The sequence below is a fragment of the Corylus avellana genome, chromosome 4 (assembly GCF_965113065.1).
Source record: "Corylus avellana chromosome 4, dhCorAvel1.hap1.2, whole genome shotgun sequence".
Taxonomy (NCBI): domain Eukaryota; kingdom Viridiplantae; phylum Streptophyta; class Magnoliopsida; order Fagales; family Betulaceae; genus Corylus; species Corylus avellana.
In genome coordinates, this window is record NC_142493.1 from 10,198,051 (window position 1) to 10,439,437 (window position 241,387).

The 241,387-nt window shown below is 37.7% G+C and overlaps 6 protein-coding genes and 1 long non-coding RNA gene across 9 annotated transcripts; 5 read left to right on the plus strand and 2 right to left on the minus strand.

Moving 5' to 3' along the window:
- The first annotated feature begins 25,653 nt into the window (after positions 1-25,653).
- On the plus strand, positions 25,654-36,204 carry LOC132179944 (metacaspase-1-like). Its single transcript, XM_059592766.2, has 5 exons — positions 25,654-25,888; positions 27,453-27,783; positions 28,017-28,128; positions 29,038-29,223; positions 36,118-36,204. Exons 1-5 carry the CDS (start codon positions 25,702-25,704, stop codon positions 36,175-36,177), a joined length of 876 nt encoding a protein of 291 aa, XP_059448749.2. The 5' UTR covers positions 25,654-25,701; the 3' UTR covers positions 36,178-36,204.
- Positions 36,205-37,662: 1,458 nt separating this feature from the next.
- Positions 37,663-41,849, plus strand: LOC132179942 (GPI transamidase component family protein / Gaa1-like family protein). Of its 3 annotated transcripts, XM_088515414.1 has the most exons (7): positions 37,663-37,862; positions 37,955-38,046; positions 38,142-38,241; positions 38,863-39,721; positions 39,908-40,041; positions 40,876-40,914; positions 41,080-41,849. In XM_088515414.1, the coding sequence occupies exons 1-7, from the start codon at positions 37,765-37,767 to the stop codon at positions 41,750-41,752; spliced, it is 1,995 nt and encodes a 664-aa protein (XP_088371540.1). In that variant the 5' UTR covers positions 37,663-37,764; the 3' UTR covers positions 41,753-41,849. The 3 variants fall into 3 exon arrangements, with proteins under 3 accessions (XP_088371540.1, XP_059448745.2, XP_059448746.2); XM_059592762.2 differs by having other exon boundaries at positions 40,876-41,849; XM_059592763.2 differs by having other exon boundaries at positions 37,775-37,862; positions 37,975-38,046; positions 40,876-41,849.
- Positions 41,850-41,938: 89 nt separating this feature from the next.
- LOC132179943 (metacaspase-1-like) lies at positions 41,939-54,646 on the plus strand. The gene is made up of 5 exons (XM_059592764.2): positions 41,939-43,298; positions 44,567-44,897; positions 46,316-46,436; positions 53,031-53,225; positions 54,451-54,646. The coding sequence occupies exons 1-5, from the start codon at positions 42,857-42,859 to the stop codon at positions 54,508-54,510; spliced, it is 1,149 nt and encodes a 382-aa protein (XP_059448747.2). The 5' UTR covers positions 41,939-42,856; the 3' UTR covers positions 54,511-54,646.
- A 20,890-nt stretch (positions 54,647-75,536) lies between these two features.
- Positions 75,537-186,108, plus strand: LOC132178046 (metacaspase-1-like). Its single transcript, XM_088515537.1, has 4 exons — positions 75,537-75,951; positions 88,418-88,742; positions 89,442-89,547; positions 186,042-186,108. Exons 1-4 carry the CDS (start codon positions 75,537-75,539, stop codon positions 186,096-186,098), a joined length of 903 nt encoding a protein of 300 aa, XP_088371663.1. The 3' UTR covers positions 186,099-186,108.
- Positions 149,378-150,649, plus strand: LOC132178047 (UPF0481 protein At3g47200-like). Its single transcript, XM_088516036.1, has one exon. The coding sequence runs from the start codon at positions 149,378-149,380 to the stop codon at positions 150,647-150,649; it is 1,272 nt and encodes a 423-aa protein (XP_088372162.1).
- A 10,015-nt stretch (positions 186,109-196,123) lies between the features above and the next one.
- Positions 196,124-198,862, minus strand: LOC132179196 (1,8-cineole synthase). Its single transcript, XM_059591861.2, has 2 exons — positions 197,953-198,862; positions 196,124-196,779 (listed from the first exon to the last, which is right to left on the minus strand). Exons 1-2 carry the CDS (start codon positions 198,749-198,751, stop codon positions 196,439-196,441), a joined length of 1,140 nt encoding a protein of 379 aa, XP_059447844.2. The 5' UTR covers positions 198,752-198,862; the 3' UTR covers positions 196,124-196,438.
- A 6,002-nt stretch (positions 198,863-204,864) lies between these two features.
- Positions 204,865-206,995, minus strand: LOC132179989 (uncharacterized). The gene is made up of 3 exons (XR_015911969.1): positions 206,804-206,995; positions 205,358-205,500; positions 204,865-205,162 (listed from the first exon to the last, which is right to left on the minus strand). It is a non-coding gene; the product is annotated as an uncharacterized LOC132179989 (long non-coding RNA).
- Between the last annotated feature and the right edge of the window lie 34,392 nt (positions 206,996-241,387).

Genomic DNA, 241,387 nt, shown 5'->3' on the forward strand with positions numbered 1-241,387 from the left:
CCGTTCTAGTGACAAACATCCTAAAAGGGGTAATAACAACGTAAGTCTAATGAGTTAGTAAGTAAACCTCACAATTAGGTAAAATATGAGTCCAGTTAAGTATAATAAACGTACAGTTTAGTAAACATTTGAAAGGAGGTGTTGTCTCCGTTAATACACCACAAAATAGCATTTTGGTTTTCAAAAGTGTGGTGTACTACCCGCGACAATCGCCTAAGTTTTTTAATGCAGGAAGAATAATGCTTTTGTAGGTCATAACTCTCATGTATGGTCTACCCGAGATATTATCCATTCTCAGCAGGTTGGCGCTACCCCAAGCGACCTGTAATACAATGCTGCTGCACCAGCCATTGTACTCTACCTTGCATAACACTAGCTGCACGACCGAGTCCGACCTCGGGTGGCCCACACCGCCAATGATGTCCGTCCTATAGTGATCGCCCGTTAAGGCTGCGTTGGTCATGAAACAACCATTGGATCCAAGGCCCATATAACAACACACACATTTGACCATAAAATGAAGTCTATATAATAAGCCCATGGCTATTATACAGCACATACCGGTGTACCATGTCATATGATGCATCTTATTAATTAGTTGATAAAGCAGTTACCAAGTTATTATGAAAAGTAGAGATGCTCATATCAAACTCGTGGTCAGTCAACTGACATATCCAACGTTTTTAAGGAAAGAGTTCATAAGTGTTTACTTACCTCGTACGCTCGCTTGAATCCTCAAACATTGCTAAATCCTGCTATAATGCAATATGACACATCGTTATGCGTAGTTCTAGAGGACCCTTGCAAGTAAAATATTAAGCCTTATCTAACAAAATGATTGTTAGGTTCTAAAATACACATGAGTGGGGCTTAAGGGCTGGTGCCTGGTTTTTGACCGTACGTTCGGGCTCGAGGACGTATGTCCTCGATCTCCAAACTGTGTTTTTTAAGGCTTCTATAAAATCTATAGGCTACTATATCTCCTTCTAGGCTAAGGGATAAACACATTTAATGCAAGAAAACTCAACATCATGCACTACAAGGAATCAAAGAAGCTTTCGAAACTATTTTGAAAACATCTCTTGTTTTGTAAGGAGAAGAGTAAAGAGCTTAACATAACATCTTTTGAAACTCACAACACTTAAAGAAAGCAATAAAAACAATAGTGAAAGCATATAACAGGCAAGGGATTACCTTGGAAATTGGCAAGAACGCACACAAATGCTTCCTTCCTTTTCAAATCACAAAACTCACAAAGATATTCACTCAAGGGGTTTTAGAGGGTCTGGAGGCGAGAAATATGTTTGAAGGGCGATGGGAGGTTGGGTATTTATAAGGTAGAAAAGCTAAGGGTGCTACCAACTACTCTGGAAAGTAGCGGATGTCCAATACTATTGGGGCCTACGTCCGATACTATTTATTCAACGGTCCAAAGGGTGCATCGTATGTACATGTATTATCTAGTGGTTTTTCAAAAAGTAGCCTAGGTTCCCAGGCGTACGTCGTTGTACTTTTTGTAGGCGTATGTATGGTGGTCCCCCTGTGTATGCCCTCTACTAAAAACAGTAGCGTACGCTCGGGTTTGTGCTTCAAAACGTCTAAGGAGTTTTAGGTAATAGGTATGGGCTTAGGTCCTTTGTTATAAAACTGGGTCTTTCATAAATTATTTAACCATTCCTTATAGAAAATCTTTTAATAATAAAAACTATTGTTTGTATCGGGGTATTACATTTCCTACACAATTTACATTATTAATATGTGAGCCTTAACACGATCGTAATTAATAAAACTACACAAATTTAATAAAAGTCATGACATACTTGATCCTCGCAAGAACATTGTTTCCCCAATGTGCATTTGAAGTCCATGGGGTCATACTCGTCGATGTTTTGCGTCGACGCCATCACGGTCGCAGCTGTATCGCCCAGCTAAATGTGAAGGGATTTTTTTACCTTGTATTTGTGATTCTTCAGCTTAACGCCCATGTCTTTGAACCTATCCCTTTTGATGGCCTCGAGATTGTACTCCGGCGGGATGTAGAAGTGCTTCTGCATAAGTTGAAAAATGAGAAATTATTGACAGAGTATTATATTTTATGGTCGAAACGTATTTTATAAAATAAAGTATCTAGTAACACGATTCACTCCTGCAATTGAATGAACTCGTCTGAGTTAAACATAATATATCAGTGAATCTATATCAATGTGCGTCGGTCGAGGTCAACTCGTGTTACTACCCCTTTAGACTCAACCGGGTTTCTTTGGGGCCTATTGTGAAATGTTGGTGCGTTATCTAAATACATCGAACAGAACATCACCAATTCATTTTTTTTATGTAGCTCTCTGCAATGCAGCCTTTAGGAGCCGCTTTATTGTGCACATTAGATTTGAACCCCCCACGACTCCTACATATGAAAATCACTCAATCATTGCAGTTCTTCAATGTTCTTTTATGGAGAGCAAGAAATAATGATTTAAGTAAAAATTTACCTCTCAGTCGGATAGATCCACTGAAACTATATCGGACCACCGAGTTAGGATTCATAGACAAGATACATGATAATATGAACCATGCTGGTGAAAAAACTTGGGGGGGGGGGGGGGAATACTTGTTCCATCTTGCACAAGGTGATATAAACGTCACCTTCAAGTCGGTTCATATCCTCTTGTGTCAATGTTTGAACATATGCTGCTGACGAATGCAGACAACTCAACCAGAGGTCTAACCACGTTACCTAGCAGGGATCCATGCAACGCAATAAGCAGAAGCTGTTGCATTAGTACATGGTTGTCATGACTCTTCAAACCCACAATCGTACGTCCCTTAAGTCTTGCACATCGGGAAATGTTCGAGGCATATCCGTCGGGTAACCTTACATCTTGAAGCATTTTCAAGAAATTAGTTTTATCCACATGAGACATCGTGTGGCAAGCTACGGGCATATATGTTTTCCCATTCTTGCCCGTGAGTGGATGAAGTTTAGGTGTCAAACCCATTTCACACAAGTCTTTATGGGCTTCCAGCTTGTCCTTCGTTTTCCCCTTTAATGTCCAATATTGTGCCAAGTATATTATCCATCACATTTTTCTCTATGTGCATGGCATCAAGGTTGTGCTGTAATAAATTATCTTTCTAATATGGAAACCTAAAGAAAATAGTTTTCTTCTTCCACACCATATCATCAGTTGCTGTTTGTTGTTTCTCGGGTGTGGTCTTCTACTTCTTTGACCTACCATCATTATTTGACTTACCAGCATTCTTTGACTTACCGTCGTTCTTTGACTTACCAGCGTTCTCATTCCCAAATACCATCCCATCTAACTGTCTCAGAATTTCATCTCCACTTGGCACATTGGGGGATACTTCTAGTTCTTGGGTACCGTCAAATGTTCTTCTATTTAGCCTCCACTTATGATCCATACGCAAACCATCGCCTATGCCCATATAACAATATTTATGGTTGTGTTTTAACTATGTAGACCTTGTTGAATGCATATAGAAAATACATGCCATTCCACTCTTGGTAGGCCATCCAGACAAATCTGCGTATGCTGGGAAGTCATTAATTCTCCACATCAATTGCTCTTGCAACACAAAAGATTTTTTCATGGACACATCAAATGTAAATACCCCTACATTCCATAAGTCATGTAATTCCAATATTAAGGGTTCAAGGTAGGCATCTATATTAATTTCAGGTGAACTTGGGCCTAGGATAATCGGGGATAATATGAAATACGATTGTTTCTTGCACATCCAAGGAGGCAAGTTGTATAGAATAGGCATTAGAGTCCAAGTACTGTGAAATGTGCTCATGTTCCCAAAATGATTAAATCCATCTAAGGCTAGACCAAGCCTTACGTTTTTGTTGTGTTATGAAAATTCCGGAAGTAAATTATCGAATGACTTCCATGCTTAATCGTCGGCTGGATGCCTCAATACGCCGTCCTTTGTGCGGCCATCTAAATGCCACATCATATGGGGCGCGGTATGCTGTGACATAAACAACCTCTACAGTCGTGGCATGAGTGGAAACCACTGTAACACCTTCACCAAACGTCTCTTAGACGATATGGGTTGACCATCCTCGTCTATATTAATTTTATCCTTCCACTTAGATTGTACAGGATTATAACTCTGCATCGCCCTTCCAGAATAACATACAGTCATTACAACAAGCTGGAATCTTCTCATATCAAATGCCCATGTCCCTTAGAAACCATTTGGCTTTATATGTATTATCTAGCAAAACTTTATCATCCATCAGTAGCAAATGATTGATGAACTCAAGCAAAGACAAAAATATCGTGTTACTAAGTCCACTCACACACTTCAAGGTGTATAGATGTACGATAGCACTCAGTTTGCTATGTTTGGTCTTATCATGAAGTGGCTTGTCTGCTTTTATAATCAAGTCGTAGTACTTTCATGCACTCACCTCATCGGCTTCTTCATGCACAATTTCTTCATCCCCTTGCACCACGACCTGAGGCTCACTATTGTCTTCCTTAACCTCGTGCATGCCGAATACATCATGCAACATGGCGTACATATTTCCACCATGTTCTATGCTTGCCCGCATCAGCAGCAGGACGATTCGAATTAGAGCTTTTAGCAGGAACCCGTATAGGCTTCTTACTATGATAAAACCAGTCTATGTATGAGGTCACTATTCCTTTCTCCCCTGTCAAGTGGTCGTATACAAAACTCGGCCGGTGTCGCCTGTTAAGGCGACACGTCTTACAAGGGTAATGAATTAAATTATCAAGGCTTCTATAGTTCCTAACTACAAAGTCCACGAATGACTTACAGCCATCCCTATTCCTTCGAACCCCTAAACTTTGTCATCCAATTCTTGTTTATAGCGTGACTACATTAGGAACGTAGGAATACATCAAGCTATATTTAAACGTAACATTATCATTTATGAATAAATAAATAAACTAGCTAGGGGGCATTTCTAATATTTCTAAAACGCAATAAATTTAGATTCATACTTTTTTTTTTCTTTTTTTTTGTATCCTATAATACTCCAGAGTTATGCCAATAGCCTAGCATTAAATATGATACTTTACAAAAATTAAACACTTCATGTTCATAAATAAAATAGCCTAGCCTAGCATTATATTTGAAACAAAAATTAAATTTGAAATACATATATAATAATTAAAAAAAACAATTGAATAAATAAATTTAATCAAATAAATAAATTTATTTTGTCTAAATTCGAACCAATAAATAGTGTCCAAATTTAAATGCATTTGTTATGGGGACCCTAAATAAAATAAATCCAGGTTATTTTTTTTAAAAAAAAACAAATTACCTAGCATTATATATATATTTTGCATGCATCTTCATATATACCAATCCTACCTACCATACAAAAAATTGAAACTAAAAATCAAATTTCAAACAAATATATGATACTGAATAAAAACAAATAACTAAATAAATAAATTCACAAACATATATATATATATATATATATATAACTAAATTTATATATTGTAAGTAAAACAAATAAAAAAAGATTATACTCGTCTGAGAGAGAGATGGCTGGACTGTCGGAGGGAGAGAGAGTGACGGAGAGCAAGTGTGAGATTGACGGCCGAAGCTAGGCTCGCCGGAAATTGCAGGGAAAGACTGAAAGACTGACGGAGAAATGGAGATGCAAAGGAGAAATGGTGATATGAGGAAATGCTGAGGAGAAAAAAAGAGGAGAAGAGAAAAAAGGAGAAGAACAAAGAAGAAAAAAGGAGAAAGCTAGCTTCTGGCCTGCGCGCACTCATTCTTAATGCACAGTGGTGACGTGTGGCAACGTTCACACGTCACCACTAGGGTGACGTGTGGATTTTCACACCCTAACCCAACCAAGGGGTGACCTGTGCACATAACACATCACCCCCAATGGGTGACGTATCACAGTAACACTTCACCACGTCACCATATGGTGACATGTTAAAATACCACGTCACCATATTGTGACAAGTCAAATTACCACATCACCATTTGGTGATGTGTTACTTTGGCACGTCACCATGTGGTGACGTGTTACATTAACACATCCCTAATTGGTTGACGTGTTAATGTAACATGTCGCCACATGGTGACGTGCCAAAGTAACACGCCACCAAATGGTGACGTGGTAATTTGACACATCACCATATGGGTGACGTGTTACACAAACACGTCATTAAATTAGCCTTTTCTTTGTCCAAAATAAAACATATATTTTATTTTTGATAAAGTGACTTGTTAAAGTTCACACGTCACCAATTGGTGACGTGTGAACATTAACACGTCACCAATTGGTTTGTTCACACGTCACCAATTGGTGACGTGTGAACATTAACACGTCATTAAGTGGTTTATTTTATTTTTGAATTTTTGTATTATTTTTTTATTGTGACGTGTTACTCCTCGACACGTCACCAATTAGTGATGTGTGAGCAGTGACACATCACTAATTGGTGGCGTGTTGAAAGTAACACGTCACAAACTTTTTTTAGTGACGCATTACATAGTGACACATCACTAAAAGGTGAAGTTTTAAAATTCTTGATACTGTGTACATGTCACTAAACACTATGTCACATCTTGATCAAGAGTTGTGATTGGGACTCTATAAATAGTGTCCCATGAGAACACTTTTACGTATCAATTCACAATGTACATTTGTTTCTCTTATTCTCTTAGTTTCCATTGGATTTCCACCATAACGAGAGTGATGAGTGTCAAATATTGCATATTTGATCCCCTGAATTTATATTTGTTAATCCTTTGGCTGTGTCTTAATCTAATGTTTTGGGTTAGTTCTGTGTTTTTAGTGTTTTATAGGTTGTTGAAGGAAAACTGCATCTTTAAAGGAAAAAATGCAAAGTTTGGAAGAAAGCTGAAAAAGAGCCATATGAGGAAGGAGGATCGGGTGCACAACCTTGTGCTCGAGCGCATTTGTGCTCAAGCCCAGCAGGGTTGCGCTCGAGCGCACCCGTGCCCATTGAAGAACCATCAGCGCACGAGTGTGACGCCACAGGAGGAACATTGCATGCATGAGTGCAATCGAGTGCATTGGCCATGTGATCGAGCACACTCGGCTGACAGTTTGCAACCAGACTCCTTTTTCAAGCCAGAATGGGTTTTTCGTCTTTTATTTGGAATGGGAGATAGACATTTGAATTGCCTAGGATTGCTAGCGCTTTTAGGACTCTCATAATCCCTATAAATAGAGCTCTAAGCCTTCAAGAAAAATACATAATTTGATCTACAGCTTTTCTCTATTTTTAGTTTAGTTTTTCTTTAGGTTTAGGTTTTATTTTTTCATAGTCATGTGGAGCTAGATTCTCACCTAAAGTTGAGGATGAAGTCTCACCAATGAAGAACATTAATACTTTCATATAAGTCAATATTGTCCGATTTTATGGGTTTAATGTTTCAATTGTTTTACTTCTTTTCAATGTGTGGAATGATTGTTGGATATCCTTTGTGATTTGTTCTATGGATACATTTGATGTTTTGATTAAAATTGGATATTTTTTGTAATTTACGAATACATCTGATGATTTGATTGAAATCGGATTTCTTTTGTGATTTGTGCAAAGAATGGATACATGAGATGGTTTTGATTAACTTTTTGAAGCATAGTAAAACATACATAGGATTTTATTTGTGAGAACTTCAGATTAATATTGATGAACATGGAGTATGTTGCTATGATTTGGTGAGTGTGGATTCCACAACCTTAGTACTTTATCTTTTGATTATATTTATCTTATTTAGTTTATGTTTTCTTTTATTTTCAAAAACCAAAATTCTAACGTCTTTTGAAACTAGGTTAGGATTAAATTAGTTTAGATATAATTTGTTCTTCAATAACACAATTCCTTGTGGGATCAACCTCGGTCTTGCAACCCTTTTACTGCAAATGATTCATGCACTTGCGAGTAATTAAATTTTTCACAACAAGTAAAATAAAAAAATAAAAAAATTTTGTGCTATGTTGTTGTCAAGTTTGAGTTAAACTGTAATTGTGGTTTGCATTTCATTGGTTTGCCTAAAGTGTTGAACACATCATCATATCAATAGGAATCTGAGTCATTTGGTTGATTTTTGGGTAAAAGTGACTTCACTTGTTTTGAGTTGAATTTTAATGAGCACATTAGCATGTATTCTGTGAGGTATGATATTTGAGCTTAATCATGTTCCTTTTTTAGATTTGTTGGATGATCCTATTGATGAATAACCTTGGATTGCAAGATTTTTTTTTTTTTTTTTTTTTTTTTTAAAAAAAAAGATCATTTTGAGTTTTTCATTGAGTAACCGGACCTCTTGCCCCATTAAACATTAAGTGTTCGTGCAAAAAGGCGTGAAGTTCAGGTTGATTGATGGCATGGCTAGCTTGGCTTCGTAGCCTTTTTGACTTGAGTTAATAAGCCCTTAAGGATGTTTCTTCATGTAGTGCCCTAAAGCTATTTGGCTTGGAGTCATTGGCCTAACACTCGTCACATGGATCAATTAGAAGCTTAAGGGAGCTAAGCATTGCATAGCCTATAAAAAAATTTTAAAAAAAAAAAATTTTAAAAAATAATAAAAAAAAACATATCTTGCCTTGGTTTTTTCATATGGTAGGGATTCTTATAAATTTTGAGGAACTTGTTTTTGAGATTAAATTGAAGCTTCGTGATTATATGCTAATTTCACTTTGCACTTATCATAACTTATGATGTGTCAATTGTCCATTTATGAGTGATTTGATTTTGGATTCCCTTTTGATTCTGATGATGATGTTTGTCTTTTTGAGCTTGCTCATGAATAAGAACCATGGTTTGTGTGAAACTTCATTCTTGTTAACAACATAGTGCTATAATGTTTGTGGGTATCATTCTTGTTAAACCCTTATGAAACTTCACTCATCCACTAGGGATGCCTAGGGGTTTAAAAGGCTTGTTGCATATGCTAAATGCAATTGTCTCTCCCACGAAAGAGGACTTATGTTTCACGCTTTCTTTTTATTTTTCATTTTGTTTTGCTAAGGGACTAACAAAATGTAAGTTTGTGGGTGTTTGATGAGTACCAAATATTGCATATTTGAACCCCATAATTTACATTTGTTAATCCTTTAGCTGTGTCTTAATCTAATGTTTTGGGCTAGTTCTGTGTTTTTAGTGTTTTGTAGGTTGTTGAAGGAAAACTGCGTCTTCAAAGGGAAAAATGCAAAGTTTGGAAGAAAGCTAGAAAAAGAGCCATCTAAGGAAGAAGGTTCGAGAGCACAACCCTGTGCTTGAGCGCACCTGTGCCCATTGAAGAACCATCAGCGCGCGAGCGCTACACCACAGGAGGAACATCGCATGCGCGACTGCGATCGAGCGCACTCGGCTGACAGCTTGCGGCCAGACTCCTGTCTCAAGCCAAATTGGGTTTTCAATCTTCTATTTGGAATGGGAGACAAACCTCCGAATTGCCTAGGATTGCTAGGGCTTCTAGGACTCTCCTAAGCTGTAAAAATAGACCTCTAAGCCTTTAAGAAAAATACACAATTTGATCCACAGCTTTTCTCTGTTTTTAGTTTAGCTTTTCTTTAGGTTTAGGTTTTATTTTTGATAGTCATGTGGAACTAAATTCTCAACTAAGGTTGAGGATGAAGCCTCACCAATGAAGAACATCAATACTTTCATGTAAGTCAATATTGTTCGATTTTATGGGTTTAATGTTTCAATTGTTTTACTCATTTTCAATGTGTGGAATGATTATTGGATATCCATTGTGATTTGTTCTACGGACACATTTAATTATTTTGATTGAAATTGGATATATTTCGTGATTTACTAATACATTTGATGATTTGATTAAAATTAGATTTCTTTTTTGATTTGTGCAAATAATGGATACATGGGATGGTTTTGATTAACTTTTTGAAGCAAAGTAAAACATACATATGATTTCATTTGTGAGAACTTTGAATTAATATCAATGAACATGGAGTATGTTGCTATGATTTAGTGAGTGTGGATTCCACAACCTTAGTACTTTATCTTTTGATTATTTTTATCTTATTTAGTTTATGTTTGCTTTTATTTTCAAAAACCAAAATTCAACCCTCTTTTAGAACTAGGTTAGGATTAAATTAGTTTAGATATAATTTGTTCTTCAATAACACAATTCCCAAGGCGATCGACCTTACACTTGCAACCCTTTTACTGCAAACGATTCGTGCACTTGCGAGTAATTACATTTTTCAAAACAGAGAAAAATCCTTCCTAAAGATCATTCTGCAGAAATCTACAGGGGTATCAAAGCATAGAGTTATGGATGAACAAGAGAAGATTGAAGAATAACAAGAATCAATTGAAGATCCTCAAATACTTTTGTCTGATATTTATCAAACTATTCACAGACAAGTAATTGGTTTGGCCTGTACTGTGGCTTTCTACAATTTGCATCAATATTTGGAAAAGCCAGAGGAAAAACCACTTGTAATTACTGTGGGTGGTCTGAGATATACAGGAAACGTAGATTCATTGAGGAGAATGTACTTGTTGGAACAAAAGTATTGGAGAAAGATTTTGAGTCTGCCTCTAAATGAATGTGAGAAAATTTTTCCACAAAAACCCAGTTTGGACGAATCTGAAATTGCTTCTAAAGATGCAAATCTTGCTTCAAGAACGTGTGAGGAAGAAGTAGAAAACTCTAAGTCTTCATCTGACAATTTTAATTCAGACCATGCTCTATGGGGGAAAGAATGTAACACCCCTGCTTTAAGTGGTATGATATTATCCGCTTTGGGCCAAGCCCGCACGGTTTTATTATTGGGTTTACCCCTAAAAGGCCTCATACCATTTAGAGAGAGTATATTCCATATAAACACATCATCTTTTCCATGCCCAGGCAATGTGGGACGTCACATTCACCCCCTCTTAGGACTCAGCGTCCTCGCTGGCGAACCTTATGGGGCTTGTGCATGCTCCCCCCATCTCAGGCTCGACTATGGCTCTGATACCATATGTAACATCCCTGCTTTAAGTTGTATGATATTGTCCGCTTTGGGCTAAGCCCGCACGGTTTTATTATTGGGTTTACCCCCAAAAGGCCTCATACCATTTAGAGAGAGTATATTCCATATAAACACATCATCTTTTCCATGCCCAAGGAATGTGGGACGTCACAAAAAAGATCTATAGGAAGAAGAAAAAATTTCAAAGGAAGAAAATGGTCTGTAGGAGAAGAAATTCAAGAGAAATTCCCAACAGCCCCGTGCGATACCAATTTAAACCGCTAGGCGACCAAAGAGTACAGCCCCGTGTGAAACAGTGTCATCCCATCCAACTGGAATGACACCATTTCTAGCACCCTAGCCAAGGCACGCTCCAGCACTGCTGGAAACGATGTTGTCCTAGTCAAAATGGACGATGTCATTTCACTACTACAGCGGGTCTACTCCAAACCTGATCCAGACGACGCCGTTTCGGTACAAAGTGATACCGGCCCACAGATCCTAGAGCAAGCTTGTAAAAAATGACACAACATCATTTTGGAGACCCACTGCAACCTGCCTCAACAACCCTTCCGATTTGGTCTAAAGTGTAAGCATACAACCCGTAAGTCAACCCTGAGAGCCTAAGTCTAGAAAGAGAAAGCCCAAGCCCAACAAATTGAAGTTTCTCGGCCTAATTCCTCGAATTGCCCAAACCCAAACCATCACCCACTGACGTGCCCAAATCCGCGACCCGACCCGGAGTATAACCTGCGCCACATAGCCCAGTCGAGAAGTCGAGCTACGTGGACTGACGAGGTGCCATCTGCAGGTACTGGTTCTTTTACACCAGTCCGAGCCACTCATCCCCACACCTTATTAATCCTATAGAAAGGTAATAATTAATTTCCAGATGCATAACATGATAAAAGACACAAATCTTGACCAAGAGTTGTGATTAGGACTCTATAAATAGAGTCCCATGAGAACACTTTTATGTATCAATTCACATTGTACGTTTATTTCTCATATTCTTTTAGTTTCTATTGGATTTCCACCCTAACGGGAGAAATCCTTCCTAAAGATCATTCTACAGAAATCTACAATAGTATCAGAGCATAGAGTTATGGATGAACAAGAGAAGATTGAAAAACAACAAGAATCAATTGAAGATCCTCAAATACATTTGTATGATATTTATTAAATTATTCGCAGACAAGTAATTGGTTTGGCTTCTACTGTGGCTTTCTACAATTTGCATCAATTTTGGAAAAGCTAAAGGAAAAACCACTTGTAATTACTGTGGGTGGTCTGAGATATACAGGCAACGTAGATGCATTGAGGAAAACATACCTGGTGGAACAAAAGTATTGGAGAAAATTTCTCAGTCTGCCTCTAGATGAATCTGAAAAAAAAAAAAATTCCACAAAAACCCATTTTGGATGAATCTAAAATTGCATCTCAATATGCAAATCTTGCTTCAGGAACGTGTGAGGAAGAAGAAGAAAACTCAAAGTCTTCATCTGACGATTTTAATTCAGACCATGCTCTATGGGAAGAAGAAGATCCAGATGAAGAAGAAAAAATTTCAGAGGAAGAAGAAGGTCTGCAAGAGAAGAAACTGAAGAGAAATTCCCAACATCCCTGTGCGACGCCGTTTTGAATAGCCAGGCAGCCAAGGAGTACAGCCCCGTGCGAAATGGATTCGTCCCATCCAATTGGAACGACACCATTTCGAGCTCCCCAGCTAAGGCACATTCAAGCATTGCTGGAAACGACGTTGTCCCAGTCAAATGGGATGACGTCGTTTCACTGCTCGAGCGTGTCTACTCCAAACCGATACAAACGACACCGTTTTGGTGCAAAGCGATACTGGCCCACAAATCCTGGAGCAAGCCCACAAAAAACGACACGACGTCGTTCAGAAGCCCCACTGCAACTCGGCCCGACAACCCTTTCGATCCGATCAAAAGTGGAAGTATACAGCCCATAAGTCAACCCTGAGAGCCCAAGCCAAGAAAAAGAAAGCCCAGGCCCAACAAATTGAAGGTTCTCGGCCCAATTCTTGGAATTGCCCAAACCCGAACCGTGACCCCCTAACACACCCAAATTAGTGACCCGACAAGGAGTATAACCCACTCCACATAGCCCAACCGAGAAACTGAGCCACGTGGCGTGCCGAGGTGCCATCTGCAGGTGCCGGTTCTTTTCAAGCCGGTCCGAGCTACTCAGACTGTTCAGTTCACCTGAACTGGCCGCTTCAAGGAGGTTTTGGGAATTTTGCTTGTTTTGGCTCATTCCAACCCCGAATTGGACCATTCAAAAACCATTGGAAAGTTGATTTCAAGGGGAAAAACATTACAGGCTTTAGAGGTAATAATTTTTAACAGAAAAATCAGAGAAGTCATTGGGAAAGAGGAGAGTCTTCTAATTAAAGTCTTCGGGGCATGAACCAAAGGTTTATTTGACCTTGTTGGTTGTCCCCAAGGCAACATAAGGAGGTTGAGTTCACTATTCCAGATTTTGGCAAGGACGGAGATCTCATCTAACAGATGCCTGAGGGGTCCACATCCTTTAAAGATTGTTAGGACCGCCGTACAAAGCCTGAGGGAACCGTGGCCTACTGGCATACTCTGCTACACTCTCTCGAGCACGGGTGAATGGGTCAGTCCACCAGATCCTGATTTGGCATATTATAGGGGTTACCTGAACAAATATCAGGCCCGACTGACTTATCCTGGTGACAATTGATTTATAGCTGTTCTTATTATTATTATTATTATTATTATTATTATTATATTGTTGTGAGTACGTATGATATTTGATTGTTGCATCTACTTTCTAAAAATGGCCATTAAACGTAGCTTGATTCCTCTAGAATCAAAAGTCTCAATGAGATGAATTTTAGAATGTGGAAACAACACATTTCTTATGTCTTAACACATGAAAAAACACCGTACACCTATACAGCATAAAAGTCTAATATAGATGACCTAAATAATGGAGAAGCCAAAAAGAAGCTTGAAAAATGGATGGAAGATGATTTAATGGCAAGAGCCACACTTCTTCATAACATGAAGGACAAAATTATTCTTTTGTTCGAGAGTCACGGGACTACAAAAGAAATGATGGAAGCATTAGAGGCAAAGTATGGGACAAGGTCTGACACACACATACAGTTGCTATTAGATAAATACAATTGTGCATGTATAAGTGAAAATGACCATGTAGGTGAATTTGTAAATCAAATGGAATTAATTGCAAAAGAGCTTGCAAATGCTAGTCATCCTGTATAAGATAAAATGTAGGTGACCACCATACTTAATGGCCTCCCCTTATCATGGGAACATGTGGTGGCTTCTTTAACACTTAGTGGAAAAGAGGTGTCCATGGTTTCCCTACCAGTGTTCCTCGTACTTGAAGAAGAGATGATGAAAAGAAGAAGGCGAGAAGGAACAACAAGCAATTTGATGATGGCTCAAAACACAACTCAGACCGTTCGAGCTCCTACATTTAGAGGCAAGCCCAAAAAGTTCAAAAGAAAATGTAAGGGTAAGCCAAAAGGTAAAGTCAAAACTAAAGGAGCATGCTTCAAATGTGGAAAAGTTGGACATTTCAAAGCAAATTGTCCAAAAATCAATGGCAATAAAATGCAAAAAGGAAATAACAATGATAATCACTGAAGTAATGATGGCATAACCAACTTCAAGCTGATGGTGGATAGATTCAGCAGCAACAAGACACATCACAAGGGGCAGAGAATTCTTTGTGGACTTCTAAGAGAAAGCAGCTGGAGAACATAAAGTGTACATGGGCAATAACACCTATAATGACGTGTTAGGAGAAGGAAAGTGTAAGATTTCTGTCAAAGGTTTAGTTATTGTTTTGCATGATGTTTTGTATGTTCCCAGTATCCAAAGAAATTTGATATCAGATCCTGTATTAGATAACAAATGATACAAGATCAAATTCAAATCTGGGAAGGTCTACATTCGGAAAGGGAATACTTCTGTAAAGGGTATTAAAGTAGATAATATGTATTTAATAAAAGTTGATAATAAAGTTTTCATTTCACATTACTCACGTGTGTTTGACAATAGTTCTTATCTATAGAATTTAAGACTATGCCATATTAATAAAAATAAATTGATAAGAACGAGCAAGGATGGATTACTACCACAAATTAATTCTGAAGATTTTAATATATGTGAATCATGTATTGAAGGAAAAATGACTAGTAAGTCTTTTTCAAAACACTGCAAATCATTAGAATTATTAAAAGTAATTCACTCATTTATCTGTGGACCATTCAGAACTAAAACACATAAAGGAATGAAATTCTTTATTACCTTCATCGATAATTATTGAAGATGTGGATACATCTACCTGATCAAAAATAAATTTGAAGCTATTGATAAATTCAAAAAATTCAAATTGGAGGTAGGAAAATTGTTAGGTAGATCTATTAAAACCTTGAATAATGGTAGGGGAAGAGAATATGAAGCTATGGATAATTCCTACAAAGAAAATAGGATAAAACATTTGTATACGATGCCATATAAGCCCCAACAAAATGGTATTGCAGAAAGAAGAAATAGAACTTTAATGGAAATGACAAGATCTATGATGGCATTTGCTGACTTACCTCCATTTTTGGGGAGAAGCTTTATCCACATCAGCTTATATACTCAACAGAGTTAAGACAAAATCCAAACCTTTAACTCCTTATAAGATCTGGACAGATCTAAAACCCAACATAGAAAATCTTAAAGTATGGGGATGCAAAGCTCATTTACTTATCCCAAAAACCTTTAAAGGATAAACTAAAAGATAAAACATGGGAATGCAGGTTCATAGGATATGTTGAGAATGATAGTGGATATCAATTCTATCATTCTGACTGGGGATTAATAGAAAGTAGAGATGATGTTCTTCTTGAAAATTCAGATCAAATTACTCCTATGGAAGATATCAGGCTATTAAAAGATACACAACCAGAAGTTGAAGAACCTACACAAGCACCAGAAGTTGAAGAATCTACACAAACAATACCCATAAAAAGCTCATTTGAAGATGAAAACATTAGAATTCTCCAGGACAGTGGGAGTAAAAGAAGATTGAATTTGAATGATCCTAATCATGAAAATAATGGGAGGGTTGAAAGAAAAAGACGACCATTAGTTATACTTGAAGATCATTATGTACTAAGTATGGATGATATAAACCTACACAATGATCCTACTAGTTTCAAAGGAGTTGTAAAAGGTGATGATGCAGACAAATGGATTGATGCAATGAATGACGAATTAGACTCAATTAACAGAAATGATGTCTGGGAGCTCACAGATTTACTGCACCAAAGAAAAAGCGATTGGATGTAAATGGGTAATAAAGAAGAAATTTAAAGCGGACGGAAGTCTTGATAAATACAAGGCTAGGTTAGTAACCAAAGGATTCACCCAACAACCAGGTGTGGACTTATTTGACACTTATTCCCGCATAGTAAAATTCACCTCGGTAAGAATAATCATGCCCATAGTAGCCAAAATGGATTTAGAGTTGCATCAATTAGATGTAAAAACAGTATTTCTGAATGGAGAATTGAAAGAAGACATCTATATGATTCAACATGAAGGATTCCATGTGAATGGACATGATGACAAAGGTTTATAAATTGAAGAGGTCACTGTACGGGCTAAAGCAATCCTCAAGACAATGGTACTTAAAATTTCACAAGGTTATCATAGAGATCATTTTTGGGGTAAGTCCACTAGATCATTGTGTTTACATATATAACAATAATGATAAGTTAACTATATTATCTTTATATGTAGACGACATACTATTCTCTGAAAATTTCTCATAAATGATGTAGAGAACAAAGAATTTCTTAGCATCTAAGTTTAAAATGAAAGACATGGGTGAAGCAACCTATGTCTTGGAATAAAAATTTTAAGGGATAGGACCTCGAAATTGTTATACTTAGATCAAGAGAAGTATATAGAGAAAGTACTTAGAAGGTTTAATATGGACAAATGTAAACTTCTAAGCACACCCGTTTCAAAGGGTCAACATTTGAGCAAAACAATTTGTTCTCAAAATGAAATAGAAATTCTTGAAATGGAAATTGTCCCCTATGCCCAAGTTGTGGTCAGTCTTATTTATGCCTTGACAAGCACAAGACCGGACATTTGTCATGTTGTAGGATTGGTTAGTAGATATCAATCCAATCCAGGAAATGAGCATTGGCAAGTAGTAAAAAGAATATTTAGATATCTGCAAGGTACTAAAAATATGGGTTTATGTTTTGGATTAGAAGATCTAAACATTGCTGGATACATTGACGCAGATTTTGCAGGAGATATAGATGATAGAAAATCTACCAGTGGCTGTGTATTCTTATTTGGGGGAACATCTGTTTTTTGGTTAAGTAAGAAACAAAATTGTGTTGCAAAATCTACAATAAAAGCTGAGTATATATCATGCAGCATAGTGGTAAGCAATGCTGTTTGGATTAAGCATTTCATTAAAAGTCTAAACTTTGAAATGCTAGATAAGCCTGTTAATGTATTTTGTGATAATAAGTTTTCCATCTCTTTAATAAAAAGTGGAGCTCAAAGTTCCAAAGGCAAACACATTGACATAAGCTATCACTATATCCAAGATATAGTAGAGAGAGGTGAAATAGAAGTTGAATTTATTCCCTCAATAGAGATGCTAGTTGATCCCATGACCAAAGGGTTATCTCAAGATAAATTTAGAGAGCATGTAGCAAAAATGGGATTAAGGAACACTTAAAATAAAGTTACATGGTTCAAGGCATAATCAGAAGGATTCAGGGACGCCTAAATAAATGATGGTATGCGTTTTTTCGTCACATTAAATTAAATAAATATTTTTTGGGCGAATGACACTTGTAATTAACAAACATTATAAACTGACATAAATGTAAAGTCCACTCAAAGGCATTATGTTGAGTTTGGTATAGTATCTGTATACCAATATTGTAATAAAAACATCAGAAATAAGTGTCAATATAAATCTCAAATAGGGATAACCTTGGAGAAAGAAATTGAATGAAAGATTCAATACAGGTTTACATATGGTTATTATGTAAAAATCATTAATTGTAGAATGGGTGTGGACTATATTCCCAACTATGATAATTAATGTTATTTGCTTAAGTTACATAAGCAAATAAAGGCACCACTAGTATGTCGTCAATTAGAAACATATGGTAAAGAGGTGCGATCAGATGAAACAACATAAGTGTGCACACATCAAATAATGTTATGATCTAATCACTATCTGCAAGCACTAGCAGATAAATAGTTGACATGTTTTGGGATACCAAAAGATAATCATGTACAATGAGGATTTATTACCAAATATAATAGTATGATCAAGTGGGAGATAATGGTGTATAAGGTGATCATGGTCATCCCCACAACTTATTAATCCTATAGGAAGGTAATAATTAATTTCCAGATGGATAATATGATAAGAGACACAACTCTTGATCAAGAGTTGTGATTGAGACTCTATAAATAGGGTCCCATGAGAACACTTTTATGTATCGATTCACATTGTATGTTTGTTTCTCATATTCTCTTAGTTTCCATTGGATTTCCACCCTAACGGGAGAAATCCTTCCTGAAGATCATTCTACATAAATCTACACAGGTCACATTCATGAGACAAAAGCTGGGCACATCTCTATGATCCTTTCATTACGAAGCAATTGCTTCTACCAAGGCTGTGATGCCATTATTCTCCCTTGTATCCTTGATTAAACATCCATAGTGATAGGGGACAACTTTATTTTTTGGATTTTTTTATTTTTATTTTTTATTTTTAAGTATTTGACTTGGCGTAAAATATTGGTCAATCTAAAAATATTTTCAGTTGACCAAGAAAAACTATTGCATGTTGTTTTATTAGTCTTTTTATATATAAAACTGAGTTCACAAACATGATAACATGATTCCTTTGTGCATCCTTACTTACTAAGTCGTGGACTTATACTTTATTTTTTTCACTTGTAAAACATTCGTGTTTTATAACTGTTGAACCTCTAGATAATGAATGTTGAGAATCGAGACAGAAGATCAGCTTTGGACCGCCTCTCTAAGCTAATTTTGGACGAATTAGACCTACTCTTAAGTGCTGAATTGTACCTTGATTTTGAGAATCCTTTGTATGATACTTTTTTGGGAATTATTTGAGAGTATTATCAGTTTCATTATAATCCTTTGATGGAACAGTAAATTTGTTTATCTTTAGTTGATGGTTGCCAGTTTCATACTTGGCCTGTATTGTTTTAGTATTTGACTTGGTGACCGGTCTTAGACTGAGACACTTGTTGACTATTTTTATGTTATAATTTTTCTTAGTTTGCTCTAGTATTGTAACATAAAAATATGAAAAATTAATGACATGATTGATCATTAATATTTCTAGTGCCAAGTACTTATTGATTTGTTTGACAACGATCGATCAATGTATCGATTGAGCCTTTGACAGAAAGTCTAAAGGGGTTTAGATGTATTTTGTCTTGACATGAAATTAATGATAGAATCTTTCGCAGACTATGAAGTTGGTGTTTAGGAGGACGATTACGAAGGAGACTTTTATGATCAAGGTGAATTAAGCTCATACAGATACTTGTTGTCAGTCTTTTATGTCATACTTATTCTATATGTATCAAACATGCATGCTTTATATTGAGATGAAATGCTTTATAAATATTGTGAACTCTACTTATTGTGTAACTAGAGTGTTTGGAAATTGAGTGTTGCATTGTGTGAGTTTTATAAATATATACATGTAAAGACAATGATGAAATTGCATCGCATGACATGGTATGCTGTATAGGGATGTAGCCATCGGCTTACCATTATATGGGAATAACTCTATGATCCAGAATTTATTATTTTTATGTTATTTGTCTTTGGATCCAATAGCTGTTACCGACCGGCGCAAAGATGTACGGGTAGTGGTCACGCCTTGCAGCATTGTTAGTGAAGTAGATCACTCCAGGCTAGACCCGGTTGGGCAACTAACGATGGCTTTCTACTGTGCTTCGTCGAGGCACTAGTGATGTACCAGAGGCCCTCCAAGATGCGCAACCTTATCGAGAAAGGGTTAAGGGTTCGAAAAGACCATATAGAGTTTGACTATGACATGTTCAGATGAAATATCACATATAATAATTAGATTGCATCAACATGATTTTCTGATGAGAACACTGTTGCATAATACTACAAGTGACTTACTAATCTTGTTATAAAATTGTCTAAGTTCACTACATAATGACATGTTTCAAATGTACTAATTTACTAAGTTGTGGACTTACGCTTTGATTTATTTTTTACCTGTAAAACATTCGTGTTTTACAATGGATTATATTCGAGGAGTTAAACCTTTTCTTGAGTGGAGACTTGTAGCATGATTTTGATAACTCCCTTCATGATATGTTTTTGGGGTTTCTTTTGAGTTATTACCTCTATGTTGCTCCTCTTTGCTAGAGCGAAAGCCTCAGTTATCTTTTGCTTTCAATATTGTCTAGACTTAGCATGTAATTGTCATGAGTTTTAGACTTGATCTATAATATTTTATATTTGATTTGATGAGTGGTCTTAAAACGAGACACTTGATATTTATGCTTCCACGCGCTATGGTAAGTTATGTTAACGATGTTTTAGTTAAATTAATAACCTTGCATTTGATTCAATTATTTGGACTAAATGGATATGCTGACATGTTATTGAAGCTAGGTAGTAGCGTATGTCTTCCCGAATAAAAAATAATAAATAAATAAATAAAAAAGAGGGTTTTGGGACTCGCCCATCTAGCTACTCCTAATATTTATTGGTATTATTATTAATCAAAAAAAAAAAAAATTGCTATTCTTTCTATAAAAGTTAAATGAACATTTTGAAAATTCTTTCCTCTAACACAAGGGATAGGCAGATTAACCAAGTACCGATTACTAACCGTCTACTAACTATGACTGAACCGACATTAACCGCCAACTGACAGAAGTTGGTCGGTAATCGGTTAAGATTTTTATACCGATTTTCGGTTCGGTTCAGTAATCGGTAAAACATTTTTCTTATCGGTTTCTATACCGAACCAATAAGGAACCGATAGTGGGGGTATAAAAGGACGTGGTTTCATTTTTAATTTTCAATTTTTAATCTTTTGTAATATACAATTTATTGAAATCAAAGCTACATATTTTTGGTATGCTATATATACATCTCTTTCTTTCTTTCCTCTAACCCTAAATTAAATCTTTTGACACCCCCCCTCTGCTCTCTCGACTCTCGTAGTGCTCTCGCTCTCACTCTTTGGCTCTTGCATGCCCCTCTCAGTCTCAATCTCAGCTCTCTCATAGGACGTCCCTCTCATCACTCTCAGCTCCCAGCCGTCTCTCTCTGGCTCTGCTGTCGTCGTGTTCCTCTTCTGTCGTGAGTCCGTGACGGCGTGGTTTGACTCTAGTTGTTGGTGGTGCAGCGTCAGAGCCTCGTGTTCGTGGGTTGCGCAGTGCTAGTCTGACGATGCTGGCCTAACGATAACCGATTATCCGAACCGTTATTAACCGATTACCATTTTAACCGAAATTTCGGAATAAGTTCTTATCGAAATGTTATTGGTTAAATAACCGAATTAACCGATAATTTCGATTAATTATCGAAAATAAAGTTACCGATACCATTATAACCAATACCTACCCCTACTAACCTCCCGTAATAGGCCGGATTGTGAACCTCACCCTCCAGTACTGTTTTGCTTTAAATAACATGCATATCGGAGAAAAACATTCTTTCCTTTAAGCATTTGTTGATTATTTATATATTTATTGTTTGAGTTCTACATGTGTAAAATGTGTTTCTACGAGATTCGGGAAAGAAAACCCATTTCCAAGTTATTCCAGAATTTATTCTATGGAGGGACGAATTGAAGAAAACCCATTTCCAAGATCAGATCAAGAATATAATCTCTTAAAACAATAATATACAAAATTAGTTGTCCACCCAATATATATATATATATATATATATATATATATATATGTGTGTGTGTGTGTGTGTGTGTGTGTGTTGCATTGAAGGTTGATTATTATTATTATTATTATGAGAATAACTTTTATCAGGTTGTGGTGTAACCATGGTGCTTTGCACATTCGAATAGAAAGCAGATATTTAAGCTTGAAATATAAAAAAAAAATAATATAACTCTTCACACCAAATAATTTTTTTTTTTTTTTATCTTGACAAAATACCTCAGTGACAAAATACCCATTGACAAAATCACCAGAGTCACCGTATTGGTTGGTTTTGGTGACTCTGGTATCAAGGACTTGGAGGTGGGTGTGAGGTTCAATGGTGGGCGTTGGGTTAGAATGAATGAAAAATTCTATAAGATTTATTCGAATTAAAGATAGAATATTTTTATCTCTATTGTAGTTGGTGTTTTTACCTGATAAAATGGATTATCTATTATTATTATTTTTATTCAAATGGAAAGGAAAAAGGGAAAGAATAATGCTACATTTACTCCAGTTCTTTACACAATTTTTCTACACTCAGAGGTGGCTTTTATAGCCACCATTGAATATGAGATGGATCGTGATTAGATTTTGATCTAACTGTGGTTTTAAAAGCCACGTGTGAGTATGAAAAAATTGTATAAAGAAATGAGATTAAACGTAGCATTCCTCAACAAGCAACCACGTGCTGCCACATAGATATTAATGAAGAGGTAAAAATATTTTAAACTATCATACTATCTAAATTAAAGTTTAGGGCCTTGGCCCATGGTAGAAAAAATATATAGAAACTCATTGTAAAGATTAAAGCGATTAGAACAAAAAAACAAAACAAAACAAAACAAAATAGAAAATCAAATATTTGTTACGGTTTTTTTTCTCTAGCCGCCAAAAAAAGGAGTGAGATGTGAGATGACATGGAAAGCTCTCTCCTCGTCCCCCCTCCCCCTCCCCCTCCCCTTCTTGCCTCTTCGGAGGTCTTTCTATCCGCCTCTTTGAGGCTCTACTTTGCTTCATCAAAAGCATTTTTTGAGGCCATATCTCGCATGTCAAATCCCTCACTACAATCAAAACCGATTTTCAACCATCTCTATTGTGTCTCTCAAGGTTCGATTCTCAGCTTGAAATTGTTTAAAGATAGATCTACTTTCCTACGCTAGACCCAACATGACACACGCCTCCCTACTGGCGACCTCCAGCCCTGCCGTCCGCCGATGTTTTATGTTCTTTGGGTTTTGTTTCTAGTTTATTTCTCATGTATTTTTCTGTTTATTTGTGTTTCGTTTTTGGGTTTGGATGTCGTTTTTCTAGATTTTGATTTCAGTAGCAATCTATGGGGTAAATGTTCTGTCGTTTTCTAAGGTTTTATTTATACAAATCCTTAAGAGTAACGGTATTGGGTTTCTAATTTGTCCTTTGTTTTGTTTTGATTTTCTTTTTTTGGAGTAAATCATTGACCAATGCAGATGAGTTTTTAGGCATATAGAAGAATTGTCATTGTAGTAGAGGAAGTAAAGGGGATTGTATTTGGAAATGCACTTGTAGTGAAGATGAAAAAGCCAGAAAATCAATTACTGGGCAGCGACTAGAGACATAATTTGTCAGAATTTGCTGCAAATCTGAAATTGATAGGGACGGTGATATTTAAAGATATTATCTTATAATAGCTTGAGAGACTATTGTATGTGTCATAAATAGTGTTTGGGTTGTGGAGCTTCCAAATTGTATCTTTCATATTGTATGGTTAAAAAATAAAATGATGCTTAATTATATTAATGTAACCAAAAGTTGAGAATATGAAAGTCCGCCAAATCAACTACAAAATCACGAATAAGGAATATGATAGAGAGCAAAAAAATTCAAATGCATTGAGAGACAAAAATAATTTTGGAAAAACTTCACAAAACTCTTAGAACTTTCATGTGTTTTGAAATCACTCCTTTAAAGTTCAAAAACTCTCAATTCAGGGTATCGAATTTTTAATTTTTTGCAATGTCTCCCATCCGTTAGCATTTTCGGTTAAATCTTGTCAAAATTCCTAAAATACTTATTTTTTATTAAAAATAAATAAATTGAAATATTCAGGTATAGGTATTTTTGCAAATTTCGTTAAATCCTGACGAACGCCTAAATCTTTACAAATTTTTATTTTATTTTTTATAATAAAAAAAAAATATGAGTATTTTAGAAATTTTAAAAGGATTTAACGGAAAATCCTAATGAAAAGATGACATTACAAAAAATTAAAAGTTCAATATACTAAGTTGAGAGTTTTTGAACTTCAAAGGGGTAATTGCAAAAATCATAAAAGTTCATAGGGATGAAGTGAAGTTTTCCCAATAATTTTAAAAAATTTTAGTTAATTTTGTAGGAACTTTTAGTTTAGCCAATGGTTGAATGAGAATCACAAACACCAAAATAAAGAAAAAGTAGATAAGCTGATCCGTTTTTAGCCACTGAAAAAAAGGTGGCATCAAGTTCTTGCTTTATATATGAAGTGATGAGAGAATAAAGTGAAAAAAAAGTGCCATAAAGTTTGATTGAACGCTAAGGATTGCACCTTCTGCAAAGTTAACTTTTCACGAGGGAATTAAGGTTATAACATTTTACTAAGGGATGTAAAGAAATTGAGAAATGCCCTAAACCATATTTTATCCCAGAGTCCACCACTCTTTAACATGCAGCAGTCTCAACCAATATATATATACACGTCGATTAGAATTGTTACTTTAGCATTGTAAGATAATAGTGAAATAAAATTATAGTTTTTAACCTTAATCAAAGAAATAAAAGAAAAACTCGCAAATGCATTTAAATTTTCCCCTAAGGAGACCGGCCCTAAAAGTTAATAATACTTTTTAATTAGAGAAATGCTAGAAACTATATTTTTATTCGACAACCATCACACGTACAATACTAATGTGGCAGTCTCTAGACTCTACACCAGCCTTTTGATTTTTTTTTTTTTTTTTTAATCCAATAATTAGTTAATTAAAACTATTATATATATGAGCATTTTGAGATAGTTGTAGGATAAAAATGTAGTTTTAGGTTTACTCTTTTCATTGGCATTTTATTGTTTCTTTAACTACAAGGCATTCATTGGCATTCTCTCTTCTACTAAATTTTTTTTTCTTGGGTCTAATTCTCTCTTCTACTGTTCATCCAAACATTGCAAGAAAATGTAATTTTCTTTGACCACTTGGATAAACAATTGCTCCACCTTTTACTTTTTTTCTTTACACCTAACACTTTTCAGGTTATTTAAATATGAGAGAATGTGTGCTGATCATACCCAACGGTAAATTCTTCAATGGAGACTAGCTAGCGGCTGGAAAGGCATGGCCGCCATCCCTACAAGCTCATCAAAGGCAAATGCTCTAGATTGACAAATAATCCTCAAGCAAAAGTCATAAGTCACCTCTTTTCTGCCGTTAATTGGCTTGATGCAAATTCAATGAATGACGGCTCAATAGTTCGGTGTCCTTAACGTATGTATAAGCATCCTGGCCTGGAAATATTACAGACAAAAATGGATTCAAGAGGTAAATGCAGTAGGAGCAACAAACCGGGTACGGGATCGAAACCTCTTCAAAAAAAAATCAGAGATTTGGGTAACGAAGTGAAGAACGCGTTTAAGAAGCACTCAAGCACTAGTCGAAGCCCAAATGTTTCGCCGTCGATGAATGTTACGGCAACTGGTAGACAATGCCCGGAGAATCACCCAAGGAAGCGCGCTGTTCTATGTGGGGTTACTTACCAGAACCGTAAATTCAAGCTCAAGGGAACGGTTAACGATGTGAAGAACATGAGGGATTTGCTGATTAAGCGCTTTGATTATTCCCAGGAGTGTATTCGCGTCCTCACAGGTAATTATTATTTTTTTTAGGTTTTGTTTCGAGGTAGAATATTTTTTAGTGTTTGATTAGTGCAAAAAATAGATGACGGCCGAAAATGATTGGTAATTTTCGGCAACCTCTTTTAGAGGTCCGGCATTTGGATATGAGAAATTTAAGCTCAAAAAATAGTTTAAAAGTGAAAACCATTTACAAAATTAAAAAAGCTTTTTTAGGTTAAACTGAAAATATATTTTCAGTTGCACTAAATACTGAAAAATATAAAAAATATTTTACCCCTAAACAAATTGAGCATAATTTATCATCCTAAATGATGCAAATACCTAATGATACAATCATACAAAATTCATTTATGCTAACAGTCATGTAGTAACTTACTAAATATCATTATTTTTTTCAAATTTCAGTTTGTCTTTCATTAGACTTAACAGAATATCTCGAGAAAAAAAAAAAGAATCTCTCGGTCCTGGCCCCTTGATAAATTTGTATTCATTATATCTCCTCCCTAGCGTAGTATGGCATCTATGATAACATGGCTTGGCTTTTGAATGTTCCATTACAGCTAGCACCATGTCTACAACATAATTTACCACCAAGAGGACTCACATCGGGCTCAATGAAATAAGTTTTTACCTATTTTGTTGAGTTATGTTGTTAGAAACCTCTACATTGGCTCAACAAAATAACGAAGTGTTTGTTGACTAGCTATTGTGTTCAACAAAGTTGTTGAAGACTGTAGCTTAACAATAATAATAATAATAATAATAAAAACTCTAATATTGTTCTCTCTCTATTTTAGGAAAAGGAAAAGTCAGTCAATAAATAATATTTTAAATAAAAAAGTGAAAGTTTATAACTAAAATGTTGAGTCCAATGTAACTGCTTTAAAAAAGCAGATAACTAAAATAAAAAAGTAGATAGCTAAAGCATATATGTTTTAGTATACGCTTGTAGACTTGTAGTCCTTGAACCTTAAAGCCATAAGCCAACACAATAAAATGAGACGGATTCTGTAATTGCTTGCAATTCGGACATATATACCCACCATGAGGGTTGCGGAGCCTATCTATTTTGAGTAAATGGGTTCCACACCTTAAGCTATTTAAGCCAAGGGTACTTTGGACATCTTAATTGTAAGGAGTCTTGATCCAACAAAGTCTACCATTGCTTAAAACAATTTTAGACGTACCTCAAGAAGACCAAACAATTTGTCCGAGAGCCCCATGTCTAAGCATGGGGCTCTCTGTTAGAATTTAAATTAAATAATATAATTCAACTCTTCCTATAATGCTTTTAGGTAGATCAAGGTTCTGCTCACATAAAATTCAAAAACTTCCCTAATGTATTTTTGAGATAAATGCAAAATCAGTTCCTATGGTTAACATAAATCCCAACTTGACGAATTCCGTTTGTATGATACGTCAACATCAGCCACCCCGGCCCTTGGGGGAGGAGAGGGAGCCACCCGGTCTTAATTAAATGTTGAAATTCAGAAACCATTTCGGTTTCAACATATATTTACTCATACTTTGTGATTAATTTGCTCAAAACATCATTAATTCATACCATAATGCAGAAGAAGAAGAAGAACCTGGTTTCTACCCGACGAAGAAGAACATACAAGAAGCCTTGAAATGGCTTGTGGAGGGCTCAGAGTCCGGAGACTCATTGGTGTTCTACTTTTCCGGCCATGGCCTCCGACAACCTGATTTCAACAACGACGAGCGAGATGGATTCGACGAAACTATTTGTCCGGTCGATTTCGTGCAGGAAGGCATGATCCTCGACAACGACATAAATTCCACCATTGTTCGGCCGCTCAAGCAAGGTGTCACCCTCCATGCAATTGTCGATGCTTGTCATAGTGGAACCATTCTTGATCTAGAGTACATATACAACCCAAAAACGTGAGTATTTAATTTATATTACAAATTTCTACTCAATTTTGATTTTTCATTTGTAGCCCTCTAATTTTTTATGTTCATACTAAAATTGAAATTCTATAACGTAAGGAATTTTTATTTATTTATTTATTATTTTTTGGGTTCGTTTTTCTATAGATGTGGAATCTAAGGGAAGGGAATGATGACTCATTACAATGTTTGTTAATATTAAATAATTTTTTCCTTGAGAGTTGCAGAAGTAAATGGGATGATAACAGCGCTCCTTCAAAAGCTCAAAAAAGTACAAGCGGTGGAATTGCAATTTCTATAAGCGCTTGTGAAGATGATCAAATGGCTGCCGATACCTCTGTAAGAAATTTTCTTAACTTTTGGAAAAACTTTCACAAAATTTTTCTCAACTTTCACGTGCTTTGAATGTACATTCGAAGTTTAAAAACTCTCAATTAAGAGTATAGAATTTTCAATTTCTTTCAATTACCTTATTTGTTAAAAATTTTCTCTAAATATTGTCAAAATTCCTAAAATACAGTATAAAAACAATAAAATCAAGTTTTAAAGATTCAGGCGTTTAGTTTTTTATTTTTTATAAAAGAACATCTTTGCAATTTTTTTTTAATAAAAATAAAATACAAGGGTATTTTGAGTTTTTTTTTTTTTTTTTTTTAAAAAAAAAACTCTTAGCAATAAATCCTAACGAAAATGAGTAAATTGAGAGAAATTGAAAGTTCAATACCTTTAATTAAAAGTTTTTAGAGCATGTTTAGGATTGTGTTTGAGAAATAGAGCTTTTAAGTTAAAAAACGTTTTTTCTTTTTGCAAAAGTTTCAGTTTAAGTTTGAGTCAAAAGTACGTTTTGGCTATTTTTTTGCTTTTTGGACCGATTTCAATTTTTTTTACCAAATGAGTACTTTTTCTTCAAACCAACTTTTTGAGTATTAAATGCACTTTTAGACCCTTTAAACGCACACCCAAATAAACCCTAATATTTGAAGATAGTGACAAAACAAGTAGAAATTTAAGAGAATTTTCTGAAATTTCTCCTAATTTCTTCAAATAAAATCCTTCAGGCAAAATCTCTAATACGAGATTACGTCTCTTTGAAAGTCTTGTAACAATTTTCTTTTGAATTTGTCTTGTATATCTTTCTTTTTTTCCTTTTCTTTTTTATTTGTTTAATTTGGTATATGTACAAATATTAGTTTTGTCCTGAAGGAAATTCTCATCACCCTTTATATTACCACAAACAAATGCAAGCAGTATTTCACCGGACAGGAAATGGCTGGCGCAATGACGTATGCTTTGATCCAAACGCTTGACAGAAATAAAAAATTGACATATCAAAGTCTACTGAATATAATCCATGAAACCCTCGAGCAGGTTAACAGTGGAAGCTGCCTCAAATCCAAGTTATTACACAAATTGTTTCATCACCGAATAATTCAGGTTGGTTTAATTTCCTCTTATACTTCAAATTAATTCTTTCTTTATTTTTGTAACATTAAACCAATAGGAAGAAATGAATTTAATTATTTAATTTATATTCTAACACTTTTCATCACATGTAACTCAAATTCTCTCTTAATAAGTGAGATCTAGCGCGTGAAATATATATATATATATATATATATATATATATATATTATATATAAATAGATGAATTCTCATTGATGAAAAAATGATCAAATAGATGGGTACAACTTGTTCCATCAAAACAATATCATGGATAGTCTCTGGAATTGTAGAATTCTAGGTCTTTTCTAGGAATAGTTTACAAGCTTGGGCCAAGCCATGTGCAGCCTTATTGAAATTACGGCCGACATAACAACATTCCCAGAAGGGAAACTCACTTAAAGCACTCTTAATATCTCCCACCAAATGGCCATATCGAGATGTTAGGAGTACATTGGCATTAACAGCAACCACCACATTTTTTGCGTCCCCTTCCAGTACGAGATTTGTTACACCAACATCCTTACTGAGCTTGACTGCATGATAAGCTGCCGTAGCCTCAGCAGCTTGGGCCTCCAGGTGTCCTTGCAGGTGCATACACTTTGCTGCCAACACTCCTCCCAACTAGGCACGAATCACAATACCCAATCCCCAGATGTCCTTTGGATGAGTCTAGAGCAGTATCCCAGTTGGCTTTATGCCATCCCACCTTAGATGCTATCCATTTTTCCTGTACAGTGGTACTACTTCGCTGTTGCTCCCCTTGTGCTTCCCCGTTCAAATTGGCGAACATTTCCATAGAGCTTCGAACCTCCCGGATTAAGACGTCTGGGTGTGTGAACCTCCCGTTGAAAACATACTCATTCCTCCAAAGCCAGATCTTACGGGCCATTCTCATTAAGAAGAGTAGCGCGTCCCCTACATTTCTCAAAAAACATTTCTGCTACTTGGGAAAAATCCAAACCTTTCACCACTGTTTTTTGAAAGGTCCTGTCACTCGCACCCCACACATCCATTGCTGAAGGGCAAGACCAAAGAATATGATAAACCGTTTCCTCATTCGTTTCACATATGGGACAAAACGGATCAGAGGAAACCTTCCTTTTCAGGACATTATCCTTTGTTGCGAGTAAGTTATGACACGCACGCCACATGAATGTCTTTTCTGCGTTGGGGATCGTCATCTTCCACAAAATGCGCCACATATTACTCTGGGATTGTCTTCTTGATTCTTCCGCTTTCTGTAAATTCCCTACTTCTTTTGCAAGGTAGTACGCACTTCGCAGAGCATGTGCAGTTCCTTTCCATACCTGTTGGTGTAATTGATTAGTTAGACTCACAGGCAATGAACTAATGGCACGCACCTCTTCGGGACTGAACATATTATTGAGAAGAGTCATATCCCACCACTTGGTCTCTTGGTTCATGAGCTGTTGCACTCTTGCTTCTTCCGATAATATAGATGGCGGTGAGAATACCTTCTACAATGACGGTAGAGGAACCCACTGATCCCTCCAGATAGTAACACTGTTGCCATCCCCAATCCTCCAGATCAGCCCATTTTTAACCAAATCTCCCACTCCAAATATACTTCTCCATGCAAATAAAGGCTTCAAACCTAATTGGCATTCCAAAAGTCAGCAATGTGGGAAATATTTTGCTTTCAATATTTTTCCCGCCAAACTATCCGGTTGCTTCCATAATCTCCAATATTGTTTGGCTAGGAGTGCTCTATTAAAGCATACTAAACCCCTAAACCCCATACCCCCATCCGCCTTAGAAAGTCCCATCCTCTCCCAACTCATCCAGTGGATCCTTTTATCATTTTCCTTATGCCCCCCACTAAAACTTTTGTATAAAAAAATTAATCTCCATACACAAGCCTTTTGGGAGGAGAAAAACACTCATACTGTATGTTGATATGGATTGAATTATTGCTTTGATTAAAATTTATTTTCCGGCCTGTGAGAGGAATTTGAGCTTCCAATCCTGAAGCACCTTCCAGACTCTATCTTTAATGCTTGCAAAGGCCTTTATGCAAGACTTGCCAACCAAGGCAAGCAACCCTAAGTACGTATCGTATCTTTGGGATATTGGGAGTTACCAAAAGTTGTGTCCGGCACTCTACATTGGTGTTTATGCTAAAGAATATTAAAGTTTTAGCCTTATTCAATTTTTGCCCGATGTCTTTTTCATAGATGTCAAGAATCTTAGACAGCTGCGTCCATTGGCTGATATCCACTTTGCAAAACAATAAGCTGTCATTCGCAAAAAAATAGGTGCTTTATCCAGAGTTCTTTCTTAGAGGTTGGCACACCTTTAAGATATCCTTTACGGTCAACTCGAGCTAAAAGAAAACTAAGAACTTCATAACACAAGAGGAAGAGATAAGGCGAAATAGGATCACCTTGCCTAATGCCTCGTGTGGGAATTATCAGTCTCGTTGGACTGCCATTCACCAATATTGCATAATTGACAGACCTAACACACATCATAATAAGAGCAATCCACCGCTCTGCAAAACCCAACCGTTTCATCACGCTCTCCAAAAAACTCCATTCTATTCGATCATAGGCTTTGTTCATGTCCAGTTTAACCGCCATGTACTCCTCCCGACCCCACATACAGGATTGCATTGTATGTAGGGTCTCATAAGCTGCTAGAATGTTGTTGGTTATCAAGCGGCCGGTATGAGTGCACTCTGCGTCGGCGAGATGATATCCGGTAAAATAAACTTCAACCTATTGGCCAAAACCTTCGTCACAATTTTATAGACAACATTGCATAGGCTAATGGGCCAGAATTCAATTCCACACCGTGAGTTTGTTTTCCTGGGAATAAGAGCAATATAGGTAAAATTTAAATCAGCATCCATTATTCTAGAATTTAAAATAACAAGTACAGAATTGCAAACCTCCACTCCCACAGCAGTCCAATTCTGTTGGAAGAAACTTGCCGTAAACCCATCTGGACATGGACTTTTGTGAGGTAGCATTTGATTAATTGCGGAACAAACCTCCTCTGCAGTGAAGTCAGCAAGGAGGATACTATTCATTTCGTCTGTCACTTTCCGAGACAAGGCCCTCAAGTATCTCTACAAACTGCTTGAACCTTCATATGTGAATAATCTGCTATAGTAGTCTATAAACGCCCCTCCAATACCCTCCTGGGAGTCCCACCTCTGTCCTTGCTCATCAAGAATTTCCCATCTCAGGTTGGTACTTCGTTGTTTCTTCACACTTGCATGAAAAAAAAAATTAGTATTTTTGTCCCCTTCTTTCAACCAAAGCTCCTTTAATTTCTGACCCCAAGTATATTCCTCCTAGTCCATTAGAGACGACAGCTCCTCTTGGAGAATCTTCATTTGTCCCACATCCATTTCCTCCTCCCTCCCTTGGACCTCATGTAAGAGTTTGGTGTTTTCGACAATGCGGCACTCCACTATACCCCTATTCTCTTTCTGCCACCATGATAGTCCAATTTGGCACTGCATGACTGCCAAGTATCAGGAAGGATTCCTTTTTTCCTCCACACTTTTTTTATAATACCCTTGCAGGCGTCTTCTTTACCCCATGTGGCGTCATAAATAAATCCTCTCTTTCGGTATCTTCTCATCTCTTAATTATCAAGATTGATAAATATTGGGTTATGATCCAAACATACTGCTGCTTCTATGGATACATTTGCAAAAGGGAAGATAGCACACCATTCTTGGTTGGCAACCACTCTGTCCAACCTCTCTTGAATAAAAGTACCATCTTCTCTATAACTGCTTCAAGTATACTTAGGTCCGCGAAAGCCCAAATCTGAATGTTCACAATCCATAAGTACTTTTTGAAAGGCCTCCATTTGCTCTCGTGGTTTGCCATCCCCTCCTTGTTTTTCCGACAAGTCTGCTATTTCATTGTAGTCCTCCATCACCATCCAATTAACTGGTTGCATAGTACTAAGGTTGTGCAGGAAACTCCAAGCTCCTCCCTTTTGTGAGCCACAGGATGACCATAGAAACCCGTCAATTTCCAAAGTACACCATCCGCCAAAGAGACAGTTGCTTGGATGTGTCTTCGGCTATAATTTTGGATGGTAAGGTCAACTTCATCCTGCCATAACATCACTAACCACCACTTTTACCCACACTCTCAACCCCAAATGCTTTCTTGAAACCGATCCTTATACGAACAGACTCAAGCTTCCTATTATTCATCTTGGTCTCTAATAAAAAGACCACTACGGGTTTCTTCTCCTTCACCAACCGAAGGAGTTCGCGAACTGTTTGGGGGTTCCCAAGCCCCCAGCAGTTCTAACTAACAAGTTTCATGTCGGTCGGCGGGGCTGTGAATCAACCCTCGCCACTCCCGATCCCAGAAAATTTTTGTCTGCTGCCCCCTCCACTATTGCACTCATAATAGGATTCTTTATCCATTGCCTTACGTGATTCTGTACCATCTTGTTTTATCCCCCCCTCTGCCATAGTCCTCTTCCCTGTCTGTTTCAGAGTTTCCTGATAAGGAAACACTTGGTTAGCCCTTGCACTTCTTTTCCAAGATATCCCTGCAGTTCGTTGCACCCCCCCCGGTCCCTTGAGAATAATGAATAGAGTTCGTATTTGGCGTTTGCTCCTTTTGGGTTTGGCTGTCAGGAACCACTCCCCCTTCTTCTGTACTGAGGCCCTATCCTCCTCAGAAAAGGTTGGGCCTGGCCCAACGTGTGAAACCCCTTTAGTAACAGCTCCATCCCCAAAAGGGGTAACTGCATGGTTGACCCACTTCCTTTTACAGATTCAACACCATTCAAATCCTCCTCCATTTCTCTTTCTGTTACACTCCCTTTCTCCACAGAATCTTCCTTCCTTAAACACATAGTATTTATTTTCTTTTCCATACCTACAGCATGGTTCACGACGCAAAATCCTCCAGCTGTTTCCGTAACCCTGTCTTCCTTATTAACTCCCAAATTTGTAACCAGTGTATCTTCGTGAGTAGGAAATTCTTGATTAAATAGAGTTTCCTTTTCTGAACTCGCCGTCATGCCGAAGGACCTCTTCAGCCCTCCTGTCTCCATGCGCCGCTGCTCCCAAGAACAAGAATTTCGCTTGAATGACATTCTCTCTCTATCAGATGACAATTAGTCAGACCCCTCCTGTTTGTAGTAGGGTACACCACGGCCATGCCCTCCCAGCCTTCTCTGATTTGGCGGTGGTACCCTCAACCACGGACCAAATTGGGGTTCCAACCCTAGGGTCTGAACTCTCTTGTTTTTACACCCCTCTCTTTCATGACAAATCACTCCACAATGAAAACAGAATCTCAGTAAACGTTCATATTGGAACTTCACCCAGATCGTTTGTCCTTCAATTTTCAGCTTCCTTCCCCTAGTGATCGGCTTTGACAAATCCATGTTAACCCTTACTCTCAAAAATTCCCCCCATCCAGTTCCTTGTTCATCCGTTTCAACCGCTTCCACCTGACCCATTGTTGCTCCTATTTGGGCCCCCACCTGCTGGTTCATACACCCCAAATGGAGGTTGAACATACGTATCCAAAAAGATGCTTTCTCAAAGTCAATCATTGCAGGTTGTGTCATCCCGTCAAACTCCTCTACCAAAAACAAGTTACCCTAAAAAATCTATGGTCTCCCTTCCAAGACTCGTATTCTATCCCAACAATGCTCAAATTCATTCAGAAAAAAGATTGGTTCCCAAAACCTTAAAGGAAGTTGATCTCGTAGGCTTCCAACCCCTAATCAAGGTCAACTTGATGAACTCTTTACTAACCATCCTCTCCACAATTAGCTTTCCAATCAGACATGTTGGTCCTCTATTCACCATCCTTGTCATAACCTGCGCATGAATCTCAACGTCCACATCCTCCTTAGCTGACAATGAAAAATTCTTCCACATAGACGTTAGTTCATCTGCCATAGCACAAAGAAAGCAGCAAAAACCTTCACTGGAATACCTTCACAGTCGGAGATAAGACTTGAAAACCTTTTACTTTTCCTCTAGGGTTTAGAGCCTAGAGAGAAAACTTGAAAGTAATCACGTGCACACTTCCACGTAAGTGAAGTTTTTTAGCACGTGAAATATTGAATTGAAAGAAGGTTGAATTGTGGAGACAATGTTCAAACTTATGACCTATGTATCTAATATCACATTAAAACATGACTTTTTCTAAAAGCTTTAATTATTATTGTGTTTTTTTTTTTTGATACGTCCAAGGGGAGAGAAATGCGGGAGGGGATTCAAATTAGTAACTTCCGCTTCATGAAGTGTAATCCCTAGTCGATTGAGCTACCCTTTGAAAATCCCAAAAGCTTTAGTTGATAAGTTAATAGAAAGAAATGAATTTAATCATTTAGTTGATATTATAATATCCTATGTATTATATTGTACCACATGCATTGTCTTGAATGAAAACGGGAGCTAGTCCTTTATATTTGAGGGGTAAAATTGTTTACAAAAAGTAGAATGACAATTTTACCCCTAAAAACAATAAACACCTCTTCATTTCAATTGAAATGAAAATGTTCCATTTCTGTTTTTAAGTGTCATATTTATTCTTACTAGAAAAGAGAACAAGATCCTCTCCAGTTCATTTGAACTAGATATTATCCAGTTAGTTATATTATAGGGGTATTTTTGTCTTTTCACCTTTTTAGGCTACAAAAATATCACTCCAATATAACTAACTGGATATTATATATCTAGTTCAAATGAAATGAAGAGGATCTTAATTCCCGAAAAAGAGCAAATGCTGAACAATAAATGCATTTAATATTTTCTCAAAAAAAAAAAAAAAAAAAATTTCTCAAAACAAAAAACAATTTATATAATTTGTTTATTAATTAAGCAGAGTTTCTTAATGCATTTCGATTTATGGCGGAGTGCAGGATCCTCTGCTATCATCATCTGAAGCGTTCGATGTTGACAAGAAGGAATTTATTCTGTGAATCGGACTGGGAGGATGCCATCATTTCAACGAGCGTCAATTAACTTTCCGTCATAATAATGTACCTCTGCTTATCTCAATGTACAGTTGGAATAAGGAAGAGAGAATCAAATAAGGCTTAACTTTTGAATTTGGTTAATTTGTTTATGAAAAGAAATGCCAAATTCATTGTTTCCATAGTAAAATCTAGCGATCCCATGTTCTTATCTGATTTCACATGTATTTATGAAATCAGATATACAAGACTTCGACATATACAAGAATACAACATAAAGACCTTATTTAACTCACTATCTAAATCCTTAACCTGACTTGTAAATGACAAGATGCAACCTTTTCACGAACAAAATAAAAGTCAATTTCTGTGTTTAGTACGTGCATGATAAACTAGATTTGTCAAGAGGTAGAAAGTGCCAATGTTGTCCCACCAAAGAACGGAGCACTAAGGTTGAGGAACACCAATATCAGCCAAGAGAGACAAAAGCCACATGAGCTCCATATGTGGAAGCTAGTTGTGATACCCCAAAATATCAAAATCCTGAAAAGAGAATTTATTAAAAACAAATGCTTGTTTTAAATCAATAATGCTCCATTAATTTTATATAACCATAAAAGTCCTACTCTTTTTGGAGAAAACCTTTATTTAAAAAATAGCTCAAAAACCCAATTTCAGCTTTTGGCCGAACGTTTGTTGAGGGACCACAGAACATTCGAACCTAACCTTTAGTGCGAACGTTCGCCAATGGACCACTCCGAACATTCGTTGACCAAATTGTAACCGATTGGGTATTGATCAAACATTTAACTTACAATTCTAGAACCATTTTGTAATAATAGTACACCAAACGTTTGAGCATAGTACCGAATGTTGGGTGATCAATAGTCTGAAAATAATTTTAACTCATTATCCACATCTTCAGCTTTAAGCATGTCTCTCCCTCTATAAATATCACATCTTTCTCGCCCCAAACTCCACCCATGCTCCAATAATCATAATCCTAAAGGGAAAAGAGATTTTAGAGAGAGAAGGAAAAGATTGCATTCCGTTAATGTTCATCTACATAAACAAACATATAGCAATAAAGAAAAATAAAATTACATTCCAACAAATAAGATGATAAAGCCTTCTCATTAAGCATCAATATTAATTATTAACAAAATGTAAAATAGATGGAGTTGAAATGTAATTTACATTTATATATTAATTATGCGGGTTAAACCGTGACACATTTATAATTGCTTCTAATCAGATTGACTGGATTTGACTAAAATTTTAATATACTAAAATCTTAATTCACTAATTTTGTATTGTATTCAAGTTAAGTTTGCAGATTGCTCGAAAGATTATCATATTTAAATAAACCATAGAAATATCCTTTGAATATTTAAAGTAAGAAAAGAAAGTTAACGATAACAATGAGTCGGAACCTACTCCGGCCCATGAACAAGTTAATCGTAGGCCCATAATTAATTAATTCATTTCCGTGGTATTCAGCGTCTTTCAACACGATTCAATCCGCTGATGCTTTGACATAACAAAAGGGTTTCTAACTTCCAACTTCCATTAACACAACCTCCGAATTCAGTAATGGCGGAGGCCGAGGCCGAGGCGGAGGCCCCCAAACCGAGGCCACGGCCAATCGTGCGCCTTGGGATTTTCCTCATCGCACACAGCCTCCTCTTAAGGTAATTCTCTTAATCACTCACTAATTTGATTCATTCACTCGCTTATCATTGAGTTGAATCAATCAATCGCTTTCTCCATTCAATTGTTTCAGTGTGGTTTGCTGCACAGCAGGGATTTTGACTCTTCTGCTACTGCCAGTTCTCGCCAAGAACACCTACATTTCCGAGAATGCCCTCATGCCAGGTCCTTTTTTTTTGTTTTTTTTTTTTGTTCTTTTTGTTCTTTTTTCTTTCATTAACTAAATTTTAGCTAAGAATTTTCACTTTCATTTTCCACAGGTTCTGCGAATTCCATGCTCTCTGGTCAGGAAGTCTCGGAGGCAAATAGATTGGTGAAGGATTTAACCAGTCTGGATTTGAAACCTGTGGCCGGTGGCATGTACGTGCTTACTTCAAATTGTAGCTTAGTTATTTATTTAATGTGAATTTCAATGTTACAACCAATTTTGAAATATATTATTTAGACCCTCACGACGAAACGCCTCAAAAAGATTTTGCTGAACTGAGTAGATTAGATATTTAGATTAGTAGGATGTTCTAAGTAAGCCAAGCGGGGTCGTGATGAATTCGATTGTTGGAAAGATAAAGGCCATTTCAATCTAAATGCTTAAGCTCTAGAATCGCCAGTTCCATCTAATTAAGGATTCAACTTAGGACTTGGCACCTATAAACACCTTTTTATTTGCATATGAAACATGGGAATTTGTGTATTATTATGCTATATGGTCACCTTGCATAATCCCTTTTATATTTGTTCTATTTTGATAACTGTATGCTCTTTGCACCATAGAGCTGATTAAATTTGAAGTTTTTATTTTTTTTTATTTTTTTTTTATCAAAAGTAATTTATATATTTATAAATTTCTGCATCTTCTTTCTGTTTTCACCTACCGTTTGATATTTTATCCTCTCCATATCTCAAGTTCATAATTCTGAACCTTTCTCGTGCAACCCAATCCCTGCTGTGGGACTCATTGCTGTTCTCTGTACATAAATGCAGAGAAAGTCAAAGACTAATAGCAGAATATATGTCTGACTTGGGTGCGGAAGTTAGTTATCACAGGTTTTACCCTCAGTCGAATCAGTTCCATCCGCTGCACTTTCTTTCTTACCCTGAATCTGGGACAATTCGGGAGAACGTCAGTTGTTCATTGCATGGTCTCAACACAGTTGGAATAATAAGAGCACCACGTGGTGATGGGAAAGAAGCTATTGTCTTGGTGACGCCTTACAATTCTGTAAAGATTGGTCCGGGTGAGGCTTTATCTCTGGGCATTGCATACTCGGTGTTTTCCTTGTTGAGCCGAGTTACTTGGCTGGCCAAGGATATTATATGGCTTGCTGCGGATTCAAAATATGGAGAATATGCTGCAGTTGATGCTTGGCTAAGCGACTATCACATGCCTGTATTTAATGGGTTAGGGGCTCTAAATGCTGAAATGTGTCATGGAAGCAATATTCTTAATGAACTGAAAGACGACTCTTTCACCGAAAGAAAAATATGTGATGGTTTTAGACGTGCTGGGACTATGGCTGCAGCCCTTGTCATTAAGGTTGCAGATAGAAGTGAACAATTTGAGAACAGTCTTAGCATCTATGCTGAGGCATCCAATGGGCAGATGCCGAATCTAGACCTTATCAATATTGTAAACTTTTTAGCTGTTCATAGGCAGGGTTTGCAGACAAAGGTGGAGAAGATGTGGTCTTTACTTAACTGCAAATGGCTGAAGATTTTGGGTGAAATACTTGAGTCACTAGGACATGTGGCTAGAAGCTTAAACCCACAGTGGAAGTTTGGTATCCCAGCAGCAGATTATGCTGAGGGCATTGCTACACTTGCAAGTTCATTGTATTACCAGGTATTTTACTCTGCTGTCTGTTCCTTTATTCTATGTATTTTCTCCTTTTTTGGGGGAAATGGTGGAATCTATTGCTATTTATTGTTTCAAATTGAATGGTAAGAAATATTAAAGTGTTTATGTCTTCTCACTTATCTTTGATCCCCATGGTCATTTTTCATACTTACACATTTTCCATCCCATTAGGCTTTAGGTGTTCCCACAGGTCCCCATGGTGCTTTCCGTGATTACCAGGTAGATGCAATTACTCTGGAAATTTCTTCTGGGGTATTTTCGAATGACAAGGTTAAGCAAAATGACTTCCTTCTGCGAGGTGGCCGGTCAGTCCTCATTTACATCTTTCTGGAGTAACATTTATAACTTGTCTTTCCAATTTACTCGACATGTAGGCAAGGGACTTGGATGAGTAGCTTGCCATTATTAGGACTATGTTTTGGATACCAAAACTCTAGTCTGCTGGGAGAAGACTTTGTTGTCTTGAGTTGAATACTTCTCAAATTACCATTTTTTTTTTCCTTTTTGTTCTTTGCGGGTAGGTATCATATATCAATACTTGGAAAAGATTCCATTAATAGGTGTTGTACCTATTGGATTGTCTGTGTATTGCCGTGGCCCTCTCCTACATGCTTGTGGTATCTTTATTACTATTTTTGCTTACTTTGTTAGAATTTATCTGGAAACATTGCATATTTAACTGGAAAAGAATGGTTTTGTACTGAACTGCGGTAAAGTACCCTAACCTCATAATAAAATTATAGAAAATGTTGATGAGGTTCAGCCTCGCTTGTTGCTCATGGTGTTCGGTCCATTTGGGGGTGGAAATTCATGTCATACTCAAATTCAAACTTGTATTTAATTGTTGGGGGCAAGAAAATACTTTTTGCAAGCACGTAAACGATGGAAAGTTCTCTCCAAGCATGTATTAGTTCTTGCTTAATGTTTAAACCTTTCATTGTTCTTGTTTCTAGAATATCCTCTAGTTTTAAAATTGCTAGTAATGCGTAAGTAGTATTATTTGGTGAAATCTCTCTTTAATTACTCATTGTTTAGTCAATAATTGGTGGTTTATTGTACCCATGATCGTACATTAAAATTCAAAAGTTTCACTATTGTTGTGTCATTTTGGCTGAAGGTTTTCTTGTTGGTTGATGCAGGTTAATTGAAGGAGTTATACGTTCAGTAAACAACCTCCTTGAGAAGTTTCACCAGTCATTCTTTCTATACCTTTTAACATCACCTAGTAAGTTTGTGTCAGTTGGAGTCTACATGATCGCATTTGCACTCCTTGTTGCACCACTCCCAATGGTTGCAGCTTCTCTCTATATTGATGCTCATAAATTGGATCCTAGTTATGAAAATGACAAATCCACTCCTCCAGCCAGTGCTGCTGAGAAATTTGGCATCACTTTCAGATCATGCAAATGGCTGAATGCAGCAAAAAAAGTTTTTGTAGTTCACTTGTGGGGTGCTGTTGTTTCATTACTCCCATATTTTGTCTGCCAAATACCCAGTTGCACTCCAACAATCAGCTTTGTAGTCTGGGTTTCGCTCTCCATCCTCAGCCTCCTAATCTTGTACTTGATTTTGGGTTTTCCATTTTCCTATGTCAATGCATCATCTCAATCTCAAAACAGAGATTGGGCTCTCTTGAAATCAGTGACTATCTCAGCTGCCTTTATTGGTTTATGCCTCATGTCAGTCATTAACTTTTCGACAGCTGAAATTGGGGCTTTACTATTAGTCCCAATGTGTTTGATGGCTCAACCTTTGAAGCTTGATGTGAAAGCTAGAAGATTGAGGAATTTTTCAAGGGTGGCTTGTAATCTGGCTTTGGGGTTTATTGGGTTTCCACCAGCTGCTTTTTTTGTGTTGAAAGGAGTATTTGAAGGTTTTGGTGGTATTAGTGTTGGTTACTTCTGGAATTGGTTGGAGACCATTTGGGCATGGAACAGTGCAACTTACCTCTATATAGGTATGGTTCATCTGCCATGCTGGGTATTGTGCATTCATGTTTTATTTCATCCTTGTTGACATGTTTTTGTGAATTTTAGCCTATGTATCATTGATCAATTTGACACACAAATCAGAAGATTAAATGAATTTTAATCTCAATGGTTATGCCTTCTTACCTAAATTGTTTTCTGTTGATGGTGGGCTGGTTCTAGAGAACTAGGTCCTAGAGTTCGAATTTGTTTGATAAACTGTTTCCTTCTCTTTTTTATTTCTCTTCTCAAAATAAAAACATCATGCCATGTTCTTCAACCACCTCATATGACATGACACCGTATACACCACGGATCCTATACCTTTTGACAAGCAAAATGCCCCAACATAACATAACATCTCGGAGTTCAAATAAAATGTCAATGGATTGGTCCTTCTTAAAGTGCACAAAGATAAAGAATTCCGGTACACTCGGTTCTCTTTATTCCCCTCTAGGTCCACCTCATATTCATCGTCATAGTCTACATCATCCTCGTTCAGGTAATGCAGCTCTTTGTTGATGTTGGGTGTAGCCATCATTGTCATCTGCATCAGTTGGCCTCATAGCATGTATAACAGAAGCAAGGGTATGTTTCATTGCACTCATTTCATAGAAATGTTTCAGATTTAAGTGAGCTTCCCCTTGTTAAAAGGGAATGGAGACTATTAACTTCAAGGATACATTACAGTAATATTCACACTTCCATTTGTTGCAAGTCCTTGAAAGCTGAGACATGTTGGACCCTCAACGATTTCAATGGAAGATGCTAAAGATTAAAGCCAATGGTTCCCTTCAGACAGTTTCTGATAACTTGACCCATGTAGACAGAATCCAATCCTATTTCTCCACCTTTCCAAAACATCTTAGATAACTTGAGAATTGGCCCGAGCTACCCCAAACCCTATTCGATTCGATTTGTGCACCTCTCAAATCGAATCTGAGTCCATATTCTTCAAAATCAAATAGGTCGGTTTGATGCCTTCATGGTCTCTGTTCAAAACCCCAGCTGTTCTTTATACAAACTTTATCCATTAAAGGAAAGATGGAATCTGATTCTCCACCATCGCCGCAAGTGACACAATTTTTCCAAGATCCTACAAAAACGATGCCACCCTCCAAAACCACTGCTTTTGCATACAGAAATTAAAGCAATGGCAGGCAGAAGAGAAAGGTGCAGTTGGTGTGGGTTGCAGCTACTGGTGCCGCCGGAGGCTCAAACCATTCAGTGTGCTGCATGCCAAGCCGTCACCCCAGTTCGACCAAATGACCCTTGGGTTCAAGTCCACGACTCAATTTACAATGCAGCAAATCGGTTTAAAAGCCTTGTGAACTCGGCGGTGGCCACTGCTTCTCTCAACAGCTATCCGGCATCGAACACGCCAGTTAATGGTTACTACTATCCTCGGCCACCGGGACCAACGCTGCCATTGATTCCGCCTAACTCCCATGGGAGGAAGCGAGCGCTTCTATGTGGAGTGAGCTATTATGGACGTGGGAACAAGCTCAAAGGAAGTGTGAATGATGTTAGGTGCATGAGATACTTTCTGGTGGAAAAGTTGGGTTTCCCCAATGATTCCATACTCATCCTAACTGGTATTTGTTAATTTGTCAACTCTTATTTTAAAATTTTAAGTAGATTATATTCTAATACTCATTCTCACATGTTTAGATTTTTCAATACACGTCGCAATCTTTCTAAATACTAAGAGCATGTTTGAAAGTACATTTTAGTCATTTTCAGTAAATAAAATGTCAAAGAAATATTTTTGATTTTTGATTTTTAAAATAGACAGACTTTTTGTTTGACACAACTTAAGTACTAAAAATGTATTTTTAGTAAAAAAAAATTACATTTTTAAGCTCCTTAATGCAATCCCTAATAAGATTTAAGTAATTCATATGTCCCCTTCAAACATTCAATATTAGGAGCAATGTCCCAACCCCCAAATTATTTTTTGGTTTCCAATGTCCCCTTCGTAAAAAGCTTAGAAACAACTAGAAAAAAGACAAAAAATTGGGAAAAGTACACTTTATTCCCATAAAAGTTTTACCCAATTTACAATTTAGCTTTAAATGTTTAAAAATTAACAATGTATTCTAACAAAGCATAAAAAATTTGCAATTTAGCCACTCTATTAGTCATTTTCATCTAACTTGATAGAAAATGGCTCAAGTGCGTAGCAAGTGCGCTTTTTGGTCCACACTTCTCAAAATTGCCCCAGATTTTTTTGGAAGAGTTCCAAAAATGCCCCCAATTAAAGGAAAAAAAAAAAAAAAAAATTGGGGCCACCCCCTTTGGCCATTTGGGGGTGGCCAACTACACCCATTTGGCTACATTATGAGTCGTTCCGAACCCTTCATGGGTGGTCCAACCAAATGAGGGTGGCCTGGCCTGGCCCATGGCCGAATGAGGTGGCCAGCCACCGACAACTTTTTAAAAAATATATGTATAGGGACAATTATATCTTTTCTATAATTTATATAAGAGAAAATGGAAATTATTAATGGATGGGTCTCATTGAGAATTTTTGATATTTTGTTGGGATACATATTGCCAATTTTTAAACATTGATGGCAAAGTTACAAATCGGGTGAAATTTCAAAAGTGTACTTAAAAAAAAAAAAAAAAAAAAAAAACACAAGTGTAAAAATTTCAATTAAATAAATATAAAATAAAGACAAAAGTTCATGAATACCTTTTATTTTTATTTTTGTAAGTAGGGGGTACATTGCAATTGTAATGTAGTCTAGAAATAACATTTCTACAATTGAAATTTTAATCCATTGACAAATTAACAAAAACTTCTGAACTTATTATTTAATTAATTTCGTTGATGCTAAATTTTGGAGGCAACATACAGAGGAGGAGACAGATTCATTTAGGATTCCGACGAAACATAACATCCGAATGGCCATGAGATGGCTAGTCCAGGGGGTTCAGTCAGGTGACTCGTTGGTCTTCCACTTCTCCGGCCATGGCTCAAGGCAGCGCGACCACAACATGGATGAGATTGACGGCTACGACGAAACACTGTGCCCTGTTGATTACGCGACGGAGGGGATGATAGTTGATGATGAAATTAATGCCACCATTGTTCGCCCACTACCCCATGGTGCCAAGCTTCATGCCATCGTGGATGCCTGCTACAGTGGAACCGTGCTTGATCTGCCATTTGTGTGCAGGATGAACAGGTGTGATGCTTTATGGTGACAAATTTTTTTTTTTTTTTTTTTTTGAGAAATTTTACTTACATAGTTCGATGTGTTACGGGTTTTGCAATATTGACTTAGAATTATCAAAATTATAAAGTGGGTATTCCAATTTTCAGCTCATTTTAATTATACACATTCGTTAAGATTTTTCGAGAAGGCCAAAATAATCAAAATTACTCGTGTTTCTAAATTTTTTTCTTTTAAAAAAAAAAAAAATACTAAACATTGCTGACCCACGAGCTAACTGTGGATTTTGATTTCTTAGAATTTTTTTAATTAAGGGTGAATTTGTATTTTCATAAATTTTATAAGGGGTGGATTTTGATTTCTTAGAACTTTTTTAATTAAGGGTAAATTTGTATTTTCATAAATTTTATAAGGGTATAAGATACATTTTCCGATTTGATGTTGATTTAAAACAAAACCCTAATGGTAGAGACGAATTAAAAGTGGCTGAAAAATGAAATATTTAGGAATAACTTTACTTTAGAACCCTGAACTAGCACGCGATTTGACATATCCCCGAACTTTGAAACTTTTTTAATTTGGACCTCTGAACTTTCAATTGCAGTCAATTGAACCACTCCATTAGATTTTAAACGTTAAAAGTAAGACAATGACGTTTATACTCTTGACTTTTTTATAAAATTCTAAATTTACCCTTAATTTCAAATTAAAAATTAAAATATATATATATATATATATATATATATATAAAATCACAATGTGACCCACAGTTGGGCCACCTTGTGACCCATTTTTTTTATTTTTTTTTTAATAAAAAGAAAATTAAAGGGTAATTTTGTCTTCTTAGAGGTTTTAACGGCAAAAATTGACAGAAGTGGTAAATTGGCTGCAATTGAAAGTTCAGGGGTCCAAATTAAGAGGTTTCAAAGTTTGGGGGTATATCAAATCGAGTCCTAGTTGAGAGGTATAAAGTGAAATTACCCCAAATATTTACATTGCAACTTTTGATAATTCGAGGTTAACATTGCAAAACGCATGACACATCACAGTGAGTAAATATTGAAGTTTCCTTTATTTTTATTTTTATTTTTTATTTTATTATTATTATTTTTCTTTTATGTGAACTTCCACTTAAACCAATTATATGATTAGGATTGTGATTTCAAAAAGTATGATTTAAAAATAACGATTTGAAAAAGTGATTTTTAAAAACGTAGTTTGGCGTTTAAAATCTCAATTTTGACTTTAAATCACAGTTTAACCATAAAATCATGCGTTTTTTTAAAAAGTAGATTCTAATCGCAAATTTTGAAATATGCAGTTTCAAAATATACATTTCTGCAATTTGATTTAAAATCACATTCTTAATCTGCAAAATCACAATACCAAACACACTCTAAAATTAGAAGTCCATCCTTGTGATGGAGTAGGGAAGGATACTACACATGGGAAGATCAAAGATGTATGTCAGGTGTTTATAAAGGAACAAGAGGTGGACTAGCAATCTCTTTCAGTGCCTGTGATGATCACCAGACGTCTGCGGACACAACGGTGAGTAATTACTACTTGAACATTATTTTTTGCATATATATATAATCTGAATGTCTAGAATCAGAAAGGAGCCTACGAATCAAGAGGGAAGTGTAGTTTTTAGGCCAGAAAATGCTCATATTCTGCATCGTTTTAATTGCTATATATTAGGGGATTGTGATTGCATTCCTCGTGAAAGGAATTTTTCAAAAATCGTTTGAATTGTATGGCCGGCAAGCATCTAGCTATACCAAACTTTTTGAAATTGCTCAACTTCTTGTGCTGTTACTTTCCCGTTAATGATTACCTTTTGTGTTCAATTCTTTAGTCATTTAGGCTTATCACACACGATACAGAAACTCGGGTGAAACAAAAGAGCACGCGGTGTGCGCGCCGCGTGCTGTGTATCATGGCTATTCATGCACGCCAATGTATTGTGTATCATCACTCCAAAGCTTCGTATTGGATGAAACCAAAGCTTGAATGAAAAATATATTAAAATTAAATATTGAATTAATATATAATAGCTTTTATATGTTAAATCACACAATTTGTTAACTACTAATTGTTTTTCTTAGTTAGTGTTTTTTTTTTCTTAATTTTTTAACTTTGGTTATTTCTTATGAACTAAAAACTACTCTAAATTATAATTATCAAATAACAATTAGAAAACATTATAGTCTACACTAAAATAACTATAATTTCTTATAGTCTTGTAAACACATTTAATTACAGAAAAATAATTTACAAAATTAACTATAAATGAAATTAATTTTCAAACATAGAAATATAATTATAACAGTATCAATATTCAATAATCATAAACTAACCTCAAAAAGTGTAACCTGCGTTGTGGTTGTTAAAGTAATGATGATGCAGAAATAATAGTGGAAGCAATATAGAAAATAACACAAATAACTTTACAGGTGGTTTGGCATTAGACACCTGCGTCCACCACTCGGAATACCCCTAAGGGCTATATTGTGCTCATTAACTTGATTTGTCTACAATACAAAGGTCCATATTTATATGGTAATGTTTAAATACAAGTATAGTAATCAAATCCCCTTGATTTGATTTGTAACGCCCCCAAAATTAGTCTTGGCTAACCTGGCAGGGTTACTAGCAATTATCCATGTTAAACCAACTTGTGGCTAAATGGAAAATCGCTCATCTAAGCATTTTCAGAGTTAATGCATAGGAAGGTGAAATAAATCTGAAAAAATATTAAATCATCAAATGGACAAGCATGTTCCTCGAAATTAAAGATATGGAGCAACTAGTAATAATTTAAAACAAACTTGATAACAGCATGAAGATTCTAAGCCAAGTCCGTAGTGGCAATTGTGCCACTTCTGGGTTCTAGTGTCAAACTTCCTAAAAGGATAATAACAGCATAAGTCTAACGACTTAGTAAGTAAACCTCACAATTAGATATGACATGAGCCCATTTAAGCAGAAATAGACGTGCTGTTTTAGTAACCATTTAAAAAGAGGTGTTGTCTCCGTTAATATACCATAAAAGGACTATTTGGTTAATAAAAAAGTGTACTCCCAGCGGCAATCGCCTAAATATTTTAATGCAAAAAAAAAACTAGTGCTTTATATGTCATAACTCTTATGTATGGTTTATCCAAAATATTACTCCTTTTCAGTAGGGTAGGCACTGTCCCGAGGGACCTATAATACAATGCCGGTATCCCAGCCATTGTACACTACCATTCATAACACTAGTAGCACGATCGAGTCCGACCTCGGGTAGCCCACACCACTAATGATATACGTCCTGTAGTGATCGGCCATTAGGGAATGGCTGCGCCGGTCACAAAACCATTGGATCCAAAGCCCATATAACAACGCATGCATTTGACCATAAAATGAAGTCTATATAGTAAGCTCATGGCCATTATACCGCACGTACTTGTGTACCATGTCATACAATGCATCTTAACATCCAGTTAATAAAGCAGTTACCAAGTAGTTACAAAATGTAGATATGCTCATATCATACCCGTGGTCAGTCAATTGACATATCCCACGTTTTTGAGGAAAGAGTTCGTAAGTGTTTACTTACCTCATACGCTTGCTTGAATCCTCCGACATTGCTAAATCCTGCTATAACGAAATACAGCACATCGTTATGCGCAGTACTAGAGGATCTCTACGAGTATGGTACTAAGCCTTATCTAACAAAAAGGGTTGTTGGACTTTAAAATACACGAGAGTGAGGCTTAAGGGCAGATGCCTGGTTTCCTGGCCATACGTACGGGCTCGAGGGCGTACGTCCAGTCAGTGAGTTAGGCAATTCGGCAAAAAGCTCCAAACTGTGTTTTAAGGTTTCTATAAAGTCTATAAGCTACTATAACTTCTTCTAAGCTACTAAATAAACACATGCATTATAAAGAAAAAACATCAACATGCAATACAAGGAATCAAAAAGCTTTTAAAACTATTTTGGAAACATTTCTTAATTTGTAAGGAAATGAGTAAAAGCTTGACATAACGTCTTTTGAAAATTCATAATATCAGGAAATGCAATAAAAACAATATTGAGAGTATAAAAACGGGCATGGGTTTACCTCGAGAGGTGGCAAGAACACCAAACTTTCTTCCTTCTCTCTCTTAAATTGAAAATTGACAAATCACTCACATAGAGGTTTCTCAGAGAGTTTGGGGCGTAAGAATGGATTCAAGGGGTGGTGGTGGTTGGTATTTATAGGCAGAAAAGCTGAGGGTGCTACCAACTATTCTGAAAAGTAGCAGACGTCCGATTCTATTGGGGCAGACGTCTGGTTCTATTGGGGAGTACGTTCGGTACTGTTTATTCAACGGTCCAAAGGGTGCATCGTATGTAAAGTCATTAACCAGTGGTCAACTCAAAAGTAGTGTACTTCCGGTGGTCCCTTGGCATACGTTCGGTAGTAGAGACAAGAGCGTATATGATGTACTACTAGGTGTACGTATAGTCAGAAATGGGTGGGCTTGGTTTTTGCCTCAAAACTTCCAGGAATCTTGGTTATGTGTATGGGCTTAGGTCTATTTGTTATTAAACCTTGTTCTATATGTAATCTTTTCATCGCTCTTTGTGGAAAACCTTTTAGTAAAGACGATTGTTTTATCAGGGTATTACATGATTACAATCCCAATATTTGATTACAATCGGCCCATAAATAGAGAATATTTGATATCAATGTAAGTATAGAATATATGGAAAATATATAATATTTTCTGTATATTCTAACATCTCCCTCCAACTCAAGGTGGAATATTTTTGGAACCTTGAATTTGAAATAAAAAACAATGATGACAGTAGTGGCGGAGGTCAGGAATGGGCTGTAGATGGTGGTGACTGACGAAGGTGACCAGCGACAGCGATAGGTGGCGGTTGGTGAGATTTAAAAGGGTTGACAACGGACCAAACGCCAAAAGGGGCCCACAACGGGCCAGGGCTAACAATGAGCCAAAACTTCAAAAAGGGCAGACGATGGGCCAAAATAAAAAAGGAGCCGACAACGGGCCACGGCTAACAATGAGCCAAACTTCAAAAGGGCCGACTATGGGCTGAAACACCGACAACGGGCAAAAAAAAAAAAGAACCCACTTGAGTGGTTATCAAGTTGGCGCACCGAACCTGGCTCATGCATGGCGTGCGTGATGTGCTTTTTCTTATTTTATTTATTTATTTTTTTTCATAGATTTGAATCTGGTATAGGCAGCTCTACTATAGGCCTAGCTTTGCTGATTTGGCTTCTAATCTGTTGTGGGCAAGTGTATGGGAGGGCAAGTGCACTTGCGCAGGTAGTAATCTTGTGTTATGCGCGTAGGGTAAGAACTATGGACTCCAGGGCTTCAATCTAGTGTGGCATACTTGCAGGTGAAAGTGCAAGCTGGGATCCAGTGTGGCATGCAAGAAGTTGCATGAAAGAGCAGTAGAGGGCTTGGCATGTATAGTGCACGTGCGGCAGATGCGGCTGCGCTGGGAGTGTAGGAATCACGCGCCAATGGCTGAGAGGCTAGTGAGGACCCGAACAGTAGTGTTCGTGGCAGATTTGGAGTCGCTGGAGGAAGAGCTGTCGAACAGAGGTCCGGCTGATGAGATTTGACGACGGTGGTAGCCTGTGGCGGAAGCGGCAATGGCAAAACGACAATGACTTTGGGCGGCGCGTGGAGGCGCGTCAAGGACGCTATGGCAGCGTTTTGGGCGAATATAAGACAAATAGCGGCAGATCTATGGAGTGGTTCGGCAACCATGCTGATCGGAAGAAGGCGGCGGCGCGTGGCAAAATGCCAGTGACCTTTGAGCGGCTCGTGGAGGCGCGTGCGGCTGCCGATGGTAATGGGTCTTCCACAAATTAGTAGATCTGTACCTCGCAAGCTTGATTGAGATTTTTATTTTATTTTTATTTTTTTGCTGCGATGAAGGCACAGAAGAGACTGGCAACTTAGATGGAGAGCATGACGACGCTTGGACGATCAGAATAAAAAGATCACTAGAAGACGTCAATGACGTAAAAAGCCATAAGAAGTGGCTCTGATGCCATGTTAAATCACCAGTTAGCCCAAAAGTTTAAACGTATAGGAATAGGTAAATTTAATTTTTAACACTACCCTTCACGTGTGGGCTCAATTATCTTTTAATAGGTGAGACCCAACACGTGGAATATTTAATTTAAATAGAAGTGATTCGACGGAGTCAAGGTTTGATTCTAGGACCTTTGACTTTGATACCATGTTGAAATAATGATATTGATGTGAAAATAATAGCGAAAGCAATATAGAAAATAACACAAATAACTTTACGGGTGGTTCGGTGTTAGACACCTGCGTCCACCACTCGGAATATATAATTGTGGTTTTGCATCTATTCTATGTTCAAAATTTTGTTGCAATGATGAATAGTTTGAATGGTTTTGTCTTCTATGAGTTGTTGTTATGTGTATAGGGGCCATAGCGCCACATGAATATAAATTAGGGAATTTAGATATAAACTCCTTAGGTCAACGCGCTTTCATTAAAAACAATATAGGTATTTTTTTTTCGAAAATTTAGTTCCTAGGTCAATCGAAACTACAAGAGAAACTCCCTACCGTCAAAAATATTTAACACCCGTTAGGGCCACTCAAAACTCCTCGTTTTACCTGATTAAAATATTAATTTTGTATTAAATTAATTTTAAAAGTTAAATCTAAAAAAAAAAAAAAAAAAAAAAAAAAAAAAAATTTGAAGGGTGGTCGTAAGCCACCCTAGGGGTGGTTTGCCCACCCCTAGGGTGGCTTGCGGCCACCCCCAGGTGGTTTGGGGTAGCCCGCAAGCCACCTCATGAATGGAGGGGTGGCTTGCGGGCCACCCTAAACCCCCAAGGGGGTGGCCGCGAGCCACCCCAAACCCCCAATGGGGTGCCGCGAGCCACCCCATGGATGGTTAGGGGTTGCCGCGAGCCACCCCAAACCACCCAAGGGGTGGCCACAAGGTTTGGGGTGGCCTGCAGGCTACCCTAAGCCACACCTGGGGTGGCTCGAGCCACCCCTTGGGTGGTTTGGCGGGCCACCCCATGGGTGGAAAGGGGTGTCCGCGAGCCACCACAAACCACCCAAGGGGTGGCTCGAGCCACCCCCGGGGTGGCTTATAGCCACCCTTTAATTTCTTTTTTTAGATTTAACTTTTAAAATTAATTTAATAAATAATTAATATTTTAATCAGGTAAAACAGGGAGTTTTGAGTGGCCCTAATGGGTGTTAAAAATTTTCGACGGTAGAGAGTTTCTTGTAGTTTCGATTGACACAGTGACTAAATTTCCGAAAAAAAATACCTAGGGAGTTTTGAATGAAAGCGCGTTGAGCTAAGGAGTTTATATCTAAATTCCCTATAAATTATGTAGCCCATGTAAAAAAAAAAAAAAAAAAAAAATCATACAAATGGAGGTAAGCCTTGGCCTATGCCGGCCCCCCATTAGTTTTGTCTACGACGGAAAGCCTATGCATGTTTATTAATTGTAATAAGATTAGAGTTTGTGTAATTGTATATACATCTTGCTCGGAATTGCATATACCTTCAATATTTCTCCCAGTAGTTTCAACAAATTAATTGTGAAACAGTCCTAGGTATTACTATAAATCAGACTTAGGTGATGTATCATTCAAAACCCTAAGAGAATTGGCAATTCAAGGTCACATTATGATTGAGAAACTTGCTCAATTTACTAACATCAGCTACTGCATGCCTGTTTTTAGTGGGTTTTAATCTCTAGGTATTTCTGCATTGAATGGTATGTTGTGTGACTGCTCTATATCTCATAGTGATTTTCCGTGATCGGTGAGCGTTTTTAACTCTGTATCCCTTGCCTCAATTTCTTTCAAGTGGTGAGTGTATTTTTTATTTTTTATTTTTTCCTTTGGGAGTGGTTATATCACATAATTTCAAGTAGTGAGTTGTGATCCTAGTGTTATTTTGATCGGTTTTTGTTCGTGTATTCTTTTTCAGCAATAATTTACAGCTTTTATTATTATTGAACGGTATGATTCACTGACATATTGAAAGCAAACATACAACCTATCGAAAGATATACACTTTTATTCCTAAAATCACTTTTGTTTGGTATCCAACTTCTATGTGCAGGCTTTTACAGGTAAAGACTCAACAGGTGCCTTGACTTATAGCTTCATCCAAGCAGTGCAAAATGAACCTGGATTAACATATGGTCGCTTGTTGAATAGCATGCGCCATGCAATTCGTGAGGCCAAAACTGGAATACGTCTAAATGGCCCAATTGCATCTCTTGTTAATAGATTATTATGCATGGAGTTATCACAGGTACTCTTTACTTACCATATGTATAAGGGCTTCGAAGAGTTTTTATTCTATATGTATATTGATGACAAGGGATAAATGCATGCTAAGCTCTTTTCTTTCGAGGTAAAACATATATATATATATATATATATATATATATATATATATGTAAAACGTTTTTAACTGAAAATATTTTTCAAAAAAATCTTTTCAGTATTTTTCAAAAAAATCTTTAGCTCTTACCCAGAAAAAGTTTTCCTAAAAATATTTCACTATTTGGTTTGCATTGTAAGCATTTTTCAAATTTCATGAGGACTGCGTCGGTGGGGGTGGCGCCAATAAGGCCAGGTTGGTGCTTTACATAGCCACCCTTTTTATATTTAGATTCCTAAATATAATGGCATTACACTATCCTTTTGTTGTTATTTTAGTTTCTACACTAATTAATTCTTAACCGAATGCTAGCCTGGAATTAGTACAGTACTGCCCAAATTTCTTAGTAAGAGTAATGCTAGAAATTACATTTTTATCTTACAATTATTTTATAGTACTGTTGACGTTGTAATCCCAACCTTTGGATTATTTATTTATTTTAAAAAAATAAAAATAAATTCAAGGGTTAGTTAAAATTACTAGATAAACGTTGTGATATAGTTGTGAAATAAAAATGTAATTTCTAAAATTACTATTTTAGTAAACAACTAATTAAAGCCCTCTAAAAGCCAATGTGGTTATTAGGAAATAATATCGTTGTCAGAAAAATACCAATAAAATATGTTTATTTTTCTTCGGTCCTTGTACAAATAGTTCAACGTTGTTCCTTTTAAGTTGTGTATTCCTTCCGCCCTATACAAATAGTTCCCCCTTTTTTTTTTGGATGTTCTATAATAATTGTCTAGACTCAAGAGTCAAAACATCTGTTGTTTACTTTGCTAGAAAAGAATTTTGTTTTTGTATTAGTTAGAAGTGATACATACAATATAGTTTTCTAAGGACAAAATTGAATAATTAGTGAAACAAATAGAAAAAGACATTTATTACTATTTTTTTCTATAATTTATAGTTTTAGTAAGTGAATGGAGTATTAAAAAAAGATAAAATTAGACTATATATGAGAATTTTGATTTGAAGATCTAATTTCAGAATAGATTTCCCACAAATAAGTTTGTACGTACAAAATAATTTTCTCCTCTCTCTCTCTCTCATGGTTCAAAAAGTGATATTATATTTACTTCTTGATTTGCAGGAACCTCAGTTGTCATCATCAGAGAAGTTTGACATTTATAACAAACAATTTGTACTTTAATATTTTGTAATAATGTCCGCAAACTCATAGTCAAAACGTACGTATTATCCATAGCTTTTTTTTAGACTGATAGGCTATCTTTGTCATTGGCATTGGCCTCAAAGAAGGTAGTCTCTTGTGACCTTAGCAGGTTTGATTAATAAAAAAAGAAAACATTAGTATAGAAGGGTGTAAAAAATTTATTTTGTAGTAATCTTATTATTTGAATGATAATAAAAAATAATTGATATGATGTAAAAAGTATAAGGCCCTTCTTTATTTTTTTAATTTTTTTTTAAAGTATAAAAGCTTTACTTATACTTCGTTTCTGCTTTATGATTTTATTTTTTTATTTTTTTAATTAGGAACTGTACCTATGTCTTTTTCACATAATTATTTATTTCATGTTTTTCTAAAATGTATATGTAAACTCTTAGGACATTGAAGACAACAAATGCTGAAGACAAAAAGAGGAAAGGTTGAAAAAGGCAAAATCATGTACGTCTCACTCCCTCACGAATCCACAATACTCTCATAGTCTTACGCTGAAAATTAAAATCCAAGCGCTCAACGTGTGATTCTCAAGCTATTTAGTGAAACGGAGCATTAAAGAATAATAATTCGACACTTAAAGCTCAAACGCATCGTTTCGATTATCTTCTTCGTGACTCGTGAGTCTAGCATATTTCTTAACCTAATTTTCTAAAGCTTTGAAACTAAAACAGTAAAAGTCTGAACTCCAAACTGTAAAATGCCGACTGCCGCTTGCTCCTACCAGTAATATCTACACCTCTTATGGGTGGCTGAGGATGGGTAACCAGGGTGACCAATAAAATTTTACTTGTAAGAAAATTTTTTGAGGTGAAGAGGGTCATTTACCTCCTTTTGAGTTTTGACCCTCTGCTTACAAAGTGGAAAAAAAAAAAAGGAAATTTTAATTTGAGGGTGCGAGAAGCGAATCCTTACCAATTCCCACCGGTAAGCTTTAGTTGTGCAGTCACAACGCGTTGATCTGTTGGCTTGAATCTTCTACATAAGAGTTTCATCACAAACAAACTTTCGTCACATATACAAGAACTTATATCAAGTTCTTGGACTACTTGTCTCTCACATTAATTCTCTATGCAGCCTATCAAATTCGTGTGTCAAAGTGAAGTACTAAAGACAAAAGCAAAGCAGTCGTTCAATAGCAACAAGCTATCATATGGTGGTGGCGTTCGGCCATTGTCTTATAGTGTCTGGACACAACTAGGGTTTCACAAGTTTAGTAATCCTAGCCGCCTCTTATGTGTGGACATGTATTCTGTGTATATACATTTGGCCAAGCAGAAAGTTTGCATTCGCGGTCCTATTCGGACAGTTCAGGGAAGAATAAAACTTCCTGAACTATTGGTGTCTGGACTATAAGAATTCAATATATAGTTAAATGCTAATCAATCTAAATTAGCAGTGGAAATAATTTAATTATATAAGTACTTTTGGCCATTGTTTTACTCAAGTAAAATGAATAAGACTCCTCAGCAACAAAATTTGGAAAACTAAAAAATATTGAGAGATTCTTCTCATCTATGCCTACTAGTGAGTGCCAATTGATGGAATACACATGCCTTGTTTATAGGTAGGTCAAGACCCTCAATTAGAGTTGTTACCTTAATTATTCCTCCTATCAAAAAATAAAAATCAAGTAAATAATCAATACAGATTATTTGATTCCACAAAATAAAATCAATAATGAATTCAAATATTTGTTTCCACAAGAATTAAATCAACAATTTAATTCAGAAGATTTGATTTCACAGAATAAGCTTTAATTGGAATAAATTACTGAACACCGTAATTATATATATATATATATATATATATATATATATATAATCATAATAATATACGTGACATAAGGGACATACCTTAAATAAAATTTTTTACATTCTCCCACTTGGTCCTTATGACACATAAATTCCTTATGGTGTTCAGTTTTATGATATGACCATTACTTTATTTATTTCAACCATTCATGGAATCCTCCCATTCACTCAAGGAATACTAAACACGAATCATGGCGGTAAAGCTTTTATATGATAAGCCGTCCCTTCCATATATGACAATGTGCAATACCTCCTTAAATGAGTATTTTATGGATAATTTACTTTATGTATGAACTTCCTATAAGTCATTCTGGTCCAACTTTAATTTTATCCTCACAGATAAGAATAATATATATACGCACAAATATCTTTATAACATTACCTTTATGTCTATATACCAATTAAAGAGAAACTAAGCGCAAATGAATTAATGAATCTCATATATTCTATATGACTTTATACTTTCTTTACCGGTAAACCTTTAGTCAGGGAATCCACAATCATTAATTCAATACTTATACGCTCAATAGACACTTCATGTCACTTAATGTTCTCTTTGAGATATTTTATGTCGGTATACATACTTCTGCTTCTACTTAGTTTATTCTTAGAAAAGATAATTGTAGTAGAATTAACTCAGAAGATCTTTATGGGTCTAACTTCAAAATCGACAATCTTGAGAGCTTTAAAAAATGTCTCAACTATAATGCCTATGTAAAAAATTCATAGCATGTAATGACTTTTACTTTCATGGTAGATGCGACAACTGTAATCTGCTTACTGCATCTTCAGTATATAGCCTTTTAACAATAAGAAAATATATATATTGAAGTTGATTATCTACTATCTACACATTTAGCAAAAATCAAACCTGAATAAACACTACCAAATGGTATGTGTATCTTTAAGTTAAACTGTAGTTCTTGGTTCCTTGCATATTCCATAATACTATATTGACCCAATAGTCCAATTACTATTTCAATGTCAAGTCTAATGTAGACTTGTGCATACATATAGAATATACTTCATATGCTCTTATTCCAATACATTTTGGGACATTGATCTATACTGAATTTATCCTCTTTAATAATAGGTGCTACCGAAGATTCATAGTTTTTCATTCCGAATCTTTCCCAAAACTTTTTCAATGTAGGTCTTTAGAGACAGTCTTAATATTCTTTAATTTCTGTCTCTGTGAATCTCTATGTCAATGACATAAGAGGTTTCACCTAAATCCTTCATTTTCAAAGTTTAGTAAGAAGAACTTTATGTAGCAAACCTAAATTGTTGCTTGCAAGAAAAATATTATCTATATATAGGATTAAAAGTAACTTTACTCCTACTGACCTTAAGGTATATACAATGATTAACAAGGTTTTCAATAAAACCATGTGAGGCAATAACCTTGTAAAATATTATATACCACTAGTGAGAGACCTATCTTAGCCCATTAATAGATATCCTTAATTTGCAAGCTTTCTGAATGTTATCAATAAAAACCCTTAAGTTGTCTTATGTACATCTCCTCTTTAAGATCCTCATTTAGGAAAATTGTTTTTTACATCCTTTTGATATAGCTCTAAACCAAAATGAGCTCCTCATACTATGATAATCAATGTATTCCTTTTGAGTAAGATCATTGGCTACAAGTCTAGCTTTATATCGCTCAACATTACCTCGAAGCATCCTTTTAGGTTTTGTAAACCCAAGCCTATGGCTACAATCCCTTTGGTAAGTCAACAACATTGCAGACCTAAATTTTAGCCAAGGATTTCGTCTCCTCCTTCATGGCATTGAAACCCAATGTGAAGTTATCTCCACCCAAAAAAGATGTGAAAACAATTTTTGGATCGTCCTTACGTCCGACATAAAACTAGACTCTTGGAAGTATACAACATAATTACAAGGGATTGTTGGTCACCTTATTATAGACTCAACAATTCTAAGATTGAATGAAGGACAATAAAAACTAAACTCCTTGGAGTTTACTGCATAGCTTATAAAATTCCACTGGTTGTTCTTGAATCTAATTTCCTTAGGTGTGGATTATAAATCCCCACTTTAGCATGACAAGCCCATATGTGTAAACAATTTGAACTTGGTTCCATTCATTCCTTAATTTAGGTTTCTTAGGGACAATTTTGAATGGAACCCAGTTAAATGTATACACAGCGGTTTTCAAGGCTTCACTCCATTAGGAGAATAGAATATTAGTATTACCTTTCATGTCTCCTTTTCTTGTACTTACCATAATACTATCTGCCTCTATCAGATCTTACAATCTTGACATCCTTTTGTTTTGTTTCTCTACTTCTACCTTATAAGTACTGAAAGCATTTAATGCCCCAACCTTATGATTTAGAAGATAGAGATACATAAACTTTATATGGTTATTACTGAAAGAGATAGGATATCTCTAACCATTTAAGCAAAAAGTAAAGAAAGAATCTCAAAAACCCTTTTGTTGGCACCTTTAGTGGTATAGTTGGTCTGCTTTTCCTTAATGCAGTCCACATAAATACCAAAGATAGTAAAATTTAAGATTTTTTTTTTTTTAAAGAAAAAAAAACTCTATCATTTATCGACTTTTATTCTTCATAGAGATATATTCCGATCTCTAATACCATAACATAGAGGATTTCCTCATTCATAAGACTCTGCTTTATGTCAACATTTATATGTAGGGATTAATTTTCAAAAATTGGGATCTAGATCAATTTTAAATAGACTATCAATTTAATATTCCACCGCAAAAAATTTCAATAATGTTCAAACTTGATTTAATAAACTAAAATAGAAACTAAATTTCTAAAAGAATTGTGGAATATATAAAAACATTATTAATTAAGGTCAAAATAACATAACTGAATTTTTAAAAATTAATCTATAGATCCCAACAACCTCCAATTGTAAACAAGTATTATTTAGAAAACCCTGCATTATGTTGACAACGCAGACCGCTAAACCAAATTCAATCCACACAGTATTTAAGAGAGTCAATAAAAGAGATTCATGACATATATAGTAGATGTATGAGATTACATTTATTTCAAGTCATTCATGATACTTTATGCAATCATTCTTCATATGCCGATAATTTTCCTTATTATAAGAGAAACAAGTATCTTAATTACCAAAGCACTTTGTTGGCACCTTGTTCTCATTCATTAACTATTGGACATGATTGCCTATCAAGGTTGTTCCCTTAACATGAGTAACTCTTTGGATTCTCATGTCTTAATCTCTCATCTTCTTGAACACATGTGATCAGAAATTCCTTCATTGATCAGTTATCCTTCTGTATACCACAAGATATTTGAAAAAATACCATATTTAGATGAGAGAATTTAAAATTAAATTGACCAAAATGACTCAAAAACTCAACCTTTAGGGACTTTATAATGAGCTGTTATGTCTTTCATTTCCATAATGTGCTCAGGCACATTTTGAAACTGTAAAAGGTTTTACTTTAAAGCTTTTCTATTAGGGTGCTGGGCAAAGCCTTATTGGAACTCACTAAATGTTCCTCAATGACCTTTCTTTGGCCCTAAAACATTAAGGAATAAAACCCTAATGCTTTCCTTGATATGAGATTTTATGAACGTTGAAACTTAAGCAATTTAAATCACTACAATCGTTCATGTTTAATAATCTCATGTGGCATACTTGATTTCATCCACATGAAACGCCAATTCAATCTCCAAATGCCCCAAAGTGAAAAGCACATTTTCTTTTCAGTTAGGAAAAATTACCACTAGGAATTATTGGAACATAAAATACTAATAATTAAATTAAAGCAGTAGGAATACATCCAATAACCAAAAAAAATAATATACTTTAATGTTATGAAATAACTTTATTTAAATTAACCAATGTTAATTTAATAGTAAATTTCAACCTACCTGTGGGCAAAGGTGCATCACGTATGAAATTTACTCTTTATTAATAAGACTAATAAATTTTGCATTAATAAATAAAATTTTCCGTACCTGTGGGCCTAAGAGAAATTTTATTTTCAATGTTAAATTTACTACCTTATTCTAATTAAGTAATAAAAATAAAAACGTCCTTGTGGGGATTGGAAAACTAAATTTATGAATTAATTACAACATGATGTTAATTTTCTTTATGAAGTTCACATATATAATATTGATGCAATTATCATTATAAAATCGGTATGCTATAGCTCTCCCAAAATTATTATGATAATTATGACTTCATTAATATCTAATTTATTTAAATTAGCCAATGCTAATTTAATAGTAAATTTCAACCTACCTGTGGGCAAAGGTTGCATCACACATGAAATTTACTCTTTATTAATAGGACTAATAAATTTAACATTAATAAATAAAATTCTCCGTACTTGTGGGCCTAAGGGAAATTTTATTTTTAGAGTTAAATTTACTATCTTATTCTAATTAAGTCATAAAAATAATAACGTCCCTGTGTGGATTAGTAATTAAATTTATGAGTTAATTACAACACGATGTTAATTTTCTTTATGAAGTTCACATATATAATCTTGATGCAATTATCGTTATAAAATCAGGATGTTGTGGCTCTCCCAAAATTATTATGATAATCACGAGTTCATTAACATCCAACAACTGTATAGATGCCAAAATAAAGTTCCCAAGAATAAAAGACAAAATCAACATGTTAGTGGGTAAACAGGTTTTTTTCAAAGTACAATCGGATAGTGTCCCAAAAAAGTGAGAGGGCACACAATGGCACACTTAAATCCTAAGACTTTCCTTGCCAGAGCTTTTCGATTGCAATCTTTGGATAGTACCATAAACATTCACAACATATTGGCTTACTTAATTATTCTTAAGTCCAGGCATCAAGCAATTTATATTTAAACAATATAAAAAGAATATATTTAATCTTAAGTCCATGCATTAAAGAAATAACAATTTCTATGCTAAACAATTTAAATAATAACAGATATTAAATTGCAATACAAAAGCATATGAAAATGCATGGCCTAGTGTCTTAGGCCCCTTTACCTTGAGAGCCCAAGTTCTAATCACACAAGAGCACAAGGCCCAAATGTTTTTTTTGTTTTTTTTTTTGAATCCGCATGGGCTTGGGTCTGCTTTCTTTATCAGGTTGGGCCACTTTATTGGGTTACGGGTCAGCCCACTTAATTACCCTTTTTTTTTTTTTTTTTTTTTTTTTTTTTTTTTTTTTAACTCTATCGGGCTTGGGTTAAAATAAACCCATACCCAGTGGCCCAAAAAACACTAGACCTGGTTTCCTTATGGGTTAAAAACCCTACTCGGATCCTTAACTCCCCAACCCGGAAATACCATAACCCTAGCCGCCACCCAATTTTCCTTCTTCGTCATGCCTACCGCCGCTGCCTTCCTCATGCGTCGGCCACCAAGGGCCAGTGCTCCAGCCAGATGACGGGCTGCCTGTGTAGGGTTGCCGCTGTCAACCTTTATAGGCGACCTTCGGCGAAGAGCCGCCATCCCGGCACATCCTTACGCGAGCAAACGGTGGAGATCGAGGCGATTCCACTGTTGTTCTCACCCTGCAGCGGCGTCCTAATGCCGGACCTAAAGCGGTGCACTTCGCCGCAGATCCTCCCACATCAGCCGTTCGGCCGCTGCCGTTAATCCTTATGGGCGGTCCGTGATGGACCGCTCCTCACTGTACGTGGCAAACCGTCTGAAACCTGAGTAAGGGTATTAGCTGTCCCGCCCGTTCATAGCCAAAGAGCAGATCCTTACGCGACAGTCGAGCACAACTGCCCAAACAAGCACATCAGCCCCAGACGACGCCGGCCGGTAGGAAGCCGTGGCGTCATCCAAACCGGTTTCATTGCCGTCACCTTTATGGCCAGGGAACATGTGCCTAGTGGCTTCCCCGATGTCCTCTGCGCCGGTGGCCAGAGAATTGGCCACCACCAACTGCTCTTGCTTCCACGGCTCAGGTTCACGATGGTGTATACAAATGGTTCTCCAGCACAAGGGCAATATGGTCAAGTCTCAAAAAATAAACAAATCAGCGTATCCAAATGGACCAAAACTAAACACGCATATTTTGTGGGTTTCATGCTGCTCACCATATTTTGTTTCAATAATTAAATAAACAAAATGAATATTATTGAAACAAAAATAAAAATTTAAAGCAGGCTTTGATACCACATGTAAGAATTCAATATATAAGTAAATGCTAATCAATATAAATTAGCAGCAGAAGTAATTTAATTATACAAGTACCTCCGGCCATTGCTTTACTCAAGTAAAATGAAGAAGAAGACTCCTCAGCAACAAAATTTGGAAAACTAAAAAATATTGAGAGGTTCTTCTAACCTATGCCTACTAGTGAGTGCCAATTGATGAAATACATGTGCCTTATTTATAGGTAGGTCATGGACCCTCAATTAGAATTGTTACTTTAATTATTCCTCCCATCAAGGAATAAAAATCAAATAAATAATCAATACAGATTATTTGATTCCCCAAAATAAAATCAATAATGAATTCAAATATTTGTTTTCACAAGAATTAAATCAACAATTTAATTCAGAATATTTGATTTCACAGAATTAGCTTTAATTGGAATAAATCACTGAACACCGTAATTATTTATATTTTATAATCATAATAATATATGTGACATAAGGGAATTACCTTAAATGGAATTTCTTACATGGACATCCATTTTCATGTTTAGACTTCTTGCAAAAAGAGCCAGTTTCTGGACATCTAAAAGATAGTGCTTCAATGTCCGAACTTCTCAGCAGACAGCGATTCTCGGCTTCTTTGGAACAGCTGGTGTTCGAACATCTATCCTTGATGTTCGAACATCTTCTCTTGTACTTGTTTTTAAACAGCAGTTCTTTAATGTCTTCAACTGTAGACTTGAGTACAAGTTTGCTCCAATCCCATAAACATAAAAACATGTTTTGGACATCGAATGAGCCAATCATAAAAACTAACACAATCCAACAATCTTGGAACCTCCTTCCAAGCAAGACTCAAAGCCTAAGAATGCAATGAACCAAAAGCACTCGTGACTAAGCAAAGATGAGTGTCAACCAAGATATGCAATATCAATAATTAAATCCACAAGGAGATTTCATAATGCATCTCATAAAACCAAAGTCATTGAGTGCATGAGATATGTATAGAGAACATCAAAGCACAAATGAACAAGGTGGAAGCTTCTACATGAGTACATAGTAGTCAACTCCCCTTAACATGGGTAACACTCTTTAGCAGGGGTCCAAAACATTTGTCCAATTCTACTTTTTTTTGTCTTAAAGGACATGGAGGAACTCAAGCAGTCTCTCCTACATCCTGGGGAGGATCATCCTAAAGGGAAGTAGAAAAGGCCAATTGTACAATGCTGGACACAACTTGCGAAAGTGTGTAATTCGCTACAAGCACAAGCAAATTGTTTGTAGAGAAAATAAACCTCATCCCGCATATAATGAGGGAAACATCCTCACAATGCAAACAGAAGATTATGGACCCAGACATCGTGTTTTATCGTCCTTAGATATCGTGTGGCAAGCTGGGGGCATATAGATTTTACCATCCTCGCTTGTGTAAGGATGAAGTGTATGTTTCAAACCCATTTCTTGCAAGTCTATGCAGGCTTGGAGGTTGTCCTTCGTTTTCCCTGGAATGTCCAATATTGTGCCAAATATGTTGTCCATCACATTCTTCTCTATGTGCATGACATCAAGGTTGTGCCGCAATAAATTATGTTTCCAGTAAGGCAACCTAAAGAAAATACTTTTCTTCTTCCACACTACATTATCAGTACTTTTCTTTCGCTTCTTTCCTTTATCATCCGGCTTTGCCCTACTGGTATTCTCATCCCCAAATACCATCCCTTGTAATTGTCACAGGATTTCATCTCCACTTGGCACATTGGAGGCATATTCTAGTTCTTGGTTGTTGTCAAATATTATTTTGTTCTGCCTCCACGGATGATCCATGGGCAAGTATCGCCTATGCCCCATATAACAAGATTTCCTGTTGTGTTTTAACCTTCTAGACCATGTCGAGTGCATATAGCAAGGATATGCCTTCTCACCCCTGTTAGGCCACCCAGACAAATCTGCGTATGCCGAGAAGTCATTAATGATCCACATCAACTGCACTCGCAACACAAAGTTATTTTTCTTTGAGACGTCAAATGTGCGTACCCCTACATTCCATAGTTCTTGTAATTCCTCAATTAAGGGTTGAAGGTAGACATCTATATCCATTCTAGGTGACCCTGGGCCCTGGATAATCAGGGATAGTATGAAAGATGTTTGGTTTACGTATATCCAAGGAGGCAAGTTGTACGGTAGAAGCATTACAGGCCAAGTGCTGTGGGATATGCTCATGTTCTCAAATGGATTAAATCCATCCGAGGTTAGTCCAAGCCTTACGTTCATGCTATCCACTGAAATTCTAGATGTAAATTGTCGAATGACCTCCATGCTTAACCGTCGGCCGGATGCCTTAATACACGGTCCTTAGTGCAGCCATCTGCATGCCACCTCATATAGGGGCAGTGTACTCTGACATAAACAGCCTCTGTATTCGTGGTATGAATGGAAACCACCCCAACACCTTCACCGGGTGTTTCTTACTCGCCAATATGGGTTGACCATCCTCGTCTAAATGAATTTTATCTTTCCATTTAGATACTCCACAGACGGTACACAAATCTAAATCCTTATTGCTCTTCCAGAATAACATACAGTCATTATGACACGCCGGAATCTTCTCATACCCGAGTCTCATATCCCTTAGGAACTTTTTCGCCTCATATGTATTAACTGGCAAAGTTTCATCACTCGCAGGCAGCAACTGATTGATGAACTCAAGGAAAGAAGAGAATATCGCGTTACTAAGTCCACCAACACACTTTAAGTTGTACAGATGTACAGTAAGACTCAGTTTGCTATGTGTGATCCCATGATGAAGTGGCTTCTCTGTCTTTTTAAGCAAGTTGTAGTACTTTAGTACGTCACCTTTAGTAGCTTTTTCATCCCCCTGCACCATGACTTGAGGCTCACAATTGTATTCCTTGACATCATGCATGCTGAATAGATCACGCAACATTGCGTACATGTTTCCACCCTGTTCTGTGCTTCTACCCTCATCTGTGCTCGTCGTAGTCGAATTAGAGACTGCAATAGGAGACCGTATAGACTTTTCACCGTGATAGTACCAGTTCTTGTATGTAGTCATTATTTCTTTACCCCTTGTCAAGTGGTCAAATACGAAACCCGGCGGGTGGCGTTGGTTATTTCGACACGCCTTACAGGGGCAATGAATTTTTCATCAGGAATTGTACAGTTCCTAACTACGAAGTCCATGAATGATCTACACCTGTCTCTGTATTCCCTTGTACCTCTAGACGTTGTCATCCAACTCTTGTCCATAGCGTTACTACATACCTAAACAAAATTAAAGGCGAAATTGATATGCAAAATTGCTCATATATGGGGACCCTAAATAAAATAACCCTAGATTAATTAGTTCTTTTTTTTTTTTTTAGTGTATTTCTTTACATCGTTTAATTTTTTTTTTTTTTTTTTAAGTAAACATACATAATCTAAATTTGGTAACAAAATTAAAGGCGAAATTGATATGCAAAATTGCTCATATATGGGGACCCTAAATAAAATAACTCTAGGTTAATTAGTTAGTTCTTTTTTCTTTTTTTTTTTAGTGTATTTCTTTACATTGTTTAATTTTGTTTTATTTTTTTGTTTTTTGTTTTTTGTTTTAGTAAACATACATAATCTAAATTTGCTAACAAAATTAAAGGTGAAATTGATATTCGAAATTGCTCATATATGGGGACCCTAAATAAAATAACCCTAGATTAATTAGTTAGTTCTTCTTTTTTTTTAGTGTATTTCTTTACATCGTTTAATTTTGTTTTTTTTTTTTTTAGTAAACATACATAATCTAAATTTGCTACTTGGAGTATCCGCCTACTTGGGGTTAGGGGCTGAAAATCCGCTGTAACCCATGTGTATATATATATATATATATCAGTGGCTTGACTTGCATATAGTTTAGCTTGAAAATGATTCTTGGGTTCTGATGTGGTATTTTTGTGACCAAAAATATCAATTATAAAAATAACCACTCGCAATAGGACGAATCTTTGTAGGATTCGGCTATAGAGAGGGTGTCGAACCTCAAGGACTGTAGGGGTTTTATTATCAAAATTCAAAAGATCAAAATTAACTTAATTAAAACGGAGAATTGATTTGATTTTCTTTAAAAACTAAAGTGCATGAAAATTAAAGAGATTAAAAATAAGAGAGAGAGTGTAGGGTATTGACTTCACCTCTATCCGCACAACAATGGCTAATCATAATTAATCCCAGAAATTCATTTTATGCATGTTATAAATAAACAAGAAACTACCTTATTAAAGAATAAGCATAATCTATCTTCGGTTGGCACGGATCGTCCACCTAACCACTAAGATGCGGTACGACCCGTCTTTCTTAGGTATAAATTATCAAATTCTTTAATAGGATACATACAATCAATGAATAAGTGTAACCCATCTTTGGTTGGCACGGACTGTCTACCTAAATTACACTAAACTAGGGTGTAGTACAATCCGTCTTCCCTAGGCATGGCCTATCAAATCCTATTGATCATATGTCAATTAAACTCATTGTATAACCATCATCCTCATAATCACAGAAAACAAGAATGATTTGATTTCAATAAAAGTAAAATACTTTCTAAGACAAGAGAAGAATTTCACAAATATTGATATTGAAATTAAAGAACAATTGCATTTAATATGAAGAACATAAATCAATTGTAGCAATCCTCATAGTTATACAATCAACATGCATAAATTAAAAATCTAGAAATTAAATACAATCAAACCATTATGCTTGGATAGGGTTACATCAACACCCCACGAAGGGGTTTAGCCGCTCATGATCTCCTAAGCTCCAAAGACAATTTACTGAATTTTGCTCTAGAAGCGGTGTGTCTTTTCTCAATGCTTAGAGGCCTATTTATAGGGCTTAGGAGAGTCCTAGGAGCCCTAGGAATCCTATAAATTTCGGAGATTTAAGTCCAAGTCCAATTAGGATAAAGAAAACCTAAGTCCAAATCGGAATAGGATTCGCCCAGAATTGCGTTCCTATCTTGCGGGGCGATTTTGGCAATGCGGCGCTCCGAATTAGGAAAATGCTATTTCACAATGATTTGTATAAATTTGAGTTAGCTTTCCAGTGCCGCTTGAATTACCTCAATCGGATATTTGAGCTGAAAGTTATGGCCAAAATACCGAGACATATGCAAAATCCAAAATTGAATCCAATCCGATTTTGACTCCAATTTGAGAAATTCCGAATTAATCTCTTCCTTTATTTGATTAAACTTAACCATGATTGGTTAAGCTTAATCATATCTTCTAGGTCTTCTCAAAGTGTGCTTTTAAGCCCAAAATGAATGGAATTAATTGCATCTTTATTTATAACCTGAAAACACAAAAACAAAACAAAATCAAACAAATAACAACGCTAAGGAATTAACATATGCAAATTAAGGGGCTTGAATGTGCAACATTCGGCGCTTATCACACCCCCAAACTTACATATTGCTAGTCCCTTAGCAATACAAGACAGAAAATAAACTGAAAAATAAAAAGATAAGTCCATCTTTCGTGGGATGTACGATTGCATTTAGCATATGCAACAAGCCTTTTAAACCCCTAGGCATTCCCTAGAGGACGAGTGAAGTCTCGTGAGGGTTTTCCAAGAATGATACCCACAAACATTGTCATCATTATGTTATTCAAAAGGATAAAGCATCACAAAAATAATGGTTCTCATTCATTAGCAGGATTAAAATTATAAACTTCATTTTCAAAATTCCCAGGAATTTACAAGTCAAATCACTTACAAATGGCAGATTGAGATACATAAATTTCAATTAGTGCAAAGTGAACTAACACATAATCATGGGGCTTCAAAATAATTCCAGTATGAATGAATCAACATCTCAGAATTTATTGGACTTCATATCAAATGAAACAACCAAGGCATACATTTTTTTTTTTTTTTTTTTTTTTTTCTTGTTGTAGGCTTTGCAATGCGTAGCTCCCTTAAGCTTTCTAGTTGACCCATGTATCGAGTGTTAGGCCAATGTCTCCCAAACCAAATGGCTTTAGGGCACTAGGTGTAAAGACACCCCTAAGGACTTACTAACTCGAGTCAAAAAGGCTACGAAGCTAAGCTAGCCATTTTATTAATCAACCCAAAAATTTCACTTTTTGACGCGAACACTCACTGCTTAATGAGGCAAGAGGTCCGGTTACTCAGCGAAAAATTCAAACTTGATTTTTTTTTATTTTTTTTATACATATATAGCATGCCAAAGTTATTCATCCAATATGTCACCCAACAGAATTCAAGACATTGAAAACAAACATAATTGGTCTCAAAATTCATACCTCACAGACATGTGCTAGTGTGCTCAAGATAGATTTAAATTGAAACAAGAAGCATCTCATGTTGCCAAAAGTAAGTAACAAGACTTAAAATCCCTAAGTCATATGATCATGTGTTCATAACTTTAAGCCTATCAATGAAACTTAAACCAAAATCAAAGCTCAACCATATGCTTAAGAATGACATAACAACAAAAATGGACCGTGTTTTGTTTTTCCATACCCCCAAACTTGAATCATACATTGTCCCCAATGTATATATAGAACTAAAGAATAAGATCAAGAGTACAGAAATACCTGAATGAGCAGATGTGGGCATATCATACCCCCAAACTTGTATGCAAAAACACATGTCCTGAAAAACAAAGTGATACTCCAACCAAATACCAATCAAGTGCACACATTGTTGTAAAAAGATAAACAAAGAATGAAGCAACAATGGATAAAATAAACCTGGATGGAGATCATATGCCCTGGTGGAATGAGGAGTCGAGCGCACAGGGCCTGCACTCGATCTTATGAAACTGACTCATCTAGTCAAAATATATGGAATCTGCCAAGTCAGCGGAATCCATATCCTTGATGCGCACAGTGTTCTCTGACCCTTAAGTTTAAATTTGAAGCACCAATCTTTTCTTCTCTTGGACCAAAGAGAATAAATTTTACCCACAAATGGGTAATTCCAAATGTCAGCATATCGAGGTAGATCCTTCTGAGTATTCCCAAACAATTTCTCATCCGAAAAGGAATCATGAATTGGAATAAAATGGGGAGAATATTTGGGGAGTTTTTCTACCTCGGTGGTCTCTTTTTGCTTGTCTAACAGCCCTAATAAACTACCCTCATGGCCTCTTGGTAAGTCATAAGAAATAATGACCGGGATAGTGTCATCTGTCCCTAAAAATGAAGATTTCAGATTACCTGGAATAGGGGCTTGGGGCTCATATGGCATCTCGGGAATAGGAGGTGATGGTGAAGAAGCCTTAGTGCTCGCTTCCTTGCTTTTTTCCCGATGTAGATCCTGTGGGACCTCAATTTGCTCCTCTTTTGGCTCCTCCTTCCTTTCTTCCACGTGGTTTTTGACCACCACTCCACTCCTCAGTGTGGGGATAGCTTGCTCATGCCAAGAAGTACTTTCTTCCTCCATGTAGTGTCCATCAGGATTGGCCACCGGCTGACTTTGAAACTCTTCTTCTTCCATCCTATTGAGGTGGTTGATGATTTGTTCAACATGAGCTTCCATCCTGGCGTCTATCTCGGCGAAGAATTGAGGAGTATAAAGTTCCTGTTGAGATTTCACCGTCTGCTTTATCTCACCCGTTAGCTCACTTATCATTTTTAGTATCCGATCCTCAAAATTAGAATCTAAGGGAGGTGGTGCGGCCTGGTATATCTGTTGTGGAGTTGCTTGATATTGAGGAGAATAGGATTGATCATTGAATTGCGGATATGCCTGATGGTACAGTTCATGATGTTGTGGAGCATAATTCCCAGGAGCTTGAGCTTGCCACGAGAGATTAGACTGGTTGCTCCACGCTGGGTTATAGGGATCAGAATAAAGGTCATTCCCTGGTCTAGAGAACGGTCTGTTCATATGCTCATAAGAATACTTAGAAAATTGTCCTGCTGTAGGACAATCTCTAACATGATGATAAGGACAATAGCAGTATGAACATGGTTCATGGGGTGTTGGAATGCCTCCCCACATGAACTAACTAATATAATTAACATAAAATAACAACAGAAAAATAAAAATAAAAACTCACAAACGGCCTTTAGGTGCCCTGGAAATTTGGAAGCCGACTACTGCTAATGCGCTCGATCGCATGGCAGAGTACGCTCGAGCCTACTGCCGCAGATAGGTGTGAGCACAGGAGTGGAGGGATCGAGCGCAAAAGGTGGAGTGCGTACGTGCGCTCGATCGCACGCGACTTGCGCTCGATCGCAGTCACAGTGAAGGCAGCTACGGACCTGTTTGCAAATTCTAAAATAAAACAAAAACAAAACACAAACAGAATTAAAATTAGCAGAAAAATAAATTATTAAGCTAAAATCAATCCTTAAATTGTGACAACACAACCGTTAAGCAGTCCCCGGCAACGGCGCCAAAAATTGATGTGGTATTTTTGTGACCAAAAATATCAATTATAAAAATAACCACTCGCAATAGGACGAATCTTTGTAGGATACGGCTATAGAGAGGGTGTCGAACCTCAAGGACTGCAGGGGTTTTATTATCAAAATTCAAAAGATCAAAATTAACTTAATTAAAACGGAGAATTGATTTGATTTTCTTTAAAAACTAAAGTGCATGAAAATTAAAGAGATTAAAAATAAGAGAGAGAGTGTAGGGTATTGACTTCACCTCTATCCGCACAACAATGGTTAATCATAATTAATCCCAGAAATTCATTTTATGCATGTTATAAATAAATAAGAAACTACCTTATTAAAGAATAAGCATAATCTATCTTCGGTTGGCACGGATCGTCCACCTAACCACTAAGATGCGGTACGACCCGTCTTTCCTAGGTATAAATTATCAAATTCTTTAATAGGATACATACAATCAATGAATAAGTGTAACCCATCTTTGGTTGGCACGGACTGTCTACCTAAATTACACTAAACTAGGGTGTAGTACAATCCGTCTTCCCTAGGCATGGCCTATCAAATCCTATTGATCATATGTCAATTAAACTCATTGTATAACCATCATCCTCATAATCACAGAAAACAAGAATGATTTGATTTCAATAAAAGTAAAATACTTTCTAAGACAAGAGAAGAATTTCACAAATATTGATATTGAAATTAAAGAACAATTGCATTTAATATGAAGAACATAAATCAATTGTAGCAATCCTCATAGTTATACAATCAACATGCATAAATTAAAAATCTAGAAATTAAATACAATCAAACCATTATGCTTGGATAGGGTTACATCAACACCCCACGAAGGGGTTTAGCCGCTCATGATCTCCTAAGCTCCAAAGACAATTTACTGAATTTTGCTCTAGAAGCGGTGTGTCTTTTCTCAATGCTTAGAGGCCTATTTATAGGGCTTAGGAGAGTCCTAGGAGCCCTAGGAATCCTATAAATTTCGGAGATTTAAGTCCAAGTCCAATTAGGATAAAGAAAACCTAAGTCCAAATCGGAATAGGATTCGCCCAGAATTGCGTTCCTATCTTGCGGGGCGATTTTGGCAATGCGGCGCTCCGAATTAGGAAAATGCTATTTCACAATGATTTGTATAAATTTGAGTTAGCTTTCCAGTGCCGCTTGAATCACCTCAATCGGATATTTGAGCTGAAAGTTATGGCCAAAATACCGAGACATATGCAAAATCCAAAATTGAATCCAATCCGATTTTGACTCCAATTTGAGAAATTCCGAATTAATCTCTTCCTTTATTTGATTAAACTTAACCATGATTGGTTAAGCTTAATCATATCTTCTAGGTCTTCTCAAAGTGTGCTTTTAAGCCCAAAATGAATGGAATTAATTGCATCTTTATTTATAACCTAAAAACACAAAAACAAAACAAAATCAAACAAATAACAACGCTAAGGAATTAACATATGCAAATTAAGGGGCTTGAATGTGCAACATTCGGCGCTTATCAGGTTCATATGCAAAAGAATGGTATATGGGCATATCTCTTGTGCATATAATTCTTGCACATATCTCATTTTTTCCCATTAATTTTGAAATGTAGATGTGGTATTGATATTTGCTAATAAAAATGAAGGTAAAATACTTGGACAAACTATGTGGTCACTGTTATGTGTGGATGGGGTTGGCTGCCACCAACTCACTACATATTTTAGATTGAGTCGTTTTCGGATATCTTAATTAGTTAGTTCTTTTTTCTTAGTGTATTTCTTTACATCGTTTAATTTTTCTTTTTTCTTTTTATTTTTAGTAAACATACATAATCTAAATTTGCTAAATGTACCGAAACAAAATTAATTACATCGTTTCATGTTTCTTTTTTTTAAGTAGCGTACATAATATTTCGTAACCTAATTTTGCATGCATGCATGCTCATTTATATAACAATCCCACGTACAGACAAACAAATTCAGAAATAATAATCATAATGTCAAACAAATAAATTAATAAAATCATATAACAAATAAATCAAACAAATTCACAATTAATAATTCATATCCCACAAACAAATACACTATATATATATATATATATATACCTGCAGCTTGCCGGATGGAGTGGACGGAGAGAGGACGGAGTGGACGGAGAGGGGCCGGAGGAGAGGAGCTGGACGGAGAGAGGCCAGACTACCGTCGGTTGTGGAGAGCGTGCCGTTGGAGTTTCGCCTGAGGGAGAAGAAAAAACAGGAGAAGTCTCCGGCGGAAGGAGAGCTGTGAGAGAGAGGAAGCTGTGACGGTGAGAGAGAGGTTGCCAGCGGCTGAAGAAAAAAATGGGAAGGAGGAAGGGTCTGTGCATGGGGGGAGAAAAGAGAAGGAGGGGGAAGGAAGAAAGAAAGGAGAAGGAAGAAGAGGGCTAGCTGCAGGCGCGCGTTACCAAGGAAAATTTTTGACGTGTCTACATGTGGCGCGTCTGAAATTATTGACGTGCCACATATGGTACGTCAGAAATTATTGACTTGCCATTAACATGTCAATAATTTATTGACGTGCCACATGTGACACATCAATAATTTATTGACGTGCCAGATGTAGCACGTCAGAAAAGGGTTGACGTGCCACATGTGGCACGTCAATAATGTTGAATTTAAATATTTAATTAATAAAAACAAAAATAAATGGGTTCTATTTTGCTCACTTGTTTTTGACCTAAAATTAATTATTTAAGGTACTTAATTAAGACTAGAAGAACACCTAATATTTCAGTATTTTTTTTAATATATAATATTAATGATTGATCCAATAAATATATATTAGTGCTGTAGACATTAGCTATAAGAATAAGATGAAAAGTAAAGCAAAAAATATGAAACCTATTAATCAAACTATATAATTATGACATGTTGGGAAAAAAATGATAGTCACATTTTCTCGATATACAGGTGGGTGAATTTGCAAAACGATAGACATTAATATAGAGATGTGTATTAATTATTAGAGGATGCATATATGTGTTTATTTGTAGTTATATATATATATATATATATATATATATATATATATATTTCATAACCCAAGCTAGCTATATGAAAGGTCTAAATTAATAAGTAGGATTTTGGTTTAATAAGTTTGTATTGAATTTAAGTTATAACTTTGTAAAAAAATATATGACATTTGTTGTTCTCATTAGAGAGGGAGAAAAAAAATAAATCACATCTCAAATTCAACGGTGATTTTAAAAAACCCTAAACTACAACAATATATATATATATATATATATGGTATATCAATTATTCTTAAGTACCTAATAATTTTTTTGTTTAGAACACATAATAAATATTAATCTTATTAATTAATAATTACAATTTTTACTGAATTATTGACGTGCTAAACTCCACACGTGAATAAATATTGATGTGGCATTTTAACACGTCAATAAATTATTAACGTAGCATTTTAACACTTCAATAATTATTGACGTGACATTTTAACACGTCAATAAATATTGACGTGGCATTTCAACATGTCAATATTTATTGACGTGGTATTTAGACACGTCAATAATTATTGACGTGGTATTTTAACACATTAGTAATTATTGACGTGGTGAAATGCCACGTCAATATTTATTGACGTATTAAAATGTCACATCAATAATTATTGACGTGTTCATATACCACGTTAATATTTATTGACGTGTGGAGTTTAGCACGTCAATAATTTCTGACGTGTTAGATTTAACACGTCAACAAAGCCTTTATTGACGTGGCAGAAATTAAAACGTCAGGAAATATTGACGTGGCAAAAAGTTGGCTACTATAGACACGTTAAAAAATCACTTTTTTTTTTTTTTTTTTTTTTTTTGTGAGTGTCAACCTCATCCCTCAACTGTTTTGCCTAACATAACATGGTTGAAAGGAATTTTTTTTTAAAGCAATTTAAATATTTATTGTTTGAGTTCTTGATGTGTTTCTAAAATATTCGGGAAAGTAAAACCCCTCAAACACAATCCAGAATTTATTCTATTGAGGCACAGAGGACACTCAAATCAAGAATATAATCTATTAAAACAATACTATAGAAAATTAGTTGCGCACCAAAAATATAAAAAATAAAGAAGATCTATATATATATATATATATATATATATATATATATATATTTGGTGATCTATTGAAGGTTCACTATTATTATTTTTGGTTTAGCCAATGCTTGAATGAGAAATGAGAATCACAGAGACCAAAGTAAAGAAAAAGTAGATAAGCTGATCCGTTTTTAGCCACGGGATAAAAAGGTGAGGGCATCAAGTTCCTGCTTTATTTATATGTGAAGTTGTGAGAGAATAAAGTGAAAATTCGATTGAACGCAAAAGCACCTTCGGCAAGGTTATAATATTTTATTAAGGGATGTATGGAAAGAAATATAAGAAAAGCTCGCAAATGGTCACCACATTTACAAGCTACATCGTCAAACCGAGTAGGGCTCTGAGAATATGAGTTTAGCAAAGGCAAAAGCCCCTGCCAAAGGTCACCTCTTTCCGGCGCCGTTGCTTAATTTGATGCAAATTCAATGAAGGCTCAATATTTCTGTGTGCTATATATAGACAAAAATGGAATCAAAAGGTACATCCAGTGGGAGCAACAAACCGGGTAAAGTGGCAAAATCCGTGCCAAGAGCATTGTCGTCCGGGTCAATAATTGAGTGCACAGATCGCTCTTCAAATCGAGACCGTGGACTGCAGAGACTGTTGTCACCATTGAAAGCTCTTGAAAGAGTCAGCGATTTTGATAACGATTTCAAGAGCAAGAATTTACGCCGTCCAAGGCCAAATCTTTTGAATCGTCCTTTGGCAACTGGTAGACGTTGCCCGGAGATGCACCCAAGGAAGCGCGCTGTTTTATGTGGGGTTACTTACCGGAACTGTAAATTCAGGCTCAAGGGAACCGTTAATGATGTGAAGAGCATGAGGGATTTGCTGATTAATCGCTTTGGTTATTCCAAGGACTGCATTCGCGTCCTTACAGGTAATTTTCCTAAATGGTGCATCATATACGCAATGATACAATCATACACAATTTTTTTTTTTTTTTTTTAGCTATCCACATGTTCTGAATTTCTATTACATATATGTGAGACAATTTCTCTATTTTTTTCCTTTATTTTCCTGTTTTGAATCTTTAGATATAATGTAGGAGAAAGCTAAGAGGTCTCCTTTGTTCATTTTGTTAAAATAACTCGAGAATAATATATGTATAAACTGGATATTGTATTTCTGTATATATTGAACTGTATACAAAGGGGCCTATTTATGTTAGGAAATTAATCCTATTCTCAAGACCCGTGAGATGCGAAAAATAAGAAGAATGCAGAATAACAAAGATAAACAATCACACACGACACAAAGATTTAAATAGTTCGGCTTAACAAGCCTACATTCACTGGCGGAGACGACCCGGAGAAAATTCACTATCAAAAGATGAGTACAAGAGAGTAACAGGGCGAGAAAACTACTCAAACCCAAAGCCCCAAATACACCCAATTCTCTCTTTGCCCAAAGGAGAATAATAACAAAAAGGAGAAAAACACTCTCTTTCTTGCTCTCTCTTTTTCTCTCAATTGTTGGCACACCAAAACAATTGCTTTGTTTTTCTTTCTACGTTTATGTGCTGTGGACACCCCTTTTTATAGGACATAAAAGTTGGCTAAGCAAGGCTCCCTCCAATTCCAAATTGTAGAAGGACTTCAAGTCCAAGTCATGCTCTAAAAGGAAAACCAATTCCAAGAGCAACTAGGAATACAAAACGTGAGCCAAAAGGATCCTCTTTTAATGATTCTGGGTCCCACCAACTTTATGGTGAAAGTCACAAAACGCCAACAATCTCCCACTTGACTTGAATCCCATCAAGTTGCAACAAAGTGGATCTCCTTCGGATGTCTCCTCCACCTCTTCAAGCTCGAAGACCAACTGAAGCTGCGCACAGCTTCAGTTTCTCAATAGTCACACCTTTTGTCAACATGTCTGCTGGATTCTCAGTTCCATGAATCTTCTCAAGTAACTATTGTCCACTTTCAAGAAGAGACCGAATAAAGTGATACCTCAATTGTATATGCTTTGTTCTTGAATGATACGCCGGGTTTTTTGCAAGAAAAATGGCACTCTGACTATCGCTGTGTAGAACGCCCTTCTCATTCTTCTTTCCCAACTCATCCAAGAAACCTTGTAGCCAAACCATCTCCTTTCCAGCTTCTATCATGGCCACATACTCCGCCTCTATAGTGGAAAGGGCTACAATTTTCTGTAATCTTGAGGTCCAACACACAGCAGTACCTCCTAGAGTATATACAAACCCTGTAGTACTTTTCCTGCTATCAACATCACCCGTTAGATCAGCATCCACGTAACCCTGCAGCTTTAATTCTGCACTTGTGAAGCAAAGGGACATATCTGAAGTTCCTCTCAGATATCACAAAATCCACTTGACTGCCTCCCAATGCTGTTTCCCTGGATTACTCATGTACTTGCTCACAACTCCAACTGCATGTGCAATATCCGGTCTAGTATAGACCATTGCGTCGTGTTTATTCCGCATTCTTTTTATTTTTCACATTTCACGGGTCTTGGGAATATGATTAATTTCCTAACAACTGGTATCAGAGCCTAGGTTTACCAACAAGTCTCGGCCCAACAGTCCACGGGAGAAACAGGTTGTCGCCCCTCCAACCTAGGCCCAATGTGTAAGGGGAAAATTGTTGGGTTTATCACACATCGGTTGTGGAAGGGGTTGGTGGTCACCTTATAAGTGTGAGGGAAAGCCTCACCTTTTGAGCTAGCTTTTGAGGGCGAGAGAGGCCCAAGACCACCCAACAATTCGTAGTTAAATGAGGCGAGATAAAATAAAAAATACAATTAAGAGTTAATGAAAAATATTACAGAATCAAATCAATATAAATATACAGGGAAATATAGATCAATTAGCAAATATAATGATTATCAAAATATATTCTAGCATCCCCCTCAAACTCAAGGTGGTAATGTAGATGCCAACTTGAGTTTGGAAACAAGATCATGAAACCATCTAGGTAGATGTGCTTTGGTGAACACATCGGCCAACTGAATAGTAGAAGCAATAGGACAGAGACAGAGAGTTCCCTACAAAAGATGATGACGCTCAAAATGATAGTCAATCTCAATGTGTTTAGTACATTCATGAAATATATCCTTATGCACAATTTGAATCGCACTCCGATTGTCACAAAAGATAGGAGAACTAGAGGTCTGAGAAACACCCATATCATGTAGGAGCCAACGGAGCCAAATGAGCTTAGAGGTGGTGTCAGCAAGAGGACGATACTCAACTTTAGTGCTAGAGCAGGCAACAACAGACTGTTTCTGGCTACGCTAAGAGATGAGAGAATCACCAAGTAAGAAACAATAACCCATGGCAGAACGATGATCAGTGGGATCACCTGCCCAATCAGCATCTGAATATACATGTAAGTGTAATGATGAGTGAGAAGAGAAATGCAAACCATAAAACAAAGTGCCATTCATGTAGTCAAGGGTGCGAAGAACAGCGGCATAATGAACTGAGCGTGGTGCGTTCATAAACTGACTAACAAGATGAACCGCATAGGCAAGATCTGGTCGTGTCATAGTAAGATAGATGAGACTTCCAACTAACTGTCGATAGAGAGTGGCATCGGAAAGTAACTCACCATTAGTGGCTCGAGGCTTGACATTTGTCTCTAGAAGGCTATCAACAATTTTACAATCACTAAAGCCAGCTCCTGAGAGAAGATCTGAAGCATATTTTGCTTGAGAGAGATAGTAACCATCTGACTCAGAAGACACTTCCAATCCAAGAAAGTAGCTGAGAAAAGCCAAATCCTTCATCTCAAATTGTTGAATCAAAAATTGTTGAAGGTTACAAGTATCGACAGTATCATCGCTAGTAATAATCATATCATCTACAAATCATAAGAGAAGAATGAGACCAGCACCTGATCATCGGATAAAAAGAGCAGAGTCATAGGAGCTAGAAACAAACCCAATTTATGCAATAGCGGAACTGAATTTGGCAAACCAAGCCCGTAGAGCTTGTTTCAGACCATACAATGCCCGACGAAGTCGGCAAACCTTGTGTGGTGGATGATCGTATCCAGGAGGAGGCTACATATAAACTTCTTCACTAAGATCACCATTGAGAAACGCGTGTTTCACATCCATTTGAAAAAGATCCCAACGACGTACAGAAGCCACAGAAAGGAGGGATCAGACAGAAGTAAGGCAAGCCACCGGTGCAAAAGTCTCCTCATAATCAATGCCATACTCCTAATTGAACCCCTTAGCCACAAGATGTGCCGTGTATCGCTCAACAGACCCATCGGATTTTGTCTTAATCTTGTATACCCACTCGCACCCAACCGTAGTTTTGCTTGAAGGTAAATTAACTAAGTCCCATGTGTGTGTTTTGGTAAAAGCATTAAGTTCTTCAGACATAGCATTCTGCCGCAGAGGGTTAGTACAAGCCTCGCGGAAAGAGTGAGGTTCATGTAAAGTAGCAAGAGCAGAATAACAATGATAATCATAAAGATGGGAAGGAATAACTTTTACCCAAGTAGAACGACGAGGGACAAATTGATCAGGTTCGAGAGTAGATGGATCAACAAGCGGGACATGGGCATTGGGGCTGGCCGTCGGAATGTCATATGGAGAGCTCGTCATCCCTGTATGATTAGTAATTTCGGGCAACAAATCAAAAGAGAGATTAGTGAAGACAGGAGAAAAACTAGAGGGACAAGGAGGAAAAGACTCTATACCACTAAAGAACCTATGTTCCCAAAAAGTGACATGACTCGAGATGCGGAGACGTTTGGCAATAGGATCATAACCACGATACCCTTTATGTTCAATGCCATAACCAAGAAAACAACATAGTCGAGAACGAGGTTCTAATTCAGTGCATTCATGAGGTGGAAGAAGCACAAAACATGCGCAACCAAAGACGCCGAGGGATTGGTAATCAAGAGGAGAACCATAAAGGAGTTCATAGGGGGACATATTTAAAGTAACGGGAGACGAGACCTTATTAATGGTGTAAACAGCAGTAAGAGCGGCTTCTCCCCAAAAGTGTTAATACCACTAAAGAACCTATGTTCCCAAAAAGTGACATGACGCGTGATGCGGAGACGTTTGGCAATTGGATCATAGCAACGATACCCTTTATGTTCAATGCCGTAACGAAGAAAACAACATAGGCGAGAACGAGGTTCTAATTTAGTGCGTTCATGAGGTGGAAGATGCATAAAACATACGCAACCAAAGACGCGGAGGGATTGGTAATCGGGAGGAGAACCATAAAGGAGTTCATAGGGGGACCTATTTAAAGTAGTGGGAGACAGAACCCTATTAATGGTGTAAATAGCAGTAAGAGCGGCTTCTCCCCAAAAGTGTTCAAGGATAGATGCAGAAAGGAGTAAAGCCCTAATTGTGTCTAAGATATGTATGTGATTGCGTTCAACACGACCATTTTGCTAAGAAGTAATCAGACATGAATGATGGGGAAGAGTGTCATTTTGTTTAAGAGTAGTAAGGAAGGTAGATTCATGATACTCCATGGCATTATCAGAATGAACAATTTTTATGTTTTGGGACAGTTGGGTTTGAACCATCCTTTGAAATTCATAATAAATTTTTGGAAGTTTAGACCAATTTTGTAAAAGATAAAGCCATGTGTATTGAGAATAATCATCCACAAAAATCAAAAAATAGCTAGATCCCCCCATAGTGGGAATAGGCGTAGGGCCCCATACATCAAAATGCACCAAATTTAAAGGAGTAAAAGAAATCGAGTCACTATCATTAAAAGGTAAAGCACTTTGTTTTCCAAGTTCGCACGCAACACAATCAAATAACTCAAACTCAACAGACCCTAATTGACCACTTGTAGCTAAAGAACGAATATGAGAAACAGATGCATGTCCTAAAAGAAAATGCCATAAATTGAGGGTGGTAGGTGGTGATTGAGAGGAAGTGGTAGCACACACAAAAGGACGAAGATGGAAAGATGAAAGCTCAAATTGACATCCAATCCTACGGGCGGTCCCAATTAACTGTCCCGTTTGTGGAACCGGCACATCACAACCTCATTTAGAAAAATGTAATTCTAAGCTAAGTTCACAAAGTTGGCCAATGAATAAAAGATTTAATGAAAGATTAGGCACGAAATATGTATCAGACATAGATAGTTGACGAGTAGAGACAGACCCGATATGACTAACATCAAGATGTGAACCATTAGTATTGTAACTGGTGGTAGGACTAGGTAAAACAAATTTTGAAGAAAATATGGAAGAGTCTGGTGTCATGGGATTACATCAAGCATAATAACTATACCAAGAAGAATTACTTGTTGTGGTGGACATGGCGGTATTAAGATTTGACTTAGATAAAACTTGACGATGAAGAGCCTAAATTTCTGCCAGGGAAAGAGTATTGGGTTGGGGTGCAATATCGGTGGAAGACATATCTAATGTATCAGCATGAGTGACAGCAGCAGCCTTATGACTAGGAGCTCGATGATTCCCACCATAGTCTTTTTTCTGCAATCATTTTACTTGTGGCCAAATTTATGACAGTAATGGCACTAGATATTTCGATTAGACGAGGAGGAGCCGGTCAGAATTGGACCAGGGGCACACATGTTGTGTGAAGCAGTGGCCATGACCATCTTAGAGGTGTGTAGTGATGTGGTATTTTTGTGACCAAAAATATCAATTATAAAAATAACCACTCGCAATAGGACGAATCTTTGTAGGATACGGCTATAGAGAGGGTGTCGAACCTCAAGGACTGCAGGGGTTTTATTATTAAATTCGAAAGATTAAAATTAACTTAATTAAAAAGATATTTGATTTGATTTTCTTTAAAACTAAAGTGCATGAAAATAAAAGAGATTTAAAATAAGAGAGAGAGTGTAAGGTATTGACTTCACCTCTATCCGCACAACAATGGTTAATCATAATTAATCCCAGAAATTCATTCTATGCATGTTATAAATAAACAAGAAACTACCTTATTAAAGAATAAGCATAATCTATCTTCGGTTGGCACGGATCGTCCACCTAACCACTAAGATGCGGTACGACCCGTCTTCCCTAGGTATAAATTATCAATTTTTTTAACAGGATACATATAATCAATGAATAAGTGTAACCCATCTTTGGTTGGCACGGATTGTCTACCTAAATTATACTAAACTAGGGTGTAGTACAATCCGTCTTCCCTAGACATGGCCTATCAAATCCTGTTGATGATATGTCAATTAAACCCATTGTATAACTATCATCCTCATAATCACAGAAAACAAGAATGATTTGAGATCAATAAAAGTAAAATACTTTCTAAGACAATAGAAGAATTTTACAAATATTGATTTTGGAATTTAAGAACAATTGCATTTAATATGAAGAACATAAATCAATTGTAGCAATCCTCATAGTTATACAATCAACATGCATAAATTGAAAATCTAGAAATTAAATACAATCAAACCATTGTGCTTGAATAGGGTTACGTCAACACCCCACGAAGGGTTTTAGCCGCTCATGATCTTCTAAGCTCCAAAGACAATTTATTGAATTTTTACTCTAAAAAGCGGTGTCTTTTTGCCTCTGGCGCCCATGTGCGCTCGAGTGCACTGTAGCTACTGTATGTACTACAGTACTTTGCTACAGTAACCCCGCTACAGTAACCCATGCTACAGTATTTTTGCTACAGTACTTTAATTGCATTTTGAGCCCAAAATCAATGATTTTCTTGTATCTTTATTAAACACCTGAAAGCACAAAAACAAAATAAAATCAAACAAATAACAACGCTAAGGAATTAACATATGCAAATAAAGGGGTTTGAATGTGCAACATTTGGCGCTTATCATGTAGCTTCATAGCAGAGTATCGGGTCTCTTTTGAAATGAGTTCACTAAGGGCACTTTCTAAGGATGGCAATGGTGAACGGTAAAGAAGAGAAGCCTGAGTATTCTCAAACTCATCTCAAATTGCTGTAAGAAACTCCACAAGGCGCATGCTATCGCAAAGAGCGATCTACTGAGAGGCATCAACGTGATTCGTCCATTCTGGCTCACATAAAGCTAATTGATTCCAAAGAGAAGTTGTTTGTAAATAAAAATCAGTAATACTCTGACCTGGTTCCTAGCGCATGTGATTGAGCTTGGTCACAATCTAAAAACGTTGAGCAAGATTGGTAGTGTTGTAGTGTTGGGTTAATATGTCCCAAACAACCTTGGCATTGTCAAAAGTGCCGAAGGTCATACTGATGGAGGCGACACAAGTGTTGGAAAACCATGAGATAATCCTGTAATGGATACTTCACCATGTTCGTAGGTGAGTAGAGCAGGCAACAACGAGTTCCTCATTTTTAGCAACATGCTTAGGTTCTTCACCAAAAACATATTCCCAAATAAAATGTCCCTTGAGCGACCTACTCATATTCTAAGACCAAGCAAGGTAATTGGTGCCATCAAGAATGATGGGGATAGGTTGGGTAATATCTTTGGTGTTCGGGAGAGTGGTGTAGTAGGAGGTAAGGCCATCTTTCTTTCTTTCTCTCTCTTTTTTATTTATTTTTTATTTTGGGTATAATCTAGTGAGGCTGGGTGTAGGGTAGGTTCTGTGAGTCTGGCTAGAGGTGGGGATCAGGTGTGGGGTATGATATGGGATATGAGCTTGGTTTGGCAGAAAGTAATCAGATGCAGTAGGAACTATTTTAGAGAGATGAGCTTAATTGGACATACGAACGGATGGTGGCGCATGGAGGCTCCTCGATGTGCGTGCCTTTGGTGGGTCGGTTGATCGATTGCCTCTAATCCAGAATCTAGGATTCATGTTTTGCGAGCGGTTGAGGGCGATAGCACATGACGGCTGGCAGTAGCGGGTCAAGGAGGAGGCAAACTAGAGCAGTGCTTGAGGGTGCGTGGGACTTCGTTTGGACACGTGGTGGCCACGGGTAGGCAGAGCGATAGCCTCTGATCAAGGATCTGGTATCCTTTTTTCATAAGTGGCTGAGGACGATGGCACATGGAGGACAATTACGGTGCGTGGAGCGCGTGCTTGACTGACAGAAATACACTAGCGGGGCGTGAGAGTGCGTGAGTTGTTGGAACAGAGAATTTAGACCGTCATGGTGTAGATCGGAACATTTAGATCTTGTTGGTATAATTTTTATACCAAAACAAGGTTGAAAAGCCTCCGAATTTTGACAGAGACCGTACGGTGGTGGTTCCAAGAAAAAAATTCTCTAGGCAAGATACTATAAACCTAGCTTTATACCAAGTTAAAATAACTAAAGAGTATATGTATGAACTAAATATTGTATTTCTGTGTGTATTGTACTGTATACAAAGGGGCCTATTTATAGTTGAATAAGGCCAGATAAAATAAGAAATACAATCAAGAGATAATGAACAATATTACAGAATCAAATTAATATAAATATATGGGGAAATTTAGATCAATTAGCAAATACGGTGAATATCAGAATATATTCTAAAACATTTCATCACTGATCCTGCACATATTAATTGGAGGCCTGTCTCTATACCATACATCATCTATTGCAAGAAGACATAGGAAGAAAAAAAAAGAAAAAGTTTAATTGTCTGTAAGACTTTAATTTAGTTAGTTCGCTTCTATTTCCATGAAACTGGTAATCTGTTTCGCTTTTGTTACCATGAGCTCAATGCAGAGCCTAAATATAGAATTCTTTAGTTTTGTTTACCTGTGGATGATCAGGATCCTTACAATTTTGAGGAAACTGCGGATTCTGTTATTAGAAAAATCTCGAAATAAGAAACTTAATTTTAATGACATCTATTTGAGTATTTTCATTTCATATTCTCGTATGTTACTAAGTGACTTGAAGATGTTGTCTTTTGTTTTCTTTAAGAATTATTTACATAAGCGTTACGTGAGAGTTATATGAGATGTAAATGAATGAAGTTAATCTGAAGGAGTTAGAAGGGTCATTTGTATCCTATAAATACCCATGTAAACAAGTTATTTTATCAAGTTGAATAAAAGAACACAAAGTCCTCTATTAATTCAGTGTTTCTCTTCCTTTTTTGTGTTCTCTCTTAGTGTGCTTAGTCTCCAATTTTCAGCAATTTCTTGTTCTTAGAGAAATAGCCAATTCAACCTTTCCATTTCAATTTCCTCACATTTTCAAACACAATTTTGATCATTAGTGTGTTCATATGAAGGAGTTGTTTCGGTCGCTAGATGCTTTGGAGATTGTAGAAAAAGGCTAATGAGGCTAGTGACGAAGCTCCTTTGAGTCCTAATCGAAGATAGGCTTTTCAAAAACTTCGAAGGAGGATCGACAAGCTCTCTCACTTTTTCATCAATGTTTAGACGCTACTATGTTCAAGAGTGGTGAACGCAACCACCTCCAAGCAAACATGAGAAATTCTCCTAAACTCCTATTAAGGAGTTGATAAAGTGAAGAAAGTTCGCATTCAAACATTCAGAGGCGACTTTGAAGTTTTGCGAATAAAAGAATCTAAGTCGATTGCAAATTATTTTTTAAGGGTGTTGGCCATAGTAAATCAAATAAAGAGATATGACAAAATTGGAAAAGATTCTCCGTTCCTTGCAACAAAAATTCGACTATATCATTGTAGCTATTGAAACCATGAGTATTGATCAACACATGGGTTCTCTACAAGCCCATGAAGGCTCAACAAGAAGAAGGAAGAGCCATTGGAGTAAGTTCTTGCTACAAAGCTTTATTTCAAATATAAGGAAGAAAAGCAAGAAAAGAGCCAAAGAGGACAAGGATGAGGATGCTTTATGGCCGTGGTAGAGGAAGAGGAAGAGGCGAACGTATTTTGAACAATTACAAAGAGGATGACAAAGAAAAATAATTCGAAGTAATATAGAAGAAAGTATGATAAATTTCAAGTTAATGTTATAATTGCTAAAAATATGGTCATTATGTATGGGAGTGTAGAAGTCGTAATAATAATGTTGAAGAGAAAGCCAATTATGTTGAAAACGAGGAAACAGAGCCCACTTTGTTGCTAGCTTGTAAAGGAGAAGAAAGAAGAGAGAAGAACTTGTGGTATCTTGACAATGCGGCAAACAACAATATGTGTGGAGACCAAAAAAAGTTTGTGGAGCTTGATGAATCCGTGAGTGGGATGTTACATTTGGAGACTGTCTAAAGTTCCAATAAAAGGAAAATGTATAATTTTAATTCACTTGAAAAAGTAATATTTTGAGCTTGTGATAACTCTTGGAAAAAGACTATGAAGTTCATATGAAAAATTGTAGTCTTTTTCTAAGAGATGACAAGAAGAATTTGATAGCCAAAGCTCCAATAACAAGCAATATAATGTTTTTATTAAATACTCAAATGTGGCTAAGTGTCTCAAAACTAGCTTGAAAGATTCATCTTGGCTTTGGCATTTGAGATCTGGACATGTAAACTTTGGCGGATTAAGCAATTGAAAGGAAGAACACATGGGAGTTGGCGACCATTCCAAAAGATCAAAAACCCATTGGAGTAAAGTGGGTGTTCAAGGCAAAGAAGAATGCTATAGGAGAAATCGAGAGATACAAAGTAAGATTGGTTGCCAAGGGATATAGTCAGTGACCGGGCATTGATTATGGTGACGTTTTTCCTCCTTTTTCACGTTTGGAAACCATAAGGTTGGTAATTTCTCTTACAGCTCAAAATAAATGGAAGATTTATCAAATGGATATAAAATCCACTTTCTTGAATGGACTTATTGAAGAAGAAATTTATGTTGAACAACCAATGAGCTATGCCATCAAAGGGGATGAGGAGAAAGTTTTGTAATTGAAAAAGGCATTCTATAGCTTAAGATAAGCACCAAGGGCGTGAAACAGTAGAATTGATAACTACTTTCAAATGAATAGCTTCATCAAATGCTCTCATGAATATGTTCTTTATGCCAAGGTGTGTGAAAATGGAGGTATTTTGTATGTAGATGATTTAATTTTTATAGGCAACAATCCAAGTATGTTCCAACATATCAAGAAAACAATGACTCAAGAGGATTTTTTATTTCTCAAGGAAGTTTCGCAAGAAAAATTATCAAAAAGTTCAAGATGAATAATTGCAACCTTATTAACATTCCGGTAGAAAGTGGAATTAAATTGTCAAAGCATGAAGATGGAGAAAGAGTGGATTCAACAAGCTTTAGGAGTTTAGTTGGAAGTTTAAAAAACTTGACATGCACATGCCAAGATATTTTCTATGGAGTTGGGCTTGTTAGTCACTATATGGAATCACCTACCATAACTCATTTCAAGGCGGCTAAAAGAATTATTCATTATGTCAAAGGTACAATTGATTTTGGTCTACTTTCCATCTTCTAATGAATTCAAACTTGTGGATTATAGTGATAGCAATTGGGGTGGAGATGTGGAAGGTAGAAAGAGTACCACCGGATTTGTTTTCTATTTGGGTAGTTCGGCATTTACTTGGAATTCTAAAATGCAACCAACTGTGACACTTTCAACATGTGAAGCTGAATATGTTGCCACTACGTATCTTATCAAGGCAGCCAAAAAGGTTTCTTTCCCAAATCCTACTTCAAAACTCTTTCCTCTTAAAAAAATAAATAAATAAATAAAAAAAAAAACAAAAACCAAACCAAATCAGGCTGGAAGCTGCCAACACACAGGCCTACCAATACCAGAAAAAAGTGAAGCAAATGAATGAAGAGATTGTTATGAAAAAAAAAAAAAAAAATTAGATCTCAAGCTTCGGTTTGGTTTTTTTTTTTTTTTTTTTATGAAGAACGAGTTCTAAACAAAAAGGTTTTGGTAGAGAACTTGGCTGCCTCGATAAGATATAACTTGGACAGATGATATATTTCAAGATGTGAGATATAACAACCAGTTAGACTTCCCTACTAACAAAATCTGCAAGAAATTTCGGGAGATCCTAATCTACTTGCGAGTGGTCTGCATAAAAAATAAAAATTACTACATGGTTCCTTGCTTGGTTAACCAAATTAAGCTTGAAAAGGATTTCATACAATTGAGATACAAAAATATGGTGCCTATAAAAATCTGGAAAGGTTGTCGATGGCAAGCATAGTGAGGAATATATTTTTTGTTTTGTTTGAATATAAAGCTCTAAAGTGATTTGTATTTAACCAACTCTAATTATGTACAAAGCTCATGATTGGTTTTTAGACCTGTTTGACTCAAAAGGATTTGGAAAAAAAACGTAAAAAGTTGTGCTAGTTCGTTCCATTATATATTGCTCATTTAGCAACAAATGGGCAGCATGCTTCTATTGGTCAAATGTGGCTCCAATGGATCAATAATTAGTCTTTGGATGTTCAAATTCAGAATTATTTTTGTTTCAACATACATTTACTCATACTTGGAACACATAATTTGTGATTTGCGCAAAAGATTAATACCATAATGCAGAAGAAGAACCTGCTTTCTACCCGACCAAGAAGAACATACAAGAAACCTTGAAATGGCTTGTGGAGGGCTCAGAATCCGGAGACTATTTGGTGTTCTACTTTTCCGGCCATGGCCTACGACAACTTGAGTTCGACAACGATGAGCGAGATGCGTACGACAAAGCTATTTGTCCGGTCGATTTCTTTCAAGAAGGCTTAATCCTCGACAAGGACATAAATTTCACCATTGTTCGGCCGCTCAAGAAAGGTGTCACCCTCCATGCAATTTTCGATGCTTGTCATAGTGGAACCATTCTTGATCTAGAGTACATATACAACCCTAAAACGTGGGTATTTAATTTATATTTAATATTTCTAGTCTCTAATAATAATAACGTACACTAATAAGCCTCTAAATTTATCATGAGAATCAATTGATACCCCAAATGCTTAAGGTTTAGGAAAAAATCAAGATTAGTCCCTAAATAAGTTTTCTGGTGATTTCAATTTTGTTCCCAGGTTTCTAATTTTGACAATGAACTCTTTAAGTTTTACCATGCTTCAATTAATTAATGGATCATTCTATCAACTTTCCGTCCAAATAATATAGACAGTTTGTTTGTCATGTGAACAATTTACCATGTCATGTCATGCACCAAAAAAATAAAAAAAATAAAAAGAAAAAGAAAAACTAAGAGGGTGCGTAGGCGTTGAATGGCAAGAAGGATCGATTTGAAATATAGGGAAAATTTAATTGAGGAGCTAATTGTTGAAACTGATGCCCTGAGAACTAAATTTTAATTTTGACAAAACTTAAAGACCAACTTGTTTCATTAATATAGCCCTATTTTTTTATGTTCATGCTAATTAAAATTGAAATTCTATGACATAAGGAATTTTGATTTTGATTTTGATTTTGATTTTTTTTTTTTTTTTTTTTTTTTTTTTGGGTTGGTTTTTATATAGATATGGAATCTAAGGGAAGGCAATGATGACCCATTACATTGTTTGTTAATATTAAATAATTTTTTCCTTGAGACTTGCAGAAGTAAATGGGATGATAACAGCGCTCCTTCAAAAGCTCAAATAAGTACAAGCGGTGGAATTGCAATTTTTTTAAGCGCTTGTGAAGATGATCAAATGGCTGCCTCTGTAAGAAATTTTCTTAATTAATTTCTTCAAATAAAATCTTTCAGCCAAAATCTCCTATACGAGATTATGCCCCTTTGAATATCTTGTAACACTTTTCTTTTGAATTTGTCTTGTATATTTTATTTTTGTTATTATTATTTGTTTAAGTTGATATGTACGAATAGGGCTGGCAATTTAACCCGCAACTCACAAACTCGACACTTAGTTTTAGAGTTAAAATTTGGGTTAAATGGGTTCGGATCGTTTCTGACCCGTTTAATAGACATGTCATGTTTAGGGTTGTTGGGTCATAGATCGGCCACATAAGGCCCAATAGGCCTCTAGGTCTAGTCTACACTACAAACCCACTAAGACCAGGCCCAGGCCGAGACTTAATCGGCCTAGCCGATGCATGGTCAGCCCACTAAGGGCATAACAGTCTTTTACCGTGGGTACAATGGTCATTAAGCTATTAGAGAAAACCCACGTTCACTACTCAAACGTGGGATTCACCCAGCACCCAAACACAGCACCCACGTTCGCCAGAACGTGGCACAAATGTTAGCGCCTAATCAAGACACGTTCACCCGAGGATTACACAGGTACCCACGTCTGACACAAGTGTGGCCGAGTCACCCACTAACACACTCCACGATTTCATGATCGTGGAGCAACCCATAACCCACGATCCACTTCGCCAACATGGCACACGTGGATCCTCGGGAACATGGGGCCAATTATTTTGGGGAGACAACTGTTACCTGATGCCTATAAAAGAGAAACTCAAATTCATTATTTGGTAATCTAAATTCTCTCACAAACTCTCATTGCTTATTACTCTCTCCCTCTCAAATCAATTACTGACTTAGGCATTAGAGCTATCCCCTGTTGGCACACCCCAGCAGCTTTTATCCTATTGTTTGTTATCTTTTGCAACGACCACTCCTCGGACACCGTGCCACTCCTCAGATATCGTGCCACGTCACTCCTTGGAAAACTTTCATCAACAGTTTGGCACCGTCTGTGGGAAATCAATTTTCATGAGTTCCTATCATTCACAATCCAATATGGTGACTACACACTCAAATCCTAATAGCAATATTCAAGCTGGAGCTCCTGGAACCTCCAACGATCCCAATGCTCGAATCGTCACCATGGAAGATTTCATGAGGTGTATGACAGAGTCCATGGAAGCCATGAAGAAGCAGAACGAAGACCTCGTTTCCCGACTCCCTGTTAGAGAGAACCGAGATGACCGAGAGTGTGAAGAGAGGCGTGAAAAGAGAGGTAGAGAGAAATGACCCGTACATCACGAGGATAACAAGAGCTCTGTTCATGGCAGCGATGATACGACAGTGCAAGGAGGATCTCGTCATGAAGAATCCCGCCATAAGAGATTGCACCATGAAGAATCTCGTCACGAAAGATCTCATTGTAGCAGATCTTATCACGAGACGTCTCTTCATGAGAGGCATCAGGAGACCAGCATTGACAAGGAGGTCAAGGATTTGAAGGAGAAGTACGCAAAGATGGCTCTTTTGATGAAGAATGGAGAGGATTGCTCGATAGCCTAGGATCTGATGCAGAATACCAATCTACCCTTCACATATCGGGTAATGAGGTATTCTCTCCTTGACAAGTTCAAAGTTCCTCGAGTGGACAAGTATGATGGAAGCAGAGATCCTACCGACCATATGGAGAGCTTCCGAGCTCACCTAATCCTCCATGACATCCCCGACGAGATCGTGTGCCGAGCCTTCCCTTTGACTTTGAAGGGAGTTGCCAAGGAGTGGTTCGAGAAGATGGCTCCCAAGTCTATGGATAGCTTCGATTCCCTCGAGCGCCAGTTCGTGAGCCAATTTCTCCATGACCCCCCCGACGAGATTGTGTGCTGAGCCTTCCCTTTGACTTTGAAGGAGTTGCCAAGGAGTGGTTTGGGAAGATGGTTCCCAAGTCTGTGGATAGCTTCGATTCCCTTGGATGCCAGTTCTTGAGCCAATTTCTGGCGATCTAGAAGAGGAAGAAGAACCCTGCCTATCTGCTGTCCCCTGTGCAGGGGAAGAATGAGTCCTTGAAGGACTACATGCTGAGGTTCAACCCGGAGAAGCTAACTGTAGAAAGCTGGAATAAAGAAATGGTGCTTTCAGCTTTGATGAATGGGATCAAAACCGAAGGGCTGCTAATGGCCAAGCTAGCTCAGAGACCAACGTTGGTAACTTTTCGGCAGTTTATGAACAAAGTCGAGGAGTTTATCAACTAGGAAGAAACCATTGGAGCTCTAATGAAGTCCAAAGCAGAGGGTGGCCAAGGTGAGGTCAGCAGTAGCAAAATAGTACCGGAGAGCTCTGGGAAGAAGAGGAAGGAGGAGAAATACATGAAGAGTTCGGGAAAGAAGGTGGAGCCATAGCACCAGCAGGGCCAAAGATGGACTCCATTAAATACTAGCGTTATCGATTCATGGAAATCAAGAGGGATCTTAACATTAGATGGCCGACAAGGATGAGGACTCCTCCGCAATGACACAACAGCCAAAAATTGTGTGAGTACCATAATGACCACGGTCATTTGACCGAGGATTGCATATCTCTGCATCATGAGATCGAGAACTTCATCAAGAACGACAAGTTGGTGAGGTTCATTGCCTACGAGACGGATAGAGGTAGAAACCCTTAGGAGCCTCTACGGCTGGAAGTCAACCATGATGGCCTCGAAAGAGGACGGGATGTGAGGAGAAGACAGGATGCCGAGTCAAGAAGAGATCAAGACGATCACCAACATCCTCAAAATCAAGATGTGATATGAGAAATCCATACGATTTCTGAGGGTTTAGCTGGTGGAGGAGAGTCCAACTCAACAAGGAAGGCTCACGCAAGGAGAGTAAACATAGAAGAGGTTATCCTTCTTGAAAGGTCCTCCAAGGCCCAAAAGAAGGATCCGCTAATTCCATCATTCTCAGAAGAAGATGCAGAGCAGGTATCAATGCCCTACGATGACGCATTAGTAGTAATGGTGACTGTGGCAAACCATGCCATCCATCGGATTCTAGTGGACAATTGAAGCTCAGCTGAAATATTATATTGACCAGTTTTCAAGCGATTGGGCATTGATTAGTAGACGATCAAACCATTTGGTTCACCACTGGTTGGTTTTATAGGAGAGCAAGTCCAACCCATGAGACTAATCTCCCTTCCTATTACAGCGGGAACAACCCCCAAGCAATTGACAGCCATGGTGGACTTTCTAGTCGTTGACAAACCATCTGCCTACAACGTAATCATCGGTTGTCCATAGGTGAATAAGTTGAAAGCTACAACTTCAACTTACCACCTGAAAATGAAGTTCCTTATAGATGAGGGAGTTGGGGAAGTCAAGGGAGATCAAGTTGCAGGAAGGAAGTGTTATAACACTTTCCTGAAGAATCCCTTGGGATCTGCGCCCTTAACAATCAGTAAAATGGGCAGCAGAAAAGAGGGTGAGCCAAAGGGTGAACCAGCTAAGGAGCTGGTAGATGTAGCTGTGGGGGAAGACAAGGTTGTGAAGATTGGCTCACAACTAACCCCAGAAGTCTGAGAAGGCCTTGTCAGCTTTCTTCGGGAGAATGTGGAGGTGTTTGCATGGACACACGAGGACATGCTAAGAATCAGCCTCAAGGAAATTGTCCACCAGCTGAATGTGGATCCAGGGAAGCAGAAGAGAAGGAAGTTCGCTCCCGAGCGAAATATGGCCATTGTCGAAGAGGTGGAGAAGCTGCTCAAGGCTTGATTCATCGAAGAGGTCTACTATCCTGAATGGTTGGCCAATGTAGTATTGGTCAAGAACTCCAATGGGAAATGAAGGATGTGTGTAGACTTCACCGACTTAAACAAGGCATGCTCAAAGGATAGCTTTCCACTACCGAGCGGATTGATGCGCTGGTGGATTGAACGGCTGGATATGGGCTACTCATAAACAAGGCATGCTCAAAGGATAGCTTTCCATTACCGAGCGGATTGATGCGCTGGTGGATTCAACGGCTGGGTATGGGCTACTCAGCTTCATGGATGCATTTTCTAGTTACAACCAGATTTACATGCATGCAACCGATCGAGAGAAGACTGCATTCATCATGGACCGAGGTTTGTACTGCTACAAGGTCATACTGTTCGGTCTGAAGAATGCAGAGGCCACCTATTAGGCTGGTGAACAAGATGTTCAGAGGGCATATCAAAAAAGGCATGGAAGTCTACATAGATGACATGCTCGTCAAGAGTGTGTTACCACTAGACCACACCCATGACTTGCAAGAAACGTTCAAGACGTTGAAGCAATATGGGATGAAGCTGAATCCCATGAAGCACACTTTTGGAGTCTCCTCAGGGAAATTCCTCAGTTATATGGTCTCTAACCGAGGAATTGAAGCCAACCCTGAAAAGATCCAAGTAGTCCTAGAGATGTAATCCCTAAAGAACATAAAGCAGCTTCAACAATTGATGGGAAGGATTGCCGTGCTGAATAGGTTCATTTCTCGGTCAACCGACAAATGCCTCCCTTTCTTCAAAATCTTAAGAAAGGCATTTGAGTGGTCCAAGGAGTGTGAGCAAGCCTTCGAACAGCTGAAGAAGTATCTAGCTAGCCCACCGCTGCTAAGCCGAACAATTCCCGAAGAAACGTTGTATCTATATCTCGTCGTATCTCTAATTGCAATTAGTGTAGCTTTAATTCGAGAAGAAGATGGCATACAAAAGCTAGTGTACTTCATTAGCCGAGCATCGAGAGGAGCCGAGGAAAGGTATGTGCAAATGGAGAAGCTTGCCTTTGCCTTGACCATTGCATCAAGGAAGCTTCGTCCATACTTCAAGGCTCATATAATCAAAGTACTAACCGAGTACCCTCTAAAGAAGGTGCTACAAAAGCTAGATATGTCTGGCAGATTAGCGAACTGGGCAATCAAACTTGAGGAGTTTAATATTGAGTTTGTTCCTCGGAATGCCATCAAGGGCCAAGCACTTGTAGATTTTTTGGCAGAATTCACCAATCTACCAGAAACAAAAGAGTGGCTGAGGGAAGAAGTATGGGTGATCTATGTAAATGGGTCATCCACAAATAAAAATGGTGGAGCCGGAGTGGTGTTGATCACACTAGATGGAGAAGAGTTGTGTAGTTCTTTGAGATTGGAGTTCAAGACTACCAACAACGAAGCCAAGTGCGAAGCGGCCTTGGCGAGACTCAACTTGGCTCGGGAGATGGGAGCAAAATTCGTAGAAGTACGAAGCAACTCTCAAGTAATTGTCGAACACATCCGAGGAGAGTTCGTAGCCAAAGGGGAAAAGATGAAGCTGTACTTGGCAAAAGTACAAAAAATGCAAAATTGTTTCAAAAAATTTCATATCATCAAAATTCCGAGGGAAGAAAACAAAAGAGCAGATCATTTGGCTCTGATGGGTTCAGCAATGGAGGATAGCGCGGTAGAAACCAAAGAACCAGTACAAATTCTACTACAGTCAGCTATAACCAAGGAGATAACGGTTTTAGCGATAGAGGTGATGTCCAAGTGGGCATAAGAGCTAGTAGAGTACTTGGAGAAGGGCACTCTTCCGGTCAACAAGAAGAAGGTAGTCCAACTAAGGACTAAGGCTGCTCGATTTACCATGGAAAATGGAACCCTTTACAAACTGGGTTTCATGCTACCCCTTCTCTAGTGTGTCTCCAAGGAGGAAGGTGATTACAACCTCCGTGAGATTCATGAAGGAATCTGCGGCAGTCATTCAAAAGTATGAGTACTGGCACACAAAGCGGTCAGAGCAGGGTTCTACTAGCCGAACATGAGTCGGGACTTGACAAAAATGGTCAGAAGTTGCGACAATAGCCAGCACTTTGCTAATATTCCCAAACAACCCCTCGTGGAGCTGAGTTCAATTTACTCAACTTGGCCTTTGTCGCAATGGGTGGTTGATATAGTAGGACTGTTGCCCCGAGAAAAGGGGGTGTTCAGTTCGTAGTAGTAGCTGTTGATTACTTCACCAAATGGGCAGAAGTGGAGGCCTTAGTGAACATCACACCCAAAAGCGTGGAGCGGTTACTTTGGAATAATGTCATTTGTCAATATGGCATTCCACACACATTTGTCACGGACAATGGAAAGCAATTTCACTACGATTCATTCCGAGAATGATGTGCCAAGCTCCACATTAGAAACTACTTCTCATCCCCGGGACATCCCCAAGCGAATGGGCAAGTAGAAGCCACGAACATGACCATCTTAATGATATTGAAGAAGGAGCTTGGTGAGCGCAAAGGAGATTGGGCCGAGGATCTTCCTGAAGTCTTGTGGGCATACCGAACCATGAAGAAAACTCCAACCAAAGAGACCCCCTACGCTCTAGCCTTTGGGACCGAAGCAGTCATCCCAATCGAGGTTGGATCGGGAAGCTTCCGCTTGGAGACCTTTCAGCCAGAATCCGATGATGAAGGCATCAGGCTGCATCTTGGCATACTACAGGAGAAACGGGACTGGGCCCAAGTAACAATGGCAGTATACCAAGAGAAGGTAGGTCGGTATTTCAACCAAAAGGTCAATCACTGAAGCTTCAAGATCGGGGACTTGGTTCTGTGAAAAGTCACTATCGCCACCAAGGACCTAGCCGAGGGGAAGCTAGCTCCAAATTGGAAAGGACCATACATGGTAGTTGGATGCCGAAGAGCGGGAGCATACCACCTTGAGAATTCCGAGGGGAAAGCACTTCCGAGGCCTTGGAGTGCCGAACACCTCAAGAAGTACTTTATTTAAGTTATTGTAATTTCGTCAAGAAGATTCACTTTAACTTTTATGATTTTCATTGTAACAGCATTTCATCAATAAACAATCTTCCGAAATTATAGTATCTAACAAAGTCTCAGCAAATATACCCGACAAGGCACTTTACTGTAAAAGCAAATTCTCGAGAAATATAGCAGCAATGGTGCTTTTCCGAGGATAACGTTTGCAAGATATAGCCGTAAAGGCGCTTTCCAAACTTAGCCCAATTAAATAATTGAAAACCTCGGATGTAGGTTAATTCCAAGGCTAAAACACCTCGGTGAAGCATAGCCGTAAAGGTGCTTTCTTGAGGATAACGTTCGTGAAATATTTCCGTAAAGGTGCTTTCCGAACTTAACCCATTAAGAATATAAAGCCTCTGAAGAAGGATTGTTCAAAGGTTAAACTACCTTGGAGAAATATAGCCGAGAACATAAAGCCTTTGAAGAAGGATTGTTCGAAGGCAGTTTCCCAAGGAACGCGTAAGAAAAATAGCCGTAAAGGTACTTTTTGAACTTAGCCCATTTGAAGAATGAAAAGCCTCAAAAGAAGGCAAACTCGAAGGCTAAACTACCTCGGCAAAATACAACCGTAAAGGTACTTTTCCGAGGCCAAGCATTAGGCCGAGCATTCGGCCGACCAAGCATCCGGCCAAGCATTCACAAAAATTAAACTTAAGTTTATTTTTAAGATAGCGAGTAATGAAAAGGAAAACAAGCGAAACAATTAAGTTGAGTAAAAGATCCTTTCTAATTAGGAAATCATAAACATTTACAAATCTTGAGATTCAGGGGTCTTGAGATCCTTAGCCTCAAGAATGTCGGCATTATCTGACAAATCCTTTGACTCAAGAGCATCAACACTCCCTGAGGTTACAGTAAGAGGGGCACGCCCAAACTCCCTAATTCCCCGAGCATCCAGCATATGCTCTTGACCGAGGCTGACAAGCTCCTTAATGGCTTTTCAACTGTGGGTGGATATGCTTCGAGATTGACGGTGTCAAGATCGAGGAAGTAGGAAGGGTCATATGCCAAGCCTCAGAAGGTCTTGAAACCCATAGTATAGCCTTGGGCCCAGCCTTGGTCTCGGGTCCAAGAGGCGAAAGATAGCTTCTTGAAGAAATCTTGAGCTTTCGCCTTGTAATGGCGCACCTGCTGCTTCACGCAGTTGAACTTTCCCTTGAAGATCGATGCCCTCGATTCAGAAGCCTCGGCTCTCGAATGCTGCACCAAGGCTTCCCGCTGTGCTTCCTCAAGTTTCGAAGAAACAAAAGTTATCTTGTCCATGAACGCATTGCGTTGTAGCACAACCTCGGTGCACTTTTCTTCGACTTGCCTAAGCTCTTCCTTGAGGATTGAATGATCTTCTTAAAGCTTCTCAGATCTTGCCTCGAAAGCCCTAAGCTCCGCTTTTAGATCTCAGATCCAAGAGTCAGCCTTAGCAATCTGAGAATTGGCCTCTTCAGCTCGACTCTTCATGAGTGATAACCGTTGAGCTAAGAGAAGTAGCTAATTGTCCTGTGGAGCCAAAACCTCCTGTAACCGAGCATTCTCCGCCTCAAACCTTTAAAGCTCAATTTGCAAATCCTCAGTTTGCGAAGCCGATCTCTAAAGGTAGTTTCTGAAGTCATAGTAGAGGAAGATGGACTTCATGATACACTGCAAGGAACACATTTGGTTAACGGGATAACTCCAAAATGAAACCAAGAAAGTATAGCGGAAAACACTTACCACAAGCTGGTAAAATAGCATTTTTTCCATCACTTCACTAAGGCTCGCTTCGCCGGCGCCCAACAAAAATGGCTAGGGAATTAAACTCATCAAGGCATTAAATGGATTCCCCAGTAATCCTTTGCCTATCCTAGCAAGGGGCTCGCCAACCAACCACTTAACGCCCACTGGTTGAAGTATGGTGGGTTGACATGGTGCCGAGGCACTAGCCTGATCCTTGATAGCGTCTCCCGAAGCACCCGCTGGAACATTAGTATGCTCCTCTGCAGAATGAGAAACACCTTCAGCTGAGACAGCCTCAGGTGGTAGAAGATCCTCTGTGATCTCCTTAGCTCCTTGAATCGGGTCAGAAGAAGGCTCTGTGTCCATAGGTTGGGGTTGAGCTGAAGATTCTTCGGCAGCATCGGTGCCATGAGCCTCGGGAGTCATTGGGTTGTTTCCAGACTTATTCCTTTTTAGAAGCATCTCGGCTGCGCCACCCATTACTAGCTCCTCAGTCGAAACCTCTCCTAAACTCCTGGGCAAATGAGCGGCTACTTCCCTTTGGAGGTGTTCAACATCCACTAGGGACCCCTCGCCATATCTAGAAGCTAATGGAGACGCGGACTCCATAGGAACCATAGAGACAGGCATGGCCGTAATAGGCTAAATTGTGAACGTCCTTCCCGCCAATGGCCTCGAAGGTCTAGCTCCGAGGACAGCCTCAAAGTCCTTCACCGAGCGGATCGTCGACTTCAACGTGAAAGTCTTCTTGGAGGTGCCCATGACTTGGGCGAAAGCATTGATGAAGGTGGCAGGCTTCAGCGCCCCCAAACCATCCCCAGACTTCTCGAACTTCCTCCTCTTCAAAGGTAGAACCTCAAGATCATAAGGCTCGTCTACTAGCCTCAATGGGTTAGCAGCAAAGGCTTGCTCTTTGACCATTAAAGGCTCGGTCACCTTCCTTTTGCCCATGTCTGCGATTGATTTCTCAGAACGCTCACCAGCTTTATCTTTGCCTTTGTCGGCAGCAGTCTTCTTTGAGGCCCTAGCATTTGGCTTCCTTGAAGCCTAGGGAGCATACCTCTTCCTTAGTTGAGCGGCACCTCCTAATCCACCAGCTAGGGGGTACCCCAGGTACTTCTCGAGATTGGCCACGGTGGCCAGGGCATTGAAGTCCATTAATTTTACATGCTTCTTTGCCCTAGCGAAGGCCAAGATCCTGTCAACCCGATCCTCCTCTTCCTCGGACAACATGGGTTCCTCTTGGCCTGCAAAGGATTTTTATTAAAAAAAAATGAAGAAAAGCAGTCACCTTTCACCGAAAGAATGCTAGTTTCCAAAGGCACCCTCGAGCCTTCTACCACCTCCAAGGGCGCAAATTCCTAGCGACCCGAGGCAAAAAAAGAACTTGTTCTTCCACTTTTTGTTGTTGGAGAAGGTCATTCCCAACTGTATGAACTTCACCCTCTGTCGGACATAGAAGGTGAAGTACGTTGGAGTTAGGGTTCTTTGTGAGCCTATACACCTTCAAGAACTCTTGAATAGTGAGGGAATGCGCATCACCAAGGATCTTTGGCCACAAAACTATGCAGGCGTAGAAAACTCTTTAGCCGTTTGGCACTATCTGATGAGGAGCCAAGTTGAAGTGACTCAGCAGCTCTCGAATGATCCTTGGGAAGGGTAGCCTGAAGCCTGCCCGGAACATGGCCTCGTAGAGGCAAACCTCGTTCTTTTTGATGCACCCTTCTGCTCATCGTCGAAGCGCAGGTTGACTATTCAAGGGATGAAGCAGCACTGTCTAATCCGAGGTTCATCAATCCTTGTCAGTTCTTCCTTCCAGAAGACAGGATACAAGTTATCCAGACCATCAAAGTCCAACCCATCGTTTTGACCCATCAGGTATAGAAGACTCGGGACTAACAACCGAGGAATGCATGGCTAGCTTCCTTGAATCAGTAGATGGGTTACACTCAATTGGAGATGGTCAACCGCGGGTTCAATGAGGGGAAGAAGGAATTGGAGATATTGAAGAACAAGACTGTGTGGGCCAACGAAGGGTTCGGCAGAAGGCATAGACTCAACCGAAACCCTAAGATATACCACTCTTAAGAATAGTACTGAGAAATGGATAGAATGAAGGCAAGCCAACAGAGAAAGAAAGGAATTGTAGAGCTCAAAGAAGATGAAAATGGAGTTCTGGTGCAAGAAAGCATGAAAAATGGGGAAAGAAAAAATGTGAAAACTCTTATATAGGATTGAGAAGGATGAAGCACACAAGTGCTATGAAGCAATGGCATGCGCCCTAGGATTCCCCTCAAAAACATGCACAGGCCTTAAATACCCTCTAAAGGCGCACCTCACCAAGCTACACATACGTCGACACGTGGTCGCCGTATTCTTGAACCACACAGATAGTGACATGTGGCATTGTAGTTGAAAATGATGATGAACGGGCAAGCTGTCGACCATTGCTTGGGAATGCCAACAATCTTAAAAAGTTATTGGCATAGGAAGTTCAAATGACAAATTCCCTCCAAAAATTTGAAATTCAAAAATTTCAAATGTCCGAAGATTGATCCAAGAAAATCCTCTCATCGAGGATAGGTCGGGATTATGGAGGCCGACCCATTCTGAAGAACATGAAATTTCCATAGTCACTCGGACAAGAAAATTGGTGGGTAACTGTTGGGTCATGGATCGGCCACATAAGGCCCAATAGGCCTCTAGGTCCAGTCTATTGTACAAGCCCACTAAGACCAGGCTCAGGCTGAGACTTAATCGGCCCAACCGATGCATGGTCTGCCGACCAAGGGCATAACAGTCTTTTACCGTGGGTGTCATTCAGTTATTAGAGAAAACCCACGTTCATTACCCAAATGTGGGATTCACCTAGGGCCCAAAAACAGCACCCACATTCTCCAGAACGTGGCATGGCTGTCAGTGCCAAATCTAGACAGGTGCACTTGAGGATTACTTAGGCACTCATGTCCGACACAAGTGAGGCCGAGCCACCCACTAACACACTCCACAATCTCATGATCGTGGGTAAACCACAACCCACGATCCACTTCACCAACATGGCAGATGTGGATCCTCGGGAACATGGGGCCGATTATTCCAAGGAGACAACTACTACTTGATGCCTATAAAAAGGGAAACTCCAATTCATTATTTTTTAATTTGAATTCTTTCACAAGCTCTCATTGCTTATTATTCTCTCCCTCTCAAATCAATTACTGACTTAGGCATCAGAGCTATCCCCCGCCGGCGCACCTGGGCAGCATTTATCCTATTGTTTGTTATCTTTTGCAGCCTAACAACTCCTCAGATATCATGCCATGTTACTCCTCGAAAAAATGTCATTAGCAGGGTCAACATAAACAAGTTAACAAGTTAACCGGGTTGATAGGAATCCGACTTGTAAACCCGTTTTGTGAGCCGTAACAAAATTAGTTTTGTACCTGAGGAAATTCTTATTCATTATATTAACCACAAACAAATTCATGCAGTATTTCACTGGAGAGGCAATGGCTGGTGCAATGACCTCTGCTTTGATCCAAACGCTTGACAAAAATAAAAAATTGACATATGGAAGTCTATTGGATACAATCCATGAAACCCTCGAGCAGATTAATTCAGGTTGGTTTTCCTCTTATTACAGTGGATGGTGCCTCAACTCCAAGTTATTACAGAAATTGTTTCATTACCGAATAATTCAGGTTGGTTTTCCTCTTATTGTTCAAAATTCTTTCTTTATTTTTGTGACATTAAGCGAATACGAATAGATAAATTTAATTATTTAATTTATATTCTAACATTTTTCTTCACATATGAACTCAAACCATATCATAATAAGAGAAAGCTAACGCGTAAAATATTAAATTGAAATATAAGTTAAATTGTGGAGTCAAGGCTCAAACTCGTGACTTCTGGATCTCATTTTTTTTATTAAGAAATGGAATTGGTTTTTCGCATATATATAGTTAAAAATTCTTTTTCATTTTTTACTTTTGTGAGTTTTAATTTCCTTATTTTAATATCCCAAAAAGTGGATATGAAGAGATCAATTTAATTTACATTCTAGCACTTTCACTTTCTCTCACATGTAAGTTCAAACTCCCTCGATAATGGGCTAGGGGGAGATTTGGGAACTTGCTGACGTGGTACAGGTCTCCTAGAGCTATTAGAAGTTTGTTAAGATTTCTGTGTTTGGAGCTATGCACTTTGTTCTAGTTCTACGCGTGAGGGTGCGTCATCTTTCTGACGACTGTGATTCCGGTGGAGATGTGCCAAAAATTCCTAGTACTTGCAAACCATAGGTGGTGGAGAGCGAATTGGTGAACTATGGCTAGGCGAGCTAACTGTGGTCGTGGTAGGAAAAAGAATTCAAAGTTGATTTTGCAGGATTTGAAGGTTGCTATGGATGTTGCTTCGCGATCTGTTGATGGCGATGCGGAATTGTGTGAGGAAGAGGTGAATGGTGAGTTTGTAGAATGTGGAACTCAATTGGGAAATGGTTTGGAAGTGGATGCACTTGCTGTATCTAATCTCCCTGAGGTTGAGGTTTGTTCTTTTCTACCTGAGGTTGAGGTTAGTTTTGCTATCCCTAAGGTGGAGGTTGTACAAAATTTGGGAGTTTTTGGCATTAAGAAGGGAATATCAGAAGGTGAAGCTAAATTTGAACAGAAGAATCTAGCTCTAAACAAGAGGTAGCTGTCTCGATCTGAGAAGTCTCTTGGCTAGTTGCAATATTTTGCTCCTTCGTGTGAGGATGGTAAAGTTGTTGTGAACCCTTTGAAGGAAGCAATTGAGGAAGCATCTTGAAATGGTCACCTTCTCTGATTGGCCAGTTTCTTGATAAGCCTCTGCCTTATTATATTGTCAAGAGAGCTGTAGATAATCTTTGGGCACAGTATGGCAAGGTTGAGGTCATTCTATTGGAGAATGGCCTGTATTTGTTCAGATTTGCGGATGAGAAGACTAGAGATGAGGTTATAGAGGCTAAGCTATGGCATATGGCGAACAAGCCTCTAATATTGAGAAAGTGGACTCCAGGTATGCAGCTCCTAAAGCTTTCACTATCTACTGTTCCTGTTTGGATTAAGTTGCATAATCTTCCTATTGAGTTCTGGAATGCTACTTGCTTGAGTTATGGGGCTAGTGGTGTTGGAAAACCCCTCTGTGCTAACCCTGTTACAGAAGAGCAGCTTAGATTGAGTTTTGCTAGGGTGTTGGTTGAAGTGAATATTGACTCAGAATTTCCTAAGGAAATTGAGATTGTTGGTGCCGATGGAAGCAGGGTTGCAGTAGGCATTGAACACCCTTGGTTACCTTTGAAATGCAAGAAGTGCAAGTCCTTTGGTCATTTGGCTCACACTTGTACAAAAGTTGAGAAATAGATTTGGATCCCTAAGAGGACAGATCCTGTTCCTTCAAATCAGGTTGGTCTTGGGGTAAAAAAGTTACTGAGATTAAGTCTGGGGCTATGCCTAATGTTGTGAATCAGGAGCAATGGAAAGTTGTTATATCTACAAGGAATTCTCCTGCCTCTAAACTTTCTGCTAAGGATAGTCAAAGGCATTGGTCTAACTCTTTTCATTTGCTTGCTAGAGCTGATGGTAGATTTGAGTCAGGTGAGGTGAGAGGCTCAAATCACATTCCTCAATCTATCAAGAAAGTTATTAAGCATGATTTGAATGAGGAAAGTGTTAATCGCTTAAAGGACAAAGGGAAAAGCATAATGGAAGAGGAGGAGGAGGTGAGAGGGTTTTCGCCTACTACATGAATTTCATGGTATGGAATGTGAGGGGTTTGAATCATCCCTCAAAATAGCAGGAGGTAGAGAGTATGATTAAACTTCATAGGATTGGTTTAATTTCTTTGATTGAGGCAAGGGTAAAGGAGAATAAAGCAGATAGGATTACGTCTGCTATCGTTTCAAATTGGGATTTTGCTTTCAATTATGATAAGCATTTTTTGGGGCTGATTTGGGTTTGCTGGAAGAAATCAGATTATGAAGTTCTATGATTGATAAGTGTGAGCAGAGTATTCAATGTTTCATTAAATCCCTTAAGCATAATCTTTGTTGGTTTCATTCTTTTGTTTATTGGGCTAACAAAGGGGTGGATAGGAAGTTGCTTTGGACTACTTTAGCTTCTATGAAAGGAAGGGTGGCTGCTAATCCTTGGATGATTTGTGGTGACTTTAATGTTGTGAAGTCCTTGGCTGAGAAGTGGGGCTTGGATAAACTGTATTCTTCTGAAGTGGAGTTTGGACAGTGCTTGAATGATCTTGAGGTTCTTGACCTTAATTTCAGTGGCTGTTTTTACACCTGGACTAATAAGAGTGAAAAGCCTAGGTTTCAGGCTAGAAAGCTTGACTGAGTTTTGGCAAATGAGTATTGGATGAGTGTTTTTGGTAGGACTATTGTAGATTTTAAGACTAGTGGTATTTCTGATCATTCTTTTGCCATTATCTCAGCAGGTTTTCTGCAGAGTTTTCGTCTCAAGCCTTTCAGATTCTACTCTTATTGGATAGAGCATAAAGGTTTTTTAGATTGGGTTAAGGAAGGTTGGAATATTCAAGTTGATGGGGTCAAAATGTATAAATTGTATGTGAAGCTTAGATCTGTTAAATTGCTCTCACTTTGGACCCTTTCGTTAATTTTAGCCGTTAAAAATTCCAAAAAAAGACCAAAATATCCCTGATTTTTGTTTTTTTTTTTAAATAAAAAAATGTTTTAGAAGTTGGAATTTTTTACAAAAGTCAGGGGTATAAACGTCATGTGAAGTTTAAAATCTGACGGAGGGGCCCAAATTGAAAGCAATTGAAAGTTCAGGGGACTAAATTGAGAGGTTTTGAAGTTTAGGGGGGGTATTTCAAAACGGGTGGAAGTTTGGGGGTCCTCAGTGAAGTTTCCCCTATAAATTATCAAATTCTTTAACAGGATACATAAAATCAATGAATAAGTGTAACCCATCCTCTGTTGGCATGGACTCTCTACCTAAATTTCACTAAACTAGGGTGTAGTACAATCCGTCTTCTCTAGGCATGACCTATCAAATCCTATTGATTATATATCAAAGAAAACCATTGTATAACCATCATCCTCATGATCACAGAAAAGAAGAATGATTTGAGTTCAATAAAAGTACAAGACTTTCTAAGACAAGTGAAGAATTTCACAAATATTGATTTTGGAATTTAAGAACAATTGCATTTAATAATTAAGAACAGAATCAAAATGTAGCAATTCTCATAGTTATACATTCAACATGCATAAACTGAAAATCTAGAAATTAAATACAATCAAACCATTGTGCTTGGATAGGGTTACATCAACACCCCACGAAGGGGTTTAGCCACTCATGACTCTGCTAAGCTCTAATGAATTTTTGCTCTAGGAAGCGGCCTGTGTTTTTATGAAGTTTAGAGGCCTATTTATAGGAATTAGGAAAAACCTAGAAACTCTAGAAAAATCATAGGTTAGTCTCCCAGTCCAAATGGGAGACTAAAATTCTATTCCAAGCTGTAAAAGGACTCCTGCCGTATTCTGCACGCCTGAGTGTGCTCGATCGCACTTACGCTCGATACAAGAAGATACGTGCTTGAGAACATAAGTGCTCGAGCTTAGCTGAATCTGTGCGCGAGCGCTTCTATGCTCGATCTTAGGTTGGAATGCGCTCGAGCGCATTGATGCTCGATCTCAAATTCTGCTGCGCTCGATCCTTGGTGCCAGAATGCATCCAAGTGGTCTTTTAAGCCCGATTTTCAATGGAATTCTTGCATTTGCCAAATAAAACCCGAAACACAAAAACAAAACAAATAAAAACAAATAAAAACGCTAAGGAATTAACATATGCGAATTAAGGGGCTTGAATGTCCAACATTTAGCGTTTATCACCACTATTCTTACTTCAAGTTCCTAAGAAGATTAATCCTTCTGCTATGGGAGATTTTAGACCAAGAGCTTGTTGCAATGTCATTTACAAGTGCATCACTAAGATCATTGCTAATAGGATGCTGCCTCTGCTAGGAGATTTGGTGAGTATAAATCAGTTAGCTTTTAGTCCTAATAGAAGCATCTATGAAAATGCCCTTCTTGCTAAAGAAAATGTTAGGAACTATCATAAGGATGTAGGAAAGCCTAGATGTGCTCCAAAAGTTGACCATATGAAAGCTTATGACTCAGCAAATTGGGAGTTTTTGATCCATTGTCTTCATTGTTTTGATTTTCCTATGAAATTTCTAAGTTGGATCAAGGAGTGTATCACCAGCGCTAGATTTTCTGTTTGTCTAATTGTACGTTGGTTGGGTATTTTGGAGGGAAGAAGGGGCTAAGGTAGGGAGATCCTCTGTCTCCTTATTTGTTTGTATTAGCTATGGAAGTTTTTTCTAGGATCATGGCTGACTATGTTGGTATTGAGTCAGGTTTCAAGTTCCATCATAATTGTTTGAAGATGAAGCTTACTCATCTGTGTTTTGCAGATGATTTGCTTATTTTCTCTGAATCTAGTGTGAGTTCCATAAAGGTTATTAAAGCTACTTTAGTTGAGTTTGAGTTGTCTGGCTTGAAGGCAAACCCTTCTGAGAGTTCCTTCTATTGCTCTGGAATTTTAGATAGGATCAAGCACACTTTATTGACTGATTTGCAGATGAAGGAGGGAAATCTTCCTGTGAGATACCTTAGTGTGCCCCTGATTTCATCTAGACTTTCTTCTGCAGATTGTGGAGTGCTTTTGGATAGAATTACTGGTCCCATTGACTCTTGGTTATCTAGAAATCTCTCTTATGCAGGAAGACTTCAATTGCTCTCTTCTGTTTTGTATAGTCTGCAAGTTTATTGGACAGGTATTTTTATTCCCCCTAAGCATATTATAAAGTCTATTGAGTAGAAGTTTAATAGATTTTCATGGAATGGGAAAGATGTTGAGGCTGCAAAGGCTAAAGTGGCTTTGTCTAAAGTTCGTTTCCCTGAAATGGAGGGTGGTTTGGGTTTGAAAAGGCTTGAAGTATGGAACCAGACTTCTATGCTTAGGCACATATGGAGTATTTTTGCTAGATCTGGCTCTCTATAGGTGGCATGGGTTAAAAATAATTTTCTATAGCAAAAGAGTTTTTGGAGTGTTGGCATCCCTTAAAATTGTTCCTGGTGCTGGAGAAAGCTACTCAATTTAAGGGATATTGCCAAAACGTTTTTGAGGTTTGAGGTTGGCAATGGGGAGAATATTCACCTTTGGTTGGACCTTTGGCATCTTGCTAGAATCTTATTTGAGAAATATGGCTATAGAGCTGTTTATGATGCTCAAAGTAGGGTGGAGGCCAAACTTTCTTTTGTTATACACAATGGAGACAGGTTTTGGAGGCCTGCTAGATATGATGTTTTAGTGGACATCCAAGCTAGACTCTCGGAAATCAGTTTGGGGCTTGTTGATAATCCAATCTAGACTGCTTCAAGGAAAGGTATTTTTGCTAGTTTAGATACTTGGGAGGCTCTTAGGGAGAAAAAAGAGCAGATTACTTGGTGGAAGTTGGTCTGGTTTCCCTTTGCTATTCCTATGCAAGCCTTCATTTTCTGGCTTGCTATGAAAGGAAGAATGGTTACAGGTGATAGGTTGTTTACTTGGGGTTACAAAGGAGATGTCAATTGCGTTTTTTGCAGGAACCATTTGGAAAGCCGTGATCATTGTTTTTTTTTTTTTTTTTAATGCAGTTTCAACTATAGACTTTGGAAGTTCTATATGTTTAGGTGCAGAGTGGCTAATGTACCCATAATAGGGGAGGATATTTTGCAATTGGGATTGAATGATTGGGGCTGCAAGTCTCTCAAAGCTATGCTCTGCAGACTAGCTTTAGGCTCTGTTCCTTATAATATTTGGTGCACTCGAAATGAGATTAATGTTGTGCCAAATACCCACCTAAATTAATAGGTAAATGCTTGGTACGTTTTACTCGCAAGTGCACAAGATCAAACAATAGTATAGCAGGCAAATACGAGATCATTCCCACGAGGATTGGTAAATTATGTTTAGAAGTAATTTCCTATTTAATTAAACATATAAAATTCAATTGTCACGATTGAATTAAATATAAAGAAATAAAATAAAAGATAAACTAAAACTAAAAAGGATTAGGGTTTTGATATCCACCACTAATCAGACTAATTAAGATACAATATGCCAATGCACCAATTATACCGGTATATTTAATGTTTGCCAACCTAAGGGTATGGGTGTCTACTCCTTAAGCTATTGATCTCCCTAAACAACGAATTAGGCATAGGTGTCTACTCTAATTCTTTTCTTTCTTAAAGGATTTAGCATGGGTGTCTATTAAGTTGTTATTTCAGAAAGCATAAATCTGTGTAAATTGACAAACACATGAGGCCTAGGGCATGGGTGTCTACTCCCGATTTCCCATGTTGATTAACCCAAGAACCTGGCGTGAATTTCTTTTGTTACTGTTATTAAACCCAGGACTCGACCATCAAAATTGATTTAATTAACTAGTCCATACCACATGCATATAATAGCCAATCACATACATATGAGGAATTCAAGATAACAAGAATTAATCAAGTTAAATACACAAAAATATAATTGTAGCAAAGGCGCAAATATTGAAATCATAAATAGACATGATTAGGGCTTCAATCTGGCCCTAATTAAAATATAAACTACATAATGAAAATAAAAGGTGGAAGAGAGAAAAACACAAACTCCTCTTGATCTAACTTTCAGTTCCTTTCCAGAGCTTATGCCTCTTTCTCCACACCTATTCCTAGAAGCTAAGAGGTCTAATTATAGGCTTTTAGAAGTCCTTGACATACTAGTAAACTAGAAAATTCATAGGGTTTTATTCCTATCACAAATGGGACTTGAAAAACACAAATATGGAAAGAACAATAGTCTGGCCACCTCTAATGTGTCACCAGCGCATGGGTGCGATCGATTGCAACCTGTGTGCGCTCGATCGCACGTCTGCGATGGAGACTCCTCTGTTGTGCACAAGATCGCACATGGCTGCACTCGCTGCTTATCTTCTCTGGTAATGTGCTCGGTCGCAGGTTCTCTGCGCTCGATCGCACTGTCAGGAGCTCCAACTTTTCCCAATTTCTCTCTTTGAGCCCAAATCTTCCGGATTTACTTCCTTCTCTTCCAAAAGCCTACAAAAGCATGAAAAACACATAAAAGAACTAAAATAGCACAAATTAACAACACTTAAGGAATTAACATTCATAAGTTTAAGGGCTAAAATATGGATATTTTGGCACTTAATACACCCTCGAACTTACATATCGCTAGTCCCTTAGCAATACAAAACTAAAAACAAAATGAAAAATAGAAAACAAAAAGATAAATCCATCTTTCGTGGGATGTACGATTGCATTTAGCATATGTAACATGCCTTTTAAATGCCTAGGAATTCCCTAGAGGACGAGTGAACTCTCATTAGGTTTTCCAGGAGTGTTACCCACAAACATCATGCAAGAGTTCATGTTATCCAAAACAACTAAGATATCACTCAAAACTATGATTCTCATTCCTTATCAAGCTTTAAAAAAATAAACTTCATCTTCACAATGAATTGGAATTTTAAAATTTAATTACTTACAAAAGACATGCTATGGCATCATAAGTTCGAAACAGTGTAAAGTGAATTAGCACATAAATATGAAGCTTCCAATTATTTTCAATGTGCAATGTCTCAATATCTCAAAGTTCACTGAAATCCTTATTAGAATGAAAAACAATGACATTTTTTTTTCTTTTTTTTTTTTTCTTCTTCGTCAAGTTGTGCAATGTTTGATTCCCTTTAGCTTTCTAATTGACCCATGTAACGAGTGTTAAGTCAATGACTCCCAAACTAGATGGTTTTAGGGCATTAGGTGTAGAGACACCCCTAGGACTTACTAACTCGAGTCGAAAAGGCTCGAATCACCACTAATCTCAAAAATTTAAGGTCACAGAAAAAGATAAATTTAATAATTTACTTAATGAATATTATAACATTCTATGTATTATATTGTACCACATGCGTTGTCGTCAAGTGTCATATTATTCCTACCAGCAACAAGCGCAGCTGAGCTTTTTACCATGTCATTATATATATGATAAACAATAAATGCATTTCATATTTTATCAAAACAAAAAACAATTTATATAATTTGTTTATTAATTAAGTAGTGTTTCTTAATGCATTTGGATTTTTGGTGGAGTGCAGGATCCTTTTCTATCATCATCTGAAGCGTTCGATGTTGACAATAAGGAATTTGTTCTGTGAACCATACTGGGAGCGGGGATGCCATCGTTTCAACAAGCGTCAATTAACTTTTTGTCATACAGATGTACCTATGCTTATCTCAATGTACTATCTAAATCCTTAACCTGACTTGTAAATGACAAGATGCAACCTTGAATTTGCTTATCTCAATGTACAGTTGGAATGGCTGTATGTTGTGCTAAATACTACCTAAATTAATAGATAATATTTAGTACGTTTTAACTCGCAAGTGCACAAGATCAATAAATAGTATAATGCAGCTAGTACGAGGTCGAACCCACGAAGATTGTGATTTGTTTAGAATTAATTAAAATATCAAATTGTCACAGATTTGATATTAAGAAAAATAAAAAGATATAAAGATAAAGTAAAGGTAAAGGCAGGGCTTTGATGGCCACCACTAATTATATTTAGATAATATGTCAATATGCCAATGTTTTGATCATGTTATGTATATCTAATGTTTGTCAACTTAAGGGCATGGGTGTATACTCCTTAAGCTATAGATTTTCCTAAGCAACGAGTTAGGCATGGGTGTATACTCTTAACTCTTTTCTTTCCTAAATGATTTTGCATGGGTGTATACTAAGTTTTTCTTTTGGGAAGCATATATTATGTGGAAATCGACAAACACATAATTAGGTGCCAATATTGAAATATTAAATAAACATAATTAGGGCTTCAATCCAGCCCTCCTTAAGAGTTAGTTACACATAATTAAAATAAAAAGAAAAGAAAGGGGAAAGAAAGAACCGAAAACCACTCCTAGAAGTAGCCTCCAAATTCCTCTCCCCAAGTTGTGCCTCTTCTAAGGATGTTCCAAGGATTTAAGGATTTTAGGATGATTTAAATTGTGAGGCTTAGAGGTCTATTTATAGAGCTTAGGAGATTCCTAGAAGCCCTAGTAATCTAAGGAATTTCGGAGTTTTAAGTCCTAGTCCAACTAGGATAAAGAAAACATAAGTCCAAATCGGAATAGGATTCGCCCAGAATTGCGGTCCTGTCTTGCGACGTGATTTTGGCCTTGCGGCTCTCTGAATTGGGGAAATGCTATTTCAAAATTATTTGTATCATTTTGAGTTATATTTCCAATTCCGCTTGAATCACCTCAATCGGATATTTGAGCTGAAAGTTATGATCAAAATACCGAGACATGTTCAGAATCCAATTTTTCATCCAATCCGATTTGACTTCAATGTGAGAAATTCCGAATTAATCCTTTCATTTATTTCATTAAACTTAACCATGATTGGCTAAGCTTAACCATATCTTCTAGGTCTTCCCAATTTGCCCTTTAAGCTTGTAATTTTTCTAGAAACGCTTTCTTTTCTTCCAAAAACCTATAAAACAAAGAAAATACAAAAAGGAAGTAAAATAGCATGAATTAACTAAAACTAAAGGATTAAAACATGTAAGTTAAGAGCTAAAAATATGAATATTTTGGCACTTAACACTGTAGTCTCTCTACAATCAATTTTGTAGGCCTAATAAGGAAGAGAGAATCAAACAATTAGGCGTAACTTTCGAATTTGGTTTGCTAATAAAAAGAAGGGTTAAATACATTTTTGTCTCATGTGGTTTAATAACTTTATTTTTTTGTCTCCTAGGGTTTAGTTTTTATCACGGGAGTTACTTCGAGTTTAAATAAAGACGGAGATGGTACCTCCGTCAAACTTTCGTCCAAAAATTGACTGAAATTCACGTCAGTGCCCTTAAAATCTTGACATGTATCCATATACAAAATTAAAAATAAAAAAAAAAAAAAATTTAAATTAAAAACATTAAAAATTAAATTAAATTAAAACTAAAAAAAAAGAAAAAACTTTTCTTTCGAAAAAGGGTAGCCGAAAGCCAAATGGGGGTGGCTAGCCAACCCCATTTGCTTGGGGAAGGTGCGCTTTTGTTAAGTGCTAAAATATCCATATTTTTAGCCCTTAACTTACATGTTTTAATCCTTTAATTTTAGTTAATTTATGCTATTTTAGTTCCTTTATGTGTTTTCCATGCTTTTGTAGGCTTTTGGAAGAAAATGAAGTAAATCTGAAAGATTTGGGCTCAAAGAGAGAATTTTGGAAAAGTTGGAGTTTCTGGTAGTGTGATCGATCGCAGGAGACTTGTGATCGATCGCACACGGGTTGCGATCGATCACACCTGTGCGCTGGAGAATTCTAGAAGCTGTGGACAAACTCCATTTCTTTCCATATTAGGGTTTTCCAAGTCCCACTTGTAATAGGACTAAAACCCTACGAATTTTTTAGGTTTACTAGTGTAACAAGGACTTCTAAAGCCCTATAAATAGACTTCTAAACCTTAAGAATAATCATGCTTGGAAGAGGCACAACTTTGGGGAGAGGAATTGGAGGCTACTTCTAGGAGCAATTTTTGGTTCTTTCTTTCCCTTTTCTTTTGTCTTTTATTTTAATTATGTGTAACTAACTCTTTAGGAGGGCTAGATTGAAGCCTTAATTATGCTTATTTAATATTTCAATATTGACGCCTTTGTGATGATCATGTATATGATTGGCCATTATATGCATGTGGTATGGACTAGTTAGTTAAACCAATTTGGATGACCGAGTCCTGGGTTTAACAAAAGTAACAAAAGTAATCCACACCGGGTTCTTGGGTTAATCAACATGGGGAACCGGGAGTAGACACTCATGCCCTAGGCCTCATGTGTTTGTCAATTTTCACAGATTTATGCTTTCTTGAAAAACAACTTAGTAGACACCTATGCTAAATCCTTTAAGAAAGAAAAGAATTAGAGTAGACACTCATACCTAATTCGTTGCTTAGGGAAATCAATAGCTTAAGGAGTAGACACCCATACCCTTAGGTTGACAAACATTAAATATGCATAACATGATCAAAGTATTGGCATATTGTTATATTATCTAAGTATGATTTGTGGTGGATATCAAAGCCCTGCCTTTACCCTTTTCATTTATCTTTTTATTTCTTTTTCACAATATCAATTCAGTGACAAGTTGATATTTTTAATTAATTCTAAATAAAATCGACAATCTCCGTGGGATCAATCTCGCACTTGCTGCACTATACTATTGTTTTGATCTTGTGCACTTGCGAGTTAAAACATACTAAATATTATCTATTAATTTAGGTAGTATTTGGCACAACAAGTTTTTGGAGCCGTTGCCGGGGATTGTTTGATTTTGTTTTAAATTTTTTTTTCCTTTAATTTATTTTTGTTTTAATTTTTTCTGGTTTTCTAGTTTTTTTCTGCAGTTCCTGTTTTGCCTCTGGAGGTGCGCTCGAGCGCACCAGTGCGATCGAGCGCACATCCAAAGAGCAGCAAAGTTACTGCACTAATTACAGATCTAATTTATTTCTTTTATATTTGTTATTTAATTTTCTTTTTGTTTAATCATGTTGAGAAACAATACACCTCTGATGCGAAGACCTATGAAAAGTTCATTCAATCCCAAGATCCTCGACCAGCCATCATGCATTAATTTTCAGCCCATTGTGCAGAGCAGTTACGATTTATCTCCGTTGCTCAATATGAGTCCACATTATAAAGGCACACCTACAGAGAACCCATATTGGGATATTTGAGAATTCTATGATCTCTGCAGGACTCAAAATATTCAGGGTTTAACTCTAGAAGAAATCAGGTTAATCCTCTTCCCTTTTTCTTTAAAAGATAATGCTAAGAGATGGTACAATTCTTTGGCCACAAGTTCTTTTCAGACTTGGGATGAGATGGCCACAAAGTTCTTAAAGAAATTTTTCCCAACCCACAAGACAAGGCAATTGAGAAGGGAAATTATGACTTTCTAGCAAAGAGATGGAGGCCTTTTCTTCGAGGCATGGGAACACTTTAATGAGCTACTTCTCAGACGCCCTCATCACAATATATCTCAAGATGATTAGGTATTGGCATTCTATAAGGGTTTAAATGATCCTAACAAGAGTCTTGTAGATTTAGCTTGTGGTTACATGTTGATGGAGAAAAATGGCGAGGAAGCCATAGAACTCTTTGAGACCTAAAGTGAGAACTCCCAACAATTCCCATCTAAAGGGAGACAAGGACTCAAAGGAAATGGCATATATGAAGAGAGCACCAATGGAGGAATTCAGGCTCAAATGGCTACCATAGAGAAAAAGCTGGACATGTTCATGAAAGCTATGACTAATCATAGCAGTGCTCCTGTTCAACAAGTTACACAAAGTCAAGGTATGTGCCATATGTTCCCATATTGACCACACCACTAAGACTTAACCCATGTTTTCAATTGTAGATCAAGAGTCATCTCTTCAAGTTGTCCCAACATTATCATAAAGAGGAGCCATCTCCGCAGTTCCATGGTCAATCATACTTCTTTCTTAGCCACAATGAAGCCAATATGCAACTATTGGAATACGCTACCAAGATAGAAGCTCATGAAAAGGAGCCACCTCCTGTCAATTGGCCTCAACAATACCACGAAGAAGAGTGCCAAAGTCAATCGGTGACCACTCCTCATGGACAATACATGAAGGACGAGTGCACTTATTATCATGAGCAAACAATCACCTCACCTGGGAATGAAGAAATTGTTGAGGAAATTTTTTGTGAGCCAAGTCTTTGAGACCCTTTAGGAGAGCACTTTGATGAATTTGGAGGTGACCTAGACCTGGACAAGCTACTTGAGTATGCTGAAACTTCTAATGAGCCAAGTCTTGAGGGCCTTTTGGGAGAGCACTTTGATGAATTTGGAGGTGACCTAGACCTGGACAAGCTACTTGAGTATGCTAAAACTTCTAATGAGCCAAGTCTTGAGGATCCGGTCGGAGAGCGTTTTGATCAAATTGGATGTGACCTGAATCTTGACAAATTCCTCAAGCAAGCTAAGATGTGTAGTGAGCCAAGTCTGGAGGATCCATTGGCAGAATACTTTGCTCAATTTGAATTTAATCTGGACCTTGACATGATACGTGAGCAAGCTGAGGCTTTATTGGATTCCACTCCTGAGAACAACAAGGTGGAAGAGAGGAAGGAGGAGCAAACTAAGGTTCTAGAGGAACGACATCGGGAAAAGGAAGAGAGCACTGAGACTTCATCAACATTAGTTTCAATTCTTGAATTACCAAGAGTCCAAAAGGGAAGTCTGCTGGGGTTATGTGATGAGCAAATTGAGGACATCAAGATAGAAAAGCTCCCTGAGTTTTCTTCTTATTTTATTCAAGTTCATGATTCCCTTCCGGATGAGAAACTGTTTGAGAAGACTCAGAATGGTCTACCCCGATCTATACACAGTTGGAATCACCCTAAAATAGGAAAAATTCATTCTCTTTGGTGCAAGAGAAGAAAAGATTGGTGTTTCAAGTTTAAAAGGAGACAACAGTCTGGCTGAAGACATTAAACTTAGTGCTTATGGGAAGCACCCCATTGTATATCATTTTTATTTCCTTGTTTATTTGTTTTTATTTTATTTTTATTTTTTGTTTTCCTTTGTTACTTTAGTGTTTTGCAGGGACAAGTGTGCTTCAATTCAAGTTTGGGGGTGTACTATGGGCCATACTATTCCAAACAGTTCGTCCATTTCCCGAGTAAATTCTTTCCATGTTATAGACACATTGGGGACAATGTGTAATTTAAGTTTGGGGGTATGGGAGACACTTTACACACACTTTGTCCCAGTTTTATTTTTATTTTTATTTTTATTGTTTATGAAAAGAAAAAAAAAAACAAAAAAAAAAAATTGTCCCAGTTTTATTTTATTTTTGTTGTTTGTGAAAAAGAAAAAAAAATATGCATGTTCATGTTTGCCTTAAAATTTTGGTTGATCTTAAGAATTGTGATTTGATTTCATTGGTGAGCTTAAAATTTTGAACACATGATCTGATGATAGGATTTTTCAGTTGGTTACTTGCTTTCGGCAGTTGAGAATTCACATGTTTGATCTGATCTACACAAGCACATTAGCACATAATTTGTGAGGTATGGCATGAAGTCTGATGTGTGGTTTTCTATGCCTTGGGAAAAACTGAATGATTTATTAGATGGATACTTTGGCATATATGTATGTGATAAAAAGAAAAAAAATATATATAAATATAATCATTGATAAGCTTTTCACTGAGTAACTGGACCTCTTGCCTCAAAGCATTGAGTGTTCACGTCAAAAGGTAAAGAATTTTGATTTGATTAATGTCATCGTTAGTTTGGTTTCGTAGCCTTTTTGACTCGAGTTAGTAAGTCCTTAGGGGTGCTTTATACCTAATGCCCTAAAACCATCTGGTTTAGGAGTCATTGACTTAACACTCGTTACATGGGTCAATTAAAAAGCTTAAGGGAACCAAACATTGCATAACTTGACCAAAAAAGAAAAAAGAAAATAAAAAAAAAAAAGAAAAGAAAAGAAAAATATGTCATTGTTGTTCATTCTAATAGGGATTTCAGTGAACTTTGAAATATTGAGACATTGCACATTGGAAGTAATTGGGAGCTTCATATTTAAGTGCTAGTTCACTTTACACTGTTTTCAAACTTGCAATGCCTTAGCATGTCTTTTGTAAGTAATTAAACTTTGAGATTCCAATTCATTGTGAAGATGGAGTTTATCTTTTTAAGCTTGCTAATGAATGAGAATCATGGTTTTGAGTGATACCTTAATTTTTGGATAACATGGACTCTTGCATAATATTTGTGGGTAGCATTTCTAGAAAACCCTCACGAGACTTCACTCGTCTACTAGGGAATTCTTAGGGGTTTAAAAGGCTTGTTGCATACGCTAAATGCAATCGTACATCCCACGAAAGATGGATTTATCTTTTTGTTTTCTGTTTTTCATTCTGCTTTTAGTTTTGTATTGCTAAGGGACTAGCAATATGTAAGTTTGGGGGAGTGTTAAGTGCTAAAATATTCATATTTGTAGCCCTTAATTTATATGTTTTAATCCTTTTATTTTAGTTAATTTATGCTATTTTAGTTCATTTATGTGTTTTCCATGCTTTTGTAGGCTTTTGGAAAAAAATGAAGTAAATCTAGAATAGTTAACCCTATTCTAGATTTACTTATTGTGGCGCCGTTGCAAAAAAAACTTATTGTGCAAATTCATTTAACTCGCAAGTGTACGAATCATTTGTAGTTTAATGGATGGCAAGTGCGAGGTCAATCCCACAGAGAATTCTGTTTTTGAAAAGTAAATTTATATCTAAACTAATTTTTCAAATTTTTCGCATAAAATCGGAATAATAAAAACTTACATAAAATTGAAACTAATTTTTTTTTTTTTTTCGTATAACGACACAGCTAAAGGATTAACTAATGTAAATTAAGGGGTCCAAATATACAACATTTGGCACTCATCATTCCGCATTCTTCTTATTTTTTGCATCTCACGGGCCTTGGGAAATAGGATTAATTTCCTAACAATTGGTATCGAAGCTTTTGGTTTGAGTGGGAGTGATGGTAGTAGAAGAAGGAAAGATAGGAATCGAAAAATTCAACAGCACAGATTTTGGGTACTAGAAGGTGTAGATTGAAGATATCCTTTATGGGAAGGACCTCTTTCAACCTATTTCGGGAGAACAACCCTACGGCATGTATGATAGCGAGTGGGCTCTTCTTGATCATAAAGCCCTGGCAGTTATCAGGTTATCATTGTCAAAATCAGTTGCACACAACGTTGTAAAGGAGAACACCACAGCAGGTCTAATGGTGGCTTTATCAAGTATGTATGAAAAACCGTTGGCTAACAACAAGGTGCATTTGATGAAGAAATTGTTCAACCTAAAGATGGCGGAAGGGGCTTCGGTGGCACAACATCTCATGAGTTCAACATTATCACAAATCAATTGTCCTCGGTGAGAATTGATTTTGATGATGAGGTCCGCGCGTTGATCGTCTTGGCGTCTTTGCGAAATAGCTGGGAAGCCGTGAGGATGGATGTGAGTAACTTTGTAGGGAAGAGTAAACTGAGCTATGAAGACGTCAGGGATTTGATTCTCAGTGAAGAGGTTCCCAGAAGAGATGCGGGTGAAGCCTCTCATTCTGGTGCTGCTTTAAATCTCGAGACTCGGGGTTGAGAACAAGACAGAAACTATGGTCAAGGCAAATCAAATTCCATAAAAGGGAGAAGCAAATCTAGATTCAGACAACAACCTAAGTGTTGGAACTGTGGCAAGACAACCCACTTCAAGAAGAACTATAGAAAGCTAAGGAAGAAGACTAACAACGACACCGCAAATGTCGTGGTAACAGAAGAAGTGCACAATGCCCTACTTCTATCTATTGAGAGTCCTCTTGATTCTTGGGTCTTGGACTCAAAAGCTTCTTTTCATACCACACCGATCCATGAAGTTCTTGAAAATTATGTGGCTATAGATTTTAGGAAGGTGTATTTGGCAGATGGAACGGCGCTGGATGTTATGGGCCTAGGCAATGTTGACATTAGAGTTCACAGTGACTCGGTATTGAAGCTACAGAAGGTTAGGCATGTTCCGGAGCTGAAGAAGAAGCTAATTTCAGTGGGACAACTTGATATGGAAGGGCTTTCAATTCATTTTCACGGTGGAAAGTGGAAGGTCAGCAAGGGAGCCAGGATTTTGGCTCGTGGTCATAAGATGGGTACTCCCTATACAACCACGAACAGCAAGGATGCAGTTGCTGTTGCAGGTATGGGTGCTGACTCAAAACTATGGCACCTAAGGCTTGGGCACATGAGCGAGAAAGGGATGAAGGTACTTATGTCAAAGGGAAAACTAACGGAGTTGAAGTCAGTTGAGTCTGATTTGTGTGAAGGCTGCATCCTAGGGAAGCAGAAGAAGGTGCGTTTCGTGAAAGTTGACAAAGAACCTAAACTTGGAAAGTTGGAGCTGGTACACAAGGATTTCTGGGGTCCCGTACCAGTGGCATCTCTTGGAGGCTCACGATATTACATCACATTTATTGATGACTCAAGTAGGAAGGTACGGGTTTATTTCTTGAAAAGTAAATTTGATGTTTTTGAGACTTTTAAGAAATGGAAGGCCATGGTTGAGATTGAAACGGGCTTGAAGCTCAAGTGTTTGAGATTAGACAATGGAGGAGAATACGAAGATGAGAGGTTTAAACAGTTTTGTATAGTGAATGGGATCAGAATAGAGAAAATCATCCCGGGAATGCCGCAACAGAATGGCATGGCTAAGTGGATGAACAGAACTCTCAATGAGCGTGCTAGGTTACCAAAGACTTTCTAGGTTGATGGAGCGAGCAGTGCTGCATACCTGATAAATAGGGAAGCTTCCATTTCCTTGAGCCATGGACTACCAGAAGAAGTCTGGAGTGAGAAGGCGAGTTTATTGTTGAGAGTGTCAATCCTTTGCCGGGGCACAGAGTGTGGAGGAAATTACCTATGACACAAGCTCATGCTATTCCATGGGAAGTAGGCTTTAAGCTCGACATCTCGGAATTCCAAGGTTGCTTGCAACCCGAAGAATTCCTTGATTGGGTGGTTACAGTTGAAGAGGTTCTCGACTTCAATGGAGTGCCCAATGAATGACGAGTCTCCTTGGTGGTAAACACGTTTCGGGGAAGAGTTGCTGTGTGGTGGCAATAATTGAAGCAAACTAGGTTGCAGCAAGGCAAAGAGAAGATCAATACTTGGGAGAAACCATTGAAATACATGCGAGTTGCTTTCTTGCCCCATAGTTATACCATGTGTCAAAAGTCACAGAATAGGAGATAAAGGATTATATCTGTGAAAGTCCTACTAAAAGAAGGTGCCTAGGGAGGTAGCAAAGATCAAGTATCAATCGGTGTCCTGATACATTAAAAGCACATGCCGACAATTTCAGACTACATGCACCATGGGAGGCAAGGTGGCCAAGCTTCTCATCGATCCAAGGAGTTGTACGAATGTAGTCTTGGAGGAAGCGGTTCGAAAGCTGGGGCTCGAGACCAAGAGGCATCCTACTCCCTATCGATTGGAGTGGCTCACGAAAGGAAACGAGGTAAGGATATTTAAACATTGCCAAGTGTCCTTTTCTATTGGTGCTAAATATGTGGATCATGTGTTGTAATGCCCCGTGAAAATCAATTAACTGGTAATTGACTCCATAGTTCACCTCCCAGCCTTGTCTCTCATAGAACAAGACCCAGGGATTGTATACCTCTCCTAATCGAGAGAATACATTGGAAGACTTTCAACTACAAGAATAAGAAAACAATAACTAAATACCATAATTAAGATAAGAAGAGTAAAGATAAAACATCATAGCATAACTAGATCCTCAAATTGTGCTGGTCAAAGACCGATCATCAAATATATTACAGCTGTTGTGAAATTTTAAATGTATTCGCAAGTGCATGAATCGTTTTGAAATATAGGTTTTGAAAGTGTGAAGTAGAGCCCACAGGGACTTGTATAATTGTAGGAAAACTAAGTAAATCCTAATCTAGTTCAATAAAGATGTAGTTGTTGAGAAATAAAAAGTAAACAATGCAATTAAACTAAACAGAATAAATGAAGCAGTAAACTATTAAGATAAAAATAACCAAAGCAAACTACAAATTAAATTAAATCAACTAAACTAAATTAATAAAAGTGGGATTTGATAAAATTAATGGGAAGAACACTAAGGCTTTGGGGATCCACCTATCATTATATTACGTATTCTTGAGACATATATTTTTTAACTCAACTAGGTAGAAAATTAATTCCCCTAATCGGAAGATAAAAGAATTAAGCATCAATCGAATATAAAATAGACTGAACATGGGTTTCTTGAGAATTTAACTTTTAATAACAATATGACAACAAATTAAGCACTCAATATATTTTCGAATCATAACAAATCAAACAAAGTAAGCATTTCATATCAACAAAAATCATAATGAGGCAAAATAAACTTGTCACATAAAATTATTTTAAAATTAAAAAGCATCCCCAAAATTCAGTCATTAATCTCTAAAGAACAACAATTGTCTCAATAATACATAATAAAAATATTAAGCTTTTTTAGCTACTCGTAATATTAAAATACTTAACAATGTATAAATAAAAAAGACATGGAAAAGAAAGAACTTGAATTTTAGGGAGAAATCCTTTGCATAAAAGCTTCTCTATCTCTCTCTTCCATTCTGCGGCAGTGTCCTTATTCTCAGCTTAGGATATCTCTTTTGTGCGGCTACTTGTTCTATATATATCAAGGTCAAAACAAAACCTAGTTGAATTTGTATTTTTCTTTGTTTTCAAGTGCCCCACCGACTTAGGCTTTTTTTTGTTTTTTTTTTTTTTCTTTCCCCTTTCTTTTCTTTTCATATTTCCTTGCGGCGCCAGACTTCCTAATTGAAAGCATTCCACGCTTGGCTTCTTCATTTGGTAATTGGCTAGCTTTTATTTTGGGCCCACTCGTAGGTAATGCAGTACTTCTCCTTTTCTTGCTTCGATGCTTCGTCTTTTGCTTCTTTCTTTCTTAATTCAATTGTCAATTGTGAATCTCACGTGAAGCCTCATTTTGATTTTTTTTTTTTTTTTCTTTGGCTGGTCCCACGCATGGCACATTCTCTTCCTTTCTATTTTTTTTATTCCTTTATTTTCCGACAAAAATCAATAACTTGCATTATAATATCATTTTAAAAACACATTTAATAATTAAACATTATTTCACAATTAAATATAAAATGCTGAAATTGGTATAAAATAAAGTATGATAAAACTTATTTTAATAGAAAAAAATAGATTATCAACAACCCAAGATAATTGTTTCAAAATAAGATAACATGATCAACGCCTAAGTTTAAGTAGTGCTAGCATGATCACAATCTCTATCATCTCTGCCTGTGGGGTTCCTCTATCGTCCCACATGGACTTGAGCCAAACCAGGTCCATGTCCTCAAAAATGACCTGAATCAGGTCCTTGGCCACCATCAACTGGGTGTCTGTATGCATCTTCCCCTAGGCTAGATAAACCATGCAATTATACATAATGGAGGGGGAAAAATAAAGGGGTAAGTCTAAAGACTTAGTGAGTAAAAATACACATAGTACCATGCCAATTAGTGATGAACACCGTTTGATAAAGTATGCAACATTTTAGGCATGACAGTTATCCATGAATGTAGAATAGATATAGCACATGCAATAATCATGTGAATCAATGATAGTTCAACTATATAGTCTACCCGAAATATTACCACTTCTCAGTAGGGTTGGCGCTGTCCCGAGAGACTTGTAATACAATGTCGGTGCCCCGACCATTGTACGCTACCTTCCATAACACTAGCAACTCTACCGAGTCTGACTTCGGGTGGCCCACGCTACTAATGATATACGTCCTATAGTGACTCGCCTGTTAAGGCTGCACCGGTCACGAAATAACCATTGGATATAAGGCCTTTATAATGCATCCATACACAGTTTCACCATAGAGTTAACATGTATAGTAAGCCCTTGGCTGTTATCTCGCACGTACCGTGTACTATGTCATACGATGCAATTAGTCTTGTCCATATTTTATATGCATGCTATTACAAATCTCAGTGTCTCATTATCATATTAAGTAGCACATTTTCACAAATGGTAGAGTTCATAACGCAACAAAATGTATTTTATAAGAGTTGTAAAATGCATGTTTGGTATACAAAATAGTCGTGTAATGCAGGAAAAGAAATGGCTAGTATCATTTGAGTACATACTCGTCCAGGACGTATGAGTCCTGCGAGAATTCCTCCAAATGGTCCAAGTTCTCCAAATCTGTGGGAAACCTAATATTAGTCCTACGTCCAGGCTAAAACGATCCTAGAACAGAAAACAGGGACGGCGTTCCCCTGAAGTTCTAGGCGAGCGATCGTACCCTAGGCGAGCGTTCGACCAGAGAGTTCAGGTAGAACCTCATTTTGTCCAACGATCCCCTAAATAGTTCTAGACAGGTTCTAAGGCTATAAAAGGTCCTCTAACACTTCCTATCCTGAAACAACATCTTCATGTAATAAGAACAAGTCGAACGGAAAGGAAATGCTTAAAGCGAGATTAAGGCTTATATTTCTAGATTCTAACAACTAAGCTACTGTAAACATATTGCTATCATAAGAATAAAGACTTAAGGAAAGAAAAAGAATTTTATTTTTCAACAAGAATTAAAGATCAAAGCACTAATAACTACCAAAGAAATTCCACATGCCCTCAAAACTTCAATGTGAGTGAAAATTTTAGCTAACGCAAACACTCTCTCAGTTTCGAGATAAACATGACATCGAATTTCTATCAGAAAGTATGTTTTGATTCATGCCTTACCAGTGTTAACACTCAACAATTGAAATCACTTATAATAGATGCAACACTCTCAAGAATATGTGAGTGGAATGATGTAAGCAAAGTCAAATATCTCACATATAAATCATACGAAGAACGCTTAATCAATAAAGAACAAGTAGTCTCATGAAATGATGCCAAAAATAATTTACACCACACTCATTGATTTGTCATGAACATGTATGAACCATCCACTCCTCAATATCAAATAAGGGCTTTTATTGTGACGTAACATAGGGCTAAAGAAAAGGGAAATAGATAACAAAAAGGTGATTTTAAAAGTGAGAAGTGTTTCAAGATAATTGGAGCTTCAGCCTCTTTTGTATGTTCAATGAATTTCTCTCTCTAATTTTCCTTCAATAAAGCACTTACTTCTTTTCCATAGTATACCTTCCACCCTTGAACGTCAACTTTTTTTCTTCTTCTTCTTCTTCTTCTCTTTCAATCTTTTCTTTTGGTCCCTTTTTTTTTTTTTCAATATATATATATATATATATATATATATATTCATCTTCTTTTGAATCACTAATCCACACCACTGAGATAATTTGATAAAATTCATTCTTGAAACACTTGAGAAAGGGTTTTCGAAATACAAGCTAATTATATGGCTCAATGGGGTGACTAGTGACAGGGTATCATCCGAAGAATGTTGAGACTCAAAATAAAAAAAAATGGCCTAATTTCATCTCTCAAGGATTTGCCTAGTTCTTTAATATTCATGAATTCTAAAGATTCAAGTGTGGCATAAAATATATGATTTTTGCATTAGGCCAAATAGAAGAGTAATGAGACTAACAAAACAAATTTATTTTTGCGCTTCCAAATGAAATATGATCTCATGAAAATTTACCCTCTACAAAGAGTGATTGGCTCAAAACTCACAAGGGTTAAAAATCTCCACATTTGTTATCCTCAAGATATTCTAAGTCACTTCTATCCTTAACAAAGAGTCATGTTTATGTGGCTATGTGCATGTGCAATAAATTGAGCATGAAGGCAATGGAATTCTTCAACAAAAGTAGCATAATGAACTTAAAACATAAAATTCATTCTAAAGAAGCAAAACATTTTTTTTTTTTTTGGACTAAAAAAAAAAAATCTAAGCATAACACAAATATGTTCCACCCAAAACTAAATCAAACATTGTCCTCAATGTGTTGATTCATACCTCAAAAGGATGAAAATTATGTTGATAACAAGTACAAGGTGTAAAAATAAGAAAGATAGTACCTGATTGAGCTTGTACCACATGATTGCTATCAACAAAGAATTAAGCATTGGAGCACATGAACACATACCATAATCATATAGATGGAACAAAGAACATAAAAGAACAAAATAAAAATTAAACTAAAAAAATAAGAAAGAAAATGACATGGAATGGGTTGCCTCCCACAAGCGCTAAGTTTACCGTCCTCAGCCAGACACAAACCTATGGATGACAATCAGTCCTGATAGACAGGATCCTCCAGAAGTATCTCTTCAATTTTCTGTGCTTCTCAACTCCAAGAATGGTTTCAAATGTCGGCCATTCACCTTGAACACATTTCCATTTGTGGGGTCCTCAATCTCAATGGCCCCACGGGTAGAAACAATACGAACTATGAAGGGTCCATACCATCGAGATTTAAGCTTACCGAGAAATAAATGCAGACTAGAATTATAAAGAAGGACTTTCTGACCAGGTTCAAAGGATTTTCTCAAGATGTTTTGGTCATGGGCCTTATTCATTCGGTCCTTATACACTTTGGAAGAATTATATGCATCATTCCTAATCTCCTCCAACTCATTGATTTGGAGTTTCTTATGAGTCTCAGACTTGTCAAGATCAAAATTTAATTTCTTGATAGCCCAATAAGCTCTATGTTCTAACTCAACACGGAGATGTCATACCTTTTCCAAACACGATTTTGTACAGAGACATTCCAATGGGAGTCCTAAATGCTATACGGTATGCCCACAGTGCATCATTTAACCTTAGAGACCAATCTTTCCGATTAGGGTTGACAGTCTTCTCTAGTATCCTCTTGATTTCCCTATTAGATATCTCGACTTAACCACTTGTTTGTTGGTGATAGAGAGTTGCAACTTTATGGGTAATGCCATATTTCTTCATGAGTTGCCCAAAAACCCTATTGCAGAAGTGCTTCCCACCATCACTAATAATAGCGCGTGGAGCACCAAATTGTGCAAACACATTTTCTCTCAAAAACTCATTTACGACCTTATGATCATTGGTTCCACACACAATGGCTTCTACCCATTTTGACACATAATCAACTGTCATAAGAATGTAAAGGTGGCCAAAAGAGTTTGGAAAAGGACCCATGAAATCAATACCCCAAATGTTGAATATCTCAACAATCAGAATTGGGTTCAATGGCATCATATTTCTCCTTCCAATACTACCCAATTTTTGGCATCTCTCACACGCTAAACAATAGCATGAGAATCATGGAAAATAAGGCCCAATAAAATCCACATTGTAAAATCTTTGCTGCAGTCTTTTTTGAACTAAAGCTGCCTCCACATGCATGATCATGGTGAAAGGAGATGACAGTTTGTTGGTCACTCTCAGGAATACATCTCCTTCTTATCTAATTAGGACAATATTTGAACAAATATGGATCGTCCCAAAAGAAATACTTAACCTCAGCCAAAAATTTTGATTTATCTTGCTTGGTCCAATGTGAGGGCATTTGATTAGTGACAAAATAATTAATGATATCCACAAACCAAGGTGACTTTAAGATATGCATCAACTGCTCATCAGGGAAGGATTCTAGAATTGGTAAAGAGTCATCACCACACTTTACAATCAATCTGGACAAGTGGTCTGCTACCACATTTTCAAAACCTTTCTTGTCTCGAATCTCAAGATCAAATTCTTGTAGCAACAAATTCCATCGGATAAGATGAGGTTTAGCATCCGTTTTGGAGAAAAGGTACTTCAATGCAGCATGGTCCAAATACACCACAACCTTAGACCCTAATAAATAATATCTAAATTTATCCAATGCAAAAACAACTGCCAACAATTCTTTTTTCCGTCATGGAATAATTGATTTGAGCATCATTTAGAGTTCTGTTGGAATAATAAATCACATGGCGAAGTTTTCCAATGCGTTGCCCCAAAACAGCACCAATCGCATAATCAGAGGCATCACACATAATCTTAAAAGGCATACTCCAATCAGGTGGTCGAATGATAGGTAATGAAGTCAGCTCAGTCTTGAGTCTTTCGAAAGCATGAAGGCAATCATCGTTGAACACAAATGGAGCATCTTTAGAAGCAAGTTGCATAAAGGCCTAGAAATCTTACTGAAGTCTTCGATGAACCTTCAATAGAATCATGCATAACCCAAAAATGACCTAATTTACTTCATAGGTCGTGGAGGTGGAAGGCTAGAAATTAAATGAACTTTAGCCTTATCTAACTCAATACCATTCTCTGAGATGACATGCCCAAAAACCATTCCCCTTTTCACCATGAAATTACATTTTTCACAATTAAGAACAACATTTTTCTCTTTACACCGAATTAACACTAAGGACAGGTGGTGCAAACATTCCTCAAAGGTCGACCCAAAAACAGAAAAATCATCCATAAATACCTCCAAAAAACGTCCCACCATATTATAGAAAATACTGATCATGCATCGCTAAAAAGTAGGAGGAGCATTGAATAATCCAAAGGGCATGAGACGGCGGGCAAATGTCCCAAAGGGGCAGGTGAATGTAGTCTTATCTTGATCCTCTGGTGCAATAGGAATTTGGTTATAACCGGAATAACCATTCAGAAAACAGTAATAAGTATGATCAACTAACCTTTCCAACATTTGGTCTATAAAAGGAAGAGGAAACTGATCTTTTCTTGTCATGGAGTTCAATGTACGGTAATCAATGCATACTATCCATCCCATTTGAAGGCGAGTTGGAACAAACTCATCAGCTTCATTCTTGACTACCATTATGCCAAACTTCTTTGGTACAATCTGAACCGGGCTCACCCAGTTACTGTCCAAAAATGGGTAAATGACACCCACATCCAAAAGCTTTAAAACTTCATTTCTAACCACCTCTTGCATGATGGGGTTTAAACATCTCTAATACCCTTGATGTCAGCAATTGTCCACCCTATAGCTTCCTTATGTTTGAAGTGTCCTTAACAACTGCCGTTCTTGAATGGTCGGTAATGTTTTAGAGGACCCCCAAAACACGTACTTGAGAGTATCGGGTAAGGGTTTCAAATCCAACTTTGGTGGCTCTTCAGTAGATAGAAGTGGAGGTGATGAAGAAAGTGGAAGAGAAACCACTTTTGGTTGCCACTTGTTAGCACTTAAAAGAGGGACAGAGTCTAGCAATGTGTTGACCTCCTCAATTGATTTTTCAATGTCAAAAGTACCTTCAAAATGGGCTAAACACGCCTCTAAGGGGTCCTCATAGCTTGATTGTATGAAAGTATTATGAACCAGACTATCAATCATGTAAACCTCACCAACCTCTTCCTTGTTTGGTGCTTGCTTGCTGATGTTGAAGATATTAAGTTCAACTGTCATGTTTCCAAAAAGAAATCTTCATAATACCATTTCAAAAATTGATCAAAGCATTGGCTGTGGCTAAGAAAGGACGCTCCAAAATGACATAAATTTGCCCATTACCATTGTGTTCAGGTTCAGTGTCGTGGACTAAAGAATCCACTGGAAAATAGAATGCATCAACTTTAATTAGAACATCCTCAACAATACCTCTGGGAATTTTCATTGACCTATCAGCTAATTGAAGTGTCATCTGAGTGGGTTCCAACTCCCCCAAACCTAACTGCAAATATACTGAATATGGTATTAGGTTCACACTTGCCCCTAAATCTAGCAAAGCTCGCTCAATGTCATGATCCCCTATCTGGCATGAAATTGTTGGACATCCAGGATCCTTGTATTTGATGGGATATTTGCACTAAATGACTGAACTAGTGTGCTCTGTCAGAAATTTCTTTTTAGGGACATTGTTCTTCCTCTTTATTGTAACCATATCTTTCAAAAACTTAGCATAAGCAGGTACTTGTTGGATTGCATCAAGGAATGGAATATTGATTTGGACTTGCTTAAAAACCTCTAAGATGTCTCCAAATTGTGTACCTTTGTTGGGTCTTGCTAATGTAATACCCCGACTTTTTAAATCGTCTTAAAAGGAATTTTAACCCTTACTCAACAAGTTAATAGCCTTCTAAATCAGCCCTAGACAGAAAACCCTAAGCTATCTCAGCATAACCTAAAGCCCTCACACTTAACCATAAAGCCTTGAAGCAAAATCAAGCCCACCCCTTTCTGACCGTACATATGCCCAGTAGTACAGTACGTACGCTCTTGTCTCTAGTATAAGATGTATGCTAGGGGAACACTGGACATAAACTACTGTTAGGTTGACCATTGGTTAAGGATTGTACGTACGATGTACCCTTTGGACCGTTGAATAAACAGTATCGGACATACGCCCCAATAGTACCGAACGTTTGCTACTTTTCAGAATAGTTGGTAGCGCCCTCAGCTTTTTTGGCCTATAAATACCAACCCCACCACCCCTTTGAACCCATTCTTATGCCCCAGACTCTCTGAGAAACCTCTGTGTGAGTGATTTGTGAGTTTTTGATTTGAAAAAGAGAAGGAAGAAAGCTTGGTGTTCTTGTCACCTCCCAAGGTAAACCCTTGCCCGTTTTTGTACTCTCAATATTGATCTTATTGCTTTATTAATGTTGTGAGTTTTCAAAAGACACTATGTCAAGCTTTTTACTCCTTTCCTTACGAACCAAGAATGTTTTCAAAAGAGTTTCAAAAGCTTCCTTGATTCCTTGTATTGCATGATGATTGAGTTTTCTTACGTTTATTCAATAGGCTAGAAGGGATATAGTAGCCTATAGATTTTGTAGAAACTTTAAAACACCGTTTGGAGCTTTTGACTGATTGCCTAACTCACTAACCGGACTTACACCCTCGAGCTCGGATGTACGGCCAAAAAGCTAGGCACCGGCCCTTAAGCCCCACTCATGTGTATTTTAGGAACTAGCAATCCTTTTATTAGATAAGGCACAGTATTCTATTCGTAAGGGTCCTCTAGAACTATGCATAATGACGTGTCGTATTTCGTTATAGCAAGATTTAACAATGTTGGAGGATTCAAGCGAGCGTACAAGGTAAGTAAACACTTACAAACTATTTCCTTAAAAATGTGGGATATGTCATTTGACTGACCACGAGTATGATATGAGCAAGTCTACATTTTTTAACTACTTGGTAACTGCTTAATTAACTGGTTGATAAGATGCATTGTATGACATGGTACACCGGTACGTGCGGTATAACGGCCATGGGCTTACTATATAGACTTCATTCTATGGTCAATGTGTGTGTGTGTGGGCTTTGGATCCAATGGTTTCGTGACCAGGCACAACCACTCCCTAATCGATGGTCACTATAGCATGGACATCATTAGTGGTGTAGGCCACCAGAGGTCGGACTCGGTTGTGCCACTAATGTGATGGACGGTAGCATACAATGGCCGGGGCCCTAGCATTGTATTACACGTCCCTCGGGACAGTGCCAACCCTTCTAAGTAGAGGTAATAGCTCGGGTAGACCATACATGAGAGTTATGACCTATAAAGCATTAGTTTTTCCTACATTAAAATACTTAGGCGATTGCTGCTGGGAGTACACCACTCTTTTATAAACCAAACAATACTTTTATGGTGTATTAACCGAAACAACACCTCTTCTAAATGTTTACTAAAATTACACATTTATTTGTGCTTAAATGGATTCACGTCATACCTAATTGTGAGGTTTACTAGGCTGAAGCAGTCTCCAAGGCAGTGGTATAAGCAGTTTGACTCCTACATGATCTGAATTGGCTACAGGAGATGTGAGTATGACTGTTGTGTGTATGTGAGGAACCTTGATGATGACTCATTTATTTTGCTATTACTGTACGTGGATGATATGCTTATTGCAGCTAAGAGAATAGTGGAGTTTAACAAACTGAAAGTTTTGTTGAGTAGAGAATTTGACATGAAGGATTTGGGCGCAGCCAAGAAGATTCTTGGGATGGAGATTCGCAAGGACAGGTGTTGTGCCAAATACCCACCTAAATTAATAGGCAAGTACTTGGTACGTTTTACTCGCAAGTGCACAAGATCAAACGATAGTATAGCAGGCAAATACGAGATCATTCCCATGAGGATTGGTAAATTATGTTTAGAAGTAATTTCCTATTTAATTAAACAGATAAAATTCAATTGTCACGATTGAATTAAAATAAAGAATAAAATAAAAGATAAACTAAAACTAAAAAGGATTAGGGTTTTGATATCCACCACTAATCAGACTAATTAAGATAACAATATACCAATGCGCCAATCATACCGGTATATTTAATGTTTGCCAACCTATGGGCATGGGTGTATACTTCTTAAGCTATAGATTTCCCTAACCAATGAGTTAGGCATAGGTGTATACTCTAGCTCTTTTCTTTCTTAAAGGATTTAGCATGGGGGAATACTAAGTTGTTATTTAAGAAAGCATAAATCTGTGGAAATCGACAAACACATGAGGCTTAAGGCATGGGTGTATACTCCCGGTTCCCCATGTTGATTAACCCAAGAACCCGAAGTGGAATTCTTTCGTTACTTTTATTAAACCCAGGACTCGGTCATCCAAATTGATTTAATTAACTAGTCCATACCACATGCATATGTTGATCAGGCAAACACATATGAGGAATTCAAGATAACAGGAATTAATCAAGTTAAATACACCAAAATATAATTGTAGCAAAGGCGCCAATATTGAACTCATAAATAGTCATGACTAGGGCTTCAATCTAGCCCTAAATAAAATATAAACTACATAACAAAAATAAAAGGTGGAAGAGAAGAAAAACCCAAACTCCTCTTGATTTAGCCTTTAGTTCCTTTCTAGAGCTTGTGCCTCTTTCTCCACACTTTTTCCTAGAAGCTAAGAGGTCTATTTATAGGCCTCTAGATGTCCTTGAAACACTAGTAAACCTAGAAAATTCGTACGGTTTAATCCTATTACTAGTGGGACTTGGAATACCCTAATATGGAAGAAAAGGGCATTCTGGCCGCAGCTCACTGTTCTCTAGTGCACGGGTGCTATTGATCAGAGCCCATGTTCCCTTGGTTGCACGTTTGCGATCGAGTCTCCTTGTGTGTGCAAGAACGCACGCCTTGCACTCGTTTGGTCCTTTTCCTTGTAGTGCGCTCAATCACAGCTCCCTTACGATCTATCGCACTACGAGAGCCTCCAGCTTTTCCCTAATTTGCTTTTTAAGCTCAATACTACCAGGTTTTCTACCTTTTCTTCCAAATGCATACAAAGACACAGACAATATAGAAAAGGAATAAAATGGCTTAAATTAACAACACTAAGGAATTAACACATATAAGTTTAAGGGCTAAAATATGAATATTTTGGCACTTAACAACAGGGATGCCAAGTGATTGTGGCTATCTCAGGCCAGCTATGTGAAGAAGGTGTTGGAGAGGTTTAGCATGGAGAATGCAAAACCGATGAGTACACCTTTGGCGAATCATTTCCATTTGTCTACCTCACAGTGTCCAAAGGCAGTTGAAGAAACTAAAGACATGTCTACGGTCCTATATGCCAGTGCAGTGGAGTGTCTGATGTATGCTATGGTATGTACCAGGCCAGATTTGGCTCATGCAGTCAGTGTGGTGAGCAAGTACATGGCGAATCTGGGGAGACAACACTGGGATGCAGTTAAATGGATTTTTTATACTTGAAAGGTACTACAGAGTATGGCATCACTTTTGTTAGACAGAAAAATGATTTGTTAGTCGTCCGGTATGTAGATGCGGATTATGCAGGGGATTTGGATGACACGACCACAGGTTATGTGTTCATTCTTGCAGGAGGACCCATATGTTGGAGGTCTTTGATCCAGTCCACGATTGCGATGTACACGACTGAGGCAGAGTACATGGCGGCGGCTAAGGCTGTAAAGGAAGCTTTATGTCTTACAGGGTTTGTTAGGAGCTGGGTATTCAACAAAGTGGAGTTCAATTGTATTATGACAGTCAGAGTGCCATTTACTTGGCAAAGAACCAAGTGTATCATGTGAGAACCAAATATATTGATGTGAGGTTTCACAAGATCATGGAATTGGTTACTACAGGTGAATTGTTACTTTAGAAAATTCACACTTCCAAGAATGCAGTGGACATGTTGACGAAGCCTGTTACCGCAGGCAATGCTTGAACTTAACAAATGTCTCTAGGTGCTAGAAAGGAAAGAAGATATGGCGGCATCCTCAAACCTATTAGTTCCAGGTGCAGGCCCAATACTGGATTATCTTCAAAGAGGTGAATACTCACCACGGTGGAGAGTGTTGGAATAAGTGGCTCATATTCTACCACTAGCCCATTGGGTGTAATTAGTTTATGTGGGCCTAGGGACAAATAAGTTGTAGGGGTTATTTTGGGGTTTGGAAATCACTCAAAGGTTCACAACAACACTTAACAAGGGTTTCTTTAGGGCTCAAAGGGTAGAATGGGTTGGTAAGGGCGTGTGAGGGGGGTATTTATAGGGTAGAAAAGCTGAGAGCACTGTAGGAACAGGCCTGTAGTGTAGCGAGCGCTCGGTACTACATTGTCATGCGTTCACATACTGTTTACCCAACGGTTTTAGGGTTGCACTTGTACGCTCAAGCAATGTCTAGTGGTCAACCAAAAGTCAATGTACACTTGATTTGGTCCCCCCAAGAGCATTCGTGTACTGTTTACAGGCGAGGGCTCGCATGGTCCCCACATGAGCGTTCATCCAGAAAGTCCAGAATTCCCAAAATGATCCTCCAACTGTTCTTAGTGACCCAAAAGTCCAATTAACCCTCTAACCAAGCTACCTTAGCCTAGTTAATTATTTAGGTCACTACATGTGTGGTGTGATGTGGTCAACATGGATACGTGTCACCTATTGTTGGGAAAGCCGTGAAAATATAAAAAGGCTGCTATCCATGATGAAACAAAGAACACATACAGCTTCATGGTTGACAAAGTGAAGTTGATGTTGCTACCTAACCAAGATGTGGGGCCAAAACCTTCACAACGGGATTGTCAACCACTAGTAGCAAGGCCAAAGCTGACTGACATAGAAAGGGTCATCAAGAGGGTAGTACCGGAAGTGGATGAGGATGACGTGGTTTCCTATGGTGAAGTGATATCTCAACAGGAGGAGGCCCAACTAGACGACCGGGGTCCGCAGTGCGACACCTTGGCTGTTTTTTAACAGCCTCAAATCCATCTATCAAATCCATCTTATGTGGAAGAGGAAGATGAATGGGTTGGAGAGGAATTCCAAGAAGATGAATTCGTTGATCAAAAGTTCAAGCAATGAGAAGATGTTGAAGAGCCTTCACAATGATTCGTGGATTGGGATTCCCTACCAACATGTGATCCCAACAAGGACGGTGAAGATCCTATGGAAAGTCCCTTGCCATCCGATCAAGAAGAAGAGTATGAAGTAGATTTTATTACTATCAAGCTTTATGGCCTTTACCTTGAAGAACATGAGCCATTGGGAGAGGTAGAACACGCAGATTGTATTGCAAATTTGATGCGGTTTCCAAACCTCATGAGACTAATGAAGATCCTCCAGATAAAATGCCTAATTTTAATGAAGAAGAAGTTGGTTATGTTGATTTCCTTGGTATAGACGATATTGTGTTAAATCATCCTAACAATGATTGTGATGAGTTTTATGTGGTTGAGGAGAATTATATGTTCACAAGGAAAACAACGATTGTCCAATTCTTGAGTATTTTCATGGCATGTGGAAGGGAAAAGGTACAAGTAGAGCACAACAAACTTGACGTGTTGCAAGGTGGTGTGTGGGGCCTTCAAGACAATCATCAAGATCTTTTGGTGATTATGAGCATCACATTTATAGTGGGATGCTACCTAGTTTTGATTTTGAAATCAAAAGAATGGAGTGGATTTATTGGGCATCCAAAGGATTGTGGCAAGGACCATTAGAATTCAAGGATGAATTCTCTCCAACAGTGGGAGAATGATGTAGGGTGGAACTTACTCCCTACAAGCATTATGACATGGGTCATTGCTCGAGTTTCGTTCACCACTAGCTCATATGATGACGATGTGAATTCGAGGTCGAATTCTCTCCAACCTGGGAAGGATGATGTAGTGAGAGATTCGCACCTGACGAGTTTTATTAGAAAAGTCATATCTAGAGTTTTATACCTCGAGTTGGAGCAAGGTTTGTGGCGTTGGAATGATAACTCAAAGATCTAAAAAGCCATGTTTCCATAGAGTATGCTAATTCTGATGTTTACTAGGTAAAAAGAGCCTCTACTAGCTAGCCATTCGAATAGTGCTACAAATAGAGAATAAAAATCATGTTTTTTAGTTGTTTTATTGCCATCCGAACGGCTAGCTCAAATTTCTTAAAACCGACTTATTTTGTATTACTATTAGGGTTAGGATTTTGGTGGCCTATAAATACATGCTTATAACCTTCAGAACGTAGCTTCTGATTATATTTGAGTTTTTATCAATAAGAAGCCTTAGAGTTGAGTTTCTTCATTATTTTCCTTCAAACCCTAGATAGACTTTAGCATTTTGAGAAGATTTCTTAGATCTTTGATAGACTCAAGGTCTAATTACTATTTATCCCTTCTACTTGTTGTTTATCTTTGCCATCCGACAACGTCATGCTGCATCAAGTTCATTGAGAACCTGAAAAACGCTATACCGACTCCAAAAACTTATTTATCACAATTTATGTGGAATTAATATTATGAAGCAATAAACAATTCAATCACCGAAAATATATAAAGCAATAAAGAGGCAGACACAGATATTTTGTTTACAAAAAGGAAACCTTTTAGAAACCGATCTAAAAGTAAAACCTCTCCGTGGTGACCAAACCCAAGAAATCATTATCAAAAGATTATCCAGAGATTACAGACACTAGGAATACTTACAACCCTTTGCAAGACCTTGGCTATGTAAGATTGATAAGCATACAACTCGTCTCCTTGCTCACAATCTTCTTTAACATGATTCTCCTTTACCGGGCCATTCCGATAGACTTCTCAACTGTAGATTTATCAAAGGAATAACTAAAACTCTAAGAGATTCAATTTAACGTATACCACATATGATCTTTCTTAGCACAGCCTCCGACGAGCTCTCTAGGGGCGAAAATTCATGCCTCTCTCTTTTATAATGAAGTGTATATATCAGTACATCAAACCTTAAACCTAGGCCCACTAAAAACACGTTTTTGGGCATAATAGGTACGGGGTGTCCGGACAGGTTAATGGGTTGTCCGGACAGGGCCTTGCGGAGCAAAAATAGGGTTTTTGGAAAGCCTGTCCGGACAGCCTAGCTCCGTATCCGGACATGGCCTGCAGTGGGGAGAAAACAACATTTTGAAAATGCTGTCCAGCCTTGATCAACAGCTCCGACCAATGGGCGTTTGTAGTCTGATTGAACTGAAATTTTGCAGGGACATTCATGATACATGAATCTACATTATGAATGGTGGAGATTGGATTCTGAGCATTCTATATTAGTGTTTGAGCCTATGAACAGTAGCCTCTGCATTTTTGAACTGAATTAAGCCAACACAAGAACTAACAAACTCTCCCTTTGGCAATTCGGTGACAAAACCAAAATGCTGAGCCAATCCCATCATCTCATTTACTCCCCCTTTTTGTCACAAAATGACAAAAGGTCTTCATGTTTCTTGAAACACTTCACAAAATACATCAAGGCATATGTGGAATAGGAATACAGAAATAAAACTCATGATCACAGACAACAGAACATGCATGAAGTAATGCAAGATCATGAAGAAACATCAGTAAAAACTCCCCCTCAATTTGTGGCTCAATATCAACAAGGGAAAAATGTTTCAAGCAAGAATATTCGTAAAAAGAGTATATCCAATAAATGATCAAAAATTGCAGATTAGGAGAAACTCTTGTTGAATGTGCCAAAAAAAATACTCAAAGCATGCAAGAGTATCAAAAGATGAATAAACAAAATCATTGTAGCAACTCATGTCATGCCATTATGTACCAGCACTATTTATGCTATATGTGTTGTGTGTGATAAGCCACAGTCAAGAGTCAAGCAATGGACAAACATATATTGACAAAGAAGGCACATTAAAACTTCCAAATCATATGAAAGAAATTCATATCTTGTTAGGTTAGAAGTCAAACCTTACTAGGGCCAAGTCACCCTCATCCAATATTCTCCCCCTTAGTCTTATCACAAGGTTCAGAACTACATCCAAAATTTTAATTATGGATGAGCCAAGCACAAAAAATTGACACAGTGAAAATTCCCTTTTTGGAATATTTTGGCATTTTGCACAATTCACTTTAGATTTTGTCTTTGAGAACGTGTCTTTCATAAAAATTAAAGTACAAGACATAAGGGTTTGAACTGGAATTTATAGGTTCTAGGTTCAACCAGCATTTGGTCAATTTTAACCCACAAAAAAAAATTCATCCTATGCATATGGTTTGTTCAACATAACAAATTTGTCATGGATTGACATTCCTTCTTGAAGCTTAAGTGCATAGAGATAGCATAAATGAAATGTACCACAATAACACATACTTGAATGGATCAATGATAGTTCATTATAAAGATAATCAACTCAAGCATGATAAGTGTATTCCATAGGTACATAAATTAAGAGGATTTCCAATTAAGCAATTAAAAAGCATTTAAAGCATATATCCATCTTAACTTTTCAAACATCTTTGCAACACCAATTCCTTTCTTAAAAATTTATTAACACAAATAAACCGCAAAGAAGGGCAGCAAAGAAAAACAACATGTTTGAATTGAGATTACAACATGCAATTCATGAATGTTCTTTAGCATTAAACTTTCATCACATCTTATAGGTCCCACTACAAAATAATGATTTGGTTTAATAACTACTTCTAGGTCTTCACAAGGCATTACACATTCATGAACACTTGATTAGCAAGTAGACAAAAATCTTGGTGATCCGCACACAACATCTCACCTATAAGCCATTCAAAGATCATAACATATGAATTTCTTGAAAAGTCCTTTATGAATATGCTTCATAACAAGAATCTCAAAACAAACATGTATACACGCTTCACACAAAAGGCGTAACAACATAAAAAATTGCAATGGATAAACTAGAAAGCAAAAAAAAAATGCAAAGCAAAGAAAAACAACATGCTCTAGGATTTTAAAAAATAAGCAAAACAACCATTCCTAGACATGTTATTTACTCACCTAAATTTAGGTGAGATCAATACCACTCCCCCTCAATGGGTGAATGGTATAATCCTTCCTAACCCAAACCTTCTTGAAAGAAGGTGTAGAGATGTGAACATTTTCAATCTTGTCTAATCTAGACAAACCTCCCATCATCATTGTGCATAACCCCAAAGGTTCTTTCCTAGAAACCGAATTTTTATCTTTATGCACATGAGGTTTCAATTTAAAACAGTTGGGTTGAATGTGACCAACTTTTCCACAATGATGACAAGTAGGGATAAACCTTTTAGGAGGTGGATTCCTAGGAGGATGGACGACTCTATACTTGGGGTAAGATACACAAGGATCAATATGAATTTTCTTAACTTTCTTGCCTTGTGAGGTCGAGGCAGCTGCTATTCTTCTTTTAACCAAAGAGTCTTCTACTTTTTCTGATCTAACAAATATTATCTCGGAAGTAGAATCATTGTTAGAAGACAAAGCAACAAGACAATCAAAACTTAACTCAGATTTATCACAATCAGAATTCTGAGTATGCAACATATTCTCAAGGGAATTGCTAGAGAATTTTTCCAATTGAGTTTCTGACACTTTTAATTTATTCTTTAACAAATCAACTTTAGAACCTAAAACAAGATTTTCAGATTTTAAAGAATCAATTAAAGCATGTGATTTAGACAATTTAGTAACAATAGATTCTTTCACATGTTCAAGATCTTGAAAATCCTCCAAACAATTTGTGTATTGATGTCTCAAAAGAGTGAATTTTTCCAACAAATTGTTGGAGTTTATAAGATCATATTCCCCTAAGGAAGTATTCATAGCAAATAAGAGTCAACAGATCTCACTCAGGAATTAAATCCAAACAGAGTGAACCGGCTCTGATACCAATTGAAAAACGCTATACTGACTCCAAAAACTTATTTATCACAATTTATGCGGAATTAATATTATGAAGCAATAAACAATTCAATCACCCAAAATATATAAAGCAATAAAGAGGAAGACACAGATATTTTGGTTACGAAGAGGAAATCTTTTAGAAACCGATCTAAAAGTAAAACCTCTCCGGGGCAGCCAAACCCAAGAAATCACTATCAAAAGATTATCTAGAGATTACAGATTTCTAGGAACACTTAGAACCCTTTGCAAGACCTTGGCTCTGTAAGATCGACAAGCCTACAATTCGTTCCTTGCTCACAATCTTCTTCAACGTGATTCTCCTTTACCGAACCATTCTGATAGACTTCTTAACTGTAGATTTATCAAAGGAATAACTAAAACTCTAAGAGATTTAATTTAACGCTCACCACATATGATCTCTCTTAGCACAGCCTCCGAAGAACTCTCTCGGAGTGAAATTTGTGCCTCTTTCTTCTATAATGATGTATATATATCAGTACATCAAACCCTAGACCTGAGCCCACTAAAAACATGTTTTGGGGCATAATAGGTACGGGGTGTCCGGACAGGTTAATGGGCTGTCCAGACAGGGCCTTGCAGAGCAAAAATAAAGTTTCTGGAAAGCCTGTCTGGATAGCCTAGCACCGTGTCCGGACATGGCTTGCAGTGGGGAGAAAACAACATTGTGGAAATGCTGTCCAGCCTTGATCAACAGCTCCGATCGATGGGCGTTTGTGGTCCGATTGAGCTAAAATTTTGCAGGGAGGTTCATGATATATGAATCTACATTATGAGCAGTGGAGATTGGATTCTGAGCATTTTATATCATTGTTTGAGCCCATGAACAATAGCATCTGCATTTTGGAACTGAATTAAGCCAACACCAAAACTAACAGAACCGATAGTTGAAGGCTCTAATTCCACTCATCCGGTTGCATATATGGGCCCCATACCACACGAGTCCATAGATATGCACGCCATGCTACATGATGTATTTGGCATGCATGAGGTCAGAGAAGACAACTGCAAGTCCCAAAAGGAAATACAGGCTGATGCAGTGGAGGAAGAAGTTGATGAGGAGAATGCGAGGAAATTCTACAACTTGATTAAAGAAATAGACAACACAAGTCATGATACAACCAAACATAGCAAACAGATTGTTATTGTACATTTATACTATTTCAAATGTATGGGTGGACTAAGTAATACAATATTCACATCTTTGCTTGAGTTCATCGATTAGTTGTTATCGACGGATGATGAAGATTTGCCAAAATATACATATGAGGCCAAAAAGTTTTTGAAGGACTTGGGGCTTGGACATGAAAAGATTTTGGCTTGTCGAAATAACTGTATGTCATTATGGAAGGCTAATGAGCAGTTAGATTCATGTACAATTTGTGGAAAATCAAAGTGGAAGGAAGAAATTAGATTGTTGTGAAATTTTAATGTACTCACAAGTGTACGAATCGTTTGCAGTAAAAGGGTTGCAAGTGCGAGGTCGATCCCATAGGGAATTGCATTCCTGAAAAAAAAATTATATCTAAACTAATTTAATCCTAACCTAGTTCCGGAAAAGGTTTGATTTTTTGTTTTTGAAAATAAAACATAAACTAAATAAGATAAAATAAATCAAAAGAAAACACTAAGGTTTTGGAATCCACACTCACAGAATCATAACAAAATACTCCATGTTCATCAATATTAATCCAAAGTTCTCACAAATAAAATCCTATGTATGTTCTACTATGCTTTAAAAAGTTAATCAAAACCATCCCATATATCGATTCATTGTACAAATCACAAAAGAAATCCAATTCAAATCAAATCAAATCAACAGATGTATCCCTGAATCACAAAAGATATCAAATTTTTATCAAAACATCAATTGTATCCGTAGAACAAATCACAAGGGATATCCAATTTTTTTAACAAAGAAAACCAAGCAATCAATTATGTGACATTATCTCAAATCATCAAATGTATCCTTGAATCACAAAAGATATCCAAGAATCATTCCACACATGGATTAGAAGTAAAACAATTGAAACATTAAACCCATAAAATCGGACAATAATGACTTACATGAAAGCATTGTTGTTCTTTATCGGTGAGGCTTCAACGTTAGTTGAGAATTTACTTAACCATGATTATGAAAATAAAATCTAAACTTAAACCTAAACAAAAACAAATCTAAACTTCACATTGACCTAGCTCCCCCTCACTTGTGAGTCTTTTTACATTTCCAAGAGTGTCTCATGTGAAGAGTTGCGGATGGAGACTCAACTCTAAACCCGACACGTCCAGACACCCGTCCTAAGGAGGAAACCATGGCTCTAATACCATTATTTGTCCTAAGTCACTTAACCTTCTTCCAAGTCTAGTTCTCCACTTCAGCTTTCCACAATTTGAACTTGGCAAACGTCTCAGATTTGTGCCGCATGAAGTACACCCAAACCTTTTTGGAGAAATCATCAATAAAAATCACCAAATACATATGTCCTCCCCGTGACGCTGTCCTCACTAGTCCCCAAACATCAGAATGAACATAGTCTAGAATGCCCTCTGTCTTGTGTGTGGTTGTCTTGAATTGTACTCGATTTTGCTTCACTAGAACACATAATTTATAGAAATCAAGCTTGCACGTTTTGACACCCTTCAATAAATTTCTCTTATGAAGATCCAACATTCCACAATCACTCATATGACCAAACAGCATATGTCACAAAACAATATAATCGGACTCAGACTCTACAAATGTGATTCCACCTACAGCTGTACTTCCTAACAATTTATAGATATTCTTTGTACTATTCTGCCCTCTCATCACTACCATCGCAGCCTTAGTCACCTTCATTACTCCACCTTCAGACTTATAACCATAACCGTTTGAGTCTAGGTACCCAATGAAATTAAGTTCTTTTTTACATCTGGTACATGTCTAACATCACATAACGTTCTAACCACACCATCAAACATCTTAATTATGATATTACCTATGCCAATAATTTTACAATGTGCACCATTACCCATAGTAACTATACCAGAATTAACTGACCTGTAGGTGTTAAACCAATCTTTGTTGGACTTCACGTGAAACGAACATGCTGAGTCTAAAATCCAAGAATCCATGGGATGCTCTGGATTTGATGCATCGTTTGAATTTTCCTCCACTACTTTCAAACCACCCTTGTTACTACTTCTTCCATGCTCTTGGTTACCCTTTACAACTAGCCCTTCTCCTTGAGAACTTTCATCATTGATTTTCTTCCTCTAATGAAAAGCCAACAGGGCTCCTACAACGTCTTCTAACTCCAAGGGCTCTTTCCCCCATGTTAGAGTTGTAACCGAATTCTCACACGTAGGAGAATTTAGGAGTGAATTCAATAGCATCAATGCCTTGTCTTCATCTGCGAACTTCACATCAACCCTCTTAACATCATTGATTACCTGATTGAACATGTTGTTATGTTGGCTCAAATCTGAGCCCTCCGTCATCTTCAAGCCATACAACCATTACTTTAAATAGAGCTTGTTCGTCAACGACTTTGACATACATCGACTTTCCAGTTTCAACCAAACTGCCATCGGAGATTCTTTGTCCATGACATGATACATCACGTCATCCCCTAGAAAAAGCCCATTAGTAGCCACCGCTTTACGTTCAAGTTCCTTTCAATCTATGTCCCGCATACCTTCTGGTTTCGTCCCATATAACTCCTTCACCATCCCTTGTTGCACCAACAAATCCTTGACACATCTTTGCCATAACCCGAAATTACTAGTTCCATCAAACTTCATAATGTCGAATTTCATAGAAGTTGTGCCAATCCGAACCATCGTTGAACTAGCCACTGATGGGAGATAAAGCGGTTATTGAGTTTTTACCAAGAGTACATTAATATACATAGTTGAACACAACTCTAGCCCAAAAGCCTAGGCTAATAGGCTAGGGTCCACTTAGGCATATTAAGCACTCTTTTATTTTATATTTTCTCAATGTGGGACACAACACTCACAAGTGCACTCATAACAATCCCCCCCTCACTTGTGAGTCTCGTTACATTGACCCAACTCCCCCTCGCTTGTGAGTCTTTTTACATTTTTAAGAGTGTCTCACATCAAGAGTTGCAGATGGAGACACAACTCTAAACCTGACACGTCCAGACACCCGTCCTAGGAAGGTAACAATGGCTCTAATACCAATTGTTGTTACTGTGCACAACAATGATAAATAATATGGAATCGAAAGGAGAGAAATCAAGAAAGAGTCAAGACACAGATTTACGTGGTTCGGCAATGTGCCTACGTCCATAGGAGAGAGTGCGGCTATATTTTTACTATTCAATGATTTAGGATTACAACATAACATATTTATAGGAAAGCCATAATTCTAAGTATTTTATAAAGCCCCAAAATACCCCCCACAACTTATTTGTCCCAAGATCACATAAACTAGTTACATCCAATGGGCTAGTAGTAGAATATGAGCCACTTGTTCCAACAATCTCCACCTTGGCAAGTATTCACATCTTTGAAGATAATCAAGTATTGGGCCTTCAACTGGAACTAATAGGTTTGGGGATGCCGCCTCCTCTCCTCTCCTTTCTAATAATCGAAGACATTTGTCAAGTCCAAGCAATGCTTGAACTTGTCTGTGGTAATAGGCTTCGTCAACATATGCGTTGCATTCTCAAAAGTATGAATCTTTTCAAGTAACAATTCGCCAGTAGCAACCAATTCCCTAATCTTGTGAAACCTCACATCAATGTGCTTGGTTCTCGCATGATACACCTGGTTCTGTGCCAAGTAAATGACACTCTAACAGTTACAATACGACAGAACTCCACCTTGTTGAATACCCAGCTCCCTGACTAACCGCTGAGCCACAAAGCTTCCTTTATAGCCTCGGCCGCTGCCATGTACTCCCCCTCAGTCGTGGACATAGCAACCGTGGACTGGATCGTAGACCTCCAACATATGGGTCCTCCTGCAAGAGTGAAGACATAACCTTTGGTCGACCTCCTATCATCCAAATCCCTCGCATAATCCATATCTACATACCCAACGATTGACAAATCACTTTTCTATCTGACAAAAGTGATTCCAACTCTATAGTACCTTTCAAGTATCTGAAAATCCATTTGACTGCATCCTAGTGCTGTCTCCCTAGATTTTCAATGTACTTGCTCACCACACTAACTACATGAGCCAAATCTGGCCCGGTACATACCATAGCATACATCAGACACCCCATTGCACTGGCATATGGAACCTTAGACACGTCTTCAGTTTCTTCAACTGTCTTTGGACACTGTGAGGTAGACAAACAGAAATAATTCTCCAAAGGTGTACTCACCGGTTTCTCATTCTCCATGCTAAACCTCTCCAACACCTTCTTCACATAGCCATTTTGAGATAGCCACAATCTTTTGGCATCCTTGTCCCTGCGAATCTCCATCCCAAGAATCTTCTTCGCTACGCCCAAATCCTTCGTGTCAAATTCTCTACTCAACCAAACTTTCAGTTTGTTGAGCTCCACTATACTTTTAGCTGCAATAAGCATATCATCCACATACAGTAATAGAAAAATAAATGAGCCATCATCAAGGCTCCTCACATAAACACAACAGTCATACTCACATCTCCTTTAGCCAATTTTGATCATGTAGGAGTCAAACCGCTTATACCACTACCTTGGAGACTACTTCAGCTCATAAAGTCACTTTTTCAATTTACAAACCAGGTGCTCTTGTCCAGGTTGACTGAACCCTTCTGGCTCCTCCATGTAAATCTGCTCCTCCAAATCACCATGGAGAAAAGCTGTCTTCACATCCATCTGCTCCAATGCCATGTCATAAAGTGTACAAAATTATCCCTCTAAGTCACTTAAACCACAAAAGACCCATTATCCACAATTCCCACCACTTGTGTATTCTTTTTTGTGGCTTAATAAAGATAAATCTCCAAACCTCAATTTAAATCCTCTAATACTACCGAAAATCAAAACCTATAATTAACTCCTTAATAGCAAATCCAAATCTTATAAAATAAGATCATGAATTAAAGTCCATAAATATTGATTTATTTCTAAAATATTTTAAAGATAATTATTTCCTCCAAAATATATATAGGAAATAATTTTGGGGTATTACATCGACCGCCCCAAAATTGGCTGCAGGGGTGGCCAAAACCACCCGTAGGCCAAATGAGGTGGTCGAGCCACCCACTTTTTGGTATTTGAGGGTGTTACAGCCACCCCAAATGGCCAAAATGGGGGTGGCCGGCTACCCCCATTGGCCAAAATGGGGTTGGGTGGCCACCCCCATTGACAAAAAGGGGTGGCTCCCAATTAAATTCATTTATGTTTTTTTTTTTTGGTTTTTGGTTTTTTAATAAATTTTAATTATTTTTTCCTTCATTCTTAATTTTTTATTGTGATGTAATACACGTTGGAATATTTTGATTGGGTTAGCGTGGCGATCCGTTAGTTTTATAGATGGAATGCTAATGAAGGTACTAACCCTGTATTTATCGATTACAAAGGTACCATCTATGATACAAAACATATCATAGGTGGGAAAAAAATAAAGGCATTTAAACCCAAGTACAAAAAATGCATTTATGTAACGCCCCCAAAATTGACATTGACAATTTCAATAGGGTTACTAGCAATTCTTCCAACTTAGTTAACTAGTAATTGTCTGGAGTTATCGCCCATAAATCATACTTAGAGTATTTGTAACGGAATGTGAAAATGATAGATCTGAGGTAACTAAAATAAATCATTAGGCATGTAAGTACTGTCATCAATTACTGGCCGGGAGCTACTAATTGAAATACAGTTATGCTAATCAAACCTAGTATAAGTACAATAGTCACCATGTTGATATAAAATCATTATAGGATCGCCAAAGAAGCAGAAAAAATAGTAGAATAGAAAATAACAACCAGTCACACAAGACACCAAAATTTAAGTAGTTCGACTTAACAAGCCTACATCTACTCGCGGAGACGATCTAAGAGAAATTCACTAACAAAAGGATGGAGTACAAAGAGTAGTACAAATAAAACCACTCAAACCCAAAAGCCCCAATACATCCAAGCTTACAAACACACAAAAGAGAATTAAATACAAAAGAGAAATTTTCTCTAAATTCTCTAAGTGAGGGGCTGTAATTTTTCTTCTTTCTACTTTTCTCTCTTTTCTTCTACCCTCACCTCACACGGAGAGCTGCTGCCTTTTTTACTCTCTCACCCTTCCAAAATGACCAAATGGCCAAGTCTTCAATATATATTGGTAGAAGAGAAAAGTCGGTCAATAAGCTTGTATAATTGGTGGGCGTTAAAGTGCTTCATGGTGAAGGAAGATAAAATACTTCTCTGTGAAGTAAACTAAAAAAGGCAAAATGTGGCTTAAAGAAAAAAGCCACAAAAATGCAACCAAAAATAAAAGGGGCCCATGGTAAGACTTGAGAAATCAAGTCACATGCGCTACAAATCTCCACCTTGCTTGAATTTCATGAAGTACACTATGCAAAATTCCTCATGACATCTCCTCCTATACCCTTAAGGGTAATCACAAACTACAAACACCAATCAAGTCCAAGCAATGCTTAAACTTGAGAATTGGAACTGGTTTTGTCAACATATCCACTGGATTTTTATAGCAATTTTCTTCACTGTGATATCACCTTGTGTCTATTTTGAACATAGAGGGTCCTATCAAGCAACAAACTAGCCTAAGGTCACAAAAACACGATTTCTACCCATTATAGACACTGTTCATATAGCCGAACGTTTGGGCTCGAGAGCAAGCGTTTGGTCATAATATAGAGAACGTTCAATCAATGCCCAGAATGTATACAAAGCTCCTATCTCCAACTCATCACTTAAAATTTCTCATCTTAGGCTCTTAAGGAGTACATGTAAATATAAGAACCCATACTAGCATGCAAACCTAAGCAATTCTCACTCTAGGGTTAGGGTTTCTGGTGTAGGGATGGATTTTGGGGCGAGAATGATGGGTATTTATAGTATAGGAGGAGATGTGCGTGGGTCTAAAAATATGGAGAATAGGTTAAAATTACTTTTTAAACTGTCACCGAACGTTCAGTGTACTACGTGCAAACGCTCAGTGTACTATTTACACAATAGTTCTAGGGTTGCAAGTTTGGTCAATACTGATTGGTCTAAAATTTGGTTAGCGAACGTTTGGTATGGTCCCTGTGAGAACGTTCGCACTAAAGTTGGGTGAGAACGTTCGATGGTCCTCTAGCAAACATTCGGCCAGAAGCCGATTTTTGGTTTTGGGGCTAATTTCAAATAGAAGGTTTCTCTTCAAAAAAAGTTGCATTGTTATAATTATGAATAAAACTCTTTGAAAATTAGTGGGGTGTATACCAATTGAAAACAAGTGGTTGTTTTTAATAAATCATTCTCTTAGCATTTTGGTATTTTGGGGCATCAGACAATAAATTTATTAGTGTGTAATTTATATTTTAAGAGTTGATGCTATTTTAGAATCATTATTAGTATTTAATTTATGTTTTAAGAGTCAATATTTAATAATGGGCTTGCCCAAAAGTCAGTCACATTATGGTATTTTGGGGCATCAGACAATAAATTTATTAGTGTGTAATTTATATTTTAAGAGTTGATGCTATTTTAGAATCATTATTAGTATTTAATTTATGTTTTAAGAGTCAATATTTAATAATGGGCTTGCCCAAAAGTCAGTCACATTAGGGTTAGGATTTAGCCTCTTAGTCTATTTAAGCATAAGTTTCAATTGTAATATATATATATATATATTATGATTAATGAAAGAAGTTTAATTTCTTTGAGGTGTGATTCCTATTCTCTTTTAGTGGTAAGACTCTGCCAAGGCTCGTGAGACTCTGGTTCAACTCATTTTTATTGTTATTTTGGTGAGATTCTGAATTAACACAAGATTTATCTTTATTTTCTATTCTTTATCTATTTTGTGAAAAATTCATTGATTCCGTCTTGCGTCACAGAAAAGAAAAACGCAAGGAAACATAGAATAGTTCCGAGTCACCAGAAATTGATTGTTGAGTGGTTTCTCTTATTTGAAGTCAAGTTCAAGCTCCAGGCCGGGCCCGTGTTACACATGAAAAGCGTCAAACATCGGTACAAACTGGCACCTAGCAATGTGGCATCATTTACAAGCAAATTCATTTCTCACAGCTTTGGTCAAGGCTTATATACTTTGGAATACATGTCAAGTAGTTAAAGAATCGAATGTCGGATGGTGTGTGTATGAAGTAACTGAAAAAGGGTTGAAGGAAATTCTCCTTCTTATCCAATGATTGCAGATGATATGACTAGAAGAAGGGAATCATCGGTTAGGCCTGCGTCAATGGATTGGTATCCCTTAAAATTGAGGATTTCCTGCAATTGTTGTTCCCTGCAGGCTGCAATTAAGAAAGCAATTGTGAGAGACCTCCAATGGATCCCACCTGCTCAGGGCCTTGAGAATTGTAAGAGATTCTGATCCTACTTCTATTGCCTTTTGGATTGGATAGTTTTTCACTCTAAATTCACGAAGCAAAGAATAAAGTCTTAAGGGAATTTGCTTTTTTACTTTTGCTGCTTTCAGCATTATATATATAATATATAAATAGTTGCATTTGTTATCTGAGTGAAGGAAAAGAAAGGATGAGTGAACTTCTCATTGATAATAAAGTCTTATGACTTGATATTTTTAATAGCAATGTTGAGGTGTATACACATAGTTTAATAGTTATGCTCATATAAAGGTTTTCCGCAACCTCTTAGCTTATTAAAGTATTTGTAATTAAATGATTCAAGATAATTGGTGTGGACATGAAGCTTGTTCTTTTGTGTTTCACAATAATCTTAGATGTCATCTTTCTGCTACACTTTGATTCTATAGAAATAATAAAAATAAGTTTTGCACGACTTTAAGCATCGGTCTGGTTATCTACTAATCCTTCCAAGAGTGAGATCGATTTTACTTCAACTTCGAGTAATCATTAATATCAGATCTCATATTTTTGGAAAGACGAGTGAGCTTCTCCGAAGATATTTGTTCCTCGTAGTATTGCCAAGGGTTACTCATTTTGGTATCTAAAGTTTGGATTTCTCTTGTACAACTTACAGTATCTGAAAAATCTCGTTATATATAATTTCATTGAAGTTTCTTTGATGGGTTTATATGAACTTTTCTTGCAGGATCCCTTAAGGTAGGCTGGAACTGGTAAGAAGTTGCACTATACCTGCAGGTATGTGAATTAAATGCCACGTATTTTTGCCTTAATTTGGTTCGACTTGAAGTATTTGTATCATATTTTTATTAACAAAATCAAAATAAAGTAAAATAATTACCAATATCTTCATTATTAAGGGCAAATAGACCCTGTGCCATAGGCTACCATGAGCTTAGAAAACCTTCTTTTTGTTATCAGACTAGTACTCTTGTTTGGGAAAATGTTACTCTCGTATTCTATTAATTTAATAATTTTCTCTATTCTGTTCGAGGAAAATTATGCCTAAAGCCTTTCCTTCTTTTTGTAGTTCGTTTGTTTGGTCAATCCCGAAAGAATAGGGAACAAAACCAAAATATGGCTGCAAACAGAGGAGATGCTGATACAATTGATGTCGAACGGTTGGCATCTTCGATAAAAGTTTCGATGTCCAAATATGATTTGTTTGTGTCACCTAACCGTTCCATCTTCAAAACTCCCATCGCACTTAGCAGGCATAATAAAAATGCTTATATTCCGAATGCATTTTCAATTGGGCCTCTCCACCATGGCCGCCCGAAGTTGAAAACTGCAGAGACAATTAAAGCTAAGTATTTACAAGGCCTTATCTCTCGATCACCCGATCCTAATGCAATGCTGAAAGATTTAATTAATTCCGTCAATGCCTTGGAGAGAGAGGCTTGTGAATATTATGCTGAACTGATTCGTTATAGCAGGGAAGAATTCTTGAAAATTTTGGTAATTGACGGTTGTTTTATTATTGAGCTATTCTGCAGCTTTGTGTATGAAGATCTTAGAGCAGAAAATGACCCCATTTTTAGCATGGCTGGTATGGTTGAAGTTCTAGACCATGACTTGATATTGCTAGAAAACCAAGTACCTTGGATGGTACTTGAGCATTTGTTCAGGAAGATCATGGTCCCTAAAAGTGATACGGCCCTAAGTCAATTTGCCATTGCATTCTTTCGTAACATTTTGGCATTCCCGCCGATTGGCAGATCTGATCATCTTCGAGACATCAAACATATTCCTGACCTGTTCAAAAAATGGCCGGTTTCATCAATTAAAGTAGACGAAGAAAAAAAATTGCTATCACAATGGGAACTCGTATCTTCTGCTACGCGTCTCGCAGAAGCTGGAATCAAATTCAGAAGAAGTAAGTCCAGTAATATTTTGGAAATAAAATTTGAAAATGGTGTCCTCGAAATTCCTCTAATAAAAATTCATGAGCACACAGAAACATTTTTTAGGAATCTCATCAGCTTTGAGCAATGCTACCCCAACAGTGATGCTATAATCACTTCCTATGCTATACTCTTGGACAACCTCATTAACACTGCTAAGGACGTGGAGATACTCTGTGAAAATAAGATCCTCAATAATTGGTTGAATCCAGAGGATGCGGTCAAATTCTTCAACAAGCTTTACCATGACACATATGTGGATCACTACTATTACAAAAACCTTTGCCAGGAAGTGAATAGTTTTTGCCAGCGCAGGTGGCCTAGATGGCGTGCAGTGCTTGTGCGCAATTATTTCAACACTCCATGGGCTGTTCTTTCCACATTGGCTGCTATTACCCTGCTGATTCTCTCCATCTTACAAACTTTCTATACCATAAAAAGTTAGTGTTACAGTGTACTACCTCATGAAACTTGTTATGTAATTGGTCCCTCCAATAAATGTCCTTTATTTTCAATGTCCATTATGGAAAGGAATGTAGAGTCTGTATTTTAATGTTCTCTCAAATTATTGAGTTTGTGGATTGAAAACAAATTCATTTGCTAAAATTTATGTCACAAAAAAAATGGGAGCACTTTCCGTTGCTTTAACGGTTTTGGTTCTGGTGCGTGTCTTTTCGCTATATTTTGGTCCAGCCTTAGGGATAGGTCAGCTACCTCTTTTGGCCATTGTGGTTGACCAGCCCTCCTTTTTTTTTTTTTATTCTTTAAAATTCATATTTGTAATTTTATTTTATTATTTGTTAGAGAAGATACGTGTCAAATTTTAATTGGGGATGATGGTCTGGCACATTGATGATTTCTGTCAAGATTTCAAACGGCAAGTCAACTAGTAAGTAATTTATCACGTATACTTACTACGGGGAGCTTTAAGTCATTTTCAAATCATAAAAAATTTATTGCAAATCAGTGCAACATATAGACTTACTTAATACTTTTTGCTGACGAAAAAAAATGAAGGCACCATACCTATAAGCAAAAACAGACGTGGTGATGGCCAAAACCACCCCTAAGGGCCTCAAGGGTAGCATGCATGGCCAACCCGTTTTGGCCTGGGGTGGTTTCAATCACCTCCAAAAGCCCTTACGGGGGTGGCCTAACCAATCCCAAGGACCTTTAGGCGTGGTTCGGTCACCCCCAAATAGCGAAACAGATGTGGCCAAAAACATATTCAAGGACCTTGGGGTGGTTAGGCAACCCCTTTTTGGCCTAGGGGTCGTATCGCCACCCCCACCGGCTGTCATCAAGGTGGCCAAGCCACTCCGTAGGCCCTTGGGTGTGGTATTGGCCACCCCTTTTTGCTATTAGGGATTGGCCTTGGGGGTTGTTCAACCACTCTTATACCTGACCTGAAGTTGGCTCAACCCTCCCCCCTCTAATTCGAATCTCTCTACATTAAAATATTGGTGGATATTACCAATATCCGTACTTCGTTAAAATAAACTAAATTTTTGTTGCATAGTAACAGAAACAATGCATGTTATATTTGTGAAAATGCACATTTATTATTCCAATATACAAACTATCAATAAGAGGCTCATTGTAAACTAAATTTTTGTTGCATAGTAACATAAACAATGCATGTTATATTTGTGAAAACCGAAAACGCACGTTTATTATTCCAATATACAAACTATCAATAAGAGGCTCATTGCATACCCAACTATAATCTTTGCTAACTAAGTCATGGAGTTACGCAACTACTTATTGTAGTGACCAAAATAATTAATTAGGCTTAGACAGCTTGGTTAGAGGGTTAATTGGACTTTCGGGTCACTAGGAGTAGCTAGAAGGTCATTTTGGAGATTTTGGCCTTTCTGAACGAACACTCGTGAAAGTTTACTAGGATCATGTTCTACCTCTTACAACCAAATATTCTAAAATAAGAAACTAAGTCATTTCATCAAACACATAACATGCACCGTGGAATAGATAGACAAGCATAACCACAACACAAGGTTTGTTTACGAAGTACAAAACCCTTGAGCACCTCATGGTAAAAACCACTCCAGGGTAGCCAAACCTAGAAAACCACTAAATGAAGATTCACAGTTATAGAATATATGATACTCACAACCTTGAGGACCTCTAGACTTAATAAGAACAACAAGCTTCCTAGCTTGTCTCCATTGTGACCATCTTCAAACAGCACATCTCCTTACCGACCCTTCAGTAGACTTCTTTCAAAAAACCTCCAAAGTAATCATCTTTATCATAAGCAAGTGAGCAAGGCAACACGCCAAAGGCTATATGCCAAACAAGAGAAAAAGGCTGCTCCAAGCTATGTCACGTCCCCTATTGAATATCAACACCACCAAGACATAGCAGTAGTGGAGAAAAAAGAGACTTCAGTGAAAAGAGCTCACAAAAATAAAATCCCAAAGTCTGAAGAATGAGCAGTGATAGAAATCATTTTATAGAGACAACATTTCCTTCTTCACTTCTTAACGGGACACTTTCTTGTTATGATAGGAAGAACAGATTTCGCAGGTCTGAGATTCCCACGTCCTAAAGAGTTAGTGGTCTCGTTCTGACGATAAGGCAAAATTCTTTTGCTTTGTCACATGTCCCATCTTAACAAACCAGCTGATGGGAAACCAGGGAGTCCAACATTGGTCCCGTCAATTGCCTCGTCCTGACGAGGTATCTGACAAGAGACCAGAAGCTTCAGCTTTGCGCTTGTTAGTTGTCCCGTTCTGATGAGCCTCTTGACTAGAAACCAGGGAGTCCAACCTTTACTCCCATTACATCCTCGTCCTAATGCAACTCCGGACGAGAAACCAAGGAGACCATTTTTGCTCCCGTTACATTACTTCTAACAAGAAAACAAGGAGCTCTTTATTCAGTCCCGTTACAAGCCTCATTCTGACAGCACTTCTGATGGTAAAATAGGGAACACTTCAAGAAGCCCTAAAACCTTAGAATCAACTCCCCAAAGTTTCACAAAGTTTTAAACACATAAACATACAAGAAATATCATTGACTATGCCAAACCTAAAAGCCAACAATCTCCCCCTTTGGCCATTCAATGACAAAACCCTAAACAAGGTTTAAAACTTTACAAAGCAACAAAAGCACTAAGACACAAAAACACACAAAGACAATCAAAGTGCACCAAAGTGCTAGGTGATGGAACTTACTCCAAATGACCATTGTTGCACTATTCCAAAACAAACAAGAAGACAACCAAAGTGCACTATTGTGCCAAATACCCACCTAAATTAATAGGCAAATACTTGGTACGTTTTACTCACAAGTGCACAAGATCAAAACGTGAGTATAGAGTGCAAGTACGAGATCATTCCCATGAGGATTGTTGTTTTTATTTAGAATTGATTTTCCAAATTAAATTGCCAAATTGTCATAGATTTGCAATGTTGAAAAGAGAAATATATAATGAAAAGGTTAGGGTTTTGACATCCACCACAAATCATACTAATTAAGATAATACTACACCAATGTTCCAATCATATGGTATATTTAATGTTTGTCAACCTAAGGGCAGGGTTTCTACACCGTAAGTTATTGATCTCCTTAAGCAACAAATTAGGCATGGTATCTATTAAGTTGTTCTTTAGGGAAAAATAATTATATGGAGATCGACAAACACATGAGTCCAAGGGCATGGTATCTACTCCTAATTCTCATGTTGATTAAGCCAAAAACCCATGATGAGGTTCTTTTGACACTTTATTAAGTCCAAGATTCGGTCATCTAAATTAACTTCATTAACGGATCCATACCATAAAATATAAGGAATTCAATCATATAGACATAATCAATTAAACCAAAATATGATTGAAACAAAGGCACTAATATTAAATTAAAAAGACATAATTAGGACTTCAATCTAACCCTAACAATAAGTTTGGTTACACATAATGAAACTAAAACTAAAATAAAAGGGAAAGAAGAAACCGGAAAACGCTTCCTAAAGTAGCCTCCAAATTCTCCTCTTTGGAATTGTGTATCTTTCTAAGAGGCTAAGAGGTCTATTTATAGGCCTAGGAAAAGCCTAGAGCCTCTAGAAAACCTAATAAAATCGTAGGTCTAACTTCCTAGTCCAATTAGGAGTAGGAAAACCTAATTTGGGGTGAAAAAGGAGTTTGGCTGTAGCTGGGCGCTCCAATTGCACTTGATCCCAAGGGGTTGCGCTCGAGCGCAAGCCTGTGCTCGATCCCTCTATATGTGCACTCGACTGCTGATGCGCTCGAGCCTGCTTCTTGTGCGAGTGGACACGCACCTGTGCTCACTCTAGGCTGTGGCGCTCGAGCGCTGATGCGCTCGATCGCACTACGCCTGGATGCTTGCTTGATCCAAAACTTCCAACTTTTTCCCAATTTTGTCTTTTATGCCCAAAATTTCCAAAATCGCTTCATTTTCCTTCAAACACCTAAAAACAAACAAAAACACAAAAAGGAAATAAAACAGCACAAAGTAGCACAACTAAGAGATTAATATACATAAATAAAGGGGTTAAAATATGTATATTTTGGCACTTATCATGTACCAAAATGCTAGGTCATGGAACTTATTCCAAATGACCATTGTTGCACTATTCCAAAACAAGTAAGAAGACATTGTTTCAATGCTGAAACGTATCACACAAGAAGCATTAATGCATCATATACAAAAAGCAAATGTCAAGGAAAGGTAAAAATATAAATTAAACAAAACCACCAACAATTGTTTTCAAAAGTTAAACCATTTCTCCCCCTTTTTTGTCTCAATGGACAAAGGGAAAGAACCCAACAAAAAAAGTTACTCTGACTCCTCAGAGTCTTCATCATGAAACTTCTCTTGAGAGCTCAAAAGGGACTGGACAGCTGCTTCAATCTTATCAACTTGATATTGCATCACATCAAACCTTTTCATCAGTTCATCTACTTTTAGACTTATAAGGTTCCTATGTTGGTCAAGAAGGTATTCCAACTAACTACACTGCTCGGAAGAAAGATATCTCGGGTCACTTGTAGTAGATGCAGAGGGGGAAGGAGCAGACGCATAACTATTCCTTTTTGCAGATTTAGCCAGAGTTTTCCGATCAAAAGCTGAGGGATGAATTGCAACTCCTTCATTTGGTTGTTGAGGAACAGAAAAATGAATAAGTACCCTACTGATAACCCCAACATATCCAAGTCCTAGATTCAAGGCATTCGCATTGGAGATAGAAATAACGCCCTCAATGATCACTAAGGCAAGGTCCACATTGTGATTTTTCAGAAGGGCATGCAGAAGCTGAGCATGGTCAATGGAAAGCGTAGAATGCTGAATGAGAGGCATTAGATTACTCATAATAATGAGAGTGAGAATTCTCTCAGGGAGCTTGATGGATTTGACCAGAAAGGCTTTCCAAGAGCAAGGCCATGGCATAAGACCAAATAGGTCACCCATTTCCTCATAGAAGGGAGCATCCTTAGGTGCATAAGGAAATTGACTAATGGAAATATAAGGGATCTTCAAAATCTTGGCCAAGGTCTTCGAGTTGAGAGAAATCTCTTTCTTGCGAACATATGTGGTGAGGGTTGAAGAGGAAGCACTATTAGTATGAACGTTTGAGTAGAATTTTCGAACCATTTCTGGAAATACGGCTAGTTGAGGCTCAGTGAATGGAAGCCATTTTCTGCTCTCAAAAACCTGAGGAATGAAGCTGAGTTCTTCTAATGAAAAGTCCTCCATGACAATAGGACGTTTCACAATAACCTTGTGGTCCCAGGACTTCTTTATCAGAAACTGAACTTGATTAGTACTGGTTTGGAATCTCTTTATGAAAGCTTCTTCTCCATCGATAATGGTTGTTTCTGACAGAGGAGGAGTAGGACCAATGGCTATCTAAGGCTTCTTTGTAGATTGAGTAGACGGACTAGGGTCGGAATGAGCATCCTTTTGGGTTCTAGAGAGTCTCTTTCCTTTAGGGGAAGATATATCAACAAGCAAATAACAAGAGACACTTAGAAGACCAACATTTTCTCCTACTGCCAACACATGACACAATTTTGAGGCACCAATTTCTCACAGATTTTGGAAATGAAAAAGAACATCTGCAAACCCATTTCTTCTTAAAACAGAGAGACTCAGCCTTGTGTAGAGAACTAGGTAGTTTAATAAAAAAAACTTCAAGTCTTAAGCCAACAGTTTCATGAACAAATAACAACTCAACGGGAAGAACCCACAACCAATGGGAAGTTATAACAAATGAAGACATAGTCACAACATGGGAACTCTAAACTTCAGATTTAACAAATAAAGAGCAAGCTTTTGATGAAACTAAAACAAGCAATCATACGAACACTTCATGAGAAACCAAAATTCATGACATTTCAAGGAATCATAGAACCCATTCAATTCAACAGTCTTCAATCAATCATGAGAGCAACAAGAAGCAAGAGACACATACCTTTTAAAGTTGTAGACGATGGAATGATTAGGCCAAAAAAGGAAAATGGAGAGAGAACTTTTTGAGTAGAGAAAAGTTTTCTAAACAAAAGAAGAACTGAATGAAGAGTCATTGAAGAAAAAGTAAATCCAGTTTCCGTCCAAACAGGAGGGAGCATCCTTTAAGACGAGAAGGCTAAAAATAGTCAAATGGTTGAATTCCCATCCTGATGTAGTACCTTTCCCACTAAGATGGAAAGGGTAACAATTCACATCATGACGGGGAGCACTCCCATTAAGATAAAAAGCACACAAACAATCCCATTAAGATGAGATAATTTTCGTTAAGACAACATACCCAATCTCCTTTGTTAACAAAAACTTTGAGAACACATCTATCAAAAAAAATTTCTTTAGAGAAAAACAAAAAGGTCAAAAGTCAATTAACTCTCTGATCAAACAAGTTGCAACAGACACATTCACCGATTCAATTCACAAAAGAAGAATATTTGGAAAGTCAATCCAGTTAAGGCATAAACAGTGAAGTGAGTGATCATTTCAAAACCAGATGATACACAATTCAAACCTCATATGTCAAGATGTTATGTAGGAAATGGTTTATCACTTTAGGCAAAAGTCAAACCTTTTTTCCCTGATTCTTGAGTGAAAAATTCACACACCCATTCCTCCCCAATTGTCCAAGATATTTATTCTAAGCAATATCAATCCTTTAGATGTTTCACCTTTTACCGCAATGCATAGACACCGGCTTTTTTTATAAGGAACAAAATGTAAGTGTAGTGACCCAAATTATTAACTAAGTTTGTGTAGTTTAGTTACAGGGTTGATTTGGGTTTTAGGTCACTAAGTGCAGCTAAAGGGCCATTTTGGGAATTTCAGACTTTCTGACCGTACGTACACCTCAATAGCACTATACGTATGCTCTTGTTTCTAATAAGGACATGCGCAAGGGCACCACCATACGTACGTCTGCCCATAGTACACGGACGTATGCAGTGTTGTTCACAATTACCTACCTAAATCAATAGGCAAATAACTTGATGTTTTACCTGCAAGTGCACGAGGTCAGCATAGTAGTATAGTGTGCAAAATACGAGGTCTATCCCACGAGGACTGCTGAATCTTGTCTTAAAATCAATTCCCAAAGCAAAATAAAACAAGAGATTGGATTTAAATTGATAATGACAAATATGTAGGGCTTTGATATCCACCACTAATTATATTAAGCTAATATATCAATATGCCAATGTTTTGATCAAGTTATGTCTATCTAATGTTTGTCAACCAAAGGGCATGGGTGTATAATCCTTAAGCTATAGATTTTCCTAAGCAACGAGTTAGGCATGGGTGTATACTCTAACTCTTTTCTTTTCTAAAGGATTTAGCATGGTATATACTAAGTTGTTCTTTAGAAAAGCATATGTTCTATGGAAATCGACAAACACATGAGGCCTAGGACATGGGTGTATACTCCCGGTTCCCCATGTTGATTAACCCAAGCACCCGGTGTGGATTACTTTTGTTACTTATGTTAAACCCAGGACTCGGTCATCCGAATTGATTTAACTAACTAGTCCATACCACATGCACATGTTGATCAGGCACATACATATGAGGAATTCATGAAACTAGGTATTAATCAAGTTAGATATCATAACAAGATCATCACAAAGGCACCAAGATTGAATATTAACAAAACATAACTAGGGCTTCAATCTAGCCCTACTAATTAAATTAGCTACACATAGAGTTGATGTTAAACATCTTCAGAAAAGAAAAGAAAGGAAAAGAATAAACCCGAAACTTGAACTTGAAGAGCTCCAATTCTTTTCCTTACAAAGCATACCTACTCTAGAGGCTTAAGGGTCTATTTATAGGCTTTAGAAGTCCTTGACAAACTAGTAAACCTAGGAATTTCGTAGGGTTTCAAAACCTATTATAATTGGCAGTTGGAAAACCCTAATATGGAAATATTAGCATCATGGCCACAGCTTTGATGTGTCTCCTGCGCACGGGTGCGATCGATCGCAACCCGTGTGCGCTCGATCGCAAGTCTACGATCGAGCTTCTTCTGTTGTGCGCTCGATCGCTCGTGGCCTACTTCGTGCTTTGTCTTCTCTGGTACTGTGCTCGATCGCAGGGAACCTATGATCGATCGCAGTGTCAGGGGCTCCCATTTTTCCCATCTTCTCTCTTTGAGCCCAAATCTTCCAAATTTACTTCATTTTCTTCCAAAAGCCTACAAAAGTAGGGAAAACACAAAAAGGAATTAAAATGACCTAATTAACTAAAACCAAAGGATTAAAACATGTAAGTTAAAGGCTGAAAATATAAATATTTTAGCACTTAACACGTAGGGGGACCACCGTACGTACTCTACTTTTTGGATAACCCCTGGGTAATGCCCAAATGTACGATGTAGGCTTTGGTCCGCTGGGTAAACAGTACCATACATATGCCCCAAGAGTATCGTACGTTCGCTACTTTTCAGAATCCCTTATAGCACCCTCAGCCCTTTTCTCACCTATAAATACCCTACCCCCTCGCCCCTTTACACCCATTTACACCCCCAAGCTTCTAAAACCCCCCTTGTGTGAGTGTTTTGTGAGAGTTTTGTGAGTTCTTGTAAAAGAAGATGCGGTTCTTGGAGGCTTTGTTTCGAGAGGTAACTTTCTATGCTTAACCTCTCCCTTTAGTTGATTTGTTGTTTACACTAGTTTAGTTGTTGGTTTGAACCTCTAGCTAGATTATGCCTTTAATCTTTGTTGGGTTAGTGTTTCATCATTGATCTTATGCATGGAGGTATCATTTTGAGATAGGAGGTCCTAAAACCCTTTTGGTAGCTTTAGAACTAGTTTGGGAGGATAGGAGGATGTTTGGAATAAATGAGGTTCTACTTGAAACTTCTGGGCAAACGTACGGCCTGTAGTCCGGCCGTACGGTCATCCGATAGCCTCTGTTTTCATGTTCTATATTCATTTTAGTTGAGCTTAGAACTAATAGAAAGATTTCCACATATTTGGAGAACTCGGACCATGTGGAAGGATACTCGGAAAATCTTTACAGCCCAGGTGAGTTTTAACTCACATAATACTCGCCATATACTTTCCAATGTTGCACGGGTATTTTGTATACTGAAACATGCATATTTACAACTCTCACGATATACCCCTTGTTGCACATAAACTCTAACTTTTTGTAAAAATGTGCTACTTAACAAGATAATGACATTGAGACTTGTAAAAGCATGCATGTAAAATATGGACAAGATTAATTTCATCGTATGACACGGTACACTGATACGTGCGGGATAACAGCCATGGGCTTACTATACATGTTAACTATATTGGTCAAATGTGTGTGTTATATGGGCCTTGGATCCAATGGTTGTTTCATGACCGGCATAGCCTGAAAGGGCGGTTACTACAGGATGTACATCCTTAGTAGCATGGGCCACCCAAGGTCGGACCCAGTCAGGCTGCTAATGTTATGGATGGTGGCGTACAATAGTCGAGGCACCGAATTGTATTACAATTCGCTCAGGACAATGCCATCCCTGTTGAGAAGGGCTAATATTTCGGGGAGACCATACTGTTGAACTATCACTATTACTCATGATTATAGGCATGTACTATATCTACACCGCATCCTTGTATCATTGTCATGATTAAACTCTTGTATTCATTACCAAACGGTGTTCATCACAAAAATAATGGCATAGGTATTATGTGCATTAATTTTCACTAAGTCCTTGGACTTACCCCTTTGTTTTATGTTCTCCCTCCATCATGAATAACCGTGTGGTTTAGCTAGCATAGAAGATGCCTTCAAACCGGACTTAGGTGGTAGCTCATGATATGATTAGGATCATCTTTGAGGACATGGATCCGGTGTGGTTGAAGTCTATGTAGGATGACGGAGGATCCACACGGGCAGACGTGATTGAGATTTTAATCTCCCTAGCATTGCTTATGATTAGGAATGTATTTGTTTAGTTGTTTTATTTCTAGACAATGATTATCTTTTGAGTTGTAATCAGTATTTGATGATTGATCTTTAACCAGTACATTTTGATGATCTAGTTATCGCTTTCAACTCCTATAGTTTAAAGTCTTCCATTGAATTCTCTCGTTTAGGAGAGGTTAAGATCCTTGAGTCTTGTCTCGCAAGGGATAGGGCTGGGAGACAAACCATGGAGACAGTTACCAGTTAACTGATTTTAAACGGGGTTGTTACAGTAAGACATCATTTGACGTTCAAAATTATGAAGACATAAGATCTTTGATCAATTTGCTTGTCATTGAAGGAGGTGATGCCATGAATATTTGAGAATTCAGATATATGGGATCAATTTGCAAAAGGTCAAAAACAGAGTTTCAAACTGAATAAACATGTGACACTAGGAAAAAAATTTGTATCCTCATTTTGAAACTTGTGCTTTTATGGGAAATGCCTTTGACAGATTGACAACCAAGATACTTACTCAGGAATCACATCACATGAAAGAAATCAAATCAACTGTGGTCACATAGAGTCAGTTTATACAAAAGAAACATCTTACTACATCTCAAGAAAAATCAACAAAAGATAACCAAGGAGAGAGAATGATGTCTTAACCCATGGATCACTTTAACAGAAAATATTTACAAGAAAAGTCAACAAGAACCAATAGAAAAGACAAACACTGCAGCACACAATACATGAGCTAGAACACAACATATCTTAATAAGCAAGGAGAACTAGCCATGTAACCCCATCCTATTCTAGATAGGACCCCTGATTACCTTTAAGTCTGTCCAACCTGGAGGTAATATCCCTCATAAGAGAGATGATTTGGTTAAGGGAGTCATTCTGAGCTTCAATCTAAAAAAACATTAGAAGACTTTCTAATTAGAGATTTATGTGAAAGTTGGTTGCAGTAAGGTCGGATATGACCTCTTTTGCCACAAAAATGACAAGAGGGAACTTTCTTTTGAAAATGAGTTATCCTCATAGGAGCATGAGATATTCGCTCACTTGACCTTCCCATCCCTATAAAAAAAAAAAAAAAAAAAAAAAAAAAAAAAAAAAAGAGGATTAGCAATCATTCTACCCTTACACTTGTCATTTACATCAGACCTACTTGGTACAACATGTGAAGCAGGGACAAAATTAATCAATTTTTTCGAAGCTACCACATTTCTTGAATTAGAGGCATTCTGATCATATCCAATTCCATGTTTGTCACCAAAAGGCCTTTTCCTGCTCAGTATGGTATTCAACTTTGATGAAGGGGATTCATTTTGGGATTCCTCTTTCTGGGCTTCTTCCGAACCCTTGATCCCATCCATTTTGTTCATCAAAAACTGATTTTTATCCTACAAACTCAAACAAATTTTGTTAGTATCAAACAAATTGGTCATTAATTAATTATTCTCTACCATCAGAGATTTTCAGTCATGTTGGCCGAGTCCAACAGATTTTGAAGAGATATGTTTTCTTCTTCAGTTGCAGTCAGTTGTTTCAGGAGTTCTTTGCACTTCTTCCTAGCATCTTTGCATTTTCTGACAAGAGTGTCATGGGACACAATATGGCTGCAGCTTTTCACTGAAGCTTCATCTGAATTCTCCTTATAGGACTTGCCATCTACCTCAACTAAAACAGGGAAACCCATGTAGGTAACTTTCTTTCCTTTATGGTTATCGAAGTCAATTGATTCTGATTCATCACTCACAGATGCATTCATGGCGTTTGCTCTAGCATTCTTCAGGTTTCCATAGTCAGCTCTAATGTAACCAAATCCTTGACACTCACAGCATTGAGGAAGGATAATTTTCTTGTCTCGGTAGGATTTAACCCTTGCATCCTTTTGAGATTCTCCTTTTACTGGCCCCTCTATAGGTTTTCTATCAGTCCGTTTTGCATTCTTTAAATATTTTTGAAAGTTCCTAGTCAACATAGCAATTGGTTCAGAATAAGAGGAATCCTTTTCACTTGGTTCTTCACAAACCACTTCTTTCCCCTTCTTAGTGGTTTTCAGTGCTATGTTGTTCACTTTCGAAGAGAATCTCCTACTCTCATAATTTCTTAGAGATCCTACCAGTTCATCAACACCAAGCAACTCTACATCCTTACTTTCTTTAACAGCAGTAATCTTGGGATCAAAACAAGGAGGAAGTGACTGAATAATTTTTTCAACCACTCTTACTTCAGACACTTTTTTACCAAGCCCTCACAGTGAGTTCACAGTCACACTCAATTTGGTGTAGAACTCACCAAAAGTTTCATCTTCATTCATGTTCACAATCTCGAAACGAGGTGTTAACAATTGAAGTTTGGCCTTTCTCCCCCCTTTGAACCTTCCTGGGTCTTTTCAAGAATATCCCATGCTTCCTTTGAGGTCTCACATAGAGTAATCCGTCGAAACTCATCTGACGATACACAGTTGAATATACAACTTAACCTCCCGTTATTCTAGTTGCTTTTCATCGTCTCTTCTTTGCTTGATAAGTGCCAAAATAAATGTATTTTAGCCTCTTAATTTATATTTGTTAATTCCTTAGTTTTGTTAGTTTGTGCAATTTTATTTCCTTTTTTTATTTTCTTTGTTTGATAGGTTTTTGGAAGAAAAGAAAGCATTCCTGGAAGTATCGGGCTTAAAGGACAAAATTGGAAAAAAGCTAGAAGATTTGAAGCAAGAAAAGGCAATCTAGTAGTGCTATCCATCGCGGGGGACCTGCGATCAAGCACACTTTTAGAGAGGTCCAAACGTGAAGAGCAAGGCGTGCACTTGTGCGCACAAGAGAAGACTTGATCACATGGCGATCGAGCACAAAAGACACACGATCGATCGCATCAGTGCAATCGAGTGCACATGGGCCTCGATCAAGCGCACCCGTGTGCTGGAGAATTCCAGAAGCTGCGGCCAGACTTATATTGCTTTCCATACTAGGGTTTTTCGAATCCTAGTTGCACTAGAACTAAACCCAACGATTTTAGTAGGGTTTCTAGGTTTTCTAAAGTATTCCTAAGCCTATAAATAGTCCACTGAACCTCACAATTAAGGGGATCCTGAAATATATAATCTTGGAGGGGTGAATTTGGAGGCTACTGATAAGCGCTAAAATATTCAAATTTCCAGCCCTTATCTTACATGTTTTAATCCTTTGGTTGTAATTAATTAGGCCATTTTAATTCCTTTTTGTGTTTTTGATCTTTTTACAGGCTTTTGGAAAAAAGTGAGGTAAAACTGGGTGATTTAGGCTCAAAAAGAGAAGATGGAAAAATTGGAGCTTCCTAGTACTGTGATCAATCGCAGGGTACTTGCGATCGAGCGCAATACCAGAGAAGATGCTGCACGAGCCAGGCCAGGAGCGATTGAGCACAGGCAAAAGAAGGATCGATCGCAGACCTGCGATCGAGTGCACACGGGCTGCGATAGAGCGCACCCGTGCGCAGGAGGCATCCCAAGTGGCGGCTATACTGTCCCTATTGCCATATTAGGGTTTTTCAAACTCCAAATTGTAATAGGATTGAAACCCTACGAAATCACTAAGGTTTACTACTTTTACAAGGACTTCTAAAGCCTATAAATAGACTCTTAAGCCTTTAGAATAGGGAGGCTTGGAGAAAGGAGAAGAGTAGGAGCTCTCAAGTCAAGTCTCGGGTTTGTTCTTTCTTTTCTTTTCTTTTATTTTATGAAGATGTTTAACACCAACTCTATGAGTAGCTAATTTATTTAGTAGGGCTAGATTGAAGCCCTAGTTATGTTAAATTAATATTTCAATATTGGCGCCTTGTGATGGTCATGCTGTGCTATTTAACTTGATTAATACCTGCTTGCCTGACTTCCTCATATGTGTATGCCTGATCAACATGTGCATATGGTATGGACTTGTTAGTTAGATTAATTTGGATAACCGAGTCCTGGGTTTAACTTAAGTAACAAAAGAATCCCCACCGCGATTCTTGGGTTAATCAACATAGGGAACTAGGAGTATACACCCATGCCCTAGGCCCTGTGTGTTTGTCGATTTCTATAGAACATATGCTTTTCTAAAGAACAACCTAGTATATACCATGCTAAATCCTTTAGGAAAGAGAAGAGTTAGAGTATACACCCATGCCTAACTCGTTGCTTAGGGAAATCAATAGCTTAAGGAGTATACACCCATGCCCTTAGGTTGGCAAACATTAAATATGCATAACTTGATCAAAGCATTGGCATATTGAAATACTAGTTTAATATAATTAGTGGTGGATAACAAAGCCCTGCCTTTACCTTTATTTTATCTTTATATCTTTTTATTTCTTTTTCACAATATCAATTTAGTGACAAATTGATATTTTTAATTAATTCTAAACAAAATCGCAATCCTCGTGGGAATGATCCTGTACTTGCACCTTATACTACCATGTTGACCTTATGCACTTGCAGGTAAAACGTACAATTATTTACCTATTAATTGAGGTAGATTTTTGCACAAGAAGTTTTTGGCGCCGTTGCCGGGGATTGCGGTGAATTTTGTTTAAATTTATCTTCCTTTAGTTTTGTTATTTTAATTTTCAATTTTTAATTTAGTATTAGCAAAGAATCAAAAAGAATTTCTTGTTTCCCTTAACTTTTCTGTTTTCTGTTGCAAGTTGCGGATTGGCATTCTGCGATTGCGATCAATCGTCAGCCAAGTGCGATCGAGCACACTGCGATCGAACGCACCAACCTACATCGAGCGTAGTTCCAGAGAGCATCAAGACTAGGCAGTGCTGAAGCTGCCAAGTTCATGCAAGGTCGTCGATCTCAAGCCTCAACCGTTTTTTCCCTCGATCCTGAAATTGAGCAGATAATCCGACAACGACCTAGAGACAAAGAAGGAGAAGAAGAAGTTGAAATGGAAGACGTGCCAGAAAATTCAATTGGGCCAAGACCCTTAGAAGCAAATCCACCACGAGTGAGGAGACCAATGAAGCAAGCATACATGCCAACAAACCTCCACCAAACCTCATGCATAGCATATCAACCGGAGGTGGATGGCAGTTATTATATCTTACCCCAAATGCTCAATGCATTGACTCACTTTAAAGGCACATCTACTGAGGATCCCAACTTGCATCTTAAGGAATTCTTTGACTTATGCAATCTACAGAATGTTCAAGGCCTAACTCAAGAGAGACTCAGGTTAGTTCTCTTTCCTTTTTCCTTGAAAGAGAATGCTAAATTGTGGTACAATTCCCTGCCTGCAGAGTCCATTCATACGTGGGAAGAATTGACCACCAAATTTCTGACGAAGTTTTTCCCAGCCCAGAAGACAAAGCAACTTAAAAGGGAACTTCAAATGTCCCAACAATGAGATGGAGATTTGTTCTTTGAAGCATGGGATCACTTGAATTCCTTACTTCTAAAGTGTCCACATCACAACATCCCTTAAGATGATCAGGTACAAATTTTTTATGAAGGTTTAGATGATACTAATAGAGGGATGGTTGATACAGCTTGTGGAGGTATGCTGAGGGAGAAGAGCAGTGAGGAAGCCATAGAGATCTTTCAAGGGTTGAGTGAACATACTCAACAATTCCCATCCAGAAGGAGGAAAGATGTAAGGAGCAAGGGCAAGATTGACGAATATGGCGAAATGAAAAATCAGATGTCTGCTGTGGAACAGAAGTTGGACATGATTGTCAAAGCCATGACTGCTCAGACAATTTCACCTCTCCAACAGGACACAACAGCTCAAAAGCCAGAAAAGGATGACCTGAAGGATCTTGCACGACAACTGGTGACTTCACAGCAGCAGTTTATGGTTGATCAAAAACAAGTTATACAAAAACTGGAAGTACAAATGGGTCAGATGGCAAAGGAGCTGAGTGAGAGGAAGCAGAAAGAATTTCCAGCTTAAACAATACCCAATCCAGGGGATCGTCAGCAACTGGAAGCAGCCACAGTTCTCAGAAATGGCAAGGTCATTGGAACTGAAGAGCCACCTCAAGCAACTCTAGAAGGACCATCAACTTCCAAGGTAAACAAAATGGAGAAGGTAAATGCACCACCATTTCCTCAAAGGCTACTCAAATCAAAGAAAGAAGAGCAACTCAGGGATATCTTTGAAACTTTGAGGAAAGTAGAAATCAACATTCCTTTATTAGATGCAATCAAACAAATTCCTTTATATGCCAAATTTTTAAAGGACTGTTGCACTAACAAAAGGAAGTTTAAGGAGTATGAGACAGTGGCCTTAACAGAAGAGGTAAGTGCAATCTTGTTAAGAAAATTACCACCAAAGCTAACAGATCCAGTTAGCTACTGGATCTAGGAGCAGGGGTGAATTTGCTGCCTTACACTGTATATGAATAGCTGGGATTGGGGGAGCTTCAACCAACCTCTATCACCTTGCAATTGGCAGACAGAAGCATCAAAAGACCAAGAGGTATACTGGAGGATGTGTTGGTAAAGGTAAGAACATTTATTTTACCTGCTGATTTTATTGTATTAGATGTGGAAGAATCCCCTTTGCCATCACCGTTACCTATTATCTTAGGAAGACCCTTTATGAGAACTGCCGATACTACAATAGGGGTGAAAAAGGGTATTGTGAGTATGAAGGTAAATGGTGAGACAATCGAATTCAAAATATTCGATACATTGAAAGTACCTCAAGAAGATTTAGAATGTTTTGATGTTTGTGTGATCCAAAATGTTAGTGAGACAGTTTTGCAGGACCATCATAAAGATCCATTGGAGGCCACCCTCACCCAGAGTCTCACAAGGCAGGATATTGAGTCGGAACTGGAAGAGATCACTAGTGATGTTATTGAAACAGTGCATCACCTTGAGGCCTCTCCTAAATACTCAGGTAAGTATACTCATCCCTTTGAAATTCTTGAGCCCACTAACACCTCTCTTGTTCCCTCTGTTGTACAGGCACCCAGGCTAGATTTGAAGCAATTGCCAGAGCACATAAATATGCATACTTGGGAGAAAACAAGACACTACCAGTCATCATTGCTGCAAATCTGAGTTGTGGGGAAGAAGAAAAGCTGTTGAGAATTATGAGAGATCATAAAACTGCCTTGGGATGGACCATTGCTGACATCAAAGGAATAAGTCCAGCTAAGTGCATGCATCAAATCTTCCTTCAAGACGAAGCAAAGCCAACCAGGGATACACAAAGAAGACTCAACCCACACATGAAGGAGGTAGTCAAGGCAGAGGAATTGAAACCACTAGATGTGGGCATCATCTATCCCATCTCAGACAGCAAATGGGTCAGTCCAGTTCAAGTAGTACCAAAAAAAACTGGGATCACAATGGTGAAGAATGAAGATGATGAATTGATACCCACAAGAGTAACCACTGGGTGGAGAGTATGCATCGATTACAGAAGACTAAACAAGGTAACAAGAAAAGACCACTTTCCATTACCGTTCATTGACCAAATGCTAGAGAGATTAGCTAGCCATAGCCACTACTATTTTTTGGATGGATATAGTGGTTATAATCAGATTCCAATAGCACCAGAGGATCGGGAGAAGACCACCTTCACATGTCCTTTTGGCACATTCGCCTACAGAAGGATGCCATTTGGTTTATGCAATGCCCCAGCTACATTCTAGAGATGCATGATGAGTATTTTTTTCAGACATGGTGGAAAAAACCATTGAGGTCTTTATGGATGACTTTAGTGTTTTTGGGTCTAGTTTTGATGAATGTCTACACCATTTGAAAAACGTTCTCAAGCGGTGTGAAGAATGCAACCTAGTGCTCAATTGGAAAAAATGTCACTTCATGGTTCAACAAGGCATTGTATTGGGTCATGCTATTTCAAGCAAGGGCATAGAAGTGGATAAGGCCAAGATAGAAATCATCTCCAAACTTCCCCCACTCCTAACAGTCAAGGGGGTAAGGAGTTTTCTTGGACATGCCGGGTTTTATAGAAGGTTTATCAAGGATTTCTCCAAGATCTCTAGACCCCTCTGTGCATTGCTTGGGAAGGAAGCCAAGTTTGATTGGACCAAAGAATGCATGACGGCCTTCAACACACTAAAAATGCTGCTCACTTCTGCACCAACTATGCGAGCACCTAATTGGAGCTTACCCTTTAAGCTCATGTGTGATGCCAGCGACTTTGCCCTGGGAGCCGTTTTGGGTCAAAGGATCACTAAGGTACCTCATGCCATTTATTATGCCTCTAGAATATTAAATGATGCCCAGCTGAATTATTCTACTACTGAGAAAGAATTATTAGCTGTCATATTTGCATTGGAGAAGTTCAGGTCATACCTAATTGGTTCTAAGGTTATTGTATTCATTGATCATGCTGCGTTGAGATATTTGTTTATCAAGAAAGATGCCAAACCAAGACTGATCAGATGGGTATTACTACTACAAGAATTTGACCTTGAGATTAGTGACAAGAGGGGCAGCGAGAATGTGGTGGCAGATCACTTATCCAGATTACTCCATGAGGAGGAAGGAGATGAGCTCCCACTAAATGAAAATTTTCCAGATGAGCAGTTGTTTGCAGTTGATATCCAACTCCCATGGTATGCAGATATAGTGAATTACATCACTGCAAAGGTCTTTCCTCCAGATATGTCTAGCCAAGAAAGGAAGAGATTAATATCTACATCTAGACAATACCATTGGGACGACCCCTATTTATTCAAATTCTGCCCTGATCAAATCATTAGAAGATGTGTCCCAGAAGATGAGCACTTGAGTATTTTGCAGCACTGTCACCAGTTTGCTTGTGGTGGACACTTTGGGGCAAAAAGAACAGCGCTTAAGGTATTACAATCTGGTTTTGATTGGCCCAATATGTTTAAAGACGCTTTCTTGTTTTGCAACTCTTGTGATAAATGTCAAAGGACAGGTAACATCTTCTCTAGAAATCAAATGCCATTGCAAAATATTCAGGTTGTAGAACTCTTCGATGTGTGGGGTATTGACTTCATGGGACCATTTCCTCATTCATTTGGCTATTCATATATTCTTGTGGGTGTGGATTATGTGTCTAAATGGGTCGAGGTTGTCCCCTCAAGGACTAATGATCACAAAGTGGTTGTGAAGTTTTTGCAGAAAACATTTTTGCTAGATTTGGAACACCCAGGGCAATCATTAGTGATGGGGGAAGCCACTTCAACAACTATGCTTTTACTTCTGTGATGAACAAATATGGCATCACTCATAAGGCTGGCACTCCATATCATCCTCAAACCAGTGGCCAAGTGGAGATCAGCAACAGAGAAATCAAAGGCATCCTTGAAAGGACAGTAAACCGCAATAGGAAGGATTGGTCACTACGCCTGAATGATGCACTATGGGCTTACAGGACTGCTTACAAGACACCTATCGGCATGTCTCCATATCGATTGGTTTTTGGGAAAGCATGCCATCTACCAGTGGAATTGGAACACAAAGCATATTGGGCCATCAAGAAGTTTAACTTCGATATGAAGCAAGTTGGCGACACAAGGAAGCTCCAACCAAATGAACTGGAGGAATTAAGGCGTGATGCATATGAGAATGCCAAACTCTACAAGGACAGAACCAAAGCATACCATGACAAACAACTGATCAGGAAAGAGTTTCAAGTAGAAGGTTTTGATCTATAATTCAAGATTGACACTCTTCCCTAGAAAGCTTAAATCAAGATGGTCTGGGCCCTGCATTGTTACACAAGTATTCCCTAATGGAGCCTTGGAAATTCACGACCCCCAAACCGACCAATCATTCAAGGTCAACGGATACAGAGTCAAGCCATATCTTGAAGTAAAATTGGTACCAAGAGATGAAGATTTGACACTCCACTCCATCCAAAATGGAGCATCTACTTTTGGGCAACACTGAGAGAGGACCAAAGTCTGGCTGAAGACGTTAAACTTAGCGCTCATGGGAGGCACCCCATAGCATATCCTTTTTGTTATGATGTTTATTTTATTTTTGTTTACTTTGTGTTTTAATTTACTTTGGTGTGTTAGTGTTTCCAGTCTTTTGTCAAGTTTTTCAATTCTGTTACTGCGATCGATCGCACCACATGCGATCGAGAGCAGGTCTCCATCTGTGAGGCTGCCGCACTCTGTTAGTGCGATCGAACGCACAACGTGTGCGATCGAGCGCGCTTGGCAGCATCTCCTAGTCATTTTTATTATTCTTTTTCTGTTCATTTTTACTTCGTTTTCGTGTTGTTTCTCTTTACTTGTTTGTGTGTTTTATTATTTTGCAGGGACAAGTGTGCTTCAATTCAAGTTTGGGGGTATGGTATGAGTCATGCTTTCCAAAACATGGTCGACCATCTCCTGGGTACACTCTTTCCTTAATTTAGACACATTGGGGACAATGTGTCATTTATGTTTGGGGGTATGGGCACACATGTTCACACACACTTTGTCCCAATTTCATTTTGTTTGAAAAAAAATATATTATGCACGTTCTTGTTGCTAAAAAATTTTAGGTTGATTTAGAAAGAATTGTGGCTTGAATTTATCAGTGAGCTTAAAATTTTGAACACGTGATCTGATGAGTGAATCTGTTAGTTTGGTTACTTGCTTAGGCCAGTTGAAAAATCACATGTTTGATTTGATCACATAGGCACATTAGCACATAATTTGTGAGGAATGACATGAGGTCTAATGTGTGTGTTTTTGCATCTTGGATGAAATTGGATGACTTATTAGATGAAGCTTGGCATATATATTGAAAAAAAAAAAGAAAAAAAAAGTGAAATAAATGATCATTGATAGCTTTTCACCGAGTAACTGAACCTCTTGTTTCAAAGCACTGAGTGTTCACGTCAAAAGGTGAAAAATTTGGATTTGATCATTGTCATGGTTAGTTGGTTTTGTAGCCTTTTTGACTCGAGTTAGTAGGTCCTTAGGGGTGTCTCTCCACCTAATGCCCTAAAACCACCTGGTTTGGGAGCCATTGACTTAAGACTCGTTATAAGGGTCAATTAGAAAGCTTAAGAGAACCAACATTGCACAACCTGACCAAAAAAGAGAAAAACAAAAAAAATATATATATATGCCTTGTGTCATTCTAATAGGAATTTCAGTGAATTTTGAGATTTAGAGACATTTACATATTGGAAAGATTTGGAAGCCTCATAATTTTGTGCTAATTCACTTTACACTGTTTTCCAACTTGTGATATTTTAGCATTTCCTTTGTAAGTAATTGCACTTTGAGATTCCAATTCATTGTGAAGATGGAGTTCATCTTTTTAAGCTTGCTAATGAATAAAAATCATGATCTTGAAATAATGCTTTAATTTTTGGGATGACATGAACTGTGCATGATGTTTGTGGGTAACATTTCTGGAAAACCCTCACGAGATTTCACTCGTCCCCTAGGGAATTCCTAGGGGTTTAAACGGCTTGTTGCATATGCTAAATGCAATCCTACATCCCACGAAAGATGGATTTATCTTTTTGTTTTCAGTTTCCTTTTAGTTTTTAGTTTTGTATTGCTAAGGGACTAGCAATATGTAAGTTTAGTGGTGTGATAAGCGCTAAAATATTCATATTTTCAGCCCTTACCTTACATGTTTTAATCCTTTGGTTGTAATTAATTAGGCCATTTTAATTCATTTTTGTGTTTTTGATGTTTTTACAGGCTTTTGGAAGAAAGTGAAGTAAAACTGGGTGATTTAGGCTCAAAAAGAGAAGATGGAAAAATTGGAGCTCCCTGGTACTGCGATCGAGCGCAATACCAGAGAAGATGTTGCACAAGCCAGGCCAGGAACGATCGAGCGCAAGCAAAAGAAGGATCGATCGTAGCCCTGCGATCGAGCTCACACGGGCTGCGATCGAGCGCACCCATGCGCAGGAGGCATCCCACGTGGCGGTTATACTGTCCCTATTTCAATATTAGGGGTTTTCAAACTCCAAATTGTAATAAGATTGAAACCCTACGAAATCCCTAGGGTTTACTACTTTTCTAAGGACTTCTAAAGCCTATAAATAGACTCTTAAGCCTTTAGAATAGGGAGGCTTGGAGAAAGGAGAAGAGTAGGAGCTCTCAAGTCAAGTCTCGGGTTTATTCTTTCTTTTCTTTTCTTTTCTTTTATGAAGATGTTTAACATCAACTCATAATTTATTTAGTAGGGCTAGATTGAAGCCCTAGTTATGTTAAATTAATATTTCAATATTGTCACCTTGTGATTATCATGTTGTGCTATTTAACTTGATTAATACCTGCTTGCATGAATTCCTCATATGTGTATGCCTGATGAACATGTGCATGTGGTATGGACTTGTTAGTTAAATCAATTTGGATGACCGAGTCCTGGGTTTAACTTAAGTAACAAAAAAATCCACACCGCGATTCTTGGGTTAATCAATATAGGGAACTAGGAGTATACACCCACGCCCTAGGCCATGTGTGTTTGTCGATTTCCTTAGAACATATGCTTTTCTAAAGAACTACTTAGTATATACCATGCTAAATCCTTTAGGAAAGAGAAGAGTTAGAGTATACACCCATACCTAACTCGTTGCTTAGGGAAATCAATAACTTAAGGAGTATACACCCATGCCCTTAGGTTGGCAAACATTAAATATGCATAACTTGATCAAAGCATTGGCATATTGAAATACTAGTTTAATATAATTAGTGGTGGATATCAAAGCCCTGCCTTTACCTTTATTTTATCTTTATATCTTTTTATTTCTTTTTCACAATATCAATTCAGTGACAAATTGATATTTTTAATTAATTCTAAACAAAATCGGAATCCTCGTGAGAATGATCCTGTACTTGCACCTTATACTACCATGTTGACCTTATGCACTTGTAGGTAAAATGTAAAATTATTTACCTATTAATTTAGGTAGATTTTTGCACAACTGCTACTTCTATGAGCGGTTTTCGGTTCTTTCTTTTCCCTTTATTTTAATTATGTGTAACTAAACTCTTTAGGATGGCTAGATTGAAGCCCTAATTATGTTTATTAAATATTTCAATATTGCCACCTTTGTGGTAATCATATTGTGATGCTTAACTTGATTAATGTCTGTTTTCTTGAATTCCTCATATGTGTGTGATTGGCCATTATATGCATGTGGTATGGATTAATTATTTAAGTCAATTTGGATGATCGAGTCCTGGGCTTAATAGAGTAACAAAAGAATTCCTCACTGGTTCTTGGGTTAGTCAACATGAAAAACTGGGAGTATACACCCATGCCCTAGGTTCCATGTATTTGTTGATTTCCATAGATTTATGCTTTCTTAAAGAACAACTTAGTATACACCCATGCTAAATCCTTTAAGAAATGAAAGAGTTTGAGTATACACCCATGCCTAACTCGTTGCTTTGGGAAATCAATAGCTTAAGGAGTATACACCATGCCTTTAGGTTGGCAAACATTAGGTATTCATAATATGATTAGAGCATTGACATATTGTTATATTATTTGAGCATGATTAGTGGTGGATATCAAAGCCCTACCTTTTATTTATCTTTATTTCTTTTCAACATATCAATATCAATTTCGTGACAACTTTGATATTTAATTAATTCTAAATAAAATCAACAGTCTCCATGGGATTGATCTCATACTTGCTGCACTATACTATTGTTGTCATCTTGTGCACTTGCGAGTTAAAATGTACCAATTCTTATCTATTAATTTAGGTAGTATTTGGCACAACATTGCTCCATTTGTCAAAATCACCCTATGGTTTTTCAGAACTCTTTTCAATAGTAATCCATATATTGTCATTAAACCCCTTCAAGTAGGCTTTCACACGGACTTTCCAATGACCATAATCATTCCAATTGAAGATGGGAGGGGCATTAGCAGGTGATGAAAAAAAAGTATTTGGCTTCAGATCTAAGAGATCAACAAACACACTCAAGATGTTAGTCAAACACTGAGCAAACTGGCTTTGATACCAATTGAAAGTTTACTAGGATCGTGTTCTACCTCTTACAATCAAATATTCTAAAGGAAGCAACTAAGCCATTTCATCAAACACACAACATGCACAGCGGACTAGATAAACAAGCATAACCATAACACAAGGTTTGTTTACAAAGTGGAAAACCCTTGATCACCTCAAGGTAAAATCCACTCTAGGGTAGCCAAACCCAAGAAACCACTAAATGAAGATTCACAGTTACAGAATAGACGATACTCACAACCTAGAGGACCTCTAGACTTAGTAAGAACAACAAGCTTCCTAGCTTGTCTACATCATGACCATCTTCAAGCAGCGCATTTCCTTACCGACCCTTCGGTAGATTTCTTTCAACAAACCTCCAAAGTAACCACCTTTATCATAAGCAAGTGAGCAAGAGAACATGCCGAAGGCTGTAAGCCAAAGAAGAAAAAATCGCCACTTCAACCTATATCACGTCCCCTTTTGAATGTCAACACCACCAAGACACAGCACAAGTGGAAAAAAAAAAAAAGAAACTTCATCGAAGAGAGCTCAAAAAAATTAAATTCCAAAGCCTGAAGAATGAACAGTGACAGAAATCCTTTTATAGAGAAAACATTTCCTTCTTCACGTCTTAACGGGTCACTTTCTCGTTATAATGGGAAGAACATATTTTCTAGATATGAGATTTCCACGTCCTATCGAGTCAACAGTCCCATTCTAACGATAAGGCAAAATGCTTTTGCTTCGTCACATGTCCAGTCTTAACAAACTAGTTGACGGGAAACCAGGGAGTCCAACATTGGTCACATCACTTTCCTCGTCCTAACGAGGTATCTGACGAGAGACCAGAACCAACAGCTTTACACTTGTTACTTGTCCCATTCTGATGAGCGTCTTGATGAGAAACCAAGGAGTCCAACCTTTACTCCCGTTACATTCTCGTCCTGACACAGTTCTAACGAGAAACCAAGAAGACTATTTTTGCTCCCGTTACATGTCCCGTGTAGTACTTCTCACAAGAAAATAAGGAGCTCTTTCTTCAGCCTCGTTACAAGCCTCGTTCTGATGGCACCTATGACGGGAAAACAGGGAACACTTCAAGAAGCCCTAAAACCGTAGAATCAACTCCCCAATGTTTCAGAAATTTTTAAACACATAACCATACAAGAAATATCATTCAATATGGCCAACCTAAAACCTAACAACTCGTGTGGGGACCACACGAACGCTCACCTGCAATAGTACACAAATGCTCGTGAGGGGACTACCTGTAGTGACCCAAATAATTAACTAAGCTTAGGTAGCCTTGTTAGAGGGTTAATTTGGGTTTTGAGTCATTATAGCTAGAAGGGCATTTTGGGAATTTTTGACTTTTTGACCGGACGTACTCTACAAATAGAATAAATAGTGCACAGATGTACACCTCTGGACCACCGAATGTACTATACAAATAGTACAAATAGTATGCGGACGTATGCCTAGGGATCACTGGACATACTCTGCCAATAGTACATCGTACTCTACAAATAGTACCTGACGTACGCCCCAATAGTACCAAACGTACTCTACTTTTTGGTTGACCACTCGTCAATGCCCATATGTATGATGCAGCCTTTGGTCCATTGGGTGACTAGTGCGCAGGCGTACTCTACTTTTCAGAACTTTTCCAGTTGCGTCCACAGGCTTTTGAGCCCTATAAATACCCCTCCCCACTCAACCCTCAAGCCTTTTGCTACTCCTGTTGCCCTCTAGAAACCCTGCTTGAGTGATTTTAAGTTGTGAGAGTTCTTAGAGGAGAAGGAGTGATTTCTTAGAGGTTTTGCTTCAAGGAGGTAATCTTCTACGCTTACTTTATTCCTTACTTAGTTGTTATGTTGTTTAAGTGCTTTTTCATAGCTAGCTTGGTAGTTTTGAGCTTTGAGTTATATTGTTGCCCTTAATCTTGGCTTAAGCATGGGTTAGTGTTTAATTCTTGTTGGGCATATTTCCTTTTGCATGGAGGTGTTGTTTTGAGATAGGAGGTCCTAAGAATCCTTTTGGTAGCTTTAAAAAAAGCTTAGGATGATAGGAGGACGGTTGAACCAAATGAGATTCTACCTGAACCTTCTGGGTGGACGTACAAGCCTTCTAGGCGGACGTACGGCCACAGACCCGAACGTATGGTCAAAAGTGTTACAGGGAATGCCACTTAGGCCAGTCGTCCAATAGCCTCAGTTTTCATGTTCTAGGTCCGTTTTAGTTGGATTTAAAACTAATGATAGGTTTTTTCTCAGTAGTCGAGGTTGTGGAGCCTTAAGGAAATTTTATGGAGGAGCCTTACGACCCGGGTGAGTACAAACTCACATGTATGCTTGTTGTTACCTTTCCCACATTGGACATCTATTATAAATATATATCAAACATGCATATTTTGCAACTGTCATGAAATACATTTTGGAACTACTGTGAACTCTCTGTTGTGAAAACGTGTGTCAATTAATAAGATAACAATGAGGCTTGAAAAACTATGCATGTAAAAGACTGATAAGATTAATTGCATCATATGACATGGTACACCTGTATGTGCGGGATAACCGCCATGGGCTTACTATACAGGTTAATTTTATGGTCAAATGTGTGTGTGTGGGGGGGCTTTCGATCCAATTGTTTCATGACCAGGCACAGCCATTCCTTAATAGATGATCAATATAGGACGGACATCATTAGTGGTGTGGGCCACTCAAGGTCGGACTCGGTCGTGCCACTAATGGGATGGACAGTAGCGTATAATTTTTCGGGCATGGGTGTTGTATTACAGGTTTTTCAGGACAGCGCCAGCACTGCTGAGAAGGGGTAATATCTCGCATAGGCCATACGGTTGAACTATTACAATTACTCATGATTATAAGCATGTATTATATCTATATGACATCCACGATAAACTGTCACCTCATAATGTTGCATGTGCTTTATAAACAACTGAGCTCACTTTTTAATGACGGGTACGTCATGTGCATTTATACTCACTAAGTCCTTGGACTTCCCCTTGTATTATTTTCTTTTTTTCTCCATATGTACAACTTATGCGGTTATAGATCGTTTAGTAGAGATGGATACCATGAAGCTTCTGGTTACTGTGGAGGATTCGACCCAGGAGATGCTTGAGGACTTATTATGAGCTTAGGCGGGTGCTCATGGTAATTAGTACGTTGCGTTATGTTGTAGACTTAGAGCTTTTATGCATGTCTACATATTAAGGTATAGCATGAATCTCTTGTAAAGATGATGATATGTACAGTATTTTAGCTACTTTGATGATCCTTGGTAGATGCTTTGGTTGTAATGATTAATGTTTATAGAATCTTTTGTTTCCGCTGTTTAGTATCCTCTCTTTTGAGGAGTAGAGGTCCTTGAGTCTTGTTCTGTTCTATAAGGGATAAGGCTGGGAGACGAACCATGAAATTAATTACTAGTTAATTAATTTCTGGGGCATTATAGCTAGTACCAGAGTAGTTGCTCTTCGGACCATAGCAATGGATCTGTTAAGTATTAGGTCTAGATTTATCAGAGCTTTTGGCTCTGCGAACTATAGGAACTAATCTATTTGGTGTTTGGAGATGATTTATCAGAGCATACGATGGATTAAATGTATACAAGGGATACAAATTTTTGATACCTAATGATCTCGAGGATATTAGACTTGAGGATTTTAGGAATTTGATATGGCATTGAAGTTTGGACTATGACTGCTTTGATGATGCAACTTTGAAGATTGGGTTTGATCTGCTCTGAGATAGTTACATAAGGTCTTAAGCTTAGATCGACATTAGGACATTTGATAAGGTGGTAGCTGTGTAGGCGCTTAGTAAGGATAGGTTTGCGATTAGGTTTGACATTTTAAGTGAGAGGCGACATGATGCTTTGAAGTAGGGGCTAATGATCGTTGTGATTGCAGAGATGTCACTACACGACGACATTCACAGTAACAATGTAGAAGACCATCCAACCCGATGAGAAGACGAGGAATGTTTTGGATGCCACCTAAGCATTGAAAACTGTGGCAAGTCTTCTAGTGGACACTTTGGTAAATGTATGAGGAGAAGGGACTCCGACTGGAATCAAGGGTTGCTCTTTCAAGGAGTTTTGTGAGCATCCTTTCCCTATGTTTAAGGGGAACCTGAACTTTGGAGAATTGAGGGATTGGCTTATGAACTTGGAGGAACTGCTACGAGTTATGGATTGCACTAAGCAGCAAAGAGTCAAGTACACGGCGTACAAGTTCTTTGGAGGAGCAAGGCAATGGTGGTACGCTAAGCGAAACTCGCTAGTGATGGAATTCAGTAGTGGGGATGCTATTACATGGACCCGATTCAAGGAAGAGTTCTATCAGGAGTACTCATGGAGCTTAAGGAGGAGGACACCCCAAGAGCTGCGATCCAGCAAGAAACAGAGTCATTTGTGCCTAGTGGCAAGCTGCATTTTGGGAAATGCAAATTGAGGAAGAATTGATGCTATGGATGTGGCAAGGTGGGACACTTCATTCAAAACTACAACCAGGCCAAAAGGAATGGTACTAGTCTACTTGGAAGGAAATTATGGCAGGACAAGGGATAAGCGTAACCACTAGAATTGTTTAAGGCATACAGGTTCGCTTTGTTTTGGAGTTAGGGGCTAGATTACTAAATGTATACTCAGACATCAACTAGTTGTATTTTGTTTTGTAATTGCATTTGACTTGGGGTTTTGTACCTAAAAGTGTAACAAGAGTTTCATTAATGCATGATGCTTGTTACGCTATGATTGATGTGTTGATGATACGCTTTATAATTTTGTTAATTGCCCATTAGAAGGATGTTAAGGCATGATATTTTTGAACTTGGATTCTGGTAAAGGGCAATTGGTGAATCTTGTACCTTTGGATCTTGTATACATCGATTACATGATTTTGGGTTACATATGAGCTAAGAGATTCTAAAGAATCTTTCTGTACCTGAATGGACTAAGGAGTTATCAGGTAGAGATGTCTGTGGAGACAAAGGAAGTGGCTAGACCTCATCTAAGGATTTTGATCGCAAGATCAATTATCATCCTAGCAAGGCTAACATAGTAGCTAACGCATTGAGTAGGAAGTCGACGGCAGAGCTTGCCGCTCTTGGAATTTCCAAACCCGAGTTGGTTATGGAATTCACTAGGATGGGAGTACAAGTGGTAGATGAGAGTGTGCCTGCTTATTTGTCTAACTTGGTGGTTGAATCGGAATTGCTTGTTAGGATTAAGGCCACTCAATTGCAGGACCTTGAGTGCACCAAGATCATGTAGTTGCTAAGGCACAAGAGTTTTGCCTTAAGGATGATGGGTTGCTCACCCATTTCAAATAAGTGTGTGTCGGGGGAAGGAGGACTAAAAGGAGATAATGAGCAAGGATCATCATTCTCCGTATACTGTACATCCCGGATGTACTAAGATGTACAAGGACGAGAAGAGGACAAAATTTGAGTTTAGTACCGATTTAAACACACAGACAGATGGTCAGCCAGAGCAGACTAACCAAATCCTGGAAGATATGTTACAGGCTTGCGTATGAGACTTCAAAGGTAGTTGAATTTAGTACCTACCTTTGATCGAGCTTGCCTACAATATTAGCTACAGGCCACTATTGGAATGCCTCCTTATGAAACACTTTATGGAAGTAAGTGTTAGTCGCCCTTGTTTTGGGACAACGTTGGAAGGAGACAAACGTTGGGGCCTAAAATGATTGAAGATACACGTGACAAAGTGCTTACCATCAGACAAAGGATGAGTGCATCCTAGAGTCGGCAGAAGAGCTACGCCGATAACCAGAGAAGACTTTCGAAATTCGAAGTAGGATATCGTGTATTCCTTAAGATAACATCAATGAGGGTAGTGATGCAATTTGGAAAGGAATGGCAGATTGACATACAGGGTTGACTTACCCCTAGACTTGGTGAGAACACATGATGTTTTTCATGTCTCGGTATTAAGGAAGTACATCGCTAATCTAGACTTAGTGGTGAAGTATGAACCTTTGAAGATCTAGGAAGGATTGATGTACACCGAGGAGCCGGTGAAGATCATGGATCAAAAGGAACAAGTACTACGTACCAAGACAATTCCCATTGTCAAGGTATTGTGGCATAATCATGGTGGGAAGTGGAGTAGGGCATGTGGAACTGTTATCCGCATTTGACTTACATATGTATGACTTTTTCTTGATTTCCTAAGAGTATACTTGGACAGTATACCTATTCCCATTTTGGTAAAAGGGATGGTCGAATAAGAAAGAGTTTGTTTTCCTCTATAGGGTTATGGTATAGATACACACCGATCCGGACTGTATGTGAGTTGATCGACTTGGGTGTCGAGATTGACGAGGACCAGTACCATGTAGGAAACACTGAGTATTAAGGTTCAAGGATTTTATTCGTATGGTTAATTTCTTTTTGGACTGTATATTAGTTACGGTTATGGGTAACTGTTACATTTGGATTGTCTCTAAGAGTAGTCGATTAAGATAAATTTGCTTATGGCTAGGAAGTATGGCATCATGTCAAAGATACCCACGGACTTGACTCCATGTGGTGCTACTTGTTTTGAAGAACTTAGGAGTCGTCAAGTTTGAGAATGATTGATATAGTGTGGGTAACATCGACTATGACACCCTTGGTGATTTACAAGTGAATTTGCTACAACTTTTGAGGATGCCGACGTGGATTACTTTATATTGGACGAAGGGGCTCAGTGCCAAAAAAACGGATGGGATAAGATTTTTCCCAAGGATGGGCTAAGCATGAACCTTGTAAGACTACGGACATTAAAGTGATGTTATTATTTTTTCTTGTGTTTTGGGACAACGAAATTTCGACAACAAAATTTTTATAAGGAGGGGAGAATGTAGTGACCCAAATAATTAATTAAGCTTAGGTAGCTTAGTTAGAGGGTTAATTTGGGTTTTAGGTCACTAGGAACAGCAGGAAGGGTATTTTAGAAATTTTAGACTTTCCAACCGGACGTACTCTCAATAGTACCGAACATACTCTGCAAATAGTACAAATAGTATGTAGACGTACGCTTGGGCACCACTGAACGTGCTCTACAAATAGTACGCGGACGTATGCCTGGGGACCACCAGATGTACTCTACCAATAGTACGCTATACTCCATAAATAGTACCTGACGTACTCTCCAATAGTACCAAACGTACTCTACTTTTTGGTTGACCGCTGGTCAATGCCCATACGTACGATATAGCCTTTCGTCCGCTGGGTGAGCAGTACGTGAACTTATTCTCTACAGTAGCGGACGTACTCTACTTTTCAAGACTTTTTCAGGAACCCCCACAGGCTTTCCAGCCCTATAAATACCCCTCCCCACTCGACCCTTAACCCTTATTCTGCCCCTGTTGCCCTCTAGAAACCCTGCATGAGTGATTTTATGAGTTGTGAGAGTTCTTGGAGGAGAATGAAAGATTTCTTGGAGGTTTTGTTTCAAGGAAGTAATCTTCTAACCTTAGTTTATTCCTTACTTAGTTGTTGTACTGTTTAAGTGCTTTTCATAGTTAGCCTAGTTGGTAGTTTTGAGCTTCTAGTTATGTTGTTGCCCGTAATCTTGGTTTACGCATGGGTTAACGTTTAATTCTTGTTGGTCATATTTCCTTTTCCATGGAGGTGTTGTTTTGAGATAGGAGGTCCTAGGAATCCTTTTGGTAGCTTTAGAACCAGTTTGGGAGGATAGGAGCATGGTTGAACCACATGAGGTCCTACCTGAACCTTCTGAGCAGACGCAAGGCCACAAGACCGAACATACGAGCCATCTGGGCAGACATAAGGCCACGGTCCCGCACATACAGTCAGAACCGTTCCAGGGAACATTACTTTGGCCAATCGTCCAATAGCCTTTCTTTTCATGTTCTAGGTTCGTTTTAGTTAGATTTATAACTAATGATAGGTCTTTTCTCAGTATTCGAGGTTATGGAGCCTCAAGGAAATTTAATGGAGGAGCCTTATGACCCGGGTGAGTAAAACTCACATGGATGCTTGTTGTTACTTTTCCCGTATTGCACGTCTATTATATATATATATATATCAAACATGCATATTTTGTAACTCTCATGAAATACATTTTGGAATTATTGTGAACTCTCTTTAGTGAAAACGTGTGTTGATTAATAAGATAACAATGAGGCTTGTAAAACTATGCTTGTAAAAGACTAGTAAGATTAATTGCATCATATGACATGGTACACCGGTACATGCAGGATAACGGCCATAGGTTTACTATACAGGCTAATTTTATGGTCAAATGTGTGTGTGGGGGGGCTTTGGATCCAATAGTTTCGTGACCAGGCCCAGCCATTCCCTAATGGATGGTCATTATAGGACGGACATCGTTAGTGGTATGGGCCATCTGAGGTCAGACTCGGTCATGCCACTAATGGGATGGACGGTAGCCTACAATATCCGGGGCATCGGTGTTGTATTACAGGTCCCTCAGGACAGCGCCAACCCTGCTAACAAGGGGTAATATTTTGGGTAGACCATATGGTTGAACTATTACTATTACTCATGATTGTAAGCATATATTATATCTATATCACATCCATGATAAACTCTCATCTCATAATGTTGCATATGTTTTATCAACAACTAAGTTCACTATTTAATGACGGGTACGTCATGTGCATTTATACTCACTAAGTTGTCGGACTTACCCTTGTATTATTTCCCTTTTTTTCTCCATATGTACAACTACGTCATTATAGACAGTTTAGCAGAGATGGATACCGCGAAGCTTACGGTTACTGTGGAGGATTCGACCCAGGAGATGCTTGAGGACTTATTATGAGCATAGGCGGGTGCTCATGGTAATTAGTACGTTGCATTATGTTCTAGACTTAGAGCTTCTATGCATGTCTGCATATTAAGGTATAGCATGAATCGAGTGTAAAGATGATGATATGTATATTACTTTTGCTACTTTGATGATCCTTGGTAGATGCTATGGTTGTACTGATTAATATTTATAGAATCTTTTATTTCCGCTATTTAGTATCCTCTCTTTTGAGGAGTAGAGGTTCCTGAGTTTTGTTCTGTGAGGGATAAGGCTGGGAGACGAACCGTGGAATTAATTACTAGTTAATTAATTTCTGGGGTGTTACACTACCCCGAACATTCGTTAACTTTTGATTGACCACTGGATATTGCCTAAGCGTATGACTACAACCCTAAAACCGCTAGGTAAACAGTTCACGAACGTTTGGCACATTTGTACCAAACGCTCGCTGCACTGCAGGCCTACTCCTGCAGTGCTCACAACTTTTCCTACCCTCTAAATACCCCCCTCCCATGACCCTTACCAACCTATTCTGCCCACTGAACCCTAGAGAATCCCTGCTTAAGTGTAGTTGTGAGCTTATGTGAAATTTCCTTGGTGTTCTTGGAGAGGAAGGAGGAACCTCTTAAGCATACATGCTGCATTAAAGTAATTATCTCTCTCTTTAGTGTTTTTCTTAGACGTTATGCTAGTCATGTACTATTATAGTAGCTTAGTTCTTAGAAACTAAGAAGGTTTATGTTTTCATCTTGTTATAAGCATTTCCTTCCTATTAGGTCTATTCTTGTTATATGATGATTTTGCTTTGGGTTAAGATGTACCAAAAACCCTTTTGTAGCCATGGAACCAGCTTAGGACCCCTTACGAGATCATTGGACCAAATGAGGATCTACCTGAATCTCTTTGGCTAAACGTTCAGCCTCGAGCCCGATTGTTCGCCCAAAAGCGTTTTCAGGGATGAACACCATTTTGCCTAGTTGTTCAATAGTCTCTGTTTTCATGTTCTAGGTTCATTTTAGCTTGGACTTAAGACTAATATTAGGCTTTCCACATATTTGGAGAAGTTGGAGCCATTAAAGGGATTTTTGGAGGATTTATATGACCCGGGTGAGTACAAACTCACATGATACTAGCCGTTATTTTTCCCCACTACACAACTCTTTTGTGTACCAAACAAGCATTTTTACAACTCTCATGAAATACATTTTTCTATGTTATGAACTCTACATTTTATTAAAATGTTTTACATAACAAGATAACGAACATGATGAGATTGTAAGAACAAGCATGTAAAATACAGAAAAAGACTAATTGCATCTTATGACATGGTACACCGGTACGTGCGGGATAACGGCCATGGGCTTACTGTACATGTTAACTCTATGGTCAAATGTGTGTGTGGATCTGATATACGCCCCTTGGATCCAATGCTTATTTCATGACTGGCGCAGCCTTAATTGGCAGGTCACTACAGGTTGTACATCATTAGTAGCGTGGGACACCTGAAATCAGACTCGGTCGAGCTACTAGTGTTATGCATGGTAGCGTACAACGTTTGGAGCACCGACATTGTATTACAAGTCCCTCGAGACAATGGCAACTCTGCTGAGAATAAGTAATAGCTTGGGTAGACCATATAGTTGAACTATCATTGATTCACATGGTTATAACATATACTACATCTGTACTGCATTCATGAATAGATGTCATACCAAAATGCTCCATACTTACTAAATGGAGTTCATCATTAAATGGCATAAGTATCATGTGCATTTTTACTCACTAAGTCTTTAGATTTACCCCTTGTATTTTCCCCCCTCTATTATGTATAAATTGAGCGGTTTAACTAGCTTAGCAGAGGATGTATTCGGACAGCCAACTGGTGGTGGTGAAGGATTTGATATAGGTCATCTTTGAGGACTTAGACCCGGAATGGCTGAAGTCCATGTGGGACGACGAAGGATCCATCCGAGCATAGGAGATAGAGATTGTTATGATGTTAGCTTTACAAAGACTTAGGCATTGATTTTATTCTAGAACAATTATTTATGGTATGTATTATTATGATGATCAGTCTTTTACCAGCACATTTGAGAATATATCTATGTTATGATGCTTTATTGTTACTCTGGTTATGGTGGTTATGATTTTAGTTATTGCTATCTTTATCTTGTGGTTGAAAGTCCTTCACTATAGTCTCTTTTAGAAGAGGTTATGATCCTTGATTCTTGTTCTGTGAGGGACAAGGTTGAGAGGCGAACCATGGGGTCAATTACCAGTTAATTGATTTTTACAAGGCGTTACATTTGGGGTTTAGTAGGTCGCCTGTTTATAGAGTAAGAAACTTTGCTAGGATGAAGACACCAAGCGAATGTCTCACATTATTAGGTCTAGTTAATTATTTAGAATATTGTTGGAGGCTATAGGTCTGTAATTGATGATACTTATGGATAGTTATGTGTAGTGACCCAAATAATTAACTAAGCTTGAGTAGCTTAGTTAGAGGGTTAATTTAGACTTTAGGTCACTTGGGACAGTTGGAACGGTATTTTGAGAATTTTAGACTTTCTGACCGGACGTACACTGTTATGTGCTAAAATATTCATATTTTAGCCATTTAGTTTACACTTGTTAATTTCTTGGTCTTGTTATTTTGTGCTATTTTATTTCTTTTTTGTGTGTTCTGTGTTTATCTAGGTCATGAAAGAAAAGGAAGCATTTTTGGAAGTTTTGGGCTTAAAGGGCACTATGTGAAAAAGCTAGAAGTTTTGGATCAAGCACAAGCATTCAGGTGCAGTACACTCAAGCGCACTACACCTAGCCAAGGAGTGACAGCAGGCGTGTGCTCATGCGCACAAGAAGAAGCATCAATTGCAAATGCGACCGAGCACAGTAGAAGAACGATCGAGCACAGCCATGCACTGGAGCACACAAGGGCTAGGATCGAGTGCATTCGTGCCAGCTCACATGACAGCTAGCGGAAATAGTCCTTTTTCAATCCAAACTAGGCTTTCTAAGTCCTAGTTGAACTAGGACTTAAACCTATGAGTTTGCTAGAGTTTTTGGGACTTCTAGGGTTTTTCTAAACCTATAAATAGATCTCTAGGCCTATAGGAAAAAGGAGACAATTCAACACAAGCTTTGAGGGGAAGAATTGGAGGCTACTTCCAGAGTTCTTTTCGGTTCTTTCTTTTCCCTTTATTTTAATTATGTGTAACTAACTCTTAGTTAGGGGCTAGATTGAAGCCCTAATCATGTGTTTTTAAGATTTCAATATTGGCGCCTTTGCTACAATCATATTTTGGTGTATTTAACTTGATTATTTCCTGCTTAATTGAATTCCTCATATGAATGTGTCTAATCAACATATGCATGTGGTATGGATTAGTTATTTAAGTCAATTTGGCTGACCGAGTCTTGGGCTTAATAGAGTGACAAAAGATATCCTTGCGGGTTTTTGGGGTAATCAATATGGGGAACCAGGAGTATACACCCATGCCCTAGGCCTCATGTGTTTGTCGATTTCCATAGACTTATACTTTCTTAAAAAACAACTTAGTGTACACCCATATTAAATCCTTTGAAAAAGAAAAGAGTTAGAGTATACACTCCTGCCTAATTCGTTACTTAGGGAGATTTATAGCTTAAGGAGTATACACTCATGCCCTTAGGTTGACAAACATTAAGTAATCTTGATATGATTGGAGCATTGGCATATTATTATATTATTTGAGCATGATTAGTGGTGGATATCAAAGCCCTACATTTTATCTTTATTAAATCAAAAATCAATCTTTCATCTTGTTTTATTTGCGGAATTAATTTTAAGCATAATTTACACAATCCTCGTGAGAATGATCTCGTACTTGCACCCTATATTACTATTTTGATCTTATGCATTTGCGAGTTAAAATGCCCGAGCACCACCGTACGTATGCTCTTGTCTGTAAGTGAGGATTTACGCTGGGGGACCACCGGACGTACTTTGCCAATAGTACACGGACGTACGCCCCAATAGTACACAGACGTACGCTTGATAAGTGCCAAATACTCCATATTTGGACTCATTTATTTACATTAGTTAATCCTTTAGCTGTGTTGTTATTTAATATTTTGTGTTAGTTTTGTATTTTTAGTTAATGTTTTGTAGGTCATTAAAGAAAAACTACAGCTTTAAAGGGAAAAATGCAAAGTTTGGAAGAAAGCATACTTTGAGAAGACCTAGATGATGTGTTTAAGTCTAACCAAATCTAAGAAAAGGTTAAATCGGATTAAAGATGAGATTGGATTAAAGTTCAAATTGAATAAAATTTCAGATTGGATTCAAATTCAGATTCTGCACATGTCTCAGTATTTTGATCATAACATTCTGTTCAAATATCAGATTGAAGTGATTCAAGCAACATTAGAAAGCTAACTCAAAATACTATAGGTCATTGTGAAATAGGATTTTCCTCATTCGAACGGTTACTATATCAAAATCGCCCCGCAGTAAAAGGTCACAAATTTGGACGAATCCTATTCCGATTTTAGACTTCTATTTTGACTGGGAGACAGACCTTCGAATTATCTAGGTTTAATAGGGCTTCTAGGACTTCCCGAAGCCTACAAATAGACTTCTTTGCATTCAAGAAAAGATACACAATTTCAGAGACTAGTTTTGGGATACAATTTTGGAGACAGAATGTAATCCACAGCTTTTCTTTTAGTTTAGTTTTTCTTTAGTTTAGGTTTTATTTTTATGTGGAGCAAATTCCCAACTAAGGTTGAGGATAAAGCCTCACCGATGAAGAACATCAATACTTTCATGTAAGTCTTTATCTATTTGATTTTATTGGGTTTATTATTTCAATTGATTTACTTATTTTTAATATGTGGCATGATTCTTGGATATCTTGTTGTGATTCAAGGATACACTTGATGATTTAAGATAATTTCACATAATTGATTGCTTCATTTTATTTGCCTAAATAATTGGATATCCCTTGTGATTTGTTCTACGGATACATTTGGTGTTTCAATTAAGATTGGATATCTTTTGTGATTTAAAGATACATCTGATGATTTAATTGATATTGGATTCCTTTTGTGATTTGTGCAATGAATCAATACATGGGATGATTTTGATTAACTGTTGAAGCATAGTAAAACATATCTAAGATTTTAATTGTAAGAACTTCAGATTAATATTGATAAACATGGAAGTATGTTGTTATGATTTGATGAGTGTGAATTCTCAAACCTTAGCCTTTTATCTCTTAGGTTATTTTAATTAGTTTATGTTTGTCTTTTAATTTCAAAAAATCAAAATTCAAACCCCTTTTGAAACTAGGTTAGGGTAAAATTAGTTTAGATATAAGTTGATCTTTCAAAAATACAATTCTCTATGGGTTTGACCTCGCACTTGCAATCCATTAAACTACAAACGATTCGTGCACTTGTGAGTTCAATAAATTTGCACAACACGCTACTTTTGGGTTAACCATTGGATAATGCCTGGACGTATGCTACAACCTTTGAACTGGACGTCTACTACTTTTCAGAATAGTTGGTAGCGCCCTCTACTTTTTCTCATTAACAAATACCCCATACCCCTCACCCCTTCATGCCCATTCTCGCCCCCAGGCTCTCTGAAACCCCTGTGTGAGTGTTTTGTGAGGATTTTGTGAGTTCTTGGAGAAGGAGAGGTGATTCTTGGAGGTTTTTGGCTTCAAGGTGTTAATCTTCTAAGCTTAGTTTGTTCCTTAGTTGTTATGCTGTTTAAGCGCTTTTCATAGATAGCTTAGTTCGAAGTTTGTAGCTTCTAGTTATGCTGTTGCCCTTAATCTTTTGTTTAAGCATGGGTAGCGTTTAATTCTTGTTGGGCATATTTCCTTTTGCATGGAGGTGTTGTTTTGAGATAGGAGGTCCTAAGAATCATTTTGGTAGCTTTAGAACCAGTTTGGGAGGATAGGAGGATAGTTGAACCAAATGAGGTTCTACCTAGACCTTCTTGGCGAACATATGGCCACAATACCAAACGTACGAGCCTTCTGGGCAGACGTACGGCCACGAACCCGGACGAACGGTCATAAGTGTTCTAGGGAACGCCACTTTGGCCAATCATCCAATAGCCTTTTGTTTCATGTTCTAGGTTCGTTTTAGTTGGATTTAGAACTAATGATATGTCTTTTCTCAGTATTTGAGGTTATGGAGCCTCAAGGAAATTTTATGGAGGTGCCTTATGACCAGGGTGAATACAAACTCACATGAATGCTTATTGTTGCTTTTCTCGTATTGCACGATTATTTTATATATATCAAACATGCATATTTTGTAACTCTCATAAAATACATTTTGGAACTACTGTGAACTCTCTTTTGTGAAATTGTATGTTGATTAACAAGATAATGATGAGACTTGTAAAACTATGCATGTAAAAGACTGATAAGATTAATTGCATCGTATGACATGGTACATCGGTACGTGCGGGATAACGGCCATGGGCTTACTATATAGGTTAACTTTATGGTCAAATGTGTGTGTGTGTGTGGGCTTTAGATCCAATGGTTTCATGACCAGGTGCAGCCATTCCCTAATGGATAGTCACTATAGGGCAGACATCATTAGTGGTGTGGGCCACCTGAGGTCAGACTCGATCGTGCCACTAATGAGATGGACAATAGTGTACAATATCCATGGCACCGGTGTTGTTGTATTATTGGTCCCTCGGGGCAACGCCAACCCTATTAAGAAAGGGTAATATCTTGGGTAGAGCATACAGTTGAACTATTATTGTTACTCATGATTATAAGCATATATTATATCTATACTGCATTCTTGATAAACTATCATCTCATAATGTTTCATGTGTTTTATGAACAACAAAGTTCACTATTTAATGACGGGTACGTCATATATATTTATAATCACTAAGTTGTTAGACTTACCCTTGTATTATTTCTCTTTTTCTCCATATGTACAACTATGTTGTTATAGATAGTTTAGCAGAGATGGATGGATACCGCGAAGCTTCCGTTATTGTGGAGGATTCGACCCAAAAGATGCTTGATGACTTATTGCAAGCTTAGGCGGGTGCTCATGGTAACTAGTACTTATGTATTATGTTGTAGACTTAAGAGCTTTTATGCATGTCTGCATATTAAGGTTTAACATAAATCCCTTGTAAAGATGATGATATGTATAGCATTTTAGCTACTTTGATGATCCTTGGTAGATGTTGTGGTTGTAATGATTAATATTTTTAGAATCTTTTTGTTTCTGCTATTTAGTATCCTCTCTTTTCAAGGAGAAAAGGTCCCTGAATCTTGCCCCGCGAGGGATAAGGCTAGGAGACGAACTATAGAGTTAATTACTAGTTAATTAATTTCCGGACCGTTACATTATGATTATAGAAATTTCAGATCATGGATTTTTGCTTTCCGCATATGTTACTATGTTTTGGTTAATTAAAGATACCACTAGCCAGTTACTAATTAATTGGTTTGAAGGTTGATAAGTGCTAAAATATTCATATTTTCAGCCTTTAACTTGCATGTTTTATTCCTTTGGTTTTACTTAATTAGGCAATTTTAATTCTTTTTTGTGTTTTTTATACTTTTACAGGCTTTTGAAAGAAAAAGAAGTAAAACTAGGTAATTTGAGCTCAAAAGAGAAAATGAAGACAATTGGAGTTCCCTGGTACTGCGATCAATCGCAGGGTACCTACGATCGAGAGCAATACCCGAGAGGACATAGCAGCAATTAGGCCAGGAGCGATCGAGCGCATGCTAAAAGAAGGAACGATCGCAGACATGCGATCGAGCGCACCCGTGCGCAGGAGACTTATCAAGTGGCGGTTGGATTGATAGTATTTCCATATTAGGGTTTTCCAATTCCAATTTGTAATAGGTCTCAAAACCCTACGAAATCCCTAGGTTTACTACTTTGTCTAGGACTTTTAGAGCCTATAAATAGACCCTTAAGTCTCTAGAATTGGGGGACTTGGGAAGGAGAAGAATAAGAGCTCTTCAAGTTCAAGTCTCGGGTTTATTCTTTTCTTTTCTTTTTCTTTTATTTTATGAAGATGTTTAACATCAACTTTATGTATAGCTAATTTACTTAGCAAGGCTAGATGAAACCCTAGTTATGCTAAATTATTATTTCAATATTGGCGCCTTGTGATGATCTTGTTGTGCTATTTAACTTGATTAATACCTGCTTGCATGAATTCCTCACATGTGTGTGCTTGATCAACATGTGCATGTGGTATGGACTAGTTAGTTAGATCAATTTGGATGACCGAGTCCTGGGTTTAACTTAAGTAACAAAAGAATCCACACCGCGATTCTTGGGTTAATCAACATGGGGAACCGGGAGTATACACCCATGCCCTAGGCCTCGTGTGTTTGTCGATTTCCATAGAACATGTGATTTTCTAAAGAACAACTTAGTATATACCGTGCTAAATCCTTTAGGAAAGAAAAGAGTTAGAGTATACACCCATGCCTAACTCGTTGCTTAGGAAAATCCATAGCTTAAGGAGTATACATCCATGCCCTTAGGTTGGCAAACATTAGATATGCATAACATGATCAAAGCATTGGCATATTGTTATATTAATTGAATATAATTAGTGGTGGATATCAAAGCTCTACTCTTTTTATTATTATCAACTCAATCTCTAATTTACTTAAGGGAATTAATTTTAAACGGAAATTCAGCAATCCTCGTGGGAATGATCCTGTACTTGCACCATATACTACTATGTTGACCTTGTGCACTTGCAGGTAAAACGTACAAATATTTACCTATTAATTTAGGTAGATTTTTTATCAAGAAAGGTATTGCTAGTACCCCTTCCAAGATGGGTCAAATGAATCGGTTCAATTTTGAGGGTGTTGTATATAGAGACTCACTGACTAAGAGTGTACCAAAAAGCTCATTAGTTAGAATGGGGGTGATTGCAAAAATGATGAAAATTAATGGAGGTTAACTGAAGTTTCTCCTAAAAGTTTCAAGTATTGTATCTTACTAATTACAAAGAGTTACAACCAAAACGTGAGAGTAAATAATAAAATGATCATAAAGTGATTAAATTTATCTTTCCTTACCAAGTTAGGCTTTAGGAATGAGTGTTACCTTATTACTTCATCAAGTGAAATTGATAGAATTCACTAACATGATAAGTTTGGTTCTTGACGTAGACCAGATAGCCCATAACATTATTGAGAAATTTTAGCTGAGGAAGAATGCTCTAATAGGAGGTACTGGCAATTTATTAACTACCCGAGAGTTCAGTTGACTCCCACTTGATGGCCGCTTAAGCGAAACTACTATGGTAGAAAGCCTGACAGTTCGCTTGAGTCATGCTCAATGTTTATTTGAGCAAAATGCTAAGAAACAATGGAAGCAAAGGACGAAGGGTTCACTCAATGCTACATGTAACCTTCTTTGATGCCCTAAAATACAATCATTTGGAAAAACAAACATTTTTCATTAAACACTTTCATAATACAACCGTTACTTACAATTGCTTTAAAACCCTTTTTATTTGAAAAACAACCAAAAATCCAACTTTTAGCTTCTAGCCAAACGTTTGATGGGGGACCACTGAACGTTTGACCTTAACCCCTAGCAAGAATGTTCGAGGCAAGACCACACCGAACGTTCAACCTGCAACACTTGAACCATTGGGTAATAGTACACAGAACGTCCGAGCATAATAATGAACGTTCGATGACAGTCTAAAATGCAATTTTAACACATTCTCCTCCTTGTCCATCGTGCAACACCCCCTCTTCCCTATAAATACCTCCACTTCCGCCCTCTGCCCTCCAGCCTCCATACCTCACTCCCACATCCCACTAACCCTAAACCTAAAAGAGAGAGATAGATTCTAGAGAAGAGAGAAGGAGATTTTGAGGTTGCTTTGCCCTCATTAAGGTAAGCCCCTTTGTACTAAGTTGTTTTCATGTTGTTAGTATGATTTTCATGCTACTTGCAAGGTTTTCAAGTACCATGATAGGCTTGTTCTATGATTCTCCTTAAAAAGCAAAAAGGTTTTCAAAATGTTTAAAACACCTCTTGTTTTCATAAGCTTGCATGTTGCTATGCCTAACTATGTTTTTATGAACCTATTAAGAGCCTAGAGTGAGATTTGTTAGGTTATGACTTGAATATAGGAGCTTTGCATGCATTCTAACATTCTGACCGAACGTTCAATCATAAGCCAAAACATTTGTGTCGTATCCATAATGAATGAAATTACGGTTTTATGACCTTCTAGCCAATTTGACCTCTCTGTTAGGACCCTATGTGTTCATAATAGGTTCTCTAGTACTGATTGTAATGATAAACTATGTTCATTATAGCAAGAACTTGAGATGTCTGAGGATTTGAGCACAGATACGAGGAAAGTGAATACTTACGACTGCTTTCCATAAAAACATGTGATATGTTAGCTGACTCAGCACCGTATGTTATGAGCATAATTACTTTTAATGTAACTGGTGTGTGTGTGTGTGTGTGTGTGGGCTTTGGATGAAATGGTTGTCTGTGTGTGGGCCTTTGATGCAAGGGTTGTGTGTGTGTGTGTGTGTGTGTGTGTGAGTGTGGGCCTTGGATGCAATGGTTGTTCGTGACCAGCGCATGCAGGTCACTACAGGATGTACATCATTAGTAGTGTGGGCCACCTGAGATCGGAATTGGTCACGTTGCTAGTGTTATGGACAGTAGCATGCAATATCTAGGGCACTAGTATTGTATTACAGGTCCCTCGGGACAGCGCCAACTCTGTTGAAAGTGGGTAATATCTTGGATAGACCATGCTTAATAGTTATGACCTAAATACAACATTGATTTTTTACATTAAAACTTACAGGTGATTGTCGCTAGGATTACGCGTACACTACTTAAAAACCAAACTATGCTTTTATGGTGTAGTAATAGAGGCAACACCTAATATGTTTGTCAAAACCACACGTTTACCTCTATATATAACAGGAGTTCATTTCATACTCAATTGTGAGATTTACTTAGTAAGCCTTAGACTTACATAGTATTCGTGTCTTATCAGGTTATCTATTTTAAGAAGATGTTTAAAAAAGGAAGAAGCCAGAAGTCTGTTTTGCAATACTAGGCTTGATTAGAATGACTATTGTGGTTAGAAGCTCCAAGTCTATAATTGATGGTAATACTCGCATACTTCATAATTGTTAGATATCTCAAATGTGTCACTTTCACCTTCCGCTTATATTTACTCTAAGTATATTAGACGGGTGATCCCTTCATTTAGTTACTAGTTAATTGAATTGGAGGAATTGCCAGTAACCCTATCAAAATGGTTCAGTCCAATTTTCAAGGTGTTACACTTTCGCTCAAGTGTATTTGTGATAATTGGCTCGCTCAAAGCTCGAGTGAGTTTTTGATCTTCTAATGAAGACTAGTTTTGTAATTTTCCTTTCAAGGTTCCGACCCTAACTCCTATCCAAGTACAATAAGGATGGCATGGCCGCTAGTTCATGTTATTTTCTTAATTTATCAATATGAATACTTTACAGAGAGTTTTTCTTCAATTTTCCTATAATTTAATAGTTTTCTAGGATTTATAAAAGGGTTATGAGTTATTGTTTTTGCATTTTTTACTTCCCACTACATCACATTATATCAATGGGTACAAGAGCCAAACTAGTTTCCTACCATAGCACATAAAGAAGCATGTGAAGGAAGATATACAACATAAGAGTTGTGTATAAACGAAATGAGCAATAGACTCAACATGTTTGCAGCAAATAGACTAGCTGAATATTTCACCACCATGGCCGTTTGCTAATAATAGGCGTCGCCTTCAACCAAATCTGCATTTTGCAGACAAGCATAACAAGCATAGCATTGAACAAGAGCTAATTAACCAGTTTCCAGAGCATGGAATGAGGAAGGAGTGTCCCTTGGTGCCTAATAACACTAGATGGGAGATGGGGTTCAAACTTGACATATCGAAATTCCAATGTGGTTTGCAAACCAAAGAATTCTTGGATTGGATCGTGTCGTAGAGGAAATATTAAATTTCAAGGAAGTCCCTAATGATAGGCAAGTTTCTTGGGTGGCTACCAAGTTTACCAAAGAAGTCAAAGGTCAACAATTAGGAGAAATTGTTGAAGAACATTCTTAACCCATAATTATATGTGATCGATGTAATAGAAGCTTCAAAATTTCAGGCGAGGAATCTATAGATTAGTGGCATGCATTGACCTTGTAGAGTCAAACGATCAGGTTATATCAAGGTACATTGGCGGTAGGGGGAAACAGTTTCAAATTTCTTTGATCCTTCTAATGTATCTAAAGCCCATTAGAGAGCTCTGAATTTAGAGAAAACTGTCTGATGTCTATCGTGTAGGTAAGCCTAATAAGGAATCCTCTCACAATTGTTTGCTCCGTGGTGTGGGAAAGCAAAATAAATTGGTTTATGCAGATGCGAAGCATATAAACCATTTTATGGCTCGTGAAGGTTATTTTTCTTGGTCAGTTGAAAATATTTTCAGATTGACCAATATTTTATGCCACGCCAATCATTCAAAAATAAGAAAAACTTTTTTCAATAAAATATTTTACGCCGAAACAAACAGGCAAAATGATAGTAAAATTATGTTTTCTGTAAATCATCTAAGAGTTTTTGTTGGTTTCATAGAATTAATATGAAAGCAAGAGTTTTGAATCAATCCTCGGTCTGATTTTGTCTTAATTCAGTTTAAAAGAGCAGAATAGGAATTAGGTAACCTAACATTTGTATTGCCCTTTGTTTTGACCTTTGTTTTAAATTTTATTATTCTGGAATAAAATTACTTGTAAAACAATATATATGCACATTTGTTTGTAGGTAGATATACATACACCCTTCTAAACACATAATCCTGGACCTAGTCTTAAGTGCAGCTAGCTGAATTCAATTTTTACTAAGTAAAAGAAGACAAACCAGACAAAAATTTCTTACAGATTGGATTGGAGGAATTCTAAAAGTAACATGTGCACTTTAAATATACGATAAGCAAATTTCTGATCATATATTGAAAGAAAATTCCCCCAACCCAATTCGTAAGCAATTGTTCGTCGTTGACTCATTGGAGGATCAAGAGCCTGCGAGAAGCATTGCACCAGCGAGCATAGGAGGCGTGGAGGTTGGGCCAGTCGGAGGATGGGCAATGTGTGAAGTGGTGGAGCCAGAGAGACAAGACCTGTTCCTGCTCTTCCTGTTCCAGCAACTCTATGGTCTCCTCCAATACACTCTCCAGCTCAGCTCGTTCGCTGATGCTCAGGACTGGTACATCTGTGCCATTGCTTGCTCTACAAAGCAATGGCAGCCATGAAATCAGCATCTTCACCTTTGTGTGCCTTTGTTGCTCCTTGCTTTCTTCAGTTTCGTCCAGCCCTATATCTTTGGCTTGCTTGAAGAAGAATGCTGCAATTCAGTAGATAACTTAGTAATTTGTTTAAGATCTAAGGAAAGCAAAGAGAGAAGAACAAATTGAAAAGCTGTCTATCTCCCCAAACAAAGAACTTTTTATTTAAAAAAAAAAAAAAAAAAAAAAAAAAACAGATAAATATATATGTTTGGAATCCATCAATGATGTTACCATCCTAATTAGTGTCATACATGACTTAAATGCAATTCTAACTATATGGATATAAGTTACTGGGCAACCTCCTTTTATAAACTAGTTTTTATTGATGAATTATATCTAAGGTTTGTATCATTTGGTATCAGAACCACCAATACGTTAAATATAGAATCAGACACAACTTGTCAAATATAGGATCAAATTGGTTGCAGCTTTGTGACCAAGTCTTGAAGGGATAACCTATGGGCTTAATTAAAATGTCTTGATATTATTTATGGGCATAGTATTACATCATTGAATAATGATAAATGACTGGTATTAACAAAACAGAAAGGAGATATCATCTGGTCAATGTTAATAAAGAGGGTCATCATGCATGTCGGCCACAGAATGTGGTGGTAAGAAATTATATGACAAAAATAAAAAATAAAAAAATAACAAATAGCAGTTCTAATAATTTAGAATGGCTTTATGTGATAAGTATTAGAATGCGTACACGGTACGTACACCCTATATGTGGTACAATATTCAATGTTCTACAGCCGAATTCTCTACCTCAAAAGTCAAATAAAGATGGTCTACTAAGCTTGCAATAAGAATATGCAATTCCTCTCCGAGAAGCATATTCTCTATTTCTCTAGCTATGATCCAACATATATATATATATATATATATATATATATATATATATATATATATATAGTTTCAACCATTGGTGGGACTGCTTCTTCTTTCTCACTTTTTCAAGTTCTCAATAATTAGTGCTGTATATTTAGTTTTTTTTTTTTTTTTTTTTTTCTTCTACAGTAATATTTAAACTTACATGCTAAAATTGTATCTCTTTCCTATAATTTAATTTACCAAAACGCAACTATCAATTTGCCTATAATCTATAAGAGAATATATACCTGTTCTTTCATCACACCAAACAAAAAGATAACAAGAAGAGAACAAAACGACGAGCGTTTCTTCGACAGTCAAGACCAAATTGTTGAAATTGTATAGGAGAATACCTGAGATCTTGACGAGGAAACCTTGCAACCGCGGCTCAGCCCACAGAGACAGCCTAGCCAAATTAGCCGAAGCTGCCCACCTTTTAAGAGCTTCTTCGGCGCCCCCACAAGCAGCCAACTTCTGAGCCAGCCACAGAAGCTCAGCCGCCAGCTTCTCAGCCGAACTCTCCGACCGGCTCATCTCGCCCCCTCCGCTCCCAACCCGACTCCTCCTCGCATTCCCAAGTGACCGAACCGCCCTTACAACCCGGCTCAACCGAAACTCCACCGTTCCGGACCCCGACCCGGCTTCCCCACCTCCGTCCTGGCCTCGGTCCACCGCAGCGGCTTCAAGCTGGCTAAGAGTTGTTGCAAAAGCCGACGAAAGAGCCGTACGGTTGACCTCACGCAAGGCCTCTACACCCTCCCTGTTGTTCTCGTCAATGAGCCTCTCCGCCAAAGATCGAACAACTTCATACTTCCTAGAGCTAACCGGGATGTCATTAACTATAGCCAAAAGCTGCGAAAGCGCTCGACCGATACCGGAATCACCGCCACCGCATGCAGGGACGTAATTATCGGCTTTCTTGGTGGGTTTAAAATGGTTTTCGAGATTAGGATTGAGGGAAGGAAAGAAAGAAGGAAGCACACGTAGAAGGAAAAGGAAGGAAGCGATTAGGGTATACCGAATTACTTCAAGAAGTTTGTATTTTTCGGCCAAGTTTACTAGGGATTTGTCGGCGTAGATGAACATAGAGGTTAATAGGTTTCGGAGGAGCAGGGGAGCTATGGTTGTCGGAGAGCCTTCCATCATGCCCATGAGATTTGGATTTTTGTTTTTAGTTTTTTTTTTTAATGATTTTTATTCTTTGACTCTTTGCTAACTTTTTTGATGTGGGCTTTAGGTGGAGAAGTTTTTAAAGCGATTGGAGAAAATGTGGGGTGTGTTGGTAAATGATGTTGTTTTGGACCGCAAAATAGTTATTACTTGAAAGACATACATAGGGTGAAAAGTTGTTTGGTTGGTGTCTACAGGCTACAGCTGTCCTAAGATAATTCTTGGCTCTGTTTTTTATTTTTATTTTTTATTTTTATCTATTATTGTTAAAAAATAGTGTAAAATTAACTCAACCCCCTCAAACTACTACCCGATCCACCCCAATGACAATTTACCCCTCAAACTATGCAACAATTTACCTCCAAACTACCAAAACAATAACAATATACCCCCAATTTTAACAAAATGACGAAATTACTCTTACTAAAATAAAAACAAAAATACTAATTTGTTTTTTTTTTTTTTTGTCAAATTTTAAGAGTATTTTTATCTTATTGAAAATTTAAGAGTGGTAATTTCGTCATTTTGCTAGCATTGGAGGTACATTATTATTGTTTTGGTAATTTGAAGGATAAATTATCGTAATTGATAATTTGAGAGGTATATTATCATTAGGATAGTAGTTTGAGGGAATTAAGTGAACTTTACCTTAAAAAATAAAATAAAATAAAATTTTAAGTTTAGTGAAATTGTCCAATCAACGTTATGAGATTGTTGTGTGAGATAGTTGTGTGATAAAAATGTAACCAATTTTGCGATTGAGATTTCAGTTTTTAATTTGGTGCTTTAATGCCTATGTTTTTATACTTTTAAAATGTGAGGCCTCTGTCTCTTTTCGCATCCAAATATCAACTGAAATTGTTGACATGGCAACAAATAAGGGTATCGTTGGTCTAACGCGACATTCAGTTAAATGACAAACTAAAATGTTTCCCACATCATCAAAGGCACAGTTCATGTAGGTAAATCCTGTCTATATAGCCTTTCCTTTCTTCTGCGAAAAAAATTCTCTGCAAGCTACCGATAGTACTGCTTGAGGAGGAGCGAAACGTTATGGTTAACTTTACGGTTGTTCCCTCCTCCTCCTTCCCCACTCCTTCCTCTACATGTTCTCCCAAGTTTTGGCCGGTTCTGGTTCGTACCCGGTTATCTGGACCGGGTAACCGGTTTTTTAATAAAATTATTTTTTTCCTACACTTTCTCATCAACCAAACAAATATAAACACCAAAGAGATCTGCTTCATATTATAAGTTGGGTTGATTTTGCAGTTGCTGACATACTTCTTTTGAAGAACACAAAATTATGATATGCAATTCTTCTCTGCCTGTGATTTCTTCCCTTCAATCAACCACTTCTTCCTCAGAAAATGTGAAAATACTCAAATAGAATGAGAGAGGCGAAAGTGAGAGGGCCAACAAAGTATAAAAAGATGCTAGAAGAAGAGAGATTTGCCTTTTTTTCACTTCAAGTGTGAACCCTAGACCTAGACTTAATGTGTGAGTGTGTGGATGATTGTGAAGTGTGCAGCAGCCGAAACTAATAGGAAAGAGTGAGAATATGCAGAAAAAAAAAAAAAAAAAGAATCGAGAGATGTAAAATATGTTATTAAAATATATTAATTTATATATATATATATATATATATATATATATATATATATATATATCGCCTGGCTCTGGTTTTCCGGTTTTTACCAGGTGCCAAAAATCGGGACCAGAACCAGGGTCTCCGGTTTTTGATTTTTTTACATCGGAATCAGAATCGGCTCCCTAGTTTCCCAGTATTTTTTGACACCCTATGTAGTGGCAACCTCGCCCCTCTTTTCTTTCCAAGAAGAGGCTTTCTACAAGATGTAATAATCGCATAAGTCTAAAGACTTAGTAAGTAAACCTCACAATTGGGTACGACATGAGCTAGTTATTATTAAGCAGGAATAAACGTGCAGTTTGACAAAGATTTGCAAAGGAGTTGTCTCGGTTAATACACCAATAAAATATTGTTTTGTTGAAAGAAAGGTGTGTACTTTCAGTGACAATCGCCTAAGTGTTTTAATACAGAAAACTAATGCTTTAATACGTCATAACTATCATATATGATCTACTCGAAATATTACACATTCTTAGCAAGGTTGGCGCTGTCCCAAGAGACCTGTAATACAATACCGATACCCAACCATTGTACGCGACCGTCTATAACACTAGTAACCCGACCGAATCCGACCTCGGGCGGTCCATACTACTAATGATGTACGTCCTGTAGTAACCTGCCAATTAAGATTGCATCAGTCACGAAATAACCATTAGACTCAATGCCCTTATATCACATTCATACACACGTTTGATCATAGAATCAAGTTTATATAGTAAGCCCATTGCCATTATAGCGCATGTACCGGTGTACCATGTCATACGATGCATCTTATTAACCAGTTATTAAGACAATTACCAAGTTATACAAAAGCGCAGGCATGCTCATATCATATGCGTTCTCAGTGACTTGACATATCACACGGTTTTAAGGAAAACGGTCATAAGTGGTTACTTACCTCGTGTGCTCGCTTGAGTCCTCCGACATCACAAATCTCTACTATAATGAAATGCGACACACTGTTATATACAGTACTAGAGGACACATTAAGTGAGACAATAAGTTCTATCTAACGAAAGGGGGTCGTCGAAACCTTAAACTTACATATTTGGGTCGTTGGGCATACATCCTGCTCTTTGGCCAAACGCTCAACCTCATGGGTATACATTCGGCTAAAGAGTGGAAACTCTCGGCCAAAAGCGCCAAACATGGTCTTATGCTTCTAGAGTGTGGTAAATCTCATCCTAGGCCCCTAATGGACATATGCACAATACAAACCATGCTAGCATGTAAACTTTAAAGAAATCAAAGGTTGAATTTAAAGCTTTTCAAAATAATTTTTGGTTTTGTAAGAAAATGGGTACAAGAATTTGTTAAGGCGTCTTTAAAACTTGTAATACTAAAAAAACAGTAATAACAACATGAAGGCAAGGGAATGGTTAAGAAATTACCTTGATGATGACAAAACTCCACCAAGACTTCCTCCTTCTCCTTCATAATTACTCCTCACTCTAGGGTTAGGGTTTCTTGGTGTGACGAAGGGCTAAGGGTCGAAGGTAAGGGTTTATATAGGGGCCAAGGGCGTGTTTTCTTTTGAAAAAAGTGGAGAATATGTTAAAATTATTTTTCAGAATTGTTAGCGAACATTCGGGTACTATAGAGGCGAACGTTCGTTTACTATTGCACAATGGAAAAAATGATTCAGGTGTATGTTTGGTCAGGGAGTGGGTTTCTTGGGTTTTGCTTAAAAGGGCTCAAGAGTTGGGCTACTCATAAGGGGTTTAGGCCATGGGTTATAAAATCTTGCTTTAAGAAAATATTAGTCGCTTTGTAGTAAATTATTAGCCTTTTAAAACTTGGTGTTTTATCATTGTATTACATCATCCGCCTCGCCATCCCTCTTCTCCACAACGTCACTTGCTAGATCTGTCAAGGTTCTTAGATTAGATTTTTCAAAGCCCAATCTACCTTCCTCAGCTAGCTAAACCCAACTTGCAACGAGTCACTCTACCACTCTCTCTTGCGTCCCACCTTTTTGTATCCCTTGGCCTCATCACTATCCGACATCCATGCGTCGACACATGGTTCTCGTGCACCTACATGCGGATCTAATGCGCCTACACCTGGATATTACACTTGGGCATGTGATGCACTCACGCTGGATAGCCTTCCTCCACCTCACTATTTTGTGGGTTTTTTTTTCCGGTTACCTTTTTATTTTTAAATTTTTTATCTTTCCCTCCATTTCTACATGTATGTTGTTGTTACCCAACAAGTATTTGGGTAGGGTTGAAGGGTATCTTGAGGTTCATGCCACTATCTACATTCCTTGCTCTAACAGTTTGAGTAGGGTTGAAAGGTCTCATTATGGTCATGCCCCCGCCCACACCTTGTTTACCTGCCTTAATTAGCAGCCACATAGGGATGCACCATTCATATATATAGGGGTGTCAAAAATAACCGGGAAACCGGAACCGGGACCGGAAAACCGGAAACCGGGAAACCGGGGACCGGTTCCGGTTCCGGTTCCCAAAAAAAAAAAAACCAGGGACCCCGGTTCCGGTCTCGGTTTTTGGCACCCGGTAAAAACTGGGAAAACCGGAACCGGGTCTTATTTTATTAAATAATATTTATATATTATTATATTGTATATATATATTAATATTTTATAATTCTTTTAGTCTTTTACACAACGTTTAGGACCTTAGGCAATTAGGTTTCTCACTTTTCCGGTTTTGAAGGTTTTAAAATGATTTTTAGGGTATTTTAAAAAATTTGAATTTTTATTTCTAAGGCTCATATAGGCAAAAACATTGACTTTTTAGGATTTTTAGGCTTTTTTAGGTTTATTTTTTAATTATTTGGAACAATCACAATAAAGCCTCTTTAATTTAGACAAAAAAATTAATAGTTTTTTTTTAAAATGAGTTAACTTATGAAAAAAATAATGGGCTTATTTTAGGCCCAATACCTAAAATAAGCCCCAAACACTAATTTTTTTCAAAAACCGGTTACCGGACCGGGTAAAACCGGAACCGGTTGGGAATAACCGGGGTCCCGGTTCCAGTTCCGGTTTCCCAAAATCGAGAACCGGGGTACCCCGGTTCCGGTTCCGGTTTTGGCCAAAAACCGGGAAACCGGACCGGGTTGACACCCCTACATATATATGATGAATTTCATTTTAATTTATGTTTACATTATTGGTCTGTGACTTAGTGTTGGGTTGCGCAACGTTCTTTTGTTGTTCTTGGTTGTAATTCTTGTTTGATGTACTTATATTAAAGAAAAAAAAAATGAAACTTCATAAAATCCTTCTGAACTTCCATTCATTTTGACACAACCCCTCAAATTTCAAAAAAAACTTTCAATTGAAGGTATCGAACTTTCAACTTTCAATTACCCCTTTCCATTAGAATTTTCCGTTAAATGTCAAAATTCCAAAAATACACCTTTTTTTTTTTAATAGAAAAGTACAAAAATATTGCAAAGATGTTGCAAATTTTTTATAAAAAAAAATAAATGGTTGAATCTTTACAATTTTTTATATTTATTTTTTATATAAAAAAAAAAATATGGGTATTTTGAGAATTTTGACAAAATTTAGCAAAAATTCTTAACAGAATGAGGTAATTAAAAGAAAATGAAAGTTTGATATGCTTAGTTAACATTTTTTGAACTTCAAAGAGATAATTTCAAAACGTGTGGAAGTCTAGGAGGGTTTATGAAGTTTCCCCTAAAAAAAAAAACGAAAAACTTAACTTAGTATCCTTGATCTTTCATCACTTTTGTAATCATACCCCTAAACTTTAAAAACTGCCAGTTCAGTGTATCAATCTTTTTCCAATTCCACTCATCCGTTAGGATTTTGCATTAAATCTTGTCAAATTTTCAAAATATCCATGTTTTTTTAAAAGAAAATATTAAAAAATAAAATTCAAAGATTTCGGGTATTTTTGCAAATTTCTTTTAATCCTCACTAACGCCAAAATCCTTGCATTTTTTTTTTTCTAAAAAAAAATGAGGAGTATTTTAAGAATTTTTTCTTTGGAGAGTAGTGGGTTGTCGTTTAAATTTGTCTTGGTTTGAATTGCACGTGTTAGCTTGTCCATCATATGTCCTAGTTGTTCTTCTTCTCCTTTTTTTTTTTTTTTTTTTGACATGTCCACATAAGAGAGGGGATGATGATTCGAACTAGAGACCTCCAGTTTATAAGACGTGGTCCCTAATCAATTGATCTATCTCTTGAGGACCCTGGTTGTTCTTCTTATTTTAACAGTGGAAGGTAAAACTTAACACATTTATATGGGTTATGGTATGCTTTTTTCAAATATATATACATATATATATACACTAGTGGGATGGCACGTGCAAGGCATGTGCTTGATTCCTTGTGTTTAATAATAATATATGTAATTCATTATGTGATATTTAACATTGAAATCTAAATATCATCCATAAAAAGTATTAATAACATAAATTCAATATTTAGTCCTTAAATAAGTGCACATTTAAATTCTTGCACATGAATAACATTACAAAAGTGAGTAGATATGATGTACAAAAAAAAACTCCTATAAAGGGCAAACACATATTGTAACCACAAAAGAGATCATGTGTTTGTATTCTTAATATGCTATTATAGGAAAATAAAAATTAATATTCTATATAATAAAAATGTATTTATTTGTCTTCGTTGAATTTAGTTCTTTTCGAAAGACCCTAAGTCCGTGTGCCAATCTCTTCTCTTGCATTCAATTTTTGTTGCCACTCCCTTCGTCTGTGCATTGATCTCCCTAGTAAGCTACCTGATTGTAGTACAATTCAAAATATATTAGAATAGGAACCATACAATCTAACCAAAAAGAACTATACAAAGATATATAGCCAATCAGCAACCAAACAATCACTGTACCTGTAACAATCTTACCAATACATATCGAAGCAAATCTCTACATTAGTCAAACACAATGACTATGAAAAACAATGAACTAAAATAGTACCTTAAAGTTAGCTAGTACTTGCATAGGGCCTGTTCCGACTTTGCAGTTGCCTATGGAACTTCCAAACTAATTGGTTTCGCTGCCTCTAAAATCTTATCAACAAACTTTGTATGCCAAGTTCTTCTCGTGTGCAAATCACTTTCCTTCACACAAACAAAAATGGGAATCTCAACAGATCACCAATCTGTTTGTTAACCAATAGAACCAAGGAAAAGAAACACACATATAGTGTAAATCTTATTCTAAGATGATCTTCAACATATTACTTATCAAAAAAATATTAAGATATGAGTCAATAAGCAATCATATTGCAAATTAAACCAACGCTTCTAAAATATAAACTTTATTCGACTTCTTCAAAATCTAGCATTATAACAAACCCAATCTCAGAATAATTAAAAATTTTCAGAACCTGCTAATAGAGTCACACAAATCTGTCCTAGTTTGAATGTATGTGGATAAGTTATTTATATAATCGAAAGGGATATTGTTTGTAAGGTATATAATAGCAAGACACCCGGTCAGCATCCTTTTATCCAGGCTCCAATTGTTTCTTACTATGAACCAAAAGATTAAGCACCAAACCCAGCAGCAAATGAATGCTACAATTCTAATAGGATGTGTCCAATCTGCTCCTCAATTACCATTGGCAACCAAGTTGGATTTACAAAGGAAAACATAAATAAAAACAAACCATAACAAAGGCATAACATTAGATGTTCAAAAAGCATGTCACTATTCTGATTCTCTTTATTTTCAAGCAGGTATTTTTCATTGCAGTCTTTTTTTCTTCCCCCTATTTCATTGTAGTCTTTGTTAACATTAAAGATAAATGACAATAACAATAAGCAAGGTTTGTAGCATCATATTCTAGGAAAACTATATTTGGTAGTCGGACAAGATATAGGCCTTCTCTACCAAAGAATATTGGCATTCTCTACCTTTCCACAACTCTCTGACAACAAAACTTGGAGCACCATTTTTACGTGTATTTGTGTGCATATGTGCAAACAAGCCTCTAAAAAAATATTTGGCAGGCACACTATTTAGACCCTTCTCTCTCTCTCTCTCTCTCTCTCTCTGTCTCTCTGTGTGCACAACTCAAAACTAAAAATCTGATGCCATAGACCATATTCCAGCCACAAAACTTATAATTGCACATATTTAGAAAGATCAACAAAACAAAAAGACTTCAACATCATATCCATCAACTTGCCACAATATTGGGGTAGAGAGAACAAGATAGCATACAATCCAACCAAACAATAGAAACATGCTAATGCTTTAAGCAATATGTGGGGAAAAAAATCTTACCAGTCCATGTAAGTAAAAGTTGATGAGTAGTTTCCAGAATTGATATATAGTCATGAAAACAAGCTCTCAAAAATATTAAAACAAATACTTCAGAACGAGTAAAATATAGACAGTAATCACATACACACTTACCCCCCATACAAAGGGAAAAAGTTTGAAAGGTTCCATGAAAAATTGTAACCTCAATGTGCCTTAATTGAATTTCTTCCTCCGTATAATACAACGAACAAAAAAAATTAACCATCAAACAAGACAAACAAAAAACCTCACTAAAAAAGACACTAAATTTCACAAAATTCTATAAAAACTCAATCTTGTTGCTTTTGAAGCTTCTCCTTCTCTTCCTCTTCGATTTTTTTTCGAAAATTATTTCTCTACAACAAGCTCGCGACACAGGCACCCAATCACACTCTTCATCATGCAAATTACACATTCATCAACAATAAACAATAACAAATCTTTATTACCTTCTCAACATACTCTTCTCCTATAACCGAAGCCACTCTTTTCTTCTTAACAAAATCACCAGAATTACAAGTTCAGCTGTAGCCTGCTAATTTCGTCCAATTACACTGTCCAATTACGCTACCAAACCACGAGAATAAATAGCAAACCACAGTTTTTTCTTTATTTGCTTAAAAAAAAAAAAAAAAAAAAAAAAAAAAAAAAAAAAAGGAAAAAAATAGAATACCTTCAATCACATATTTCAAACCAATACCCATAAGCCAAATCATAAGGAAACCTATCCCAGAAAATCCAAACCAACCACATATTAGTACGTTATTCACAAGAAGACCAATCATCCAAAGGTCAATACTTTACCACTAAATCAACTTCCCCCATACTTTACACTAAATCAACTTCACCCCCCCTCCCACACATACACACACACACACACACAAACCAGCAATAGCAATACCCAATCACTAACTTGAAGAAGCAGTATCCAGTAATAGCTATTTTAGTTTGTTTCTCAGCTTCTCCCTCTATCTCAGCATCTCACTCTCCGCTCGTCTCTCTTAATCTTTCTATAAAAAAACCAGCAATAGCAATACCCAATCACTAACCTGAGGAAGCAGTATCCAGCAATAGCTATTTTAGTTTGTTTCTCAGCTTCTCCCTCTATCTCAGCATCTCACTCTCCGCTCGTCTCTCTTAATCTTTCTCTCTGTTCTGGACAAAGAGAGGAAGAAATTAACAAAGAAATAGGAGGGGAAGTGGGAGTAAATTGATGGATTTCTGGGCAGATTTTTTTTCTACTCTTGTACTCTTTCTTTGTAGCAACAAAGAGGTTGACAAGAAATAAAAAAAAATTGCTCCGCATTTTCTCCTCCATTTCTTCTATGAATCCAAATCGTTCCACGAAGATTTTTTTTTTTACTCATTTCTCCTTCATTCCTTCTATGAATACAAAATCAGTTTAGGTAGATTTTATTTTTAACTTTTGCACACTTCTGCAACTGAAAAATAAATAAATAAATAAATCGCTCTTCTTTCTTGTTCATTCCTTCTGAATCGCCATTAATTCCTTCTAAATTTGAATCTCGCCCATTCTTGAAGCTTCCTTCATAAAAGACCAAAAAATCTCTCTCACAAAGTTTGGCTCTTTACCTACTCAAAGGACAAAATGTTAATTTAAATATAAAAGACAAATATCCAGACAACTTTTTAAATTCATTAAATTCAGGAAGAACAAATTAGTAGTTTCACAATCTAAATAAATGTCAAAAGACAAAAATAACCTTATCTAACTAAATCATGATGAACAAAGAGTAAGGATAAAATAGTAAATTTAAATAAAAGACAAAAATATCTAGACAACTTTTTAAATTGATTAAATTCAAGAAGGGCAAATTAGTAATTTCACAATCTAAAGAAATGTCAACAGACAAAAATAACCTAATTTAACTAAATCATACTAAACAAAGAGTAAGGATAAAATAGTAAATTTAAAGTGCAAAAGAAAAGTTAACCATTCCCACTTTATATATATATATATAATTGTGGTCCCTTTTAGTTAAAATGTAGTTGCGGTATGTACGAAAGATTTGTAAATGCTTTGAAAATGACATCTTTTTTGATTGATTTTGTGTGTGGTGGTGTGTTATCCATGTAATTTCTTTTAGTCGATCTCTATTCTCCACAAACACATTCTTGGATGCAGGTATCGTGGTCCCCTCTTTTGCCGAAAAAAAAACAAGAGACGGAGGTCTTTTGAGGGCAAATATTTTTCAAATGCCAAGTCAAAGAAAACCATGAATTTGAGCCAAACATTTCATTAAAAACAAAAGAAATTCTACAAGAGCTCCGTCAACAATCCTTGTATTTTATTGGGCTTAATTATTTCCCATATCATATTTGGCCATGACCCACAAAGGAAAGTGGCTAAAAGTTAACCTTCCAACCCATGATTGATATTCTCTACACGGGCTAGTTCGACAACCTCAGTAGGCCTAAGGGTTCTTCACTCAACAACTATACAGTAATGGGCCAGTAATGGGCCTATAGTTATGATAAATGATCTAATAAGGTCAAACTAAAAGAAGGACCTTACACGAGTTGGACTTCTAGCGAGTCCACAATTATCCTATTTTAAGGCTTTATATTCCGAAAAAAAGGGCACAGCGAAATGCAAGCTCACTTCTCAATGCAGCCAATGGAAACCATCTTCTTCCTTGAAGAAGTCAAAATTGTACTAGTACAACTGCAAAATGTAATTTAGAGGATGCAAAGATTCAAATGGCTTGCATCAAAACAGAAATTTCTTGCAAGAATCAACCTGTCCATGGCTTATTTAAAGCTTTCAATTGGCATTTCTTTAATTATGAACCAAGTCTATGATGGGGAAGGAAGGGAAATTGTAGTTTGGTGAGCATGGATTTAGTCCAACAAACTCTATTGATCGTACGATCATTACCGGACATTGTGTAACTTGGCACAATCAATAGGTCATAGGAATTTTGGAGATGGAGGTGGTATGCAGCAAATTGAATGGTTAAACTACATCTTAGTTTCTTGAGTCTTAACTAGTCACCCTCTTATGTTTTTTCAACCATTAAGGTAATGTCCAAGAATAAAATAGGAATTTATGAACATTAAAAATTAAGGCAAACAAATAAAATGTACACTATTAAGGACACCAATAGGATAAAGGACACCAATAGGATAAGTACGGAAAGGTCCAGGGGAGAGGACCGATATGAAGAACAAGGTCAAAAAGTGAAACTAGGGTATTCTACATGGGGCTCGACCGACCGAGAATAAGCTTAATTTAGTTGATTGAGAATTAGCCTTAGTCAACCGAGCTAGGGTCCACGTGTGAAGCTCAAGTTTTTGGCACGAAAATCAATAGTCCATATGAAGATTAGGTAGGATATTTCGACCGAGCTCTGAGTTAAGCAGTGTATTTGACCTGATTTGACCCGCATTAAAGACAAGTAATGATGCCTTGGTCGACCGAGATCTAGACTCAATCGGCCGAGCTACTTGTCAACAACATTGTTGCTAGTATAGAATAACTGGATTGACTATAGTACAAAAGAAGAGAATCATCATAGACAAAAAAACGTCATATTCCTTCATATTATCCATGAAAACTCTATTTATTCCTCTTCGTCACTCTGCTACTGGAAGGAAATTGTCAAACCATATTTGGGGAATGATCCAAACTTCCAAGGAAGACATACAAAGAGGGAGGAAGAGTCAGTTTCTTATATCATCTATATGATCCTAGATATTTTCCAATCTATGAAAAAAAAATTCTTGAAAATAAACATATTAAATAAAGCTTCATGCGAAACTCATCAATGATCAACTCTGCAAAGACATGGGATGGAACCCCAAAAGATAGAAGGGATTCATCACTGAATTGTTTAAGCCTTATGGTCCATTGGACTACGCAGCCTCTAAATTGGTGGGGATTCTGAGCCACCTCAATTTTTTTTTTTTTTTTTTTAAATCATAAATATATGGATATATGAGCATTTTTCTTGTAAAATTTACTTTTTCCTCCCTAATTTTTTATTTTAAGGTGCCCCTCTTTCTCCTCTCAAGTTCTAGTTCCGCCCCTATTGGCAATATAATATCATTTATAAGCCTCATAAGTTAATGGTTTGTGTCTTTGTCATATGGAATCAAAACTCTTTTTCTTTTCAAATTTTATAGTATAAAAAACTTCCCTCAAAACCTTAATACCCACTCCTGTACGTAGCGATCTAGGTGCTTCAAGTAATTAGGGTTTAACTTTTTATCAAATCATTCTTTAAAGTTCCAAAATCAATCAAAACTGTCCTTAAGGTTTAAGCCATTATCAAAAAATGCTATCAAATATTTTTGTTGGAATGCCAAGTCATAGCCAATAGTATTGTAATACATGTAAACGATCACTTCTCTCCCACATGCCCTCTTTTTCGTTTTGGAAAAGTCTACATACTTCTATCAAATTATCACTCAAATGACAATTTTTCTCAAAACTTCAAGTTTTAATTGCGATAATGTCCCCCCTAAGCTATCAAAAAATTGACAATATTCTCCTAATGACGAAAATACCTTTAATAAAAAATAAAAAATAAAAAACTAAAACAAAATTTTTTAAACCAGGGTGCGAGAGTTTAAAAAATTTTCTTTTTTTGTTTTTTGTTTTTTGTTTTTCAAATTTATTGGAGTATTTTTGTCTTATTGACAAAAATTTGAGGCTATTTTTGTGTTTTTGCTGGCTCAGAGGAACATTAACACAATTAAAAGTTTGAAGGGATATTGCCAATTGGGTGTTAGTTTAAAGAAATATGTACACTTTTTTTTTTTCATTCTTTTTAATGCTGTGCCGTTTTACATGTGTCCCAATATAAATGCTCTTTTTTTTTGTCACTTTTTTTTTTTTTTTTTTTTTAATGTAATTGGATTCATTGACAAAAAGAAAGACTAATCACAGTTTTGAGAGGTTAAAATTCTGAGTTTACGAAGTTTTGAAAAGCTTTCACATGACAAAATCAAAACATGCTGTAACTAATTATTTCAAGTAACATCTTGATAAAATAAAAAAATAAAAAAATAAAAAATTCTTCAAGCAATGATTGACCTTTGGGAGAGCCATGGCCCCCTGCATGCAACCTCAGAAAACGCACTAAAATTGTAAAAATCATGGCCAACGTCCATTAAGGAATGATTTTAAGTGCTTGTTAAACTCCCCTGGCTTTTCTAGGTTGACCGCATGGCCTGCATGCTTGATGACTACAAGCTGTGCATTTTCTCCAACATGCCTAAGCCAAACATTAATTTCAAAATATTATGCATGGATTAGACAAATCTATATATGGAAAAAATTAATTTTCCGACAGTTAATAATTAAGCTGAAACTTTAAGGTTATACCTTCTTAACCTGTGCCCCAGTTCCAGAGGGAATATCTCATCTAGCTCTCCCCATATTACTAGTGTCGGCTGCTTTGTGGGACAACCAGAAATTAATTTTCAAGTGAGGTTATAATAATAAATTGATGAATAAAAACTTTAGGAAATGGGGATTTACAGCATAATATGATTGAATCATGGACGCTCTACTTCTTTATATGCTAATTGAGACACACCATAACGTCCTTGTAAAGTTCACGTACGTCATGCAGTGTTTTTCACTATTATATGATGTTATTAAGTGGCTTTAATACCATTTTGGCCATACTTATAAAACATATTACCCACATATACACTATCATGTTAAAAAGACAAATCCAATTGGAGTTTTCCTAGATTCACTTTGTGACTTTTATAAATCACACATTCTAAAATGGATTATTCATCTTTGAAGACGTTTGGAATTGTATCGTTTGGGAAAAACAACATTATAAGGCGTCTTTATACTGTTTAAATGACACCACTCACTACAGAAGGTTTTGTGTTACTGTTCAAACGACATTATTCATGTGTCAAAAGGGTGTCGTTTAACCAGTGTTATTGTTCAAACAACATTATTCAAGCGTCAAAATGTGTTGTTTAAACAGTGCAACTATTTTTTGAAAATTTAGCGCTCGAAATTTATGCTTATAAGCTGGACATTATATCTAAAGTTAAAAAAGATTATGCCTCTCTCTCTCTGTTTCTCTCTCTTTCTCTCTCACCCACACATGGACTAAAAATTAATTTTTTTAAAAAAATTTCAGGTGGGGGTGGTGCGTGGCCACCTTTGTGGTGGCTCGTGGACCATCCCCAGCCAGATCTGGGGTGGCTAACGGGCCACCCCAAAGGTGGGGATGGCCTTCAGGCCACCCCAAATTTCATTGGGGGTGGCCCGTGAGCCACCCCAAAGGTGATCAAGGGTGGCCATGCACCACCCCTAGCCGCCTCTAGGGGTGGCTCGCTAGCCACCCGCATATATATATATATATATATATATATATATATATATATATATATATTAAGTTTTAAGTTTTATACATTTGTTTTTTTCCCCTTCCAGAAATATTAAAAAAAAGATTTTATTTTCAGTATAAAAAATTTAAAGTCGCTTGCACAATAAACGACATTAATTAGTGTCGTTTGAACAGTAAACAACATTTCATGAAAAGTGTTGTTTCACTGTTCAACCATCACCTTTCATGTAGCGACATGAGAACAATAACAACACCATTGGTGATGCGTCATGTGAGCTAAAAGGACAATTATATAGTGTCGTATGAGCTAAAAGGATAGTACTATATAGTCTCGTTTGAACTGTAAACAACACTATCACTAATCCTCGACCCCATGTTTAGTGTTGTTTACAAAGCTTCACTATTTCAAACGTCACTAAATTAATATTGCCTTTGTTTTCGCTTAAAATGTCACTATTTACGCGTCACTAAATGAGTTTTTATTTTTATTTTTTTGGGGTAAGAATTCTCAATATAGAATCAAGGTATTACAATAACGCTCGAATTGCTTTCAATTCTTGATGCGTAATTAAAGACATTAAACATGGTTTTCATTCGACTGCTATCTCATTATCTTTAAAAGTCTTATACCGATGATAGATCGGTCATCTCACATAATAGATATCTATTATCCCCACACAAACGGGGTAGAATATCATTCAAATTCAAACAGTCATCTACGTCTATCGAAATACAGGCCACCTGTCAACACCTGAATTATCCACGTTTTATCGAGAACTACTCGGACACTCCTATCTAACACTAGCAAAGTTCAAACTACATATCCCATAATCTTAGGCTACTAAGTTCATGAGGTGGCTAACAAACTCTATCATTCGCGAATAACTGCCTAGCAAATATCCAAGGATAAGAGAGCCGTTGCGTGCGGAGAACAAACATTACTCCATGCCTATAAATACAAGTCGTAACTTAAACCAAAGGTAAGCGTAACTCTTGCTCTCGAACTTTTGTTGCTTATACACTCTTCCCTCAAAATACTGACTTAGGCATCGGAGCTTCTCCTATCGGAACACTACCGAGGGCTCTGGTCCTTGTTCTTTGCTTTTTTTGTGCTGCCCGACGCATCCTCGGATACCGTAGCCCTACCCGGAATTCTTGCCATGTGACCTCAGAAAACTGTGCACCAACAATTTGGCACCGTCTATGGGAACTCGATCTTCATCAGTTCTTAACATCAACAATCTGAAATGGTGCAGACACGTGCAACACACCCTTTGCTGGAGGTCCAAGCCGGGATGCCCTGCGCAACTGCAGCACCTCCAACTATTGCCGAGTTTATGAAGTAGATGACTGACTCCATGGACACGCTGAAGAAGTAGAACGAAGATTTTGCTGCCAGGCTCACGGTTGCTGAAGATCGAACTGGCCGAAGGGATTGTGAGCATGAAGAGAGACGTGAGGAATGTAAAGAAAGGGGTGAACAGATTCAAATGCGCAAACAGGTCCAGGACCTGAACTAGAATCAAAACCATGGTCAGGAAGATAATGCAAGTTCGGTTCATGGCAACCATCATACCACTGTCAAGAACAAAGGGCATCATGAGAGATCTCGTACCAAGAGGTTTCACCCTGAGAGAGAGATATCAACATGCTCGACATAATGAGACCGACATGAATGCTGAGCTAGGAGATTTAAAGAGAAAGTATGCAGAGATAGCTTACAAAATGGCTAATGGGGAGAACGGGTTGAAGGCTGAAAAGCTCATGGAGAACACCAACCTGCCCTTCACAGATCAGGTTATGAGCTTCCCCTTGCCTAACAAGTTTAAGATGACTCGTTTAGATAAATATGACAGCAGTGGAGACCCTACGGAGCATAAGGAGAGTCTTCGTACACATTTCATCCTCCATGGAACCCCAGATGAGATCACATGACGGGCGTTTCCATTAACCTTGGCAGGAGTAGCCAAAGAGTGGTTTGCATGACTCCCTATCAAGTCTATGGATAACTTCAAATCCTTGGGGTGCCTCTTTCTAAGCCAGTTCTTAGCCACCTGAATGAGGAAGAAGAACCCGGCTTACCTGCTTTCTCTTATTCAAGGAAAGGATGAGTCCTTGACAGACTTCAAGGAGAAGCTGACAGTAGAAAGCCCGAATGAGCAAACAATACTCGAAGCTCTGTTGCACGGGGTGAGAGCCGAGGGGCCACTAATAGCCGAACTAGCAAAGAAGTCTACATTGGTGACTCTTCGTTAGTTTTTGAACAAAGCGGAAGAGTATATCAATCAGGAGGAGACTGTTGGGGCCTTGATGAAGTCCTAAGAAAAGGCTACCCAATAAGCTGGGGGTAGCACAAAGATAGTACCGGCGAGCTCCAGGAAAAAGGAGGAGAAAAACCAGAAGAAGCAAGCCAAGAAGACTACCAATCCGAGGGCTGACCCTCAGCGTCAACTCAGCAAGTATACTCCATTGAACACCAGTATGACCTAGGTGTTAATGGAGATCAAAAGAGATCCTGCTTCCAGATGGCCAACAAAAATGAAAAGTCAATTGGCAAAGTGAGACCAGAATCAGTTTTGCAAGTACCATAATGACCATGACCACCTGACCGAGGAGTGTATATCTCTGTGCTAGGAAATTGAAAATTTCATCAAGAATGGAAGATTGGTGACATTCCTGCCAGGACAGAGGAATAGAGGAAGAAATCCTTAGGAGCCCTTATTACTAAAGGGAAACCGTGAAGCCTTCAGAGGCCGAGAGTTGAGGCAAAGGCAAGATGACGGTCTGAGAGATGGTTGGTATGCTAAACCGATACACAATCAACAGGCTGAACCAAGGAACGATCAGGATGCGCATCCCCTGCCTCGGAATCAAGTTGTAGTGGGGGAGATCCTTACCATCTCCAGGGGAATAGCTGGTGGAGGAGAGTCTAGCTCAGCTAGGAAGGCTCATGCAAGAAAGGTACAGACTGAAGAGGTTCTCTTCCTTGAAGGGCCTACCAAGGCTCCAAAGCTAAACTCAATGATCCTGTCATTCTCATAAGAGGATGCAAAAGGGGTGATGATGCCCCATGATGATGCACTGGTGGTGACAGTGATGGTGGCTAACCATGCGCTCCATTGAATTTTGGTGGACAATGGGAGTTCTGTTTATATCCTCAACTGGCCAGTTTTCAAACGAATGGGCATTGATCGTGATATGATCAAGCCGTTTGGTTCTCCTTTGGTTGGATTTACAGGAGAGCAAGCCCAACCCATCGGGCTCATCTCTCTCCCTGTAACAGCAGGAACAGCCCCCAGGCAGTCAACTGTTATGGTAGATTTCTTGGTGGTTGACCGACCATCTGCTTACAACGTAATAATTGGTCGGCCAGCCTTGAATAAGTTGAAGGCTGCAACTTGAACCTACCACTTAAAGATGAAGTTCCAAACAAAAGAGGGAGTCGGAGAGGTCAAAGGTGACCAAATTGTAGCAAGGAAGTTTTATAACACTTCTTCGAAGAAACCCTCAAAAACTACACCTTTAACAATCGGCATCGTGGGCAGCAGAAAGAAGGGTGAACCTAAGGGCGAGCCTACTGAGCTGCTAGAAGACGTGATCATAGCGGATGGCAAAGTAGTCATGGTTGGGTCTCACCTTACCTTGAAGGTCTGAGAAAGCCTCGTCACCTTTCTAAAGAAAAATCTAAAAGTATTTGCATGGACACATGAAGACATGTCGGGCATTAGCCCTGAAGACATACTCCACTAACTCAATGTGGATCCGAGTGCAAAACCGATAAAGCAAAAGAGAATGAAGTTTGCTCCATAGCAAAATATGGCTATAGCTGAGGAGGTAGAAAAGCTACTCAGAGCTTGGTTCATTGAAGAAGTACACTATCCCGACACTGACCAATGTCGTGTTGGTCAAAAAATCTAATGAAAAGTGGAGGATGTGTGTAGACTTCACCGACCTCAACAAAGCTTGCCCGAAAGACAGCTTTCCCTTGCCACGTATTGATATGTTGGTAGACTCAACATTTGGGTATGGCTTGCTTAGCTTCATGGATCTTTTCTCTGGCTACAACCAGATCTACATGTATCCAGAAGATAGGGAGAAGACTGCGTTTATCACAGACCGAGGACTGTACTATTATAAGGTCATACCTTCGCTACTATAGTGTCAAGGAAACTTTGGCCGTACTTCTAAGCTCACACTATAAGGGTTCTAACCGAATACCCACTCAAAAAGGTGCTTCGCAAGCTAGATTTGTCCGGCAGATTGGCTAACTGGGCAATCGAACTTGGAAAGTTTGACATCGAATTTCTCCCTTGGAATGCCATCTAAACCCAAGCATTGGTGGACTTTCTGGCATAATTCACTAGTCTGCTAGACGTAGAACAATGACCGAGGGACAAGACTTGGGTAGTTTACGTGGATGGGTCATCCACTGGAAAGCATGTCGGAGCTAGGGTGGAATTAATCACCCCAGAGGGTGAAGAGTTGCATAGTTCCTTGAAGCTAGAGTTCAAAACTACCAACAACAAAGCCGAGTACGAAGTAGTTCTAACGGGACTCGGCTTGGCCCAAGAGATGGGAGCCAAATTCATCAAGTTACGAAGCGACTCTCAAGTGATTGTCGAACATATCCGAGGGGAGTTCGAAGCCAAGGGAGACAAGATGAAGCTATACTTGTCAAAAGTACAGGATTTGTAGAATTCCTTCAAAAAATTCTGCATTGTAAAAATTCAAGGGAAGGGAACGAGAGGGCAAATGATCTCGCTGGTGTAGCATCGACAATAGAACATAGCATGAGGGAATCTGAAGAACTAGTCTAGATTCTATTACAACCTGCCATAACCGAGGTGGTCTCGGTCTCGTCAATAGATGTAGTGCCTGAGTGGCAAAAGAAGATGGTGGAATACTTGGAAAAAGGAACTCTCCCATGAGAAAAGAAGTTGGCGGTCCAATTGAGGAAAAAAGCTGCTAGATTTACCACAGTAAATGGAACCTTATACAAATGAGGTTTCATATTACCATTTCTGAAGTGCGTCTCCCAAGAAGAAGGTGATTACATCCTTTGCGAGATTCACGAAGGCATCTATGGCAGTCATTAAAGAACCAGAATGTTGGCACATAAGGCAGTCCAAGCAAGTTTCTATTGGCCTAACATGACTCGGGACTCGATGAAAATGGGAAACTATGACAAGTGCCAATGTTTCACGAACATTACCAAGCAACCCCCTAAGGAGTTAAGCTCGGTCTCCTCACCATGGCCATTCTCACAAGGGGGGGTTAGATATAGTGGGATCGTTACATTGTGGAAAAGGGGGTGTTTGGTTTGCAGTTGTAGCTGTGGATTATTTAACAAAGTAGGTAGAAGTGAAGGCCCTAGTGAATATAACGGCTAAGAGCATAGAGCAGTTCCTACGGAAGAATGTCATCTGTCGCTTTCACATTCCACATGCATTCATTATGGACAATGGAAAGCAATTTGACTACGATTCATTCCGAGAATGGTGTGCCAAGCTCCATGTAAGAAACTATTACTCATCTCCAAGGCATCCCCAAGGAAACAGGCAAGTGGAAATCACCAACAAACAATCTTCAAACTTTGGAAGAAAAAACTTGGTGATCGCAAAGGAGATTGGGCTAAAGATCTTCCGGAAGTTCTATGGGCATATCGGACTATTAGAAGAACTCCAACAGAGGAGACTGCTTATGCCTTAGCTTTCGAGACCGAGGCAATCATTCCAGTCGTGGTGGGCTCGGGCAGTTTTCGAGGAGAGACCTTTCGGCCCGAGACTAATGATGAAAGCCTCCAATTTTATCTAGATTTGCTACAGGCGAAACGGGACCAAACCCAAGTCACCATGTCAATATACCAAGAAAGAGTAGCTCGGTACTTCAATAAGAGGGTCAAGCGTCGAAACTTCAAAGTTGGAGATCTGGTCTTGCGAAAAGTCACCATCGCTACCAAAGATCCAGCTAAAGGGAAGCTAGCTCCCAATTGGAAAGGACCTTACAAGGTGATCGAATGCTGAAGAGTCGGATCATACTACCTCGAAGACCTTGAGGGAAAGCCAATCCCCAACCCATGGAACGCCAAGCACCTTAAGAAGTATTTTGCCTAAATCATTGTAGTTTCGCGGATGAAATATATTTTTTGTAATTTTCATTTCATTAAATAAAAAATCTCCTAAAGTTACAATAACATTCAAAGTCTTAAATACAGCTGAAGAGGCTATAACTCATTCTCTTTTGAGAAATACAGCCGAAGAGGCTATAACTCATTCTCTTTCGAGATATACAACCAAAGAGACTATAACTCACTCTTTTAAGAAATAGCTGAAGAGGAATGGTCAAGAGATAAACCCCTCAGACATGAAATCCTCTATGGAATGCTGATGAGATGAAACCGTCTCAAACATAAAATCCTTCATCAAGGAATGTTCAATGGTTAGAACTGTCTTGAACATAAAATCCTTCGTCAGGGAATGTTCAACGGTTAGACCAAATCAGAGAACTTAGAACAACACTCCTGCATGAGGTTCTTTGGGAATTCCCTGAGGTTAGGCACTTGACCATTCAGTCAAGTAACTTTTAAGTTGCTTTAAAGGCTGCTACAAAGCGAGCATCATGAACCCTAGAGCTTGGTTCAAAACCGATTGTTATTTTCTAAATTTATCTTGTTTTCTTCTAAAATTGCATATAAAAACAAGGTTGTAAAAACAATCATTTATTGCAAAGAAGTAAAATAACACAAAATTGTACAACAAAATTTCCTCATTGATATTTGCGACGATATACAATTGTTTAAAGTTCTACATATTATTCCCTTTGGGGTCAACAACTTCAAAAACCTCGGCATTGCAACGAGTATCCATTGGATCTTGAGACTTCGCAGCAGCACCATTGCCAAAGGACTCGTCCTCTTTGCCCCCTAGTGTATGGCCGAACTCGAAGATCCCTTATGTATCAGGCATTTGCTCCTGCCCGAGTTTCATGATCTGTTCCATAGCCTCATCTGTACAAGGAAGCTTATCGACTTCCAATGCATCGAGGTCTACGGAGCAAGAAGGGTCTTTGGCCCATGATTTGAAAGTCTCGAAGCCAATGCTGATCCCGTCCAGCAAAGCATTGTCACAAGTACCGGAGGTAAAGGACAACTGCTTTAGATACTTGTGGGCTCGGTCGTTGGCTTCCTGCAGCTGCAACTTAGCCTTCTTGAGCTTTCCCTTGTAGAATTTCCTCCTCTCCTTGGCCACCAATCAACCTGAGTAGGCCTCCTCAGCCTTCGCCCTCTAGATATCTATTTTGGCCTGGGCTTCTTTGGATTGTCTCACAACTACAGTAAGCCTCTCTTCGAGCTAGCTTTGGACCTCCTTTATTATGGAGTTTTCTTCTTGGAGCCAACCATTCTCAGCCCGAAGAGCCTCCAGTCCAGCAGACAACTCCGAGATTTTCTTATCAATTGTTGTCCAAGCAACTTCAACCTCAATGACTTCGTTTTGAATTAAAGACTACTACTAACCAACAGCTAGCAACTCTTTGTCCTGCTACGAGATGACTCCTCTTAGCCTTGTATTCTCGGCCTCGAACTTTGACAGCTTTTGCTCTGACTCCACGAACTTAACCTTTAAAGCATCTGACTCCACAGCCGAGTTCTGCATAAATTTTGTGAAGTCGTAATACAAAAATAATGACCTCATCATACTCTGAAACAAAGAGGAAAAGTTAAGAGTACACAAAATATTGCAAAACAGTTAAAGAAAGCAGATACTTACGACAAGCTGATAATAGATGAACGACTCTGCCATGCCGTCAGCAGTATGATCACGCTTGCCAGTTAGTTGCTAATGGAGGATCAAACCCACCAAGGCAGCAAAAGGGTTCCTCGTAAGGTCACCTCCAAGTTTGGTAAGGGGAGAGCCAACCGACCGTTCGACACTAGGGGTTTTACCCTAGAATCGCTCGAAGCGGTATCAATATGGGCCCGTGCATCAAGAGAAGTCAAGAATTGAGCGCCTTTAGGGCAAGGTGCCTGAGAACCAGCATCAGCCTACATGACTTCATCATATGCCTCGGCAACCACTGGCTCGACCAGCCTTGCCACAAGAGCCATAGTTTTGACCGCCCTCACCTCACCAACTACAGGCTCAGGCCTTACATCTTCATTCCCCACTGAACTGTCTGAATCCAGCTCCATCTCGACCTCTTCTAGGATACATTTAATTTTTGGACCTGAGTGGACTGGAATAACCGACTCTATAGCAATAATTGGAGTTGGGACGACGGTGGGGTTGGCTATTAAGGGGACCGCCGATAGTGGAGAAGCGGCAATGGGCCACTGGTATACATTGGCCGGTCATATGTCAGGCGTCGGGCTTCCCTTCCTTCATGCAGTGAAAAGTTGGGCAAGCTTTATCTTGCCCGCCTCAACAGGACCTTAAGGCCCTGTTGGTTTTACCACCTTTGTTCTCTTAAGTTGGGGCTGATCAGGCTCCTCAAGCTCATCAATGAGCCTCATAACAGAAGTCCTTAAGGGCTTGCCTATTGGGCGCTTGCCCTTATCCTTTTTCTTCCTCCGAGGAGAAGCGTTGTGCATAGCAGCGACAGGTCTACTTTGAGCCTCGGCTATCACACCCTTTGTGGCAGAAACAGGCCTCTTCACAACCTCAAGCGCCAAATCCTTTGTGGCAGTAGGTTTCATCGCGGCCTCAGGTACTGCGTCCCTCAGTCTCTTCTTCTATATACCGAGACCTACCCCAGGGGAGTATAAAAAATGATTCAATTTAGTCGCTGTGACCATACTCTTGAAGAATACGGCCTCTTCGTGGTCCCGAGCCCACATCATAACTTTATTTGTCCGAGTATGCTCCTTGTAGGTCAACACGAGCTCGCTGGTAGCGCCCTCTACAGGGATGCTAGTTTTCCAAGGCACTCTCGGGCCTCCTACCTTCTCTGATGGTGCAAACTCTCATCTTCCCCGAGGGAAGAAGAATTTTCACTTCCACCCCCAGTTTCTAGTGAAAGTTTTCTGAAAATTTACCAACTTCCCTCATCTGACTTGGAAGTTGTAGAATGAGTCACTCTTGGGGTTCTTTGTGAACCTATACAAATTCTCTAACAGTGAGGGAATGCTCTTCCCCGAGAAATGTCGGCCAAAGCACTACGCAGCCAAAGAAAGTCCTCCAGACATTGGGGACAATCTGGTGGGGAGCCACATTTAAACGACTCAGTAATTCCTAAGTAATCCTCAGGAACAGTAGCCTAAGGCATGCACAAAACATTGCCTCATATAAGCATACTTCATGCTCATCAGTGCTCACTATAGCTCCTTTCTTCTCATAATCAAATCGAAGCTCCACCAACTTTGGTATATAGCAATCCAGCCTGACCCGCTTCTCGTCTTCTTTAGTTAAGAGAGCCTTCCACATGGTGGGGTAAGTACCACCTTCACCGCCATCTGAATCTGATCCTTTGCAGTCACCCATGAGGTACAGAAACTTGGGGAATAAAGTCCGAGGGATGCAAGGATAACTGCCGTGAATCAGCAAACTGGTGACTAACAGACGAAGATGGTCAACCGCTGGTTCAATGAATGGGAGCAAGAGGTCCAGATATCTAAGTACTGGACTGTCGAAGTGGACGAATGACTCACACGAAGGAAGCTGCCATGTCCGATATACCGAAACCCTAAAGAATACGACTCTTAAAAGTAGTATTGGGGAAAGTAGGTGGAATGGGAGCAAGCCAGTTGGGGGGTAAAGCGATTTGCAAAGCTTTGACGGGCAGGTATGGTATAAAAAGTAGAAAATGGAAGAAAGAGGGAAGAACCCCTTTTATAGTATATTTGGGAAGACAAAGAGGCATCCGCGCTTGAAACCTTAAACGACGCCTCTAAAATATGCACAATAAGTGCCGCAGTAGACTCGTCTTATCACCTTCCAGATGATGACGCATGGTAGACGAAAGTATGACCATACTGATACCAACAAGTGGATGCGTACTTAGCCATGCAAATCGACAAGCAAATGAACCGATTAGCTCTCGGGAAAATCAAACGTCTCAGTCGAATTATGGAGGGAAAATTCCCACCAAAAAATTTGGGATTTGAAATTCAAAACTCCCAAGTTCGCATTTGAAAATCCTCTAAAAGAAGGAATAGCCTTTGGACTTCCGAGGACCAACCCATTTTGAACATAAAATTTTCATAGTCACCCGAACAAGGAAATTGGGGGGGAACTATTGGGTCATGGATCAGCCACGTAAGGCCCGACAAGCCTAACAACCCAAAGATCTATCAAACTTACTATGGGCTAAGTCCACATGGAGGCTATCATTGAAGTCCGACGACTAGCCGGCCTCTAGGGCATAACAGTCTTATACCAAGGATAGATCGGTCATCTCACATAATAGATATATGTTATCCCCACACAAACGGGATAGAATATCATTCAAATTTAAACAGTCATCTATGTCTATCAAAATATAGGCCAGTTGTCAACACCTGAATTATCCACGTCTGACCGAGAACTACTCGGACACTCCTATCTAACGCTAGCAAAGTTCAAACAACTTATCCCAAATTCTTAGGCTACTAAGAACATGGGGTGGCTGACAAACTCTATCCTTCGCGAATACCTGCCCAACAAATATCCAAGGATAAGAGAGCCATAGCGTGCGGGGAACAAACATTACTCCATGCCTATAAATACAAGTCTTAACTTAAACCAAAGGTAAGCACAACTCTTGCTCTCGAACTTTTGTTGCTTGTACACTCTTCCCTCAAAATACTGCCTTAGGCATCGGAGCTTCCCCCGCCGAAACACCAACGGGGGCTCTGATCCTTGTTCTTTGCTTTTTCTGTGCAGCCCGATGCGTCCTCGAACACCATAGCCCTACCCAAAATTCGTGCCAGATCACCTCGAAAAACTGTGCATCAACAATGAATATGAGTGAGTGAGTGAGAGAGAGAGGGAATGATGAGAACCTGTTGGATCTTAGGAAGTTTGGAAAGTTTTCGATCTTTGAGTACTGCTTTAATCAATTCTCGCTTTTCTTCAACATAGTCTCTACACATCACCTGTCCAAATACAAAGGTTTACCGGTTTGCTTAGAATAAAAGAGGGAAGTTCAAGGAATAACAATGCCATGCTAGTGAGTTAAAAAGTGTCTAATATTCCTTAAAAATTAATATCCACTTTAATTGTTTTTTTTCAAAGTTGTAATAACAGTGTTATAATTAACAAGGTAGTAAAATTGCACCATTTGATTCTTGTTAGATTATATATGTAGTGTTACCCTACATTGGTTGTGTACATATAGTGTCTGTATTATTAGCCTATATATATAGGTCCCTTCTACACATTATTTTGTGTGGTTTAATATACAACCTTATTCTCAACATGGTATCAAAGCACAGGTTCTGAATCACCTTAATTTTTTATTTTTTTTTTGGCGCCGTTAGTGTTCTCAGGCGAATATCTTGCTCTGTCCTTTTTGGTTCTCTCTCTTATAGTTTTCCGCGGCTCAATATACCGCTAGAAACCTCGGAAGACAACCATTCTAGAGCTGCCACACACAACCTCATCGGAGTTCTCATGCCCCCTCACGCGCCACTTGAAGTCCCGACCGTTTCACCATTGCCACTCCGCCTTAGTCTGCCATGGTTGTCCGTTCATATCGATTAGCCTGCCGTTCAACAAATCTCCTTTCGATGACTCCAGAACTGGCCAAAACACCACCGTCCACCACCACACGCGCCCCTAGAAGATTTGCACTTCAGATTCACGATCTTAGGCGCGACTAGCCTTTCTGCGCGTGTGGCACATGCGCCAGGGTCTTCAGACTGCCATGTCAACCCTAGCACCATGTCATCCAGTGCCATGCCAGCCGATGCCATGTTAGCTATGACACATCAGCACCTCTACCATTTCAGCACCTCTGCCACGTCAACACCACTGTCGATTCGTTAACCGTTGACTTCTATCAGCGTTGATCGTTGACTTCCAGAGTTGACCAAGTGCTTTGTTCTCTATTTTTTCGTCCTGATTTCATATTTGTGGTCTGTTTTTGCATTTGACCCTTCTAGATGACACAAAACAAGATTCTTCATCGTGTTCAGACTATATTGGATGGCACAAACTATATGGTGTGATCTCAATCTATGCATAGCTTTCTTAAAGGCCGCAAGCTTTAATTTTATATGACTAGGGAGGTCAAAAAGACAGTTAAAAGAGCTTCTGAAACAGATGAGGCTTTCACCACTCATCATATTGATTGGGATAGCAAGCATCATCAGATTCTTACATGGTTCCGTAACACCACTATCCCATCTATTTATGCGCTCTTTGGCAGCTTTGATGAAGCAAAGGATGCTTGGGATATGCTTGCTTCTCACTATTCTTCTGTGGAAGGATCCCACTGATGCTGAGTTATATGTTATACGTAGAGATCAACATCACCTTCACCAATTTTTGATGGCCTTTTGTGATGATTTTGAGCCTGTTCATGTGTAACTTTTACATCATTCTTCTCTTCCCACTTTGGACACTGCCATCTTCGAACTTGTCTGTGCCAAGAGTGGATCGCAAACTATGCGCTCTTAGCCTAGTCATAGAGTGTTGGCTACGCCATCGCCATCCTCTGGCTCTTCGTCATTCCAACAAGAGTATTATAACAAATCAGGTACTCCTCGACTCCCCCCTAAGTCTCGCGAAAACAATTACTGTCGCTATTGTCAACGTCGAGGGCACACTATTGACAAGTATAGGTGTAAGGGAAGATCTAATGCACCCATAGTAGTAGTTGCTCATATTGAGAGTGGTTCATCTACAGTTGTTCCCTCTTCAGTTGCTCCCTCTTCAGTTGCTCTCTCTGGCCAAGCATTAGGATCCAGCGTCACCTTATATGTAGCTAACTTTGAGGCAATAATCAACCAAGTCATCCTATCTCGTTCTGGTAATGCATCTTCCTCTATCCTCTTAGTCTTGCCAGGTACCTCTTCCCCTTTGCTCTTTGACTCTGCTTGTTGCAATCACATGACACCTCACCCTACTTCCTTTACCACATCTGCACCTTCACCTCACTCCCCACTAATTTGCACAGCTTATGGCTCCACTATGAGTATTAAAAATATAGGCACTATCAATACACCTTCCCTTTCTGTTCCTGAAGTTTTTCATGTGCCTGAATTGTCCTTCAATCTTCTTTCTGTTGGCTAATTGTGTACACTTGGATATAGACTTGTTTTTGACTTTTCTGGTGTTCATGTGCAGGATCCTCGTACGAGCCAGACCCTTGAGATCGGCGTAGAATTGGGCGCATGTTCGAACTCTCATCCTTACACCTCCCCACCACTAGCATCTCTACTGCTGTCACTTCGTCACCATCATCTCTTTCACTTTGGCATTCGCATCTTGGTCATGCAGATGCTTCTCGCGTACAACTTTTAGCTTCAAAGGGTTTATGAGGTTCAGTGTCCAATAGTTCTTTTGATTGTATTTCATGTCAACTTGGGAAACAACCGGCTTTGCCATTTAATAATAGTGAGTCTCATGCTACTGCTTCTTTTGATTTAATTCATTCTGATGTTTGGGGACCTTCTCCTATTGCTAGTATGAGTGGTTCACGTTATTTTGTTATTTTTGTTGATGATTTCTCTCATTACACTTGGGTGTTTTTAATGAAATCTTGTTCTGAAATATTGGATATTTATCCTACTTTTGCCAAAATGGTTGAAACCCAATTTTCAAAACCCATCAAAGCTTTTTTTTTTTCTAATAATGCTTTAGAATATACTCAACATGATTTTCAAGTCATCCTTAAACATTATGGCATTGTTCCTCACTTGTGTCCAGACACCTCACAGCAAATGGTTGAGCTAAACGTAAACTTAGGCACATTTTAGACACTATCTGCGCTCTTCTGCTTTCCACATATGTTCCTACTCCGTTTTGGGGTGAAGCCACTCTCACGGCTGTCTACAGGATCAATAAGTCGCCTATCCCTATCCTTGATAATTGCACTCCTCATGAGAAGTTGTTTGGCCCTGTCCCCTCATATCACTATCTTCGTGTTTTTGGTTCTGTCTGTTTTGTTTTACTCCAACCCCATGAGCACACCAAACTCGAATCTCATTCTCAGTTATGTTGTTTTCTTGGATATGGAGTGGAACAAAAAGGCTACCGGTGTTATGATCCTGTCTCTCGTCATCTTCACATCTCCCGTCATGTAGTTTTTTGGGAGCATCGACTATTTCACGAAGTCGACAAATTCAGCATGCCATCTTTCCCTCCCTTTACTACCCTTCTTGAGATTCCTCTTTCTCCAACTCCCACCAGCAATGTCTTGCCAGAGTCTCCCTCACTCAAACAGCAGTCATCTGATGCTCTCGACGCCGCTCCACCTGCGTCCCCAGGTTTTGTTCCATCTGAGAATCCGGTCTACACTCCACCACCTGACCTTCACCAATCCACCCGAGTAAGATCTCTCCCATCCCATTTATAGGATTTTCATTGCTTTCATGCCTTAGCAACCTTTCATGAGCCACACTCCTTTCGTGAGGCCTCCACTAACTCTCTTTGGCAGGCTACGATGAAAGAGTAACTTGATGCTTTACACAAGAACAATACATGAGATATGGTTGACTGCCTCCTAGAAAGTCTGTGGTTGGGTGTAACTGGGTTTACAAAATCAAGATTTGTTTCGATGGTACTGTTGACTGGTACAAGGCACGACTTGTAGCCTGAGGTTTTACTCAGGAGTACGATGTGGATTATGAGGGGACTTTTGCTCTAGTTGCTCGCCTCTCTTCTGTACGTGCTCTGCTGGCTGTTGTAGCCTCTCGACATTGGTCACTTTGTCAGATGAATGTCAAAAATGTCTTCCTTAATCGTGATTTAAGTGAAGAAGTCTATATGCGGCCACCTCTTGGATTATCTCATCCTACAAACACTGTTTGTCGTCTCCGTCGAGCTCTATATGGACTTAAGCAGGCTCCTTAAACATGGTTTGCTAAGTTTAGCACCACTGTCTCTAGCCTTGGCTACTCCATTAGCTCTTATGATTCGGCCTTGTTTAATCACCGCACAGACCGGGGTACCATACTTCTTCTACTGTATGTTGATGACATGATGATCACTGGAGATGATATCACTGGTATTCAAAAACTTAAACAGTTCCTCAGTCAGCACTTTGAGATGAAAGATCTTGGCCCTCTCAACTATTTTCTTGGTCTTGAGATCTCTTCTTCTTCTTATGGTTATTATTTGACACAGGCAAAGTATATCTCTGATCCGCTTTCTCGAGCCAATTTCATAGACAGTAAGATTGTCGACACACCGACTGAGCTTAATGCTCATCTCACTCCTAATGATGGCAAGCCTCTTCGTGATTTTACCTTATATCGACATTTAGTTGACAGTCTTGTCTACCTTACTATCACTCGGCCCGATATCTCGTATGCTGTCCATTAGGTGAGTCAGTTTATGGCTGCTCCTCGCTCCACTCATTTCTCAGCTGTCCTCCGCATCCTTCGCTACCTAAAGGGAACATTATTTCATAGGCTCTACTCTATTTCTTCTCTCAGTCTCCTCTTTAGCTACATGCTTATACTGATGTTGATTGGGCAGGTGATCCGACAAATCGTCGCTCTACCACTGGTTACTGCTTCCTACTTGGCACCTCGCTTATCTCTTAGTGAACTAAGAAACAAATGGCTGTTGCTCGATCAAGCACTAAGGCAGAATATCGTGCTCTAGATGACACTACCTTGGAGCTTCTTTGGTTATGATAGCTGTTACAGGATATAGATGTCTCTCTTTCTTTTGCTACTCATGTATACTGTGACAACATGAGTGCTATTCAGATTGCTCATAATAATGTTGTTCATTAACGGACCAAACATATTGAGATTGATTGTCATTTTGTTCGTCATCATCTTTTTCAGGGCTCACTACAGGTTCATTCTGTCACATCCCATGATCAGCTCACGAACATCTTTACCACGTCACATCCTCCAGGGCGTTTTCGTGATTTTGTGTCCAAACTCAAGTTGGTCTCTCGCACTCCACCTTAAACTTGAGGGGGGCTATTAGATTATATATGTAGTGTTGTCCCACATTGGTCGTTTACATATAGTTTCTCTATTATTAGCCTATATATATAAGCCTCTTCTGTATATTATTCTATGTGATTCAATATACAACCTTATTCTCAACAATTCTCACAAAGACACTTGTCAATTTGGCATTATGTCAAGCAAATAATGCCAAAATTGTAGTAAAATTGCACCATTTGATTGTTCAACTAATAACAATGATGAGTTCCAATTTTCAGAGCAGCTACAAATGATGCTACCATCATATCTCATGCCACTACCAACCAAAGACATCAACAATCTTGTCAAACTGCATGGACCATCCCACAACGTTGTCAAGTCACAGGACCCATCATCACATAAGAATTTTTCAATCAAAGTCACGATGAAATGAAGGAATGTTCATCATCGGATGTAGCCAAAAATGGGCAACAATGTCCGCCCTGTGCTCCGTTGCAAGCGCATTGTCACCACCCTAAGCCCAAAGTTCATCGGCAGTGCCAAATTAATGAGAGGGCTTGTGCTTATTTAAGAGACAATATCCAGGAGACCAAGTGTGGCCACGTCAAGTTCAACTTCCTTGGAGTAGTCAAATTAATTGTTGCAGTTGCATAATATTTATCTTTAGCCATTAGTTATCATTATTAATTATGATGTTTTATTAGTAATTTGGATTTTAATTGTTAGGACCTTGAGGTGAAGTTCTTTTTCAGGGGAAGGCATGTTAAAGAAATAAAGTTAGGGATTAGATTTTATTTAATATTGGTTTAGATTAGTTTTGTTATTAGTATTTTTTATATTAGAGATAAACATGGTCTATTTGTATTTCAATTATCCAATAATTTATTTTAGAGTTCGTATTGCATTTGTTATCTATGTAGGGGTTTATCTCCAAGTAAGTATAGTTCTACTCCAAGTCTAAGTTATTGTATTATTCATATTTAAAGGACGATGTTTTAATAAAGAGTAAGCAAAATTAATCCCAAATTTTATACTTGAAAATAAAATTTTAAGTTTCCTTAAAATTTTAAAAATCTAAATTTTCTCGTAACCTAAACACTCAATTTCAAACGATAGAAGTTGGAATTGTTTACAACCTTAAAGTAGACAAGCATTAATGGTGGCAGGGCCTAGGTACCAAAGATATATGAATGCTGAAATGTCCTTTAAATCTCACTTTCTCTCACTGACAGCCAACTTATTATTTTGTCACCTTAATGGATTCTGTAAAATTTTTTAATTAGTGGTATGTGTCCATATCTTTCTTCCTTGATTAACTAGATGATTTTACCCCAATCTTAACTAAAAAATCATCCAATTCAAAGTTCCTTCATTCCTTCCTATAATTACTCAAAATGCTATCGGCTTATCCCCAATAAAGTCTTTCAAAAAGGAAGATACTTTACCAAACATGTTGTAACTTTGAAATTCTTCTAAAGCTACAGAGCACTTCAGCAAAATACAATACCAAGAGAAAAAATCACTTCTTTCTTTCATGACAAAAAAAAAAAAAAAAAGAGTAGTGGATTCTTGTTACCATTTTATTAGCAATAGTTTATTATTTAAACAATAGTCAGATATTTGTAATAACATGGCACTAAAAAGCAGTCAAATTTCTTTTTTTTTTTTTCTTTTTTTTTTACAAGTTTGTACTAATCTAATTATTGATTTACTATTACGTCATTTTAGTTATATGACAGTCGTATAACATAAAAAAAGAAATGTGAGAGAGCCTTACCTCAATGAAATCTGAGAGGAAAAAAGAGGGGATGCCCCTAGTAGGCTTGACAAACGAAAACCGCATCAATCGCCTAAGCTCCTCCGGGGTCTGTGGCAACAAAATCTTCACCGCCTCATCCAAGTCCGAAACCGTAAGCAAACCCTCCTCCAAATCCTTCTCCTCCAAGCACACCCCAGTGCAACACAGCGCTGCCCTCTCCACCGCCTCCGGAAACTGCACCGCCATATTGTAGGCCACGAACCCCCCATAGCTTATCCCAACCAAGCTCATCGTAGGCACCCCATGCGCCTCCATCAGCTTCATCATGCAAGACGCCTGAAAAGACTCGGTGCGCTCGGGCCTAGACGTGAATGAGCGGCCGAAGAATATAAGGTCCGGGACATAGACGTTGAATTGGTCCGTGAAGTGGCGGAGGTGCTCCCCATATTGCCACATTGCATTGGCGCCGAAGCCGTGGATGAGAAGCAACGTGGGCTTGGAGTGTTTAGGGGATTTCGGCACCCAACAATGCATGACGGTGCCATCTCCGAGATCGGTGGTGATGGAGCGGAGGCCGGCGTTGGCGAAGGAGTAACGGTAGAACCAATCTTTTGATGCGGTGAAGCTGAACCATTTGGACAGCTTGAGAGGAGACATAGAAAGGATGTCCTTTTTTCGTAAGATCAAAGATTGTCCCTTAATATTTGGGAAATGAAGTGAAGGTAGGCGGGAAGTTGTTTTGGTAACAAAACAATAAGCTTGGATTTCGGAATTTGTTGACCCAGCAATCACATCCTGGAACAAACGAATCACATTGATAATGACTCATGAACACGTAATATTGTTATGGATATTGGCACCTTCAACACAGAATGGTAATCAACATGATCATGGCCATGCCATTTTCAAAGCGTACGTTCAATACGAATTCTTGTTTACGCCATTGCCTTCTTGAACCAATTATTTAATGGACAGAATTTTTCAGCAAAATAGGTTGCGGATTTTTCTTTAACGTAATTTATAAAAATGACATGTGTCATTTTAACATGTGAAAGACACGTATTTTATTTAAGGAAAACTCTGTTCTAATTTAATCATCAAAAATTTAAGGTGGCAATTGGTGATTGTGTATCGAGTTTGATTCGTTTCAAGATATAAGTGTAAGATTGTATAAGTCAACACTAAGAGCATTCACATTGGTTTGTGTATTTTTTTTTATGTAAAATGGCTAATCTAAACCCATTTTATCTAGTTTAACTAATGAGTTTTAAAAGACACCATATAATTATTTTTTTTTTTTTTATCTATATCATTTAAATTTTATTTTTTATAATTGTTGTATTTTTCACAAAAATCCTATTTTTCAACTTTTTGGGAAAATAGAGATGTGGAGAGAGAAATATTAGGAAAAAATTTTGGGAAAAGAGAGATGTGGAAGAGGAATAGTAAGAGACAATTTGGGAAAAAAAGAGATATAGAGAGATAAATAGTATATTAATAAGATAAACGTCTGAACAATGTCTACTATATGTAACGGTGTATTGTTTACAAATGTAAAAAAATAAAAAAAAAATAAAAAAAAATAAAAAAAAAAAAATGTAAGTGTTTTGCATTTGAAATGCATAATACAATGTACGTAGTTGGTTTTTTTTAGTGTTATGCTTATCTATTTTTGATAAAAGTAAGAAATGGCTAAACCATTGTGAGTGCTAGCTCTAACATGGCTCATTTAATTAAACAGGTAAGACCCATCAACCATAACCTGCCAATTTCATGTTGGGATCGTGAGAACTTCCCAAGTCGTGTCAAAAATTTTTAGCTTTAGTATCGTGTGTCAAGTTTGAATCGTATCAAAACATGGGTATAAGACTAAAAAGTTTAACCATAATTCGACGTATTGAATTAAATAGGTTAAATCATACCTTAACTTACTAATTTCATTTTGGATGCACAAGTTATGTCAAAAATTGTCAATCATAATTCATAATAATAAGTCATCCATAGACCTGACCCACCATTCTTGTTTGTTAGTATGGCGCCCATAGCAACATTAGTTTGGACTTTTAAAGTACAGGCTTGGGGCCACTTGGTCCATGTTAGAACCCCGACTATATTCAAACTTTGAGGCCTAAAAGCTTGTGAAAACCCACCCATTAAGATATTATGGCCCAATTATAACAAATGCCTTATCAACCACCATGATGGCCCACTAATCAGGATCACCGTCGACATACCGCCGACCACCATGCTCCAGGGCCTATACGCACCGTATAGCATTTTATTGGTGACACTCAATTGGATATTTTTCTATTCTTCCCAACTCACCTTAAAATTGTGAATATCAAGAATAAAAAAGAGCGGAGACTATGTTAAAGAATATAAAATATAAAAAATTAAAAATCTAATTAAAAATTACAAAAAAAAAAAGAAAAAATGGGTGGTCGAGCCACCCCCAACAATGGTTTTGGGGGTGGTTCGGCAACCCCCGAAACAAACGAAGGTGGCTAAGCCACCCCTGAAAAACCACTCCAACCGGAGTGGAAGAGCCACCCCCAAAAAGTGCTTGAGCCACCCCAGGGGTCCAACCACCACCCCTAAATATATATATATTTTTTATTTCTTGATTTTAAAAAAATATATATTAATGATTTTTATTTGCTAGGTTTAAATTTTTTGAGTAAAGTTTAAAAGTTCTGAGTTGAGCGGAATGTTAGTGATGTCAAATCAACTCAAAAAAAAAAAAAAAAAAAAAAAAAAGTTTAGAAGAGTTATTAAAGTTGTCTTCCTAAACAACCTCAAATTGACTAATCTTTTTTAGGATGATAGCAAAAAAGATGATTTTATTGAAAGAAATATTATAAAAGAAAGCTAAAGCGAAATAAAGAAAATTGAGACAATGATTTTTAGGTGGTTTCGTCTTCTATGACTTACATTTACATGATAAAGCCTAAAGCTACTTTTATTCACTTGATATTTTTGTAGATATCAAATTAATGTGATTTGAATACCATCAAATTTAATTACAATCAAATCAAATTGATTTGATTATCATCAAATTTGATTACAAAAGATTACAACAAATTTTGAAATCAAATCCCCTACTATATTCTACCTCTTATATGTGAAAGATGAGAGGATAAAAAAAAAAAATCAAATCAAATCTAATTATAGGAGATTACAACAAATCATAAAAACAAATCCCCTAATATATTCTAACAATTATCTGTCCAAGCTGGGACGAACAAAAAAATAAAAAAAGAGTAGATCAGCATAGAAGACAGCATGCAGTGATTCCAAATGACCCACATAGTGGGTGCATGCCAGAAACAAACGTAAATAATGAGTTATGTGGGACAAATGGACCAGAGAGAAAGTTCCTTAATGATCAAGCTAATACAGCCTCAACCAACAACCAAAAAAACATTTACACTTATTTCCACACCAACCGAAAGACTGTTGAAATCATCACATTATTCCAATTGAGTAAACCCACAAGCCTTCCTTTTGCAGGGTTAAGTTTTCTGAGTACCCTTTCTTTGGAAGGATACAAAAGAAAGGGATCATATTCATGGGGCCATGCAGCTGATCTGTGACTGCCATTTCCTTTCTGCATTTCGGTACATCATATAAACTTCAAGATATATCCACCATTAAAGCTTAGGATAACAGAAAATGATCCATGGGAAGATGTGGACCTGCGGGCCACCTAAAACGTCGACGTCTCTATGCAATGATTCTTCCTTGGTGTACGTGATTGTCAATAAGTTAGAAATTATTTGGTGAATATTGTGAAGCAAAGTCAGCACATGCGCTGTTCACCTGCCCTTTTTGTCACGGAATGTGTCCTCATTGCCTTCCAATTTCCATGCTTAACAATCTTCCAAGGAGGGGAGTAGCTAGCTAGCATCATTATTAGTAGATGGAATCTTATATGTGATTTAAAAAAAGTTAAATCAATTTTAAACACTTTTTGAGGTACACACTTCTTCTATTCCATGATCATTTGTTATCTTTATCATGATGATAGCGGATGCAAAGGGGGGCGGCGCAGGCGTGCACACCCCCAGCCCCCCCTCCCCCCCCACCCTTTTTTTTTTTCTTTTTTTTTTCTTAGTTTTTTAATCCTAGCCTATCTATGCTCCTCCCTCTCCCGACCCTTTTAATACGAATTCCTTCTTCTCCCGCCCCTCCTAATACAAATTTCTATATCCACTGTTATATGCCAAATATTAAAGTGCTTCAATTCTCGTTAAGATTTACCAATTCCCTTACCATGGGGTACTTAAAATATGGGCTTTCCAAAGAAAGAACGTTTGATTGTTCACATTTGTACTTGTTTTGTTGAACTTCTTCATACATGTGCTCCTCAGATAGAGCAGCAACATTTTGTGAAAATTAGCCCCAAAGGCTCCTAACAACATTTAAAAGGAGGGTTCTATATGTGTTTACAAAATTAATGTGAAATTAAAACATTATTCACCACAGAATCATTCAGTAAATATTATGAAAGCTGTAAAAACAGTTAGCAAACGACGAATTTGAAACCTTTTGAAAAACTCTTCATAAGTAAAACCAATCTGGAACAGTCAAATCTAGAAAATTCATCCACTAAATAAAAGAAATATTTACAAGAAGTTCACACTTACAAAACATTTATAAGAGACTCCCTTGTATCAAGCAAATGACCTAGTTGCTCCTACCGCAGTAGCTCCAGAACCTTTAGGCAATTCTTCTACCGAGCTTCTTCTTATAATTCTAAAACTTTGATGGCTAAAGGATTTTTGTGCCAAAAAAGGTTTGTGCGGTTTAACCAAGAAAACTCTAAGAGAGAATTAGCACGAATGCTCTACGATCAAAGAACTCTCTTTTAGCACACTAAATTATAGCCTCTTAGTCTCTAAATAATCATGCATTAATTGGAAGGTGTTTAACTAGACTTCAAATTCTTGAGCTTTAACTAGACGTCAAAAGTATTTTGAGTACCAAATTAGTCAATCTAAAAACTAACATTTTGACCGCGTAAATTATTATGAATCATGTCACTATTCCTCCCATTCTAAAAGCATTATTCCGTTTTTTTATTTTATTGTAAAGGATGGATGCAAAAACATCGATGAAATCGTCCTTTGTTCTCACCCCCTTCAGCCTCCAAAGAACAAGGAAGCAAAACTAGATTTTAACCATCGCTTTCTTAGTTTTAGAAGAGGGAGAAGCACAGCTAGCAAGCACAAAAGTTAGTCAGTCCCACTAGTGCCTGCCGTCCATTGGACGCACAACTTTTTAACGGTGCTGGACCTCCATGTACGTTTTCGATGGCCATGACCAAACGGCTTGTAGTTTGGATATCATAGTCATACACATCACCTTCAAGGAATCAAACTTGTCATCTTATAAACCCTAAATTACAAAAGTTCAATCATCCATATGATTTGTGTGTATTGAAAAAAAGAATATGTGAGAGAATTCCAAAAATTGCACATTCAATTCAACGATTCAGTATATTAATTACATTAAATTAGATTAATTACATTAATCTGATTAATTATATTATTTTTATATTATTTAATATATTAATATAATTAATGTTAATTTTAATATATAATAAATATAAATGAATAAATTATTCTAGATATAATATCTATAATATATATATATTAAATCTAGATATTTCATGTTTTGCTGGGATCCTATGTGTTAAAGTATTAATTAAATAATTAAATTTATCATTTTTTATGGGCTTAAATTTTTTGAATTAAATAATAATTTAATATGGTATAAGAGGAAACGTTTTGATTGGTTCGAACCTTATCTCCGTCCTTAAGCTTTTGAAATAAGTGGTAGTTTTTTTTTTTTTTTTTTGACATGTCCACACAAGAAGGGGGAGGGGGATTCGAACTAGTGACCACCGCTTCATTAGGCGTGGTCCTAGCCGATTGAGCTACCTCTTGGGGACAAATAAGTGGTAGTTTAATATGGTATCAAATCCCAAATGTGGGGAGAAGAGTGTAGAATATTGATTAAATGATTAAATTTATCATTTTATATCTATTTAAGCTTTTAAGATAAGGGGTGATTTAACACTATGAGCCTGTTTGGTTGTACGTTTGAGGGGTCCAAAAGTACGTTTACGGCTGAAAAAGTCCATTTAAAAAAAAAAAAAAGTATCCATATTGTGAAAAAAAAAATTAAAAAGGCTTTTAAGGATTCAAAAAGCTCAAAAATTATCAAACGTAATTTTGACTTTTGAAGCTTTTGCTAAAAAGCGTTTTTTTTACTTAAAAACTATATTTCTTAAATACAATCCAAACACAATCATTCTTTCATAATTATAATCTGAAAGGTGGCAATAAGCATGGCATCCTACCAAACCAGAAAAAACAAAAAAAAGATAATCGTGCAAATCTGGAAATGGAGAAAGAGCCCAGATATACATGTATACCATGTAGATACCTTGCTTTGTACCTGTATATATATATATATATATTGTAGCTACATATATGCAAAAGGTTAGAAAAAGATATGGTTGACAGCCATGCTGATCATGATCGCTTAGGATATTGTCGCCTTACACATTTGCAGGAATTGTGATGGATTTTTAAATACTCCATTAATTCTAGAAGCAGAAAAAAGGGTGTCAATACCTTTCATTACTTAACTACTTTAAATACGTCTGGTTAAGACATTTGGTCCATATATAATATAATATACAAATTCAGATTGCCTAATTAATTATTAAGAACATTTACGAATCTTGTAGTAGGTATAAAGATTAAAGACTTTGACCAATTACCACTATCATTTATTAACGTGGAAAAAGCGGGGGAATAATTTAACTTTCATATTGGAACCACTTACCATTATCATTTATTAACGTAGAAAAAGCGGGGGAATAATTTAACTTTCATATTGGAACCACTTATATTACATGAACTTGGTTGATACATGAGGGTAAAATGGTTCAAATAAAATGTAAAATTATCATTTTACCTGGCCTTATGTATCAATTAACCGAGTCTTTTACAATCAGACCCCACCCCCCCCCCCCCCCACATAACTGGTATGCACGAAGAAGCTGTCTCTCGGCCCTTCTTCTCATTAAATAGTTTTCTTGTCTTTAGATCTGTCCTCATGAATGAGGAGGAATAATTAGGTGTGAGAAGTTATTTCTCACGGAGTGAATAATTAGTTGTGAGGAGTTATCTCTCACAATTGGTTGTTAGGAAATTTGGTTACCCATGTCTTAAATCTAGTCTACTTTGAGCAGATCTGCTCTTTAACTGTATTTCTACATGGGTTAGCAAAAAATTGAAGTATAAATAGCACCTGATTGTAAATTTTTTTTTTTTTTGTTATTGTTGTATTTATGACTTTATAACCTCATAGCATGTGACTATGATTTTTGCACAGCTTTATGTTTTGTGCAGTAAGAGTTTTTGCTATGCTCTGTAAGTGTTTTATACTCGTGATCTTTAATCAATGAAATCTTTAGATTTCCATTAAAAAAAAAAAAAATTGGTATGCTCGGGATACAATGAAAAGCGAAAAAATTCTATGTAGTTTGATTGCGTTTTGCACAAAACAAAACAAAGCAGAATACGCTCATAATTTTATTTTAAAAACTTACACAGGGATTTTTTTTCTTCTCTTTTTTTGTTAATATAGGAATCTTTTTTCGAAAACTCTTTTATACTTTCAATTTCAAAATATATACTCTCAATCCATAAACATAAATATGTATCTATATAACTATACTAATTTGGAAAACTCATTTAACTGTGACTATTTTTATCGCTTCTTTTTTCTTTTTTTCTTTTTCTTCTTCCCCACTCCCCCCCCCCCCCCCCCCCCCCCTCCCTTTTTTGTATCCGTAGTATTCTTTTCTCAGTCACTCGAATTTAGGTCATAATATCTCTCTAAAGTGAAAGAAACTTTACATTTAAACAAAGACACTGCGACCACGTGCCAAGTGGACGTGACGATTTCGTTTAGAATGTTCAGAATGAGGAAAGGGTCGGGATTCTGGACGGGAGAGGAGCCAGTCCTCTTTAAAATAGGGGTAAAATTGTCAATTTATATTTTATTAGACAATTTCACCCCTATGTTAAAAAAGACTGGATTATTTGGACCGAATAGGATCCAAATTCTTGGAAATGATGACTATGATCCACTTATACCAGGTCCTGACCGAGACTGGGTTGCTCCAAGTAGTCAAGAAATAATAAAGTATCAAACCATAAAAGATAATAAAAAGGGAAAAGTCGCTGTATTCTCCCTCAACATATCACATAGGGCTCGTTTGGTTCGTAGATTAAGTATTTTATTAGAAAAATAAATAACTATTACCAAAAATAGAGGAAAGTGAAATGAAATAGTTATTCATATTCCTTAGATTGGTAACAACATATGTATTCTAATTGGAGTTAAATCAAAATTACCAAAAACCCCACCATTCTTAAAAAAAAAAAAAAAAAAAAAAACCTAAAATTGTAGGGGTGGCCTACAACCCCATTGGCATGACCTGGGGGGTGGTCGCACCACCCCATAGCACCTTGGGGTGGACCCTCGAGGTTCCTCGGGGGTGGCACGACCACCCCTGGCGGATTTGGGGCTGGCCAAGGCCACCTCCGATGGCAACAGGGGAGGTCGCGACGACCCCCTACCCCCCAAATCCACTAGGGGTGGTCGCGCCACCCCCGGGGCACCTCAAGGGTCCACACGAAGGTGCTTTAGGGATGGTGCGACCACCCCCAAGTCCTGCTAATGGGTGGCCGGCTACCCAATGGGGTTGCCGGCCAGACACCACTTAAATTCTAGTTTTTTTATTTTAAATAAAAAATAAAAAAAAAAACAAATTTTATGGTTAAAATAAAAAATATTAAGGGGTTTTTTAGAAAATCTATTACATTTCATAAAGAATAGCTACTCCACTCATTTTTTAGAGGAATAGCTATTTTTATATGTATGGGAATAGTTATTCCCATCACATGAATAGACCCTACCAAACAAAATAATGATTATTCCATAGGAATAACCATTCCATTCCGACGGTCTATTTTACAAACCAAATGGGCCCTTAATTAATAATGTATTCTTACACCTTTTTTTTTCTTTTTTTTTTTTCTTTTTTTTTTGACAGATTTTCTTTTTTCTTTTGACAATTGAGATAATGTCTCTTTCAAACTACTAATGTCCTTTTTTTTTTCTTTTTTTTTTCTTTTTTACAACAATCCATTAAAGTAACTATGCTGTTAGGAGTTATTAGTAGTTGGTGGTTATTAACAATTAATAACTGGCCGTTTGTAGATTCTTAATTTTAATCCTTGAAATGATATTGAACACTCAAAATTATATGAATGATTATTGAATTTATATTAAATTCACTTTCCATGGTCATGTTGTATGACCTAATGACCAAAAACAAAAAGAGTAGTGATATACACCACACTCGGTGTAAATTAACAGTATTTACACTAAGTAACCAGTATGCACTACTTTAAAAAAAAAAAAAAAAAAAAAAAAAAAAATGGCTATTTTCAAAAAATTTTAATGCTATGTCACCCGATTTGAATACTGATATGGTGTATATCACTGCTCAAACAAAAAATACCCCTATCAAATTAATTCTTTTTTGTTGAAACATACCATACTCATTCATTGATAAAAATCGCGAGCCTAAAACTCTTACAAACAGAGCAAAAAATTCTAAAGTAAATCATAGCCAAAGCTAAAGATACAGTCATCAACAATAGACCAAATCAACTATAACACAGCATCCACTAACCTATAACTAATCATCAAGTTTAAAAATCAGATTTACATCAAACAGGCACCATCTAATGCATAGGTAGCGCTTATTTATCGGCCTTGAGAGCAAAACTCCCAAGCCGATACTTATTCCTCAGCCTTGAGAGCAAAACTTCCAAGCTGATACTCATCCTCTTCGACCCAAAGGCCAGAATAAAGTTCACATCCACAACCCAAGGGTTTGGACCAGTAATAACGAGCAGCAACCGGGTGCAACAAAGCAGGAGGAGAGAGCCTTATTACAAGAAAAAAGAAAAAACCATACAAGGAAATAAAAGGAACAGTAAAACAAATGCAGGTAAAAAAAATTACAGAAAAAAAAAAACAGGGAAATAAACGCAAAAAACACACAAAGTAGGTCACGACAGTCGGAGGAGGCCGATCGTGAGCTGACCAGAAACCACCGCGGAAGGTGGCACAAAAAGCTTGGCGCGGGAGGGGCGCATGAAAAGATCCAACAACGAGCGGTGAGCGGCGAAGCGGGCGCGGAGGAGATCGGCGGCACACACAAACAAACAGGGAGGGGGAGAGTTTGAGTGAAAACCATCAAAAGTAGTACTCACCGAGAGAGAACACAAGTACAACAGAACAGAAAACACCAAAGACAGAAACAAGCCTAAAAACAAAAACTGGGAAGCAAAAAAGCAAAATCAAAGAACGAAAGCAAAGAAGTACAATCAGGGAGAAACGAAAACAAACGCAGCCGGATCGACGGAACCCTTGCAAAAGGTGGGATGGGTACAGCG

Bases quoted from the DNA above. Each gene is read 5' to 3' on its own strand.
- LOC132179944 (XM_059592766.2), top strand. From the start codon at position 25,702: ATGAATGTTACGGCAACTGGTAGACAATGCCCGGAGAATCACCCAAGG. The intron at 25,889-27,452 runs GTAATTATTATT...ACCATAATGCAG, and splicing joins GTGTATTCGCGTCCTCACAG to AAGAAGAAGAAGAACCTGGT. The intron at 28,129-29,037 runs GTAAGAAATTTT...AAATGCAAGCAG, and splicing joins AAATGGCTGCCGATACCTCT to TATTTCACCGGACAGGAAAT.
- LOC132179942 (XM_059592762.2), top strand. From the start codon at position 37,765: ATGGCGGAGGCCGAGGCCGAGGCGGAGGCCCCCAAACCGAGGCCACGG. The intron at 37,863-37,954 runs GTAATTCTCTTA...CAATTGTTTCAG, and splicing joins GCACACAGCCTCCTCTTAAG to TGTGGTTTGCTGCACAGCAG. The intron at 38,242-38,862 runs GTACGTGCTTAC...ACATAAATGCAG, and splicing joins AAACCTGTGGCCGGTGGCAT to AGAAAGTCAAAGACTAATAG.
- LOC132179943 (XM_059592764.2), top strand. From the start codon at position 42,857: ATGGCAGGCAGAAGAGAAAGGTGCAGTTGGTGTGGGTTGCAGCTACTG. The intron at 43,299-44,566 runs GTATTTGTTAAT...GGCAACATACAG, and splicing joins TTCCATACTCATCCTAACTG to AGGAGGAGACAGATTCATTT. The intron at 44,898-46,315 runs GTGTGATGCTTT...GTGATGGAGTAG, and splicing joins TTTGTGTGCAGGATGAACAG to GGAAGGATACTACACATGGG.
- LOC132178046 (XM_088515537.1), top strand. From the start codon at position 75,537: ATGGAATCAAAAGGTACATCCAGTGGGAGCAACAAACCGGGTAAAGTG. The intron at 75,952-88,417 runs GTAATTTTCCTA...ACCATAATGCAG, and splicing joins CTGCATTCGCGTCCTTACAG to AAGAAGAACCTGCTTTCTAC. The intron at 88,743-89,441 runs GTGGGTATTTAA...TGAGACTTGCAG, and splicing joins TACATATACAACCCTAAAAC to AAGTAAATGGGATGATAACA.
- LOC132178047 (XM_088516036.1), top strand. From the start codon at position 149,378: ATGGCTGCAAACAGAGGAGATGCTGATACAATTGATGTCGAACGGTTG.
- LOC132179196 (XM_059591861.2), bottom strand. From the start codon at position 198,751: ATGGGCATGATGGAAGGCTCTCCGACAACCATAGCTCCCCTGCTCCTC. The intron at 196,780-197,952 runs GTATTCTCCTAT...ACTGAATTGCAG, and splicing joins TTTCCTCGTCAAGATCTCAG to CATTCTTCTTCAAGCAAGCC.